The sequence below is a fragment of the Amblyomma americanum genome, chromosome 9 (assembly GCF_052857255.1).
Source record: "Amblyomma americanum isolate KBUSLIRL-KWMA chromosome 9, ASM5285725v1, whole genome shotgun sequence".
Classification (NCBI taxonomy): domain Eukaryota; kingdom Metazoa; phylum Arthropoda; class Arachnida; order Ixodida; family Ixodidae; genus Amblyomma; species Amblyomma americanum.
In genome coordinates this window covers 69,041,687-69,292,066 of record NC_135505.1, presented here as the reverse complement: position 1 = coordinate 69,292,066, position 250,380 = coordinate 69,041,687, and the positions used below count along the sequence as shown (strand labels likewise).

The window sequence follows — 250,380 nt, the reverse complement described above, 5'->3', positions numbered from 1 at the left end:
AGTAATATTCGTTCAGACAATTTTCTGGGTAGAATCCGATAAAGAGTTTGGCGTGTCTTATGGCCAGCCATGGTTTTTCAACATGCGTCTTTCGTTCAAAGGTACGGCGATACATTTTTGCTCTGTGAACATAGCATTCTTACCGCGAGTTGTGTTGTGGATTCGCACGCTGTGCATCCTAATACTGGTATATCGGCCACCACTTCCGCCTACTATGTCTTGCGCGTTCTCGTCCTATTACCCGCCAAACCACATGTTACTGCTTCCGCAGTCTTCATAGCGTTGACTGTCTTCTTCACGTTTGCCTGATACAACATTAAGTCCTTGCCCGGCTTATATTTCTAATATAACCTCTATACTTAGGACTAAAAGCCCGTAATAAACAACAGGAAACACAAATATTGCGGACATAATTGCTCGTATTTAGCTGCTGCGTACATTACGGACGACGGAGGGCAAAAAATTCAGAGAAGGGGAGCGGGCACTTTGTTGTCCTAAAGTGCGGTGCGGCGGAAGTCTTTAGCTTGGTGTTCCTGCTTGTGTTACTGATGTGTGGTTAAGATGGTTAGGAACACAACTGTTTGTGAATCTTATATCCTGAAGACCATGGAGGGCGTTTGGGAGGCATCCGTATGATTCGACGCCTTTCCGCAAACACACCTGGCGTCCTTACGTTAGACATATATTAGGTTGGGGCAACCTAAAAGGATTGAAAATTAATAAGCCCCAGCCTGCATCACTGACCTATAACAGTCTTCTTTACGCTAGACATATATTAGTGTGGGCAGAGAAAAAAGAAGAAATCATGTTGCCCAGCCCACACCGCCAGTGGCACAACGACCGGATATGCGTGCGCAGGAAGTTGCGTAGTTATCGCTTCGTCGAACTACATGGTCGAACGGGTACATTTAGAGTCATATTACATTTAGTGTCATATTCACCACAGGAAAGAACCTGACGCCTCAAGCGAAATTCAGCTGGGACTTGTGGAAGCTCAATGCAAAGTTATTAAAGGATGATACGTTTCTTTTAGAAACAAAGAAAGTGTTAGAAAAAATTTAGTTGAGTTATGAGAAAAGTTAGGCAGAAAAGTTGGAGGAATTTAAAGTTGATGCCAAAATTGGGGCTATCGAAAGGTCCGTAGAAATAAAACATTCAAAAAAAGCTGAAGAAAAGAACCCAAAAATTATGTTGAAAGAAAATAATTACAGAGGAAAATAGTGCTCCAGGACTATACACAGATCTTATCAGCGAAGTTAGAGCCAAGATGGAGGCTATCGATATGACAAGGTTTCAAAGGAGCTGCAATCCGTGCACGAACGGACAGCTTGCTGGCAGAAGATATTCCTAGATGGCGGAATTTGACAACAGAAAAAGATACGCTAGAAGGAAAGATATCGTAGAAATTGAAAACAAAGGTACTGTGACGGATGATCCGAAAGTGATAAGGGAGTCTTTCAGTCAGTATTACTGTGATTTTTTCGCTTTCAAATCGGTGGATGTACAAGCCTTTCAGTCTGAATTTTAAAATCCATTACCCCAACTAACCAGTGAAGACACTGACATCCTGTCCGCTGACTTATCCACCGTGGAATTGGAACATGATTTTGATGAGTTCCACTAGAGGAAATCGCCAGGTCCTGATGGGATAACAGCGGAATTTTGAAGGTGTTCAAAGGCGAAACTGCTCTCATTTTACAACGCGTTTATGAAGAGTCACTAAGAGTGGGTATTTTACTACCGTCGTTTTCTCGTGCGCATACAGTACTTATACCGACAACTGACAATCCTGCTAAGTTTAAGCAAGTTACTGGTTATAAGCCGATAACGCTAACTAATGTCGATTGTAAAATTTTTATGAAAGTATTGGCCAAACGTTTACATTCAGTTACGGGCACCTTGGTTGCCCCCCCCCCGCCCCCTGACCCCACAAGGCGTGCGGAATTCAAGGGCGGACCATCTTGACGAATGCTCATGTCAATCGGAGTGTACTGGAATGATGTGACGCTGACTTTAGGCGAGTCGCAATGTTGCAGATTGATTTAGAGAGGGCCTTTGACCGTGTATTTCATGACGTTCTATTTAAAATGCTAGAACACGTTTGTGTGGGGAAAAGTAACTCCAAAAGGGGTTAAATAGCTTACAGTAACTGTACCACGAATCTGGTGGTTAATCGAAAGCGCACGGCAGAACTGTCGTGAGAGCATCCGTACGGCATGGCTGCCCATTGTCACCGCTACTTTTCGCTCTGTACCTAGAGCCATTTTTAAACAGCTCTATTCGTGGTTTTGAACTAGAAGCATGTGAAATTAAAGTACTGGCTTATGCCGATGATGTGGCAATTTTTTTGTAGCGGCCACAGCAGCATAGAACATGCGATGTCGGTTGTTCGCAGCGTTCTTAAACTGAACAAATGTGCGGGCCCTTGGCATGGGAACTGGACATCAGCGCCTTTGTTTCATGGAAGTTCAAATGATCACATGTCCCTTCCAAATACCTAGGTGTTCCTCTTGACAATTATCGAGATAACGATGCCTTTTGGAAGGAGAAAATTCAAGAACTGTCCACGCGTACACAGAAATAGTCGGGAAAGGAATTGTTCATTTTCGCGCGCTCAAACATATGTAATGCAAACCTGGTTTCAGAAGTATGCTATTTGTTGCAGGTCCTTTTGTGCTCTCGATTTAGCATTTAAAAAATTCATCCTCTCTTCGAGGCTTTTGTTTGGCAGTCATCATGGGACAGGACTAAACGTCAAATTTATTTCTGCGTTTGATAAAAGGGGTCTTTCCTTGAGACACTTGCATCTGAGGCAGGTGGTGTCAAGATTTATGTTTCTTCAGGATCAACGCGACTCTTTCCTGCAGACGTTTATTCAAGTGAGGCTTTTTCCGGATTTGTCACACTATGTTATTTCCACTGTAGACGGGATGCGATACCGTGCAAGTATATTTTTGAAAGAACTCGTCTTTGCTTTCCGGTTTCTAAATGCTCGGTTCAGTTTGGAATACCACCAAAAAGTCACGCGTAAGAAACTGCTAAAAGATTTGCCTGACCGTGTCTTCCCCGAGCCAACATATCGATGTCTGTATAGTGGAGGTCAACGAAGAAGTGTTTTAAAAAGAGTAAGAAAAATGGCGATGCCAGCGGGTGTGAAGATGTTTTTCTTCAAGCTGCACACTGGTACGTTACCGGTTAAAACATTGTTTTTATCAAGGGGAGTGGTCTGCTTGTGTCACAAACCAGAGTCAATAGAACAAGTCTTTATTGATTGCTGTATTGCGCTCCTCTTTTGGGACGTGCTTCAGCGTGCAATAAAGAAAGACGTACCTTTGACGCCTAATGGGATACGATTCCTGGACGTCGAGACGGATCTTTTTAAATACGATTTAATTTTCCTTCTTGGCCTGCACAGCATTTGGCGAAGCAGGATGCCTGTAGGACACTGCGATGAAGATGCGCGGTCTGTTAGAGATTAGTTCAATGAAACATATTTAGGCTGCGTGAAGTGTACAAGGAGCTATGTTTTGGAGCTGAAGTTATCGAGTTGATGGACATGTTGTGTTCCTTGAAACAGTTTTGATTTCCTCACGTGAGTGAAACGCATGGCCGCTCTTGATGTTTAAGAGTGGCGCACAGAACATGTTTGTGATCTGTTGTAAACTGTCAAAACAGGCAATGAAGACAAAAAAAAAGCAGGAAGTAGCGTAGTCGTTAGCACGCTAGGCTGCGGAATGGAACGATGGTGGTTCCAATCTCGCCTTGCAAAAGTATTTCTTTCTTATCGAGTTTATTTACTCATCACAGCGACATTACGAGACCGAACAAGTTCATGGCCTCAAAAAAGAGCAGATAACGGCTTTTGCCTTAATATGGTCGGCTGTGTTGCTTTTATAGGGTCGACGCAAGGGCAACAAAAGGAAGACGGGGCGAAAATCCCCGCGCAGGTGCTGTGAAAGTTTGTAACGGTTGGAGATAGGCGGGCGACAACAGATTATGGCAGGCTTAGCATATATCTTGCGACTTTCGCGGCCCCTTAGACGCCGTCTCAATAGACAAGGACACATCCGTCATAAAATAAAGCATTTGTTTAGCTAAAGGCAATAAAATTGCTCTCAAATGCACACCACAAATGTAGCATTGGCGCTACCGCGGTTTTAGCAGCGGTGCCTATGCGCAAACGTCTTAGTGCTCTGAAACGAAAAACCACGAACGCACCAGCAGAAGAAGGCGGCAATACTGTAATAGGAGCTGTACGTGCTACAAGTAACATCTCTTGAGATGTGGCGGCCACTCAATCTCAGTGTCGCTTTCGCCTTCGACTCGCTGCGAATTCACCATCACTGCTGAAAAAATAAAAGCACCGCTCAATCATACATCGTCATCATCATCACCGCGCTGTAGCGGCGCCCTCGCTGGAATCCGCAGTCAACCCAGGATTCCAGTCGACCATTCCCGTAATTATCATGCGCATGCCAGCGCCGCACATTGCAATTTACTGTCATGCGCATGGGCATTGTTCGAGATCGCATCTGTATGGCTGCAATAGAGCTTGAGCCGTTTTCTCCATACCTCAAAATGCCCGTACAGCCCTCAGGCTTAAGGTCAACTCTACATTTGCAGTAGTCAGTAACGGAGGTTTTGGGTACACCCAATACTTGTTCATGTCTTTTGAGTACATTACGGACGAATACGGCAAATATGATTGGTTGTGTTTCGTTATACGGTCGATGTAAAAGCAAGAAGTGGGAAAGACTGTGACCTCATTGCAGCTCCATGCGTCGAAAACATTTTTCCACTGACGTTTTTTTTTTCTGCGGTCATAGCGCTGTTTTGATAGTACGTGATTTTTTTTTCCTGCGTATAAACATTATGCTTGCTGACATAATGCAAGTGCCATGCAAGTGCTCTGCTCGCATATTGCCATTGCTGAGACTTGCTGCTCAACATTTAATTTTATACTAGCCTCAACCAAGGCACATCAATTCCAAGGTTTGCCTTGCTCGTCTAACATTTTCCTTACAGCGGCTATAGAGCATTGTTAACACCTCCCCCCTCCCTCCCCCAAAGAAGGCTTGGCACACATATTTCGTAGCCTTCCGCGTTCGTTATGACCACGCTGCGCGTCTGGCTTTAGAGAAAGTACTGTAGTTCTGTTGCCTGCGTAGTTTTCTTTGTTCACGCCAAGCGGATTTTCTTCTTTTTTTTAACACGCTGCGAAGACGTGGGATCGCGTTAATTGGCTGCTAACGACGACTTCGGAACCGCAGCGGCGGCCTAGTGGTTGAGCATCCGCCTCGCATGCGGGTGGTGCTGGATTCGATCGCATGTGCCACCGGGTACCCAACACTGATGCAATGGGTACAAGCTTCCCCTGGCCTGGTGCACGGCTTAATAGGAGAGAAATGCTTGGGAAATGTGTCTGTCACCCCACCTTGTGGAAATGAAAACACCTTGTGTCATGGCACCTTTTGGCCGCAGATGCCCTTGCGCCCTAAAAATATACTCTCATCAACGACGACTTTGGTTCCGCTAACGACGACTGCGTGTTTGATCCCGGCCGCGCGGTCGAGTTTCGATAGAGGCGAAATATCAAATGCCCATGTACTGCCAATGCACGTTTAAGAAACCAAGGTGGTCAAAATTTCCGCAGCCCTTCACTACGGCGTCCCTCATAGCCTGAATCGCTTTGGGACTTATAACCCCATAACAGAACCAAATCAATACAATTGCCTGTTCAGGCTTATATAAAGAGTTTCTAGTACTTTATAAGCATGTTTCAGCTTTTTTCTGCGCATACTAAAGCATCGCTTTTAACTGGTGCCGTCTTTCTCAAAAGAAGCTAAGCTGCATGGTGTGCTTCACAGCCCCACAGTGGAGCATCAATGCTACACGCTAAACACAAAGGAGTAAAGAGGCACTAACCTATAGTGCCCTCTCTTTTATAAAAGGTAGAGCATTAGAGAAGAGCTCCATTATCATCTTCATCAGCTTGACTACACCCACTGCAGGGCGAAGGTTTCCCCATGTCTCTCCAATTAACCCTGTCCTTTGCCAGCTACGACCACCCTATGCCTCCAAACATCCTAATCTCATCCGCCCACCTAACATTCTGCCGGCCCCTGCTACGCTTGCCTTCACTTGGAATCCGCTCCGTTACCCATAAGGACCTGCGGTTATCTTGCCTTCAAATCACATGCCTTGTCCAAGCCCATTTATTCCTCTTGATTTTAACCAGGTTGTCATTAACCCGCGCATGTTCCCTCACCCAATCTGCCCGCTTCCGGTCTCTTAACGTTAGACCTGTCATTTTTTTCATGGCTCGCTGTGTAGCCCTTAACTTAAGCTGAACCCTTTTCGTTTAGCCTCCACGTTTTCGCCCCTTAGGTGAGTACCGGTAGGATACAGCTGTTGCACACTTCTCTAGTGACGGATATTGGTAAACTGCTATTCATGATATGAGGGAACCTGCGTTATGCGCTCCAACCCATTCTTAACCGTCTAGTTATTTCCCTCCTATGATCCGGGTCAGCTGTCACTACCTGCTAGATTAGTGTGTACCTAGGAAAAGGTGCACAAACAAAAATGAGTTTCCAATGTCTCTAAAAGCAAATAACCTCTCTCTATCGAACAAAAGGTATCCAGCTTTATGTTACGCTAAACATATTCTCCAAGGACAAGTGATCCTTCCTTTTTACCTTTTTTCTATTATTTCTTAAAATATTGTCCCTTTTTATATAACTACTCTTTTCTTTTGCTATCATCTTTCCCATTATATCAAAACTCCTTTACTAATATAGAGCAAATTTGGTGCGGAGTATCATGGGTGACTCTCAGACCAAGAGCGGCGGGTGAGGTTCACTCGCACTCATGATGCCCACGCAGCTCTTCACATATACTTAGCTAACTTTTCATTTTCAACCACAAAATATTTTATTAGCTTACACGATCTTATTGATAGTATTTAAGTAATAAAAGATAATATTATTATTTCTAAATGCTGCAATATTCCAAAATAGCAACCCCTTTATCCCCCATAAATCTCTACATTAATAGAATCAAAACAAAATTTGAAATGATTAATTGATTTGGCACTTTACACTTTCATCTTTTATATACAAATAAAAAAAAAGAGGAATTTATTTTGTGGCTATTGACAGAGGGTGATCTAGGCGGGACCACCACCATCTTCGGCCGTTCCGGTGTGTCGCGATTCTGCATCGCAGGCATTTAGACGAGCCTTGGCTTCGCGCCCATCGGCAACCTGTAGAAATGGCAACGTGGACCTCCCAGAAAGAAAATAGAGTCTCACTCAATTGCTCCCAATGGAGGCGAGTGAGTGTATATCTCACTTGGCACGGCTGGCTGCCACCTCTTGCGAACATCTATGACCCACTTGTCACGGCTGACAGCCACCTTGGGCGTCAGCGGCTGGAGTCAGGCCCTCTGAACACTGAGTATCAGTAATCGTTCACATAATATGAGACTCCAACTTTGCTCTATGGCCTTGCCAGCCAGGGCTCTTGCCCGGACACAGCCTATGGGCCCAAATAGTCAACTGAAAGCTGCATAGAAGAATAAGAACAGCCGAATTTTCACTCATGTCTTCAGCCGCACTGCGGATTGGGACTTATTCGGGGCATAAGTCCGCGTTGGTGGTGGTCGGGCTGGGGTAACCCTCCTCAAGCCCTTTTTTTTGTCCTCTAAAAGTAGACAAATCACTAAGTAACAATTTAAAATTTCAGCCAAATACTTAGAAACAACCTTTGCATAACTAACTTATTTGCAGTATATATTCATATTCTATAATGCTTCTTTTTAGCTATATTTTCAGCAACCCAACCAGGAAAAACAAAGAAATAAAATTATCTGAAGACTATCACAATGCAAGGACAGCAAGGACTCGACGATCACTTTTGGCCAGGTGGATGAACATCATACTGAGCCAGGATCTTCCGAAGACCGAAAAATGAAGATAAAGAAACAAGAAAAAAAACTGAAATAAAATGAATGCCGCTGGTTGTGCCGGGCCCCCCTTTTGGCTGTGAAGACGCTGGATGGTGGTCAACCCTCTCACATCTTCCCTCCCCCTCTTTTTTTAACATTATATTCCTCTTTACACATCCTATCACCACTTTATTTTGGAACTATTCCGATATATTTTATTTTACTTTCCTTTTCCTTTCTCTCTACCCGTGGTACAGCAGTGGAACGGGGAGTCCACCTCTTTGGACTTATCTACTATCTGTCACTACCTGCCCTAAGTAGACGTATTACCTGACCACTTCCAGAATCTCGATTCCAATTGTGAACTGCTGTTTCCTTGCTAGGCTGTTGAACAATACTTTGGTAATGATAGCAGCGATGGCGTAGAGGATAAGTATCCGCCTCACGTGCAAGAGGACCGGGGATTGAACACCGGTGCCGTGATATTCTTCACCGGGTTTGAAAAAAAAATAAATCCGTATTTCGATGGAATTACACAACCAGGCTTTTTGTGCGGCCTGAGCTCGGTGACCACAACCGATAACGCACTGCTTCTGATGGTGCTGCTATTGATAATAGGAATAACGCACTCCCTCACCAGAACAGGATTTGGCCACCCTGTTTTAGTACTTGGCCGCAACCTCCTGCGGAGCAACTGACCAAGGCGGCGGTGAGATGCTAAGCGGAGGATGCTAAGAATCTCTGTCTCCGGACAGGCCGTCATTGGAATCTGAACCTGACAGCGTTCAACGCTAGAACGCTAGAACATTATCCACTGAGGCTAGCCTAAGAGTGCTGTTCGAGGAACTAGCGGGCATTAAATGGGATGTCGTAGTGCTCGGAGAAGTGAGACAGGTGAGACGTATACAGTACTAAAGAAAGGGCACATACTGTGGTATTGCAGATTAGCGGAAAGACGAAAACTAGGTGTGGGATTCCTCATTAATCAGGATATATCTAGAAACGTAGAGGAGTTCTATAGTAATAACGAAAGGGTAGCAGCAATCGTAATTAGGCTCAATAGGAGGCACAAGCTCAAGGTGGTGCAGGCCTACGCGCCTACATCCAGCCATGATGACCAGGCAGTTGAAAGTTTCCATGATGACGTGGAATCGGCAATGAAAACCGTGAAATCACAGTACCCTGTATTCATGGGCGACTTCAATGCGAAGGTGGAGAAGAAGCATGTTGGCAACCATGTGGTAGGTGACTATCGGATGGCTTTAGGAATATCAGGGGAGAGTTATTCGTAGAGTTCGTGGATAGAAATAATTTACGCATCATGATACCTTCTTCGACAATGGAGAGAACAGGAAGTGGACCTGGAAGAGCCCCACTGGTGAGACTAAAATGAAATTGACTTCAAACTATGCTCTCAACCTGCCCTTGTTCAGGATGTGGACGTCCTCAGAAAGGTGTCTGATACCGGCTACCAAAAGGTAAGGTCTCGAATTACCTTAGACTTTAAGAGGGAACGGAAGAAGCTAGTGAAGAGGAAGTACATTAACGAGTTAGTGACAAGAAATAAAAAGAGGAATTCACGATATCGCTGCTGAACAGATATTCAGCCTTAACTGAGGAAGACAATCTTAAAGTCCATACAATGAACGATAATCTGACAGCTCTCTTTACGGAGTGTGCAGTAAAAATTGGCGGTAGGAAGGTTCGGCATGATACCGTCAAAATATCTCAGGTGACAAAAGATCTGATTAAGGAACGCCAAAGCATGAGTGCCTATAACTCTACAGAGAGGATAGAATTAGCAGAGCTTTGGGAGTCAATAAATATGCGCAAGGAGTAGCCGACACAAGGAAGTTCATTATGGAGAGAACCGAGCATGCTCTAAAGAACGGAGGTAGCCTGAAAGTGGGGAAGAGGAAACCAGGCATAGATAAAAACCAGATGTATGCGTTAAGAGGCAAGGAGGGCAATATCATTAGCCATGTGGATAAGATAGTTAATGTGGCCCAAGAGTCCTACACAATCTATACAGTTGCCACCGTAATTCGAGCACTAATGAAAGGTACAGTAACGCACAGAAATGCGTCATCCCACCAGTAACGAAAGAGGAAGGTAAGAAAGCTTTTGGGAGCAATGCAATGGCGATAAGCAGTTGGTGAGGGTTAGGTAACAGCAAATATATTGAAGGACGGATGGGAAATTGTGATAGTAAAACTAGCGACCGTGTATACGGAATGCCTTATGACCTCGACCATACCAGAAACTTAGAAGAATGCAAACTTTACCTAAATTCATAAGAAAGGAGACGCGAAGGACTTGAAAAATTACACACAGATCAGCTTACTGTCCGTTACCTATGAGTATTTACTAAACTAATCGCTAATAGAGACAGTCCAACCTTAGACTTTAATCAAGCAAATCATCAGACCGGCTTTCGTAAAGGATATTCCACTATAGATCATATTCATCGCATCAATCAGGTGATAGAGAAATGCCAAGAATATAACCAACCCCTACATGTAGCCCTCGTTGATTACGAGAAAGCATTCGACTCAGTGGAAACCTCAGCAGTCATACAGGCATTAGAGAATCTGGGTGTAGAAGACCTTTACGTCAAAATACTGGAAGATATATATAGCAACTGCACAGCCAACACAGCCCTGCATAAAGTCAACAAAAAAAATTCCAATAATAAAGGGTGCCAGGCAAAGAGACAATATCTAGCCAGTGCTATTCACCGCCTGTTTACAGGAGGTATTCCGAGCCCTGAATTGGCAAGAGTTGGGGATAAGGGTTAAAGGAGAATACCTAAATAACATGCGATTCGCTGATGACGTTGCCTTGCTGAGTCACACAGGAGATAAATTGCAAAGTATGATCAATGATTTAGGCAGGCAGAGCAGACCGTTGGGCCTAAAATTTAACATGCCGAAAACCAAACAGAAGAGCTTACTCACTTATTACTCACATATAGGTGAATTTCTACGTAGAGTTTAACCCACAATCCTTAAATTTCAGTAAGGTAAGGTGCACCCTTGTCTTCACCTTTCAATACGCTTTGATTTTAAGGTATGTTGGGTGTGGTGAAAAACTTTGTTTAGAAAGGGTGACGTAGGATCCATTTCTTTTAGCGGGGTTCTCACTACAGAACATGAATAGCTTCTACAATCCTGCGGTTACATGCAATCGGTCGTTGCTCATCGCCAAGGCGAGAGGACGACTGGGAACATTCCCATGTCAAGGAAGTGTGTGGTAAATAAAAGCCATATAGGTTCCAATACCACTGAGATGCAAAAAAGGCAAACTTTATTAGTGAGTGTTTCCGAGTGCGGTGCATTAATAAATAGCATAAAGCGCAAATCTCGTGTTAAAAGTAATGCGAACTGAAAAAAAGGATGTCGAATGTATTATAAATATAAAGCCATAAACAATTTTATTCGTGCGTACGCCGATGTAGAAAGTAAAAACGTCGTTTTCTTTGCGGGTTTGTACAATAAGAAAGCAGTCGGAGATAAAACGATCGCCTAGTGAATATAATTCGCTGAGATTAGGCTGTAGGGACTCAATGCGCACACTATACTTCATAGTGGCGTCCTTTCACCTGCGATAATTAAAGAGGAAACGTTTTCGTAGGGTTTCGTTTTCATTATATAACGTTTTGTAGTTTTGTAACCTTCACCGATAAGGATTCAAAGCTAGGTTTTCTGAAAACGTGAACTTAACGACGTTGAAAATGCATGAACTTTAGTGAAATCCCGAAAACATTGTTCATTACCTTCAGCAATGTTCTTGAATGGGGCCAATACGGCTAGACGCCCGTGTTTCAAGAAGACAACAAAACACGTTCCAATCAGCAGGCAATATAAAATCCAAAGCACCACCCCAGCTGCTTCCTGCGCGTGTGCTCAATGCTTTCACAACGCCACCTATTTCGATGGTTTAATGATGACGTAACTTTTCTCTGCTCGTCTTGCTCTCCTTCGGAAAGAAGCCTGCGACATATATGTCGCGGCCTGCAGCTCTGCCAATGTTAAAATTAACAGAAAGCACAGCCGGGATTATCACCAAATTCTGTTGTTCGTCGGCTTTGTGCGTTTAACCATCACGCGTAGTCGCTTTTTTCGGAAAGGTTGTACTTACGTCGGCATGCTCTGCACGTCATGCACATGCTCGTCACTTGTAGGGTAAGTTAGAGCAGCATGCAATTCACTCCCTTAAGCCTATTTGCCTAACCCTTTGCCTATCCTCCCTTTTATATTTTTTGTATCTGTCCGTGGTTTACTAGGGAGTGTTCAAGTCTATCATAGGCAACTTATAGAGAGCAGCTGGCCGACATTCCAAAAGACAAAGTATCGAACAACATCTAGCCAGTATGCACCTGGAACCAAGAAGCTTAGAGGAAGGTGAATTTTGGGCAAAAAAGTTTTAATAGAAATTAAACAAAGGAAGATAAGGTAACGGGTCGATTATTTATAGAAATGAGGAGAGCAAAAGAAAATAAAATAGCCGTAGCATTAGGTTAGAACGTAAACATTCTGGCAGGTTTTTGCTTAATCGGGAACCGAATTAGATAACCGAGACCATGAAACTTCAAAGGATGTCTAATAACACATCGATTTTTCGAGCCCGATTCGGTTGCTTCCTAAGGACTGACTTTGAGTCAGCTAATGACGCGCTTATAACCTTCTTCTCCTTCACTGCTTGTGTTGCAGGTAGGGGGTCGCAGCTATGGGAATGATATGAAGTAGAAGTGCGAAAAATCCATGTTCACGTGGAGATAGGTGGCGCACACTGCAGCATCTCGAAGGCAATGGATATACGCTGACTGTACTGGAACGTAGTCGAAATGCCGCTATACATCTCCTAAGCGTGTTTGTTCCTTCCAAGATTCTATACGCTCTTGCTTATATGCGATGTGTTCAATGTAGCGACGTCGGCAAGCTGAGAGTCGGTACAATGATCAAGGTCCTCAAAACCCTATGCAATTCCCACTACCTTCGCCTCCGCGTGGACGCTGAAGCTGCAATATGGGGTCTACAAGCCTGTCTTCCTTGCGTCGTGGTTCACTAGAACAGTAGTTTACGTATTACTGCCTGGATAATACAGCATTTCTCACCCGACTTTATGCAGTCGCAAACTAACGAGTTTTATTACATTGCTACTTCCATCACTTTGACCTTATGATTTTGAGGTTTTAATTTTTGGCGGCTGTCGCGTTGTTCTGTTTATATGCTGGTGTCGTTCGGAAGGCGGTATTCACATTGGCATTTTTCAAATTCCTAAGCGCATTCGTGCAACAACGGGCATCTTGAGCAGCTGCTTACGATCAAAACTTCTCTTGCAAAATAGCGTCTATAGGTTTCATCATCAAAGAAAAAGATGAGACAACCCATTGGTTCTCCTTCTTTTTATATTGATGGTGTTGTTACGCCGTTTTGTTGAACGCGTTTGTCACTTTTGGTACCTCCTGGATGTAAGGTCTGCAGAGAACTTCCTATGCCGTACGTAAGATATTCCCACGCGCTCTCGAGTCGGCAAAAACTTTCGATGCCCTCTTATTGCCGTCAGTGCTTCGACTGAAAAGCCTTATAAAGATTTCGCCTAGCACAATGGTGCTCGTTGGTTTGTTGTGGCGGCTTTAGCATACACTGCACGAATAGATACTTGTCTAAAACACATGAAAACTTTTCCTGTGCACGCTTTCACCAGTTCTGTTTCCTAGGCATCTGAATTGGTAACTGCGGAAGATAAGTCAAAACATCAAATTTTCTTTTACACTGCCCTTCGCAATCATCCATAGGAAAACAAGTATTGCGTGTTGATGTGTTCTCAATGTCTTGCACTAAATTGAACCTGCGAAAAACATTTTGTAAATTTGAAAACAATAGTAATAAAAACTCTATGGTGCAGCTTTCCGGACAATACGGGCATAAAAACGGGCGCTCAATATTATTTCACGGCCAGCGGATTACAATAGGCTGCTTACGGACGCTCGCCTTTGTATACCGCATTCCTGCGAGTGAAATTATGCTATGTTTCGGATGTTTTTCCCAACTACCCCAACTAAAATTGTAAAACACTTAAGCGTTCGAGGATTAACTGCAAAGGTAATGCATTTTTGAGCGGGTCGCATTGTTGAAAATAGGACGAAGACCATCGAGGCAACACAACGAGTTCTCCATATTTCCTGGAGTCTTTCCTATTCAGCAATATATTCGCATATTGGCTTGTGTCCTGCATCTTTCCTTTTACTAAAAGAAAAAAAACTTACTTTTATGAAATGGTATTCACCTGTGCAAACAACGACTCTCGTTGATTCCTTCATTCAGGACCTATTCGAATGAACTTGGCTTTGAATTCAGTCATAAGGGAACGTGCCATTCGGCTCAGAGTGATGAATAAAGGAATGAAATCGGGAGATTCGCTCTTCTGCAGTAATCTTTCAAATATGAGGCTAGTTGACTTCAGTTCTCGGAGTTCCGCTGCTTTTCATGCCGAATTATGAACACAGATTTATTTAACGAGGAAAAATTTGCTTTCTCCCACATGTCTCCTTCAGAAACTACGAAACACAATACGATTCGCCACATTTCTTGCTACAGTGACCATTGCAAGTCGTAGTACAACGTCAAGGCCGTCTATGGTTGCAGTAGCGATAGTGTTTGCATACTGCGTAAATATTTTCCGATACCTATATATCGGTAATAGAATACTTCCTGTATCACAGTCAAGGAGGAAGTTACATGCTACCAATGTGCCAGAAGTCCAACATCATTTCAAACTTCTAAACGTGTTCTTCCTTGATCACGCATGCATTTTCTGGCTTCTCAAGAAGCACAACCTATATTCCGCTTTTCAGTGGCACATGCCATCACCGCAACTTGCATTACATTGCCTCGCGCTTATCACAAAGGCATGGGCACACCAGGAGACCATAACCCTTATAGTCCAATGTAACCCAGATAAAGCACTCTGGTGACAAACACGGTGAATTTTATGTAGCCGTGTCGGTGGGTAGATTGAATTTGTGGGCAGTCGTTGGAAGATAGTGTTCTGTTCAGGCGATAGACTGCATCGCTCAGAAGGAAGATGAGATGGGAAGTTCAGGGATGAGTCTGAGGTCGGAGCCACCGCAAGCTACTTTGCGAAATTCTTTTGTTTTTCAAGTAGAGTCGCTGTTGGAGGGCGTTCCCGGGCGCCTAGGATATAGTGAGTCTGCTCCCGTATTACCAACGGCTCCAGTATGCGAAGGTAGCTTTCGCACACCGTAATCAATTCTGTTACATTTTCGTAGCTAGACTTTCGTCAGAGAGCAAAGCTATCCTTAGATAGTCCAGAGATGATCATTCCTTGTGATTATTATTACGAACCCATAATATCCGCTCTTCCACATTCGACAAGAAGAGCAAGAGAATTGAGATTTCAAAGGCAGCATTTACCCGGAGATTTTTGTTTTAATGTTTAAAATATTTCACATTTAAAAACAGCTAAAGAATACATGCGTTTGAGTTGTTCATATTGCAAGTGGACACTAGTAATTCATTATACTACTATAAAACAAACTATTATTTTTTTATTCTAGGGTGCAAGATTATTAGAGAAATTCAAGGCCGTGAGCATCACAAATGAGCCCAAATTTTTTTTAAATTTATTATTCTGCAATGTGGTTACAAATATCGAACGTTAATTAATGCACGTGAGATGGCTTGTGAATTGGTATATTTAGCGTCAAATATTTAAAAACAAATAAATTAGCACAGTTAAACAAGTGCGACCTAGGGAGGCTAGCACTACTTAACCCTGCTATAATTTACTATACCTTGTTGCCCTTTGTTATGCATTAGCAAAGAAGATGATCTCAATTTCGGCAGCACCACATCTGGAGAAGTGAGCGGACATCCCTTGGTAGATGCAGATAATCCAAGAGCACGGAAGTGCCCTTGAAAGCGTGCACCCATCAAAGCGTGAAGGTCAGCGCAGACTGCTTCACGATGCGGCGCAGAAGCACGTAGCGCCTAATTATGCCCACCAGAGCCTAATGTCATGCGGCGGAGAGAGCAGGAGATCTAGAGAGGACCCCACGCAGCCGTCTGCTGTTCATGAAGGATGAGCGGCGACTGAGGCGAAGGGAGAGAGTCGAAAGCCGAGGTAGCGCGAGCGACATATGACCGCTACTTGTGAAGTCTCGAGCGAGAATCCCACACAATGGCTGAACCTGTGTGATCGCGCCACCTCCTTAATGGCGAAGACGAGTGACGGACGCAACGCCACCTGATTATCTCTCGTGTTTTAACCACAGCGAGGCTTCAGCCTGCAGAGCTGGCGCACTAAAACCATAGCTGGGTGAGGTAGTGTCGCCGAGGTTAAGATTAAAATTTTCTGCATGTTCGCGTTCACAAACAGCGTCCGTATTTGATTCATTAGAAAACCAAGCAACTCTTTTTCATAGATAGGCACTGTGGGAAACAAAACCAAGAGCGATTTATAGTTGGTATTTTTCATTTTTCATGTTGAGGGCCGCAATATCTATTAATTATAATTTAAATACTGGATTCACCTTTGATGTTGATGGCCTTCAGTTTCGCAACATAACCTTGCGTCTCAAAAATAAAGGCATTATGATAGATAATTTCTTTTAATTAGGCCAGTAAATATTACTTCATGTCACGGTAAAATATACCTCCACAGACTGCGCTGACACCTACCCCAAAGTTCTAGAAATGCTGCCCGGCATATCAGGAGGAAAAAAGGAACCAGTCAGAAAGTAAGCCTGAGTCAGGGCACCACAAAGCCATTACAATACTTCATTTCCTCTGGTTTATATCGGCAGTGTACGTTTGGAGATGAGGTTTATTACCATTGGTGAGAGGCACAACCAATTTCTTGCTCAAGCATGAATCACCCAGATAAAATTAGCTTTTGAAGTATGTGAATGAATGGTCGTGCTACTAGTTCCTTAATATAGAGAAGCGCCCCTTTTGTGCACAGGTTGAAAGAGCAGTGAAGAAGCGACTTAAATCTCAACTAGACAACCAGCCATACCATCGTCAGTCTTGAGACATTATCCGCGGGCTGTCATTGTCCCAAAAAAACACGGAACAAATTACAAGAGCGCCTTTCAATGCTACAAGAGACAACTATAGATTTCTTGATATTATGGTGTTGCGGCCAGGACAATATTTCTGACGTTTGCCTTCAATCGGTGTCCGCTGCAGTGAAGACCTGCTAGGGCTTGATTGGCGAAATAAATTTTTATCTGTTTCCCTGCACTCGCAAGCCGCATTGTATATGAATTCTGGACGTTGTTTAAACATCCTCTCCTCCATATCTTGTGTTGTATGGTTTGTCAAAGTGACAGTCTTGTTGTACCAGCACAAACAAAAACACTGTAATATAAGAGTAGCAACCCGAAAGCATCACGAGATTGTGGACTCTGAGGCCTGATATGCCTGGCGTGCGTTCTAGCCTAAATGAATAAAGACGCCGACTCCCCGACCAGGATTTCCAGAAAACCAAAGAAACCTGACTGCAAAGACTGGCATTCGCGGAAGGAATGGCAGAGGCAGCGACGACAATGTCGTCCCCACGTGGTCGAGCACTCCATCGGGTCGACGAACCGAGCGTTGTCCTCATTAGTCACGCTGCGGTTAAAAATTGACGGAGAGATGCGCCTTCGACAGAGGTTCTGCGTTCCGGTCATCAGAAAAGTGCAAGGTCTTTCACCGCCCTGATGGGAAACAGCCAGACATTCCTGTACCAGATGGGCTCGCATTCCTGTATCACGCCGGCTTATTCCTGGGCCACATGGGTGCAGTCTGAACCCACGTGCGCGCCCACGTGGAAGCGATGTTGACGACAACGTTACCGTGTCCTGTTCCCTTTCCATTGACCGAACTGCGACAGAACATCAGGATATCCTGCCGTGGGCAGTACCATCAGTGTCATAGTCTGATTGGACATCATTCTTCGAACTGCATTCCCCAGTCAGGGATCTAGGGAATACGAAGGGTATTTAAGACGCTGCTGGTTTGGTACCAAAAAGAGCCCCCTCTTGAGAGATACCCTTTGCTGGGAGACACTCCCGACCTCTAAGAAGCTCCCTTTACTGACAGGCACTCTTAGTTCTTCTCACCTGTACAGTATGTAAATAGTCTTTGTAAAAAGTTTTCCTTGTTTTTCCCTTCGTAACCACGTCTCCGATCGTCCTCGTCCTTTCTCCGGCCCGACCATGCTACCTGAATCCTAACAACTGGTGATCAGCGGTTGCATCCGAAGCCTGGGCGCGCCACTGAAGACAGAGAGATGTGCACGTCCAATCACCAGCCCCAACAGACCCTTGTAGCTGCGTGATTGACTGATGGCATCAGCTACGCTTCTGAAGACCGAGAGATGGACAAGTCAGGTCACCGGCTCCAACGGACGCCGGCAGCTACGGGACGGACGGCGTCAGCTGTATCTCGGCAGGGTAAGTGCCCAATGTTTTGCATTCATTTCGCCAGACCGCACTAGCACAAGCAGATGTTAGTAGTGTGATTTTGGATATTTGGGGAATGCAATTTTGGAAGTTTTGTGGTTTGTTCGCTTCAAGGTGAGCTTGTGTTTTAGCGGGGTTTACGGCACGAGGTGTGATCCGCGATGGAGAAGTTCAAGGTAGAGGACCTTATTGAAATTCTAGAATTCGGTATTTCCGTAGACGCCACTAATACGAGAGAGGCGATTTTGGAAGTTATACGAGCGGAGGTGCTGACAGTCGAGGAGGAAGCCGAGGCGTGGGAGACGATTTTGCTAGGAAGATCTGAGCAAGAAAAACGAAAGCTTCGTGAGAGAGCAGAAAACAGAGGGAGGCGGAGCATCTCGAGAGACTGGCAGAGCTACAGAAGCAACGCGAACGAGAACTGGAAGAGATTAGGCATAAAATTAGATTGCTGAGATAGCAAAGAGCGAGAGCACATTTGAGAATTTTTAGAAAAGTAGAAAATTTGCAAACTTTTTTGGAAAATTTCGAAAACATTTGCGCAGAAGAGCAGGTAGACCAGGGCGACTGGCCATGGATGTTGACGGCCATCCTTCCTTGTGATGTCGGCGCCGTATTAGCGCGGCTGTCCGAAGAGGATGCCGACAACTATGAAATGGCAAAAAGAGCCCTCTTCCACTTTTTCGGCATACGTACAGAGGCGGACTCTAAAGATCGTAGTGACAGAAGCGGGCAGCGCTCCCATCAGAGTATCAGCGACCAGCCCACGAACCCCGCTCGGCCAGCTAGGGACACAATTGTTGCTCGAAAGAGCAGAGAAAGGGCCGGTTCTAGCCCTGATACAGATGCCGCTATGGCAAATGAGGCAGAGATTCCGCGCCAGGAAGGCGGCGGAAATCTTGTATGTCATCGCACAGAAAGAGAGCATTCCGGGAGAGAGCGTCACGTAGAGTCACCTGACAGCAACGTTGAAGCGCCAAGTCAAAGGCAGCGTTCGCTGAAAAGGGCGCTGGCGCTCAGATTGTTGTTATCCGGAACGCTGCTCCGATATACAGGCGTCCGGACAGTGAACGGTTACGCTCTGCGGAGATGCAAATGCGGGCAGATTGTTTTAAGTTGCCGACGGGCAGTGGCCCACGGATAGCGCCCGCTGACAGTTCGATTGTAAGCGCAGAATGCGGCTCAGCGCTGCATCGAAACAAAGAGAAGCTCAGTGATGAGGGAATCACAGCGGCTAGTGACCGACCGCAAGAACATGAGCTATCGTACTAAGAAGAAATAGCAGCAACCGGCTCGTCAGGGGAACCATCGCCTTGTACTGTGAGCAAAGCGCAAATAGCTTCTCTGCGCGAGAAAAACAGAGAACGCTACAAGCATTTGCCAAATGCTATGTCGGCTGCTGATGTTGAGGCGAAGGCCGGCCGCTTAAAACCTGACGACACCTCGAGAAGTAATCGAGAAAATGGCACCGTTTCCCGAGGGCGGCAGCAGGCGAAGAAAAATATGCGCGCCAGAAACACCGTAAGTGTGAAGGCTAATCGGCAGTGTAGCGGCGCGACATGCAGGACGAAAGGAAGACCGCATGGTCGATTATGGTAGTTGCTAGTGAAGTATCGCTTAGGACAAAATTAAAACCCCTGCCTGACCTCGCGGTTGATTTGTCTCTGCCCGGGTGACAACCGAGATCATTTCAATCTTCCCAACCATTTGTAGATCAATTCTAATTTTCCTTCTAATTTGAATGTCATGTATGACCAAGTTTTAAAAAAGTCCGATCACCTGAACCTTGCACCGGGTATGCACTTCGTGTTCGTTGGGGAAAATTTTCTTTTAAATTCAAGTTTAACACATAGAGATTTCTGTAGCGTAATCTGTTTGTTTTGGTGTTGGACTGGCGGGACGAATGGGTCTCAGACGGCACTTGCTTTTCTTGTGTGCGGCTTGGCGTTTGTTGCCCCCTTTTGACTCGCCTCCCAGAAATCACGGAGCTGGACTGCTTCTGTAGAGCAGGAGAGTCCTGGAGAACTACAGAACGAGAACCCATTCTCACACGTCCTGTCAGCCGAGCTGCGTAGGAGCAGCTCATCCTCCCGACGCATTGTCTGGTGGCGGGGGTGCTGTTATGCTGACGTGCCTTCCAGCTTAAATGAATAAAGACGCGGACTCCCCGACCAGGATTTCCAGAAAACCAAAGAAACCTGATTGCAAAGACGCGTTCGCGGAAGGAATGGCAGAGGCAGCGACGACAATGGCGTCCCCACGTGGTCAAGCATTCCATCGGGTCGACGAACCGAGCGTTGTCCTGATTAGACACGCTGGGGTTAAAAATTGATGGAGCGCTGCGCCTTCGACAGAGGTGTTGCGTTCCGGTCATCAGACAAGTGCAAGCAGTTTCACCGCCCTGATGGGAAACAGCCTGCCATTCCTGTGCCAGATGGACCCGCATTCCTGTGTCACGCCGGCGCATTCCTGGGTCACATGGCCGCAGTCCGGACCCACGTGCGCGCCCACGTGGAAGCTGTGTTGACGACAACGTGACCGTGCCCTGTTTCCTTTCCATTGACCGAACTGCGAGAGAACATCAGGACCGTCCTGCCGCGGGGCGGTCAACGTGGGACAGCATCAGTGTCATCGTCTGATTGGACATCATTTTTCGAACTGTATTCTTCAGCCAGGGATCTGGGGAATACAGAAGGCATTTGAGAAGCCGCTGGTTTTGGTACCAAAAATAGCCCCCCTTGAGAGAGATCCTTTGCTGGGAGACCCTCCCAACCGCTAAGAAGCTCCCTTTACTGAAAGGCACTCTCTGTTGCTCTCACCCGTACATAATGTAAATAGTCTTTGTATAAAGGTTTCCTTGTTTTTCCATTCGTAACCACGTCTCCGATGCTCCTCGTACCTTCTCCGGCAAGACCACGCTACCTGAATCCCAACAGGCCTAAGGTTTGACAAACTGTAATAATTACATTGTGAATCCCACGCGCTGCAATTTGGCGAGACTAGTACATTCGATAGTGCGCGTAGTAGTGATGAAAAATGAGTAGCGTTCTTTGACTTAAGGAGGTATTCAGCGAAAAAAAAAATAAAGTGCTCTTCAGATCCGTGAGTAAAGCGCACAAATCAAGCTGTACACTTGTGTGATACGCAGAAGGAGGATGCGAGCCTTCATTCTAGGTCAGTTCTGGGGCCCCTTAAAAACAATTGGAAGCTCCGGTGCGGCCCACAGGTCATTCGCCGTGTCGGAGTGGGTCAAGATGTTATATTTGTTACTTTGCCTCCGACCTGATTTTTTCTTCAGCTGTAAAAACCTACGCTATTTTTCTTCTTTTCGCAAATCCTTTTCTTGTTCCAATATTTGCAGGCGTATGCTAGGTGTTAATGACATGCAACTGGCATGAGTCACAAATTATGTTAAAATATGCGGATTGTGTACAGAGGATCTTTGTGACAAGCCTTACTGAATCTCTTCAATGTGCTTTTCATACTACACTAAACAATCCCATCATGACCAGACTGAATTGCTCATCTTCTCATACACGCCTAAGCAAGAGAACATCCCACATTGATATATAAGGCGGAAGATGTATTTTAAATTATACTTCAAAATAAATGTTCCAAGATGATATTTTAAAGATAAAAATTTCTTCTATGGCAGTAGTCTGTTTATTCTGCGAAGACGAACCGTTAACCCCTCAGCATGAAAATCTTATGATATATTGATTTGCGATTTCACAGCAAAAGCTTTCGGCACCAGATTCGAATCACCGCCAAATAAATAAAAAGCAGCAGTCAATTCAGATACTAAGAGAACCTTCACTCTATTTGACTTTTATATAGACACGAGAAAAGCGTTTTCCATCCCTTTTTGTGACTTTCTTTTATGAAAAGTTGTTGGCTTATGAAGCGTACCACAAACTGCTATTTATAAGGTGACCTTTTATCTTTGTTTTCCGTTAATATTTAACTTGTTGAAAAACCACTTTCGTGCTGTAAACAAGTGCCTTCTCAGAACAGTTATGAATGTTTTAAAGTGCATATATTTCAATAAAAGAAAACCAAAGCGCCTGTCTTGCCTTTGTCCCACCTTTGTTGCGCTATTCACCCACCATGAAAACGAAAGAGCCTGAAAGCAGCAATTATCATATGAGAGTCATACTCGGCCTCACACTTAAAAAGAACAATTTAGCCTTCATTTTGCCTCGAATTATCGTTTATCGACGTTTCAGCGGCCTTTTTGCGACCCGCATGAGTACTATGTTTTTGTTTTCGCGGGATTTTCTTGTTTCGAGTACTTGAGTTGTTTTCTTAGTCACGCTGCAATAAATTCGTTTCTTAGTGCACCATAAGCCTGCTCAAATACTCACCCAAGCAAACGCACACACCTTAATTTTGATATTGAGCGCCATGTCAGATCTAACGTCATTCATCCTTGTCCTCAAGTTTTCCACGACTACACCATGCTTCAGTTCGCAGGGTTCCCACCATGCGGTTATTTTGACTCTCAAACTGGTGCTTAACTCCTCGGCTTATTTTGCTCACTCTCTCCCCGAAATCTTGCACTATGGGTTTTTATTTTCACTCCAGAGCAGGAACCTCAATGCTAATACCCAAAACAAATTCAGACAGCAATGTTTTTTTTTTTGCTGCTTATTTCAGAAAAAAACAAGTCCAACCAAATAATTACATAAACACAGAAAATACGAAATTTAGATGGACAGTGGTTAGGGCGCTCGACTACTGATCCGGAGTTCCCGGGTTCGAACCCGACCGCGGCGGCTGCGTTTTTATGGAGGAAAAACGCTAAGGCGCCCGTGTGCTGTGCGATGTCAGTGCACGTTAAAGATCCCATGGTGGTCGAAATTATTCCGGAGCCCTCCACTACGGCACCTCTTCTTCCTTTCTTCTTTCACTCCCTCCTTTATCCCTTCCCTTACGGCGCGGTTCAGGTGTCCAACGATATATGAGACAGATACTGCGCCATTTCCTTTCCCCAAAAACCAATTATTATTATTATTATTAGACGGAATTATTTGTGAGCTCCCCACCATCACTTGGGTTATTGGCTTCGAATTTTAAATAAATTCTGTTGATTTTATTCTGCGTACATTCCCTTATGCTAACATTTCGATATCGCCTGTCTCTAGATAATTTATTCAGGAAGCAGAGTGCATTCTCAGTAAGAGCGTTTGTTGAAAACGTAAATAAAAATTTTCCAACACAACAACAAAATAAAAGCCGTGATGGAAGGCATGGAGAGTATTTAAAATTATTTTCACTGTGAAAAAAAAATACTGAATATTTTACAACGCTAGAAGACTCAACCTGGATGTCCCCAGATAACTGCTAACTTCACAAGCTTGATAAAACAACGTTTCTCAAGTTTGTATCTCATTGTGCTCTAGCAGGACATTTTTGCGTAAGCCAGTTTTCAAAGGAGTCGGCTGCTGCTGATTTGACCTCTTTTCTTTACATTACATGGGCACCCGATGCAGAGCTAACAGGCGCGTATGAACGCTGGAAGTTACACACCTCAAACATGCACACAGAAAGACACGACACAAAATGACACGACAGGGAACACTGCACTCGCAACTCACAATAATCAAAATAACGAGTGACAGATATGCGACGATAAACTGCGTGTGCAGCTAAGGCATCCACTTGGTATTTAACTATTTATTCCCTGCTTGGTTTTCCTAAAACGAGGTCCAACTAGAAATATTATACTGTCAAGCGCATATTCTATCCAAATAACAAAATTTCGGCACGGCAGACAGATGACAAGGAACCATTCCGTGTTCGAATCCGTGGAAAAAAAAAGGGACGATTTAAGGTAGTTAGGACAAACATGAATCAGATGCGCCATCGCGACGGTTTTCAGATGGGTTTTGTATTCAGAAAAATATTCGAAAAACGTGTGGGTGGGTGCGGGCCTTTAAGCTAGCACACTAAAAATGGAGCGGACACTTACCCTCCGCCTTAAGGACATGACGCGATAGTGTTAATGAATTAATTCCCATTTATACGGTATCGGACATTCTCTACTTCACATTCACAGATCACTAAGAGCCCTCATACCACTTTCTGCGCAGTGGCGCAGTGGTTGAGCGACGCGCATCTACCCTGCGACAGCAGGTGATGCGACATGTGGGGCTTGGGAGACCCGGGTTGCTCTATCAGAATGCCAACCCGCAACCCGCGTCGCCATATAGACAGTGGCGAAATTTGTGAGTGAAGATCTTAAAAGAAAATCATCGCTGAGCATGAGCCCGGTCTGTGTGATTTTCTTCAAAAATTGTTTGAGTTAATCTTCAGAATGATTTTAGCCTCGACAACAAGGTCCAGTTAGATGACGAATGTGAAGTGTGCGTGATTTTTGTTTGTCCGCGAGTGCACACCCTATTGTCGAGTCAGGCATTCACGGAAGGTCAGTAATCATGCTACAGGTTCCTCACGCTACAGTGGAGTCTCAGGCTCAGCGCTGCGTTCGTATCAACTTCTTTCTGCACCTACATGTCTTTGTCTCGCTTTGATAATTCAACACGACCTCATCTCTGCTCATGGCCTAAAATAATGCACTGCTTTCCAAGGCTCCTTAATATTTTAACGAGTGATTTTAATGACATCAAATGCCGATTTCACCGTATCTTTGAGATCCTGCCTTTCAATCCTCTTTTTCGAAATTAATGACGATAACCTTGCGGCTGCGTGCAAGAAATTGAAAGAACAGAAAAACAAATCTGGGGCAATGATCAAATCTCATAGAAGCACTCTGAAGGGGCCCCGGCTGCTGCACAGCACAAATTGTCTTCTGCCAACATGAACGTACCATGGGCCATTGCTGCGGATTTCCTCAAAACTCACATCGCTATTTGCATTGACGTAGCTCGTAGTATATTCCGTGATATTTGTTTGGTGGCCAGATTTTCAGTATTAATGGGAGACCAATAGTTTAATTTTAAATCTCGAGTACAATCTTGACATGTTTTTGGGTTTGTGCTGCGTGAAATAAATAAATAAGAAAACGTTCGAGGTCACTGCAGTAACGCGCATTGAAGGAATGCGAAAGCATTGACGCCTCTTCGTTTCCCTTTCCCCATTGCTTCTCCTTCCTTCACTCGTCGCCTCTCTTTGGTTTACTTGTCCCTTCTCCTCAGATTCAATCCATTAAGCACTAATGTAAATTAATCCAATTTTTCTTACTTAATCAAGTTTTACCAATTGCTCATTTTGAGTTTCCAAACTTTGCGCCACGCTTCGTTTTCAATTTTGGCGCCAAGAGTTGCCCTGGCTCCACCCACTTTTCCGAGAATTTCGGTTCTAATAGATTAACTAATCACTCTATGGACATAATTTTTTTCGACATCAACCTCACATCAATCTCCTTCGATTACAAGCATTCGTTGGGCGCTACCTCTTCTAAGTTCCTCACAACTGCTTTGAACACGTTTTGCGGACACGACCTTGTCGACATAGCCTATAAAAGGTTTCGCGCTAATAAATCAAGTAAATATCCGCGAGTGGGATTACAACCCAGGGCGGATCGAACACATCAACTTCCCTGGCCACTCAGCGAGAGTACCAGGCTATCGCCACCGCCGAACGCACATCGTATTAAACTGCAACACTCTCGCGCGGTGCATTGCACATCATCGTCTCCCACTATTACTACTTTCAAAATAACATCCGCTTTGAGCTAAGTGGGGTCAGTCAGAGACTTATGTGCGCAGCATGCGTTCGCGGGGAGAAAACTGGAGCAGAATCACAGCACTAGATCAATGGGAGTTGACTTTGACAGCATTACTGCACAAAAGCAGCATGGAGCATAGGCTAGCGGCGTACATAGGACAAATCGACAATGACGATGAAAAATTTCAAGACTCGTATAACTGGGTCTTTTGGACAATAGACACCTCAGTCGTGTTTTAAGGTACGTGGTCGTTGTATCAAGCTGAAAAAAACTGTGCTTTCGCACTGTATTTCGTGCTTAGCAGTACTAAACATCCGGCCATCGTTTTCTTTCTTACTTTTGTCGCGATAATGGTGTTGTTTATATGCGTAGTGATTGTTATAATATATCCTTTTTATTTTAAATGTAAACGCTTTACTGAACAGCATTTACATTTGTGAAAACTGCTTTAACACAAACTAACGTGCTTTTTTGGTTTTGTTGCGTAAATTACGTTGGCCAAAAAAATGCAGATTCTCTTTTGCGTGCATTTTTCACTGAAAGCTCCGTGTAAAATTGATTGTCAGACTATTACTATTTTGCTCTTAACGAATACACCATGTATATGACGTCGCGGCTGCCGAGATAGCTCCCTGGCTTGCTCATGCTCTGTCAATGGACATTTTTGCCAGGCAGGCAAGCAACATTGAACAGTTGGTTAAAATCAACTTGCTTTGAATTGAAAAAAGAAACGACAGTTGCAACTTGCGCTGCCTCTGAAGGTCAGTGGCCACAAAGTTTTCCGCTTCCTCTTGCGCACCACTTTACATATTTAAAAATTAGTTTGCGAAAAAAAAAACTTCGAAGTCGCTTTTTTCGTCTTGCCACATTTATTGCAGCATAAAGCTTCAACCGTCGGTCTACTCGTTATTAAAGAAAGAATTGCTGCTGCTCTACGACGCCAGTTCCCTTGAGGCCCATCTTCCGCGTGGAGCTTCGATCGTATCCACCATTTCTCAGCCTGTCAAACCTATATCTCCATTTTTTTACTCATTCTCCTGTACCCGCAGTTCCTGGGTCAAGGTCCGCTCATATGTTCCGCATCCCAATTCAATGGCCTTCACTTACGAAGGCTGTAGTAGAGATCACGGATGCAGAAAAGCGATGAAAATTTGTGCGTAATTGAATGAACCGCAGCGTTTCTGGAAATTGGTGAGCCATAATGGCTTGGTTCCGGCACGTAACAATAGAGCACATATTTCTGGGAAACGTTTACGAGTCCTCCCTCCCCCCTCCACTAGTCCCCCCAGTTCTGTGCCCCAGTTTACCGACATGGTTAACGAGCTCCTCGTCGTTTAGACGACCTGGTATTCAGTTTTTGTTTACAGGCGAGCACGCATCACGGATTGTTTATAAAGTTAACGAAATGCGCGTGCTGGTCGTCTATTTTTATTACATTCCTTGCTCGCAGATTCCCAGCAAGTACGCGTGACGCCAACTATCCTAATTATCCTGGGTCAGGTCTGTTGCTTCTTGTTCTTTTTTTCCTAAAAAAACAAACTCTTTCGGCCCAGGTCCGAACCAGGTCCAAACAGAAAAAAAAAGGTCAAGTGTGTGGAGGGCCCAGTTAAATAATCGACGTGAGACGGCAGCTGCGCTGTAGAAACGGCTGCGGCTTCGTGCAGGCGCTTCCAACGCTTTCGTTTCAACGGGGCCCTCCTATACTGGAGGGCAACTTTCTAGGGCTATGCGGTAGAAGCTACGAGTGTGAGGCGCAAGACTTTGACTAACGTACTCTTATCATGCGTTTGCGACCGAGAGAGATGGGAGTTTGAGCTGGCGGCGCGCGCTCGTAGCTTCTACTGCATAGCCACAAAAAGCTGTCCCCGAGTATAGCAAGAAACCTGTCCGACAGAGCAGTTCCGGAAGATGAAGGCTCGCCATTTATGGGTTATTTCTGGCCCCGCTTTCGCTGCTGCCAGTCCCTCGTCATTAGCCGAACCGCAGTCTGGATGTGCCGCCGCTTGGCTTCTTACTCGGTGGCGAGCACAACTCTTTTCTCTTTTGTCGACGGGGAGCCTCATGAGAACGAGTGCCACAAACACTTTGTATAATTTACTTTATATTGGATTTAAGTCCGGAAAAGCTGCTCGTCAGGACTCCCATTTTTATTTACGTTTCCGTACGTCATACAGGAGGTCGAAAAAGAATTCAATAAAATTTTAGCTGCAGTGCTAATTGCGTCCAATGGTTCTGAATTTATTATTTTAGTTCTCCGGCTTCTCTAAGCAGGAAAGTGGGCTCAGCTCACAAAGCACTTCACTTCTGAGCTGCCGCCGCTTGGGGCGAGAGAGAAACGAGGAACCGATTAGATCGGCACAATGTGGCTGATGGCCTCAGCGGCTCTTATAGCTAGCGGTGGGCGGCATCCCTGCGTTTATCTCTGCTTCCAATGTGTCTGGCTGCCACAGTTTCCTCCCCTCCCCATAGTTTTCTTCCCTTCTCTCTCTCGCTTGTTTCTTCTGACGCCACCTGTCAAATCGTTGCCTCTTGTTTCTTTCCTGGCAGCCTCGATCTCATACCTTGGGCGGGCTTCATCCATACGACAGTCCGAGGTAATCTCCGTATAACAACTCACGCTGTAAAAGGCATTTATAAATACTCCTACATTCGTCATTTTCATTTGTTCCTTCAAAAGACTCAGGATCATGAATGCCCGTTTTATTTTATTTATTGGAATCGGCATTCTTTTGTCGCCTGTTTCATTTTATATTAAAAAAACTTGACAGCAGCTGCATTTTTCAGGAGTTAGCTTGGCGACCCGGACAGGCTGGTGAGAGAAAAGATTACTGCACTATGAATGAAGTAATTCTGGTAACGCATCCTGCGCTTCTTTATGCGAGATTATGTTTCAAAGCTAGGCAGTCTGAGAGCAATATATATTTTGTGGATAAGGGGCCAACTGATGTGTTTGGCTTTAGGCAGAAAGAGAGAAATTTTATCTTAATCCCTCACTTTGTATAAACATTCTACAGTCAGCCTTGGAACAGACGCCGCTAAAGACAGCGACTGAAATGCTGCGTTAACGAATATAGTTTCGTAAGTCGCTCAACTTAAGGTGCCACTCCATCAGGTCATAGCATGGAAACATTGCTGGCGAAGGGACGTTGTTAGAAAATAATCGAAAATTCAGTCCTTTTGACTAGATAATACGCACAATGTTCCGCTTGCTTTCTCTTAGACTTTGAAATGTAATTATTTCGCGATAAAATTCTTTTGTTGGCGGCCACGAAAAGACAATAAATGTTCTGTGATAAACGCAGATTTAATGATTCGCGATTGCTTGCGTCTTGACGCCTGTAAGGATGAAAAAAATAATGCCCGCATTCGGCTCATATTGCGATTTGAAACAGAAAAGCGGAAAGAAGTAAGGGTTAGGTTTTTAGAACTAACCATAGTGTAGTTTGGGATGTGGCTCGCATTTTCAGGTGAAAATTCACAGCACCAGCCTTGGAGAACGATTAACTTGGATAAAAACGTGAACGCTTAAGCTTTGCCATTAAAAGTAGAACGCGATAGCATTACCGAGACACCGCCGGTTATCGGCAGCTGCGTGTGGAGACAGGCCTAGCGGGGGGGGGGGGGGGAGGGGGGGGGACACGTTCAGCGCTTATTGGCAGCCTTGTGCGGGGAAGGGTGTGGGTGCGCCGATTCGATAGTATACGTGTTGAAGGTACAGCTGCACAAGGCCTCGGCCGCTGGTGCTCTTGAGATTTTCAGGCACCAGCGACGCGATGGAGATGCGGCAGCCACGGCTGTGGTGGCGGCGACGACGACAGCTTTTCTGCCTCACGAACTCCGTAAAGCCCTCACGTTAAAAGCAATGGCTGGCGCTGTTAGAAAATTATGGAAGCCAAGCGGTTGCCTTGCAACAAGACAGGAGTTTATTCGCGCGTTAGAGCAGCTGCAGTGGCTTGTTGATCATTACACTCGGCTAAATGCCGGAAGGACGCCGCGGATTCGGTACAGGTCACGGCAGTCTCATTTTGATAAAGGCGAAATTCTACAGGCCCGTGTACTCTGTGATGATAGTGGTGTACATTGAAGAACCCCATGTGGTCGATATTTTCAACCCGTATTATAGAAAAAAATGAACAGGTATTCGGGAGTTATTAGTAAGGTACACGGAGAAGAGGCGCAGCAGTATTGCTAAGAATAAAAAAAAACACTTATATGACAACTGTTTCTGCACTGTGTGGAAAAATGCATGTCTCGGCAAATGCTTCATTTCTTGCGATGGAGGTGTTTACCAACTATAATGAGAGGCGACAGAAAGCAGCTGCGCAAATACGGTTTGTAATACACAATTCGTCTCGGTTAAACGCATGAGGCGAAAGAGAGAAATGCCCCCTCGCCCTTTGAGTACAGGAAGGCTCTGCAGTGAACAAAACAAGGAGCTCGGGTACACAAAGGATCCGGTTTGAAGGTTTCATGCGATGGGAATAAAGGATTAATGCCCATAGATGCGGAACTGGTCCTTCTACACTTTGCATTCATAGATCCCTGGGTGTCCCCCATACCCTCAATTCGGGACGCAAGTTCTTACGGTTAAAAATTTTTGTACCAATTATTAAACGTTATCTAGCTTTAGAACCCAACCTAGTATATTTAAAGCCGCTTACTACAACGCAGACAGGACGTACTCATTCGCTTCCTTTAACGCCATGCATCGCAAGGGCACGCACATTCCAATATTCCATTTTTCCTCGAACTGTAACTGATTGCAACAGCATATCCGATAACTGTATTCTAACTTTGGGTATAATGGAGACACAGATATTAAACTGCGGTGATTAACGGCCGTAACATGTTTGCGTTTTATTGTTTTTGTGCACTGCTCCAAGCCTGTATGTGAATGTACGTAATTCCAAAGCTTTTTTTGTGTTTTGCAGAATTTTATGCATGGACTCCTATATTTTGCGCTATTTCATTAATGTTACATATAACCCCAGTACATTTTCTACTGTATAAATTCTACTCCTACGATATTCCACTTCCTGTGCAACATTTTTTGTGCTTTGTTTTTATATATGCTTGGTGTAAAACTTTTCTCCTTTCACGTTTCATATTTGCCCCTTCTGTATTTCGTATTTCGTAAATACAGGAATAAATAACTAAATAAATTCCAGAGGAGTGGTGCAGCGGTTAAGCGATGCGCGATTGCCCTGCGATGGCAGGTGCTGCCATTGCTGGTGCCTGTGCGACCCATGTTTCTCTTCCCGGGCAACCTCTCGCGCCCGATCATTAACTTGACTGCCACCTGAAAGAAGAGAGCGGTTTTTTTTCAGTCAGCTGGGCTGGTTGCGCCGACGCCACAAGGTCTCGTAACTTAGGTGGCCCACATAGGTTTCTCCTCCTGGGATTTTTCGCTCACTACGCCGAGTCCGTAGACAACGCCAGATTTTCTGCAGAAGGGGAGGGGGGGGATGAGGCTTTCGAGTCCATACGCAATGTATGAGGTTGGCTGTAATCTCAACTAAAGCCTTTGATACGCTCTCGAGCCAAGTCCACCGTTCTGGAGTACATAAACCGGCCTCCAGTGACATGACATAGGTTTAGGTTGACACAGACGTCCGAACTAAACAAACACAGCTGACAGGTGCACGCAGTATCAATTTAAGAAAACATTGGTCATTGCGTTGCTCTTTTTATTACAGTAGATTCCTTTACATGGCTTTTAATGCACAGTTTAGCCCTCCGATTTTCCTTTTTACGCATGTATGAAAAGAGCGAGACATGCTTGCAACATCCAACTGGCAGTCTCCAGGCCTGTGCATGTGACCGACCGCGTAGGCTCCCATAACGCTTACTCTCTTATTCTACCAGAAATGCAGCCGCCGATGCCAGCTACCAGAACTGTGCCCTCGCATACTGTAGCGATACGCCGCAGGCGAAGTACGTCACAACTAGCGTAGACGTACGGAAAAGAGTTCTCAGCAGTAAGCACGCTGCATTTCGTGATGTGTGTTCACAAAACATATACCAGTGGGTGGGCCCCCCTCGTAAGCTTGAATGCATTTGATAAGACACTACTCACTCAGCGCGTTGACTGAGATCTTGCAGCGCCAAGCAAATTTGGAAACAAACTGGCTGTAAGGCAGGTGAAAGGCCAGCTACTTTCATAACATACCGCCATCACAAAATCAAATTTAACAGAGTCTTCTCTGCTCGACAAACGAACTTCATTCTGCGGAAGAAACAAGCCGAAATTTTCCCTTTCAATCGCCGCTCGAGCGATACGTCGGGTTGCCTTTTACCTCAAGTGTTTGTAGTTCTTCAAAGGGCACAGGCTTTGAACTGCCTTGTGATACGAACGCCACTCGCCACGCATACAAATGGAGCTGTGCATGTTCGAGCTCCGCTGTGTGTAGTTGAACACCCGGCAGATAACTTTGCAGCCTCAAATTGCATGCTATTTTTTAAAGAGATGAGATGCCACATGACAAAAATGTGTACGTGCTTATCCGCATTCCAAGCTTGTTGGTAGGTTGGTATGGTCGGCTGCTATTTGCGCTACCCTCACAAGTTTCCTGTAGGTTTCACAGATGCACTTCGCTGTATTTACGAAGACTCAAACATTAATGAACAGAAAAGTGTGTTCAAAGACGACTTGCGGCACGTTCAGAAGGGTTTAAGTCTGTTCTCAGACGGCCACTAAGGGCGACTGAAAACGCTCTGGCAAACCTAAAGGACTTTGCACTGAATAGTTTATCGGCAGCCGCTTGCCACGCAAACGGTAGACAGTTAGCTACTTCAGTTTCCACAGTATACACAATCGGCAGAGTTTCCTTCTGGGTCATGCACGATGGTTGTTTCGTATCTTCTGCCATCAAGATATCTCAAAAACATGCGGAATTAAAGACTTGATCCTTCAGAAACATGCTCTAAATCGACAATACATGCGCTGTTTTCCAAAAATATGTACAATTTCTATGGGCTTTGAATTATGTAATTTGTTTCTCCATTTTATCAGGTAAGTAACTCAGCTTTTACGAGAAAACACCGTTTGTGGGACGAGGTTATAGAACATTCAGTCAACTCCACCGTCACTGAGGGTATTGGTTGCACCATCAGGCACCAGCGGCAGTTTGTGCCGTGCTCAAATAAAGTGCTTTATTTGATTCCCCTTGCCCTGTCGCAGAGCCTACATCGGGCGGACAGGCAGGTGTTGAGATGACAGGCACAGGGAACACAACAAAAACGTCACTTGTGTTTCCAGAAACTTAGGTGCTCGTTGCGGGGACAGCGAGCAAAGTTAACAGCATGGGCCACTCTCTGAGCGAAACACAGCGCTTCGGAGGTGCGCTGTAAAGACCATGAGGGAGATAGATTAAGCTTGTGAAATTGCAAAGCTTGAAGAAAATTGTGTCAGCACGCCCTCTGTTCTGTTAAGTGAAAAGAAGCGCCGTTTCTTAGGCATAACGACTCAATAGTGCTAGCGGTGGTGAACAGAGCGAAGGACAGGGTTAAGAGAGACACAACAGGACAGGTGCTGTCCTGTTGTGTCTGTTTTCGCCTTGTCCTTTGCATTGTTCACCACCGTTAGCATGTCAAACCAGCTGACTCAGCTTGCCATTCTTACCCAGCAATGAGCGCCGCCGCGGTGGCTGAGTGGTTATGGCCACATCCATTGCCACATCCCTCAAAGCGCGACTGTGGTCCCAAGAACCCATGAAAGCAGCACACCTCTCACCCACACACACGCCTCCACTCTTGACGTGCCTCATACTGTTGAAAGCCTCTCATTTTTACCTTCCAGCAGTCTACACCCAAGTTCACCCTCAAAAAGGATTCATCCACCAGAAGCCGACACAGCACTAGAATGAAGCCCACCTTGAGGAAATATGGAGGGGGGGGGGGGGGGGGGGCAGCCTTCCCCAACCGCGGAGAGGTTCCTGCTCGAGGGAACGAAGGGAAGGGACGACAAGGCGTGAAGACTCATATACTATTTATTACACTTGCACTTAATACACAGAGCGGGCCTGCTAGCTACAAAACGTCAACGAGGCATTCCTCGGAAATAGAAGGCTACGTAAGAAGGACTTCTGACTTACCGGCTGGGGCAGGGGCGCGACCTCGGAGGTATCGGCGGCGAACGTTTGTATTCGACGGCGGCCGTGTTTTCCCGTGTGCGCCTCATTCTCTGGGCAAAACTATCCACGAGCATTTGCTGAGGAAGGTATCGAGAGCGCGCGTTTGCGGCGCTCGCTGCGCTGCCTGGCACCAGAAATCCAGCGGCAAGGCACGACGGACCTCCGTGCGCCTGCAACCGCTCACGACGCTGGCTGGAACCCGACGAGACTCTTTCCAGTTCCGCGGAATTTCGCGTAACCTTCGAGGTGCCGCCCTAGTCGCTATTTCCGCTTCCCTCAAGAGGGAGACTTCCCTCCTCGCACAATCGGTGCTGTCGTGACGCCCGACGATGAAGATGGGCCGCGTCGAAATGGAGGGGGAAAACAGGTTCTCCGCAACCTACAACACGAAAAAAACCTCACCCACCCAGACGCTCATGAGAAAAGTCCAACACCCCCTCTTAACTCAATTCTGCATTTACACCCACTGCCTCCTCCAAGATTTTCACCCTACGAACCCGCGAGTAGCTGCACCCACCATGAGGGCACGCAGGCGCAGAGCGATAAAAAATTTGCACAACACTTAAAGACCATTGGCGTTGCAATTCGATACCAAAAGAACCTCTTTGTGAGCTGCCATGCGGGACTAGACATACCGCACCAGTGGAGAGGGGTATTTAACTGTTCCTGCTTTGCCACGTGTTAACCATGGCAGGTCGCAGGACTCAGCTGGCTTTTCCGTGTCTCAATATTGGCGGGTGACAGGGTACGCGCCATCTCCACGCTGAGCAGCGAGGATGTCCAAGCGGGCACAGTCGGGTGAAGAGCACCGCCTTCCTCGGCCCGAAGGTGGAGGAGCTGCCGGAAGGTGGCAGCCACCTTCCTCTCACTCTCCTAGGAAAAGAGGGGGTTTTTATTCTGTCCACTATGCTTCAATTCAACTGTGGCACGGCGGAGGTCGCAGCTGGCATTTCTTTGTGCTTTAGAGGTAGCAAGAGCCACCGGCTAAGGTGGCACCTGACGCCCTGCAGCTGATAAGAATGCGTCTGTCGCGGGGGGTGCGGACGCATGAAATTTTTCTATCATATCAAATTCAGAGACAAGAATGGAGCGCGAACTTTGAAAAGTTAACCGCGAAAGTTTTGTACATCCTTCCACTTTAGTCTCTACGTTGTTTTACTAGCACCAGCACCGGCAACCTTTCCTAAGATTCCTGGCTCTCATTTCATGCCCAGCCAGACTATTCTCACTGACTTGGTAGGGTTTAGATCCTTGGTTTTTGTGGCTAGCGAATATATTGAATTTATATGAATTATATATTTTACAATTTCTTCAGAAGCCCTACAAGTGACAGTGGTGGCGGGAAGCGCTCTAGGAGTGTTGTATTGACAATTCTACGAAACTCACTTATGTGCGAAACGCTCAACTCCGCTGAGATTTATTGTTAACCGCTAATCTGTATTCGTTTTCCACACAAACCAATTCGGTAAACCTCGAAAGTACCATTTTATTAGTCACAAACTTATATGCCTCTTTTGCTTGTGGAATCGTTTCCAATTTTTGCTACTGGCTTTATTCTCTTCAGTAATTTTTGCCTTCTACGCTATCACAAGCTCTGAATATATGTACTGTTTCTCTGAATAATAATTGGTTTTTTGGGGAATGGAAATGGTGCAGTATCTATCTCATATATCGTTGGATACCTGAACCGCGCTGTTAGGGAAGGGATAAGGGAGGGAGTGAAAGAAGAAAGAAAGAAGGAGGTGCCGTAGTGGAGGGCTCCGGAATAAATTTGACCACCTGGGGATCTTTAACGTGCACTGACATCGCACAGCACACGGGTGCCTCAGCGTTTTTATTTCATAAAAACGCAGCCGCCGCGGTCGGGTTCGAACCCGGGAACTCCGGATCAGTAGTCGAGCGCCCTAACCACTGTTGCTCTGAATATTTCTGAATTTGCTGCTGCTTCACCGACTCCGCCCATCCCGCCGCGTTATCGCTACCGGAATCCCGTGGACTGGAGAACCTCAGACGACCGGCCTATCTGCTTCACATGCTCGCGTGTCGGCCACATTTCCCGTTACTGCCGCAGCCGTTGTTTTTCCCCGCCTCACTCTAACTCTAATTATGATCGTCGTATGGACTACGGACCTCGTTCTGATCACGATCGTCGTGCTGACTACGGACCGCGCCAGATGTCTCCCCTTCCTTAATTCTCACACACCAACGACACTCCGACCCAGCGCAGGCACAGCCGCTCGCCTACACCTCAGGTTCGTCGCTTTCGTTCGCCCCAACTTCAACGCCGCTCCAATCCGCCCTTACCTGGCTCTCATTCGGAAAACAAACCAATGCAGCTCCCGGAGGTGACGCTGCATTGAAGACCCGGCCCGAAAATCATCTCCTGACCCCAATCCTCGCCCCAGAATTCTAGATATCTTTGTGGACAGTGAACCAGTTTAGGCTCTGATTGACTCTGGCGCTCAAATTCCTGTCTTGGGCTCTTCCTTTCGCCGTCGTTTGAGAAGGTTGTGACACCCGCCGTTTCCTCAGCCGTTCGACTCGCCAAAGGCGGTACTGCTGCCGTCGTTGGAATGTGCACTGCGCGTGTTTGCATTGCCGGACGTATTACAGCCGTCTTGTTCACTGTGCTCGACCGCTGCCCCCACAATGTGATCCTCGGCATTGACCTTTTAATAACCCTCGCGGAGCTAATTGATTGCTCCACTGGCCTGCTTCGTTTGGACCTGCCGCTCTGCTCTGAAAGCGCCGATTCGAAGCCGCCCCGCTTACGTGCCGCTGAGTTTACTCGCCTGCCGCGCGATTATGCAGTCTATGTTTCAATGTCCCCGGTTCCCCACGTTCGTGATGGTGCCTACGTCAAGGTGCCAATCAAGGACGTTGTCCTTCAGCGAAATGTCATCCTTCCACACACCGTCCTGACCGTCATCGGTAACCGCACCTACCTTCCGATTCTCAACTTCAGCCTCTCTACTCAAGTTTTACCCTGTGGAATCGCACTCGCTGAACTATTTCCTTTGGCCGAATGCACAGTTTCTGCTCTCCCAGCTGAGCCTCAGACTGGTCTCCCTAATCTCCACTCAGTAGCTTCACGTCCGGACCTTCTTTCTGCAATGATCGCTGCGGATTTGCCACCTGACCACGCCAGCGCGCTCACCACCCTGTTAGTTTCCTACAGTGACGCCTTCAATTTTGGGAATTGTCCTCTCGGCCAAAATACCGTCGTGATCCATCACATAAATACTGGCGATGCCAGCCCCATACAAAGAAGGCCCTATCGTGTCTCCCTTCCTGAGCGCCATATCATCCAGACGGAGGCGGACAAAATGCTGGCTAACAACTTTATTGAGCCTTCTAGCAGTCCGTGGGCGTACCCTGTTGGTGTTAGTCAAAATGAAAGATGGCAGTTGGCGTTTCTGTGTCGACTATCGCCATCTTAATCAAATAACAAAGAAAGACGTCTATCCCCTTCTGAGAATTGATAACGCCCTCGATTGCCTACACGATGCCAACTATTTTTCTGCTATTGATCTTCGTTCAGGCTACTGGCAAATTGCTGTCGACGAACGGGATCGTGAGACGACAACCTTTGTCACCCCCGATGGCCTCTACCAATTCAAAGTCATGCCTTTCGGCCTCTGCAACGCTCCTGCCACCTTTGAGCTTATGATGGACTCGCTCCTCCTTGAATTCAAATAGACGACGTGCTTGTGCTACCTGAATGACGTTGTCATTTTCTCCCCCACTTTCGAAAGCCGCCTACATCGTCTTTCTAATATCCTTTCCGTCTTCCGCCGCGCCGGCCTGCAACTCAACTCCAAGTGCAGATTCGACCAGCGCCAAATCAAGGTCCTCGGCCGCTTGGTCGATGGTTCTGGTGTCAAGCTCGACCCTGACAAAAGTTCGTGCCGTCCGCGATTTCCCCATCCCCCTTCCTCGAGCGATGTGCGCAGCCTGGGGCTCTGCTCCTATTTCCGCCGGTTTATCCCGAACATCGCCGATCGGGCCGTCCCCTGACCTCCCTCCTGAAGAAAGATATGCCTTTCTCCTGGGGCCTTGACCAAGCTAGTGCCTTCACCGCACTTGTTGCGACCCTCACTGCTCCACCTGTGCTGGCCCATTTCCACTCTTCTGCGCCTACAGAACTTCGCACCGATGCCAGCGGCCATGGTATTGGGGCCATCCTTGCGCAGCGCCAGCACGACTACTATCGTGTCATTGCTTACGACAGCTGCCTGCTATCTCACTCTGAACGTAACTATTCCATCATTGAGCGGGAGTGCCTTGCACTTGTTTTGGCGTTAACAAAATTCCGCCCTTATTTGTTTGGGCGGCCCTTCTGCGTCCTTACGGACCACCATGCCTTGCGTTCGCTCTCCGCTCTTAAAGACCCCACAGTCCGACAGGGTCGCTTTGCCTTGCGCTTGCAGAAATACACATCTACTGCTGTTAACAAGTCCGGCCAGTTGCACCAAGACGCTGACTGTTTGTCCCGCCATCCTGTCGATCCTCCTGATACCCACAACCATGATACCGACGATTGTGTTTTGTCCATCTAGGACTTTTTACACATCGACGACGAGCAGTGCCGTGCCCCATCTCTGCGCCCTATAATTAACCGCCTCTGAAGCGGCACTTCTGATCCTGATCTGAGCTTCTTCGTGCTGCATCACCATATTCTGTACCTTTTCAATATGCACCCTGATGGCGCCGACCTCTTTCTAGTCGTCCTGACGCATCTCTGCCTTGCAGTCCTTGCCCAGCTTCATGACGCTCCTACTACAGGGCACCTCGGCGAGTACCGCGCGTAAGACAACGTGCGCCGGCGGTTCTTCTGGCCTTGCCTTTCCCGCTCTGTCCGCGGTTACCTTGCTGCCTGCGATCAATGTCAGCGCCGGAAAACGCCCCCGCTCCCGCCTAGTGGCCCGTTTCAGCCCATCGACATTCCGACTGAGCCATTTTTCCTTGTTGGTCTCGATCTGCTCGGGCGTTTTCCCACATCAACTTCAGGGAACAAGTGGATTGCCGTTGCGACTCATTACACTACCCGGTACGCTATCACGCGCGCTATCCCGACCAGCTGTGCCTCCGAGGTCGCCGACTTTCTCCACCATGACGTCCTCTTGCTTCATGGCGCTCCTCGTCATCTGCTTACAGCTCGAGGCCCCGTTTTGTATCTTAACTGGTCCCCGACCTTCTCCGCTCCTGCTCCTCCCGTCACAAGTTCTCCACGGCCTACCATCCCCAAACTAACGGCGTTACTGAGCGACTTCACCGCACTCTGACAGACATGCTGTCCATATATGTCTCCGACCACCATCGTGACTGGGACGTCAGTTTACCCTTCGTGACGTTCGCCTACATATACAATTCCTCACGCCATGACTCCACCGGATACTCCCCCTTCAACCCGCTTTTTGGCCGCAACACGTTGCTACCCTTTGAGAGCTTACTGCCTTCTGACCCTTCCGCAGGCAGTTATGCTTGTGACGCCATTGCCCGTGCTGACGCCGCCAGCCAAATCTCTAGGGATCGTCTCCACGCTTCTCAGACCGCTCAAAATCGTCGTTACGACCTTCATCATCGTGACGTCCATTACTCTCCCGGCTCCCTGGTCCTATGGCTCCCTGCACGTCGTGTGGGACTGTGTGAGAAGCTCCTGCCTGATTACGTCGCTCCTTACCGCGTATTGAGGCAAGTGAGCGATGTGACTTATGAACTCACGCCTCTGCACCCCCACTCTCCTTCCGTGGCCTCCTCCACACAGCTTGTGCGCATCTCCCGTCTTAAACCATACCACTCGCACCCGCACCCTAGGCCTCCCCGGGTGTGTGCCTTCTCCCGCGGGGCGGAGGGGGGGTGTGGAGTGTTAGGGTACACAGTCTCACCGAAGACGACGTTGTTGTGTCGCTGGGCTGTCGACGAAAACGAGGACGCTGCCGCTAGTGCTTGAGTGACCTGCTTTCTGGTGTGTCTTCAGTGTGCGGCCTATCGTTCCTGCTGCTGTACTAACCTCGTAATAATATTATGCCTTATCAGCCTATCCTTAACTTGTCACATTTTTGACATGCGCCTTTCAATTAAAATATACTTCTCTAATCCAAGATCAAACTTTTCAATATTTGGTGACATCACACACGGTGACCGACTGATCGCAGGAGAGTGCGGAAGTGGAGGTCTCATTTTTACTTTGAATCCGCCGTCTCAATAGTTTTACGAAGCTGGGCCGCCATGCTCCTTCAGTAATGACGTTGCTTACGTTGGCGTCCTGCCGTGCGAAATATCTGACGCACAGGCGCGGACAGAAGTAAACGGAGCGCACCGCACAAGAATGAACTGCGTGTCAGCGCCGCCTAGCCGAACCAGACGAAAGCTCGAAATCGCCACGCGCATGTGCAGGCCCTCTTCCGGCGCGACCCTCTCAATGCTCCGCTTGACTCGCATTCGGCCGGCGTCTATATTGTGCTGATGATGATCATGTTTGGATGGTCGCACTCTGTGTAGCTAGCGAACCTTTAGGAACACACAGACCGCTGTCTTAAGACTAATTGCGCGGGGACGGCTCTACTTTAAAGCCGCTTCGCGCGAGACAGCTGGAGGCGCGTTTGCGGCGCAAATAAGCCGCGTGTTTCGAACTTTTGCTGCCGCTGGGAGTCTTCTGCGTCTCGCTCGCAAGCAAACGCGCCCGAAACACTACGCGTACTGCCGCCGTTTTGGGTTAGTTTTCTACACTTATCCCTGATGATTCGTCTTGTCCCTGCCAGGCGTCGACGCAGCACAAGTGCATGCACCCTGCCTGTCTCCCCCGAAGCAAACTGTCCCTATACTGGATCCTGCTCTTATCGCCACCTAGACAGTGCGCTGCGTATCGCGCTATCGTGTGTGGAGCAGAGCTCATAGTAATCACTTTGAATGCATCTTCGGATCTTAGGATGACTACAAGCACCCGCTGTCTCACCCACGTGAATGCCGCGGCAGCAATGCGCCACTGTTGCGTGCCCCGTGTGCGAAATTCGGCATTGATAAGTACCCGTCTGCGCTCACTAATCAGAGTAGGAGCCACGACAGAACCCGGGAGGCAATCCAAACTCTTCTGTGCGAGCTGTATTACTTCACTGCTACCGGTTACATATATACATTGGTCTGTTTGGCAATATAGGCGTGGAAACTCAACAGCTGCATCCAGCACATTTGGAAGCAGTCGCTATCCTTGAGACGCTGGATGTCGTTGAAAAAAGCGCCAAGAGCGGCGGTTTCGTCTCATTTTAAGCTGACCTTCTAGGCGAGGTTCCAATGTAGGAGAAAAGTGGTGCAGGACAGACACACAGAGCGCACGCTTTGCCGCTCCCTCGGTTCCTCGCAGAAGCAAGCCGAAAATTAACGGTAACTGTATTAAAATAACCTGAAACTGCGGTGGTGGATCGAGTGTTTTGAGTTTATTTGGCCTATAGCGAGACGGAAATGAATCCCAGAGGCAAGTAAAGTTCGAAAGACGCACGCTATTTGCAATGGAAACGCGCCTACAGCTGTCTCAGATGAAACGGCATAATGAAAGCGTCGCCCCCGCGGAATTTGTGGCATCAAGGCAGCGGTCTGTGCGCTCCGAAATGCCCGCTCTCTACTAAGGGCGCCACCATCCGACCATAATCATCATCAGCAAGACATAGACGCCGGCCGAATGCGAGGCAAGCAGAGCAATGAGAGAGTTGCGGCGGTAGGGGGCCTGCATATGCGCGTCGCGATTTTGAGCTTACGTGTGGTTTGGCTAGGCGGCGCAGACAAGCAGTTATTTCTTGTGTGGCGCGCTCCGTTTACTTCTGTCCGCGCCTGTACAGCTCAATACGCATCGTTCGTGTTGTCCGCCGTTCCTTCTCGTGTCCCGTTCATTCACTTCAACATATTTCTATCATTTAACGCCATAGCCTTAATGATCACGTGCCGCAGAAAAGCTGGCATTGGCATCGGCGTCCCTCGATGGCGTCGTTGACAGTAACAGGAGCATGCTTGAAAAATCCCTGGTTAAGCAACCTAGAGGGCCTACCAAGGTGGCAAGTCGACCACGCATGTCACATGACTCTCTTGCGTCGTCACAACCTGCCCCCAAGCTGGAAGCAAACTGCCCAACTTGGCAGGTGACACTTAAATTGCTAATCTGTTGCTCTCAAATAGCAACATAGGCCGCACAAGCCTCATCGGTGGCAGTACCTACCATCCCAGAGCAGTGCCGCGTTGCTTAACCGCTGCACGACTTAGCCAGGAAAGGCATGAGAATTCACCGGGATTGATTAAATAGAGAACGACCAATTCCACTTATATGGGCCTCAACTCATTTACCCCAATTCGTCATGCCCTTGCAGCCAAGCATAACTGTCCACTTAAGTGTCACCTTTTCAAATGTCGGCGTATCAACCGTCCGCCCTGAGGGTAATTAGATGAATCGAAATAGAAGTGAATCCGGAAGCAGTACTATTGCAGACTAGATCCTTCCGAAAATAGCCGGTTGAACAAAAATAAACTACAATACTACCTTGCACAATGTATAACCTAGAATAAAGGTGCAATTTTATATATTAAGGAGGCAGCAGAAATCGCAGGCAATCAAAAGCATATTTTATGATTTGTGGAATAATCTAGTAAATGTAGTGGCTTTCGCATAATCCCATTGACCAAAACAAGAAAAAGCAGCCTTCTGACGACTGGCTTGTTCCGACAGACGCTTAATATAGAAGGGGATTTTCGTCATGCTCTTTTTTACATGCTCCTTACCGGCTGCCGAAACAAGAAGCATCCTAGGAGGAAAGCGGCAGCATTGAATCTCTATTTGCGTAACTTACAGTGCTGCCAGAAAAAGAGAGCGACAGCAATTAAGAGAGGTCCTTAGTTTCCTTTTAGCGCTGCGAGTATTTGTACTGTGAGACGACCGAAATCACTAGTGCTTGTCCAAAGGATTTCTTTAATTTCATAATATACAAATCCGTATAATACCAGGACTGGAGAAACATTTCATTCTAATCATTTAGGCTGAGGTGCCTTCGACGCTGCTAAACGGCTCGCAATTTTCTCCGCCTGAGATCGCGAAAAAACATTTCTTCAGTGTTTCTTTAAAATTGGCATTTGTAAAATAAAAGTGGCCTTACGCCTAAATATAAATTGCCCTTCAGCGTTTTATTTAAAAAAGCTACAAAGAAGGCAGACTGCAAAAATTGGGAAAACGTGCAGAATTCAACCGCCAAAGTCACTTTCCTTTATGCAAGCAATGTTTTTTGAGCTAATTGGAAAATATTGTTTTCTCTCCATTTTTGTTTTGAGGGTACATAGCCGTGACAAGGCTGTTTGACTCATACAGGAGGACGGCGTCTGTATGCCAACCATGAAGACACGTGACATTTTTATTTCATGGAGCGGACTTTAGCGGCTTTCGTGTTTTCCGCGTAACATGTTTCGTAGTATAGCAAAATGTAAAACACTGATGTCGCCGCGCTGCGATATCCAGAATAACTGAACTTATTTTGGCCCATACCGAGGAATTAACTGCATTGGTTTATCATGTTATATAACGGAAAAAATATAAATTGATCCGTGCTCAAAATTTATAAAAGCGGACGTAGACAGTACGTTTAGAAATGAACAACTTTATCGCATTTGACTATACATTATCTTCAGTTTTAAGAATACAAATTGGTTTCTAGTAGCGTTTGTTTCAGAAAGCTTGCAAATTCATTTGTATGTAGTGTTAAGCTGAGATTACCTCTATTTCTACGTTTTCTGCATCTCTGCAACAAGGTAATGCTGCAAAGTGATGCCCTTGCGGGAGAACAGGTATGGCAGGGAGGACTAGAATATCTAATCCATATTTTAAATTCTGTACAAGAATCTTGTACATTTAGTGGCATTCACTAAGTCACATCGACCAAAATACGAATAAGCAGCCTTCTGTCGACTGGCTTGCTCACACAGACGCTTAATATGGATGGAGATTTTAGTCATGCTATTTTTGGGTAATATAAATAACACAGCTACTTCCATTCAAGTTAACGACCATCTGATTGTTCTGAAGCTACTCATAACATCCGGCGACTGGATTTGCGAATTTATTCTGCTGAGCTTATGCGAAGGATGCCTTATTCATGCATCTCTTTTCACAAGCTCAGCGGTGTATATGTCGGGATCTACAGGAACTGAATATAAAAAAAATTATCTTCTCACACCTGCACGGTTTTTGACACTATCCATATGACGCTAGGCCTTCGTTAAGGTAACCTGCGTAGGTGATCGGAATAAATACAATGCGCCGCCCAATTGATGGTGTAGCTATCAGTGATGTTATCAGTTTGGGTACATCTGTCGTGCTGCGAGTACGTTGAATTCCCGACGTTATTAAATGAGCATGAGCAGGAATGAAGATTGATTTCAATAGATTGAGTGGTGTGCGGTCATTTTGAGGAATAATCTTGTTTCATTTACTGGAAAATCTACCCTAATTTGATATACTCGAGATTGTATTTTATTTCAGTAGCCTCATCAATGCTGGCCCATAAAGCTTGACTCAGACCAATAACCAGTAGCTGCCAATGACGCGAAAGAGAGATTAGAGGCTTATCAAGCTGCTTATTTGCTCCATGCAACATTTATTTCCATCCTTTCTTCCTTCTGTCCAGCGCCGCTGCATAATAATGCATTTGCTCAGGAGGCTCATTATCATCCCACATCAGAGATAAAATGTTTGCGTTCATGCGCCAGCACAAACATTAATGTTTTTTAAGGGTTCGCAGTATGCTTCAAACCAAAAAATACGATTTATAAAGTTCTCTCCTCCTTCCAGGTTTTCTAGAAATGAGCGTTTTATGCCTGGCGTTGCATTAATTGTGGTCGCAGTAAAATAACTATAGTGCTGTTGTTTGCCCCACATTCTCGCTAGAACTTCTCCAAACATTGAAAATTTTCGTGTTTTTTTTTTTCACTTTAAAAATTTAGTGCTGCGTTCATTATGCACCTGTAAGTGTATCGCAATGAATTTTCTTCGAAAAAAAAAATGCATGCGGATAATTTTCTTCAAAGAAATTTCATATGCACAAAATACCTTGCACGAAAAGAAAGCGCCCGCTAGGCAACAGTGAATGCGTAATTTTATGATTAAGATGCCCCAAAAGGCTTTTGTAGCCAATAAGATGGAAACCTGTGCAGAAATTATTTTACTCAATAAAGGCAGCGATTACAAAGAGAGAGAGGGTTTATTGATAATAAAGGCAGAGAGGTTGGCCTGAAAAATAAATATCTGGCCTGCTACTCTGCTCTGTGGGAAGGGAAGAGGAGATAAAAGAAGGTCACAATGGGGGACAATGATGATGGGAGGAGGCAGATGAAAAACTACTTTAAAAAAAAAAGCGGCACACTTTTTGACATCACAAACGCGAGACAAGGTCCGTGTCGCTCAAAAAGCGTGTGAGCGCTCGCGTTGCCTTTACAGTTCTAAAACTATCTGGCCAAGCGCCGACGATGAAATCCTCAGAGAGGAGCGATGTGTCCATAGGCTTCAGAGCAGATGCGAGCATGAGTCTTTCACGTGCATACGCTGGACACGCTACTAAAACATGTTCTATAGTCTCTAGCATGCCACATGTGGTACATTCCTGGGAGTCCGCTTGTTCTATTAAGTGCAAGTATTTGCGCGTGAATGCCACGTTTAAACGTAGTCTACGGATAACGCATGCAATAGTGCGAGGTATTCCTCGAGGAACTGAAAAGGTCATCGTCGGATATAGCCGTTTAACGCGGATGTGGCGGGTGTCTGGCAGGGCCCAGTACCTAGCCGTCACCCTTATCATCAATTCCGAAAGGAGACAAGTTCCGTCCACTATAGAGCAAATGATGCGAGACTAGTGATATCAAGAGCCAGAGCTTGGTAGGCTGTGTGGCGTAGGAAGCATCCTAAAATGTGTAGCGCAGGTTTACAGTCGGTGAAAATGCACCACTCCTGAGGCGGTTCTCCGCAGATGTGGCGAATTGATTCCCGAAGGCCCACAAGCTCTGCAGCGGTTGAAGTAGACTTGTGTCCCAAAATGAATCTGCGGGTCGTCTGTTGTGCAGGGGTTGCGAAACCTGCTGTTGATAAATTTGGAGATGCAGATCCATCCGTGTAGACGTGCACACATTTGTGGTATTCTGACAAGATGTAGGCAAATGCGAGTTGCTTCAGTCCGCTAACCGGCATCGCAGACTTCTTGATTATGCCAGGGACATGCAGACAGACTGAAGGCTGAGCCATTACCCATGGGGGCTACAAGGAATGATGCGGCAGGGCATAGTCTGATGGCAATTCGAAGCGATGGAAGCGCAATGCGCGTGCAAAACTGCTGTCCGGTGGCTCATCAAAAATCTTCGTCAGCGGGTGACAGCGGTGCCGTGTAAGCGCACGTAAATATACACGAAGGGGTTCGTGTGACAGGTAGACCGATATTGGGCACGCATGAGATTCCTCAATCGTGCCTTTGTTCGAGTCACAACGTGGTAATCCGAGGCATATCTTGAGCGCCTGTGCTTGGACACTCTCTAATGTCCGCAAGCAGGAAATACTCATGTTAGAGAGTACAGGAAGGCTGTAACGAATGTAGGCAATAAAGAGGTTATAGTAAAGTCTAAGCAAGGAGTGCTCCGTTGGGCCCCAGTTAATGCCTGCAACAAAGCGAAGCACATGGCAAAAAGAGTGAGTCTTTTCTTTAGCATGTTTATATGCCTCGACCATGACAGATCGCGGTCAATGATAATGCCCAAAAATCTGTGGTGGGAGACGTATGGTATTGCAACCCCTTGAAGGGTTACCGGGTAGCACATTTTTCAGCTGCCAAGTGCAAACCCTGACGCCGTAGGTACCTTGAAGTAGATGACACGGCACGTTGTAATCTCGCACGCATTTGCGGACGTGTCGAACCCGACGCCCAGATGCAGATATCATCAGCATAGGCACTGATGTGAATGTTAGTGGGAAGTTCATTCACCAGTTCAATCAATGCTACGTTAAATAGGGTTGGGCTAAGAACTCCTCCCTGAGGAACTCCACGGCAATCCTGATGACGGGTAGTCTCCCCATCAGGCGTATACATGTAAACAGACCGGCCGTTGAGGTAGCTCCCAATCCACGAATACATCCGGCCGCCAACGCCAATGTCGTCAAGGGCATCAAAGATGGCGTCATGAAGTACATTATCGTAGGCCCCCTTGACGTCCAAGAAGACAGCAGCGACGAGTCGGCGACTACGTTTTTCATGTTCCACTGTCGATATGAGGTAGATTACGCTGTCAATCGAAGAACGTTCCCTCCGGAACCCGGTCATCATATCCGGATAGAGAGCATTCTGCTCTAAAACCATTCGAGCCGCGCCAGCACCATTCGCTCCATAACTTGCTAGTGCAACTGGCCGGTATGAGGTAAGCTCATAAGGAGGTTTGCCAGGCTTCAAAAGTGCAACCAGGCGGCTGATCTTCCAGTGTTATGGAACGATTCCGGAAGCCGATGTATCATTGTAGTAACTGAGCAGCACAGTTCGGCCTTCCATGCCAAGGTGAGAAAGGGACGCGTACGAAATCCCGTCAGGACCAGGTGCAGATGGACTAACAAGAATAAAAGCGCAACAACACGACACAAAGAAGGAGGAAACCGACAGGACAGGCGCTAACTTGCAACACTTTACTGTCTTCAAAAACCGCCGCGTATATATCAACCACAGGGGGGGGGGGGGGGGGAGGTAATGACAGATAAGGGGGAACACAGTTGAAAGCACGTGCGTAGAAAACTCGAATATGGCACAACAAGAACAGGTGATTCCGCAGATACTATGCCATATCTAAAAACTGACATTCTTTTTTATACATAACGATCGACCGGGTGCTAATACATGCACTCCCACTCTCACATATTCTGTGCGCTTCTATCAATGTGCTTCTAGCACCCCGTCGATCGTGATGTATAAAAAAGAATGTCAGTTTTTAGATATGGCATAGTATCTGCGGAATCATCTGTTCTTGTTGTGCCATATTCGAGTTTTCTACGCACGTGCTTACAACTGTGTTCCCCCCTATCTGTCTTTACCCCCCCCCCCCCCCCCCCGGCGACAAAGGGCAAGATCATACGTGGATTTGGTTCTTCTGTATTTCCTTTCGGCGCGCCGACGGTCTGCGCGTAGTCTTTCAAATTCCAGGTCAATAGTAGACCCTGGCGTAGGCGCACATATATACCGCGTGGTGTCACTGAGAGAGGACGTAATCAGGCCTTCTATTTTAGATGGTGTTGAGAGGTCCACACAGGAAATCTCCACGGACGACCTAAAGGCAGGCCAGTCTGTATATCGCACGCGAGACGGAGTAGTAGGTGCGTACCACTTGACGCAAACATACGTTGGAATGTGATCACTCCCATGTGTTTCCACGTCACTGCACCAGCTGACGTAAAACTGGAGACTTGCTGAAACAAACGCCAGATCCAAGCAGCTGCTGTACGACTTGCCACGCAGAAACGTAGGTGAACCATCGTTGATATTAATGAAGTTCTGGGAGTGCATAAAGTCAAACAGGTTCCTGCCTCAGTTATTCATAACAGCACCGCCCCACTGAGGTTGATGAGCATTAAAATCGCCCACTATGATATGAGCAGCTGGACAACTCTGGATGGCTGAATATAGGTACGAAGTATCAATGGCATCTCTAGGTGGAATGTAGGCACCGATTACCGAAAAGACCCGTCCTTTTAGCGTGACTGTCAAACAGATATAATGGTTTGTGTTGTGTGGCTGTAGAACTTGGCGGACTTGCGCAATGTCTTGGCGTATGCAAACTAAAACTTTGCTAGTTTCGTCTTCTGTGCGAGACCACAGCAGCACGTATCCAGAAAGGCGGAAAGCGACGGCATGTTGGGCTCACATATAACCAGCACAGAGAAGCGGTACTTGTGGACGCGTTGCCGGAAGTCACTCAGACGACCTCGTAGGCCTCGGGCATTCCATTGCACCACTACACTACGGCGCACATGCATTGGCACAGATGAGGTGGGTTTTGGTTGTGCCATAATGAATTACTGCCACGCCGCTAAGAGCGGCTCAAGTGCATCCAAAAACTGCACAACAATCTTTGCTGTTGGCGTGTTAATGCCTGAAAGCAGCACACGAATTGAACACACAAGCTTTTTTAACATAATGCTTACATCCTGACCTTCGGGCTTGCCAAAATTGTCAGCTGGAGTGGCAACCGGTATTGGTCTTGCCATGGCGATCTCCTTGGATGGTAGAGCAGGCCATTCAGAATCAGAGGAAGAAGGTAACACAAAGGCATCAGGCTGAGCTACTGCGGTAACATGGGACACGGCCGCGTCTTGTTATCGTTGTTAGGTTCATGCTGCTGTGCAGGCTGAGCTGATACTTCCTGCGACTGTGGTGGAGGTGGACTAGAATTGTGTGGAACCGGACGACGCCGCCGGGAACGATGTTTGCGGCGACGAATACGCGCCACCGCTTCTTGGTGGGTCGAATTGTCCTTCACCATCTTTTTCAGGATGAGTCTTTCGTTTTGCAGCTTAGGGCAGTCCTTAGCTGTGGCTTCATGGGCACCCGACCAGTTGGCGCACTTTATAGTCTCCGTCGTGCAGGTGTCATTCTGGTGCATCCCGCCGCATCGACGGCAGGATACCTCATTCGTGCAAACAGCACTCACATGACCTATTTTGTTGCACTTGTGGCACTGAACAAGTTTGGGAACATACAGGCGGACAGGATGCCTCACATAGCCCACCTTGACGTGGGATGGCAGAGCGTCAGTTTCAAAATGTAGTTTGACACACTTGGAGCGCCCGAAAAGATGAATGTCAACAATCCGGGCCGTAGATTTAATCAGCGACCAGAGGTCCTTGTCAGCTATCTCCTGGTCAACATCAGTGATAACTCCAGTGGTTGTCCGCTTCCCGTAAGCAACGCAGGAGCGGACCGCCATGGCACCGAGGACGCTAATTTCTTTCAGCTTGTCTACTGATGCCTGAGATGTAACATCTACTGTCAGGACATTCTTCCATGCATTAATTCTGACTTCACAGACTTGTCCCGGAACAGTCCGATCGAAAAACTGGGTTAGCCGCTGTCTGTTAATGGTGTTCAGATTAGCCGTCTGCGTTGTGAAGCTGCTGCTGTCAGAATCCATCGCTGTCACCGCGGATTTATCAGACGAATCTGGAAGCTCCACATCAGCACTAAAGTTGCCACCTGGTAGAGCCGCATTCTTGTCAACGGCGACCACGGGTGGACGCAGGGGTTGTACTCCTGCCATCCCGAAGGATGACGAGGACACAGTTCACGCACAAAAGCAAAAAACTGCAGAAAAGTGGAAGAGCTCAAACAAAGAACGTTCGGCAACACCGCTTCTTCTTCTTCTTCCCAACGATTACAAAATATGCCTAATCACAAACCCAACGTTGAGCATGTTGGTTACACAAAAGAGCGCAATGAAATAGAACGATGAATGATTGCGGAATTGCGGCTCGCGAGGGGTTTTTTATGTCAACGAACTCAGCTACGCAGGTTTTTATTCGCATTGAATGCGATAAATCAATTTGTTTCTTGTGCTTGCTTGCAGCATCTACTATATAGTATTTTATTCCTGTTCTATTCTCGAATTTTTTCCCTATCAACAGCCCTTTTCCAGAATGAACTGCTTTTTTGAACAAACAATGTGAGAGGCTAAAGAACAAGCATGGAATAATTCGTAAGAGTACAGGCATATAACTTACACTACGTATTGTTTTTCATTACCGATGATGAAATGTGATTACGCAGTTTTGTCGCTTCTTGTGTGTATATAGATGTAAACTGGATCGAGTTTGCAGCGTTCAAAAGGGAGGTTTTCTCCTTCTCTAGCAGGCATGCAACTCGTTGAAATTAATATTTTAGTCAGCAGTTTTGTATGCGTTTAGATAGTTGTGACGGTGTGGCATTTCATATACCACATGAGGAACCTGCTAGATACCTGAAGAGCCACCGACATTTCTTATCATTGTGATATGCATTCGCCATAATATATTAAACAACCTCTTGTTTTAAGCATGGCGCATAGTCTACAGATTGTACTAGTTAACAACAAAAACAATGTCAATGCAGTAGCCAGAGTTATACAGTTGTTTTAATGACAGGGAGTAAAGTCTTTCTTTTGAGCAACCATTCGAGTCACAAAGTTGTTGTATCTCTCTGTTACTGAATTAAGGTTACGAAGTGATCGCTCCGACGCACTTTTTTTGTGAACTCGAGAAAGTTTACGCAACCTTGGACTCAAAAAAACGAGTGATAAAACCGCTATGCCATCACTGGGAGTACCGCTGAAGATCTAGCAAGCGTCGCGGCACATAAATGAGCAGTAGGCCCTTTTTAATGGAGGGAACGACATTGAACCCGCAGCCAAATACGAAGAGAATCGGCTGAAAACAGCAGCTCAAAAAGCAACTTTATTGACCTGTGTGACCACAGTCGGCAGCATTCCTATGTAGAGGAAATTGCGCAGCATCAAGCCACTGACAACCTTTGAGCTTTGACCTTTGCCCGACTACGCCACGCAGAGCAGCACGGTGACTCAACCTCAACAAATTGGACAGCGCTAATGCAGTGTACAGCAGAATAGGTCTATAGCACATGCTGTTGCCACACCCACCTGTCTGAACAGAGCCTGATGGCACGAAAGGAAGAAAATGAATCTAGTCATGGGTGCTGCCGTCCGCTATGAAATGTTAAGGTGCAAAATATTCTTTTCACTGCTGATTATTTCCGCAGCATTGCACACATACACTCATGGGGTTCTCAAGCACTTGTACAGTCGCGGGCAAAAAATATTAGCACAGATCACTGGCGATCAGAATTGTGGAATCTCACCACGCGGCGCTGCGGTTCGCAGACCTGCCTATCGTGCCGTTTCCATTCTTGCAGCGCAGTCAAAATTGCCGTTTGGGCGAATTGGTGGGACATGATTAAAAAAGACCAGCGCGGAAACAGACAGGAACACGAGAAGAAAAAACACTGACGACAGGACGAGCGCTGACTATCAACTCTTTATTGTCGAGGAACACCCAGCACAATATATGCCAAAACACCACGTGAAAGTCAGAAGGCCAAAGATTACCACCTAATCCACAGTCATCGAGGGGCGGCCAACACATGCTTGAACAAGAAGGAAAAACCACAAAAAGTGAAAAAAAGTGAAAAAAGGGGTGAAACTTTATGAAGTGAGCATATCAGAAGTACTTTAACCAGCAAAAACCAAGGAAAAAAACCAAAAAACATCGTGGACAAAGGGCGGTGTCAAGAACACTTTAACAACAACAAAGAGCGAGCCTAAAAGGGCCCAAGCAAGCGAAGCAAAAGCAGTCAGAAATCTAAAAACAGATGAAACGTCATGCAACCCTACAGATGCCACAAACAACTAAAACCAAATGAAAACAACCTAAAAAGCAAAAACTTGTCAACGCTAATAAGGTAAGAGGTAGAAAACAGTCTGCATGTAAAACAAAATTTGGACAATTACCACTTATGAGCCGCACCAAAAAACCTGAGGAGAAGAACGCGCACGGGCTAGCACAGGAAAATTTATGAGCAAACGGGAAGTGGCCGGCGAACACGTAAAATCAGTAACATTTAGGCATGGTCAAGGAAGCGCATTTCTTTCTCGTGCAGTGAAATTGAGGGCGTGCTTACGCAACTGTCCCCTGCCTTAGCAATAAAGTAGGCCTCAATGACCTCGCTTTGTTTTGTTTTTTGATGTTGCTAAGTACCTTGTGTTCTATAATATAGGTTTACACTTGTGGCGAGGCTGGCTGCAGTGGTCTGCTAGATTACTTCCAGGCCCTCTATCTACGTTGAGGAAGTGCTCCCTGCTGGCCCTGACATTAAAGCATCTTCCCGTCTGGCCTATGTACACAAAACCGCACGTTAGGGGTATCTGATAGACAACCCCTGTCCGGCAGTGTATGTACCGTTGCCCGTGTCTCGTAGTGCAGGTCGCCTGTCTTGCCTTGTTGTTCAAGACACATATCCTCCATAGCTTGCACGGTGCGGAAAAGACGACCTGGACGTTATACCGTCCTGCTACCTTTCTCACGTTGTGGGACATCTTGTGAAGGTACGGTATGACGACTGCAACGCGTTTCTTCTCTCGCTCCTTCCCAACCTGCCTCCCCTCCTTTAACTTTTTGACCATCGCCTCACACATATTCGTAACTAATGAAGGCGTGTACCCGGCAGAGTATAGGCGCTGTACCTGGTTGTCAAATCTTGATTTTGCCATATGCACACAACTCTTGGCTAACGCCGCCGGAAGTGCATTTGTTACTATCATTCTTTTTATTAACTTTGAGTGCGCGCTGTCAAATGGTAGCAAACTCTTTCTAGACCTTACGTTGTAATACCAGCAAACATGGTCGTCCTTAAAAAGAAGCAACACGTCTAAAAACGGGATGCTGTTATTCACAGGCAACTCAATGGTGAAATTCAGACCGCCAGAAAAGGCTTTGAACAGTTCGGAGATACTACTAGCGGCCTCCGGCAAATGGTCCATGACAGCTGTGTCCATGACTACAAGGTAGTCATCCACATACCTGTAAACTTTCTCAACATGTTTATCCTTCAGTTTCTAATGAATTTTTCTATCCATTGCAGCCAGATAAACATCGCACAATACCGGGGCAACTGACGAGCCAATACAAATCCCGGATTTCTGGGTCAAAAATCTACCACTGAAAGAAACGACAGTGGACGAGAGGTAAAAGCTCAGGAGCTCCATAAAATTGTCCACGCCTATGCCGGCTGTATTCTGAAACCCCACGACTCCAGTGTCGTCTATCCTCTGGTGAACTGCGTTGTAGCACAGGAGGGGGGGGACGGTAGGAAGCAATCTTCATCAAGGGTGCTATCGCCTTAGCGCCGAAGTGCCTACCCTACGTGACTCTGCAGGCAGCATTTATTTTGGCTCGGTTATCATCAGCAAAGATGTATTCTTTTCTATTACTGTCTTTTTTATGTCCGTGATGGCTTGTCAAAAGAAACTCGGAGGGGGGGGGAATAGATGACAGCGCTGCTCTTAGCCAGTATTACACAAGCTCGACAAACAGATAGACTTTATTTTTTTTCGATGCAACTAATCCATATAATATTGACAGGAGCACTATTCCATCAATTCAAGAAAAGAAGTAAGGAGGATAGCCAGCTGGCTGTCGGTATGCGAAAGCAAACACGTCATTGCACTAGTGGCGTGCATAGGCCCCACCCACTCTCACAACGCTTTGAAGGCGCTCAGGCAAGGATTCAAACAGGCTCCTTGCAAGGCAAGGAAGAGCCTGGAGCCTGCTCCATTCCTCTTGAACCGCCGCCTAAAGAATATCTGGCGATGACTCGTGCAGCTGTCTTTTCGCTAGTCGCTTTTTCATTAGCCCTCATATATTTTCAATGATATTAAAATCTGCTCCCTTGAGAGGCCATGGTAGCTCCTGGATGAAGAGCTCTTCAAGCAGTTGCCGCACCAGCCTGAGAAAAAAAAAATCATTTACGCGCTGCAAGCAAGCATTCGTTTCGTGTTTGCATGGAAGTAAGAAAATTGAAAAATACGCTTGGGAACATTGAATAAAGCAAGCGAAACGATTCTGTCAATTTTGTATCGATGTTAGTGTAGTATGACATCACATAGAAACAATTGTTCCTTGCGAAAACGTGACTTTGTTTGCTTTATAGTGCATTGCCAAAACAAGGGGAAGAGGTGCTTATAGGGACAAGAAAAGTTTAATATTTCAGTGAAATCGAAATGAAGGCTGTTATGCTAGCGGTATGTTCACTTTTGCTCCTCGTCTTCTCCGTGTCTTGTCTGCCTTGCTATATGCGCGTTGCTGCCAGATATGACCTGCTTATCAGCGTAGCTTTGTTTCGCTCTTCACTCTACTCAGTTTTAGTTCATACTTGTGATGGAAATGCAATTCGTTTTGCAGACACTATCTCGGCGTGGCATAACCTGAGCTAAAACGTTATCATACCTGCATGTGTATAGGAGTTCTGTCGTGCTGAAAGAGGAAGCACTCATCAGGGAACGGGCCGTACAAAACAAAAGGGAGAAGGTCATTTTGAATAATAGCTTCGTAGGAAGCAGCAGTCAGCGTTCCCTCGACACTGATCAGTGGTCCGAACCCTTGGTGCGTAATGCAACCCCACACGTTAATAGAGCGACGTCCGCTGGATGGAACGGCCTGCGCGAACTGTGGGTCATACCTGCAAAAAATAAATACGAATATGCAATTTGTCTGAGAAAAGCTGAGCACCTATTGGCCAAAACCTCTCCTTAGTATGGAGTAAAAGACTGAAATTTCAAATATGTTACACATAGTCATTCATTACTCTTAAGTGCTAAAGATTAGAATGCTACACCTTAAGTGCACCAAGAAAAACTTTTAGCGATAAAACCGTATAAAAATAACAGCAGCATACAATGCATTTCACTTGAGAAGGAGCACTAACCGTAGTCACTGGCCAGATTAATGTCTCGCCCTCGAGTAAGTAACACATAAAAATGATTGTTGTGCACATACCGCGCGCCAACCGGCCTCCAGACGCGCCGCTACTGGTCCCACTTCGTGGAGAAAGTCGATTCATCTTAGAATATGACTAGCCCCCAATTTTCTGCAGTCCAAGTGAGGTGGCTTGTGGCAAAATCGAGACGGAGTCGTTAGTGATGGGCAGTGAGAAGTGGCCTCCGACAAGCGACGCGACTATACAGTCCGGCTGACCGAAGGCGTCTCCTAATCGTCCACAAAGAGATTCCCGGGAGGCCCAGTTCCTGCTATAATATAGAAAACGTTAGCGCAAAACTTAGACGAAAACACAGAAGAAACACACGAGACGACAGACGAGCGCTACTACCAACTGTTTATTGGGTCTTAACACCCGGAATATATATCCGAAAAAACAAGCATGCGCAGACAGTTGGAGGCACACACGTCATACACCAGCGCCGTGACGAGGCGAAAGGGAATCCAGAAAATCACATTCAGAAGTATAAATCTGTAAGGAAGGATCACTCGCGCAGCGATCAGATAGCCTTTTAATGTGGAAGGCCTCCAGCACAAGCCTCGCTGTGACATTGGCGCTCCTGCCCAGAGTCTTTGTTTTCTCAAATAGTGCCCTACACGTGCTGTCACAGGAAGAAATATGCCGCACAATATTAGCGGTTCTGTCGTTGTTTTTTAAATTTCTATCATGCTCCCGTAGCCGGTAATTAATGCAACGGCCAGTTTGACCTACATAAGAAGACCTACAAGAAAATGGTATGCTGTACACCACCCCTGTAGCGCATTTGACATAAGAAATGCCATGTTTCTTTTTGCAGCCACTCTCACAAGGGCCAGAAATGCGTCGGCAAAGCTTTGAAAGCTTGTTGGGGGCTGAGAAGACTAAGGGCACGTGGTGCCTGCCGGCCACCTTCTTGAGGTTGTGTGACACTCGGTGCACATATGGAACAACCACCGGCTTTGATGTCGAGAAATCCGGTCTTCTTTTTTGAGCGCCTTTTTGTTTTTGCAGGAGGGTTTCAGCAATAGCAGAAATAACCGGACCAGGCAAGCCTACCGCCAAGAGGCGGGAAACCTGATTATTGACACTCTCCTGAATGCTATGAGGGCACGATTTAAGAAGGGCAGACTCCAGGCAGAGTGACGCAATAGCCCTTTTCACAAGTTTTGAGTGGGAAGAGTCGTATCTCAACAACACTTTGTTGGCACGGGGGGAGTACATCCAGCACACGTGGCCGTTACAGAACCTAAGCTTTAAGTCCAGGAACCGTAACTGTTGATTATCAGGCAATTCATGCGTAAAAACCAACCCTCGTCCTAATTGATTAAAAACAGCTAAAATCTGAGAAACAACCGGGTCAAGGGATGTATAGGTCCCAGCCCTTAAAATGATTAAAAAATCATCTACATATCTAAAAACTTTTAAAACCGGACCATCACGTAAGGCAATTTCCAAAGAGCGGTCGATAAAAGCTAAAAAAATATCACATAAAATTGGCGCTACACAAGAACCAATGCAAATACCTTTGCGCTGCAGATAAAACTGATTGTCATGTAAGATAAAGGTAACATTCAAGTAATACTCTAAAAGCTTTAGAAAATTATCAGTAGAAATGCCGGCATTGTTCTGGAACGCCACCGCCCCCGAGCTTTCGATACACTCTCTAACAGAGGCCAACAACTGAGAATGTGGTATCGAATAAAACAAATCTTCAATGTCGATAGAAAAGGCAGAGCATACCTGATCGCTGTTTTTAAAAAAAATCGGCAACATCAGCTGACTTCTTTACCCAGAAGGGGTCATTAATAGACAGAGGTTTAAGCTTGGAAAGAAGAAATCGGCTGACGTGGTGTTGCCATGAACCCTTCTCACTTACAAGAGTCCTAAACGGCATATCTGGTTTATGTGTTTTGGCCGAAAAAAAGACCGACAAGCAATTCTTTGAACTGTTATCAATAGCACTCGCTAAATGCGTCAGCTGCAAGCTCTTGCAAAAGTCAACAAATTTTGTTTTTACTCTGACTTTGCTTCGTTTGACAGGCAAAAAGTTTTTGCCCAGCGCTTCAAGGGCTTTTTCTTTAAAGAGGCCATTTGGTAAAACAACAAATTTGCCGTCTTTATCGGACTGCAGTAGGCACAAATCGTGGCTTTTGAAATGGTGCACAACAGAATTCACATCCACAGAACCAGACTTACTCGGGGAATATTTAGCACACCTTTTAAGGCGGTCCACACCTTCTAGAAGGCATCGTTCCTTGTCCTCATCGTTGGCCTTTGAGGCACTATTCCTATTAAAAGCAAGGAGCTCGTGAGCCGGTACCTTGGTTTGAATGCAGTACTTGGGGCCTTTTTCCAGGACATAAAATGTTTTCTGGCACAGTAGAACCACCGGCGAAGACCACACGCTCCTTGTTGTCATGGCTTCTTTTCTTACCGAATGAGGTGAGGAGACAGGCAAGATCAGCTCTCCAACGTTGTTCGACGACGTGCGAAACTAGACTCTTTAGGTCAGCTGTCTTCTTTTTGGCGAACCAGTCAGGGTACAAACTCTGGCAGACGACCCACATCCAGTCATGGTAGAGCCTGATCTGCCGCCAAAGTTCCGAACGGAGAATCTTGAGAAGGCGTTTGACATGGCCCCACGACGGTTGAACAGGGCCAACAAGTGCACTAACACAGCCAGGAAAAACACCCCTCCTGAGACAGAAGGCAAACTGTCTTGCTTGACATGTAGCGATGACGGTGTGCCGCACAAGATGATCCAGAACAGAAGGATGAAGAGATGACGTACAAAAGGATGGGCCCGCTGTACAAGAAATACAATTCAGAAGAGCATGTTGTCGGGCAAGTTGGCTTTGCATCATATAGAAAAAGATAGCGCAAAACTTAGACGAAGACAGAGAAGAAACACACGAGACGACAGACGAGCGCTACTACCAACTGTTTATTGGGTCTTAACACCCGGAATATATATCCGAAAAAACAAGCATGCGCAGACAGTTGGAGGCACACACGTCATACACCAGCGCCGTGACGAGGCGAAAGGGAATCCAGAAAATCACATTCAGAAGTATAAATCTACAAGGAAGGATCACTCGCGCAGCGATCAGATAGCCTTTTAATGTGGAAGGCCTCCAGCACAAGCCTCGCTGTGATATTGGCGCTCCTGCCCAGAATCTTTGTTTTCTCAAATAGTGCCCTACACATGCTGTCACAGGAAGAAATATGCCGCACAATATTAGCGGTTCTGTCGTTCTTTTTTAAATTTCTATCATGCTCCCGTAGCCGGTCATTAATGCAACGGCCAGTTTGACCTACATAAGATGACCCACAAGAAAATGGTATGCTGTACACCACCCCTGTAGCGCATTTGACATAAGAAATGCCATGTTTCTTTTTGCAGCCACTCTCACAAGGGCCAGAAATGCGTCGGCAAAGCTTTGAAAGCTTGTTGGGGGCTGAGAAGACTAAGGGCACGTGGTGCCTGCCGGCCACCTTCTTGAGGTTGTGTGACAGGTCAAACTGGCCGTTGCATTAATGACCGGCTACGGGAGCATGATAGAAATTTAAAAAACAACGACAGAACCGCTAATATTGTGCGGCATATTTCTTCCTGTGACAGCACGTGTAGGGCACTATTTGAGAAAACAAAGATTCTGGGCAGGAGCGCCAATGTCACAGCGAGGCTTGTGCTGGAGGCCTTCCACATTAAAAGGCTATCTGATCGCTGCGCGAGTGATCCTTCCTTACAGATTTATACTTCTGAATGTGATTTTCTGGATTCCCTTTCGCCTCGTCACGGCGCTGGTGTATGACGTGTGTGCCTCCAACTGTCTGCGCATGCTTGTTTTTTCGGATATATATTCCGGGTGTTAAGACCCAATAAACAGTTGGTAGTAGCGCTCGTCTGTCGTCTCGTGTGTTTCTTCTCCGTCTTCGTCTAAGTTTTGCGCTAACTTTTTCTATATCATGCAAAGCCAACTTGCCCGACAACACGCTCTTCTGCATTGTATTTCTTGTACAGCGGGCCCATCCTTTTGTACGTCATCTCTTCATCCTTCTGTTCTGGATCTTCTTGTGCGGCACACCGTCATCGCTACATGTCAAGCAAGACAGTTTGCCTTCTGTCTCAGGAGGGGTGTTATTCCTGGCTGTGTTAGTGCACTTGTTGGCCCTGTTCAACCGTCGTGGGGCCATGTCAAACGCTTTCTCAAGATTCTCCGTTCGGAACTTTGGCGGCAGATCAGGCTCTACCATGACTGGATGTGGGTCGTCTGCCAGAGTTTGTACCCTGACTGGTTCGCCAAAAAGAAGACAGCTGACCTAAAGAGTCTAGTTTCGCACGTCGTCGAACAACGTAGGAGAGCTGATCTTGCCTGTCTCCTCACCTCATTCGGTAAGAAAAGAAGCCATGACAACAAGGAGCGTGTGGTCTTCGCCGGTGGTTCTACTGTGCCAGAAAACATTTTATCTGTCCTGGAAAAAGGCCCCAAGTACTGCATTCAAACAAAGGTACCGGCTCACGAGCTCCTTGCTTTTAATAGGAATATTGCCTCAAAGGCCAACGATGAGGACAAGGAACGATGCCTACTAGAAGGTGTGGACAGCCTTAAAAGGTGTGCTAAATATTCCCCGAGTAAGTCTGGTTCTGTGGATGAGAATTCTGTTGTGCACCATTTCAAAAGCCACGATTTGTGCCTACTGCAGTCCGATAAAGACGGCAAATTTGTTGTTTTACCAAATTGCCTCTTTAAGGAAAAAGCCCTTGAAGCGCTGGGCAAAAACCTTTTGCCTGTCAAACGAAGCAAAGTCAGAGTAAAAACAAAATTTGTTGACTTTTGCAAGAGCTTGCAGCTGACGCCTTTAGCGAGTGCTATTGATAACAGTTCAAAGAATTCCTTGTCGGTCTTTTTTTCGGCCAAATCACATAAACCAGATATGCCGTTTAGGACTATTGTAAGTGAGAAGTGTTCATGGCAACACCACGTCAGCCGATTTCTTCTTTCCAAGCTTAAACCTCTGTCTATTAATGACCCCTTCTGGGTAAAGAAGTCAGCTGATGTTGCCGATTTTTTTAAAAACAGCGATCAGGTATGCTCTGCCTTTTCTATCGACATTGAAGATTTGTTTTATTCGATACCACATGCTGAGTTGTTGGCCTTTGTTAGAGAGTGTATCGAAAGCTCGGGGGCGGTGGTGTTCCAGAACAATGCCGGCATTTCTACTGATAATTTTCTAAAGCTTTTAGAGTATTACTTGAATGTTACCTTTATCTTACATGACAATCAGTTTTATCTGCAGCGCAAAGGTATTTGCATTGGTTCTTGTGTAGCGCCAATTTTAAGTGATATTTTTTTAGCTTTTATCGACCGCTCTTTGGAAATTGCCTTACGTGATGGTCCGGTTTTAAAAGTTTTTAGATATGTAGATGATTTTTTAATCATTTTAAGGGCTGGGACCTTTACATCCCTTGACCCGGTTGTTTCTCAGATTTTAGCTGTTTTTAATCAATTAGGACGAGGGTTGGTTTTTACGCATGAATTGCCTGATAATCAACAGTTACGGTTCCTGGACTTAAAGCTTAGGTTCTGTAATGGCCACGTGTGCTGGATGTACTCCCCCCGTGCCAACAAAGAGTTGTTGAGATACGACTCTTCCCACTCAAAAGTTGTGAAAAGAGCTATTGCGTCACTCTGCCTGGAGTCTGCCCTTCTTAAATCGTGCCCTCATAGCATTCAGGAGAGTGTCAATAATCAGGTTTCCCGCCTCTTGGCGGTAGGCTTCCCTGGTCCGGTTATTTCTGCTATTGCTGAAACCCTCCTGCAAAAACAAAAAGGCGCTCAAAAAAGAAGACCGGATTTCTCGACATCAAAGCCGGTGGTTGTTCCATATGTGCACCGAGTGTCACACAACCTCAAGAAGGTGGCCGGCAGGCACCACGTGCCCTTAGTCTTCTCAGCCCCCAACAAGCTTTCAAAGCTTTGCCGACGCATTTCTGGCCCTTGTGAGAGTGGCTGCAAAAAGAAACATGGCATTTCTTATGTCAAATGCGCTACAGGGGTGGTGTACAGCATACCATTTTCTTGTGGGTCTTCTTATGTAGGTCAAACTGGCCGTTGCATTAATGACCGGCTACGGGAGCATGATAGAAATTTAAAAAACGACAGAACCGCTAATATTGTGCGGCATATTTCTTCCTGTGACAGCACGTGTAGGGCACTATTTGAGAAAACAAAGATTCTGGGCAGGAGCGCCAATGTCACAGCGAGGCTTGTGTTGGAGGCCTTCCACATTAAAAGGCTATCTGATGGCTGCGCGAGTGATCCTTCCTTACAGATTTATACTTCTGAATGTGATTTTCTGGATTCCCTTTCGCCTCGTCACGGCGCTGGTGTATGACGTGTGTGCCTCCAACTGTCTGCGCATGCTTATTTTTTCGGATATATATTCCGGGTGTTAAGACCCAATAAACAGTTGGTAGTAGCGCTCGTCTGTCGTCTCGTCTGTTTCTTCTCTGTCTTCGTCTAAGTTTTGCGCTAACTTTTTCTATATCATGCAAAGCCAACTTGCCCGACAACACGCTCTTCTGAATTGCAGTTCCTGCTGTATCTCGGCAGCGGTAATATGAGGGCTGCGGAAGGCGGCGTCAATGATCAGCCGATCTTGCTCCTCAGTTAGGGCTCTCGGACGTCCGCTACGCTCCACATCGCCAGTCCTCTCTTCTTCTAGGAAGGCACGCACAATGCTGGTCACAGTCCCTATTGCGCGCCCTACTTCGGCAGCAATGCTTCTCCGGGACCTGCCTCTCTGAACTAATGTCAGGATTTCCGCTCATGTTGCGAGGTTGACGCGCGGCATGTCTTTTTTCCTTCTGGCGAGATTCTTAGGGCGTGGGTCTAATTTATAACACCTGTTACCTCATATAACACCTGTTACCTGTTAATTTATAACACCTGTTACATCGCGAACAGGCTGAGCGATATCACCGTTTTCCTTCGCTTGGCCTATCGCTTAGGCAACATCCAATAAATCATCCTATTTCAGGCAATTGTTTCCTCTTCTTTCATAGTCATCCTTCCGCAGCGCGGCTGAGGCTACTCGCAAAAATAACTGCCAAACAAGCAAAAAAACAAACAACTATCCTATTCTTCACCATTCGCCAGCGGGAGCAAGGCTGTATCAAGAAAAAAAGAGAGGGCGTGGCAGAAAAATATATCTTGCTGGGCCGTCACACTCTGCTAACCCCCCCCCCCCCCCTTAATGCTGTAGAATGGGAACGGCCCAGTACTCTCGTTATCAGCCTCTTCGTAACCCGCAGCACCACGCGTTGCCATTCCGGCGCTCCGTTGTTCCGTCCTGTGTGCTATTCTTTTTTACCCGGGACTGTACTTGTATGCGCCCAGGCAGCCAGTCCAGAGTGCGGATAGCGAGTTAACAAGCTTGGACTTCTGCCCTGCGCTATTAGCAGGATTAACTGAGGCTCCAGACAAAAAGTGGCTTCAGCAATGGCTGAACTTTCTTAGAAAAAGATACTGCTTTGTGCAATGTGTTGCGTGCTTACATCAGCTCTCGGTGACAATTTGAAGCAATAAAGTTTTTGCTTCTGTCGCTTGTTTTTTAAATCTTATTGCCTTTACTCTTCCTTCATCTAATCCGCCGCATATGTTTTTCCGTGTGTCGCTTAATACCTTTGCTTCTATATTACTATTTTCCTTCTCTGCTATTTCAGCCTTCAAGTTGGAAATGCACAATAGACGCCTAGAGAATATCTCCGAATATTTCCTTTAGTGAGGCCGCCACAGTTTACTCAATACATTGAAAATAACAAGTTACTAAGGAAATATTGCAATATTTACATTAACTGTATTGGCAATTTTGTATTGGCGAAGACTTTTCGCCTAGCATTCGGGACATCAGAAACAACCTTTGGGCGAGTGCGAAAGAAGAGCGCGACAAGAAAGAAAAGGTATCCTTAGCGTTCGACAAGTTGTTTATCAACGGCGGCGCATACTTCTGGGACTATGAAAAAAGGGAGCGTGTGCCACTGAATTAAAAGATGCGAAGGATGACCAAGTACCTTTAGAAAAAAACGAACTAAGCCCACCAGTTACTCGACACAGCACAAGGTCAAGGACCTCACGACTATAAATATAAATGCTAGCAGCATTATGAATAAAGTCCTATCCCTCGACAACGTTCTGCTTGAACATGAACCGTCATCGGCTGCGTTAAGCAATCGAAGTTCTCTTTATGGCAATGAATTAAAATGCGAAGATATATTATCAAATACATATTTTCGTTGCCTGCATGTGAATGCATGGTCTGCACTGAACAAAACGGCTGATCTTGAGTATTTGTTTAATCAACTAGATATTGTTGAAGTGTTTATGATTACATAAACCTGCTACTCCTGCGATAAAGAAGTAATTAGTATGCCCGGTTACAACTCATACTTCATGAACAGGTCTTCAGGGCATGGTGGTGGTGTTTGTGCTTTGGTAAAAAATTGTATAAGCTGTGATCTTATGCCAGAATTCTGTTGTGTCACTGTCGACTGCGAAATGGTGTGCTTAAAGATTGACCGCACTTATATTGCGGTTTGCAACCGGCCTCCTGATGGCCGTACTGCAGAATTCATTTCCTTCATTGATCTCTTTTTAACTTTTGTGAACAAAAATGGTTTTTGGGTTATTTTAGGTAGAGATTTCAATATAAACCTGCTGTCTGATAACTGCACGGCAAAAACATTTATTCTACTACTCTCAGCAAATGGCTGCGTTAATACAACCACCGCACCTACAGGGGTTACTGTTCGAAAAAATCCCTCATTGAGCTTTTTATTACAAATTTTGAAGAAGGGAGCTTTATGTCCTCTGTCCTTCATTATGACCTTAGCGACCATTTTCCGATATTGCTCGGAGTGAAAACACTTATTAAAAGAAAACCGCCACATACTACATTTATCAATCCATAACTGAAGACAGCCTTGGTACTTTCAGACAGGCTATTGTAGACACGACCTGGTCACATGTGCTCACTGTAACAGGTGCAGAAGATGCTTATGACTGTTTTTGGACAAATTTAAAATTCTTTATCCTGAACATTTTCCATACAAAGCGCACGTATCACCTCGGAAAGGGCACAAGGAGTGGATGACGTCACGTCTGCTTCAGAAGATACACTCTAAGGAAAAAATGTACAAACACTTCATCACTACACGCGATCCGGAATTATTAATAAGGTACAAAATTTTTTGAAATAAGTTAACTTAAGAGTTAAGGCGTGCTAGAGACACGTATTGCTACGGTAAATTTTAATCATGAAACCGTGATATTCGAAAGTTATGGCGCCAGAATAACTATGTTATTTTATGCACACCTCAGATTAGCTCTCTAAAAGAAGTACTTGTTCAAGGACAAAAATCAAGCGAACGCTAATTAGCAGAGGCGTTCAACCAATATTTTTTTACTCGAGAATACGAAAGCTGCTCAAATATATAATATGAGACTCGCATCAGGCCCAGTACAAATTCTATGTACTTAAATTGAACTACATGTTCTGAAGTATTCACAGCATTTTTAAATATGAAGAATAGCAGATGTCATGATATAGATGATTTGCAGATTCGGCCTGTAAAGCATGTATTGGACACTTTAGCCCACGTTTTAGCACATATATTTAATCTCAGTCTAAAATCCGGAGTGTTTCCACGGCGCATGCAATCTGCTAAAGTTACAGCTCTGTATAAGAAAGGCGATAAACTTTGTAATTAGAATTATAGACTAGTTTCAGTGCTTCCAATCTTTTCTAAGGGATTGGAAAAAGTCATTCACACTCGAATAGCATGCTTTTGTGACACAAACAAAAGTATACCGGATTCACTGTTTGGTTTTATTAAAAATAAGTCAACTGAGACCGCATTACTCAGCCTGAAGGAGTATATCTTGCAATGTTTCGAAGACAAGAATCTTGCTCTACGTGTTTTCATAGATGTTTCACAGGGCTTTGACTACATCAGTCATAACTGACTCTTGACAAAACTGTTTGACTACGGTCTCAGGGGTCCTGTTCTTGCACTTCTTGCGACTTATCTTGAGCACCACTTTCAGTTCACCGGTATTAATAGCTTCGATCCTCGGTAAAAAAAGTAACCGCTGGCGTACCTCAAGGGGAGCATTCTCGGGCCTCCACTTTTTAATTTATACATTAGTTATATTTTTATTGAATGCCCTAATTTGAAATGTGTTATGTATGCAGATGATGTCTCAATTATTTTCTAGTCAGTCACAGGTGAAGAAGGCATAAACCAGGCAAACACAACATTGAGGACACTGCACGAATGGTCACTTGCAAATCAGTTGAAATTTAATGCAACTAAGACAAAAGCTGTTATCTTCAGACCAAAAAATAAATGCGTTACACCACCATGCAATCTTAAGCTTGGTTTTGGAAAGATTGAGTTTGTAGAAAAAATTAAGCTCTGAGGGCTAAATTTTAATTGTCAGCTCAGTTGGGACAATCAGGTTGACGCTGTCATTAGTGAACTTTCTCGTGTCACGGGTACCATCAACAGGCATGGTCACATGCTTCCATACAAAGTTAAGCTTCTCTTATATAACTCCCTTTTTATGTCCCGCGTGAACTATGCTCACCTAGTTTGGGGAACAACCACAGTTGCAAATAAAAATAAAATACATATTCAACAGAAGAAGGCTCTGCGTGCAGTACTTAACGTCGGTTATGAAGTAGAAACATGTGATCTATTCAACCAACTCAGTGCTGTAAAAATATTTCAAATGTACCATGTTAGGCTGGCTGAAAGGTACAAAATGAAATAAAACAAAATTTAAATCACATGAGCGACATGGCGCACCTTTCGCTAAAAGTACAAACTTACCCACAAAGATATAGCGAATTGGGCACGTTCCAACATTTCGCACAATGTACGGTATCCATAGCCTAGCAAACACGTTACCCCGTCTTTTAAATAAATTTTATGCTGCAAATGTTGACGTGTCTCGAGTATGCTGCAAAGATATACAAAGTGTATGTGGTACATTTAAGATTGAAACATGCAATATTTCACTGTTTCTTTCAAATTCTTTTCGTGAAACGGCGTTCTTGAAGTAACCTCAGACGAGCTTTGTTTGCGATATTTTCTTTTTTATTTATTTATTTATTTGAAATTCCTTACAGGCCTATTGGGCATTGTGTAAGGGGGGCGAAAAAAAGATATAATACAGTGCATTAATAACCAAAGGAAACAAAAGGAAACGTGCGCGACGCAAAATAATTCACTACAATACAGGATAATGTGCTCACCGAACGTGGAAACAAAGCGCGATTAAGGCAAACACAGAAACATGGCAAGCAAACATAAGTAAGAAAACATCCGAATGGCACGAGTGTAGCAGCAAAGCAAAGAACAATAATAGACTTGAACGTAGGTGTGCTAAATGACGGTTTCAGTGAAATATGTGATGAGTCTAGAATGGAAAGATTCTAGATTAGACGCGGAAGCGATGTTGTCTGGCAGATCATTCCATAATCTGATGGCTCGTGGTAATGCAGATGAGTTAAAAGCCAATGTGTCACCATATATTCTTGCGAAACTAAACTGATTATATAATCTTTTCGACGTGCGGGATGAGACATCGAGTTGAAATGATGTAGTTCTATTGAAGTGCGCATATTTGTGAAATAGTGTGAGGAGAGCGATGTCACGGCGCGTTCTTAATGATTGTAGAGAAAGATCTGTTTTAATCTGAGTGACGCTTGAGCGGCAGTTAAAGTTTCGTGAAATGAATCGTGCTGCCCTGTTTTGGATAGATTCTAACGCGATGATCATGTTCTTATGATAGGGAGACCAAATGGGAGAAGCAAATTCAAGTTGTGGACGAACAAAAGTGAGGTATGCTAGTTTTCGAATATTAGATGGTGAATTTCGGAGATTACGGCGTAGGTATCCTAATGACTTTGAGGCGACGGCACATATGGATGAGATATGGTATGACCATGAAAGATCTGAAGAAAAGTTAATGCCGAGGTATTTGTAATGTGATACGTGAGAGAGTAGATCATTTTGAATACGGTATGTAAAGCTAGATTTGTTATTTTTACGGGTGAAAGAGATGACTTCGCACTTGGATACATTAGGAGTCATTAACCATGAGTTGCACCAGTCGTTAATAGTAAGGAGGTCTGATTGGAGCGCCAGGTGGTCATTAGTAGATCTAATAGGGTGGTATATAATGCAATCATCCGCGAAAATTCGCATACTAGAAATTATATTATAAGGTAAATCATTGATATAAATAAGGAATAATAAGGGACCAAGCACACTGCCCTGCGGTACACCGGAGTTAACTGGGGAAAGGTTAGAGGACAGATTATTAACAAATACGAACTGTTGGCGATGCGAGAGGAAGTTACGAAGCCATGTTAAAGTTAGCGAGTCTAGACGGAGTGATGATAATTTCGAAATCAAGCGGCAGTGAGCTACGCGGTCGAACGCTTTGGCAAAATCAAGGAATATACAGTCAGTTTGAAGGTTACTGTTCATATTAAAATGCAAATCAGTAGTCAGTTCGAATAACTGTGTTTCGCAGGAGTGACCCTTTCTAAACCCGTGTTGAATAGTGTAAAAAAAGTTATTCTGCTCAAGATGACTAAAGACATGCGATGAAATTATATGTTCAAGCATTTTGCAGCAGATACACGTGAGAGATATAGGACGGTAATTTTCAGCGGAGTTTTTGTTTCCAGGGTAGTATTCCTGTAGTTAATGATTGCTGAAAAATATGAAATAAAATTTTGCTTGCCACTAGAACTGTATTTTTTTAAATTTTTAGATTAATGTCATCAACACCAGCCGAAGTAGATACCTTAAGAGAATTTATGAGACACGTGATGCCTTCTTCAGTTATCTGAATAGGTGTCATGTAGCGGTAATTAAGATCCGGAACTTCCGGAAGGGTGGAATGATCTTCAGAAGAGAACACAGATGAAAAGAAGGTGTTAAATATTGAGGGGCACTCGCTGTCTGAGATGGGGGCATTGTTGCTTTGTAGAGAGATGGAACTATCATCACGCTCAGGGCATACTTGTTTCCAAAACTTTTTGGGGATAGTTTTCAAAAGGGCTGGAAGATCATGTGAAAAATATTTGTCTTTTGCAGCACATAAGGCGGAGCAATAGAGTTTTAGTGCATCACTGTACTTGTTCCACGCAGAAATGGTACAGGCTCGCTTAGCAGTCCGGTATAGCCGCTTTTTCTTGTTCCTTACTTGTTTAAGCCTTCTAGTAAACCAGGGATTAGATTTATCTTTAGTTATTTTGATCACAGGGACAAACCGGTTGATCAAATATGAAATCTTATCTCTAAGAAGTATCCAGTTTTCCTCAACGCATCGGTTGTTATTTGAAGGTAGAAATGTGTGATAAAAGAAGGTTTCTAGTTCTGTGTTGATAGCTGTGCAATTAGCCTTATTATAATCGTGAATCTTTTTTGTTACGTAGCCCATAAACTAAACCGGGATGTCAATACTTAGCTGAAGTAAATGATGATCGCTCAATCCCTTTAAATGAGTTACTAATCCTATCGTTTCCGGTGCTGTAGTCAGTATCAGATCTAGTATGTTAGTGTCGCGTGTAGGTTGGTTTACAACCTGAAATAGGTTGAAATCGAGCGTCAGGTTACAAAATTCTGTGGAATTATGACAAGGTGATGATAGTTGAGCCCAGTTGATTAAAGGAAAATTAAAATCTCCGATGAGATAGATGCTATGAGCAGGACATAACTCTGTTGCTTTAGTAATACTGATACGCAATTCATTAACGAAAGAATGACTAGAATCTGGCGGGCGGTAACAAGCGCCTATCAGAATCCTAGTGCAAGATAGTAGGCAGGCGGCCCAGACAATTTCCAGATTTGAATCGGTGTTAATTACGTATGATGTTATTGTTTTCTTTATGCTTAAAAGGACGCCACCGCCTCTCTTTCCAATGCGATCATGCCTGTATATGTTGTATGAATGTTCACCGCGAATGATTTCGTTGTTTGTAATGTTAGGATTCAACCAAGTTTCTGTAAGAATGATGATGTGCGATTCACTATCGTCTAGGAAAGAAGAAAGGAGATCGCGTTTTGGCACTAGGCTTCGGATGTTGGCATATGACAAAGATAGTGATTGAATGTTACGTGCACTCGACTCATGGGTATCATTCGGGCATTTACTATTGTTTAGCTATCTGTTGGACGGCACAACACTGTCTGTAGTGGTGTTATATATGTACGTCTTGGGTCCCATGTGCAGTTTGTCAAAAGATAGTTTGAAAGGCTTGTTCAACGCCTTGGCAAATTTATAAAGCTTCTTCCTTGCCTGTCTCGTTGTGAGCGAGAAATCTTCGCCGATGGAAAACGAAGTTCCCTTCAGTTTACGTGCACATAAAAGAATGTGCACTTTATCCTTGAAAAACATCATTTTTGCTATAATTGGCCTCCGCTTATCATCGTTATGTTTGCCTAGTCTGTGAACGCGTTCGAACTGTGTACCGGTTGTTTCGATTCCTAGTTTATCTGAACAAAACTGAATTATTTTTTGTTCAGAAGCAGCACAATCCTCTTCAGGATCGTCTTCCAATCCAAAGAAAAGGAGGTTGCATCGTCGCAAACGATTTTCTGCATCATCGCACCTAGACGTAATGAGCGACAATTGTTACGAGACGCAGCTATCCGCCTGTTCAAATGTGCTGGCTACACCTGAACGTTGGTTGGCCAAAGATGTTTCCAGCGTCGCGACTCGCTCATTCAAACGGGTGACTTCACTTTGTGCGGCCGCCTCCTTCACTGTCGCAATTTGTGCCCCACTTTCCTCAGTGTCGCGCGCTTCAAGCACAGCCACCCTTTCACTCAAGTGCCTAATTGCGTTCTCTGCGGCTTCCTCCCTCTCTTTGGAACATTTCAATTCTTCAAGCAATGCAGCTCGACCTTCTTCTAGCTTTCGCGTTGTTTCGAGTAAGGACGCATATCCTTCATCCAGTTTTTGTACCCTTTCTAAGACGAGGGCAAATGCCTCAGATTCCGCCTTCGTCATGGGACCGGGATTAGACTCGACGTCACCCGAAAGCATCAGAAGTACCTCAGATAATGACATCCACAAACAACTTGGCAGACCACATAGTCGCTTCTTGATTCATATGTTTCGCTTCATGTTGCATGCTTCCCTGTGTGCAGGGGTCGAGGGGCACGTCAAGCCAAATCTTACTGGCTTTTTTCCCTCGACCCTCTCCATGTGTACATGGAAAATAAAGAATTGAATTGAATTGAAACATATTTTCTATCAGCTTGAGAATTAATTGCTGCGCTCGCAGAAAACACTTGGCTATTCTGATTTTACAGAACATTGGAAGAGCAGCGCATAGCTATCAGTATGATTGCTGAGCAGATAGAAAATGTCTAGAGGACTGGACGCGTGAAAATATGCCGTTTCGTTTTTGTGTTGGTTGCCTTTGAGTGTGTGGAGGAGGAATTCTAAATGCCTGTGTGCTGTGCGAGACAGAGCAAGTTAAAAACTCCAGGCGGTCGAAATTTTCGGAGCTCTTCACTACGGCGTTCCTCAAAGCCTGAGTCGCTTTGGGTCGTTAAACCCCCATAAACCATAAACCCCGAGAGTGAACCGGTAATGCCATTTGGCGGTCTCTATACTTTCTGGCCTTAGTACCCAAGCTTCGACATGGTAATCGCCATGTTATTTATCTAATGTTTTTATGAACAACGAAAGGAATTGCCCATGCTTGAAGGAACTGTGTACCCTGTGTCAAAGTGAACCGTGGAAATATCAGGTAATTTTACGACTAAAATTTAAGGAACTGCAAGAGGAAGTTGTATAGATATACAGTCTATATAAAATAAGCCGACTCACGACTTTAAATTAGGACGCAAGAGAAATTGGCACTTCCTTTCTTTGTAGCTTTCTATACTTGCTTAAGTTGTAGCCACAGAACGTGCCTCTTATGACGCACGAAACTTCCATGAATTGTCGACACACTGTCGACATTTTACATAACGCTTCATCATGCTTCCCTACGGCATTGCAGTTTACTGCAAAGTGCTATCTGGGGGGAGTTATAGCGCTGCCAGAAGAAAGGGCAGCGCCAAATGTTTAGGGACTTTGGATTGGCGCGCACTTTTTATTATTTTGTTCTCTGCCATCTGTTGCTCGGACATCGGTGTTTCGCACCGCCACAAATTTTAGAGTGGTAAGTATAGTCTGAAACATTTTAAATTATATATTGTTGGATGTCAAGTATCGAAGCGACACGTGAGTTATGAGAAACCCGGTAGTGGCTTCTGTTGTAGGCAGTAGCCACCTGCAGTGGCTAGGCTGTGTGCTTGACTTGGCTTGGCTGCGCAGCTGTGTGCTCACGTGAGGCTCGCGGCTGCTGGTACGCATCTGGGGGTCGGGTCGGCATTCGGATGGCTGGAAGAAAGCTGTGCGGTTGGCGTCTCAACGGTCCTGATTTTCTCAACTGAACATAGAGTCAGAAGTAACGCAATTCCCACAGTAAGCCGAAACGGGGCAGAGCCCTCTCATTCGGATACCCATCGACGGCGGCACACGTCACAGCTGCGTCTACGGCCTGGACTACGCGGCCAGTACATGACGTCTTTCGTCATTCAACCGCCCTAGGCCTTCTGCTTCACGACTCCTGCCGACTGGCCGAGATGGAGGAAACTATTAGAGCGTTTCAACACTGCTTCCGGTCTCTGCGACAAATCATGGTCACACCAAACCGACACGTTCCTTTACTTGATGGACGATCAGGCCGAGGACGTCTTCGGAACATTCAAACTCTCTTGGGAGAACACTGAGAACTTAGAAGTCGTCCTAAAGCAGTTCGGCGGCTACTTCATACCGCGGTACAACGTCATTATTGAGTGGGCACGCTTCAACACTATGGTCCAAAACGACAGCGAATACGTCGAAGACTTTCCAACCATTGTGAGTACGGCACCCTTCGAGAGGAACTGGTTCGAGACAGACTGTTGGTCGGCACTCAATACCTGAAATTGTCAGAGAGACTGCCACTTAACGCTGATCTTACTCTTCTGAAGGCGCTCGAGTTCATCAGGCAGGTCGGAAGCGTTCGTCAGCAGCAAGCGAAGCTTCACCCCGAAATGCTGCCCGTCAAGGAAGTTGCATCATGCAGACAGCAAGTCAGGCACCCCATGAACACTGCGCACGTCAACGACGGCCGAGAGCACTTTGAATCAAGGCCACATCCACGTCCAGCTGACAGCGTTCCGACATTGAGTCGTTGGTGTGGGAAAGAATAACATCCGCGTTCACTGTGCCCAGCGCGGACGCGGGTTTGCAGGGGCTGCCACAAGAAGGGTCATTACGCGTCTGTCTGCATGTCACGCCGGGTTGACATCGTTGACGCATCTGGACCGCACAGCGAAGGTGGATTTACCGGATCCATCTCGTCCTTCGAGTTTCCTTCAAGACCGTGGGAGAGAGTTGCAATGGACCTGCTTTTCTTCAATAGCCACTGGTTGTTAATTGTGAGGGATTACTACTCCCGTTGTCCTGAACTTGTTAGCCTTCATAAAGTTAACTTTAGAAATAGTAATCACACACTGCAAATCAATTTTCGCCCGCCATGGTATCCCAGAGGTGGTGTTCTCCGACAATGGTTCGCAGTTTTCGTCGTCCGACTTTACCAGGTTTGCTCATGAGTACGGCTTCACGCATATCACCACTAGCCCACACTATCACCAGCACAACGGACTCGCCGAAGCTGCGGTGAAAATCATTAAGTCTTCATTGAAAAAGACTGAGGACCCGTGCCTAATCCTCCAATCCTACAGGTCAACACCACTCAAGAACGGCTACAGCCCCTATGAACTACTGATGGGGAGGAGGTTGAGGACAAAGCTTTCCGTTACTTCCAAATGCTGGTTCCCCGCTCGCCAGACGCCACCTAAGTCTAGAATTTTGAAGAATACCGCGCGCAGCAGCGACGAGACTACTACAAGCCACACGGCGTGCATCAGCTTCCAATGCTTCTCGAGGGGGATGAAGTCAGGGCCACGGACTTGAAGAGGACAGGGAACCTGCAGAGGACCGCAGACGAGCCTCGGTCCTACATCGTGGACACTGGAGACGGCACCGTGCGGCGCTATCGGGCCCATCTCGTTTCTTTTTACAAGTATGGGAGAGGGGGGGAGACAGTGAGGCATCTGTGTATTCAGATGCAGAGACAGACGTGGACGAGGCGCCTCTGGACGGAAGTTCTCTGGGCGAATCACACGCGACCTGTGTGGACGCCTCTTCGTACCATCAGACCAGGAGTGGACGCTGTGTAATCCCGCCAAAGAGATTCTCCTATGTTTCAGGGGAGATGATGTAGGCAGTAGCCACACGCAGTGGCTAGGTCGTCTACTTGACTTGGCTTCGCTTGGCTGCGCTACTGCGCGCTCGCGAGAGGCTCGCGGCGGCGGGCTCGCGTCTGGGGCTCGGGCCGCCATTCGACTGGCTGGAATAAAGCTGCCCGGTAGATTAGAGGAATGCCGCAAAAAGTCGGAGTTCCTGGTGCGGCAAACAAAAGGCAATACTTCAACCTGGTGGAATACGGACTGTTCAAGAGATTACAGGCGGAGGAAGGCAGCATAAAAAAACCTTTTTCATAACCAATCCTCGAATACCTGCAGTGATTATAAATTTATTGCAGCCACCTTTAAACGCACAGTTTCTCGTGCGAAGGAAAAATATGACTCAGAACATTTCGATTATCTTTCAAAGTTGGGCAACCGACGTGCACTGTTCGGCTTTATATTGCCGCCAATATTTGCAGTGTCTAGAATATGGTCTAGAAAACAACTCTTGTCCTCTCATAATTTAAAATCATCAGTTATGTCATCTAACGAAGCTATCCAGGCGGTTGAATTATATGCCTCGGGCCTGCATAAGCGGCTCTCATCTTTACAACCTTTGCGCCCAATGTTCGCGCCAGTGGTGCCCAATGATAATTCCTTACAAGTTAATCAATCAGAGCTTTCACAAATTGTCCAGAGATTGTCAGCGGCTGTTCCTGGTCATGACGGTGTCAATACAAAGATGCTCAAGATTCTCTTTGAAGAGTTTCCAGAGCGCTTATCGCGCCTAATAAATAACTCTCTCAAATACGCTTGGATACTTCCTGAGTGGAAGCTGGCTAAGGTGATTCCTTTACTTAAAAATCACGGTGGAGGCTATGAATTGGATAATATTAGGCCAATTCGGTTAACATCAAACATGTTGAAATTAATAGAAAGGGTGTTACGAATTCGGGTGCCAGCCTTTGTGGACCGCAAACTATACTCAGCCCGTTTCAACTCGGGTTCCGGCCACGGTGTTTGATATGAAATGCACATGCTGATCTTGAGAGCAGAATGCTACTTGCTCGTCGTCAACGCCTCGTCGCGGCTTAGGTTACGTTAGACGTCGCCAATGCTTACGACAGTGTAGAACACTCCATCCTAATACATAGGCTACAGTCTCTTCAGTTTCCGGATTATATAGTTGCTTGGATAACTGCATTTCTTTATCACCGGGAATTCTTTTGCGTCCATAACGGTGTTCCTTCAGAGAGGTACAAACAAACGAGAGGTGTACCGCAAGGAGCTGTTCTTTCTCCTGTGCTCTTTAATATTCTGTTGAGCTCAATTCCTCTCCATCGCCATGTACGCACTTACGTATACGCGGACGACATTGCGTTTTTTGCGCCTGCGCCAGATATACATTCCCTGTAGGGTCTGTTGCAGTCATATTTGAATACACTTGCGCTCTGGTTGAGCGGATCACACCAGAAGTTAAATGTTAGCAAGCGCGCTATCCTTGTTTCCTCTACACAATCCTGTAGTTGCCTCTCTCACTTGCCAGTTACAACCAATACCGCAGGCTTAATCCCTATAATATCTAGAGGTCCTTTATGACAACAAAATAACCTGCGACCCCACATTGACCATGTCGCAGTGAAAGAGACTCGTGCCGTGGGCATGTTACGTAGATTATGTAGTCACGGGTACGGCATGTGCAGAGACGCGGTATTAATGATCTACATAACGTATGTATATAATATTATATAATTGGTTTTCAGGGAAAGGAAATGGCGCAGTGTCTGTCTCACACAGCGGCGGAGACCTGAACTGCGCCGTAAAGGGAAGGGATAAGGAGGGAGTGAAAGAAGAAAGGAAGAAAGAGGTGCCGTAGTGGAGGGCTCCGGAATAATTTCGACCACCTGAGGATCTTTAACGTGCACTGACATCGCACAGCACACGGGCGACGTAGCGTTTTTCCTCCATAAAAACGCAGCCGCCGCGGTCGGGTTCGAACCCGGGCAATTTTAGAATTCGGATCTGTGTTGTTTTCAGGCTCAGCTACATACAAACTTCGTACTCTCGTCCATTTTGAGAGGAAAGCCCTTCGAATGTGCCTCAGCGTTCCAAAATTTGAGGCTACCAATGTGCTGTACCTCGAAGCCCGCGTTCCCCCTCTCTTATCACGACTTCAATTTTTATCTGTGCAGACTTACGTCAGAATCTATGAATCTCATTTTCACCGGTCACAAAACATTTTTTGTTGCCAGCTGACCTCCTTTTTTAGTGCCCTCTGGTCTCGTTTGAATACCCCACAGGTAGTGCTTGTGATAAGATTACTTGAGCCTTTAGATGTGAAAATTTTTGACATCCTTCATGTGCTATGCAGTGCGCCCGCTGTCCACATTGTTTTTGACGACAGTTTCCCCCAAAATGCAAAACTTTTGCCACCACGTATTTTAAATGGTCTACTAGAAGATCATCCAAGGACCCCACCTACAGATATAGCCAAAGCCACCGACGCATCGCAGTGCAACGAAAAAGCAGGTGCGGGGAATATTCTGTTCGCACTTAGACTGGTCATTTTCACTGCGCCTTCTATATTTTACCACTATTTTTCAAGCAGAGTTTCTGGCAGTAGTACATGTTCTACGCAAGCTAGACCCCTCTATTACCGCAGTGGCAGAAATTACCGATTCTTTATCTTCGTGTTCGTCCCTCGCCGCGCATGTTGATCGTCCCATTTTAAAAACTTTAGTTATCCCTGCTTCCTCCGCATTTAAGCCTTGTTCATTTAGTATGGATTCCCGGTCGCAGCAGTGGACAGTAAATAAGATTGCTGACAATCTCGCAAAGGCTTCCGTAAGCGGACCCGTGTTGCCTGTCATCCCGTATACCGCCTATATTTTATCATCTAGGTTTCGGCGATGTGCGTTTTTAAGCACGCAAGACACAGCACTTTTAACATCTGTGGAATATCAGCACCTCACATATTCTTGGAACAGGCAAGTTTGTCGATCTTGGCAGCGAAGTATCTCTGACGAGGCTGCGCGGCGGTATCCCCCTCTAGAATTCTATTTACACAGGTCGGGTTTGGCGCTCTCTCCCCTTTGTGAATTTTTCTGTGATCCCGAATCTATAGAATATTTTTTAATCTATTGTCGCCGATTCAACTTTTTTAGAAGATGGTTACTAGAGGAGCCCTTGCAGCATCTCAGCTTTAGTTTGTGTAGCTCGCTCTTGCTATCATTTGGCGCCAACCCATTTGGGTCCAGCCACCGATTTGTTTTTACCGCTGTTCTATATTTCCTAACAGAATCTCACCGACTGCCTTGCTAAGTGTTCCAAAAGTTTCTTTTCTATCAATTTTTATATTTTCACTTAGTCATCCTTATTTGATCTCTCTCTTTATTATTAATACTTTGAAATCAGAACTATTATCTCTTTTCTGTTCATGACGAAGAATCCACCGGTGTTGAGTCCCCTCGTGCTTTTCTTTTTGATTAACAGCGTACAGGTGAATAGCCACCCGATTCTTGCCGATCCCACTGTGTGGGTATGTGTCATCTTTTGATAGGCTAACAAAAACTACAACAACAGCAGTCCGGTTGGCGTCTCAACGGCCCTGCTTGCCTCAACTCAACAGCTTCTTCGGGGTAAATTTAGACAACTGGTTTTTCTCGCATCTGCGCTGGCATTGCACAGAACAAGGGCGTTTTTGTGCACGCCTGTATCTAAATACTACTATCGCCACCGGTTGGAACCAGCGGCCTTGTGATCAGCAGCCGAACGCAAGATCTGCTACCACCCGTGGTAGATAAATGGTTATGTTGCTCGGCTGTTGACTCACAAAACGTGGGTTCGATCTCGGCCGCGGTGGTCACATTACGATGAAGACAAACTGCTAAATACCCGTGCACTGTTCGATGGCAGTGCACATTATTGAACTTTAGGTGGTCGAAGTTATCAAATCCCTGCACTACGGTGTCCCTCACAGTGTGAGTCGTTGTGGAACGTTAAAGCCCATAAGCCAAACCAAATCAATCAAAGCTGCTAAGCCACCGCGGCCTTTAGTTTTTAATCACTAGCACAATGACTACAAAAGCACCACAATGAATAAGAGGCAGAAAACGATAGGCCAAAAACTTAATAAAAATTATATCAGAAACAAAATGAAAAGCACCGTAGTGCGTTAAGGAAACGACCGTGGTCGGTCTGTGGCTAGGTGCTTGTGTTGCGCCAATTATGCGGCGGGGTATTTCGACTCAATGCTGGGCAAAGTTTCGCAAACTAGAGCGTACGCGTGGCGCAGAGCCGCCGTATCATACGGTATAGGGCCGTATATCTCCATTTTGCAAGATGACCACGCAAGCTATGCAGGAGCCACCCCATCATCGTCACCATCACGTGCTAGCATAAAATTAACGCTCCATATGGCGGCCAAACGAACCATTTTATCGTTGTTAAAGCAGCGCTCTCATAGCGGTCCACTCACAAAGCAACACTTTACGGACAGTAGCACAAGCGAAGCTTCAGTGCCTAGTGCTAACAGCTTCCCATCTCGGTCAACCAGATGGCAGTGGTATGGGCAAGTTAGTACCAATTCATTGTTGAACAAAAATGTAATTGCCTGTATTGGTTTGGTTTGGCTTATGGGTGTTTAACGTCCTAAAGCGACACAGGCTATGAAGGACGCTGTAGTGAAGGACTCCGGAAATTTCGACCACCTGGAGTTTTTTAACGTACACTGACATCGCACACTACACGGGCCTCTAGAATTTCGCGTCCATCGAAATTCGACCGCCGCGGCCGGGTTCGCACCCGTGTCTTTCGGGCCAGCAGCCGAGCGCCATAACCACTCAGCATCCGCGGCGGCTCCGCCTGTATAGGACAGATGAGAGAAAGAGCAGGCAACACAGTTTTGTACGATGAGTGGAATTGTTTCTTCTTTTAGGCTTGGCGTTTGGAAAGGAAAGCTTTCAAGGAGGGTTTCTCTGAATAAAAAATCAGTTCCGACAAAGCGCTTCTGTTGCGTGTTCTTTTTTTTTTTTTGTCTGGCTTATCTTCAGAGGTCTTAAACAAGAATAAAATGGTTGAACGCTTCTCTTCATGAGAAAATTGTTTCAGCAACATAGAGTTTCTCCACAGTACCGAATACAAACAAGCTTGTCAAAGCCTTCATGTTGAAGCAAAGGTGTTCAGATGCACGTTGGGCGTCCGCCAACAGTTCAAAAGGGTGTATATCAAAGCTACATATTGGATATGTTATTGTGTTTTATTCTTGCATGAATGTTGGTTTTAGTGTATGTGTCCTAACCTTAGCGGGGACATCAATTAAGGACACCCTCCTGCGATTACCGCAATTAAGGGAGCAACAAATCTTTGCTGTCATTACCTTTGTGACTGCGGTGTGCTCGGTGATGGTTATCTGTTACGGCGGAGATGGAACACTATATTTATGTCGACGAAGGCAACATTATTCTTATACTTGAAGGTTTAAAATAAATGACGGTCAAGAGGTACAGGAACACTTTTTTCACGCATGACAACACCTGTGCCCGTACGCAATAAACTTTATCACTAACAGCTGATGTAGGAATCAACCCGCAACAAAGGCCACGCCACAGGTGCTTTGAAGCCAAAAAGAGTGCTGTGCGCATGCTTCCTTTAAGCTGCGATGCAAAACTTTGGCCGGTGCATATCCGCAATGCTGTACACAAAGGTTATAAGACCCTGGTGTAGGAGGCGTTATACTCTGACATCGCGTGAACAGCCGCAGTGTTCTAAAAAGGCCGAGGCAGATAATATAATGTTTGTTATATTTTTCAAACGTTGGCTTTCAGCTTCATGACACATCCACGGTAGCATGAAATGAAGACGGTATGTACTAGGCTGCTCGGGTATGTACTCCGAAACGTCGGCACCTATGTTGCAAACCTAAAGCCTATTTTTTCTTGTTCGAAATCCGCTGTCATCTTCCACTGTTTTTGCACGACCATCTTTTGTTTAAAAAGCCGTTCATAGCGTTAACATCAAGATAAGCCTTGTCTCGTGGGGGTGGTGTCGATCGTTCTGCCCTTAAGGGCAGCAGATGCCTTAGAGCATACGCCGCAGTGATGGACATTTCAGAGCGTGAGCAGGAAGCTGCGTTGTGAATTCCCGGCTTGTGCGTCCAACTGATGCTCAAAGAATTTGTACGCCTTTCACTGGAGTGCCCCGTGTTTATGTTGATCTAGCGTGCTTTATTTTCTGCTACCAACGAACTCAACTTCTAGGCCCACGTCGCGGCGAATTTGGATGCAGCAACCTCGACTACGAAGTGCTGTGTCGCCTCATTCACCTCTGCTGCCATGACTGCCGAAGATGTGGCCATAGTGTGTTCATATATGAGTCAAATGGACCCAAAGCAGCTGCATATTTGCCGACAATTTTATTTACCGCAGCCTTCAGGCATCGACATATAGTGCCCCGGAGACGCCGTGCGAAAAATACACAATTCCCTTGTGGATGTCGTTTCAATTGAAGCGCGCCTGCTCCGAATAGCCGGCCTATACTCTTATATAATGCGGCTAGATGTAATACATGCGTGGCAATTGTATTTGTTGAATACATCCGCTGACCTGAGTTTCCACTGCCCAACATTCTTGGAACATCTGGCCTTCGCCCTGAGCCCTGGAGGCCACCTCGCCATACCGAAGACGTACCTTCAGTTTGGTGTGTACTATACGTGCATCATCACCGGAGACGAAGAATTTCAGCACCCGGAAAACAAAATAGTCTGCGTTGCCCTGTGGTCTGGACTACCGTTCCTGGCTGTTCGGACGGGATGTGCCAGCGCTGAGCGTCAATTCCAGGTCACTCTGAGTGCTTCTCTATTCGGCGAACGTTTCAGACTTCTCGGTGGAATTTACAAACATCTGAATGAAGCGTTCTGTGTCGGACGCGAGATTTTTACCCGCATTTCTTGTCATCTTCGGTTACGACATCAGCATGGCAGTATCTTAAGAGCCGCGGCCGCTTATGAAGACCAGCTGCCTGACGAGAAGCCAGACCCGGAGGTAAGGAATTTTTTTCCTAGTGGCAAATTTTCGCTTGGGGTGGTCGGTGTGTCCAATGCAATCGCAGAATTCTGCTTTTGGCGACCACTTTCGTGGAGAGGCTTCACACTCAAACAACCCCCAGTGAAAGTCGAGGCCACAGCGGTGAATTTATGGCACTCTACTGTTGACCCGAAAGACGTGGGATCAGGCCCGGCCACATTTCGATAAAGGTGAAATTCTATAGGCGCGCGTCAGTTCATGTTAAGGAACCCCATGGGGTAGAAATTTACGAGCCTTCACTACTCCATCCTTCATAGACTGAGTAGCTTTGGAACGTTAAACCCGATAGACCAAATCCATCTAGTGAGAGTTCTTTATTCATTTTCGTCCGACTGCAGGAGCCACACAGTTTTGCCGAACGCGATACTCACAAAAATCCTCTCAATCGAATGCAAAAAAGTTAACAGCAATCGCGCAGAAAATATAAATGAAGGCGGCGCGTCGATAATGTGATCATGTGTAAATTCGCAAACGACTGAATTCAAACGTTCCTGTTTTTTCGACCCCGATCACAGCTTTTGATGCGCAGAGGTTCTAAAGTTTAAAAAACTGTGTCAAATTTAATCTAGACTGAGTGTATATTTTGGTTATTCTGGGGCAATAACTTAAACATAGGATACTCAAAGGCGCGAAGACTAAGAAAAACCTGCGCTTTAAAACAGATGCTGCAGAGTACTTCAAGAAATCGATCATTCATAGGCTATTAAATAGTCATATCTGTGTTTTGAATCCTTTTGGCCGCTTGGATGTACTGCACAAAAGTGAGTGACACGTTGTGTTCAACAGAAATTAAATATAAACTTTTTTTTTGCTCGACTAGATTAAACTTTGTAACGTGAAACCGATACGAACAGCGTTATAACTTTTGATAGCAATGCGTGTATTAGTGTAGATTTTGAAATTTGTGCGAAAAAAATGGCTTCATGTAAGTGCTTTTTGCTCGCGAAAAGGCCCGGTGGTGAAGATACCTATAATGCAAATTTGCGTCTTCCCTAACAGACTGAAAGCTCGTCTTCCGTGAAATAGGCTCCATTGTCGAAAGTACCGATGTGTTACTGACAAGGGCCGATATTACCTGGTTGCGAATGCTTCTTTATTGTCGCCTTTAGTTCACTGAGCCAACGCGGTGGCTGAGCGGTTATGGTGCTTGGCTGCTGACCCGAAAGACGCGGGTTCGATCCCGACCGCGCCGGTCTAATTTCGATGGAGGCGAAATTACAGAGCCTAGTGTAGTGTGCCATGTCAGTGCACGTTATAGAACACCAGGTGGTCTAAATTATTCCGGAGTTCTTCACTACGGCGTCCCTCATATCCCAAGTCGCTTTGGTTCGTTAAACCGTCATAAAGCAACCTTCTTTCATTGAATACGCTGCAGAGCGTTCAGGTTTCTCAAGAAAATTCTCATGTCACAATTCTTTACCATACCGTACCAATTTTTTCTTTGTTCAAAGTATACAACGTGTGAGACATTTTTGTGCGCAGGTGCTCTAAAGGTAAAACGGAGCACACGAGCGCTGGATCAACCGGAAAAAACTGCATGCCAGCACGCTCTACCAGCAGATGTGCAGCAAAGAGGGAGGGTGCGTCGTCACATTAGACTGTCCCATATCGATGATCTGATGCTCGCCTTTTTGCCTGGCCGAGTGAAGCCGAGCTACCATCACTGCTCGCCAGGGGCGCTTTCAGTGCTTTATGCAAGCGTTTGTTTGTGCAGAAAGGTTGGCTTTCTGCGGCTTGCGCTTTCTGCTCCGTCAGGAGTTTCACTATTTTCAGTCCGCATCACCGCCGGGGTTCGCCATTCACTTGGCGGCGAGTTTGTTGAACTGTGGTCTGTGCTTCAATTTGTCTCTCTACGTCCCCGCGTACCAAAGTTTACGCTAACCCACAGTTGGTTTGGTATTGCGCAGTTATAAATATATCCTATTTGAGGCCTACCACCCTACCGCGTATCTTCCAAGTGCATCGGAAATAAACGTCACTGACATGTATGACAGATGGAGAATAAATACTGCTCTCCTACGGCGCTCGTTCACAAATGTGCTCATGTAGCATCCCTCGGGCTCTCCAGAATGTTGCGCAGTAATCAGGAAGGCGTTGAAATTGCTTCCTCGCACTTGGGTTTCATATGTCCAGGAAACGGATCACCCGTCATGTTTTCTAGCTCCATATAAGTACAGAGACGACAGGTGTGACTGAGTTGCGTTAAGCTGATTCCTCAAGTTAATTACTAACTGCCTTAAATAAAGCACGAACACACTCGGTGTGATTTTGAGAACCGTGTCTTTTTGCTGCTGTTATTGTGAAAACAGTACTGCTGGTACGGTATCGCAAAAGAAACGCTCTTCCGTCTATCTGGAGCAACGCCTTTTCTTTATAGCGCCCAGAAAAAAAAAACGTATTGTAGAGAGAGATATATGGGCCTTACAGTGCACCTTTGTGTGCTCAGCAGCCTACGCAAGCCTGGTAAAATTTGCAAATGCTCAAATGCTGTTTCTTTTTCTTTATTCTTGCCAAATATTCTTTTTTGGGCTTTGCGTTTTCTGAGTAAACTTTTTCTGTCTTTCCCTGTATATATTAATAGATTTTTCTTTTTTCAGCTGGCCCCCTAAAAAAGCATGAAAGAACCTCCGCTGCTTCAAAACCAGAATGCTGCCACGGAAGGCGGGTGTGAAGCAGCAAGTTAACTCCACTTTGCCTTCGCACCTCAAGCCTCTCCTTAATTACATCTGAGGGAGTAGACTGGCTGCAATGTGAAGCAGGCTCTTCACAATCCAGAAGCTTGACGCGGCCCTCAATGCGACTAGCAAGTAGCAGAGCTCCTCGAATGGTTTGCCGAATAGTTTGCGCGAAAATACCAAAGCTTCCAAAAAGACTGCAAGGGTTATTGGACGATTAAAGCATGACATCAGGTGCCTGCAATGACTATTCTTCGACAAAACACTTAGGCATAGTGTAATTATTTGATTTCGTAAGCTGCAAAAGATAAAAGAATATTTGCTCGAAAGTATGACAGGAGCGTCGCATATCACAAGGCGCCAAGACATCAGGCCCCTTTATGTTCCAGTTTCTGGAACGTGACACGTTGTTATCCATACTGCAAGTCGGCAATCGTAGCAGCACGCTTATCAATCAGACGGTGCATCATGTATATACTTTATTTCGTTCTTTTCAATGCACCTTTATTTCCTTTATTGCGAAGCCTTGTGAGCACATATATTACTGTGCACTTGCGTCCTGACAAGGTTCCGTGGAATGCTTTGCATCTAGAACAAAATTTAACTACAGCACTGCTAGCTGAACATTTTTTTCTTTTGTTTTTCTTTCTAAACCCGACCTGCTGGAATGATCTGCCTTGGAGGTTTTTCAATGTGATGGCTTTTTCGAAACACTGAACACAAGATTTGTATCATCTTATCTTATTACCTTTCGTTTAAACGCTCTTTTTATCACTCGGTTATCTTTGTGAGCGCTTCCTTTGCAGAGATTTTCAAGTTACAGGCATCATTTGAAAATATTAATGTGGCGCATCTCTTGTTTTTGTTGTCATACCTGATTTGCATGAAGGCGCTATTTTTATGTTCGACAAGTGCCTCTTCTTTGTACGAGCGTGCTCACTGGTGTTATTTTTTAGGAGACCGCAGAATGTGAATAAATGTTTTTACAAATCCTTTTTCATGGCTAATTTATGAACAAATCGCCTGACAACAGAATCAAACAGCGGCAGCAGCTATGAACGTAGCAGAGGAGAAAACACTCGCACGAGATTTGCCAGCCGTTAATAAAAACGACGTACGGTTTTAATGTAGTTACGTCGAGGTGACGTACGAAAGCGTGTGATTAGTCTGGTTTGCTCATAATTTTTCTTTGCTGGGTCGTCGGCACGTCTGGCGACGATATAAGACACAGATTAAGCTCTGATCGATGTTTAGCTGATCTGACTTGTTCGCAGCGCAGATGGAAGTTGATGCAGACAGAGAAGAACAATACTCAGTGTGAGAGTGTATCGGAGTTTAACACGAGGCGTGATCAGCTGCGGCGATCGCTTAGTGCTCTCGTGCAGTGGCCAGCGAAGGAGAAACTCATGGCGCAGTGAAACTACCTGGCTATAAACAATACTCTCCTCCCCCCCCCCCCCCCTAGATGTCACCGCTCCCGACACCGCTATTTTGATTCAACGGAACATGCCGGCCATCCAACACTCCTTACAAGACGTTGGCGTCGCCAGCGCCTTGCTCGAACTCCTCCCTCGTAAAAAATCGACCAAACCCTCTTCATTCTTACCTTTATAGCCCCCCAAAAGAAAAGACGCGGCTTCACCCCTCTTCTTTCCCGTGTGAACAAGCTCGCGCACCATTCAGGTCTCCTCATTGTAGGAGATTTCAATGCCCGCCAACCCGCTTGGGGTTACCGCGCCGCCAACCGGAATGGTAACAATCTGTGGACACGGGCACAGGAACTGGGCTTCACCCTTGCTACTGACCCTCACACTCGCACCCACGTAGGAAACAGCGTGTCTGTTGACACTTCACCTGATCTAACAATCTGCAAAAACGTGCGGATCGATCGGTGGCTCAACACTGGAAATACCCTTGGCAGTGACCACTATATTCTGGCGACCACCCTCAGCACGTCCCCGTACCGTCGGAAAGGTCGCCCGAGCCTAATCACAGATTGGGACAAGTTTCGTTCCCTACGTGCCCAGGACGCCCCTACCCAGATTAATTACCTGGACGAGTGGATCTCCAATCTCCAGGCATATGTCGCTGCTACTACTCAGGAATCACCTGCCACGATTGATCAATCCAGCACAGACAGGCGTCTCCTCCACCTATGGCAGGCCCGCGAAAGCATGAAAAACCGCTGGAAAACACAACGCCACAATAGAACGCTTCTGCGTCGAATAGCTCAGATAGAGTAACAGATTGAGGCACACAATCTCTCATTGGCTACCCAGCAATGGGGTCAAGTTTGTGACAACATGCGTGACCAGCTCGGGCTAAGCCGCACCTGGCACCTTCTGCGATACCTTTTAGACCCGGACGGTTGCAAAACATCCAAACGAGACAGCATTTCCTGCATAGGCCATCAACATCCTGGCTCATACCAGGATCTTCTCGATGAACTTCGTTCCCGGTAGCTCAATACTACTTCCCCGAACCGTCTCTCCCCCCCCCCCCCTACATGGGTTGTGCCAACCCTGCCCTCGATGCGGAGATTTCAGAGGCTGAGGTAATATTCGCTCTCACTCGGCTCCGCCCTAACTCTGCCCCTGGACCGGAAGGCATTTCCAACAAAAATTCTCCGTAATTTAGATGACCCGTCCATTCAGGATCTCGCTGCCTTCATTAATGATTGTTGGAGAGAGGGTGAAATCCCTGCAGCATGTAAACATGCACGCGTGACTTTAATAGCGAAGCCAGGCAAACGGCTAGCTCTCGAACACCTCCGCCCAATCTCCCTCACTTCCTGTGCTGGGAAACTGATGGAGCACGTCATTCTCAGCCGTCTTAATCATTAGGCTGAAGATAATGATATCCTACCTCGCACCATGGTTGGCTTCAGCTCAAATCTCTCTACGCAATACATTATGCTCCAGCTCTCTCGAGCGATACTGTGCCCCTCTACCAAAGCGGGCACAAATGCTATTCTAGGCTTGATTTAACTACAGCATTTGACAATGTCTCGCACGGAGCTATTCACGCTAACCTCTTCCTATTAAATCCTGGTCACCGTACCTACGAGTACATAAGCACCTTCCTCTCTGGTCGTGCAGCTGAAATTAGCTTTGGTTTTGGCATGCGAGAGGCATATACCCTGTCTTTTTCTAACTTAACTGTCAGGAACGGGACCGCGTTGACTGCCTTATTAGACAGGCATAAAAGGCGGCTTTTCATTCCCCCTTCGGACCCAAACGTATAAACTACTGGCATTAGGAGTCTACAACACTGTGACCGAGCTCTCGGAATCTCATCTCACCGCTCAGTACGAGCGCCTCACCCACGCACCTCCACGGGGCGCCGCATACTGAACAAGCTTGGAATAAGCTTCGAAGCGACCATCGCCCACAAGGACCAGCTTCCGTCCCATATCCACAGCAACCTTATCATTACCCATCTCCCGAAAAACAAGCGCCCAGAATATAATGTCGCTCGCCCCAAGTACAGGGATAAGTCACTGCATAAAATGTATTTATCAGATCAGACAGCGGTCTACGTCGACGCCGCCGAGTACTATAATCACGATGCTTTTTCGCTCGAGGATGTAAACGACTATGGAGGGCCATTGGTTGCGTGATTCATTCCTTTCAGATTGTCTGAAGAGGCCGAGGAGGCCATAGCCTTGGCGATGGTCTCCACCTCTGCAGAAACTATCTTCAGCGACTATAAATCTGCGATTCGTAATTTCGCCAAAGGCCGGGTCTCCCCCGTCACCCTATCTCTCCTCCGCTCCACCAAGAACCGAATTCGCCTGATCCAATTTATCTGGGTCCCTGCGCACTCATCCCACCTAGGGAACGAGGCGGCGCACAATCATGCCCGAGGATTCATCCACCGGGATGTGTTGTCGCCTGTCCTGCGGACGGCGAGGGATCATATGGTTACATTTCATGACATAACCAAGCACTACCGTTTATGTAGACTTCTATATCCCGCCGCACATATTTCTCTCACCAAACCCAAAGAGGTTGCGTGGAGGCAACTCCAAACTAAAACCTTCACCAACCCCGCAATATATGCCCGCATATACCCTGGGGTCTCCTCTCCCTCCTGTCAACTAAGTGACCAACATGCCACTCTATCCCACATACTCTAGGCATGCCCTCAAGACTCCCCTCCGCGAGGTTTGCAGCTCTCGAATCCGGACCAATGGGAGGCCGCATTGCTCAGTTCTGACTCGGACACACAGATCCGTGTTTTGACAAGAGCCCTAGAAGTCGCCGAAAGCCACGGCCTCACGGCCACTTGATGATGCTATAACCCCCCCCCCCCCAATCTGCTACCTTTGTCGACGAAAATATAGTTTATCCTCCTCCTCCTCCTCCTCCTCCAGCGAAGCTGATCTGTTCGCGCCGCCGCGGGTTCAAAACCCACTCGTATCAATGGTTATTTTATTTATGTACCCTCAAGATCATGGACGCAGCAATTTTTCACTGGCTGTGACCTTGTTAAGTAGCCCTTTCCACTTAAATCAAGTAGCAGCTGCATTTCGTCTATTACTGCGCGCGCAATACATAATGTGCGCGCCTGCGACATACGTTACCCTTTGCCACCCGCACATTTACTTGGACATCATCGACGCCTAGGAGTTACATTTACACTGCCACAGCTTAAAAAGGCGCGATTCATAGATTCTACCGCTACGTGGCCCTTGAGATGTGAGTATTCGCATCGTATGTGTAAGCCTAAATTTGATCCCTCAGTTCAAGAGAAATTCATACATTAAAGACTTGCGGGAGGCTTGAGATGTAAGTATCCGCGTCATCTACAGGAATGCATCATCCCGACAGTAACGAAAGATAAAGTAAAGAAAGTCTTAGCAGCAATGGAAAGAGCAAAAGCAGCTGGGTAGGATGACGTAACGGCCGATCTGTTGAAGGAGGGGGGAGGTCGTGCTCGAAAAACTAGCCACCCTTTCAACGCCTTATGACCTCGACTGTACCAGAACCTAAGAATAGAAACGTTATCTTAATTCATAAGAAGAAAGACGCCAAGGATTTGAAAAATTACAGACCGATCAGCTTACTATTCGTTGCCTACAAAGTCTTTACTAAGGCAATCGCTAATAGAATCAGGGCAACCTTAGACTTTTATCAACCAAATGATCAGGCAGCCTTTCGTAAAAGATATTCCACAATATATCATATTCACACTATCAATCAGGTGATAGAGAAAGGCGCAGAATATAACCAAGCTCTATATATAGCCTTCATTGATTACGAGCAAGCATTCGATTCAGTGCAAAACTTAGCAGTCATACAGGAATTTCGTAATCAGGGTGTAGAGGAGCCTTATGTCAAAATACTTGAATATATATATATATATATATATATATATATATATATATATATATATATATATATATATATATATATATATATATATATATATATATAAGAACTGCACAGCTACCGTAGTCCTCCATTAAGTCAGCAATAAATTTCCAATAACGCCGTCAGGCAAGGAGATACTGTCGAGCAAATGCTATTCAACGCCTATTTACAGGAGGTATTCCGGGGCCTGAAATGGGACAGTTGGGAATAAGAGTAAATAGAGAACATGTAAATATTCTTCGATTCACTGATGACATTTCCTTGCTGAGTCACTCAGGAGGGCAAGTGCAAATCATGATCAATGTGTTAGACAGGCAGAGCAAGAAGCTGGGTCTTAAAATTAGCATGCAGAAAACATGGGTAATGTTCAACAGTCTAGCAATAGAACAGCAGTTCACAATTGCCAGGATTACGTTTACTTATGCCAGGTAGTGACAGCTGATCTGGATCAAGAGGGGGAAATATCTAGAAGGATAAAAATTTGGTGGAGCGAATATGGCAGCTCCCCTCATATCATGAATAGCGGGTTACAAAGATCCTTCTAGAGAAAACTGTACAACAGCTGTATATTACTGGTACTTACCTACGGGGAAGAAACGTGGAGGCTAACGAAAACGGTTCAGCTTAAATTGAGGACAATGCAGCGGGCGATGGAAAGGAAAATGTTAGGTATACCGTTAAGAGACCGAAAGCGGGCAGAGTGGGTGAGGAAACAAACGCGTGTAAATGACATCCTAGTCGAAATCAAGAGGAAGAAATGGGCTTGGGCAGGGCATATAAAGCGAAGGCAAGATAACCGCTGGTCCTAAAGGGTAACGGAATGGATTCTAAGATAAAGTAATCGTAGCAGGGGGCGGCAGAAGGTTAGGTGGGCGGATGAGATTGAGAAGTTAGCAGGCAAAGGGTGGATGCCGCTGGCAAAGGACAGGCTTAAATGAAGAGGCATGGGAGAGGCCTTTGCCCTGCAGTGGGTGCCGTAAGGTTGATCATGATGATAATGATTATGATCATCCGCATTGTATGTGAAAGTCTAGGACTCAATCCTTCATCTCAAGGTGTAATTCACCGATTCTACCATTGGGGCTTCGTTGAGATATGAGTATCCGCGCAGTACGTTGAAGTCCGGGACAAGATCGCTCAGCCCGTCTTGCAGCCGCTGGTACTCCTATGGATGCAAGTTTTCTCACAGCCTCACGCTCTGCTTCCAAGGTGTGATATCGCAGAATACAGGACCATTCCAAGCCAAATTTATCAGATCGAAAAGAGAGACTGATGGCACACTTGGGCCATACACCAATAAAAAATAAATGCTTGATATTCACGATTATGCTTATCATCGTCCTCAGCAGCAGCAGCCTGACTACACTTACTGCAGGACAAATGCCTCTCCCTTGTCTCGCAAATTAACCCGGTCTATTGCCAGCAACGCCCAACCTATGCCTGCAAACTTCCTAATTTCATACGCCCACCTAAGCTGCAGCCGCCCTTGCTACGCTTGCCTTCTCTTGAAATCCACTCCGTTACCCTTAAGGACCAGCGGTTATCCTGTCTTCGCATTACATGCCCTCCCCAAGCCCATTTCTTGCTCTTGATTTCGACTAGGATGTCATTAACACGTCTTTGCACCCTCACCCGCTCTGCCCGCTTCCAGTCTCTTAACGTTACACCTATCATTTTTCTATCCATGGCTCGCTGCGTTGTCCTCAACTTAAGCTGAACCCTTTTTGTTCAGCCTCCACGTTTCGGCCCCGTAGGTGAGTGCAGGTAGTCAACAACTCTTTTATACTTTTCTATTGATGGATATTGGCAAATTGTCATTCATGATCTGAGAAAACCTGGTATATGCGCAAAACCGCATTCGTATCTTCTACTTATTTTCCTCTCATGATGGGGATCAGCTGTCAATACCTGCGCTAAGTAGACGAATTATTTTACCACTTCCTGCACCTCGCTGCAGATTGTGAACCGCTGTTCTCTTTCTAGACTTTTGAACATCACTTTGGTTTTCTGCATGTTAATTTTTAGGCCCACCATACTGCTGTGTCTGTCAAAGTCATTGATCATGATTTGCAGTACATCTCCTGAGTGACTCGGCAAGGCAATGTCATGAGCGAATCGCAGATTATTCAGGTATTCTTCATTAACTCCTATCCCCAGCTGTTCCCAGGTCCCGCCTCGGGTTACCTCCTGTAAGCAGGCAGTGAATAGCATTGACGAGATCCTGGCTCCTTGCTTGGCGCCTTTTCTAATTGCAATTTTATTGCCGAATTTATGGAGGACTATGGTAGCTGTGCATTTTTTTATACTGTATATGCCTGACCTGTCTTTCTAACTTCACTAAGCCCTATGTAATGCCATTTAATGCCAGCTAGATCAATCATTCGATTTCATTTGAGTGCCTTCCAAGATTTTAGAAATTATCACATATTTTCAAAACTTTCAACTATTACTTTATTGTTATCATCTGCACTGCGCTTGGTAGAGAGCTGATAATTTAGATTTTTACATTCGCAGCGGTACATGGTGTCATTTCAATTGTGCGCCTTCGAGAAGGCCACATGTGTCATTGGCGCAATTAAACAAAGAACGTCTGCGAATCTTCCAGAGCTTCAAGGCGGGTGCCACTACTCTGGTGTGACGTGTGTCGGCTTCTGCGGTTAATTGCACGAGCAGCATGGCAGACTGGCAAGTCTTTGGCTCCAGCGATGTCGAGAATGGTCCGTTGCTGATGGTCCCTGCACCACCACCACGCTGTTAAAGGTTCTATTTTCAAAAGCTTATTACATAGGCAGGACGAGCGGTCTTGGTGCATCAGCGGGAAGATGCCAAGCTTCTTTTTTTGACGTCCGCACCTCTTCCTTGCTCCTTCAGGACCCACATATAGCTCGTGACGATATATTCTATCGCTGTTTGATTCCCACTTCCTAATCACGGTCACAGCAGCAGGTCATCACCCTTGCCTCTTGAAACACCTCCACGTATTTCAAGTCAATAATATAATCCATCTAGAATCAAGAATATAAATAACAAAACGTCATATTCAATTTACACGAACTTCCACGTGCCATTGGATTTTGAAATGTTCTTTTTCCACTATCACAACCCCATTCAACCAACAAACGCTTCATGATCACATAAGCAAGCATTATTCCGATGTTGCATTATGCTGCATTATTATTATTCCTTTGCGAAGTGTCTTTCATAGGCGTCATAATCGTTTGAATCTGTATAAAGACCAAGAATTTTTCTTTTGTTTTTCATTTTTGCTTGCCATTTTCTGTGTATTCAACCCCATATGCTCAGCTAACAGTATACTATCAGGAACAAATCTAACAAAGCCCGCTTCCAACTTACGAACTTTGCTGCACAGCACGTGGGTATCCAAACCGAGTTTCGACTCCTCAATAGGGCCGTGAAATGTTAACGCTTAGCAACGAATTTCACCCTGACCGAAGTTTTCTCTTTTAGCTAATGCTTTAAATTTCTCCTGGCAATTTCGATGCAATCAGTTCGCAGTTTTACCGTTTTTTCTCTCTTAGTCGACGCTGTTGCGCCCTGTAAACTGCATTCAATATTTTAATAAGATGTTTATAAGACGGCATGCGAGTCTTGGCGCTACATACGTGTGTAGACATTTCACCGCAATGCATTCAGGTGCGCTGGAACAAATTTGCCAAGGTGTTTCAAACTTCCAACTTCGGGCAGAAATGGCACGTCAGCAAGAGCTTCAAGCCGCTTCGTTGCGTTAGAAGAGGCCCGCCAGCTCGATTGCTTGGCAAATATAAGTGGGCTGATTTATCTGCCTCAAGATATAGACAGAATGGTTTCCAATATAGGAAAATAATTAGCGACAACGAAGAAAATAACACTCCAGTTTACCCGGTCGAACATCAAGTGCACAAGACAGGTGAGTCGACGGAAGTGTATGAACAAGAGACGAATGAGACTAAATATATCAGATGCGCATGCCGGCCAAAAGGCTTCTTTACCGAAGACCAAGAGCAATCAGGGAAAATCTCAGGATAAAAGTTGTATACGAGGAATAGTAGCTGCTGGTGGGTACAGTAAAGTTTAGGCCAACTTGGTCGTTGCTCCACTCTGCTCTGGGGCCTAGGAGCTGTCACAGTAAAAATTGAGCGGGTGTATTCCAAGAAGTGAAGAAATAGCGTCCATTGAAAGCCTTGTTCGGGAGTCCACAGTTGAGGAATTTCTATTTGGCGTGTGGGAGTGAGAAAACCATATGACGCATCTGCACTCTCTTCTGCCGCGGAGCAACACAAAGCAATGACAATACAGCTAGGCAGCTGACATTCTATATGCGTTCGGATCGCTGCCATATCGAGCCTCATGATGTTTCGCGGTCGAATGGGCACATATGTTCTGTTTTCTAATACCTCCAGGGGCTCAGGAGAACGCAAATATTTTTGTTTAAAATGTTTGTAACCTAACTAAGAATTAAGACATGAGAAAGGGTCGAAAACTCAAAATAAATGTATTTTTTTGCTTTTGTTTAGAGAAAACAAAGGAGACCATCACTACACTATCAATAATACGGTCTGTTAAGTTTTTTCAAATATTTAGTAGTGCAACACTCTTATCAAGAACATTCTCTTTGACAAATGTAAAATTCTAGGTTTCATTCGTTGGTCAGTTAGTAAAGGTAACAAAGATACACGACTAATTGCTTACACCACCTTGGTCAGACCAAAGATCAAATATGCGCCATTCACATGGAGTCATCAACAGTACCTTCTTAACAAATTAGAGAAACTGCAAAACAGGGCCAGTCAATTCATCGCACGACATTACTCGCGTTTCTAAAGCGTCACTGTAATAACAGTGAGCCTTAACCTCCTTATGTTGGAAAACAGAAGTAAGGTATCACGCCTTGCCTTTGTTTTCATAAATTATATCTTGACTCCACACCCTACTCCGCACCTCTAAATAGGCCTGCCAAGCTTATATAAAATCGACTTCACCACAATACAAAAAACAAACCTAAATTTGAGCGAGCAGACGATTTAAGATTTTTGTTTCTTCACCTGGAGATAAGCGAAAGGAATCCCATCCTCCATTCTGCAGTTAGCACTATTCATCGCAATCAATTTCTTCAGGTACCAAAAGATAGTGTGACAGAGTAGGTGTACAAGATTTATCTTCTGACAGGTTCGTTTTGCTGTCTTTGTGTTTTATGCGATTTTTCTTCTTTTTTTTCTTCAAAAGTCTTTGAGTAAGTTTTATACTACGCTTGGACCTAACCATGGTCTGCAGTATGTACATAAATAAAATAAATAAATTAAAATAAAATTCAGGCATTATTTCTTATTTCTGGCTGATTAAACCTTTGTTATGATGTGCTTCTTTATGCTCTTTAAGTGTCGTTATATTACTACTGTATTTTGTTCTTTCCATTTCTTGCGTGATGTTTACCCCTGTGTAATGCCCAGATGGGCCCTTAGGGTAAATAAATGAAAAAAAGACCGCATGAAAAAAACGTGGTATCAACTAAAATGAACTAGCCATCTAGCCTGGAAGTGGCAAATAGAGAGAAAAAATAAACAGCATGAAAGGGAGTGATGTAGTTTGCATAAAGAAAGAAATATGCCTAAGACTTACCCAGACAGAAAGCTCTTCCCCAGGAGACTTCTCGTAAAGACTACTATTGATGTCGTGGAAGAAGCATTCCGGAGTCGCCCACATGCCGGAAGTGCTGAATTGGAGCCGGTGTTCTTGTCATGTGATAGTCAGACCAAAGGGTGAAATGTTTACCAGTCAGAATGCAGAGTACCGAGGCTGGCTGGTCGATAAAGATGAGATGTGACCTCATGGTGCTGACACTGATATTTTTCTTTTTCTTTTCACAGTTGCTTCACGTAACTTTTCTTATAGATAGACTACAAAAAAGGCACCATTATGACCTGTTCGGGAATGGACGTAGTGCCACCTTCGTTGCTGTCAACTGCTTTTAAGTCCTTTATATACGCGCATTTCATTATATTTCGAAGCACAGCTTGTCTTCAGCTTGAGCTAATTTCAAAAACAATGTATTCGATGTATAATTCTAGTCAAAACTACCCGTAATGTCTTCATTCAGATTCCTTTTCTAGTTAGGAGAAACATGTATGCCGTAAGTGGATGTCTAAAAAAGGCGAGAAATAGTTATGGTATGTTATTCCGTAGTACGAATCAAGCATCCGTCGGATGGCGGCCTTCGATCCGACAGAATTGCAGTAGGACGTCACCTGTGTACACAGAACGAGAATGGCAAAGCTGGCGCTTCAATGGTCCTGCTGCACGGTCTTTTAGCATGGCTGTAGCAGCCGCTTTAAGCGTAGTGGCCGTAGTGGGCACTGCGGCCTTTTCTAAATCTTGTAGAAAGGAGGTTCCATATTAATTTATGCACTGGCGTTTAGTTCAGCAACCAAGCTGATGTGCGAAGAAAACGACCGGAACATGCGAGGGAATCGACTTCATGCGAATATTCTTAGTCATATGTGTATTTGAATGTGTTCAGAATCAAGCATATACTATCCATGGTTTAAACGCTAAGGATCGTCTCTCTGCAATATTCAAGAGGAATGTGGTTAGTTTTAATCTACAGTGAATAAGGTTCTTTACATAAGTTTTTCGCGGCAGAGAAATGGCAGCTCAGGAGTGAATTATATCTGTAGCACTCAGGCTGGCACTCTCCAAATTTCTTCGCAGGAAGGGAAGCAAACTGCTACGGCAAGCTTGTAAACTGGGGAAGACACACGTGGTAGTAACTATTCCAAGTTGCTAAAAGACTCGAAATCTCCTCCTGGTTATAAAATGTGCGGGAACGCTAAGGGCAGAACCGAGCATACACTTTTGTCTTGAGGCAACGGCAAACCGTTCTTTGCATGTGTGAGCGCGAAATATTCTGGAAAGCAATTTCTACTTTTTAACGCAACTGGACTGGGTGCGCAGAAACACAAAGTAAACAGTCTTAGAGTATACAAGTTCTGTAGAACGGCTTAATTTCCTCTGCTATAAAAGTTTTAAATTGCTTTCTGTGTAAGGTTAAATGTTGGGATGTTGGCGAAATAATAAATTTGATGTATTCACTTTTTTGAGAATAGTGGAGCAAACATTTGTATAAAAGAAAAGTGGGCAATTCATTCTGTGCTACAGAAAGTGTTGGATATTTTTTGGACGTTCTCAAAGCAGCAATGTGGTGGCGGCAAGAGGGTGGATTTAAACGTGGAGCTATGTACAATACGTACCACACGTTTGAGCCAAGACCATAAAAGATGGTGTTTAATTTTTAAGAATGTCGGCATTCATTAGCCTCTAAGCTTTCAGCTTCCCGTTCTTCGGTATGCGTGCTGATACCTGATCTGCGCTGCTTATTTACCTGGTGTACTCAGAAACTGCACTGCCCCAAGTATGAACCGCCACGGTGAATGAGCCACTTTTTTCATTTCATCTAATGTCGATGTTTTTAGTAACTGTGCCCAAATTTTATGACAGTGGAACGGATATTCAAGCAGACGCGTTGTACTACTTTATGATAATAGCACTGGTTTACTATCAACTTAATCTGTATCATAGACGCAGCATATATCTCGCTTCATAAGCACAAAGGGCAACCTTCCTGAGCACTGTCTTATTCAGGTAAATGCATCTGCTCGTAGATTGGGTATAGCCTTCACTACAGCATTTACTTGGAAACGCTGTAGAGAGTTTAGGACTGTAACATGTTGAATGAAAACGAGAAACAAGAAGAAAACACTAAAAAATATTCAGAATTACTCCTCTTTGGACCGAACACATGTGTACAGAATCCAAATAGCCTTAATATACGTCTATCTATTTATATAAGCAGCAAAGCTTATGCCAAATGAAATATTCTTGTTAATGTTTTGTTCTTTCTCCGTTTTGATATGTTTCCTTCACAAAAATCTTGATTTTGCTCCCTCCTTCGGGCTTTGAAGAAAAAAGTAAATAAAATGTGGCATTTCATGATATTCGTTATAGCTCTAACCTATGCAAAAAACATAAATGGTATTTTGATGGTGCAGATAAGTGACTCGGCGGGTTCACAGACAAAAGGTTTTGTCGTGAGGGCAAACTACGGAACATACTTAATTCAGTGCATCGATTGTATCATGCGCTCCAAGAGTAAATAAACAGCGCAAACTCAGTACAGGCTGAAAAATAGGCAAATATGAAAGCAGAGAGCCGTAAAACGTAAAACTGATGCGCACTTCTGCAATATAGCAAAAAAAAACGTCCGCATTTATATTCCCGTATTTATCCAGTGCGCAGTTAAAAGAAACCAGGAAGCTTCCTTTAGAAAACATAGGCGGTCAAATATAGAAGAGTAATGAACATCCGATTCTTATGTTACGAGCAATCGCCATTGTAGAGTAAAAAACAACGCTGGTGAAGTTTATATTGTGGAATAATTCACTTCGGAACGGGACAAAGTGCGACTTGCGTATGAGATCATGCGTTCCACACCGTCTTGCCACTGCACAATCACCGCACCGAGGCCCACATTGCTGGCATCTGTGTGCAGTTCCGTGTCGGCCTGCTCGTCGAAGTGGGCAAGTATAGGCGTAGATTGGAGGCGGGCCTTAAGCTCTATGAAAAATTATTCCTGAACTTGGCCCCAGAAAAAGGGTTCGGAGTCTTTTGTCAGGCGAGTCAGCGGCTCTGCGAGCTTGGAGAAGTTTTGAACGAACCTCCGATAATAGGCGCAAAGCCCCAGGAAACGCCGCAAGCTTCGTTTATCTGTTGGCTGGGGAAATGCAGCAACGGCGGCGATCTTTTCTGGGTCGGGGCTAACGCCCTGAGCGCTCACAATGTGGCCAAGAAACCTGAGCTCCCGAAATGCGAAGTGGCACTTTTCAGGCTTGAGAGAAAGACCCGCAGAACGAATTGCTTCGAAGACGGCACGCAAACGTTTCAGGTGCTCCTCGAACGTGTCGGAGAAAATCACGACGTCGACGAGATAGACAAGGCAGGACTGCCACTTCAGGTCAGTTAGTACGGTGTCCATCATACGTTGGAACGTCGCAGGGGCTGAACACAAGCAGAAAGGAAGCACCTTAAATTCGTACAGTCCGTCAGGAGTAACGAAGGCGGTCTTTTCTCGGTCACGTTCGTCGACCTCGATTTGCCAATAACCGCTACGAAGGTCGAGTGACGAAAAGTAGGTAGCATGGCGGAGGCGGTCTAATGAGTCATCAATGCGCGGCAGTGGACAGACATCTTTTTTGGTAACGTTATTGAGGCGTCTATAATCTACACAGAACCGTAGGCTGCCGTCCTTCTTTGCGACGAGAACAACAGGTGACGCCCAGGGGCTCGTCGATGGTTGTATGACGTCGTCGTGGAGCATTTCGGCAACTTGGCGGCGGATAGCATCGCGCTCCTTCGACGAAACACGATTAGGACGCTGACATAGCGGTCTCTGGTCACTGTCGACGATAATACGGTGCTTAGTTATTGGCGTCTGGCGAACCTTGGATGTTGATGCAAAACAGTCGCGGAAAGAGTCAATAAGGCTTTCCACGCGGCGTTTCTGATTGGTCAGAAGGTCAGGGTTCACGTCGGTCCTAAAGGCTGTTGCAGTGTCCTGTTCGGCTATTTCGGGAGCCGGTTTTGATAAGGCACATTGGCCGGCATGTTCGCCAAGTTCTTCAAAATGGGCAATCACCGTGTTTTTCGTCAAATGTTGGGATTCACAACTAAAGTTGGTCACTAAGAGCGTGGTACGCGCGTGAACAAGGTCGACAAGGGCGCGAGCAACGCAAACTTGCCGAGACAGTAGCAGCGACATATTCGCTTCGGCAATGCCCTGAGTACCGGAGCTGGTATCACACTGAACTGTGACAAACTTGCTTGCTCTCGGCGGTATCGTTGTGTGGTCATCAGAGATGCGTAATGGTGCTCTGTGCGGCTCGGGGTCGGTATCAAAGGCTCGCTGTGTCGAAAACGATACCAATTGCTCATGCAGGTTGATGACCGCCCCATACTCTTTAAGGAAGTCCATGCCGAGAATCAGTTCTTTAGAGCACTCTCGTAGCACGGCGAAGGAGCCAGTGAAAGTTGCATCGCGGATCTTTATACGGCTGGTGCAGACGCCAACCGGCGTTACCACATGGCAACCAGCTGTGCGTATCTGCGGCCCATGCCAAGGTGTTAGAACCTTTCTGAGGGTTGCGGCTAGGTTACTACTCGTGACAGAAAAGTCGGCTCCGGTATCGACGAGTGCAGATACGTCATAGTCATCGGCGGCAACAAGAATTTCGGCGGCGGAAAAAATTGTTTGACAATTTGTCGGCGAGGTTTTTGGTGCCGTCGTCGATGGGGTCGTCGCTGAGGTCGTCGGTGAGGTCGGCGGTGGGATCGTCTTTAAGGTCGGCGGGTGGGGTCGTCGCATAAAATCGTCGGATGGAGGCTGTTCACTGTCTGCGGCAGCGGCGGTCCTACCCCCAGAGGACGCCGTCTTCAGTTTTCCCGACGTGGGGACGTACCTCTGAACTGGCCAGAGGATGACGGGCGGCCGGGCGAAGAGAACCGCCTTGGGGATGGCGTTTGGGACTGGCGTCACTGCGAGGTCGAAGATTGCACGTTTTCAGCCAAGTACTGCTCGATATCCCGTGGTCTTTCACCGTAGCGTGGTCGAGGTGAGTCAGGTGAAAACCCCCTTAAACCCATCCTGCGGTAGGGGCAGTGGCGGAGGATATGGCCAGGCTCTCCGCAGTGGTAAGAGAGTGGTCGATTGTTTGGCGTACGCCAAACGTGCGCTTTGCTCACGGGGGGCCTGAACTCCTGCCGCACGGAGGGTGCTGTTGCGTTTGGCTCCTGCAGGTATTGCACAGGAGCGATGGGGTAAAAGGCTCGCATCGCTGGCCCGGGACTTCGTAGCGCCTCGCTGTACGTCATAACGGAGGGCGCCGGGTGTGGAGCTGGGGGTGGCTGCACAACTCGTCGGATTTCTTCTCGGACCACGTCCGTAATGGCAGCGACGCTGACCTGTGGAGCTTCAAAGCGAAGTTTCGCCAGTTCCTCGCGCACCAGGCTTCTTACCAGGCTTCTTACAAGTTCCCGAAGGTCCTCGGCGGGCAGCGACGTAGGCGTGTACTGGGACTGGGAAGAGGCTGCTACAGTAGCCTGACGTCCGTAGTGGGCGCCCCGTTCCTGTAAAGAGCACTCGATACCCATTGCCTCCTTGGTGAAGTCGGACACTGTTCGTGGCGGGTCACGGACCAGTCCGGCAAACAGCTGCTCTTTTACGCCACGCATTAAGTGTCGTACCTTCTGGGCTTCGGGCATAGCAGGGTCGGCCCGGTTGAACAGTTGCGTCATGTCCTCGATGAACATCGCGACGCCCTCGTTCAGCTGCTGTGATCTCGAGCGCAGGGCGATTTCCGCTTTCTCTTTTCTTTCGCTGCTGGTAGATGTCGCTAGCAGCTCTCGACGAAAAGCCTCCCAGGTGGTAAAGGAAGCTTTGTGGTTCTCAAACCACGTTTTGGCCGAGTCCTGCAGCGCAAAGTAGACGTTGCGCACCTTGCGCTCGCCGTCCCACTCATTGAAACTCGCCACTCGGTCAAATCTGGCCAACCAGTCTTCGACGTCCTCGAACCTGCCCCAGTGGAACGGTGGCGGCGATCGAGGTGCGTGAAGGACAAATGGCGTGGCACTCCCGGAGTGCTGACTTGTCTGGCTAGCCGCAGTGGATGTCATGGCCCTTACCGGCGCTGTCAGTTGGCCGAACTCGGGTTGTAGGCATCGCAGGCGGCGGCTCGCTTTGTGGACGGGTGTTGTGTCCAAGCGTCGCTGATCAGCGTCAGAGTTGCCCTCGGGGTGAGCGTTCATGGAACGACACCCAGCGGCTCCACCAAAATGTCGCCGACAAACGTAGGGCGGCACGAAAAAAGAGCTTTTGTTAATCCGAAGGCCAGAAGGAAGGAAGGAAGGAAGGCCTCAGACGTTGCTGGCACATACCCACTACGGGGGAGTGGCCAAGACACAGGTGGTTGATTACTGGATACAGGAAATGTTTGACGGGAAAAGCAGTGGAAATAGTATGTAGTCTGATAGATTGGAAGAGGGAAGGAAAGCGGTCCAGTTAACTTGGAGATCGAAGACGGGACAATTGCTTAATGTGCATAATAGTACACAATGCCTGTAATGTTGCAATGTCTTACTGACTGAGATCGGGAAAAAGAAATTAAAATGGGAGTCGCTGCGTTTCTTGAAGAAAATTTTGCACAGCAGAGCGCACACTCCTGTCGCTTCGTCCAAGCAAAGAAGCGCCAATGGAAAGAACAACCGCGGAAGACACAGGAAAGCCCAGTTGATGAAATGGAATTTGCAAAAGACGCTTCCTCAAATGAGAAAAGCGGCGGCAGAACAGCAGGTAGTGATCCATTGTCTCAGGTTCGGCACAAAAAGGGCACAGTGGGGAAGCTGCCAGTCTAGATCTGTGAAGGTAGAAATTTAGAAGGGGAACCCGGCAACGCAAGCGCGTGAAAGAGACCTCTAGTCTGCGTGAGCGCCAGTCTTTGCTACTCCAAGGATGCAGAAGATGCTGATATTCGGGAGATGATGTAAGAGCCGAGGCAGCAAATTCCTGAAATATTGTGTAGCTGCGAAACCTCACCGCAGCTGTATATGCACACGATGGTAGGACAGCAACAATTGGGCCGCTGAGAGAGGCTCTTGCTAAGGAATCTGCAACCTCATTTAAGTGAAAGCCCATGTGACCTGGTACCCAAAGCAACCTTACCGAATTTAGATGCAGCGGAATCAGGAACTTAAAGAGGCGTAATGGCCGAGAGTCAGTGGGTGAGGATAAGGAAGAGCAAATGGACAGAGAGTCTGTCATAACCACGACCTGGGAAAAGGTAGATTCTAATTTTCGTAAGGCTAAGATTACTGCTAATAATTCAGCCAGAAAAATTGGAGTGAAGTCAGAAAGACGGAGAGAAAAAGACCAAACCAGTGAAGGTGAAAAAATTCCCACACCTGCCTTTTAGCGATCCTGCGAGGCATCGGTAGCAATAAGAACATGAGAGGGAAAGGACCTTAGGTGGTCCTGCAATAGACCCTGAAGAAGCGGGAAGGGCTGCAGCTTTGCATTCGATGGGAAAATGTCATCGAATTCAATATGGACAGATGAGGGGTTGTTATATATTTGGCAGACATCAGTGAAATGAATATTTATGCGATCAAGGAGGGACTGCACGTAACATATCTACGGGGTATGAAATCGAGACCAGGCAGCACCAAAAAAGGCGGAAGGTTGACTAAAAAATATTATACTGGAAGCGTGAAGAGGTGAGTCGCACAATTTTAAAAATGTTTGAACTGTTAAAAGGCGAAACCTAGCTGATAACGAAGGCATTCGCGCCTCAAGGTGCAGAACAGCATTGGCGACATATTTTGGAAGCCCCAGACAAAGGCGCAACGCCTCACGCTCCAAAAGCACAAGAGGGCGAAGTATTTTATAGGCAGGAGCTCCTGAGAATAAAACACACCTGAACTCCAAAATTGGGCGGACGTACATTTTATAAATCATCAGAAGCGTATGCCTTCTCATGCCTGACCTAGCACTGCCTGCGCAGAATGCCAATGGCCCGAACTCCTTTTGCAGAAACTTGCTCAATGTGTGGCCGCCAGGAGAGAGTAGAGTCGTATATTACACCGAGATACTTCACCGTCTGAACTTGAGGTATTATGTTATTTCTATAGACCAGGCAGATGTTTACAGGAACAGAAACTGGAAATACTAACAATGCGCTTTTCTTGACATTAAGGGACAGATGAATTCTTCCTAGCCAGTAGTCAAGAACATTGAGGTAATTTTGCAGGGTTCGATAAAGAGTGTGAATGTCACCTGCTGATGCAAAAAATGCAATATCGTCGGCGTACACATAAGTTTTCACATTTTGAATGCATGGAATTGAGCTTAGAAAAATATTAAAAAGAACAGGTGAGAGAACTGATCCTTGCGGAACACCTCTTGTCTGTGGAAATCTCCTTGAGGAAACACCATTTTGGCAGCAGTAAAATTCTCTATTTTCTAAAAAAACAGAAATCCAGGCTACAAAACAGCTTGGGAAGTTGAGTTCCTGTAATCTTAGTAATAGAGTCGAGTGCTCCACGCTATCGTATGCTTTACTGACATCCAAGGTGACAAGCGCAGCAAACTGTTTTCTATTGCGAGCTAATTTAATACGACTCTCAAGGTCAGTATGAGCACACCAAATTGAACAACCCGGCCTGAAACCAATTTGACATGGATTCAATACAGCATTTTCTGAAATTAATGACATGACACGGCTGAGAAGGACCCTTTCCACCAATTTCACTACGTTCGATGTTAACGAAATAGGGCGTATATTGTCTAAAGTTAAGCCCTCCCCTTGGTTTTTAAGCAATGGAACTATTTCAGCAAGACGCCACTCACGCGGTATCCAAGGACCTTTAATAAAATGGTTAATTAGAGCCAAAAGGTCTGCAGGAGATTCATTGAACAAAATTTTGATCATAGATGAAGTGACCTTATCGGGGCCAGGAGCCCCTGGGGATAAGCGCAGAACAATTTGCGACAGCTCAGGCATAGAGACCTCAGTGAAATCACTTGAGGTGCATGTGAATATAGTAGGAGAAGGTAAAGCAGATGTAAAGCGAAGCTATAGGCCACACGCAATATCTTCTAAGGAATTTGCGATGTCAGCAGGGGACTGAACGAGGGATTCAATGTTGGCAGTAGGAGGAATCACCTTGTTGCGCCTCATGAAATTAAACAAAGCTCGTTTACTTCCTGATTGCGAAAGGAAATCATAATGATTTGTATTATACTCCTCCTTTGCACGGGCGACAGTGCGCTTAAATGTTCCTGCAACATACTTATATTCCAGCCAATTTTTTGGGCATTGCTTGATGAGAAGTTTCTTCCAAGCTGCTTTCCGTCGTCTATATGCACGCGTGCACTCAGCATTCCACCAATTGTTCGCGATTGCACCCTTTGTTCTCTTAACCAAAAATTCAGACGTTTGCCTTGCATGGTCCAGTACTGAACATAGATGTGCAGCCTTGCTTTCGGCGCTTATCTGAGCCAGAAACCCAGCAGCGCGCGTTCGAACGGGGACGTCCTCTTCTTCGCTCCCCCACGAGCCCAGTCACGCCGCTCGGCCGCATGGCGGCGCTCGCAGAATGTGAGCAGTGTGGCAATATTGAAAGACGTGCAGCGAATAAGTAAGCAGCATTGCCTACAAGGCGATGTGTTTATTAAAGGGTGTTGGGAATTAGGAAACGTCGTTAGTAAGTAGGAAACGCGTAAACCTGCTTTCAGCGGTCATAGCTGTGGCTCATTTTAACCGCAATCAGCAGGAATAGGCAAACGTCGGAAGCTGGTATTCGAGAGTTCTCTGCACGTAGCGAGGAAGCTAAAAAACTTTCACCAGAAGGAGCCGCTGGGCCTACACACCCCACTTGGTAATGTGAGAGCCAAACTTGATTTTTCTAACAAGCTTAGTCTTGGCTCTGCAAAAAGGCTTGGCTGCGTCGTGTTTCCTTCGGTATGTTTCTGTAGAATATTTGCCGAGTTTGCAGTAGAGCCTAGTGTTAAAGGTTCACATTTCATAGCACGAGATACCAAAGAGCAAAGAGTGAAAGGGTAAAATTTCGCGTTGGGCGCACATATATTGGCAAGCAGCTTTTGCATACTTTTGACGGCGTTTAATTCATTACATCTGTTGCATACTGGTTCTGGAGTCGTGCTTGTTTAGGAGAACACGCACAGGTTCCACCGCTCAAGCAGGCGTTGTCAAATGTTACCAGGTGAAAACGAAATTGAAAAATGAAAATTGCTTCTTAGGAAAAGAAGATGGCACAGTATCTGTCTCACATATCGGCAGACACCTGAAACCCCGCAGTAAGATAGGGGATACATTGACATCGCACCGCAAACAGGCGCCTTTTTTTTTTCGCCTCCATCGAAACGCAGGCACTGCAGTCGGGTTCGAACCCGAGAACTCCGGATCAGTAGCCGAGTGCCGTACCCAAATGAAACATTTTTGACGCTACCTGCCACCTAAAGCAGCCACGGAAGAACGCTATTGAAGAACGCGTCGATTAAACCTAAGGCCAACATATTGTTACGACCAATTCGAAGGAGAACCTCCGGAGACGAAACGTAAAACTGTGGCGGTCGCTAAGAGGTCCAAGCACGCGAGCGGGGGAGCAACATCTTCTTTCTCCACAGATGCACGCGCTTTTTCCTTCTTCCACAGTGGCACGTATCACTGCCCCCTCTTCTGCAGCATCGCCACGATGCGGATAGGAGAGAAATATCAGTAAAATACAGCTGCAGTGAACCGCTGTTCAGTCAGGGAGTCTGTCGTGGTAAGGCTTCATGCGAACAATGTGCACGACTTCAGTACGGAGCGACCGGCTCGATGAGCAAGCCGCATGGACGATAGTAACTGCATACGTCACATCACTGATGCGGCGCACTCCTTGGTAAGGGCCGAAGTATCTGCGAAGCGGCTTTTCAGAAAGGCCGCGGCGACGAACTGGTGTCCACACCCACACCAAGTCGCCAGGCGCGTAACTGACGAAGCGGCGTCTGAGGTTGTACCTAGCGGCGTCAGTCTCCTGTTGGCGGTTAATTCGCAGGGGTGCCAATTGCCACGATTCATCAGCACGCTGAACGCCGGTGTGCGTCGAGGTCAGCGCCAGAGTTGAAGTAGGCGTCAACGGGCAACATATCATCCAACGAAGTGGTCACTTGCCGACCGAAGACAAGCTGAAGGGGGTCAGTAAGGTTGTCTTCTGCAGGGCGGTGTTGTAGGCAAACGCTACGTACGGAAGAATGGTATCCCAGGTTCGATGTTCGACGTCAACATACATAGAAAGCATGTCGGCTAGAGTGCGGTTGAGTCGCTCTACCAAACCGTTTGTCTGTGGGTGACAGGCCGTTGCACGTCCATGGCTGGTGTGCGTCAGAGTTATCACGGACTGGGTTAAGCGGGCAGTGAAAGCAGTTCCCCGGTCAGTACCAACAACGGCGGGGGCTCCATGACGCAGGACAATGTTGTGTACGAAGAACTGCGCCACTTCAGCAGCAGTGCCTTTGACAAGAGACGTGGTCTCAGCGTACCATGTCAGGTAGTCGTTGGCAACGACGATCCAACGCTTTTCAGAAGGACACTTCCGAAAAGGGCCAAGGAGATCCATGCCCACTTAGTGAAAAGTGGTCTTCGGTGGTTCGACGGGGTGAATAAATCAGGCTGGTTTTAACGGAGGAGACTTACAGCGTTGGCAGCCGCAGCATGTTTTTACGTAGGCCTGCACTGATGGGAGTAACCTGGGCCAATAATACTTCTGCTTAATGCGCGCGAGTGTACGACTTACTCCGAGATGGCTGGCGGAGAGTGCATCATGACAGGTTACTCAAAATATCTGGCCGTAACTGTGATGGTACGACAAGAAGGAACGGTTCTGTGCTGATGGAAAAGTTGCGCTTGTACAGAACACCAGATTGTAAACTGAAGGTGTGGAGCCCGCGACGAAAAACATGCGGGATGCGAGCGTCGACGCCTTCGAGGTAATCGATGAGCGGCGCGAACTCCGAGTCCGCCCGCTGAAGCTGTGCCATTTGGGTGGTACTAATATCGCCCAGGAAAGGAATATCATCGGCGGGTTCTTCAGGACCGATTGTGATAGGCCACGTGACAAACAATCCGCATCCTGATGCTTACGGCTCGACTTGTAGACGACTGTTAAGTCGTATTCTTGCAAGCGTAAGGTCCATCTAGCCAAGCGTCCTGAGGGGTCTTTGAAGCTCGCCAGAAAGCATAAGGAGAGGTGGTAGCTTACCACACGGAATGGTCGCCCGTAGAGTTACGGCCGGAACTTGCTGATGGCCCGTATCACTGCAAGACACTTTTTCTCCGTCGTAGAATAATTGGTCTCGGCATGCGTAAGTGTTCGGCTGGCATAACTGATGACCCGTTCTGCCCTGTCTTGCCGCTGGATCAGTACCGCACCAAGGCCGACATTGCTGGCATCAGTGTGGATGTCCGTGGCAGCGTGTTCATCGAAATGGGCGAGTATCGGAGTACGTTGTAGACGGTTGCGAAGCTCGACATAAGCAGCCTCTTGGTCGCTTCCCCACACAAAGGGCGTGTCGTCTCGAGCCACTGAGTTTAACGGTTCGGCGATTCGCGAGAAATCTTGAACAAAGCGCCGATAATACGAGCACAGAACCAAAAACAGGCGAACGCCCTTCTTGTCACTTGGGCGTGGAAAACCTGAGACGGCAGCCGTCTTGTCAGGGTCCGGGCGAACACCTTGTGCACTGACAATGTGACCAAGAAAGCGAAGATCTTCAAAGCCAAAATTGTATTTCTCGACTTTGATGGTGAGGTGTACGGATTTGAGTGCTTGTAGTACAATGCGCAACCACTCCAAGTGTTGGTCGAACGTGGTCTAAAATATAACGACATCGTCCAGGTACACAAGGCAGGACTGCCACTTCAAGCCGGAGAGAACAGTGTCCATCATGCGTTGGAACGTGGCCGGTGCTGAACACAGACCGAATGGGAGCACCTTAAAATCATAGAGTCCATCGGGCGTCACGAAAGCTGACTTCTTCCGGTCTCTTTCGTCCACTTCGATCTGCTAGCACCCACTTTTATGATCTAAGGACGAGAAGTATCGGGCATCCCGCAATCGGACGAGCGCGTCGTCTTTTTACTGGGCAGTGATTAAACGTCCTTTTTGGTCACGTTATTCAGTTTTCGATTGTCGACAGAGAAACGCAGAGTGTTGTCCTTTTTTGACAAGAACCACAGGCGATGCACATGGGTTGGTGGACGGCTTAATGACATCATTTGCAAGCATTTCGGCAACTTCATTTTGAATGGCTTCTCGATCCATCGGCGAAACACGGTAGGGGCGCTGGCAGACGGGTCGCGTAGTCGCATCAGTGATGACACGGCGCTTGGCGAGTGGAGTGCGGCTGACCTTCGAGCACGTAGCGAAACCGTCCGCAAAGTCTGCCAAGAGGTCCGACAGAGGATCCTTCTGAAAAGATGGCAAGGCCGGATTTATTTTGACTGACTGATGAGCGTGGTGCGGGCCAGCATTCTCTGGAGTGGGTCCTCCCATGGTGTGCAAATCTGGGACCTCAGCAACGTCGTGAAGGAAGGCAATAGCCGTGTCTCTGACGAGGTGCTGATATTCGTTGGAAAAGTTGGTCAGGAGGACGTTGGTACGGCTGTCACGTAGTTGGACGAGACCTCGGGCAAGAACAAGGCCCCGCTCAAGCAGCAGAGGAGTATGGCCATCTGTCAGACCGTCGTAGTCGTGGAATAGGTCGTTCCGCGTACACGGTGTCAGAACCTTTTTAAGGCTTCCAGCAAACGCATGGCTCATAACGGAATAATCAGCACCGGTATCGAGCAGCGCGGTAACCTCAGTGCCATCAATTGTCACCCGCAAATTGGATGCAGCGTATCGGATACTGTCGCTGCCTCTCTCTGTCCAGGTATCGTGGGCTCGATGGTTCCGCGATCAGGATCTTGACGCATCTCGACGTTTTTCTGACGAGGACTGGGTGAGCGACGGCCAGCGGAAGTACTCTTGCGGCCGGGGCTGGACGCATGATAGCGGAGAGGCGAAGGCGAACAGGACTCGCGTCTTCCAGAGTAAACACGGTTCTGGCGCGCCCAGAAATGCTGCGCAATCTCAAGCGGTCGTTCACTGTTCCGAGGACAAGGTGCCTCAGGACGGAAACCGCGAAGACCCACTTGGCGGTACGGACAGGCTCGGTAGAGATGACCGGGCTCCCCACAGTGGCAGCACAGAGGCCTACGGGCCGGTGTACGCCACAAATCTGACTTCCGAGGATGTGGCTGATCTGTAGCAGGGGCAGTCGCACAATATGGGGTGGTGCTACTGACCGCAGATGTCGAGGGAACAGCGGAGCCAGGTGCGGTTGCGTGACATGTGCCAATGCTGCTCAGAGCAGGTGCCGATGTAGCGGGACCGTAGCCAGCCGAGCGACGTACAACGATTGCAAATGTGGGTCGGGCATCGAACTTGGGCGGCACTTCGAGAACAGGAGGCGCCTGCGCAACCTGCCGCACTTCGCCCCTGACTACTTCTGTCAGCGCTGCCAGGTGCCCAGGCGCAACCTGGGGAAGACGGAACCGTTGCAGTTGCTCCCGGACAACTGACAAAATCAGTTCGCGCAATGTGTCTGTACTGCTACGTAGGCACGACGAAAAGGTTTCGGGCACAATGCTGTTGATGTCCCGATTGCACTGGCGGGCCCGTTTTGGAGCTTCGTCTCCATGGTGGTCGCCTCGGTGAGAAATTCCGCTACAGTGCGGGGTGGGCTGCGTACGAGGCCTGCGAAGAGCTCCTGCTTAACCCGTCGCATCAGATGGCGAAGCTTCTTCTCCTCAGTCATGTTGGGATCGGCACGCTTGAATAGACGGACCATGTCTTCGATGTAAATGCGCACACTTTCATTCGTGCGCTGGTTCCGGGAGTGCAGAGCAGCTCCAGCCTTCTCCCGGCGGTCGGCGTTAGGGAATGTAGCCAGGAGATTCTGGCAAAATGTCTCCCAGGTGGGAAGTGTAGTCTCGTGGTTTTCAAACCACGTCCGGGCAGATTATTCCAGAGGAAAATATGCGTTGTGGAGCTTGCGCTCGGCGCTCCAACCGTTGTAGCGGGCGACCCGCTCGAAGGTCTCCAGCCAATCCTCAGCGACTTCGAAAACGTCACCGTGAAAAGGTGGCGGTGTTCGCGGTTGGTGGCAAAGGATCGGCGCCAGGAGCCGAGGGCCAGCGGCCATGGCAGTTGGACTCACCGGGCTAGGCTGGGTCGGCGCCGGGAACCCGGTGTCAGTAGCCGTGTCAGTTAGACTCGGTGGCCAAGGCTGCGTCGTTCTTTTAAGCGGGAGAAGGGGCCCAAATTCGGGCTACTCTCCGCGGATACGGCGGCTGGGTCGCTGGTGGACAGGTGTGAGGTCCGTTGTGATGCTGTGCGGAGTGTGGTAGTCGGGAAGCGCTACCGAGCACTGCTCCAAAAATTGTTACGAGGTTGCAAGCCAAGGAAATCATGACATGATGACAGAATGAAGATATGATTTAATGGTCCAGGGCCTAGCGCGTTGTCTTCATAACATGTTACGAGGTGGCAAGCCAAGGAAAGTATGACATGATGACAGAATGCAGATATGATTTAATGGCCCAGGGCCTAGCGCGAGCACTTCGTCCCGCGCCACTGCCCTCTTCTTCGTCTTCATAACATGTTACGAGGTGGCAAGCCAAGGAAAGCATGACATGATGACAGAATGAAGATATGATTTAATGGCCCAGGGCCTAGCGCGAGCACTCCGTCCCGCGCTACTGCCCTCTTCTTCATAACATGACCCCAGTCCTCCGAGCGACTGTCCTGATCGATTGCTTGAATTACGAATGATGAGGTGACGATGAGCATGGCCAGAAAGGATAGAAGAAGATGAAAGGCTTGCTGCCAAGATGAAGGAGATGATCTGGTGGACGGTTGCCCCCGGAGCTTCGGGTTCAGCGGTCGGTCGGTCGCCCACAGCCGAAGGTCAAGGGTTGAGGGATCGCCGCACAGCCTGCGCGGTGGTGCCGTCTTGGTTCGGGTTGTAGTAGGGTCATCGTGCGTCAGGTCCTGGTCGTCGTGTCTTGTGGTCGGGGCTGGGGACGGGGCGGGGGAAAACGGCTGGTCGGTTCTGGTCAGTACGAGCTGGGGAATGGGCCGGGCGGCGGAGCCCAGGTCCCCTCGGCAGACGACGTAGGCGAGCAGAAGGCGCCGATGCTCCAGGGACTAGGATGACGATGAGTACCCAGCACCTCACACCAAATGTTACGAGCACTTCGAAGGAGAACCTCCGAAGATCGACGAAACGTAAAACTGTGGCGGTCCCTAATAGGTCCGAGCGCGCGAGTGGGAGAGAAACATCTTCTTTCTCCACGGAAGCAGGCGCTCTTTTCTTCTTCTTCCACAGTGGCACGTATCAATATACATACAAACCCACGAGTCGCATAACTTGGTTCGCCAGTCTGTTACACTCGGTGACTCCAGCTTCGCCTGCATGTTTTTGCCTCATTATCCGGCCCCATGAGCTTTCATGTTATGATCCTTTCGCCTTTGACACTTTCAGATCTCTTCACGGACGTTAATTCCGGATCCTCACATTAAATTGGCGTCTGGTGATCCACCATCACTGCAGAGGAGCAGCGACTGGTTGGACTACCGCGTATCCAGCAGCCAAAACGGGAAGCCACGAGCCTGGAGGTCTTGGTGCAAATATTGCATGCCAATGGTGGAAAAAACACCACGGCTGCTCGACCGCTAAATTCGTCGGAACGCTCCACGATCAAGGATGTAAATCTCTTAGTAGGTTGCGTAGATACAACCTTGTACACGTTAAAGATTTTGATGGAAATATTGCGCTCTCAATTCCTATTAACTGTATTCTTATTCTCGTGTTTCCAGCACGTAAATTTTAGGTATAGGCTGCGCTGTTTGTTCTCTAAATAAGCAAAAGTACTCAGAAGGTCACCTGTCTCGCTATCTTGGCGTCCTACTTTTCACGTTGTCATTTTGAGCCTCGCTCTCTTGATACCTGCATCTTATCCCGTGCTTTCAGGAAATCTAAATGGGAAGTGCTTGAAGCTAAATATTCTTAATTAAAATATGGCAGTTGCGTTCATAATGGTTATAGAGAGCTAACTTGCGATAACATGGTCGCCTCCCGTAGCATCGAGTTAATTTATTCCTAACATTCGATAGTAGCTCGCAGCTTCTGCAACAAACTAAAACTCAAGCATTTACATGTGGCATAAAATCACACAGCTATAGCGTTAATAAAAGGTTCTTCAGTAGGCACCTCCAGTGTTTAGTCAGGCATCTAGGCTTACCTTTATTTGCCTTCATTTCCCCACTTGCCCTGGCGAGTCATCCTCTTGCTTTAGTACAAGACTTCACTGCTTTTCGTCCTGTATGCAGAAAGCCGGCTGCCTCGGTTCTCCTCTCTAATATCATAGCTAATTCTTATGATCTTGGCGGATAGCGTTCCTCTTATGTACTCCACTCGTACGCAGCAGTACTGACCTGTAAAAACGATACGGGCATTTTCTTGCCCGGGACCTGATATTAGGAAAAGGGACCTGATATTAGGAAAAGTGCACTCGGCAGTTAGACTATTCTATTTCTTTCTACAGTCTACACACAGAGGATGCGAACAGCCTCGGGAACCATGTAGCTTAGGCGAATCATTGTGTTCATTTTTTATGTCCGTGGTATTGATGAATGGGGGATTATTAGCGCAATACTGTTATCATTTACAGATAACTTCTGTCAAAAGAGATAAGAAAACATGCACATGCCATCATTGCGATCCGAACGCACGACCTACGTGTTTCGTGTTCGGTACTCAGACAAGTGACCGAGGGTGACGGCCCTCGAATCCATTCCTTTCCCGGGTACTTATCTTTCGTGCAACGTAACCTTGAGAGTGCCCACCAGTGCCACCAGAGCTTCATGCTGTCAGCTCTCTTCATTCTGCATAGCGTAAACGTTGCTTGTCTTAAAAATCTAGTTTTGCATTTGCCTCTCTTTCAGTAGTCGCTACCAGGTGATAGTGCGGACGGCACGTGATCAGGTCTGTGACGAACAGTTCTCAAACATATCGGAAGAAAAGAAGTGTTCATGCTAACAAACCTCTGCTTTCCCCACACACACTAACCGAAATTCGGTATAGGAATATGAATGGTCTGGCGTCATATCAGCAGCAGTACATTCATAGTCCCTACACGTCCCACAAAAAGGCTGCTATTAGTATAATTAATACAAATGCTTGGCGTCTCGTGAACCATTGAATTCCAGTTAGCCAGCGATTTTTGCTTGCACCTTTGCAAGCTCGGCTTGTGTCGCCAGAAAATTCATTTCATGCATTCTCCAGTTTCCTTAATGTGGGAACAGAGTCAGCGGCACAAATATGAACGCCAAATGATTCGCTCTTTCCGCAGATCGTTTGCAGCATATTCCAAGCTTCTGATGAAGCAGATTCAGAAAGAGAAATTTTAATACTGATAGCAGGAGGGCAGTGTCTGAAATATATCTCAAGCTTCGCAACATCATCAGCTGCTCAACACAGGTTCAGTCATGAACATTTTGGACTTTCCTCTCGAGCAAAAGGAATGGCGGATCAGTGAGAACAACGCCCCGAAAGCAATGTCAGGAGTTGCGCTTGGAACATTTTGGAATACCGTACAAGAAGTAATATGCTTGCTAAGGCCACCCTTGTTGGATCCAACAGCGAATAGGTTCTCTTTTCATGTCATCAGCGGTGGTCTATCAAGAAAGATGTGTTTTTTGTAGCATTAAAGCTCTCCACACCAGGGTCGAGGTATTATATTAGAGCATATTAAAGCTGTACCAGAAAACTGCCCTGCTGTCTTTGCATAGTCATAATCCATTGCGTGCGTTTTTATTCAAGGTTTCAGATATTACCCTTTTTTAATTAATCAACATTAAATTGCTGTCGTTTCAGTTAAAAGCAGGTCTTCATAAACGGTTCCCCTCAGTTTTGGCCACAGCATACAAGACAGTACTTTTTTTCTTTGTACAGCATTTTCATTCTTAATAGGCGTAGAAGCACTTACCTCTATATAGGTTTTATTCAAAGGCAGAAGAAGTTCTGTATAGCATGATGCACAAAATTTCTTTCAACTACTGCATAATTCACTGCAATAAATGATGAACGACTCCTCTTATTAAAAAATTGCGCTGTGCGGAAAATTTCAATGCGCCAGCTCTTATAAAACAGTGGACATCATGTGTAGGCAAAATTAACCACAAGCAAGCAAATTATTGCAGTATGCTTGACCTTAGGCCAAAGTGTTCTTTACAATTTTCGAAGTTACACACAATATCAACCTGTTAATTCGTAGAAAATTCAAAGGAGACCTGCTCAGTGATTAGGCCATGCGTAAGCAGCTGAAGCGTTTTGACGTTGTTGAAAAAATACGCTTCATAGTATAAGCTGGTGGCTGACATAGAGCAAGAGACCATTGTTGCCAGAGTTTAAGCGCTAACACAAAGAGAAAGGGTCTTTGTTTTCGTATACGCCAAAGCTTGTTGTTCTTTCCTTGGACGTGAAAAAAAAACCTCTATGAAATGCTGGCTAAGAATGACGGAAATTGTTATAATTTTTTAATAATTGCGCCTCACTCACTAGGTAATATAAGGAAACAAGAATGCAATTTGGTTTGTTGCTACGTTTAATAAGTATATGAAGCTAGCACCACACTTTACAACTGCTCCCCTGTTAATACCTTAGCACTTCTCTCTGCACGCTTCAAGAAAAGAAGTTGCTTTTCCAAATATGCGTTTTTTGGCACTTACCAGATAAAAATTGATACAGAAATCGGTAGCCTGAATGAAAAAAGCACTGTTTATATAATCTCGCCGCCTAAAAAGTTGAAGGGGCGCAAAAAGAAGATTAGAGAAAGTTAATGAAAAAAAAACAAGGAACGATTATAGGCGCAGTAAGGAGTGCTACACCCTAAATTATAGAAAAGCAACATAACCACGGTGCTCCTAAGATATCTGTGAGAAGGTACAAAATGAAGAACTTATATTACCCGCAACACACGTGCGTAATTTCAAGCCCTCTGCTTTGCTGCAATGTACAAGCCTTTGCATTGTAAATATTAGTTCAAGCCGAACAGTATAAAACTCACGTTAGAGCTTCTTTTTTCCTACTTCTATACCATTTTTTGCCCTCTTCAGCACTCTGTTTTCAGCGTCCGGTGAAGCGAATTCTTTTTCTTTATTTTTTTAGGCTTAGCTCTTGTTAATTCAGAATGGAGGACGTTTCCCAACGCCGCCTATACAAAAAAAGTGTGCAAACTGAAATCTAATCCCTGTTTATCTCTCCATTTTCTTCACGCTTCTACTCATTTTGGCTCGTGTTGAAAGGAACTGCAGTAGCAGAAGCAAGCCCTTACGGCACGGTTCAGGTGTCCAACGATATATGAGACAGATACTGCACCCTTTCCTTTCCCCAAAAAAACAGTTATTATTATTATGAAAAGAGGCACATGCAGTAGAATCCCACGTGCCGCTCTGACTACCACTGTCTAACACGTGCGATCGCGGTACCGAAGAGGGTCGCTAATTGGATGGATTACGAGGAAAATGCATTTTACGGCGCTTTTACTCTACCCGTCTTTATGCGAAGAAACATGGGTAACTCCGGGAGAGAGAAAATGCATGCAGCCCTTGGCCCTAATGCTCGCGTTTTCAGAGACTTAAAAACATTTCGCGGCACGTGTTCTTTGTTATGTTACCTTGCGCGAGCCACACGATAGGAAATCCGCGTATTCGCTCATGCAGTCCAAATTTTTTGACCTCACGAGTGATATTGATTAAGGATTTCATGACTCCAAATTTCACGTGCAGGCTGCATACCATGCGCCTATACCGTAGCCTCGATTCCGAGTTGTCTGTCAGCATTAATTTGTGGTCAGCTTTATTTTGTATTCAGTAAAGAAATACACGAGAAAGGGAGAGTATAAACGCACCTGTGAAATAACTTCATCATTTTATTAAACATTCACTGTGCAAGCATCCTTTTGTGTAAACAATTGTGCTGTTTAAAAATAAGGTATCGTTTTCGAGCGCAGGTGTATTAGGTCTAAAAAATAACCTATTTAAACAGTTCAGATCTGTCCTACGTCTTTAACACGCTTCTATTCAGTGCGAATGTTGTATGCTATTTTATTTAAAAGACAAAAATACCTCAATAAGTGATCTCTCTATGAAAAGGTTGGAATTAAATAACAAAGGGAGCGGCTTTATCTATAGTAGAATGCAGAACAAACTTTGCGTGCATACTACATACCGTTGAAATGAAAAAATAGAAAAAGAACACGTAGAATGTGTTTTTGTTTTCAAGTTTCCTTTCGTATATATTACCAAAGCAAGAAGAAGAGAAAAAAAGAAGTTTTGCAGGCGATTAGCCACTCAAACTATCATTTTATTTCTTCACAGGAACCAAACAACGCGGGAGTTAATGAACATATATTTTATTCCGAACACACAAGGGTGGCTTAGTCAGCCATCCTGACTGTTAGACAGTAAAGAAGTGGGTTGCGTTGACGATACGTGGGGTGTTTTTTCTCGGTGCTTTCTCGTGTTTTCTCTTTACATAACGGCTGTGCCAGTGACTGATGATGCAGAATTTTTATTTTAGACTATGATCTGAGGAAGTGCGCTCGAACTCTTGTTTTTTGTGATTCCAGCAAAAAATATTTGTTTTTATGAACAAAACTATAGTTGCCAGTCAGTGCTCGTTTGTAGTGCCTTTCATTGTTCTTCCGTCTTTTCTCCACGTTCGCTGTTGCGCCCAGTATGCACCACAACCAGATTCGGCCAATATTTTATCTTCTTTCAGAAGAACTAAATTGCAAATATTAAGTGCACAGACGTGGATATGCACTTCATTACTTTCCGACTTTCGGGGAAAAGTTGTAGCAAGAGCTCTAGCGAAGTCCGAAGAGCGTGTCCAGAACGCTACCGCCAAAACACTTCTGGATTTGGTATTCCTGACTCATGGGACTGAAGAGCGCATGTGATGGAGGTGGACAATCGATGGGAGTATATGTATTTTTTTCGTGCAAGAGGTTCTGCAATTTTTTTAAATATATTTTTGAGCAAGATTATGATTTCTTCTGCTTAGCGTTGTCAGTGAAGTAGCGCAGCAAAGTACAGCTAAGATGTGCTACCTAGCGGGCGGTTAACTACTGAATAATACCTTTCACATTTTTCATTAGTGTTTTTACTTATTGAAAAGTGTGTAGCCGACCAACAGTAATATACATTTGAGTTTTAGAATCTCAAAAAAGCAGTTACCCTCTGCACTGGGGCGCAAACAATTTCGGGCACTCAGAAGAGATATGTACAATGGATGAGTTGCTTTGCGTTAAGCTTCTTGAAAGTGTGTCTGCTTTGACGTGAAGTAGGCAATATTTCTAGGCCACAGGGACCGATTCTATCTGCGGTTTAGAAATTTTATAAACTCCAGAAACGGTGGGCAACGCGCCTCCTAAAAAAAAACGAGGCTAACAGTAGTTGTGAACAGATTACATGTCGTACAGCACTGGCAATGCTCTGCCAAAGAAAACAAAAAAACCCGATCGCCTGTCTCAAAAAGTGAAGTTTTAGAAATTGCAGAACAGGATAGGTGAAACCCCCCAAAATGTCAGGTAAGGAAATCCTCGCACATCACTCTTCTGTGTTCATCTAGTAAGCCTTTATTGTATGGTATGATCACGTTAAGCAATTTTCTCAGACTAATGCCTCTTGAAGATTCTCAAACCATTGATGAGATTCAATCAGTGACCACATGCCGACTGAACAACAACAGTTGGTCAAATGGGCGAAGCAAGTGCTCTGAGGAATTGGTCAATGTCATTACGATGCCCCAAATAAGTACTGCTACCACTCGTGTGAGCACATTTTATTGTCTTTCTCAACATGACTAAAGACAATACTCGCTATACTAGCTTATTATAAACGTTATACATTTGATTTTGCATTTCGGGTAAGGCCGCGCAAAGAAGCCCGAAGGCTGGTATCAACTACTCTTTATCTGTTATCTACTGTTATCTCCTTCGACATTTGTCCCAAGAGGCACAGGGTGACTTCAAACTCTCTAAATTGAGGTTATACACTCACTTATCAAGTACTTCTTGGAGCCACATGAAAAACTAAGTCGCTTCAAAAACAGTCTGAACCAACCGCGAACCAATTACATAGAACGCTAATGACCGCATGAAAGCACAAACGTCCGCTAACAGCTGTGTACTCTGCAGTGAAGACACCTAAGTTATTGGGATTTTTTTTGTCTAGGAAATCTCACGCTGTCTTAAAGGGACTACGCAATAAATTAATTGAGATTACGTAAAGCAGACGAGAGATAGGCATTTCATCACTAGTCACCCCAACGCAAGAATTTTTAAGCTAGCATCTATAACACCGAAGATATAGACAATTAAAAATACGCTCCTCCTCTCCCCCTGAACTCGCACACGCGGGGCACCAGACAAAAATAAAAAAAAACAGCTCTGGGACGGCGCCCCGCCAATGAATACGTCATCCGCTGACGTTCCTTTTGCAACTTCCGGTTGTCGCTCCTAGCACCCCAGCAGCAGCGTCGGCGGCGTGATTGCGGCGCGCGTCGGGTTCCTTTGCTTGTCGTCTGTTGTAGTTAGCAGTAATGGACCCGGACCCCGAGGCGCGACTGCTCGCTCTTACGGCCGCGATGGGCATCGAGCCCTATGCGTTCACGCTGTACGGGCTGAACGCCAACGACGACAGTGGCTCCGGAACTCCCGACAGAAGGAGGCGGCAGAGCAAAATTGAAACCATATGCGCGAAGGCAATGCCCTGGCTCGCGCTTGCGCGAGAGCAAACGATTTTCACGGCTACCGGAAGTGTGCCCGTGACGTTGTGGCTGCTGTGGCTCCAGCGAAAGACAGCGTGTGGTGGCCTGGCGACGTCATGGGTACAGTGACGTCTTTTTTCACAATTTTAGTTTCATAATCGGTCACTTCGAGCACACCAATCGGCCCGCGAATTTGAAAAAAGACGTTTTTAAAAATTGATAATAAATTGCCGGCTCAGTTCCGAAGACTCATACTTAGTGTGAATGATTCTTAGCATCATTTCTAAGCACTGAAAACATTTACAATCGACTTTTTATTCATTGCATAGTCCCTTTAATTTTGGGAGCTTATGACGCTGTATGCAAGAGAACCACTCGATTGTGTCTAAGGCCCTAAGGTCGTCGTTTTGCCCAAAATCTCGCTGCACTTACTGTTCTGCCTATATGTGACCGTGCTGGTTTAAATTTCAATAACAAATCAAATCAAATCAAATCAAGCCCGAAACTAAGTTTTTTTAACTATAACTAACAGAAACCATCTAACATATTGTCTAAGACAGCCCTTTGCCTAGTAGTCGACAATTCAACTTCACATTGCCCGTCTATCTTTTTATTGACTTGGTGACTTTTTGTGCTACGGTACAACTCTTTCTTGGCTGCCACATGGCTGCCATGAAATACCGAACTTTTCAATTCTTCCGTGTTTTACTTTTGATACAAGCAGCGTTCCCATTCCTTGGTCCTACCATCATATTTATTTAAAACACTCATCATAATTAAGGACTACGAAGTTAATTTCCCCACTGGTAAGCCTTAGACATTTTCTTGCTCCTTTGTCTACTAACAGACAATTTTAGAAGAATTTTATTGCAGCGATAGCAACTCTACACCAGCCACTTCGCGAGGACAGCGTGGCTGCGCGCTGAGCCGTGGCACCACCGCTCCGCCAGCTGTGCGCATGCGCGGAGTGGCGTCATAGCCCTCACCTGGTGTGCGTGCCGCGCGCCTATATTACGCTTGCATTTCGAGCTTTCAGCTGGCGGCGCCGTGGCCACCGTGGCAGCTGCCGGCGGCACGGGGCGCTGGCGCAACCGAGTGGGGGAGGAGTGGAGAGTGGCAGAGAGTGAACCCACTTCCAGGGACGAGGATGTAGAAACGCCCAGCGAAACGCAGCGGCGAAAGACTGATTTTGCAATTGGACAGAGCGAGTTCCTCTCGGCCAGATGTAGGTATCGCGCCCCTGCAGGTTTAACCAGAGCTAAACCAAAGCCATTTTTTCCACCCCTCTTTGCCTCATTCACAGTTCATTAGTTAACGTCTCAGCTCTTAACACCCCTTTTAAGGAAATGAGAGTTGAGTGTACTGCAGGTTTCATGCCTGAAAACTCTTATAAGAACCACAAAGAATAGGGTCAATGCTTCTCCTTCTAATTTCTGAGTTTTTTTCAGAGTCCGCTGAGAAATAATCATGTTTGCTAATACTCACTATGATTTATTTTACGCCGTTGAATGTTAAATAGTCAAATATATTAGTTTGAAAGTAAAATCTGGAACACAGGACAATAACACTGATATCAGTAACGATTGCCTATATTTTTAATACTCATATCACTTAAGATGTTCAAATCAACAAAGTCGCCTCTGCACCTAACTTTCTGCCACAAATAGAGAGCTTCGTGGTGCCAGCCGCAGTCTTTTTATTTTATTCGAGACGTTTGCCATTAGGCATAATGAGAAAGGGAGAGCGGATACGGGAGAAAGTTAGAAGAAGGAGTAAAGGCAAGCTTCAGTAGTGTACCCCTACCTCGATTACCAGCTACATTTCCTTGTTTGTTCGGGGGGTAATACTTTACGTAATTTGAATGCTTCTGTAGCGTGCTGCGAGTACACCAGACAAGTTGGGAGAGGAAATTATTCCGAATTTGTCAGCGCGAAACTTTCATGGATTGTTCAGACATCGCATGTTCAAATGCCATGGATGGCAAGAGAAATGAGTAGTCATGAAAATTTGGCTAAAGTTTCAATAGATTCATTGAGAGACAGCTGGACACAACAAACACAATTGTATTTCCCCGGAAATCTGGTTTTGTATAATTTTCTTCTTTACAGGGTGGAAAACGTCTCAATTACTTTGTGTTGCTTAAAAGATGCTAACCAGAGGAAATTCTAAAATATCAATAAAAAAAGTTGGCGAAACGAAACGGAAAATGCATGCGAGGTTCCTCTAGCCACATCTTCCTCGGGGAAAAGGTTATTGACCATAGAAAGTAGGCAACCTCTGAATGATAGGGAGCCGCACATAGCCAGATTCAAAATGCCTATAACAAGTTCCTTTCCCCTTGGCGATAACAGTGGGTGGGTGCGCGGCCCGAAATTGCCGGCAAATTATTTTGGGATGCGTGTGCTGGAAAAGAAGTTTATGGTATTGCTTTCTTGCTTTGCAGTCACCAGGTTTTAAAGCGAAAAGATAGGAAACACTCGTGACGTCATACTTGCAAGCATTTCAGGCGACTGGCCGTCTTGACAAAGCCAAAATAAATATTTTGTCTCTCATCCGTAGCCCTGAAACTTTTTACTCCAATCCACATGCCTGATGACAGGAGAGCAAACGGAGTGGATGACTTTGAGAAGCCTTCAATGCACGTTTTGTTCTTTTATTTTGCAACCTTGTTTGGATCGTGTACTTTTTATTAAGAAGTCGCACCAAGTAGAAAGTACTTGGCAGCAACAAAAGAAATGTAACCGCAAGACATGACAGCACAACAAACGGTGATAGATTGCTTGTCAGTATTCGTGCTCAGAATTTTTTCTCTCAACAACCCCTTGTTCATTTAGGTTAACTTGGAGCTTCCTTAAAGCTTGCTATTCAAAGCTTGCTCTTCGGAACAAATGATAAATTGGGAAGGCGAAAAAGGTCTGCATTTATTGAAAAGCTAGTCGTGATGACGAAAAAAGTTAACATACGCTTTGCTCAAATACAGCAATGGGAGGCACTTGTAAGAATAGAAGGTAATCGGCAGAGAAAGGAACGAATATTCTAATAAAAAATTATAGTGCCTAAGTTGTCGACTTCGTTTTTTTTTCTCAAAGAAGGCCTAGAAGGTACTTCTCCACAATGCACAATTCCGCATGTGCCATATAATAAACTAGCAGAAACCACACATATAATACACTGCTTAAGCTACTAAAAGAAAATAATAAAATCGTGCCTCTTTGCTGCTTTGTAAGAAGCAGTTTTCCTAGCCACACTTAGTAAAAAGCTTTTTCTCAAAAAATCCGTCCTGACGAAAGTGATCACAAGGTCGCTTCCGTTATTGCTGTGTTTTCTTTCTTACCACAAGTGGCAGCCTCACTGTGTGCGTGAAGTAGTTGGCTGGCGCGCCTGTAATGAATAATTTGCGCTAATAAAAAATGCGTACCGAGAATTGTTTCCTCGGCAAGGGTGTCCGATATGTAAACACGGGGACATTGAGGCCGACATTCATCACTTACTGTGGGACTGCACAGCTCTCAAGCCTACAGGATCCGGCACCTGATGGCAGCAGGTCTTTCACCAAGCAACCCTGCTTCATACATTGCCTTGACGCAGGGACCGCACCATCGTTCTCTACTGGACATCATCAAATCAGCTAACCTTTTTCCATTTATTTAATCTCTACTACATCATTCATCACACCTTCACCCAGCATTGATGGCCTGAGGCAATAAATTTCGCTTAAAAAAAAACGCGTGCACTGGTGTCCTGGCTTGAAGCGCGGGTCCTGGCTCTCATCCGTGGCCTTGAATTCCCATTTATGCAGTGACCACTAAAGCCTTGAGAACTCTGTTCCGAAACAAAGGCAAAAAAATAAAAAAGGCTCGCCACATTGAAAAGCACCTAAATGAGAGGAGCAGGTTCAAAATTCAAAGCGGCTGTCTTTTATATTGGCATGAAAAAAGGCATTCCACCATTTTTGCTTGATGGGTGGAGAAATTGTGGGGTGTTTTTCAAGCTATCACCATTACTTTTTTTCTTGAGGGACGTGGATGAGCACTGAAGGAGGTAGTTCTCCTCCGGTGCTGCACTCAATGAGGAACTCCAAGCTTTCTCCTTCCCTTTTAAGTCGAAGACTGAAAAAGGAAATATAAAGTTAGAATCGTATACAATAATCATATTTAAAAAAAAATTGTGATTGACGAAATTTTTGGTGACTATATACACGATGACAGCGACGCCTTTACTGTAGACGTCCTCCCTTGGCGCACTTAGCGCTACATAAAAGATATTGACCCAATAAAGAAGGCTTATCATTGATATCCTCAACATTTGAAGCCATGAAAAGGCGATTTGATCATCACCGGGATCATCGTCAGCTTGCCCATACCCACGGTAACACAGGTCTTCCTCATTGACCTAGTACTAGGCCTATTTTTTTGTCAAATGCTGCTACTTATGACCACATATCTATTTCTTGATATTTTTTTGAGCACCAATTCTCCATCGTTGGCTGCTGCGTTGTTCTTTTGCAGGACTCTGCTCTCCCAAGCAACACTATCGGAAGCTGTACACTACTTATATCATGGTTGCGCATCAAAAAAGAGTCGGATAAGATCAAAACAACCTGTCGACGGCTTCATTGAGTGGCAGATATTCTGTCAATGTTTCTAGCAGCCGAGTTGTGGGTTGTTATTATGGAGGTTCATAACAATTTTAAATAATCTTCTTTTTCTTTCTGCCCTCTACACTCTATGTGCAAATATTATGATCGATTACCCGCCGGGGTTTAAACATTAACAGTAATATCCATATATTTGCCACTGTTCTCTAAGCAGGGTTTTTTTTTTAGCGGCAATAAGACCGTGAGATGCCGCAAATACAATGAATTAGTGTCGTGAAACCTGCTTTCAACTACAAGCTTAACCTTTAGTCCGGCTTAAAAAATACCCAACATGAGAGAAATGAAGCACGATGTGCGTATTGAAAGGAACCTGTAAGGGTGGAACAAAGTGCAAGTTTATAAATTTATATCAGTGTTTTTTGTTGTTAAATATCGTGTATATCAGTTCCCTGTTTGCAAAAATAAAACCCAGCAAAAATAATGCGGTATCGTCCCGGACAACAATGCAGAGTTACCTTCGCAATAAATCGCGCAATGCGGAGTGTGCCAAGAAGACACATTCTAATACCGTGCACTTTTCTGTGCCTGCTTGTACAGGCGCGAACAGAAGTAAACGGAGGGCGCCGCGCAAGAAAGAACTGCGTGTCAGCGCCGCCTAGCCGGAGGGAACGAAAGCTGGACATAGCCAAGCGCATGTGGAGGCCCACTTCCGGCGCGACCCTCTCAATGCTCCACTTGCCTTGCTTTCGTCCGGCGTCTATGTGGTGCTGATGATCATCATGATCGGATGGTCGCTCTCTGTGTAGCTAGCGAGCATTTCGGAATACATAGACCGCTGTCTTGATATGGGAATTTGAGCGGGGACGGCTCTGCCAATAAGCCGCTTCGTGTGAGACAGCTAGAGGCGCGTTTGCGCCCAAATAACCCGCGTGTTTCGAACTTTTGCTGCCGCTGGGACTCTTCTGCTTTTGGCTCGCAACGAAACGCGTTCGAAACACTCGGCGTATTGCCGCAGTTTTGTGTTAATTTTCTACAGTTATCACCAATTATTCGCCTTTTCCCTGCCAGGCGCCAACGCAGCACTAGTGCAAGAACACTGCCAGTCTCCCGTGAAGCACACTGTCCCAATACCGGAACATGCTCTTATCGCCACCGAGACAGTGCGCTGCCTATCGCGCTGTCATGTGCGGAGCAGAGCTCATGGCAATCACTTTGCATGCACTTTCGGATCTTAGGATGACTACAAGCACCCGCTGTCTCACCCACGTGAATGCCGCGGCCGAGGTGCGCCAATGTTGCGTGCTCTGCGTTCGAAATTCGGCATATAAATATCCGTGTGCGCCCACTAATCAGAGAATGAACCACGAGAGAACCCGGCAAGCGATCCAAACTCTTCAGTGCGAGATGTATTACTTCACTGCTACCGGTTACATATAGACATTGGTCTGTTTGACAATATAGGCGTGGCAACTCAGCAGCTGCATCCAGCACATTTGGAAGCAGTCACTATCCTTGCGACTCTGGATCGCTCTGCGAAAAACGCCAAGAGAGGCGGTTTCGTCTTGTTTTAAGCTGACCTCCTAGGCGAAGTTTCAATGCAGAAGCAATGTGCTGCAAGACAGACACACGGGCGCTTGCTTTGCCGCTCCATCGGTTCCTCGTAGGAGCAAGCCGAAAATTAACGGTAACTGTATTAAAAGAACCGGAAACTGCTGGGGTGGAACGAGTGTTTTGAGTATATTTCGTCTACAGCGAGACGGAAATGAATCCCAGAGGCAACTGAAGTTCGAAGGACGTGCGCTATTTGCGATGGAAACCCACCTACAGCTGTCTCGGATGAAAGGGTATAATGGTAGCGTGGCCCCCGCGGGATTTGCGGCCTTCTGAAATGCCCGCTCGCTACAAAGGGCGCTACCATCCGGCTATAATCATCATCAGCGCGACCATGACGCCGGCTGAATGCGAGGCAAGCAGAGCAATGAGATGGTTGCGCCGGTATGGGGCCTGCATATGCGCGTCGCGATTTTGAGCTTACGTGTGGTTTGGCTAGGCGGCGCTGACAAGCAGTTCTTTGTTGTGCGGCGTGCTCCGTTTACTTCTGTCCGCGTCTGTACACTAGTTTGCGTGCCTAGAATAATTACGAAACTGTGCTTATATACGTGCCTCTGATATGATTCCTGGCGAACATTTACAACCAATAGTAGCAGAGTATTTGTTTGTTCTTGTTAGGAAGGTATGTGAAGATTCTTTCTGTTACAGTCATGTTCTATTCATTATGCTAGCTAATGGCTCTTCACCAGTATTTACAAAATAAGGTTAAGCTCACAGAACAAATAATAACAGCAAGCGTCATCCTATTCAACCCCGTCTTCAGTTATGTACAGCGAATTTCGTAGGGCAAGAAAAGTTTATCAAAGTTAGCATTTTTTTTCCTGTGTAGAGAGTCCATCTCAAGACAATGTCCTATTGTGCAGCGAGACACCGGATTTCTTGAGAATTATTTTGATGCGCATTCTTTGTATATAATTTCTCATAAGCCTCAGTATTGAGCACAGCAACTGGATACCGATTCCTGTACAAAGATTCTCGCCGAACCAGTCCTAGATAAAATTAGCATGTTTATCGCGCTAGCATTCTGCTATGATATTTTCAATAAAGCGTTGCAGATGGCGCGAATATTTAATTTGTGGCAACAGTGCAAATATCTGTTCTTTCGCAGGCGGGATTTTGCTTTTATTCTCAGTTACCTATTGTACACTTGTAGTTAGGCCATCGCGAGGATTTGCGATTTTTTGATGCCGCCATTATTATCTGAATTTGTTACTCGGGCCACCTCTCCTTGGATATCCTCTTGAGAAATGATCATTATAGGTAGTTTCTGCTCACACCACAGAGTATAGGAATATTGTCATTTACATTTAATAAAATACAATGATGCAGCGAAGCGAATATAATAGCTAAACCAAAGAAAAAATCAGACGCTTTCGCACTAACAGGATCTGAACAGCTCAAAAAATCTTAGCAATCCATGTTCCCTTTATATTTTTATTAAGGCTCTGGACGCAATAAAATGAAATTTCTAGAGCGCCAAATTTCAAATTATATTTATTTCAGTTCAAATCGAAGTGCCATTGAGAATCATATCTTGCTTATTGTGCTGAGAAATCTAACATTTATAAAGCTTTTAGCTAAAATTCCTCCAGAGAGCCACCAAGACAAACTGCCAAAACGGTTTGTGCCCTTTCTCACGACCGTCATCAAGATTGTTGCATTTTGAGACATTCTGCGCTGCAGTTTTCAGTCTTTGAGCGAAGCTTTGTAAATCAAACAGAACGCTTTGTCTCAAAACACCTTGGTAGTTTTGTCAACGTTGGTGCTCTCGTGGGTTTTGTTCTTGTTGCCAACCTGTGGTTCTTTGTTGGTATTTACAGGAGTAATAAACATTTTTACGATTTCCTGTGTTAATCATAAAATTCTGCTACACGGAACAAAAATAAAAGGAAATTTTTTGTAGAGTAAAAAGGAATAGAAGGTAAGAATCTCCGATATTCCTCTGCTTCTGCAATTTCAAACGATTATCAAAGATGAGAGGCATTGCTTTAAGTATTTTGACCTTGTATTGTGCCAAACCTACCTCTGTGGTTATTGTGAGTAAACGAACTTCCCAGACTAAACTTAAATTTGGAAGTTTTCCTATGCTTCCTCAACTGCACTGAATTAAATATGTGAGTGATTGTTGAAAGGTGGCTTTAAAGGGACAAAATCGTGAGTTGGTTTAAAAAGTGAACCTGTGCATTAGAATTAAATATATAGTGAACGAATGTAGCGGTAAAGACAAGTGCAATTTTTTTTCAACGGCACGCAATGGATGTCCATGGTAAACTCAAGCTAGTTAAGGGGCTTCACTATCATACAACCGAAAATTTGTTGCGCGAGAAGCGGTCGAAGTAATGGTAGCAGAACTGCTGGGCTGTTCGCAGGGGCACTTGGTATGCCATGGTTAATACGGACAACTCGTTGAACACCGTGTTCAGATTATTTCGATGAGCCTTACGTACATGTAGAAGCCTTTATCTTTTCAACTCCGAATGGGTTGTAAAATTGAAAATAGTATCAGAAAAACTCTTCATTGAATATATCTGCTCATGAGCATTTAAATGGAAATTCTCTTCATAGTAGCCGTGCAATATATGGGTATTGGTTATCCTGAATGTTTTGGTGAGGTGAAGTATTGTTCGTCTTCATTCACTGCCAATAGTTCATGTTGGTTTTATAACCCGTACCTTTTCTACATGGGCGTCATTCACAGCGATCAAACAAGGTCACAAATTAAACAATACGAGCAAATTTTTTCGGATAATACTTAGGTGGGAATATTCGATGCGGCCGAAATATTTAGTAGAAATGCAAGTATTGTAAATGGAAAGGGCGAAGTTTCGTTCTTTATACCTTAACAATATAGCTACTTTGTTTTTTGCTATGTCTTGACAATTCGTAATTATTACCACAAAGCATTCGTTTACTAGATGTGGAGAAACAGGAAAATACAGAGGTGCTACGGGTGCTGAAATATTTTATGCCGTGGTGAAAAGTGTAGGGATCTTATTCAAGCAACTTTTAGTTATGTGTAGGCCGCTGATGGCGTCCAGAAATAAGCACACATATCATGGACTGAAAACCTCTGTTTATTAAGCTGACTCCAGAGGCAGCAATACAGGAAATACATGGGAACGCTATAAGCTGTTTGCTCCCTTGTGTTCGGAACTTGTTCCAGCGATCATGAAGAAAGTATAGCTTCATATAGGACACAGACGATCCTCGAAAGTTTTTGGAAGGTAGATCTTTGAGCTGCACGTTCTTGAAGCGAAGAAAAGGTAAATGTATCAGTGATATATACAGTAAACATATATCTAATCTAACTTTGAAAGGACTGCCATGGCTCAATCTATGGCTCCATATACAGCAAAGAACGCTAAACTTTCTGAAATATAAATTGGCGGATCAATTTATCCTGAATTGAAATCGTTTTCTCTTAATCAAAATAAGAAAGTTTGTTGTAGATTTTTTCTCACTTTGAAAAATTTGACTTCTAAGAAATGGATTTCGTAGCTTATCTCTTGGTAAGTGCGCTACACCATGAGCTAAGGCTGCCGTCTATTTGTGAGCCAGGTTTTTCGCGCATTGTTTGTATTGGATACAGAGGGTGAAAAGAACAAAATAACCGACCATTTAAATTTTTCTCCAGGCCAGCAATCTTGCAATTTAGATTGATGTTGAAGGAGTGATTCCCTCATAGGCTTCAGCCCTTGCTGTGCGGGTAAGATTATTGAAACATATATATTGCAGCCGGAAACCTGAACCCAACTAAACCAAACACAAGGAGACAGGGTTGCGAATCAGCTTTTCTAGTTTTAGGTTTCTCCGTTCTCGATCTCGCTTTGTCACTGCGCATATAAAATTAGAAATTGGGTCTGAGTAGGGTAATAAACATAATAAACTGTATTCTATCTATGCCAAATCATTAAGAATGCTTCTTCGTGCTAGAAAAGAACTCATCTGTGCGCTGGTTTCTTCATATTGAACAAGAGAGCCGTAGTGCTGCCGAAAAATCAAAATTTTCATCTTTATCGACCTTAGCAGTGACCAGTACTATTCATCACCACAATTTCTGACCAGACGGTATGCCGTGAAACGCTCGACTACATAATAAACATCTTTCTAGCTCACAGTCAAAGCCGGATCACAAAGACAATTTCGAAATAGTCGGTCCAGCATAGAGCTTTCTACACAAAGGAAGGTCCTCTCTTCAACACCCAGGTGGAAAGAGCAATTAATAAATACAAAAGCCAGGAGGTCAACTACACTCTCTCCTGCTGCAGTGTTTAGCTTCAGCACTGCGTGTTCTAGCACTCAAGAGTAGCAAACAGAACTCTCATACTGAGACATTTGTTCGGATCAGCAAGGCGAGCCAAAACTTTCGACGCAAGAAATCTGAGAGCAAAATACGCTATCCATAGAAGACACTAGCTTGACCCCGAAAGCAGGTACAAAGCTTTGGAAACAAGCTGGCCAACGGTCGGCGCTGTCGAGTTGAATCTTTAACGAGGCAAAAGCTCACTGAGGAGGACAACGACACGTTCGCTGACACGCCCGCCTACCAACTGAATTAATCACGGTGCCCGTGTCATCCATTGTTGACCGTCTACCCGCAATACCGACTACAAATAGACGCGTTGCGGTGCGAAAAACAACACTGCTCTGAAGTATACTCAAAAATCAATCGAGTTAATGCGAATCAAAGAAGTTTAGAGCGGCTGCAATAGCCTATGTCGAAGTTTGTTGCGCTGCTTATCTGATGCTTAATTACGGGACAGTGAAAGTGACCGACATAGGAAGTGTCCTGATCTGGAGCATAAATGATTTCTTGGGCCACATCTTCCGAATATCTCAGTCGAGCACAAAGGCGAAGACTGTCGCAAGCCTTGTTGCGTTGTGAGCTCTCATTTCCCGTGAGACAGCATCGACGGCCCTCTCTTTCACTACAAGCTGGGCGGTCATTCTTGAAAATGGAGTTGCAACGTTGGCATTCTTTAATCACAATAATTAAAAGGAGGCAAAATATTGCATGAAAAAGCGGCAATGCATCTAACGGCCTATATTTGTTCTTAACAGTAAGAGAAAACTTTGCACACCCTGACTCAATTTTTGCATGAGTCGGCAAGAATTTGGAGGGAATCGTGCTAGCCACAATTGATCATTGAACCATTGACCCAGCCCATTCTTGACACTTTATAATATCGTTGCAGCTATTTACGATGCGAAAGCCTTTTGATTTATATTACGAGAAAAGCGGGTGGCGTATTTTAGTGTGTACTCGCAAATGGTACAGAAAATCTTAGCGAAGGCACGACAAATAGGGTGACGTCATCAAGCCACCGTAAGAGACTCAGCAAGCGAAGCATACTCATTTCAGATGATCATATAGACGTGACTACTCTCTATATACAATGCTCACTGCCTGAACTGATTGGGACGCAAGTATCCCTATTTATTCATACCAAAAATAGTGATCCAACAGAATGAAGTGCAGCGTTCCGAGTAGTGCCAGAATATTTCTCGTTGCATATATCTTATGCAAGTGAATTTCGAGGCTAGCTTGCGACAGGGATTCAAACTGAAAACACAAGCGCCTTCAACTGCACGCCTGTGCTATTTCCGTTCCTAAAAACACATTTTCTTACGAAAATTGCTACGCAACCGTTCGTCATACACCGTTCCCGGTGATGTCATACGTGCGCGTTTATGTGTACGGGAAGTGTCTGTATAGGTGGGTATCAATGCACCAAGGGACATAAATGCTTTCGGATTCTCACACGTAAGCAGACTTCTCAGTATCTGCCGAATTTTTATTCCCATCCTTCTGATGGCTTTCCAATGTTTGTCTATCTTAATAAATGCGGGTTCATCGCCTGCCCTCTGATTACTATTTAGGGTAAAATTCTTAAAAGAACGCTTAATTTGTGTTTTAAAAGTCATCTTTTTTTCATGCTAACATTAGTGGCACAATTGCAATTGGACCGTCTGGTGATGATTACAAGAAGCAAGAAATGATTACATAGGTTTGTCTCTAACCCTGGGTTACTTAGAACTCTACGAGCTAATAAGCGCTCTTAAAACGCTACTTTTGAAACCGATGGAGCAAATTGGCATAGTGCGCCTGCGGAGTGAGTCATTTTATGCATAAACTGTGTGAGACAGGTGAAGCTATTGCCAATACCATCAATGTCTGGCTAACGTAGTCTGCTTCAAACGCAACCATCTCTATCAAAAACACAATTTTGTGAAAGTTACCACCGAAAATGAATAAAATATGTCTTCTTCCGAATGCCTGATATATGTTTTTAAACACTCCCACTGCTTAATGTTGACGTGATCTACAAAAAGGTGCTATCTTTTAGTGTTTTATTTGATGCTGGAATCGGTTGTAGTTAATAGCTCTTTGAATATTGTTATTTTTCACCAGATCTTTATAGACAACTGCCCATATATAGTGCACGTAAACCATCTTGATTGTAAAAATTGCCAGACTCTGTCCATTATATCCAGCGCACAGTGTGCTGAGATTTAAAGCGATAATGTTATATAACGGGTCGAAAGAAATCTTAGTTGAACGGCAGATGGTTAAAAACAATCGCCAGGAAATTCAAACTACTTAGTAAGAAAAGCGCTGTGCGCTGATAGTAGGGAGAACTTTTTATATAGCGTTTCTCTTAGACCAGGAACCTAGCTTTAGTGATTTTGTGCCGCCAATGCACACGCTGTAATGCAACATTGATTTACTTCAGCGAAGTTCACAGAAAAAAGGTTTCTTATGTAATCACAGCACGACCCCATATTCAACGCATAAGACACTTCAGCTTTGCCTCTCATATGTACGGTAAAGTGGAGGGATATTTTCGTCTTTTTGATTTCGGACACAATGGAATGAGTACAAGTTATCCAAGCCAAAATCTATTGGTTGTTCAGCTTGTGAACATTAAACCTTGCAAATTCTCATTACGTTATGCGTGCTACTCTTTGACAACCCTACTGCTTGAATGCAGGCGTGTTGAACCGTCCTTCAATCCTGAAACATTCTTACTCTCGCTCCTCTTCTGCAGTCAAATATCTCTCCTGACGGTTCCTCAGATGACTGTGTAGCCGGTCCATTTCCGAGGTAAAGGTATTGCCTGCTCCTTGCGCAGATTATAACGTTCTTGTTACTGGCAGCAGCACTTGTACATTGTCCGGCTGATGTCGTCACTCGCCATTTTATTAATGAAGAGGAACACAACGTTTGTAATGATCAGACGCGACTCATAATGATCGAACAATCTCGAGCGACGGGTGTGTCACGGATCTCTCCGGAGAACACTCGTACTGAAAGAATGGACTAGGCGACGGGTGTGCCCACACAAACGCACATTTAATACACTCTAGGTGGCACACACACTAGAACAAAAAAACTGACAAAACTTACACAAAACACAAAGACTATTAATACACACGACTCGGGCACACTGCTACTAGCGTCTACTACTAGTGTTCTACTATTAGCGGTCGGCGTTCGTGCTCACGGTTGGTTCGGTGTGGCTGCGGCGTTGTATGGATCCAGTAGGCGGCGTCGAGGCGGCGTTCGCCATGCTTGGGCTGGCGTCGCTGGAGGCGTTCGACGCGCTTTGGCTGGCGTCGCTGGCTGCAGCGTACAAGCTCCCGGTCGAAGCGCCCGTGGAGGTGATGCCGGTGTTGTTGGCGTGGGGGCACCACCCGGATGGGTGGCAACAGCGCTGGACACACTCCTGGCCGTAGCAGGTGGTAGCGTCCTCTGTTGACTCCCCGGAACGGGCTCAGGCACGGCAGGAAGTCCACGATGCGATGTCGTAGAACGCGAGCTCACCGGAGCAGTAGCCGGCGTCACTCTCTTCCAGCCAGAGTCCCTGACCCGCCGGAGCCTCCGCTTCTCTGTTGTTCCCCCCGTGCCTCGCTCTCACTCGCCCTTTTATAGCCTCGGTGTTAGTCCACGTAAGACTTGTCGTCGTCTTCTTCTCTTCTCCACCAATCATCTTTCTCCACCTCGCCGAATGCTTCTCTACCAATTATCTCTCTCCACCTCACCGAATGCTTCTTCTTTTTTATACTTCGGTAAATTCACGTCGTCTTCACACCATTTCCCTTTAAAAATTTAATTTTGGCTACTTAATATATGTGACAAGGCCCCCCCCCTCTCAAGAGTTTTTCCATGAAAAACTGCTCACGTCATCCTCATCTTCAGCCATCCAGCCAGCCGACTATCTTCTGTGGCGATTCTGGACTCAGCACACAACACACCGCAGAGGTCCAGCACACACCAAACGCACACCACTAAAACAGCACACCAAACGGCGTTTCCTGAACACTAACACACCACTGCCGCTGTCCGTACAGAGTCCTTAATAAACATGTTCATGTCCACAACACGCTCCCTCGCATGATCACATAACACCAACAATAGCAACAATAACAACAAGGTAAATCCCATAAACCCATTAACAAAGCAACAACATGATATATCCCAGAGACACCCAGAGCTGACCAGTTAGCTCTATCTCTATACAAGTCTAATTTGTGACACATGACCTCAATTTGGCTTGGCCCATCCCAAAACGTCACCCTCTTGATGTGGAGTAGGGCTGTAATTCTCTGTCCGCATTCAAATGGAGCTTCTTCAGTACCTCGTCCCCTCCTGCGTTTTTCTTCCCACTGAATGTGGACACCTCGGCAGCATCACCTGTCTCCTCGGCCACTACCGAAAAAGTTGCCCTTAGGGCGTACCGTCGTACGGGACCTCGTTCTTCATATTTCAACATATTAACATGGAAAACCCTCTTAGTGCCATCTATCACTACCTCATAATCCATGTGCTTTTTCTTCCGCGTCACAAGGTATCGGCCCTTCCACTGCATAAGTAACTTATTTTGATCCACGGGTAGCAACACAAGAACCCTGTCGTCCGGATTCAGATTTCTGTGAATGGCTTTCTTTTCATAACATCCCTTGTGGCGTTCAGGCGCCTTTTCCAGGCTTTGATGTGCCAGCCTGCATGTTTCCTTCACTCTATCCCGCAACTCAAACACGTATGTGTAAGTTGTCTTGAGATCTGATGCAATCTCTTTAATAGCCCAAAGCTCCTTGAGTATTGCAAGTGGACTTCTAACGGTTCTCCCATACAACATCTCGAAGGGCGAGAAACCAAGACTCGTTTGTGGTACTTCGCGGTAAGCGAACAATAGAGCTGGGAGATATCTATCCCAATCATTAGGTCTCTACTGGCACATTTTCTTGATCATATTTTTGAGGGTGCCGTTGAACCGCTCTACAAGCCCATTACACATGGGATGGTAAGGCGCCGTCAGTAGCTGTCTTACTGACAAAAGGCGGTTAACCTCCTTCATTAGCTCCGATGTGAAGTTCGAGCCCCGTTCACTCAACATTTCCCTCGGGAACCCATAATGCGAAAACATTTCCACAAGACCCTCCGCCACTTGGATACTGTCAATAGTTCTCAGTGGAATAGCATCAGGATAACGAGTGGCCACGTCAACTAGAGTAAGCACATATCTATTGCCTTTGGCGGATACTGGAGAGATTGGCCCCACAATGTCAACCGCCACTCGCTGAAACTGTAGGTCGATGGCTGGCATCTTGCCCAGAGGTACGGGACCAACTCTTCACTTGGAAACTGTGCGCTGGCACACGTCACATGAGCGAACAAAGCGCTTAACATCACTCTGAACACCCGGCCAAAAGAACTCCTCGGTGATACCAGACACCGTTTTTTGAACACCGTGGTGTCCGGCTATAATGACGTCCTGTCCTAAGCGTAGCACGGTCTCTCGCATATCTCTTGGTAAAACCAGGTGTTGGACTCGCCTTCCTGAACTAAATATGCATTCCCTGTGCAAAAAACCATTTACCAATTGATACTCGAATGACGTCCGACTCTTCTTTCTTTTCACCTTTTCCCTGACTCTTTCGAAGCAGGTCTTCAGGAACGCGTCTTCTTTTTGCCTAATTGCAATTTCGCCCGGTGTTACGCTCAGGCACATCTTAACAGGAGTGAAGAGCGGACGCTGCGTTGCTCGGGCTGTCGCTTGAGGTCTGGTCTCCACTGCTGACGAGAAACTGACTGCACCCGTCTTAGCTGTCGCAGGCCTTTCCTCCATTGGGTGTTCTTCAATGTCGAGCATTCTCCACTCGGGATAGGGATCTTCGACACCTCTTGCACCCGTAATGTTCCCCAAGATGAGATCGTAGATGGGTTGGTTTACGGATTTTGCCACTACCTGCCCAGTATTAATATGGCGTGGACACAAGAATCCTAGCTTCAGGAAGGTACATTACTGTGCTGTCTACCAGAGTGACGACCAACGCATCCCCTGTAAGATCCTCGTCCTTCACCAGGCATCTCCGAACCAAGACTGTGTTGGCTCGCTGTCTCTAAGCACCAATATAGGACGGTCCCCTATATGCCCAACCACCACTGGCATTGCTGCTTTCGACTTGGGTGTTCCACTCACCTCCTCATTTTCCAGCGGAGTTTGCTCTCCTTTCAGCTGTGGAACTTCGGGTGGCGTGACGAGTTCTACCCTAGAATCGACAACGCATGCAGCTCGGTCCTGCGTTCTGTATCGGCACTCATCCAGAGTATGACCCCTCCTATTACAACATTGACACACAACCTGTGTTTTTTGGGCAGCACTACTAGTCCGACAGTCAGCTGCACGGTGTCCCACCTTGCCGTAGAGAAAGCACCTTACTGGCGCCTTAGGTGCACTGCCATATGCTCTTGGCTCTGCCGCATCTGTCTCTAGGGTCTTTTCGGTTTCCTCTTTTGCCTTACTCAATTTCCTTAACCCTTGAGCCTCGAGGAATATGTCAGCAGTGTCGGCGAACTCTTCCAACGCACACAACATTCCTTCAAGAATAGCGCCAGCGTTGAGCTGCAACACGCTAAAAATTGCTCTGTAACCAGCTTGTCACGCACACCTTCAAAAGTCTTTTCTGTGTTTGACATATCAAGCCACCTATCAAAATAGTTGGTCAGCCTGCAGGAAAACCGCTTAGCTGTTTCCGAATCCTCAAGTTTCGCGGTGCGAAATCTGTGACGAAAACCCTCTGCTGTAAGCCTGAATCTTTGGAGGAGTGCCTTTTTGACTTTCTCGTAGTCCATGGAATCAGCAGCAGGCATCTTTCCAAAAGCATTCAGCGCCTCTCCGACTACACACATGCTCAATGCCGTGGCCCATTCACGGCGCTCCCAACCTTGCCCAAAGCTATCCGCTCGAATCGTTGCAGATATGCATCCAAATCATCTCTCTTGTCATCAAAAGGAGCCATCAGCTTCCTTGGGCAAACTCTGGCCAGTCTAGGAGATTCTGTACCAGCGAAGGAACGCTGATCATTGTCCGTGATCTCCTCATATCCTCCCGCGACATGCGCCCGTTTCCACAAAATAAACTGCTTCTCCCGTTCTGTCCTTCTTTTCTCCTGTTCTTCTGCCTCGCGGGCTCTTCTAGCTTCTCGTTCTTCTGCCTCGCGAGCTCTATTCGCCTCGCGCTCTTCTGCATCACGAGCGTCTGCGCGTGCTTGAGCCCTTTCCTCTCTCTGCCTTTTTGCCTCTTCTTTCTCCTCGTCACAAAGACGCATCGCTTCTTCCTTGCTTAACCCTAGCTTGAGCGCCAGCTCTAGAGTTTATGCCAAGTCCATACTTTCTGCCGTCGAGAGATCGGAAAAATCCGAGACAAAGCAAAAAGGAAAAAGGAAATATATCCTGGCACAGGCTCGCCACTTGTCTTTGTCAGGGATCTCTCCGGAGAACACTCGGACTGAAAGAATGGACTATGCGACGGGTGTATCCACACATACGCACATTTAATACACCCTACGCGGCACACACACTAGAACACAAAACTAACACAAAACACAGACTATAAATACACACGACTAGGCGACGGGTGTACCCACGCATACGCACATTTAATACACCCTACGCGGCACACACACTAGAACACAAAACTAACAAAACTAACCCAAAACACAAAGACTATAAATACACACGACCCGGGCACACTGCTACTAGCGTCTACTACTAGTGTTCTACTATTAGCGGTCGGCGTTCGTGCTCACGGTTGGTTCGGTGTGGCTGCGGCGTTGTATAGATCCAGTAGGCGGCGTCGAGGCGGCGTTCGCCATGCTTGGGCTGGCGTCGCTGGAGGCGTTCGACGCCCTTGGACTAGCGTCGCCGGCTGCGTCGTACAAGTTCCCGGTCCAAGCGCCCGTGGAGGTGATGCCGGTGTTGTTGGCGTTGGGAGCACCACCCGGATGGGTGGCAACAGCGCTTGAGGTACCCCTGGCCGTAGCAGGTGATAGCGTCCTCCATTGACTCCCCGGAACGGGCTCAGGCACGGCAGGGAGTCCACGATGCGAAGTCGTAGAATGCGAGCTCACCGGAGCAGTAGCCTGTGTTGCTCTCTTCCAGCCGATGCGTCCCTGACCCGCCGGAGCCTCCGCTTCTCTGCTGATCCCCCCTGTGCCTCGCTCTCATTCGCCCTTTTATAGCCTCGGTGTTAGTCCTCGTAAGCCTTGTCGTCGTCTTCTTCTCTTCTCTACCAATCATCTTCCTCCACCTCGCCGAATGCTTCTCCACCAATCATCTCTCTCCCCGTCACCGAATGCTTCTTCTTCCTCTTCTTTATTCTTCGGTTAATTCACGTCGTCTGCTTCACACCATTTTCCTTTAAAATTTAATTTTGGCTCCTTATTATATGTGACAGGGTGGTAGAAACTTCCGCGTCGAGAATGCGCACGCTGATTGGTTCGACGCAGAAGGCATATGCCCTCCTTAACGATACATGGCGCCACCTGGTGCTCTCATCGCCATTCTTGTGCAAAGATGGGCATCCCATCCTCCTGCGCGCACACGTTGAAGCTCCTCCGGCAAGTTCTTGCCTGGCGTTTCAATTTCCTTTTGGATTCCGTGTCTGCCTTTGCAAAGTCATTATTGTATAGGTGATGATCTAAATACCAAGTAGTTGGCGCCGACGAAATTGACGATATCGTGAACTAACTCTTAAAACAAACAGGAAACAAGAATTTTTAACCTCCTTTAAGAAGCTTCGTTGTTCATTTATGCACTTCGTAGAACTGCAGCTTTGGATGACGGAAACCGGACGGAAAAACTTTCGGACAAACAGCGGCAAAGTTGAAGCCGTTAAATGCATTCATGAACTGAAATCTCAGATATGCACATAAAAAAGGCCAGTGCTGTCTGGCAGATATGTTTAGAAGAGACTGTAACTCTTGGAGGGATAATGGGTAATAGAAACAAAAGCTCCATGGCAGCGCATATTCATCACGCTGAAGTTACTGCAGCCTAATTCGTGAGTTTCTTTCCGTTTTCTCACTCGCCGATAATACAATTCAAGACATCTTGTTTGCGAACAACTTATACACCTTTGAATGTCAAAGAAAGTCAGGTGCCGCAAATCTTGGCTTCCGCTTGTTTTTGTCCCCCACCAATGGTTGTAGCGAAGAACGAATTCATATGGGACTGTTGTGCTTTGAGCACTATTGGCACACAAAGCGCTTATAGGTATCTCTCGTAAGGTTTAATACGGCAATATATTGGGTGCGTCCATAAAACTGAGTGTCAGCTTTTGAGTGACAGGGTAAAATTATCCCTATTTAAACGTGCCTTTTCTCAAAATTATCCCTATTTAAACGTGCCTTTTCTCAAAAATCTTTACACGTTGGAGGTTCTCCAAGGCCTGCATTTGTCTGCATTAATGACGTACTAGGTATTTTAAGAATTAGTATAGTGCGATTCACTGCTGTATATTTTCTTTAAGCTTGACATAAAAAGAGGAAAATATGTGCGCCTAAACTTCAATCACCAACAAGGTCTGTGAAGGCGTCCAGGACTCTTGTGCATAACAAAACTGTTGCCGGTCTTATTAGGCACTGTGACAAAACAGTGGAGTCCGGACATATCGAGCACCTCTGTTTCGAGTTCTCGGCTATATATTGAACAAACACATTAGCTTTTTTAAAATACCACTTAAATTTACAGCGAAATCGCTCTGTATATTGAAGTTCTACTTAATCTTTCCAATTTTGATATGTCGAATTAAGCACGGTGAGTCAACAATTATTACTTCGCCGTACTGAAATATTCAGCCACCGTCTGCGCGGCCTTGAGCACCTGCTTGAGGGTGGACCTCGGTGTCATCTAATCATTTTCCGCTGACGTTTCGCGTGATGCAGTGGAACCAACTTAAATAATAAACGCCTAGCGATGGTTTCGCAGAACCAGGCAAAACATGGTTTTGCCTGGCATGCTTTGCTCGCATCGCTTTTGAAGATGATGCAGAAATCAGCTCTACCATAAACTTAATCAGCGAATCTTTTATTTATTTTGTACGTGTGCAACAGTATTTTAGCCCTTAGAGTAGAAAGTGCCGAGATCCAAAGCACTATCCGCTGCGAATTCGATGCGAAGCATGTTAAACCTAGCAACGAATAGAGCTCGTCGTTGGGCGGCACGTCACTGCGAGAATTGCGTCAGTAGGGCAGATAGAACATATTTTAACATCTCTGCTAGAGATAAGCTTCAGTATTGTTATTTCATGTATTAAATTGTCCACAAATCAAAATCTTTAGCGATCTCCTAATAGTTTTACATATCTTTGTTGGACTTCATCAAGTGATTCAAAATTGAAAGGGAATGTGCTCTTTATTACTCTTTAATATTGCAGCAAATATCAGTGATGTGCGAAGCGGCCCTTGTTATCTACTCTACCACTTCCATATCAGGCAGTGCGATGCACGTAGTGTATGTCGAAAAAAAATTAATTGAACCTTGGTGATTAATTAGAGGATTCTAAGAATACATACCGACAAAATACTTCAAAATATCAAGGGGCTAGTACGATGTTTAGAGTTGCAATTTTCACGAAACGCAGCGTATTTGCAGTCTTGCCTGCTGCTTTTTTGTACCAAGAATTAGCTTTTTAGTTACTTTACATATATGACACACCTGCAGGGGTTACACATCGTTTACCGACAGGGTCTATAACAATAGTTTTTAAAGTATGGTTCCAAAAGAAATAAGATTTTTGTGTGTTCTCGAAGCTGGCGAGGTGCCTTCTTTCTGCTTGGTGTAGTTCGTTATTTCCAAAGAATTTTTGAATTTCCTTTGTCCGGAAGATTACACTTAAGAGCGATTTCGGATAGCAAGTTTTCACCTGTACAATTTATTTTCCTCTTAAACAGGGTAAGAGCTTTGTCACGCGGTGGTGAAAGCGTTATAACAAGGGACGCGCAGACTTAAGGGACTTCGAAAGCTAGTTCCTTCTTAGGTTAACTTCCGACCACAAAGAATTGAGCGACTCGGCACCTGAGTTAGCAACAAGCGTGCTCGGCGGTTTTCAAACAAAATCCCCGCCTCCTCAGCCAAGCAGGATTTGAAGCAAACTAAGAACATCCCAGATGAAGCTCCAAAACCAGCTACTACAATATCGAAAATTGTAGAAGGAACTGCATGTGGCTGCGATCTAAAGAGATAAACCTGGTCTCATCTCGGCCCCGCTCCACACAAAAAATGATAAGGCAGCGTGCTCGCTGCTTTCAGCATGAACGAACAAACAGTACAAAACTTCGCGGCAATAAGTCTTCGTTTTCTCTCGTATCGAACTCATGCAACCAATGGAATACCCTAATATACAGTATTTGACTCTACGCTTCGTAGATGGAAGCGGTGCGCGCAAGGTAATTTTGTCTATGAGTTTGCTGTGAAGGATATACGAAGCATATCTGTCAGTTCATTCCATTTACGTATGAAGCCTCGAAAGTCCTTCTTTAAGTATTCCGCGTATGGAATAAAAAGATACAGAAACCTATAAAAAATATGCTTACGCGCAATGTGCGGCTTCTAAAGGCATTTGTAAACGCATATTTCTAATGCCAACGGATATCTCAGAGAATACTAAGGACAAAAATATCACTTTCGTCACCGGTTATTGATTTTGCTTTCAATCGGCTGGGTAAATACCATGTTACCACGTTCTCAGAAACCCCATCCCTTACCAGTGCCTTCGACACGTGATGGACTTGGGCCATGCCGTTTCGCTGCTTGATTTTATAAGAGGACTTCTCATCAACAGCCTCTTGTCATCATAGCGGCAGGTGCGTGTTAGGGTATTCAATTTTGGGTTTAAAAGGCAAGGAATGGTCACATTGGGTCTTCATAATTTCCCTATGAAGCGCTTGCGTCTCGTGAAGATAGTTTGCTTCTAGCTAACAGCTCCTCAAATCGACTATAGACGGTTTCTAAAACGTTCGGAAGAACCCATTAACACATCACCTCCTGCCGTAAAGCATATTTCTTTCCTGCATTAGCATTTTCATTCTCATCAGTCTACATTCATTTATTTGTCACCTGCGAAAGCCAGCCCTGAAATTATGGACTTAATATTTTAGAGTTGCGCATTTTCAATTCGGGATTTATAAATACTAAACATTCCCACTCTATCGTACGTGAACAACATACAGGCCGTTTTTGCTGTTATTACTTAATTTGGGTTTCCCTTAAAGAAAAAAGACTAATGTGGCGTTCAATTCGATTAGTACTCCATCACTGTCCTTCCAAACCAATTATCAGTGAAGCTTCATAATAAAATTGAAGTAATGCGCTGATGAATTTTTTGTTTCTCATCATCATCACAACCACAACGATCTTGAACCTGACTACGTCCAGTGTAAGACAAGGGGCTCTCACATATCTCGCCAATTAGCCTTGTTCTGTACCGGTCCTGGTAACATAATTCCACGAACTTTCTAATCAACTCCACGCATCTGACCTTTTCCCGCCCCCAGCTGTAGCAGGGGGGCGGGAAAAGCTAGGTCAAGCGTATACGCTTGACTTCCCTTAGAACCCACTACGTTACCATTAACGGCAATCCGTTAGTTCTCTAACTACACATAAAGCCGGACTGCGCAAAATGAAACGTGGAAAGAAAGAATTTGTTCTTTTCACTAAGACAGCTAGAGAACAAGCTCAAGCCATCAATTAGTCACCTTATGTACTGCTATTTTATTAGTTACCGAGTCATCGGCTGCGTCACACTACGACTGGCTGGCTTCATCCGCATCCTCAGAGCCGTATGCAGCATGTTTTAATTATTGGCTCTCACTCTTAATAAGTCAATGAACCATCCGTTGTACGTCGGGAGTGAGTTCAAACACGCCTTTCTTCTCTTTATCATTGACTCTATTGGTAAGATTACCTCAATTTTCTGCTTTTACGGATCAGCACAGCCAGTGTCAGCCGTTTGAATGGTGCTGTTATCAAAAAGTTGGAGGCCGTCTCGTCCTTAATCAGAACTATTTTATTTGCTAGGCATCGGCGTGGTAGTTGCCGCAGCGGAGATGCAAGCGTTCGGGCAAGGCGTATGCTAGAGTCATCTACATAGATTGAGATGGCGCCACTACCTAACTTTAAAGCGACATTAATTGCCTCAGTGCATGAAGGACGTAGGTGATTAAGGTTTAATGGAAAGTATGGTTGAATGAAGGAAAATAGGTTGGCTGATGTAATCAAGTCCAGGAGTTAGCGATGACGCGGGAACTGCGTCGAAGCTGTATATCGCAATCGATTAATCGGCGGCAGGTCCGCTGTCTCCAGCATCTGAAATATCGGTGCCTTTAGAACCACGAAAGTCCATAGCAAATTGTAGATATTGGTCTTCGTATTCCTGGATTTGCAGTTCGAACACTCGGGCGAATTGTTAATCGTTTCCACTCTCATTACGTCAGAATGCCCTTTCTTCTTGTTCTTTGTGTGAATGATGTTGTTTATAAAGCTACCGAAACATTTCGCATTTCGTGGTCCGCATGGGGAAAGTCGGCAGCTTCAGTGTTGCAGGTTAGGCTGGCCACACGCGCCGCTAGGGCCTCAATGCGGATGACAGTGAGATTTAGCATGAATTCGCATGTTTCTCTGACACCGTCAACGTTCAGCGGTACTTCGATGCAATTTCACACTGGCACTCAAAACTACCAATCTCTTTTATGGTCTGAAAACACCGGTTGGTCTCATTCACTTCAAAGCGAAAACAATTTCCAACCTGATACTCATTTTTTAGCGTTACTCAGCGAAAAGTGTCCGAATGTATGTTGATCGGCTCTTGGTCCTCACCAAAAATATTTGGAAGAGTCTGGTTGAATATTTTGCATGAAAACCTTGAACAATATCTAATTTTTTTGAACATAGCTTCAGTAAAGCACACCCTAGTTTTAAAGAATGTTTATATTCCAATATCAATATGCAGTGTGTCTTGCGGGACCTTCATTACGTTAATAACCTGATATACTTTAAGCCGACCAAAACACTACTGGAGGATGTGTAACTGGCATTTATATCTTGTTAACTACTGAGCCGTTGTTCATGAAACATTTGATTAAGTTTGGTTTGGTTTATGGAATTTAACGTCCCGAAGCAACTGAAGCTATGAGGGATGCCGTAATGAAGGACTCCAGAAATTTCGACCACCTGGGGTTCTTTAACGTGCACTGAAATCGCACAGTACACAGTCCTTTAGAATTTTGCCTCCATCGAAATTAAACCGCCGCGGCCGGGATCGAACCCGTGTCTTTCGAATCAGCAGCCGCGCGCCGTAAGCACTCAGCCGCCGCTGCGGCCGTTTACGAAAATGTCTTGGTTTTGGTGGCTAACCTCTCCGCAGAAAAACACGGTTAGAAATGATGAATCGCAGATATTTTCATACCCTGAATATTACGGGAGGTGGGTATTTGTTCAACATCATTTTTCATCAACATGAATTGTTACTTAGTCGAGAAATGGGAAAATGTATTTCTGGCGAATTTACTCTAATCATATTTTGGTTTCGCTGGCGAGTAACCTACGAAACAGGTTACCTGCTAGCATTGTTTACTGCTGCACTGCAGATTCTTTCCTTCTATTCACACCTCATGTGTTACGAGGCGTGCAATTGTCCACTTGTCTGCACTGTACACGCCGGTTAGCCTATAAGGAATTAAAACGAAAGTAGTGAAAGGGGGTATGTACACAAATAGGTCAGGGGAAAGAGTTCACGGCGGGCGACACAAAACGGCGAGCAGGACAGCGGGCAGAGTCGAAGGCCAGTCCAAAAACCAAACGATCTCGTTCAGCGCGGCGAAACTTCGTCTTTCACAGGCGCCCCGTCTTCATCGGCGCTTGGCCGATGATCTGCCTATGCGACATCAGGCGCGGCCGTCATGGTTCGCCACAACTGCCCCGGGAACGAAGAGGAGCCTCCCTGGCGATCTATGGCGAATACAAGAGAAGCGGGTCGTCGTAGGTCTTCAAACGGCTGACGTGGACGGTTTCTCGGCTGCGATGGCGCAAGTCTGAAGAGGGGTTGAGCGGCTCCATGATGTAATTCAGAGGTGACGTTTGCTGGACGAAGCGATAAGGGCCAAGGTATTCTGTACGGAATTTCGACGACAATCCTGGTGTTGTGCCTGGAACCCAGAGCCAAACTAGGGATCCTATCGGGAAAACGTGTTGCCTGTTATCGTTATCGTGATGATGCTTTTGGCAGCCTTGGGATGCCGAGGTAAAAGAGCGCGCCAACTGGCGACATTCCTCTGTATGCTTTGCGACTTCGGAGAGGGGCGCCCACTCAGAGACGTCAGGAGTATATGGCAAGATGGTATCCATCGTGAACGACGGCTCACGTCCATACAGCAGGAAGAAAGGGGCGAAACCGGTGGTTGACTGGGTTGCTGTGTTGTACGCGTACGTCACGAAAAGAAGGACAGCGTCCCATTTGGTTCATCCGCTGCGACGTGCATCGTGAGCATGTCTCCGAGATTACGATTGAAGCGCTCGGTTAGCCCGTTAGTTTGTAAGCAGAGCTTCAATTACGTGGGAAAGGAAGGCGCGGCCTCTGTCACTTAGGATCACGCGCGGCGCGCCATGACGAAGAACAAAATGATGCAGCAGGAACATCGCAACTTCGTGGGCAGTAGCAGCAGGAAGGGCGGCTGTTTCGGCTTACCGGGTGAGGTGGTCGACGCCGACGATAATCCAGCAGTTCCCAGAGACCGTACCGGGGACCAGGTCGTAAACGTCAACGCCAACACGATCGAAGGGACGTGCCGGGAAAGGGAGTGATTGCATTGGGCTGGTCACACGAGGAGCGGAGGTCTTCCGCCCCTGACAGGCGATGCACGATCGGACTTATTTCCGAACATAGGCGTACATGCCGCGCCAATAGTAGCACTGAGAAAGTCCTTTGAATGTTTTCAGCACACCAGTGTGCGCACACTGATGGTCGGTGTGGTAAGAGGTGAAAATTTGAGATCGTAAATGGCGGGGAATCGCGAGAAGCCACTGCCGACCATCAGGCATATAGTTGCGGCAGTATAGAAGGCCGTCCGGGAAGGCAAAGTGCGGAGCTTGACGCCGTAATGTTCTTGAAGGCGCAACGTTTTGTGAGGAAGACACGGCGTCTATTAGGGAAGCAAGCCACGGGTCTTTCCGCTGCTCCGCAGGCATATCAGCGATGGTAAGAGACGAAAGCACGGGATCTGTCGCCGAGGGCCATGCAGCGTCGCTGGGATAGGGATCCCGTGACAAAGCATCGGCGTCCATGTGCTTACGACCGGAACGGTAGATAACGCGAATGTCACACTCTTGAAGGCGAAGAGCCCATCGAGCGAGGCGACCGGATGAATCTTTAATAGACGATAACCAGCAGAGCGCATGGTGGTCCGCGATGACGTCAAACCGGCGACCGTACAGATAGGGCTGGAATTTCGTTAGTGCCGTTACAATAGCTAAACATTCCTTCTCCGTGACGGAATAGTTCGATTCGGCTTTGGTGAGCACGCGACTCGCACACGTAACTACGTATTCTTCAAACCCATCTTTTCGCTGAGCCAAGACAGCTCCAAGGCCAACGCCGCTCGCATCCGTATGGACCTCAGTAGGTGCTGTTGGGTCATAGTGTCGGAGTATTGGCGGCGAAGCCAAATGATGGCGCAGGGTAGTGAACTTTTCGTCGCACTCGGTCGACCAGCCAGACATGTCATTGTTTCCGCCAAGTAGCTTCGTCAGTGGCGCAATGATCGACGCGAAATTGCGTACGAAGCGCCGGAAATAGGAACACAAACCTATGAAGCTTCGAAGTTGCTTGAGCGACAAAGGTTTAGGAAATTGCGCCACAGCACGGTGCTTGGCCGGGTCAGGAAGAATGCCTTCCTTGGAGGCGATGTGCCCCAAGATGATCAACTTTCGAGCGGCGAAGTTGCACTTCTTGAGATTCAGCTACAGGCCGGTCTCATTCAGGTAAGTCAAAACTTATTGTAAGCGTGCGGGGTTCCTGGTGAAATCGGGGGTAAAGACAACAATGTCGTCCAAGTAGCCGAGCAATATCTGCCACTTAACTTCCGCACGATGTTATCGTTCATCCTTTTGTATGTGGCGGGTGCGTTCCACAGACCGAACGGCATCACATTGAACTCGTAGAGGCCGTCGGGTGTAACAAATGCTCTCTTTTCTCTGTCAGGTGCAGCCATCGGTACTTGCCAGTAATCGGAACGTAGGTAAAGGGAAGAAAAGTGCTCAGCGCCTTGGGGGCAATCAAGAGCGTCGTCTATGCGGGGAAGAGGGCAATTGTCCCTGTGGGTAATTTTGGTGAGGCGGCGAAAGTGGACACATAATCGGATTGAGCCATCTTTCTTCTTTACAAGTACCACCGGCGAAGATCAAGGGCTGTGAGACGGACGGATGACATCACGGTGTAGCATGTCCTAAACTTCTGCACTTATCACGCGGCACTCTGCTGCCGACACACGATATGGTCGCCGTCGAAAGGGCGGGTGAGAACCGGTCTCTATGCGATGAGCGATGGTGGAAGTCCGGCCAAGAGGAGTGTGGGCGAAGTCGAAAATGGAGCGAAACGTGTGCAGAAAGACTGAGGGGTGCGTCCGCTGGGCGGAAGGAAGAGCGTCGTCGATGGTGCCTTGGAAAGCGGTGTTGGGCAATGGATCAGGTGCCGAATCGGAATGAAGAGCGTTGATGGAGGAACGGCGGGAGGTAACGGGGGCATCCCGGTCAGAGAGAATGTGGGCAGGTTGAATTGAACTAGGTGATTCGCCGCGTAGCAGGCTAAGCGGGAAGAAGATGGATTGTTGATAAGCATCTTCGTGAGACCTCCGTGAACATCGAGAACAGCAGACGGCAGCGGAAGGTTTTTGCGGTGGACAAAGGAAGAAGACGGCGTAAATAAAACGGTGACGGCCGGCGTTACACGGCACGAGAGGAATACAAGCGCTGAAGCCTCCGGAGCGATATGGACGTCTTCAGTGACGGTGAGCTTCTGCGGACACACGAAATGGAGGTCGTCGGTCAGTTTGTCGAAGAATGCAGAAAATTCTACCTCATCGCGGGCGCAATCGATCACGGCGTTATTTTTTGACAGTCCCACCTGCGAATCACGTCGGGGGAACAAGACGGTAAGACCAAGAATTCGACACTGTACAAAATGTCAGCGAGGACCACCCGCGCTGTGCATGTGGCCAAAGGTTCGATCCTGTCTTCGGTTGCAGTGCGAAGCGACAAACCAGAAAATGGCGTCGTCATTTTTCGTATGCGACGGCACAGTCTCTCATCAATCACTGACACAGCATCACCCGAGTCGACAAGCGCGGACACAGACAGACCGTCGACAGACATCACTAGATTGTTCGTGGGAGAACGATGAGGCCTTGAAACGTTCGAAGAGCACGCAGTTCTTGCCTCTGGAACTGCGGAACTTAGTTTCCCTCGACAGCGGACGTAGGGCTACGGCGCATAGGCGACAGTGAACAGCGACGTGGGGACGGGGATCGACGGGTCGTACACGGAAGCTGGTCGCTGGCGTACACTTCCGGAGGTGGAGCTGCCCGAAGCAGCTGGTGTGAGCCGGGAGAAGGCGCAAATGCTGAAGGGGCGACCATGCGGCGACGACAGTGGCGGGCCATATGGCCTGGGGAACCGCATGAAAAGCATATAGGCCAATTGTCCGGTGTGCGCCAAGGGTTTTAATGTGGCGATAAGGGAGGATGAAGCGGGGCCGCTGGTTGGACCAGTGCCGGACGCATGACAGGCGGACTGGTTGAAAACGCCACCGACCGAGGCCACGCAGCCACGGCGGCGTACGTCACGGGCGCCGCCACAGGTTTGAAGGGGCTATAATGTGCCGCGGCTTCACCGTACGACAAAGGAGGGACGGAGAAAACTTCAGGCATGGTAGGAAGAGCCTCGGCGACTTGTTCTCGGATGACGCCCTGAAGCTAAGGCACAAGAGGAGACGCAGCGTCAGGACTCGGGTGGACGAGAGAGAGTTGACGAGCAACTTCTTCACGAACAAACTGCCTTATCTGGGGTAACATTGGCGAATGGTCGCAGTCAGACGTCAAAGCCCCCAGAGGCTCCGGGTGCGAGAGTGGAGAGCGAGTGAGAAGACGGCACATGCGTAGTTCGTCGTAGTTTTGGCATTGGGCAAGGATGTCGACGACGGTTGCTGGATTTTAGGCCTGAAGCATCTGAAACGCGTCGTCGTCGATGCCCTTCAGGATGTGATCGATCTTGGCGCGCTCCGGCATCGAAGAATCCACACGCCCGCACAGGTCCCCCACATCCTCAATGTAGCTGGTGAAATTTTCACCAGGAAGCTGAGCCCGAGCACGTAGGCGTTGCTCGGTGCGCAAATTGCGCACCGCAGGCCGGCCGAAGACGTCGGCGAAATTCTGCTTGAAGGTGTGACCACGATGAGATGTCAGCCTCGTGGTTGCGGTACCACAGATTCGCCACGTTCGCAAGATTGAAGACGTTCAGCTTGAGGGCATCGTCCCATTTGTTATGGGTGCTTACCCGCTCGTACGAGGCTATCCAGTCCTCGACGTCATGGTCCCCGGTTTACCTGAATACAGCAGGATCGCGCTGGCGCAAAGCTCCAGCGCAGGCGACGGTGGGTGGCAGTGGGGCAAGAATAGGGCTGGAATCTTTGGGCATGGTGATGACCGGAAGCGTACGACTTCGAAGCTTCAGGGTGTCAGCAAATACGCACCTCCACCAAGTGAAAGGGGGTTTGTACACAAATAGTTCAGGGGAAAGACTTCACGGCGGGCGACAGAAAACGGCGAGCAGGACAGCGGGCAGCGCCGACGGCCAGTCCAAAAAACAAAGCGATCTCTTGCAGCGCGGCGAAACTTCGTCTTTCACCGGCGCCTCGTCTTCATCGGCGCTTGATCAATGATCTAATAATAATAATATTAATTGGTTTTTGGGGAAAGGAAATGGCGCAGTATCTGTCTCATATATCGTTAGACACCTGAACCACGCCGTAAGGGAAGCGATATATAAGGGAGTGAAAGAAGAAAGGAAGAAAAGGTTGCCGTAGTGGAGAGCTCCGGAATAATTTCGACCACCTGGGGATCTTTAACGTGCACTGACATCGCACAGCACACGGGCGCCTTAGCGTTTTTCCTCCATAAAAACGCAGCCGCCGAGGTCGGGTTCGAACCCGGGAACTCCAGATCAGTAGTCGAGCGCCCTAACCACTGAGCCACCACGGCGGGTCAGGTCAATGATCTGCCTATGCGGCACCAGGCGCGGCCGTCATGGTTCGCCACAGTAAGCATTCCTTCGTTATCCTTTTAGGGTGGGGTATTGCCACATATATTAAGGAGCCTAAATAAAATTTTAAAAGAAAAAGGTGTGAAGAAGACGACGCAAATTAACCGGAGAATAAGGAAGAGGAAGTAGAAGCATTCGTTGAGGTGGAGAGAGATGATTTTTGGAGAAGCATTCGGTGAGGTGGAGAGAGATGATTGGTGGAGAAGAGAAGACGACGACAAGGCTTACGTGGACTAACACCGAGGCTATAAAAGGGCGAGTGGGAGCGAGGCACAGGGGGGGGGGGGATCAGCAGAGACGCGGAGGCTCCGGCGGGTCAGGGACGCATCGGCTGGAAGAGAGCAACACCGGCTACTGCTCCGGTGAGCTCGCGTTGTACGACTTCGCATCGTGGACTTCCTGCCGTGCCTGAGCCCGTTCCGAGGAGTCAATAGAGGACGCTACCACCTGCTACGGCCAGGGGTACCTCAAGCGCTGTTGCCACCCATCCGGGTGGTGCCCCCAACGCCAACAACACCGGCAGCACCTCAACGGGCGCTTGAACCGGGAGCTTGTACGACATAGCCAGCGACGCCGCCATCGACGCCAGCCCAAGCGCGTCGAACGCCGCCAGCGACGCCCGCCCAAGCACGTCGAACGCCGCCTCGACGCCGCCTACTGGGTTCATGAATCGCCGCAGCCACACCGAACCAAACGTGAGCACGAACGCCGAACGCTAGTAGTAGACGCTGATTGCTGTGTGCCCGGGTCGTGTGTATTTAGAGTATTTGTGTTTTGTGTTTTGTTAGTTTTGTGTTCTAGCGTGTGTGTCACGTAGGCTGTATTAAATGTGTGTTTGTGTGGGTACACCCGTCGCCTAGTCCGTACTTTCGGTCCGAGTGTTCTCCGGAGAGATCCGTGACAGGTACATGCCCAAGGTCTCAGATACTGTTCCTTAACAGAACATGCATTAATACTTGCACATGAAAATGCAGAGGAATTTCTTCTTCAAAACGTGTAAGGTTTTAGTCTTTTGCAAAGATTATACCCGACGTTTCAATCTCCTCTAATTGCTTGCGTAAAGACTTACGGTGCCGCGTTTAAAAGCCTCCTCACAAAGCTAACTGCATAAGTTAGCATTGTTTCCTGTGGGAATGAGCCTCAGTTGTCAAGAGTTGGAATCCAGTACATTTCATGATAAAAATCTTCGCAAGACTTGAGCTGCGCACCATGCAACTAAAATGCAGTGGGCTTGGGCGGAGCTCGCTCTCTTTTTAACATCATGTTAGATAATTTGTTTTTAAAGTGATTTTGTAGCGATAGCTATATTACATTAGCATTTCGAGCCTTCAGCGTGGGGGCGGCCCTTGGCTGTGCCGGCGCAGCCACGTCGTTGCGAAGCCGCTACCGCCACGTGGTCACCTGGTTGGTCACGTGTCCAGCCACGTGGTGCAGAGCGCCGCCGGCGCTGGCGAAACCGAGCTGCAACAGTTGTGCGCATGCGCCGTGTCAAGTGTGACGAAGATGAAGAAGGAACGCCGAGCGTAACACAGGGGCGAAAGACTGAATTTGCAATTCAACTGACAGAGTTCCACCCGGCCAGGTGCAGCTATCGCATCGCTCCATGTGTAACCAAAGCTAAAGCACCACCAATTTTTTCCTGCTACTCTGTGTCACTGTGTTTACCGTTTTTGGCTTTATCTTGATCTGAAAATTTTAATCATTCTCCTGGTCGTGTTAGGTCATCGGGCGTTCAAGTAGTCTGCAAAAAATAACTAAGAAACGAAATGTAATTACCAATACCCTTCCCATCCTTGTCAAGATTTGCGCATAAATCCGCAACCCAAAGAGCGGCGCTGACAAATCGATGCGAAATGAGAACGTTAATCATGCACGGCGTATTTTCAAACCAGTACAGTTTCAATACATTGTGATGTGTGGACCGTCCATTACGAACAACCAAAATGAAGGAGACGTTTAGTGAACACTCAAAGCGAACCTCAATACAAATAATTACAGTAGAGGCCTCCATAGAGAAACTCCCTTGTTACTTCGGTTGTTTCCTGAAGTGGAATACGCATTGCAACAAATCCTTTTACACTGAAGTAAGAAAAGTAAAAACAGCGCTAATTTTTACAGAAACCACACAGAAAGACCAGAGAGGGTAATTGCAGAGCATACGCCAATCTGCTTCTCTTGGTAGCGGAATACGAAGGCCACTGTTGATGTTTCTTTCAGGTTCGTCACATTATTTCTGTCTGTCCTTTTGCCTTTTTACTTTATTTACTCAAGTTTCATCTCCAGAAGAATTCGCAAGCAAGTGGGTAAGTTCTAAGGTATGTCTGCGGAGTATCACTTTCACTGTGAAAACCTCCACGGATGCTTTAAGGGCCTGCGATTTGTATTATGTCCCTTTTTCCTTTTCTATATTCCACTAAGTCAGGGCGTCTTGTGACCTTTGCGACGGTATTGCATTTGTGCAGTCTACGAGAGACAAAGCGATGCAACCGCAAGAGGGGAACGACCTCGAACAAAATGTCGTCATTAATGAAGCACCCTCAAGAAGGCAACGCCCTGTTTTGTTACGAATGATACGTAAAAACGATTGCTTGCGCCGAAATTCTAGAACGCTGCCAAGCGTTCATGCGTGGGAGAGTAAGAGAGCACAATACAGACCGCGCGCTGGAGTTTATTTCATATACATGTCAGTGACGCTTTCTTTTCTACGCAACTGAATCCCGTATTCAGATCATCAGCTTCCAAAGGAGGTTCATGATTGAGTTCAGAGTTGACAGCTTTAACGCAGTTTCGAAAGCCCCACGACAGCCTGAAAAATTGCTGCAATGTCCCGAGATTTCATAGGTGTTCAGGGGCAGGGGAAAAAAGAGCTGTGTTTTGGATTTTTTTCAGGTTGTGTCATGTTTTCACTTTGTTATTTCTTTTCTCCCCCCTAGGCGTTGCTCCCGAGCTGCTTGTTTCTCTATAGAGCTGGAGTGTAAAACTTTGCCGAACTGTATTTTTAATATTCCTTGTCTGTTTTATGTTCCTTTAATTTATTCAATCCTTTCCGGTTCTCCTATTGTACGGCCTCATTTCTCTGGTTCACAATGGAGGAATTTCAACATTTAAATCCTGTACTGTCGTAATCCTTACTTTACCGCTTTATACTTGTGAAGACAGGCCGGTTAGGTGAACTGTAAGAACAACTGACGCTCTAAAAAGCATGTAGAGCATACAAATATTCTGCTCCAAATTTGGAGACGTAATTTCGTCATGTGGAGCCAAAAAAATGTTCGCGTTAAAGGGGCTCCCGGATTCAAGACAGCAAATTTATTGTTCAAGTTTAATGCACTATTCCCACGCAAACGAAGCCAAATCAAGCAGATTACGCGAACATACCCAACAGTTCTGGACAAAATCATTTTTAACAGAACGAACCACTTTGTGAATGCAATTTTTATGTACTGCTAGATGTCACTATAACAAGCTATATATCCGCAGACCTGCGGTCTGCAGCCTTGTTTTGCTAATAATGTGTTTTCTATCGTCAAAAGCGCTTCCCACTGGGTCTCTATGGCTGTCTTAACTTCCTGATGCGAGCGATGAAAACACTATTTTGCAGGCTTCCATTTTTTGCTAATAATGTTTTTCCTGTCTGCAAAAGGGTGTCCCATTTGTTTTCTATGACAGTCTTAAGAGCCTGATTGGAACGAAGGGAACACTATTTAAAAACCTTTTTCTACACATTGGAAGAGTGGGCCATTCCCTTCCATCTTTCCAAAATAGTACTTGTCAATTTTCCAATATTCAGAATATTTGCCCGAGATTGCTGGACATAGAAAAGATGCAAACAGACAACCGTTTTTGAAGTTTAGTAACAATGTATAGTTGGATTCAGAGCCTGGTACTAAAGTGAAAAGCAAAACCCATTAGAGACCGATAGATTACATCGACATCTCATCGTTGCTTGGCCTGTGTTACCTTCGGTAACGAGCTTAGAAACACAAGGATGGATGTTTTTTAACGCTTTATAGAAATTCCATTACGCGATTATAAACCTTCTCAGATAATGACACATGCAAGTACCTGGCTTGTAATCACAGAATACAGGACTCAGCTCTAACACAGTGCTTAGAAGTTCTGACGTCATTCCTGTTAACGCAGGATGGGATGTGTTAATGTGCGAGAGAAATGCACCAATCAGTCATTTAATTAGATGATCCTCGAAAGTGCGCATTTTCTTAATATGTTCAGGATACAAGGAAGTGTACCGAAAGATAAATATTGCTTTCTTCTTTGTAAATGCCTGTATGTAATTGAAGCACCAGTATGAAAAAACACATCATGAACACTTATGCAACTATTACTCGATGTGAACGTGTGGCAAGTTAATTTTTTACTTCTTTTTATCTAGTTTTGCAATAACCTCTTCAGGCGTGCATTATTTTCTGCTCTGGAGGAAAATGTAAAAATTCGCACGTGCATATGTCGAGCCACCTCATTCACAAGAATAATACGACTGGTTTGAAACCATCAAGATATCGCCCACGCCGCTCACTTCAAAGCTCGTGAAGTATCAGTCGCTATTATTTTAATCAGTCTGAAAACGTCCACGGCAGGGCAAAGGCTTCTCCCATGTGTCTCCAATTAACCCTGTTTTATGCCAACTGGGACCACCGATTTCTGCAAACGTCTTGATCTCATCCACCCACCTAACTATCTGCCATGTCTTGCTACGCTTACCCTCTTTTGTAATCCATTCCGTTAACCTTAAGGACTAGCAGATACCTTCCCTACACATCACATGCTATGCCCAAGCCCATTTCTTCCTCTTGATTCAGACTAGGGTGTCAATAAACCTCGATTGTTCTCTCATCCGCTCTGGCCTCTTCTGGTCTTTAATTATTATTACACATATAATTATTATTTCTATACATCTCTGTGTTGTTCTTAATTTATGCTGAAGCCTTTTGGTTAGCCTCCACGTTTCTGACCTCTAAGTAAGCAGCATTATGATGCAGCTGTTGTATACTTTTCTTTTGAATGGTAAACTGCCATTTATGATCATAAGAACCTGCCATATGCGCACCATCACATTCCTATTTTTTTAGTTATAGCCCTTTCATGATCCGGATCAGCAGTAACTACCTGCCCAACGACGTATTCCCTTACCACTTCAAGCACCTCACTTCTAATTGTGAACTGCTGATGCCTTGTCAGGACATTGAACATTACTTTGGTTCTCTGCATCTCAATTTTTAGACCGACCGGTCTCCTCTGTCTGACTCATTGATCATGTTTTGCAGTTTACCTCCTGAGTTACTTATAAAGACAATGTCAGCACCTAATCGCGGGTAATCTAGATATTCTCTAGTAACTCTGATCGTGAACTGTTCCAAATCTAGGCCTCGGATCACCTCCTGTAAAAAGGCGGTATCATTGTCGAGATCGTGTCTCCCTGCCTACGCTCTTCCTTATTGAAATTTTTCTGCAGGCCTTATTACTATATATATCTTCCAGTATTTTGACATAAGAGTCTTCTACACCCGGAATTCGCAGCACTCTCATTACTGATGAAGTTTCAATTGAGTGAAATGCTTTCTCGTAATCCCTGAAGACTACGTAAAAGAGTTGAATTTTGTTTGCACAATTCTGTATCAGCTGATTAAAAACATGAATATGATTTATTCTAGAATATCTTTTAGGAAAACATGCTTGATCATTTGGTTGATTGAAGTCTAAGGTTTTTCTGACTCTCTCGGGGATTACCTTAGTAAGTACAATTTACGCAACAGACAGTAAGCTGATCGGTCTGTAATTTTTCAAGTCCTTGATGTCTCCTAAGCACAAAATGATTTGTTTTTCACAATGTCATTTTATTAATTAGCAACGTTTTTGTCAGCAACAAAAACCTTCGGCAGTTTTATTTGGAAAAGCATTCCAGTGCGTGAGAAAAGAAAAGCCACATCAGCACAAAGCAGTTTAGGCGCATCATTAGTATTCACGGCGTTCAAGTTTCTTGTATGTTCTCGCAAAGCAGTTATTTTTTCTAGATACGCAATGGCCCGGAAATTCTGTACAGGACAGATTTAAAATGCAGCAAGGATCACTGACTCCGTGAAAAAAGCTTTAGATGCTTCAAATTTGTTTCAAAACTGACGTTCCCAAATGTACACGCCAAGCCGCAAGAAAACAAGCCTTGGCTTATAAAATCTAAAAACCGTTTTCATCTTTAGAACAAAATTAATCCCAAAATTGGTCTTTAATATAAATTTGTTCACTTTTACATCGCATGTTTGCAGAGTGCAGATGTGCTACACAAAAACGGCATGGCATTACAGGGCACGTGTGCTTTAAGGTGCCGAAGTGTACATTTTTTTTAGATGGCTTAATTGAAAGTTGTCTGTCTATTTGGAGTTCCTCTGGTTCTTTCAAGTTTTATGATATGTATATCACTTTTGATATATTTCACATACATCACAATGTAACCACTGTGACAGTATCTGAAACCCGCGAAGTGGGGCTCAGCAGTCGAAGACAGCAACCACATTAATCCGCTAAACGTCCGATAAATTAATGATGTGTCATAAATAAACACTGCTCGTAAATCTTGTCTAAGCGGCAACTGAATTACCTACATGCAGAACGCAGGTGTCATATGAACATCAGCCCGAAATATTTGTGCGCGAGACCTCAATATCAGATTGAAATTTAACAGAGCCTGGTTCTTACAAGGCGTAACTCACCGGTTATCTCTAAACAACAGCCTATGCATATTTAGACATGAGCTTGATTTTTATTCTAGTGAGTTGATGTCACGATTTGCAACAATAAACATTAAAGTCAAATGTTCATGTTGTATACAAGGAGAAATAGAACTTTTTTATAGTCCCCTTTTTCAACCTGGCATCCATTTTTCAGCGCATTGCAGAGATTAACTCCTCGTTTTATTCTTCCTGGTTCGCCTTCACGGGTGCTCAGGGGCGCACCTGCTGTTTGGATTCTTTAGGTATAAAATATTCCTTGAGGCCGTAAACCACTGACGGAAAATCTTGTACTGTGCTTTTTTATGCGCTGCGTGATATTAAATCTGAGTAATGTGTGAGCCTGGAAGCAGAACTTAATCCTTAAAAACAAGATCCTTGTTTAGCAAGCTCGGCAGTTTAAGATGAAATAAAGTTATGTAGAAGGCCATGCTGCGCTGACTCTTCAGGGCTTCTTTTATTACATTCTCGAGAGATTGCTCCCTTAAAAGAAGCAAAGGCATATTTCGGTTCAGAACACCAAATTACATTGTCGATTAGACCTGTGGATCGAATTAATCCAAGTTTTACACATAAGAGGAGATATGGCAGTTAGGTATTTTTTATTATTTTTAAATCAAACGTGTTCTGTAATTTAGCACTTAGCTGAAATAAATACAATTCTGAGAGCAGGATAAATAATTACAGAACACGTTGCTGAGTAAATGCAATTAGCACATTCGTAAAGTGAACACCGGGGCTTAAATTAAACTTAGTTTTTATGTTAGTACGTTAGTGATGGTTTTTTGTATGCAATAAAGCTATTAGAGTTTAGTGGAGGCTGTAGTAATATATAGATAAATATTTAAATCTATCATACACTATTAGTTAAGAATTTGGTTCAGAAAAATATATTTTTCAAAGTGTCAGAGGCAGATACGTATATAATAGTTTATTGCACTTTGGAGTGTTCTGGGAGTCCTGCGCAAGAGACAATCATTCTATTGTCTTTGGTTATGGAACGCCGCAGATATGGGCTACAGTGATTGCCCTAAATATGAAATCAGAGAAAAGGAGTCTTAAAATTTATTCCTGCATTTGCCTCGTACGTTGCCTCACATGCGTTCACCTCACACATCGCATCCTATGAGTTTGCTTATCCGGGACGGCGTCAGTACCCATGACGGAAAGAGCTGTCCGCCTTCGGCTTTGGCGGCGTCGGTGTTGGCGACAGTTTGAAGCTTCGCAGCTGGAGCGGCTCCAGCCTCCGGCTGCTCCGGCAACCTATGTGAGCTACGTGGATCACGTCACCTTGCGGCGTCATCACAATCTTCCAAAGGATTCCGAGCGAACTGAACACCATGGCCGCTGGCAGCTAAACTAATCATTGATCATGAAAGGCTGCTCGGGAAGAGCAACCTTGGTCGCAAAAGCCCAGTCGCTCGGAGGACCTGCCATCCCAGGGCAGTGCAGCATCACTTAACGGCTGCATCACTGCGCCTAGAGCGGTATGAGGGCTCCAACTGATGTATGAATGTAAATTCGAGAAAGACTAGTTGCCCGCAGATGGGCATTAACACTGTCGAGTCATGTCCTTAAGGTAAAAGTTAGGTGCTACCCCCCAGTTTTTTACATATAAAAACTTGTAGAACTGCTAACAGATGCCCTCATCTTTATTATCTCTCCTCTTCATGGTGATACAAAGATCGACCGTGCTCAAACCCAAACTGGGTCAATAACTTGAGATGTTTGCTGCGGTTTGGCTTACAGGCTACTGAGCGCGGATATCACAATACCACCAGCTCGAAAACCTAGTTGGCAGGTCAACGTTATGCCAGAGAGCCTGTGGTGGGCATTTAAAATGACGGTGTAAAGATTGAACGAAGTCTTAAGCGCACGAAATCTCGGAAAGAATAGAAAGTTCTGATCCCAGCGATTGCGTGATGGTAAACATATCGTGTGCGTTCTCGACTAGAAGCAGACAGGAATACATCTGGCCAAATAGAGTAGCACATAAAGCATAGACGTACTCACCTTGTCAGTGCGCTGCATACATCGCTCCTCCTTCGATCTCGTATCGACATAGTTTACTCTATTAGTTTTCGTGCACGATGAGGAATAAGACGACATCGCCTGCGAAGCCGATGAAATTTATTAAAACACCGTTTGCGGTAACGTGAATACTAAAAAGAAAAAAAACAAAAAGCAGCGCAAGAGCGATGTGACGGGTTAGTTGGTATTGCGTCTCTGTAGGAGCAGCGAAGGTAACAAAACGCACGAAGAAGGAGACGCCCACGCTTGTTAGATGTGCTGCTCCTAAAGAGAAGAAAGAGCAGCAGATTCCTCCTAGTGAATCCATCATGATGTTCCTAACTTGCTCTCATCGAGGCTCCCGCTCATGACACACTAACGTTGTCATGATGACAGCGTCTACACGGCATGTTTGTGTTCGTTTTTATAACATGCCCGCAAATAGCCCGCATCTGGAAAGCTCTATGCCACCTGCCAGCTGCTTTAGGAGGAATATGGCAGACGCCTGAAGTGGACCCAGCAAGTGTGGTACCTGCACATATTTCTTGAAAAAGTGTATATAAGGACTTCATGCTCTACGCGACATAGCATTCTCTCTTTCTGTAATTTTGCTTGCTCTGCTTCCTTTCATTGCGCAAACGCTTTTAGAATTCTGTCTTTTTTACAAAATATTATTCAAAAGAGCGACCACTTCCGGCGTTAACGACGACTCCATTCTCTCGACAGGTTTTTTTCGTGGAGTTTTTCAATGTTCCCACTCAACCTAATTTCTGTATTTGTCTAAGCCGTTTTAAAGTAATAAGGACCAAGAAAACTCAAGCGGTGAGATCTTATTCATTTTTGGCACCCGTTGTCGCTTTATACCAAAAACACATTCTTGAAAATTCGCAAAAATCACTTCATTTGTTCTAAAGTTGCATACGTGTGCTTTTTTTCGTAAACTTGGTGCTCCCGACAGCACAAGTGGCTACTGCAACCCAGTCCTACTATGTGGCATGACACTTTTTAGACATCGGTGAATTAGCACAGACACAGATTGCACTTCTCGCCGTCTGGCTTTCTCGCATCACAGTTTTTTTCTGGAACTGAGCGGGAAGTGTTCTCCTCGGCCAAGGAGAACATCCGGCACAATTCAAGCGGGGCGCTTGTGAACGGTCGGGTGCAGCGTGAAAAGGTGCCGGTACTGATTAGTAATGCTTATTATGAAAGTAATTTGTTCGGCACGCTCGTGTCTGTTGATTTAGCGGATTTTGCAGGAGTTAACTATTGCAATATCTATAATTTGTGTGAAAAATGGCCGCCACCGCTATGTTGTTCGCATAGTAGTTCGCAGCTTGGTACAAAAGATTAATACCAGTGATGCGGAGTTGTAACTGGAGAAAGTTTTCTATGACAAATATTGTTACGTGACGGCCAGCCAAAGAATGAGACGAGATATCTGATGTCAATGAGATATGGTTAATGGCCGCTGGCCTAGCGCGAGCACTCCGTCCCGCGCCGCTGCTAGCGTCGTCGTCTTCGTGACAATATCTAGCTTTTTTTTCGCTCTAAACAAGCATAGGTTTGCCAAAAATAGCGGCTCAATACTGGCAGAGCTGCTGACCATAGTGACTACACTGTTGGACTCCTATTTCACAGTCAATGTGACGGTAATCAGAAAAGCAACTACTTCAGTTTAAGCCCAACATATGTTTTGAATTACCATCTCTGCAGTCTTAACATTGAATCTGGGTACAGCGTGCGATCGGATTTTCTTGGTTTGCTGACAACATGTGTTCAAAAATTGCAACCCACGTTCAGTTTACTAATCTCACTTTTGGGACCTCAGAGAGTTAAGCTAATTTAACCAATGTAACGCATTCTCTCTCATAAACTAGCTGTACGAGGCACTCAGGCTGTACTTGCAAAAGTAGGGTGCGTACTATCACTTGCTTTGATGCTCTGTACCAACAGTTTAGTGTGCTGAAATAAAGGTTCCATGGAAGTAGAAGGAGCCGTTTTTAGTAGAGAGCTAATCCATATCATTTGGCCACCAGTGCCACCAAACTTTCTTATTGTCAAGATGCCAAACTTTTTTGCTTAAATTCACCCGACCAGATAAAATAGTCTTTACCCGGCTTCCTAAAAACAGATGTAGGATGTTTCAAAATCAGTTCGGTGTGTTCTTCAGTGCTTCATGGAAACATATAAACGTGGTTGCGCTGACACCTCCGACGTAAGGCAGATATTCAAAGAACTCATCATGAACGTCTACCCAAAAAACTTTATTCAAAAAACCCTTCGACTTGAAAAATACAAAAACATGCGCCAAGAAATCAACGCACAAATAGCAACGCCACCACCAAAATACGTCACTCTACCTTATGTCAGACATGTCAGCGAAACCATGGTCCGAATCCTGAAAAAACGGGGTCTCCAGGTTGCGTACAAGCCCACAAACACTATTTCGTTTTGCCTACCTGTTCCCAAAGACCGGCAGCGGAGAGAAACAACCCAAGGCGTTGTCTACAAAATTCCTTGCGCCGACTGCGGCGCAGGCTACATCGGCGAAACCAAAAATCTCAAAGAAAGAATTCGGCAACGTAAAAACGACGTCCGCAACTTCGGAAGAGAGCACCGTCCTATAGCCGAACATTCCGAAGACTCAGACCATAGAATCAACTTCGAAGAAACCAGCATCCTCAGAAACGAAAAAAATTACCAATAAAAGCTCCTTCTGGAACCCTGGCACATGCGAACTACCCCGAGCAACATCAAGCGCACAAAAGGAAACCAGCCCCCAGTATATGCCCAGGGACTTCGCTCTGCAACTCAAAGAAAATAAGTCGCCATTGACCGCCTCCCCACAGTGCGGCAAAGTGATTAACAGCCGTAACCCCCTCCCCCCTTCCTCCCCTTTTCCATGCCTTTCACATCACGGCTTTCGTTCCTTGACCCCCTCCTCCCCTCCATACTTAAAGACGCTAGCTGCTGCCCTCAGACACCCCTGATGAAGGAGCCGATTCGGCTTCGAAACGTTGGGTTAAAATTAATGTTTTTGGTTGGAGGTGTACAGTTTAGTAAAAAACATAGAAATATGAACAAATGAAACACAATTGACAACATTGATACAACAAATATGTAGATCTATCTATTAATGAGAATTTCTTTTTGTGTGAAATCATTGCACCGAGCACATTTATATCCCAGTGATAAAAATGAATTCTTTGCACAGTAGGCTTCAAGCTTTTCTAAAAGCCCAACCATTTTTATAAATTCTCGCACAGCCGCATTCTTCCCGGTCACACATTAAATTAAATTTACAAGAAAAGTCGGATTCTCGCCCCGCTTCCAACCACGTGCTCTACTTAGTCTGAATTGTTGGTAAAGCAATCCACTCTATCCGTGAGGTTGGAAATATGACTCTCAGGTTTAAAGTTTCAGCGGCATAGAGTAAATTATGGCTTAAACATTGAAAAAACAATCCTCATGTACAAAAAATTTATAAGATCCCCATGGGCTATGTTATCAAAATAAACAATCAAGACATAAAATGCGCAAGAATTCGCAACTCCACTACGCCTAACTACATAACACCTTCCATTACCCGCTTTCTTGAGCAGCCAGTACGCACTGAGGAATTGCACTGTCGTCAATACGTAATTTAAACGACAACTCGGTTGCTTTAGCGGATTCCGTCAACGCACCCTTCACAACAACGTGTGGATATTTTAGTGTTTTCTTATAAACTGCTTAAGGCAGAATGTATACTGTGTAGAGCTATATGTGCCAGGTCACTACAGCGTCTCATGGCGTGCTTTTCGCCTTAGGTAATGCTTGAAATACTCGGCTCAGAATACCAAACGACACTAGCAAGCACGCACTGGGGATAAACGCCGTTTACGAAATATTTATAAACGTTTTTCTTTTCCTCGCTAAACACAGAGCGACGGCGAAGTGCCCCAGGGTTGCCAGCGTGGGGTTTCGGTTTGAAAGTTTCTTCCCGAGGCTCAAAATCGGTGTTCAAAATCTGGTAGGCCTCGGAAAGCATTTTTGATCCATGGTAAGTTTTCCCGTATCCTAGCAGTGAATTCTCTAGGGCGTTTGGTAATCAGATATAAAACAGAAGTTAGAGTTGATTTCCTTCAGGGCGAAGTTATAGTTTGATGTTGCCTCTTGGCAGAACGCACCGGGGAGCGATCGCCACGAGAGATTTTTGGGAAGAAATTTGAGCGTAGCACGAAACGCCTTTAATTTTTGTAGCACCATGCTAAATAAAAAGCTTAATGTGAATATAGTTTTAACGCAGAACATGCGTAGACAGCATGCAGAGCATGCGCGGAGCATGCCTAGACGTAGACAAAAGGGGGAAAGAGCTGTAAAATGTGGGAAAGACTTCTCGCTGAGCTTATTTTGTTTCCCCTAATGCTCTACAACGGCGGCTTACAGAGAGTGGCTGCATGGTCAAAAACGTGCAGAGAAGCATGCAGAGGGCTGCTTAGTGTGAATAAACAGTGAATTTTGTAGGATGCGATAGGTCAGACAAGACAGCTAATATATGGCTAAAAGTTGTGGTCAACGACGGGAAAACAAACAAGTTTCTGTACGAACTTTCAAAAGATTTCAAAAGCTGGCCCCTCTTGGAGATTATGGTAAATGGTTTTAGCTGATAACACACCTGCCAAAGATTAAATGCGAAAAATTCCGACTTGTCTTTTTGGTTTTAGAGTGTAAAGAGCAACCCTGTTGTCAACACTGCCATTGACCAGTCATGCTCGAAAAATGGGCATATACATGGACATACTGGCACAAAACATTAGATCGTGTAAAATACTGCCATCTTTTTCGGGCGCTTTCTCAATTCCTTCTGCCATGATACGATTCACCTTAGCTTCCGCATAAAGATCTTGAAGAAGCTTCATGAACAAAAAGTTTTATACCATGTACACGAGTATTTACTGATCAGCAGCGCCTGCACAAGCGCTCTGAAATTAGTTCGATATGCTGCATTGCTTTAAAGTCACGTCATACATCATGAAAGCGCCTCAGAAGCATTTAAAACTTAAGACTACAAAAAAATCTTCAGACTTTACAACTATTTGGTGGCGGTCATTATTTAACTGCACCTTTCAGTATCTGAAGTGCGAATTTTTGAACTCATAAGAATACTTGAAGTTGAGTACAGAAAAAAATTAGAAAGGCGACATTTTAACTATACGGCATTTCCTAAGAAGAAAAAGAACTTTGAGGTTATTCAATGACATTTTGGAGCCACACAGGGTAGTTTTTTCCCGTCCTTATTGACAACCAATCATGTACAAGAGCAAAAAACGGGGACAAAGAAGGGCTGGACAACACGAGCGCTTACTACCGACTAAAGATTTATCGACAAGCAAGCACATCAAAATACCATTCTATTCCATTCCAAAAACTTTTGCTTCCATCAGAAATGGAGACCCCCTACTCTCTACCCCTGGCGCGTAGGCCTAGGGGCAAGGGGCCGGGCCTCCGCGGCTAGATGCAGGCAAAGAGTTGCTGGCTCTTCGCGGCCTCTACCGCCAGATGGATGGCTTTCCTCTGCATGGCGGGGTCCGCGCTTTGCAGAAGGGTCTCCAAGGCTTCTCTACTATTTATTCCTTCATTGACCCCTGGGTAGTGTGTGCATTGCCAGATTATGTGGTCGAGGGTGCCCCTCTCGCCGCATTCCTTACATTTATTGTCGATGTCTTCGTCTTTCAGGACGTGTGATGCCTATACCGGATTTATGTAGTTTCCTGCCTGTAATCTGCGCCAAGTTGTTGCCCCACTCATAGCAGACAACAAACTACTGCAAATGTGGGAGGCAAAAGGTAGTTTAGAAAACCGGCTCAAAAGACAAAAATGGAACCGGAATCTAAAAAGAAGAATAGCCAGATTAAATCGAGAAATCGAAAAATACGCACTACACCTATGCGAACAAAATTGGTGCAGCAAATGCGACGACATGAAAAAAGGCATGAGTATAGGAAGAACATGGAACATTCTAAGACAATTACTAGACCCAACCCAATCCAGGTCGCAGGCCAACATAAGACTAGCCAAGACGCGACATAAATACGACGGAACAGACGAGAGCTTCATGGAAGAAATCAAGCATACATAGAAAACGTGACTCGCACGAGCCTACCAGAATATGGGGGACCCCCAAGTGAGGAGCTAGACGCACTCATAACGGAGGCTGAAGTGAGAGCGGAAATAATCAGGCTTAAAACGAAATCGGCCCCAGGACCAGATGGAATAACAAACAAAATGCTGCGAAATCTAGACGATGAGTCGATCACAGCTATAACAAAATATGTACAGCAGGTATGGGAGAAGGGTGAACTTCCGAAACAATGGAAAGAAGCTAGCATCGTAATAATCCCCAAACCGGGCAAGCCCCCTAAGCTTGAGAACCTCAGGCCGATTTCCCTCACATCGTGTGAGGGGAAACTAATGGAACATGTAATCCAAACGAGGCTAACCCGATTCATGGAAGATAATAAACTATGGCCGAATGAGATGGTCGGATTCCGGCCGGGCCTAAGCACCCAGGATGTGATGTTGAGACTCCAGCACGACATCATAGACTCGCGATCGAGAGATATAAAAGCAATCCTAGGTCTAGACCTCAAGAAAGCTTTTGACAACGTCAAACACGAGGCAATCCTGACAGAACTTCAGGAAATAGGCGTAAGAGGCAGAACCTACAATTATATAAACAACTTATTGACAGACAGGACGGCAAAGGTAAGATACCAAGATTTGGAATCGGAAGAAATAGAGCTGGGAAACAGAGGTACCCCACAAGGATCGGTACTCTCCCCACTGCTCTTCAATCTAGCAATGAGGAGTCTCCCAGCTAAACTTGGGAGAATAAAAAACCTAAAGTTCAGCATGTATGCTGACGACATAAACGTCTGGATAAACAAAGGTAGCGACGCAGAAATAGAGAACAAGCTGCAAACGGTTGCAGATACAGATACAGTGGTAGAGTACGTAGCAGCTAGGGGGCTTCCCTGCTCACCAGAAAAATCAGAACTCTTAATGTACAATCCCAAATCATTAAGGTTAAAAAAAGAGCGATCTCAAAATCATGGTCGGAAACAAACCAGTACCCAAACTAGACAAAATAAGAATATTAGGTCTTTTCATTCAAAATAACGGATACAACGACGAAACCATAAAGAAATTGGAAGGCTACGCAGCACAGATGACTGGGATATTCAGAAGAATAGCCCTCAAAGGAAGACGGCTAAAGGAAAGGAGCCTAGTTAAGCTGGTACAAGCGTACGTCATCAGCCGACTCAGCTACGCTACACCATATCTAAACACCCGAGTTTCAGAAAGAGAAAAATTGGACTCAATAATCAGGACATGCTACAAACGAGCACTCGGAATACCCATAAGCACCTCAACCGATAGAATCCTAGCAATGGGAATCCATAATACATTGAAAGAAACAGCCGAAGCAGTAAGGACCGCCCACCAGGAAAGACTCAGCCAAACATACACAGGGAGGGCCATTCTAAGCATGGTGGGACTGCAGATGGACAGAGGCATGCAAAAGAAACAGGATATTCCAAGAAAAATCAGGGAACAGCTGAGGATTGACCCGTTTCCCAAGAACATGCATCCCACCATCAATAAGGAAAGGAGGGAAAAAAGAGCTGAAGCACTAGTCAAACGCTTCAGCGAAGTAAACAGCGAGACAGTGGGATACACAGATGCGGCGAGCGGCAAACTGGGAGCAGCAGTAGCCTCGGTAGTAGATGGCCAAGGTAAAGCAATCTCGGCAACAACAATACGCAGCCGCAATCCAGAGGTAGCGGAAGAAGTAGCAATAGCGCTTGCTTGCGTAGGCACCAAGGTAAGTTACATAATAAGCGACAGCAAAACAGATATCTACAATTACGGAAGGGGCAGAGTAGCACCAGAAGCGGTGAGAATACTAGTTGGAAGGAAAATTGTTAGGAAAATTAGCCTCATATGGGCACCAGCTCACACGTCATTTCCAGGCAACGAGGCGGCTCACCTCTTAGCCCGATATCTCTACCTCCGGGCAAGAGCAGAGCCGCCCGATTGCAATGAGCTTGACGAGAGACTACAGACATACACGGAGATAATATAAAACTACAGATTACAGCGAAGAACTGTCCCTCCACCGGACAAAGAGCTCGGAAACAGAGAGGCAACACATCAAAATACACCTCGCTGCATGACGTCAAACTGACAGCACTGCCGACATCAAGTGGCCGCACACAGAAACATTGTTTCCTTTTTAGTGAGGGAGACAGATGGTGCCCTAGCGCAGGATGGACCCGCTTTTCTAATCAAATCTGCCTCTATTATCTCTCTAATATCCTGACATATATGCTTGGCCAAGGTAAGGCAACTTTCCTCAAAGGCAGAAATATAAATCGACAAAAACAAATGGCCAAGATCGTTATGAAATATAATGAAAATTCATTTTCGCGCAAACAAAGACGAGACAATAAAGACAAGGAAGACAGGGCACTCTGTTCTGTCTTCCTTGTCTTTATTGTGTTGTCTTTGTGTGCGCAAAAAAGAATTCTGAGAATGGACCAAGTTGGCCAATAACGAGTATTGCTGAAGTATATTAATATTTTATTTCTGTGGCAAAACTTAAATACGCTATTTTCTGCTTGATAATTCATATCACTTCAATTGTTTCGCACCGTAAAACTTCAAGTATTTTTTTGTATTGCTGGTGCCGAAATCCGAAATATAAAAGGGGAGCGAAATTATACTGATAGTAAGCAGACTTCAGCTAAAGTTTGTTGAAATCAGAGTTTAATGGTCGATATCAGCAAGACAGGTTAGTGACCATTATAGAGGTTTCGTAAGAAAACAATACTTGAATAGAAAGAAGTATTTGGCTGTATTCTTGGAATTGTTTCCAGCGAAGGGAGAGATAACTTTCTTCCCACGCGGTCAAGAGAGTGAGGTCATTACACGATTCGAAGCAGAGCAAAGTACAAGCAATGAATATTGCTTCGAAATGAGGCAACGCTGCTCCCACAAATGTCATGAAAACACAAGAAAAAGATCTACCAGGACACCTGAGGTAGGAGGCTGCTGTGGAAAATTTTCCCCCCTGTGCGGAAGCAATAAGGGGGTATAGCGTTAGAAAAACAGTTAAAACATAAAGACGTTCGCCCAATTGGCTGAGACTCACGAGCTGCTACTCGTTCAGAAAGGAGCGAGGAGTTCAACGTTTTTCTTCCGCGCATAAACATGCAGAACTTTCACTGCTTCATTCAGAAAAGAGGCATGGAGCACCTCGTTCTGGGCAGCGTATTATCCGGCGCTGTTTTTTTCTGGCGGTTGGAACTTAAGTTTAAAAACAGTGAAAAAGCAATAGAAGCCACACTGTGAAAGTGTACAGTGCAACGCCATTCTAGAAAAGGCGATAGACAGGCGGCTTCTATTCCTTGACTCCATGGGTCTCAGTTCTGCCAGTCTTCTCAGAGAGCGACAACGTTGAGCAATACTTTAAGTCAGGAGGGCGCCACATGGAAGCTGCGCTTGGTGTTGATATACTAAACAGAGCTTTTATCTTTATCGCTTTTCAATAAAATTCCACTTACATCTACGAACGTATGAGGTCTGTTGATTTTAATAACAGGTTTCGTGTCAACTTGCGATTCCTAGTTAGTTTTGTTTTGCACTGGGGAGCCAGGATTTGTTGAAAACCTTTATGGTCCGTATATTGCACGTGGAGTGCGTCTTCTGGTTTTCTTCGCGAATTTACGCCTATACGCGCAATTTGCAAAGTGTACAAAAATTAAAAATAAAACTCTGAAAACAAATGGGCTCACTAAATTTTTCCTTTAGCAGCGGTACCGAGCTTTATATTGCGTAATTTTTGTGTGAACTTAGTGTGTTTTTAAGTTTATAGAATGATAAATTGGAAACCTAATTTGTAAGTCTTACCAATGAAAAGGATTTTTTTAACTCAGACTTGTTTCATTCTTCTAATCGCAACAATATTTCAGCAGACCTTATGTAAGATTGGCTGGGCCAGGAGATCTAGAAGGATATTTTAAGGGTGACAACTAAGGAAGTACTGCGTAGCTCATATAAATTGATCAGATTCTTATTCATGGTGCCAAGTATGGAAAAGCTTTGTTACTGTGACAAGGAACCTAGCTGATAACGGGCCTTCCTGTTACCCAGTACTGCATGATGGTTGTAATATAAATTTTTCTAATATTTAATAAGGCGTATACGCTGCTGCATGTTTATTCCACCATGCACAGTCTTGTAGTTCGATATAGATTGATAAGATATAGTAGGCTTACATGGTTTATCAAAGAGCGCCACTTTTCACTTTTTCTTCTTTCACTCCCACGTTCCTCTCTTCCTTCACTGCGCGGCTGAAGTGAATCATTTATTGCGCCTTTATTTTCCTGCCTGACAACCGATTTCCTTCTCCTATGCCACCGCGACTGGCTTCTTCCTCTCTTCATGCAACAAGCGTTACGCATAAAGTTTACAGCGACCTCCGCCATTGTACCCGCTCTGATCGGCTCTTTAGCAATTGCACCTTTCATTGTAAAAATAACTGCTGTGAAGTAACTTCTCGGGCATTGCCACAAATGCACTGCCCTTGCAAGTAGCAATCTAACTGGAGAGGCTAAGGACAGCCCTACGAAAGGTGGAACGAAAAAAACAGACATTGAGCGAAGAAATACCCTAAATGTTGGTCAAACAAGAGCTGGTTGAACTGTTACTTCTACCGCCGAACGCTCTCTTCTTTTATATTTTTCATAGCGGATTCTTTTGTCTCTCGTCTCCCTTCTTTCGCTCCATTACTCAGCGCTATAATGCGAAGTGAAGCTGTGGTTCAGTCGAGAAAAGTATAAAGTAAAAAGGTGCGCTAGGTACACGCGACAGGACAGACGTCTCAAAGGAATGTGCTGCCCAACTTCTGGTAAATGTCAACCTCTATGTGTCTGACTAAAAATATTGTTCCTTTATTTAGTTGTTTCTCTTCCTTTTGCGATCTGGGTTACAGCGCGTGGGAAGAGTATCGGCCAGTCTGTGTTCGCCTCGAGGTCAATACGGCTATGACTTCGGTTGACTCTGCATGCCAGGCCTTGTTCTCTCGGATGCATTGTGATTCGTTTGCGGCGGTAGAGCTTCCAATATGCCAGATCCATGAAAGGCAAAACAGAAGAGACTGACAAGGCAAGGCCGCGTTTTCATACGGCATCTGCATTCCGCATTCTTGGACGCAATGCCCGACGTTATTCCTTGTAACGTAAGGAAACGTGGGCATGGATGAGAGACGTGCTGTATGTGCGCGCTTATAAGTCCGAATGCGAATGTGTGCGTCATAATTTTAAAATAAAGAAAAAAGAAGCATCCGTCTGCGCATTTCGTTAGTTTAAATAGAGTTCATCATGTCCAGCATTATCGGAAAAAAAAATTAATAATGGGGCATTGTAAGGCAGTGATGGAAACATTCCAGCTAATAGTCCATTCTTCCGATGCGCAACAAAATCTTTCGTTTAAAGCTATTCTGTCTTTCGAGCAGTTAAGCAAGCCATGAAAATAAAATGGGAGGCGTCTTTGGTAATAGAAAAAACGCTGACAGCAAGCAAAAAAATGCAAGCCTGCTGACAGGAGATGAGCGGATATATTGATTGTTATAAAGAAATCGCACAATACATGAAAAATTACGTTCAATAATTTTGACAAACTTAAAAATCGTTCGGTCCGGAATTGCGGGGTATGAGTCATATGATAGCCTCCCAAAAGTGCAGTGAATAGAAAACTAAAAAATTGCAAAACACGAGTACTGACTCAAGACTAGAATTTTCAATGGAGGCCTTTGCGGGACGTGACATACAGCGTTCACTCCAGCAACCTTCTTTTGTTTGATTTTTTTTATTCGAGAACCTCAAATTCTGGTAGTGTAAAAGGCCAGCTGGTTATCATAATGGGGCGGTGATGCGCAAATTTCTTCAGGGCAAGAAGTGGAACAGCCTTTGTCAAAACCATACAGCATAACCGATTTGATTCTCTGCCAGGTGCTCAGGTTTGATGAATATTGTCAAGATTCGAAATATCTCAAAGCATAGAGAAAGAGCACCGACCACACGGAAGTTTGGACTCCCATGTATGTTACAAGAGGTGCCACATCAATGCTGAGAAAGAAACCTCTTTACCTCCTTCTTTTTCACAAAGGCTGCAGTATAGAAAACGTAGTTCAAACGTGAGGAGATTTTTCTAGCTAGTGGTGTAGAGTGCGTACTGAAAACATAATGAAAGCCTAGTAAAAGCCTTGCGTGAAAGCTTTATGGAGGTGTTGCGTGAAGTGCACTGGAAGCGTGCGTTTCTTGGTTGTATATATTATCGGAGACAAAATAGCTCACCCCTTCTCCAGTGCGCCTGTCGCGACACAAGGAGTCCATATTCAGGTAACGCCAGCATGCATGCAATGCGGCAAGGGTCGGAGCCTGGAGCGGTGTAAAATTGCTGCTCTCCGCTATAGTGCCGTTAAAGCTCAGCAATTGGTCCCGTTAATTTAGAACACCGGACTATCGAATCACCCCGACTAATCACGTCTAACGGACACGCTCTTGAATGACATGCTGTGCCCGTATATGCAAGTTCACCGGAAATATGTTTATGATGACATCGAGCGTGTGAATCAGAAGTCTTGCGACTTTTCCACCAGTAATAATGTTGTCCATCGAAATTTTAGGGAACCAGTACTTATCACTTTGACCGCATCAATAGTAGGCACGATGATTTTTCTTTTTTTTTTTGCAGCACGAGGCCGTTTTTTTTCTCGTCCTTTTTTTTGGTTTCTCGTCGCAGATAATGCTTTCAGTGTTGTTCGTCTTATAAGTTATCATTGTGTCATGTGTATGAATTCAAGGTGTGCTTTTTTTTCTACTGTATGCGGCAAAGCAGCTGATGTCCTGACTGTTTTGGAGGATATATTTGTAGGTGCACGCGAGAGCCTGCGCGCATAACGCCATTTGACTGAACAGTAAACAAGGGTAACAGCTGTGCTAAACTGTCGCGCTGAGCAGTCAGTTAATAAATTTTTGTCAAGGAACTAATAATAATTGATATGGGATAGTTTTTATGGTTCTTTTTAAATTGCCCATCATCCGACTTTGAGCAACAGAGCAGTTTTTGCGCTCCCTGGAACTCTCAAAAACCAGGCTTTATTACATACGCACCGCCGGAGGAGAAATATCGTTCACCATGAAAGCAAGTACCTATTTTATAACTCCACTTCAATATCTCCACAGCGCACCTGTTATAACCCTAGGCAAGCCTACTGATATATACGTGGCTATACGAGCGACGCAAACATGTAATATATTCTTTCTCATAGCCTTTCTGAATTTGCATAGATATTCATTGAGGTTCATTAAAATTTTTACAATCTTCATTTCTAATTTTTCAAAGACTCAGTTAGCGCCAGTTTGATTGGAGCACCTGCTAAAACCTCCATTATCGCATGTTTACATATCTCGGCTACTATATCAGCCGGATAAAATTTCCAAATTTCGCATATGAAACCTAACCTTCGGGAAAAGAAACATTAATACGTTTGAAAGTAAACTGAACGTCTACTGCCCGGAGAGAGCAAAAACACGGATAAAAATTACACACGCAGGAAATCTGGTCACTCATGACGGGAAGCACTACCAGCTGGTCCACAGTCACACCTCTGATCAGGTGAATACACATTGATCAGTATGTCTGGCTTATGAATGGAAAGGTTTTCATGCGGAAAGCCGATGGCCAGTCGGCAATCGTAGTGCGCAATATGCGTGACCTTCCGTCATAGCATGATATAATGTGTCCAACAAATTGGTTTAAAAAGTGCTGTCGGAGTTTGAAATGGCTAATGACAATTACCTTCTTCCAGGGGATGTAAACGCAGTTGCAATGAACCAGCACCAAAATTCACTAAAATGTCTTCAATTAAACGTTCGGTCGCTTTGCAACAAGAAGGCAGAAATGGATTGTCTTATCTCTAGATTTTCTTTTTTGTTTGACGCTGTCATGTTAACTGAAACTTCGTGTAAAGACCGTCAGGATATCTTTCGTTTTCATGTTATCAATCCTTCTCCTTAAAACGAAAAATTCATCGCGGTGGTTGAGTCATGTTATTGGTGAAGCCGAATGTGAACTGTGAACTGCTTCCTCCTTTTTGTTTGCTATGTGATTATTTTGAAATATTATGAGTTCATGAAAATAAGCATCTTTTTTCTGTTTGTTACCGCCCCCCAAATGTATATGTGTCAAACTTTTTCTTATTTTACGGCCAGTTTCTCGATTTTGTTTCTGCAATCAGCTACTCTGTCACGTCAGCCGGCGACTTTAATATAGATTGGTTAGCCAACACTAACGAACAAAAAAAACATGAAAACGCTTATTACATCAAACGATTGCGATAATGCAATCACATTAACGGACCGAACTACGAAAGACAATAAACACTGCTAGACCTTTTTGTGACAAATTTTGATATTACAGACATGACAGCGGGAGCTATATCGCGTGGTCCTAACGACCATCTTTAGAGATTTGTTATGGTAAAGAAGCAAATTTAGAAGGATGCAACAGCCAACCACATATTTTTTTTCATTTATTACTATGTGAAACTTAGACAGCTTCAGGGCTGAACTACTGAAGTAAGACTTTACATGAGTAATGCAGATAAAAATTGCGATGAAGGGCACTAAAAGTTTATGAGCCAGTTCTTGCAGGTTTACAAGCGAACTTTTTCAATAACACTTTTTAGCTAGGTAAAAAAATCCGCAACCTTAGATAACTCCAGAACTACGCCGAAAAATCAACGATAAAAACATGCTTTACCATAAGTTTATTAAAACAAAAGATCCTGATACCTTGAACAAGTTAAGGCGTTCCGAAATAAATTAAACAAGGAGGTTAACATAAGCACATCTAGATACATTTACTCTCAATCCCAGATTTGCGTAAAGAAAAGTGACCTCATATGAAAAAAGTTTAACACAGTTTTTAAACGCACGAAAATTTCACCTGGAATCGAAAAGTTGTCAATAAATGACTCTGAAGTGTCTGGCTGTGCCCTTGCAGATTGCTTTTATGAGCAGTGACTTCATTATTCTGATCAAAGTACACTTGAAGATTTTTACAATTTTATGCCCGTTAGAAAAAATTCATCTTCTTTTCTAAACCCTGTAACAAAGGATCAAGTTACAGCAGTTTTTCCTTTAAATAATAGTTCAAGTTGCGACGCTGAAGGAGTTCAGACACGTCCGGTGAAATATGTGTTGGATATCTTATGCCCACATTTAACCCATACTTTTAACCTTTTCCTAACGAGTAAGTGTTTTTCAAAACAAATGCAAATCGCTAAAGTATCCGTGCTCTTCAAAAAGGGTGATCCTAATGATATGAATAATTACCGACCCATCTCCGTCTTACTCATATTTTCAAAAGGCTTGGATACACTTATCCATTATCAGCTTTGCTCGTTCTTCGATTTACACAAACTTATTTCAGAGGCTCAGTGTGAATTTAGAAAAACAAATGGACCGAATTACCTTAGCTGGAACAGAAAAAAATTATTTTGTCCGAATTTCAAACAAAAGAACTTTATACTAAGCATTTATGTCGACTTTTCTAAAGCATTCGAATGTATTCATCACTCCACTTTGTGGAAGAAACTAGAAATTTATGGAACCCGAGGACATTTTCTTCAACTTATCAACTCATATCTCAGTTTTCGACAGCAGTTCGTTCAATTCGAAACGTACCGTTCTAATTGAAAATCGATAGTTGAAGGTGTTCCTCAGGGCAGCATTCTTGGTCCTCTTCTTTTTAACATCTACATCAATGATCTTACTAACCTCTCTACTAAGCCTAAATACGTGTTGTATGCCGACGACGCTAGTATATTTTTATCTGCTCCAGATTGCCATATCTTACACAATGACTCGAATTCTCTCTTTACCAAGCTTAAAACGTGGTCAATAGTGAACAATTTAAACACAAAAGTTAATACATAAGCTGTAATATTTAGACCTATATCAAGGCAGTTAAATTCTCATGTAATATTAGTTTATGATGGTGCACAAATAGAAATCAAAAATAATATTAATATTCTGAGTGTTACATTTTCACAGATCATGCTATCGGATAGTCACATTGATGCTGTTTGAACTATGTTAGTTCGAGCAGTTTGCATTATTTCCTATTACAGATCGTATCTCCCGCATCAAGTAAAGATCCTGCTTTATAATTCCCTGTTTACCTCTCATCTTAATTACTGTTTCCTGATATGGGGCACAACCACGTATACAAATTTGCAAAAGATCTTTATACTTCAAAAAAGCATATCAGAATACTTTTTAATCTACCATACAACAGTCACTCGCAAGGTCTTTTCCCCAAATCAAACATAATACCAGCATTCAATCTTTACAATTATAAGCTAGCGCTTCCATTCCAGCGCGAACTAAAATATCATCTTGAATCTCTGCATGAGTTCTCATTACTGGAAAAGAGGACTGTGAGTTACCCTACCCGTCATAAAGAACAATGGATTGTACCAACTTCTAGGACCAACTGCGCAATGGGAAAATTATCCCTCACACTTCCAACACTACTAAACAGCTATAAAAAAATCCGGGACTGACTTGCTTAAAATTTCTAAACATGAATTACGACAGCTTCACTGCATACATTCTTAAAAACTGCACCTGTATTCCTATAATGTCTATATTTATTCCTGTGTTTGTTGTACTGCTTCGTACCCTCTGTTGTTTCTATTTCCTTTTGATACCCTTATTTTTGGCTCTGCGAAATTGCGAAAAGACTATATGTTCAATTCTGAGTGTCTTTCCTTGCTTTGCTGTCGTTGCCCTGTAGAAGGGGCAGTGGGCCTATGTCAAGCTGCCGTTTATGAGCAGCTTTTACCCACAACCTCGTTCATCACCACGATGAAATAAAGAATATCATCATATTATTATTTTCACAAGCGTTGCCTTACATAGCTTGACTGAGGACGCTGTGTGCAGCAGTAGAACGTTGTTTCAACTGTGATTTTTAATTAGGCTCTCTCAATCTGAAAAAAAGCATTCATTGGAAAGCTCTTCCACGGAGTTATTAGTACTGAGTACGGTTTAGCTTCCTTAATTTGAAATATTCCCTACGCAACAAAAAATTAGTTGATTTAAAATATTCGTAACAAAGACTCTGCCCCAGTAACCTGACATTAACACAATTACTAAGCTTCTCAAAGCGTCCAGTTGGGCTAGATGGCTCTTGATTAGTACAAAAGTAGCGCAAACAATAAAAGGCGCAGAACCGATGAGACCACAAAAGCGCTTTCATAAAGACTTCTACAAGCTCTAAACGCACAGCTGCAGCGTCCCAGTTTTCCAGAAAACGGAGATCGTGTAAGCCAACGCTTACCGTTCTGCTGAGCTGCAACGCTCGTAACGATGGCTGTTCCTACGGAAAGCTCACATAAGCCCCAGATAAACATTGCAGCGCTCGGTGATCGTATCTGTGCTCTAATTACCCGTTCCCATAACCATGACTACTGCCGTTAAACAGGGTTATTAGAGTGGCGCTTAGGGTTGGTCAGAACAAAAAAAAAACCGAAAATACGCGATTCCAGAAGTGAAGGTCTCTACTGGGCTTTCTTGGTAATCCTACAAAATCTAAGCTTCGCACACAGCGCATTCACTCCTCCACGTATTCGCCGATAGGTTTGGATTATTTTATTTAATACTGACATCATTCGTGCATTTTACGTCACGTACCTTGCGTGGACTGTTTTTAATATGGCGGTATTTTATTTCGCCGGTCGTGTCTGTCCCAGTTAAAAATACTGCTATCTTCGGCCTAGTGATTGAAAGGAGCATCTTTGCACTAAAAAAAAAACAAGCCGTATATTTCACTATAGTCGCACAAACCAGTGGTTGACAACATATAGTGATCGCCTTTTCACTGTGCTGCCCTGGCGAAGATGGACGCAAATTTCAGTCCTTTTATACCTCCAACAGCATTTCGCCGGAGCTAACGAATGAGGATAATCAAAAACTGTTAGTTTCTGTATCCAGAAAGATTCATCTGTTAAAAACGTTGGCAGATAATCCTGCCTGCAGGTAACATGCTTCCTGGAACAGAATCTCGGGATTCGCTCCTGTCATCTGATGCGCAGCTCCGTAATAAAAGATGAGTTATTTCTATCAGCACTGGGATCATTTTGGCGCATCTATGTTCATTCATGATCCAATACGGCACATTTTATTGCGGCTGCGACTTTATAGGTACAAAACAAAAAGGCAAGTTCTAAAAAAATTATTTCGGTGGGATCAAAGCTACGTAATTGGTGTCATCAGCCGAGCATCATAAGCATTGAGCAACCGCTGAGGCAGTGAAATCACAGTTACATTACCTCCAACCTCATGAATCTCATGACTAATGAAGTGAAGCTTCCAGCCCAATCGAAGTGTTCCACTTTGAACCTTCACTTTACACTCTCCATCATCATTATCGACCATCGCCTTTTCCATCGCTGCCGCTTAGCTATGGGGTTGCCCACCCACTCATTGTTGCACGCTACCTCCACCCTACTACACCGATCACAAGCACCATCTAAAAAAATCGCCTAATTCTACTTTCCAAAAGCGCTAGCCGCCATCAGCACATCTTTCATCACTACAGAGAAGCATCCACTTATTATAAAAGCAACTGTAAAATTTGCGTTAAACACGAAGTGGGGAGTCCAGCTGCCTTTCAAAACCTTCAGCCACCAGCTGCCTCCCAATCCCAACCAACCTCGCAGTCTAGAGACTTGCCCTCACACCCACCGCCAACCGCCTTCCCCCCTCTCTCTCCCTGACTCACTTCCACCGACATTAACCCCAGAAAAGTCTGTCGCATGAGTGAAGCTTCAGCTGAGAGTAAAGGCGTTCATTACAGTAAAAGCATTCAAGCAGACGTCAAGGACAAATCCGACTGCTTTTGCAGAATTGTCGGATTAGAAGTCCGATTGTCCTATAAAATTTCTGCAGTAATACTGAAATGCCTTTTTATCACAGAAGATGTGGGTTTTAGGACCCTAAAAGTCAAAATTTTTCCTCAACCAAATTTATTGCTTGCGAACTTATATCGCTCATGAAGTGTCTTTTTGCGAACACTAGCCTTTTTCCTTGTTGAGGTCGATGGCAGTGTTATAATGCATAAATGCTCATGTCATCAGTTGCCAGTGACAAGAGTGGACCAGCCATAGCAAACAGGCAATGATCTCTTGATGCCTGTTTTAAAGACCCACACCCACCTAAGAAACTTCACAGGGCTCAGTGTGTACATCGCAAGAGGTGGGCAGCGAATAGAGATATTGGTGAGCCCCTGTGGTCTTTGAAGATTTCAGCTATGATATAGCCCACTGCCAATAAGACACCAAAGGTTTTAACAGTACCTTCGCCAAAGCTGTCACAATGTTCACGAATTCAAGTCACAGGATCTGTCGTTAAGCTCATCCAAGAGCCAATGAATCCTAAGACCAATCAGTTTCCTGTTCTTGCCGAAATCCGGCAAAACCAGTGTGACAAGAGACATTCGGTATCAATGAGGGGTATTCCTCTCGCTCCAGCTCCGCTACAAAGCGGTCGCATACCTACGTAACGCAGGCGGGTGGTGTGTTCAAAACCAGAACTGACCCCGCTCAGAGCATCGTTTTGGTCTCTGCAGAACACATTACGTCCCTTTTTTCGATCCCCAAATTAGAGATTCACTGGCATGTTATTCGTATATCAAATCTCATTTCTGTTCTCCTCATGGTGACAATCTAGTTAGCGCCGCCTATGCAAACGAAGCGACCAGAGACGTGGCTCGCAGTCACTGTTGATAGGTTGCAAGCCGACACAGGAAATTTCGCTTAACGTTCACTAGAGAACGCCACTTTGCTTAAAGCTCGTGAAAGTTAGCGGCAATGACTGAGGGGCTCGCTTGCCCACCATGTCACCATCGATCGAAGGGGTACAACTGTATCGCATAAAATTGGTTTTTGGGGAAAGGAAATGGCGCAGTACCAGTAGTCGAGCGCCCTAGCCACTGAGCCACCGCGGCGGGGCTCAAACCCAACCGCAGCGGCTGAGTTTTTATGGAGGCAAAACGCTAAGGCGCCCGTGTGCTGTGCGATGTCAGTGCACTGTAAAGTTCCCCAGGTGGTCGAAATTATTCCGGAGCCCTCCACTACGGCACCTCTTTCTTCCTTTCTTCTATCACTCCCTCCTTAATCCCTTTCCTTACGGCGCGGTTCAGGTGTTCCTTTCCCCAAAAACCAATTATTATTATTATTCATTTTCCTTCCGTTACGGAAGCGGTGCGGGTGTCGGCCTCTGCGGCAGGCGTCGCATCGATCGCACCTAGGATTCCGCTGAAAGCATCAAAGTGCACCGGCGTTTTATGCACAACCTACTTTCGTGACCTGAGCATGCTGCCGGCAGGCGCGTTCCCGTTTGACGAGAGGTCAAGGTCAAATGTGAAAGGTCAAAGAGTAAATGTCGGAAGTCAAAAGTCAAGGTCAAAGTTGAGATAGTTGGTGTAACAGCCGCTGGTGTCGCTGCTGTAGATGACTTCATGTGTCGAACCAGACTACCACCAGTTATGCTCATGGTTTGGCCTGTACCTACATTCAAGGTGAAACTTTCGGCCCCCGTGACCTCTAGCTACACTCAAGGTCCAGCTCGCGGCCCCGCTGATGGCTCGAAAAGCTGGCGTAGTAAAATCTTTGCGCTTCAAAAGGGCAGGCGTGTGCGTGTGACGTCAGTGCATGTTGAAAGTCCCCAGGTGGTCTAAATTATTCCGGAGCCCTCCACGGCAGCACCTCTTTCATCCTTTCTTGTTTCCATTCCTCATTTCTCCCTTCCCTTACGGCGCAGTTTGGGTGTCCACCGAGATATGTGAGACTGTTACTGCGCCATTTCCTTCAAAAAAAACAGTTTTAATTGGTCAAGGAATGCGATGCCAACGGAGACGCAGACCTCATTTCCTCATCACCATCATTTATTTGCCCTTAAGAGCCCCAGGGGGCATTACATAAGGGGGAGCGAACAGTAATCATGTCACAAAGAACAAAATTGGAACATAAACTTAACACATGTAGATACAACTGTGAACACTTCAAAAGAAAAACAAGCAAGTGAATAAACAAAAGAAAAAGAAAGAAAAAGGGCCTTCAGCAGGAATTATTTGGGGAATAAATCAATTAACATCTGTTTAAATTTTAGAGAATTAACTTCATCACAACAATGTCTGGAAGGACATTCCACTCGGCTATGGCAGCTTGCAAGAACGAGGAATTGAACGCATTGGTTGAACCATGAATGCGTTGAATACTACGGCGATTATACAAACGTCGCGATGATCTGAAAGGGGGCATAATTAGGCTCTCACGCAGTTGGGGAAAATTTATTAAAGTTTATAAAATAGACAGAGTCTTGCTATCTTACGACGGAATGCCAAGGAAGGTAAACCAACAGAGGATTTGATATTAGTAACACTCGACCGAGAATCAAAATTTGATATTATAAACCGAGCGGCTCGATTTTGAATGGCCTCTAACATATGTGTTAAATACTTTTGATGGGGATTCCAAATGCTCGATGCATATTCAAGTTTAGTGCGGATGAAAGTTCCGTATGCGATTAGTGTAACCTTTGGGGGAGAAAATGTGAGCGATCATCTGATTAATTCTAGTGATTTAGAAACGCTAGCAGCAAGGGACGTTATGTGCTTCGACCAGTTAAGATCACTTGTTATTTCTATGCCGAGGTATCTGTAGGATTCAACTTCAGATAGCGCGGTCCTGTTTAGCGTGTAAGAAAAGTGCAGGCTAGATCGTTTACGGGACACGTGCATAAACTTGCATTTAGTTTTGTTCAGTTTCATGAGCCAGGTCGAGCACCAACTTTGTATCAAGTTCAGGTCGTCCTGCAGCAATGACTGGTCGTTCGTAGTGCTAACACGGCGGTAAAGAACGCAATCATCTGCGAACAAACGAATGGATGATGAAATGCCGACAGTAAGGTCATTGATAAAGACAAGAAACAGGAGCGGCCCAAGAACTGAGCCCTGAGGCACTCCAGAGGTGACTTTAGTGACGGTAGAAGGATGGTTGTTGATGACGGTGTACTGCGAACGATTAGTTAGGAAACTGCAAATCCATGATAATATCAGCGGGTGCAGTGAAAGGGAGGAAAGTTTAGCCAAGAGGCGCTGGTGAGGAACTCGGTCGAAAGCTTTCGAAAAATCGAGGTAGATAATATCTGTTTGAAACAAGGAGTCAAGGTTTAGGTGGAGGTCAGTCGTAAATTCGAAGAGTTGAGTTTCACATGAGTAGCCAGAACGGAATCCGTGTTGGTTTGGAAAGAAAAAAGAATTTCTATCGAGATGATTAGCTACTTGGGAGTAAATAATATGTTCAAGTAATTTACACGCAATGCATGTTAGCGAGATGGGACGATAATTTGGTGGAGCAGAGCGGTTACCTGCCTTAAACCAAGGCACGACTCGGCTAATCTTCCACTCAGGCGGGATTTGGCCACTGGAAATGGATTGCGTAAAAATGATTTGCAGGAAATGACTGGATATAACTTTGGTACCCTTAAGAATTTTCGCAGAAATGTTGTCGGGCCCAGGAGCACTTGATACCTTTAAATCTTCAATAAGTCTACATATTCCTTCGGCTGAGATACTAACAGGTGGCATTTCAGATACATTTAGGCTCTGTGATGTAGGAATGTTTACGGCTGTTTCGTTGGTAAAAACAGAAGAGAAGTACGTATTCATTACGTCCGAGCGAAGCTCATTTGGAACATGACAACAATCTTGATCTAATAAAGATATATTATGTGAACCGCTGCGACCTGAATTTAAAATAGTCTAAAATTTTTTGGGTTGTTTCGAAGTATATCGAGTATGTCATTGTTGTAAAAGTTTTGTTTAGTGCTCTTGAGCAACTTGGTATAATTTCTCAGACAGCTTAAATATTTCTCCCATTTAGACGCTAAGTTGGAGCTCTTAGCTTCTCTAAATAATCGTTTTTTCTTATTGCACAGACTTCTTAAAGAGTTGGTAAACGACGGTTTTCCGGCATCACCACGAATGCAAACCAGGGGTACATAAGATTCAGTTAAAGAGGTGATTTTTTCTTTATGCATGGACCAGATGTCATCAATAGACCTGAAAGAAGCAGTCTGTTCGAAGTGGAGAAGAAATTTGGCTAGTTCTTCATTGATTTCAGAAAAATTGGCTTTTTTGTAGTCGCGTATATATTTCACTGAGCGTTGTCGTGAAGTAATGCGAACTGAAAAATTGAACAACACTATGCTATGATCGCTAAGACCGGCGATGGATGACAAAGACTGGATTAAATCAGGATTAGATGCAAGAGCAAGATCTAGGATGTTAGTGCCCCGAGTTGGTATTCTGACTGCTTGAGAGAGGCGAAACGAAATAATAAGGTCCAAAAATTCTCTGGAATGACGGGAACATGCGGTTAGATTATCCCAGTCGATGTCTGGGAAATTAAAATCGCCGCTATGAGGTTGGCATTGGGAAACTGTTTATTTATGTCGAGCACAATGATACTTAAGTCGTCGATGAAGGAATGATCGGAGTCAGGTGCTTGGTAACATGCGATTATTATATTAGTGCAATGAGCAAGAGAAACGTTCACGCAAATGATTTCGCTTTTACTATTGACTGTGAGAGCAGAAGAGACCAGAATACTTTTAACAAGAACCATCACGCCGCCTCCCCTACGCCCTGGTCTGTCACGACGGAAACAAGTGAAGGATTGCTTATCTTGGAAAAGTTCGTCATTCAGTATATCAGGTGTGAGCCATGATTCAGTAAAGATGGCAATATCTGTGCTGTTGTCTTGCAATATAGCTTCCACGGCTTCTTTGGAAAATAACTTCGGATATTTGTTAGTAAAACGGAAACTGATTTATCGGTTGGGGCAGGGGCTGCACGCGTGCGATTTTGGAAACATTGGTGCATAAAGGACCTGTGTGCCTGCGGAGAGCGCTATAAATTTAATTCAACCACAGAATCTTTAACAGCATCGTACACAAACTGTTTGTTGTTCATGACAAGCTTATCAAAATGGATTATAAATGAGCCACCTCGTTGCTGACCATACGAAAAAAGTTTCTTCCTTGCCAAGCGAACGCGTGCAGAGTAGTCCTCACGGACAGAAAAGGAAGAATTTTTAAGCTTGGAGCTAGCAAAAAGGATACGCCCTTTGTCTTTAAATCTCATAAAATTCACAATAATCGGGCGGTTTTTTCCTTGTTGGAAACGGCCAAGTCTGTGAACACGCTCAATATCATGGCTATCAGTTGCGACATCGAGCTCGTCCGCGCAGAATGAAATTATCCGCGGTTAAGACTCGGACCAAGATTCATCTTGTTGATCTGTGATTCCAAAAAACAGCAAATTGGACCGTCGGAGACGGTTCTCAGCGTCATCACATTTATCTGAAAGTAGCTTAATGTAGGATGAAAGTTTAGCCATATCAGGATCGGCTGATAAACTCGGGCTACTTCACTGATTAGAGCTCGTGATTTGTTCCTCCCTTCCCTCATAGTGTGGAACTTTTTTAAATATGTCAGACAGTCACCGCGTCTTTCCTTTCCTCTAAAACAATTGTCACAATGGCTACACGCAATGGCCAGTTCGGGGAGCAGCGTCACTGCAAAACCTTTGCTATCTCTTGGGTCGGCGGATGGGCTCTTTTGAGAGGCATTTTAGAGTCTCAGCGATTTGTGGAACGGGAACTGGGGACGAAAAAATATTATCTGCGGTTTCGAAAGCAGTGGTGTATGGAGCAATTGGACGCGGCTTAGAGTCTAACAGAGTGCGTTACTGACTGGATAGACAGCGCATTCACCCTGGCGCCCTTGTGCATCGAGGTGTAAACTTTATTACATGCAAGGGAGTTTAGGACGCACAGGTCCTTGGGCCCCCACACGGCCCCACTGCACTAAAACGTTCATGTTCCGGAGACTCAAGACGCTGGCAGCCCTGCCTGTGGCGATGGCTTGCTTGGCCGGGTCCTCGGAGCGCAGTAGGGTCTCGCAAGCCTCCCAAGTGGTAATGTGCTCCAGACCCCGCGAGGGAGAATCCACCGGGCAGAGGAAAATGATATGATCGAGAGTGGCTTCGCGGTGGTGGCAGAGGGTACAGGAGGAGTTTGTGTGGACTTGGTGATAGCGCGAGCGTATATAAGGGGAAGGTAAGGTGCGTGTTTGGAGCCGCCTCCAAAGTGTCTGATGATAATGGTCGAGGGAGGGATGGGGTGGGGGTACAGCCGACGCTCGTCTTTGCAGGCCTGCGTCAGTTCACTGAAGGAATGCATGCGCTCCCGTGAGAACCCCAGATCGGAAGCCGCCGGTGCCCGGTTGAGAGAACCTCGGGCTAAAGGATTGGCAGCCTCGTTTCCGGGACTCTCGGAGTGGGCAGGCACCCATATGAGCTCCATGTGGCGGGCCGGGTGTGCGGCGAGGGAGTTCAATATGCGAAATGCAGGGACGTGAACTCCCCCGCGGGCGAAATTTCATATTGCAGTTTTAAAGTCCGATAGTATATACCAGGCCTCCGTGCGCGTGATGCCTAGGGCAATAGCGGCCTCTACAGCCTTCTCCGAAGTGGCAGTGGGGGATATGTGAAGGGTAGCAATCGGTTCTATGGAGGGGTTCGTGATGGCTACAACCGCGTCCTCGCCTGTGCAAGCGGCATCCACCCAAGCGGCATTCGGTTCCATGCCATAGTTTTTGTGGAGCGCTCGTGCGCGAGCTCTGCAGCGGGATTCGTGCCAGGTGAGGTGCATGTTTTTAGGGAGAGGTTTCATAAGTAGAGTGCGGTGAATGTGTTGGGGGACCGGGAGCTGTGTGTGATCCGTGGCTGGTATCTTGATGCCGAGGGTCTGTAGGATGTGTCTGCCGGTGGTGGTTCTCGCGACACGTATGTATTGTGTCTGTCGTTGGGCCTCGATAAGCTCACCTTTCGTGTTGTGTAGGCCTAGCTGGATGAGTTATTCGGTTGAGGTATTTAGGGGTAGGTGTAGTGCTGTCTTAAATGCTGTTCGGATCATGGCATCCAGGGTGGAGAATTCTGTGGCCTGGAGTTTCAGGTAGGGGAGCGTGAAGAGAAAGCGGGTGAGGAGGAAGGCATGAATGAGACGACATAGGTCATGCTCCTTCATGCCCCGGTGGTGCCCAGATACTCGGCGGATTACGTGGGATATAGACACCGCCGTCTGCTTGAGTTTCTGGACAATGAGAGTGTTTTTCCCGTTGTTCTGAATGTGGAGGCCCAGTACCCGGAGAGTGCGTACCTCCGGGATGTGCCGGTTTTCCAGTTTCACGGTTATGGGGCTGTGGGGCAGTTTCGGGTTGTGGGGCGGAGTATGAGGAGCTCCGACTTCTCAGGAGAGCATGAGAGTCCGATACTCCACGCATGTGTTTGGGTGAGGGTAGCTCCCGACTCCAGAGTATTCTCTGTCTCCATCACTGCCATGGGTGGTCCATAGATTGGTATCATCAGCATAGACTATGCCGGAGGTGAGGGATAGTTTGTAGTTTGCGGGCAAGGGGATGAGTGTGACATTGAAAAGGAAAGGGGAGAGGACAGATCCCTGGGGGTGCCAACCCCTCTAATAGTGTATGAATGGGATGTGTGGGGACCGAAGTGAATTTGGGCCGTGCTGTTAGTAAGGAATGCTTGAATATAGGTGTACATACATTCACTTATCCTCAAGAGGGAGAGCGCCGCCATGATCGCTTTATGGTCTAGGCGATCAAAGGCCTTGAAGAGATCCAAGGAGAGGACAGCTTTTGTGTGGCCCGGTATGAGGAGGTCAAAAATATCGTGTGTGAGCTGGAGTATGGCGTCCTGGGCCGACAGATGTGGACGGAAGCCCACCATGCTGTTCGGATAGAGGTCTTCCTCTGTCATGTGTTGGGTGAGTCGGGCGAGTGCGACATGCTCCAAAAGCTTGCCCATGCATGATGTTAGTGAGATGGAACGAAGATTTGCAGGTGTAAGGGGTTTGTGGGGCTTGGGTATGAATAAGATTTTGGCGTCACGCCAGGATTGCGGAAGGGTGCCCTCCTGCCAGCATGTGTTGAAGAACCCCGTGAGCTGGGCAATCGACTGATCGTCCAAATTGAGGAGCATGCTATATGAGGTACGGCCAACTCCTGGAGTGGAGTTAGAGCGGAGAGTCAGGAGGGCAGCTCTGACTTCTGCTTCTGTAATCTCCGTGCCGAGATTGGCATTTGGGGTGCCGGCATAGGGGGCAGGGGGTTTGAGGTACCGGGAGTTGTATGTGTCTTCTAAATATGTCGATGAGTGCGTCGGGAGAAAAGTCGGTCCTGTGTATAAGACGTGCGACGTGGTGTGTGGCTGTTTTGGATTGCGTGGGGTCACTTAAGTGGCTGAGGAGTTGCCAACTGCGTTTGGAGGACAGATTTCCAGCCATACTGTCGCAAATCTGTCCCCAGTTGGATCGGCAATGCAACTAAGAGTGCTCAGAAGTTTTTTTTGCAGTGCGGCTAGCCACTTTTTGAGGATCCGATTGAGCCTTTGCCCTTTCCAGTGGTCTAGGATGCTATGGCGGGCCTCCCATAGGTGGGCCAGGCGAGAGTCGAGGGTGGGCGTATCTGGTGTGGTGTCAAGCGTTCGAGTATGTGCGGAGACATCGTTCATGAATGATGCCACCCACTGGTCGATGTCTGTAATGGGGGCGTCAGGAAGGGCCGCGCGTGTGGCGCGGACCGCATCCCAGTTGGTGAGTTTGTGTGTTAGGTGAAGGGTCGTTCCTTGTTTGTACGGTAATGTAATAAAGAGGATGTAATGATCGCTGCCTAATGTGTGATGTGTTGTGTTCCTCGTAATACCCGCAAGGTTGCGGCTCAGTGTCAAGTCCGGGCTGGGGTCCGCGCAGACACAGTTGCACATTCTCGTGGGAGTGTTAAAGTTGTATATTGTGAGGCAGAGCTGTTGTACCAAGGACCGGAGTCGGCTTCCTCGTCCCGTGGTGGTGCGATAGCCCCAATCAGTATGCTGACTGTTGAAGTCTCCTCCGATAATCAATGGGTGCTGCCTGCAATATGATGGAGATCGCGCAGTAGCGTTTCCAATGAAGCCATCGGATGAGAAGGTGTGTGATATATATTTGCAATAAAAAGAGATGGTGTGGAGTGTGCATCTCGTATGATTTCTGTGATCACGCAGGGTGTCTCAGAGGTGATCTGATGCGTTTGGTGTGTAATCGAGCGATGTATGAGTGTGGATGCCCTGGATGTATTCATTGCGTCCGAGTGAGCGGATGTGTAGGTGGGAAGTGTTGCAGGGGCATGTGTGTCCTGAAGGAGGAGGATGTGGGGCGTGGTAATTGTTGGGAGGAGGATTTGGAGGGGTGCGCGTTTGCCCCGGAAGCGGCGGAAGTTCCATTCCATAATTGATAAGGGATTAGGTGGTTGCCCCGCGATACTGTAGTTTGGGTGGGGTGAGGGTCGGTGGGTTGGGTAGGGGGTTCTGTGGGGTAGGTGGGCGGGATTGATGGGAGAGATTGGGTAGGTGCTGCGAGAGAAGGACCTGCTGTATTGTTTGGAGGCGGGTGTCGTACCGTGCGAGGCTCATCTCAAGGGTATGCACCATGCGCGTAAATGCCGTTTCAGGTTGTTGCTCGAAGCATTGGGACAGGTGGTCGATGAGGTGCTTAACTTTTGCCTCCAGACGCGCGCTCATTTCGACGAGTTTAGCGTCCATGCGGGCCTCTAGGAATTGAAGGTCGGTTTGGGTGACGAGTGGTTGCTCTGGTGTGCGTTTTTTCTTGGGTGGGGGTGAGGTGTGGGTTTGGGAGTCCGATTGTTCCATGTTTTCAGTGGGTGTTTGAGGTAGCAGCGCGGGTTGCGTGGGAGGGACTATTGGCGGAAGCGGTAGAGGGTTAGAGGTGGGGTCTTGATGAGAAAGGTAAGACGACTCACTTCCTCTCGCAGGGCCTGTAGCTCCCGGCCACGGGGTCCACCTGTGTGGGCGGGGGGGTTGAGGGATTGCTGGTAGCTTTGACCCTGTTGCCTGCTACTCTGTCTGCACAGGAAAGTTGTGGAGGTTGTTGATCCTGGCGGCGAAGAGACGATGAGCGAGACTTGCTAGAGCGACGAACGCTGGCGCGGTCCGCGTCTCGCTCCGGTGTGCGGGAGGTGCGTGGTTGCGGTGAAGCGGGCGGTGAGCGCCGTACACTCGCTTTGCAACCTTTAGTACCCGTCATGTGGGCGCCTCCACCGAGTATGCAGGCGGGGGTGCATGTCGGGGTGTCCTCTCGGGGGTGCGGGATACCGCATCTTGAACAGCTGTGCGTACGCTGAAGGGTACACACATCCGCGCAATGCCCTGGTTTTCTACAGTTTGCACAAGCATCCAGGTGTCCTCTATATAAGGTGCAGTTGTGGAGTCCGCCTCCGTAGGAGATCGTTCGGGGCACCGGACCCGCCCGGAAGGTGATGAAGATCGAACGGGTCTGTCCCATGCGGCGTGCATCAATGATGGGGACGCCAGGGTTGCCCGGGATGAGGTCTTCAATCTGTGCTGGGGTTTCTTCCCAGTAGGCGTTAGTGATTTCTCCTCTTACTGCACCATCCGGGGGGGGGGGGGGGGGTGCGATGTAGGCGGTGACGGTGTAGGCTTGGGTTCGAATTGAGATTTGTTTCATGGCGAGCAGTCGTAGCGCGTCGGCTTGATGCGGGGTACTCATCGTGCAGGTGTTGTTTAGGGGGTGGATACGCAAGTTGGTGGTGTCCGGGTCTTGGAGGTCCTTGGCTGCAGTTATCAGGGCCAGCTGAAGCTGGCGCCGTTGGAGGTCGTTTAAGTCCCCCGTTGAAACGAAACACTATATTGTAGGCATCCTCAGCCAACCGCAGCTGGCGTTTCGACCTTTTGCGCCGCGATACGCGTCGCGCGCAGCTGGGACGCTTGGTGCACTGAATCTTCAGGTCGTGAGCCGGTGGTGGCGTTCGCCTTGTCCTCGATTTCGGGGCTCAGGATATGGTTCCAGTCCCTGGGATTGTAGTCCTTCTGGTTTATTGTCTCCCCGATCACGTGGACCTCGATACTGTCGATGTAGGGGACGTCGAAGCGGCTTAGGCTTAGCGCAAAGTGGCGCGAGGCCTAGTGCGGCAGCTTTATGAACGATGCAGTGAAGAGATTGGCAGTGCGTGGGTCGGCCGAAATCCGGACGAAATCGCCGTGATTGTACAGAGCCGATGCGAAGCGCGTTCGCACTCGCCGGCCCTCTAGCTGTCTCCCCTTGCGCCCTGGCCGTTAATGGGTGATCACGAGAGTTGGTCAGTCAATGAACACTGCGGCCCATTGCTGCACTGGCGCGTGTCTGCCACAGCTTTGTCAGCGCTAATGCATGCAGCCCACATCTCTCTCACCACGGGCACGTACTTCAAAGCACAAATGAGGCGTCCACTGACCCACGGAGCCAGTTATGCGCTCTTTCTTTCCTCAAAGTCAATATGCTGCTGCTGCTGTTGCTGTTAGGAAGAAAATGAAAGAGCACGGGCCTCTCTACTGGCTCGAGCCGAGCCACGCTCGCTGCCGCTTGGTAAAAGCAGGAGAGTTCAAGGATAGGAGAGCAAAAATAGAACGAAAAGCAACATAAAACGCAGTCACCGCAAACGCCAATGAACACAATGAATGCCGACCGGATTCGCTTTGTATATCCTAGATTAGCCAAGCGAAAAGTCCACATCCTACCTTTTTTCCTAGTGGAAATAAGCCTTGTTTCAATCAATAAATGAACAACTCAATCACTCAAAAATGAATGTGGATTAGCGCGGCACACGGGGGCCTTAACGTTTTGCCTCCATAAAAACGCGCCCGCCGCGGTCGGGATCAAACCCCGGAACACCGGATCAGTAACCGAGCGCCCTAACCACTGAGCCCCCGCGGGGGGTACAGACGCCAAGCCGTGCCTGCTTCCCTATACACCAGTCTTTTTTTCTCTCTCACTTAGGTTGTTAAGGAAGGGAAAATTAAGGGCCGATTGATACATGAGAGAACGGCTTCGGTGGTCTAGTCGCGTTTAACATTGCTTTGTATAGGCACAAGCGTATTTCCCAATATCTTCCCAGATGCCGTTCGCACCGGCTCTAGTCAATGCACGAAATTCCTCGTCATCGGTGGGAAAAATCATGCTTGGCGGCGAGGTGGTCATGTCCCTTGCGGACCTCTGTAGAGTGCCAAGCTAGGTGGTACCCTCAAGCCTGACACATAGAGCCGCATTACGAGCACTAAGTAGAGCGTTTTCTACGCCAACAAACTCAATGAACGTCGTGGCGGTAGAATTGCGATGAAGGCGAAATTCTAGAGGCTCATGTGTTGTGCGTTGTCAATACACCTCGAAGAACCCCAAGTGGTAGAAATTTCTGGAACTCTTCACTACGGCGCCCCTCATAGCCTCAGTTGCTTTGGGAAGAAAAACTCGCGAAAAAAAGAAAACACAACGAACGTAGATGGCCTATACCTGCAGTGATGCGTTTTTACTATCACGTTGTGAATACCAACGCCTTCAGCGCACATCTGTCACGGTTGACACATAGCTTAAAGCACAACTGAGGTGCCCAGTGTCCCAGCGACCAAGTTATGCGCTTTTGCTTTGCTTTCGAACCTCGAAAAAAAATGGCAATTGGTTTTTGAGGAAAGGAAATGTCACATTAACGGCCTCAGATATAGCGCTGGACACTCGGACCCCGGCGTAAGAGAAGAGATAGAGGAGGCAGTGAAAGAAGAAAGGGATACCACAGTGGAGGTTTCCGGAATAAGTTCAACTCCCTTGGAACCTTTAACGTGCACTGACATCGCACAGCATACAGATGCCTTTGCGTTTCGCGCCTCCATCGAAACGCGGGTCGCTCTATATTGGTTAGGGCATAGCTAATGCTCGGCGACGTAACGTGGTTCACGGTTAAAGATCACATGAAACACACGGGCGCCTTGGCGTTTTTCCTCCATAAAAACAGAGCAGCAGCGGTCATTTTTATGGAGAAAAAGCATTAATTCGCCCTTGTGCTGTGCAATGTCAGTGCACGTTAAATAACCCCAGGAGCTCGTAATTATACCGGAGCCCTCCACTAAGGCACCTCTTTCTTCATTTCTTCTTTCTTTCCCTCATTTATCCCTTCCCTTACGGCGCGGTTCCGGTGTCCGCCGATATATGAGACAGATACTGCACCATTTCCTTTCCCCAGAAACCTAATTATTAATACATCAAACACACGCCGGACAAGCTACGGAAGGTAGTAGAGGTTTCGCTGCTGCTGCTGCGGTTGCTGACAAGAAGAAAGGAAAGTGTGCGGGCCTGCCTATTGGGTCATGCTGAACCACGCTCGCTGCCGCGTCGCTTTAAAATTCTGAGGTCAGCTTTAAAAACGATGTTGAGGTCCGCCCAGTTCTCTTCTGCAGCGTCGGCAGCGACTCATTACGATTGTTCTACATGAGCCTCATAGTAGTAATAAAGATTTCATGCGCCTCAACTTGTTCTGCTATAAAGACAGAAACTTTCTTCATAGTTTCGTTGTTGTTTCCTGAAATTTTCTTTGTCTTCTCAAGAAAATGGACCCCTTTTTTGCTGTTTCTGAAAATACAGCGTCGAATGCTTAATGAACTGCGTTTGGCTTCTTTTTCTACAATGTGTCTGCAAGTCTTGTTTGCCAGTAGCTGCACGTAATAAACGATGCTGATAGGAGCACGTTTAAGTCTTGGAAACGACAGCAGAGTGGCTTTGCTAAGAGGGACACGCGCTGTCCTTGTGCTCCTTTAGTTATTCGCTATTGCTCCCACCGAGACGCCAAAACCACCGCCTACGGGGAGGGAATTGGAGTCAGAGCCAAGGCAGATTACCTCGTTGACCGGAGGGCAGCGTCCCATGTAGACGTTGGTTGATTGTTGCACCTGGCTCACTCTCATTTTCCACAGTGGGCTTTCTACCCCTGGTTGCGCTATGTTCTTTTGGTGATCGACGGCAGATATCGCCAGTGGGCTGTCTTGTTATTCTCCGCGGCACGACTTCCCATGCAGGACGGCTTCCGGAGTTGAAGGACGCCCCGTATGTGGACGGCAAGTAAATGGACGATTCAGGATAGATAGAAAGAGTGAGAGAGGTGGAAAAGAAGAATGACCAAAAGAAATGGCTGGTCAGAACAAGGCGCAGTTCCTCTTACATTGGGAGAATCTGCATGAATCACTGGCATAATTGCGGCCCAACATTGCGCAGCTTTCATACCCATTACTGCTGTTCATAATAATCATAATTGTTTTATGGGGAAGGAACTGGCGCAGTATCTGTCTCATATATCATCGGACACCTGAATCGCGCCGTAAGGAAAGGGATAGAGGAGGCAATGAAAGAAGAAAGGAAGGAAGGGGTGCCGTAGTGGAGGGCTCCGGAATAATTTCGACCACCTAGGGATCTTTAAATTGCACTGCCATCGCACAGCACATGGGCGCCTTAGCGTTTTGCCTCCATAAAAACGCAGCCGCCGTGGTCGGGTTCGAACCCGGGAACTCCGGTTCAGTAGCCGAGCGCCCTGACCACTGAGCCACTGAGGCGGGTTACTGCTGTTCAAATATTCATTTTACTTCTTTAGACGAGACTGAAGTTTCCAGTCTAAAGCAAGAATGATTTCTAGATGTTTGCCTCATGAGAGCCTTAAAGGTTATTAAAGATCTTGCTCAGGAGTGTTCATGAGGGAAGCACCTTTCTCAATAAAAAGAAATAGGTAAGACACTTGAGGGCATTGAATGAAAGGCATTCTTCAGCTCTCCCAGCAGGTTACGTACACATTCTTGGAGGTTTCATTCCTGCGTACAATTTACTTTAATGAGCAAAACTTTGAATCTGTCCCTGGCAAGGAGGCTGCACACGCGCTCTCTCCAGATCTCCACAACCGAGTGGCCGTAGAACAGGCCGGATGCGACGATATGAAAGATAGCTACATTACATACCACGAACTTACGTAACACTATAAATTAACGGAAAGGTGCGTTGCAACGACCACAAAAAGGTAAGGTCTAGAATTAGCTTAGACTTGAAGAAGGAACGGAAGAAGCGAGTAAAGAGGAAGTCCATTAAATGAGCAAGCGGTAAGACGGAAAACAGAGGAATTCAGGATATCGCTGCAGAACAGATATTCAGCTTCAACCGAGAAGGACGACCTTAATCTTGATACAATGAATCATGTTCTGACAGCTATCATTACGGAGTGCGCAGTAGATGTGGGTGGTACGACGGTTCGACAAAATACCGGCAAGCTATCTCAGGAGACGAAAGATATCATTAAGAAACGTCAGACCATGAGGGCATCTAACCCTACAGACAGAACTGAACTAGCGCTAACGAAGTTAGTAAATAAGCGCAATGTAGCTGTCATATGGAAGTTTAATATGAAGTGATTCGAGCGTGCTCTAAATAACGGCAGTAGCTTAAAAGCGGTGAAGTGGCAACTAGGCTTAGGTAAAAACCAGATGTATGCGTAAAGAGACAACGAGGGCGATGTCATTAGCAATATGGATAAGACAGTTAAAGTAGGCGAAGAGTTCTACACAAATCTATACAGTAGCCAATGCAATCAGAACGCTATTGATGGAGACAGTAGCGCACAGCAATGCGTCATCCCGCAAGTAACGAAAGAGGAAATAAAACCTTGGGAATAATGCAAAGGAGAAAAGCAGGTGCTCAGGATCAGGTAAAAGCACATCGGTTGAAAGACAGAGGGAAGATTCTGCTAGAAATAGTAGCCACCTTATATATGCAATGCCTTAAGACCTCGACCATACCTGAAGCTTGGAATAACGCAAATACAATCTTAATTCTTATGAAAGGAGACGTCAAAGACTTGAAAAATGACAGGCTGATCAGCTTACTGTCCGTTGCCTGCAAGGTATATACTAAGGTAATCGCTAATGGCCCCAGGGCAACCTTGGACTTTAATCAACCAAATGATCAGGCAGGCTTTCGTAAATAATATTCCACAACGGATCATATTCACACTAATCAGATGATAGAGACATGCGCAGAATATAGCCAACCATTATACATAAGCTTCATTGATTATCAGAAAGCATTTGACTCAGTGGAAACCTCAGCTGTCATACAGGCTTTTCGTAATCAGGGTGTAGATGAGCCTTATGTCAAAATACTGGAAGATATATGTAGGAACTGTACAGCTACTTTAGTCCGCCATGACGTCAGCAATAAAATTATAATAAGGAAAGGTTTGAGGCAAGGGGACACGACCTGGCCAGTGCTATTCACCGCCTGTGTACAGGAGGTTTTCCGAGGCCTGAATATGGAAGAGTTGGGCATAAGAGGTAATGAATAATACCTGATGATAATTCGCTGATGACATTGCCGTACGGAGACACTCACTAGATGAACTGGAAATCAGGATCAATGAGTTAGAGGGACAGAACAATAAAGTGGGTCTAAAAATTAACACGCAGAAAACCAAAATAATGTTCACAGTCTAGCAAAGAAATAGCAGTTTCCAATTGGCAATGAGGTGCTGGAAGTGGTGAAGGAATTTCTCTACTTAAGGGCAGGTAGTGACAGCTGATCCAGATCATGCGAGGGAAATGACTAGAAGGATAATAATTGGGTAGATCGCATGTTCCAGGTTCTTTCAGATCACGAAAAGCAGGTTACCAATATCCCTAAAGAGAAACGTTTACAACAGCTGCATCCTTCCGGTACTCACCTATGGGGCACAAACGTTTGAACTACGAAAAGGGTTCAGCTTAAGTTAAGGAAAACACAGCGAGCCATGAAAAGGAAAATGATCGGTGTAACGTTAAGAGACCGGAAGCGGGCAGAGTGTGTGAGGGAACGAAATCTTCTTAATAACATCCTAGTCGAGGAGGAGGAGGAAAAACATTTATTCAGAGCACAAAACCTGGGTGGGTTCAGTACGAGAACCCATTGGTCGCCATCATAATCCGGCCCCTCTCCACCAGAAATTTCTGGTCGAGTGGGCTGTGGCTATGAAGGGTTGGCTCCCAGCGTTCATGAGTCGGATCGGGATTACTGTCCAAGTCTGGGTTTGCTTGACACTCCCAAACCGCGTGAAAGAGTGTGCCAACCGCTCCACAGAAGGGGCAGGACGAATTGTAGGTTTCTGGGTACCATTTACTCATTAGGTAAGGATTGGGCAGAGTATTAGTTTGTAGTGACCTGATTATGTGCTCTTCATATTTACTTAGGGTTTTGTGAGCAAGAGGATATTCCCTTCTTGTGATCTTATAGTACTCCGTAATTTCTGCGTAGCTTAGTAAGGGTGAGGGGTTGTCAACTATGTCAGAGAGGGGCTGCGTGCCAGATGCTCGGAGGAGGAGAGCTCGAGCAGCTGTGTTGGCCGCCTCATTGCCCGTCGTTGAGAGGTGCCCTGGCGTCCAGAAGATCTGGATGTTATTAGGATTAGACCTTTCCAAAATTTCCTAACACGGAGCGCCAACGCGGCCTCTGAGGTAATTGCGTACCGCTGCTTGTGAGTCGGACATAACCGTTGCCTCGCTGTTCTTTTAATATCGCTAGTGCGATAGCTGCTTCTTCAGCCGATGTGGTATCCACCGCTTGGATAAGGCTGCTTGCAATGATATCTCCCCGGGGTGAAACTGCTGCAATTGCCGCGACTCCGTTAGCGGGTCCAGCCGCATCGACGTAGATCGTGTCCTTGCTTCCATCCCAGCGCTTAGAGAGGTGTCTAGCTCTGGCTAGTCTCCGTCCTCTGTTATATTCCTCATCCATGCGTTTTGGTATGGGGTGAGTCGTAATGTGTGATCTCATCTGCATGGGCATGTCGATCTTGTCAGCGACTTCCCGGGGTGGACTGATTCTCAGCTTCTGTAATATTTTCCTGCCAGGCTTAGATGTTGAGAGCCTGACAATTTGATTTACACGGTGGGCCTCTATTAGTTCGTCGATGGTGTTATGGATCCCCAGCTGTAGTAAGCGCTTAGTGGATGTGCATAAAGGGAGTCCCAGCGCCGTCTTAACTGCTTTTCGAATAATAACATCTAGTTGGTCTTTTTCCTTTTTGCTAAGCCGTAAGTACGGGGTGGCGTATGTTAGTTTAGAGAGAATGAAAGCCTGAACTAATCTTAGGGCCTCCTTCTCTCTTAGCCCATTTCTTTTCTTGATTACCCGGCGTAGCATTCTAGAGACTTGTTCGGAATAGGCTTGGAGCTGTCTGATTGTAGTGGTGTTAGTGTTGCCGCTGGGTATGATGGCTCCCAGGATCTTGATTTCTTTCTTGATCGGAATGCTCATACCCTGGACCGTAATGGCGACAGAGGGAGTGGACGGCAAAAGCCCCGTATTCTGCCTCTTGCCACGGTCGATCAGGAGTAACTCTGATTTCTCGGGAGAGCACGTTAACCCATACCTCGCCGCATGCAGGCACATGACATTCGCTGCTTCCTGAAGCCGGCCTTGAATTTCCCCTTCATTACCGCTGCAACACCAGATCGTAATGTCGTCGGCGTATATAGCGTGCTCAATGCCTTGGATGCGGTCTAGCTTCTCTGGTAGCCCACGCATGGCCAGGTTGAAGAGAAGCGGAGACAAGACCGCTCCCTGCGGAGTGCCCTTGGAACCTAGATTGAACAGAGAGGAGGTCCGATCACCAATACTTATTGACGCTTTTCTATTGGAGAGAAAGTCCCTCACGTAATTATATGTGCGGTCACCACAGTTGACGCTGTTAAGCTCATCCAGTATTCCCTGGTGGTTGACATTGTCAAATGCCCCTTTTAAATCGAGCGCAAGGATGGCCTTGACCTGACATCTACCGGGGTTGTCCAGAATATCCTCTCTGATACGGAGGAGAATATCCTGTGTAGACAGCTTTTCTCTAAACACGTACAGCGTGTCAGGGAGGATATCAGTCTTCCTCAGGAGTCGCTTCAGTCGGGCGTCCACGACCCTCTCGAACAGTTTACCCAGACACGACGTCAGGGAGATCGGTCGTAAATGATCAATATCGCATGGCTTATTGGGCTTGGGAATAAATCGCACTAAAGCCAATTTCCAGGAGTCGGGGATCTGGCCCTTGTGCCAGCACTGCGTGTTGAAGTATTTCACTAATTTTCTTAAAGAGATGTCATCCATATTAAAGAGCATCTTGGTGTTTATCTGGTCCGGTTCAGGAGCGGTGTTCTTGCGCATGACGTCAAGCTCCGCCCTCAGTTCCTCAACCGTTACGTCTTGGTCCATCTCTTCATTGGGTGCACCGGTGTACGCAGGGAGAGGGTACGAGGATCCCAGATCGAGGAATTTCCGTGCAAGTTCTGCAATGAGGGCTTCGTTGTCCCCTTTATAGCTGTGCAAGGCGTTACAGAGCGTGTCTGTTTGCTGTTTCCGGTTTGAGTTCGGCTCGATAAGGGATCTGAGGAGTCCCCATGCTTTAGCCGTGCCCATTTTACCGTTGATCTCATCACACAGCTTGAGCCAGTTTTAGTTAGCGAGGTTATGTGCGTAGTCATCCGCTTCTTTGGTGAGTTCTGCAATCTTGGTCTTCAGCTTGCGATTTAACTTTTGCGTTTTCCACCTCCTTGTCAGAGATCTCCTGGCTTCTCACAGGTGTAACAGGTGCGGGTCAACTGCCGGAGTTTCCTCCGTGGTGTTCACTGTCGCAGAATGCCTGGCGACGGTTTTCATCTGCAGCGCTGTCCATGCCTCAATATCTGTGATATCTTCGTCCGGGAGACGTGCGAGTTCCTCTCTCCACTTGTCCCAGTTCACAATCTTAGCCTTGCCAAATGGTATCCGACATTTAACTCCCTGAACAGTGCAGGATATGATGAAGTGATCACTGCCCAGGGACTCGCCAGTGTTAGACCAGGTGGACTGCAGGCAGTTTTTCACAAGCGTGAGATCGGGACAGGTGTCTCTGCTGACGCTATTACCCGCTCTGGTGGGATGCAGGGGATCCGTTAAGATTGTGAGGCCTTCTGTGTTAGCGATCTCAAGGATCCTCCTGCCTTTCGGGCTGTTAAAGTGATATCCCCATGCTTGTTGGGGCGCATTGAAATCACCGGCTATGACGAGGGGGTCCTTACCTGCCCTCTTGATAAAATTATTAAATAGCGTGGCTATCTGACGACTTGAGTACCTGGGGCGACTGTACACGTTCAGTATGTGCAAGCTGCGTTTTCCCCTGTGTTTGGGAAGAATTTCAATGTAAGCATGTTCGATATTTTCGGTTAGCGGTTCTTGCAGCGTTGCGGTAAACTCCTTGTGAACAAGTATTCCTAGGCTATGCTCGTCTTGGAAAGTTTTGTACCCCTTCATGCTGATGACCGTATTTGCTTCTTGAAGTACTATTACAGCAGGTGGCGCCTCTGACGTGTCGATAAAAAATTGAAGGCTTGCTTTTTTCTTTTTAAAGCCCCGACAATTCCATTGCCAAATAATTGTTTCCTGTCCCCTATGTGCCATGGTCCTTATTCGTCCTCTTCTGGAAGGGGGTGCCTGTCGGCATGTTTGGATTTCCTATTTCTGAAGTTGCACTCGTTGAGTTTCGATTTGAATTCGTCTCGGACTGTGGCAATGGCAGAGTTTATGTATTTCCTAGTGTTGGCGGACTCGTTTGCGAGCTCGTTTTTGACCATCTGAATAACTTGTAGGAACTTTTTATTCTGCTCCTCTCTGTCAGCCCTCAGCTCTGCAATGACGCGCTCATAAACTGACTGTGAGTTTGGCAGGGCTTCGGATGTTTTGTCGTGAGTTGTTTGTGACTGCAGCCTGACCAATTTAAGTTCAGCTCGCAACGCCTCGTTCTGTTTTTTGAGCTGAATAATTTCTGCTTTTAGGTCGTTAAACTCCTTAGATATCGCGTTTTCGGGGAGGGATGGAGGCAACCCAGCATAGCCCACCTTTACGATGTGTCTTGAGTCTTCTTGCTTCTCAGAAGACGGTCCGCGTTCTCGGGTGCGTGGCGTCTCCTGTGCCGGTGGATCCGCCTTAGGTGCAAAGGAGACCGACCTGGTGGTCCCCTGCTCTTTATGATGTCTTGACTCTTCCGTTCCGGATCGGCCTGACGAGTTGCGACGTTGACTAGACTTAGATCTTGACCTGGACCTGGACGTAGAATTGGAGGCCGCTCTTCTGGATTCCTTCTTGTCGAACTGCTCTTTTCGGCTGGTGCGTACAGCTGCCGCGTAGCTCTTGCTGGTGCCACTGGTTGTCGGTTTCTCTTCCTGATCATCGAAATGTTGATGTTTCCTAGGCTTATTGATGGGATCCAGAAACTTTGCTCTGCATTCCCTTGAGTAGGTGTGGTGATTCCCCTGGCATGCCGCACAAGTTGGGGTGCAATCGTGAGCTTCCCCGGGATTCAGCTTGCCGCACGAGTCACATTTCGATTCAGCTGGGCTGGGGCAGACGTCCGGTCTATGTCCTTCCCTGCCGCATAGTACGCAAAACGGTCTAGTTTTCCTATAAAGAAAACATTTTCGCTCGATCCACCCGTACGTAACAAAGAAAGGGACTTTGTATCCACTGAACAGTATCACCGCTGAGTTGGATCTGCCGAGCCTTCGGACGCCTAATATTTCGTGGGTTTCTGAGGAAAAGTCTTTCTCTAGGTCTCTGTCTGATGCGTTGGGGTCAATCCCGTGCACCACCCCCTTGCATGAGTCTTGCGGTGTTCTCACGTAGGCATTGAGGTGGTACTTTTTCCCGTCTAGGTTGATGTGATCGATCTTCGCAAGTACTGTGGCGTCTTCGACATGGGAAGTTGCCGCGATGATGATGTTTTGCTCTTCGATAACTCTGATGTAAGGTTTGGCGCGTAGCGTCTTGCCACGTAACGCGTTTTCGAATGCGACGTTAAGTGGGTGTACACTCCCACCCCACATTTTTAGGTCCAAACGGTCTTTCGGCTTGATAATCACTTTAAATTCATACTTGTCGAGGTCAGGTAGTCTCGGGGGCCTTTTGCGGCTCGTGGGATCCGCTCCTGGTGACTTCGGGTCGTCATCGTATGTCTTCGGTGCCCAGTGCCCTTGTGCACGCTTTCCTGCCCTGAGGTATATCGTCTTCCATCCAGGTTCTGGCTGTGAATTATCAAAGTTCCCCTCGCCTTGTTTGCTGCTGCTCGGAACACTTCCGAATCCTCCAGACTCGGGGTCGTAGCCATGGGTGTGGTCCACATCCATCGTCGAAGCCGTAGCGGAGTAGCTGCTCGCTGGTCAGGCCGAACGCGGCAACGGACGCCGGGCCCGGTGCCGAAGTGCTTGCGAGGCTTAACGATTCCACGTTTTCGCTTGGGCTTTAAAGTCCCGCATAATGCCAAGAAAGTCACTTCTTGGGATCAAAGCGTATCCACGAGTAGTCCTCGACGTTATACGTCTGATCCGTACAAAAATGTGGAACTGCGAATGGATCTTGCGCGCACAGGACGAGAAATCCACGGAGCGCAGACAAGCTGCGTCCGCTCAATCCTATCTCCAGCGTTCTCCCATCCTAGTCGAAATCAACAGGAAAAAATGGGCTTGGACAGGGCATTTAGAGGGAAGGCAAGATAACCGCTGGCCGTTAACGGTAACGGAGTGGACTCCAAGATAAGGCAAGCGTAGAAGGGGGCGGTAGAAGGTTAGGTGGGCGGATGAGATTAGGAGGTTTGCAGGCTTAGGGTGGGCGCAGCTGGAAAAAAGACACGGTTAATTGGAGAAGCAAGGGAGAGGCCTTTGTCCTGCAGTGGTTTTAGTCAGGCTGATGATGATAATGGCGATAAATTACAAGGATATTTTCACCCCCTGATCGGTCTCTCTCCAATATTGAGGAGCGCATTTGGAGGCGGTTACCAGCCGGAAATTACATCTGCTCAGTTTGGGTCTACCTGGCACAGACTGGGAATGAAAAAGATTCAGCTATAAAAATTGTGGTGAAAGGGGCACTTCTCCTCACATGATTTCGGAATGCGTCAATTTCCCGGGCGCCGGCTTAAACATCAAAAGTACACAAGCTTCGGAAATTTCGCTGCGGAGCGAAAACCCCGCCATCCAGCAGCAAGCCACCCGCCTGGCGGCTGAGGCCGTGTAGGTGAAATGCATCTTCATTTGTCCTTAGTCTACGGAGCACCCCCACCCGCTTCCCAGGCCTCTATGCTGGGGCTGGGGAGTTGGGGGCTCCTCCTCAGTGGCTAATAAAGTTTTCATTCATTCACTCATTCATTCATTCGGTTTTCATGGACGCTATATAAGCGCTAGGAAATCACACTAAAGAATGAGCGACCCGCGCGGCTGGCAGTGCTCGTGATTCCGGAAAGGACGAACTGTTCTCAGCACACTCTGGAGAGAACGTTCGGGACGTTGGCCAGGGCCGGACGCTGCTGCCCCCACTCCACAGCTATCTACTCTCCGGCAGCCCTCGAAAAAAGTGACCGCGGTCGCCTTCCGGGGCGATCTTCACTTCGTTTTGACAGTCGCGCCGCACCTTGTCCCGCAACTGCTTGCCAGGATGGCGCGCTGGCAGGACGGAGTCGTCGACCCGCTGCTGCCGGCGTTGCGGCCTCAAGGCGTCGGCGGGTGGTTCGCTCAGATCGAGGCTACGTTGTACGTTAACGGCATCACCATCCAGCCGTTCAAACACGCAGTAATCTGCGATATCCTCCCGCCCAACCCGCTGCGCCGACTCGCATGCCCTGCCTTGGGCTGCCGTATATACAAGCTGCGCGCTGCCATTCAGGCGGACCTACGCGTTTCGTACTGCCCGCTGCCGCTCTACGACGCTGCAGAACCGCTTTCGCTGCCGCTAGCAGCTGGCCCAGCACCAGTTTCGCTCTCAGCAAGGCGGAAATTTGTGGGAGTTGGTAAGTGCTCATTTTTGCTCACAGCGCAACAAGAACGGGACACGAGATGAAAGACTGAGGCCAACAAGCGTCGACTATCAGCTGTTCTTTATTTATGAAAAAAAGGCGTATATATACTGATACTGAACTACTCATCAAGACAACAAAACACATCTAGAAAGCACGTGGGTGGTCAGATAACTCAATTCCCTCTCGGATGATGCAATGGAAGTGCTGCTGATAAACATTGTACCGTTGGGGTGAATATAGAAGCGCTCCAATACCTCGTGTGTTAGATTATCGCTCTGTCGCAACAGGATGCGCGTGTTCTTCGAATCAGAAACGCATTTGCACTCTTTCATCAAAAAGTCGACTGGGGCAAGGAGGTCACCATTTGCTCTCCTTTCTGCGTAACCCTTCTTATGATTGCATTGGCATTTCCTGCAGTAGAAGCCTGCGTGCGAAAGGTAATCATTTTTCCTTGTGTTCTCATGCTCCATTAGACGCTTTATGACACACCTGCCAGTATGGTCAGTGTACATGGCACCGCATGAGAAGGGGACCTGATATACCGCCCCCACCTCGCAGGGTATGGACGGCGACACATGAGGCAACTGACAGGCATTCCTCTTGCCGTCGTGTCTGTGACTGAACTGTTCGCACATTGTGTGTTTGCACCTTCTAGGCGCAGAAAAGACATCAATGTCGTATCTGCCTGGAACATTTTTCAGCCCATGTAACGAGCAGTGAGCATACGGGACAACAGCCGGCTTTTTCTTCTTTTTGCATTCTTTTAACTGAGCCCCATTCTTAAGCTGTTTAAGAAGTCTCTCCGCTGGCCTGGAAATGACTTCATCAGGGTACCAGTTCACACGTAACCTGCTTGCTTGCGTCAAAATGCTCCGCCCCGTACTTTCATGGCAAGATTTCCTGAGAGCTGATTGCAAGCAAGAAATGGCAATGCCCACCTCGCAAGGTATTGACGGCACCTGTTAGGCGCGTCATGTGTCGCCGTCTATCTATACCTTGCGAGGTGGGGGTGATATAAAAGGTCCCCTTCTCATGCGGTGCCATGTACATTGGCCAGATTGGCAGGTGTGTCAACAAACGTCTAATTGAGCATGAGAAGACAAGAAACAATGATCCCTTTTTCCACACTGGCTCCCACTGCAGGGTTAATGAGGATCCGGCTCAGGCTAGACCTGCTGCTCACCCTCGGCCCTCCGCCGCCCAGGAGAGCTCTGCTGTGCGACTCCCGCGCTGCCCTCAGCCGCCTGCATACTAACGGCCGCGGTACCCCACTAGTGCGGAAAATTCGCTCGCGCATCGAGCGCCTCAGCAGAGAGGATGTGCCGTGCGTGCACAGTGGGTGCCCGGTCACTGCGGCATCGCCGGCAACGAAGAAGCTGACGACCTCGCGACCGCTGCATACCAACTACCTGCCAGCGATCTGCCCCTGGCGCTGGAGGACGTGCGTGCGGCCATCCACGACCATCTCCGAAAGCAGCACCCCGACCCACGCATCGCAGAAGGTGAGCGCATCGAGAGTATCAACGGCTGTCGCGCACTTAAACGGTGACAACGTGCAATGATCCTCCGCGTGCGCATTCTCTGCGTTTTTCCCGGGGAACGACGGGTGCGTCACGGAATCGCAACGAGTGATGTGTGTGACGGATGCGGTGCATTGGATACACTAGAGCACCTGCTCCTTCACTGTGCCGCGTTCGCAGATGCTCGCCGCGATATGCTTGCGGCCTCTAGGGCGCAGGGCATACTACCAGACTACATCAAGACGCTATTGTGGCCGCAGGGCTGTGCGCGCACTCGTGAGCGAACTTTGAAGAGCCTCTGTGCATTCCTCGAACACACGGGCTTGACGTCCCATCTGTTCTTCGTCAGGTAGTTACACGCAGTGACTGAACGCTCCGCGAGTTCTACCTTGAACGATTAATAACTGGACGCCCACTCTAGTTGTAGCCAACAGAGTCCTGTGCGTTTGTGTTTTAATTCCTCTAAAACGAACTAATCACGCACACAACCTGGCCACATTTCTTATTGTTTAAATAGTTTGTACATATTACTTCTCCCCCGATCCTCTCTTCCTGTCTCCTCACCTCTTTCACTTCATTTCTCCATTCAGCCCGCTGTCCTTTATTTCCGCTGCCCCAGCTCAGGTGCTTCAGTATAGATGGCAGATGCGGGGGCTAGCAAAAACCTTTTCGTTCCTTTTTACTATTATTTTAAAAAAACCACTACCAACACTACCACCCACTGCAGGATATGCCAATGCAAGCATGAGAAGGATTATGCAGAAAGGCGAGCAAAAGGTACCCGCTTGTCTAGTGGACTTCTCAAAGAAAGGAGTGCAAATGCGTTCCTAATTACAAGAACACGCGCATCCTGTTCCGACACAGCGAGAAGCTAACACGCGAGGTAATGGAAGCCTTCTATATTCAACACAACAGTACAGTGTGTATCAGCAGCCCATCCATTGCATTATCCGATAGGAAATTGAGTTATCTGACCTCCCACTTGCCTTCCAGATAACTTTTGTTGTCTTGATAAATAGTTCAATGTCTGCATATATACGCCTTTCGTTCTTCAATAAAAAAACCAGTTGATAGTAACCGCTTGTTTGTGTCTTTCATCTCGTGTCCCGTTCTTCTTGCGCTGTGAGCAAAAATCAGCACTTACCAACTCGCCCAAATTTCCGCCTTGCTGTAGGTTATTTCTAGTGCACTGGGCTCTAACTTGTGTAAAAGTTTCGATCAATCTAACCTCTCCGTCTTAGTGTCCCTCATTGCTCTTTGCGTGTGTAGTGTCAGGGTTCCTTCTTGGCACATCAGACATGGCCCTTGCCCTCAAGATGTGCAAGCTGCGGGCGGGCTCATTGGGCCTTCAAGCAGTCACACAAGAAGGTTGTACAAGATATATAAGTCCGAGGTGTGGCGGCAAGCGCAAATCTTCAATCTTGCAGGCATGTTGCCTGCAAGCGGGAACGGGATTTTTGGTAGTGCTGTGCAACGTCAGAAAGCGCCACTGAATTCATATCGAACGCCGTTTGGCCAACACTGCCTAAAAGTAAACAGGCTAACGTAGAACAAGGAAGGTTCATCGACCTGAGCGACCAGAAGATACCGAAAAGAGACAAAGTGTTGCGCATGGGAACAAAGTTCGCTTTTGAGCCTCGTTTGAGGCCCGCAGAGAAGGTGGCGTGTTCAAGGAACATTGTTCGCATGGCACCAGATGACATGCGCCACAGTTCTACCGTAGATTGCGTTGACGTGCTCGAGAGAACCAATGGTGAGCAGCCAAACCGCGGGAACATGAACAAAACCGTGGAATTACTGGCAGGAAGCGGTCTGAAATGGCTGACAGTTGATAAGGAGGGATGTTTTGTAGTCATTCCAGCAGGAGTCTTTGCACAGAAAGCGTGCGAAGCACTGCGGAGGAACTTCAGGCAGGTTGACTTCAAGGCTTCGAAGGTGAAAGGGCAGGCAGTGATTCTTCTGACACGCTACAGCTTGAACAAGCTTGGTGAAGCAGCCAACAAGTCGACGGGTCAGCAGCTAAAAGTCTTTTTCACCGCTAACACGCTCAAGCCAGGTCATCCTTTTTGCTCCATCGTCTCTGAAAGGAGTACTTGGCAGCATGTCGTCTGAGGATATCTTCAGAGGCAACAAGCTTCTTTGTGCGTTGCCGGAAACATTTGTGATTGCCAATTCGGACTTGCTGGTTGAGTTTCTCAAAGCGGATAACCCCGGTAACTGCATGTTTTCCAGCATTGGCGTGGTGGACCTTAATTATTCCATGCCACATTGTGAACCCATGGAAGCTGTAAAGATGTGTATAACACAGGACAAAGATGAAAGTCCTTTTATTCATACGTGCAGCGTCTCGGTTAACACCTTTCAGAATTTTTTTTCTTTTATCTATCTACAACAGCGTTGATTGGGAGGGAAATACTTTTGTATAAGCGTCGGGGGTTTGCAAAGGCTCCAGAGTGGCACCTGTGTTAGTCAACATCTTTTTAAGCAAAGTTGATAGGACAATTGAGAAGGCGTTGGATGAGACAGTCGGTAGGGTTTTTTGGTATGTCGCGACTACCTGGTGTTCACCCGAACAGGCAGCTTGCCTAAAAGTCTATTCGACGTTCTGTAGATTTGTAAGGAATGTGGACGTGGGCTAGAGTTCAAAACTGTGGTGCCCAGCAACAGAGAACTGCAGTTTTTGGATTTGTCATTGTGTGGTGATGACAAAGACTTGTGCTGGTGGTATCGCCTGAGGACTGTCAAACCGTTCCTCAACTTCCGGTCTGGCCATTCTAAGCTCATAAAGGAGGGCATTGCCATTTCATGCTTGCAATCAGCTGTCAGTAAATCTTACCATGAAAAGACGGGAGAGAGCATTTTGGCGCAAGCAAGCAGGTTACGTGTGAACGGGTACCCTGATGAACTCATTTCCAGGGCAGCGGAGGAACTTCTTAGGCAGCTTAAGAATGGGGTCAGCCGAAAGAATGCAAAAAGAAGAAAAAGCCGCCTGCTGTCATGTGTGCTCACTGCTTGTATCATGGGCTGAAGAAAGTTGCAGGCAGATACGACATTGATGTCGTCTTTTCTGCGCCAAGAAAAGTTAGCACAATGTGCGAACAGTTCAGTCACAGACACGACGGCAAGAGGGATGCTTGTCAGGTGCGTGATGTGTCGCCGTCTATACCTTGCGAGGTGGGGGTGGTATATAAGGTCTCCTTCTCATGTGGTGCCATGTTCATTGGCCAGACTGCCAGGTGTGTCACCAAATGTCTAATGGAGCACGAGAACACAAGAAAAAATGATCCCCTTTCGCACGCAAGTTTCCACTGAAGGATATGACAATGCAAGCCTAAGAAGGATTACGCAGAAAGGAGAATAACATGTACCGCCCTGCCTAGTCGTCTTTTTGATGCAAGGAGTGCAAATGTGTTCTTGGTTACAAGAACACGCGCATCCTGGTCCGACACAGCGATCAGCTAACACGCGAGCTAATGGAGGCCTTCTATATTCACCAAAACGGTACAATGTGTATCAGCAGGCCTTCCATTTCATTATCCGAGATGGAATTGAGTTATCTGACGTCCACGTGCCTTCCAGATAACTTGAGTTGTCTTGATAAGTAGTTGAATTTCTGTATATATGCGCCTTTCGTTCTTCAATAAAAAACCAGATGATAGTCAGCGCTTGTTTGTGTCAGTCTTTTATCTCGTGTCCCGTTCTTGTTGCACTGTGAACACAAATGAGCCCCGCTCTCACCCACGCAACCTTCGCCAGAATCCTACCCTCCTCGGCAGTCTCTGGCCGCCTCCTCGCCACTCCAGCCCAGCATCTCCTCGCCGGCCATCCCTCTTCACGACACACGAGGTAGGCTCAACACCAGCTCAACACACCGCCCTTCACTGACGACAAGGCGCGCTCTGCAGCAGCATGCGTGTCACGGTTTCCGGCATCCCCGTCTGCCTGGTCACAGCAGCCAACAGCTCTACAGGCCTTTCCAGCGGCGTAGATGCCGCGGCCGCCTGATGCTAAAGAGCGCTCGGCAAAACGCAAGCCAGCTCGCCCCATCCCCAGCCCCTCCAAAGATGCGACACGCAGTAAATGTCTCACGAAGCAGAATGAGAAGGCCAAGCAAGGCGATTGTCATCTGCTCTACTTTCCCTAACAAGAAGCCGGAACCGGGGCCAGCCCCCGTCGTCCAGTCAAACCAGGCCTCTGTTGTGGCTTCTTGCTCCCCATCGGTGCTATAATCTTCAAAGACGCCTGATTTCACTGGCTCGGCCGCCGCCAAACGAAAATTTGGCGGGAGCCCACCACGTACATCCTCTCGTCCTCAGCAGACTCCGGTTAGACACACACTGGAGCTTCATCAGTCGCCGTGTAGCAAGCTGCCTCGGCTGAGCAGACCCGTGGACGTGCCCCCGGTTGCTGCACTGGTGCCGTGGCCGACTCCGATTGCCGCTACATCGCCGGCGTCCTCCTCCATGAACGGCTCGGCGCCAGTGGCAAGGGCGCCACACTTGTGGCCGCCCGCTGCGTTCAAACCAATCGCGGCTGGCTGTGCGCATGTTTCAGCAGCCTCATGCAGTCCACAACAGGCATTCCCCAGCCTCGCACCCCGCTGCGCCTCCTGTAGCCGCCTGCCTGGGTACCGGGCCGCTCCGGCCGGCCACAGTTACGAGAATCGCACGGCCTGCAGCACGCCTAGCTGCCCTCAACTGCCACTACGCGTCTCTCGACGATCTCCGAAAGTTCGGCCGCAATGCTGCAGCCATGGTTGCCTGCCTGAGCCTTCCCTTCGAACCCCGGATGCCCTGCACGATTATTTGACGACTTGACCAGCACTTTGTTACCACTGCTTTGTGCATCACACACCTGCTCCTCGTGGGGGGATTGGGGTAAGGAGGGTGGGCGGGGGGTTCTGTAGCGACCAGCGCGGCTGGCAGCGCGCGTGATGCCCAAAAAGACGAAGTGTCTCCAGCACACACTGGAGAGAACGCTGGAGACCTTGGCCAGGGCCGGACGCTGCTGCCACCGCTCCACAATTATCTGCTTTCCGGCAGCACTCAATAAATGTGGCCGCGGTCGCCTTTCTGGGCGACCTACACAAGCTGTTAGGTAATGGAGGGTTCATTGCTGGCGTCCTTGGCGGTATGCGCAGAACTCGTGATAACGAGAGGTACAATTCATAGGATTAAATACAAATCTCTTCCGTCGAAAATGGTGCCAGATTGTTTAAAAAACTGCATCACCAAAGCGAATCGTAGATTAGAGGTATATTTAATAGCATTATTAACATTGCTCAGTATTGTCATAGGTACCAGGGATGGCAATATGCAGATTATGCAAGTTTCATCTATAACATAAGCGGCCTTGAATGAGCATGGAATCAGGGTAAAAGATTGAAGCACACATAAGATTTTTTTGAGATAGCAGCATGGCTCAACTCATGACTGACGTTCAAGAGTCACCCTGTTGCAAGGTTCTTAGAGAACACGCCTCCTAAAGAAGCAAAAGCATCAAAACCTGTCGTCATGAGGTTCTGTTGATTGGCCTTCCTTTTTCAATATAAAGAAATAGCAACTACTAAAGGAAACTACTCACTCTTTTGGGAGAAGCAAACAGTCAGGAAGACACACATCACCAGTTCGATATTTGTACCCAGAGGTCGCCTTCGAAAGCACCAGATGGCAACAATACAGCTTTGAAATTATTCACACCCTTGAATTGAGAGATTTCTGCGTACAGCTAGCAATAACCCATTAATAGGCAGGAGTGACTGTCGCTAAATATACTATTTAAGCCGCTTCTGCCTCTTATATCAGATGCTTCGTAACAGAAAAAAGTTGTATCAGCATTGAAATAGTGACAAACATTATTGATTCTCGGAGTTAGTGCCAAGCACAGAAATGCACTGAGAGACATGAATGCACAAGGAATAACTACGGCTTTTGATTCCTTAGCATGCCATTTAGCATGCCATCTCTAGGGCACGGGCGCTGTGCCTTCCGGAATACATACTGATTCTATTATTGTAATACTGAGCACCGCCGTGTGTACTTGCTGTCCGCAAATAGTTGCCTATATCACGGAGTATTTTGCGTGAAAGGCTGGTTCAAAAAGCTGTTGTTATGGCGGCAGCAACTTTTGAACCAAAACGTCTGTGGGTAATTGATCTCCCATTAAGACTAATCTGGGAATATGACTTAGGTTTTTTTTGCGTTTAGTGCGAGAAATGCAAGCTTCTTTACGGGAATTCAGACCACACATATTGAGCGTAGCTCACGACTATGAGATGAAGTGTTTTTAACGAAATAATGAATGATTTTTCAAATTTCCTACTCATTGCACACGTTTTTTCATGCGTATTGTTTGAAGCTTTTTTTACACCAACGATACTTTTGGCCAGGTCTGTTTCTTAGGGAAGCTCGTGTTTCTTCTGTTGCAGTGAAAAAATGCCATTGTCGTTTTTTTTCTCTTGACGCTGCTCTGCTAGCCGGGATCTGCAGTGCGGAGTGCGTGCGTGTATAATACGTAGACTTTCATGCTTGCTATGCGAAGATCTAAAGCAAGCCACATAATATGTAAGATGCTTACAGATATCATGGGTTTGATTTATTTTAAAGAGCGTTCACCGTGCGTATCTTCCTAAGGTTGTGCGGTGTGTGTAATGAAAACCGCTGAAATCTTTGTTATTGTTCCTTATGAAATAGATAGCCTCTGTAGATAATATAAATCATGAGAGCTAACTTTTCGGCATGTAGAATGTCTGGACATGAAAAGAGGAAACGTTTACGAAGACTAGTGTGCTATGGAACCTAAGTTCTGGTGCGAAATACGCGTGGTTCACTTGCGTCTACAACGAAAGCAGATAACGGCTGCTTTTGTGGAGTCTATTTTATTCACTGTAAAAAACAGAAGAAGAGACATCCATCTTGAGCGGTATTGCAGTGTCTATAAGCCTTCAATATTAGCAACGTTGCGGTTGCTAACACTCAAAGTTATTTTGAACAGCACAGTAAAACTGTGTGCAGTGTCAGAAGTCACATTTTAGCCATTTATTCAAAAATGAATCTCCACAGGGTAACGTTATGAGAGCCTAATCGTTTGATAATTGTTGATAATGAAATGCCTGAAAATCCCGTTCTAAAAATAATTCGTAAAGAGGCTGCAATGCACTAATAGGAACAAGTATCTCGTTGATTTTCACACTTTAGATGTTTTTTCTCAAAGGATAGATGGCGCAACGTACTTATCTTATTCATTACAAAGGTATATTCGTTCTTAGGACGGCACATTTGGGTTTCACTGTGTTCTTATGCGCAAAAAGCAGCCTGAACGCAAGCACGAATGAGTCGTCAAACACTGCGTTGACTTGAGAGGAGGCAGTTATATTTATACGTCATCATCAGTAAATGCGGTTCTTTTAAGGTAAACCAAATATTACGCCAATGCTGCTCCTATCATGCGAAATTTAAACGATTAAATGTAAAGACTGTAGTTTTTTGAAACTTAAAGCGTAGGCATAATTTAACGCACTGCTACTCGAAAAGAAATCTTGTGCTCAATCTCTGTTCTAATCCCTTTAGCACAGAGGAGCTCAATTCGAGCGTCGGAGATCTGCCGGCATTATGTGCGAGCCACTACAAGAAAGGCGTGGCGTGGCATGCCTAGCTGGAGGCATTCTCGGTCTGCTTTGATGCAGACTCACAAAACGCCGGAGCCCTCACGGCGCAACCTCTTCTGCTTTGTTTCACAAACTGTGTCGGTAATTTCTCGAGACAACATTACCCCGAGTGGTGTCAACGCACTATAAGTGTGAAACGTGGAGGGAAGGGAATCAGGCAACGAAGTATCTCACACAAAACCTCAACTCCTTAATTCGCCCACTGCCGTACGCACACGCGTACCACCCCGCACGGACAGAAACACACAAATATAGCTCATCCACCCATGCGCTGTGCATTTAGGCGATGCGTGCCCGCGGTGGTCAACGTCCCCCGCGTACAACGCCTCCCCCGTCGTCATAATGTTACTCAGTGTCGGATAAATGCTTGCGTTTTGTTGTTAAACCCCTAGGCTCTTCTTACCTCAGATCCAGAGCAGCAGCCCCCATTGAGCCAACGCAAAGCGGGCGTTGAACAGTAAGAACGCAGTTTATTGGTCGCGACTCCCACGACATGTTTAGCTGCGCATAACGTCCTGTCTTGATAATTGCCATAGTAAGTAACGTTTTGGAATTCACTTCAGTAATTCTCCTGGTTTATTTTGACCCCGTGATGTGGCGTGTGTTCTGAGAGCTGCTGTGTGGGATGATGCCGCATGATTTTCAAACGAATGTGTTTCTCTAAGTGGACACAATAAAGATGGAGATTGTCTGCACATTAGCGCCCTCATCCTGCTGCTCTCAAACAATGAATGGCTAAGAATGCAGAGAAAATTATCTTTACAGAGTAATTACAATAATAAACGTCTCCACCTACGGACACGTCCCCCAAAGCTACGTAATGCGATTAACATAATGCGCCATTTTTCATCTTCAAAGATATTAATACATAACACCCTGCAGGTTGTTTTTTCTGTTTTCGCAGAGGGTAGTAGTAAGGTTCAGCATATTCAACCTCTGTTTATCTATCGTGCGTAGGATGGGGTCCAGATTGCTTAGTGAAAGAAAGCAAACCAGCTTCAGTTTATCCCGGATCAGGATGATTTTTATTCCACTGCAAGGTTTCTTCTAAAGCTATATAGCTTTCCTTAGTAGCATAATGGCTTCGCTGGAGTGGATAATAAAGAAGAGTTACTGTCGTAGTAAAATTTTATTCTAGTTGGAGGACTTTCCTGAACACTGGACTAACGCGATAAGAATGCCTCGGTGCGCTATGAACGACGACACGCTGATGGATATCTAAAAAAACGTCTCATACAGTAAAACTCTTTTCAAACAATGAAGCAGAGAACTTAGAGTACGCTTAGTTACGAAAAATAAAGAAGAGAACTATAAGTCGAAAGAAAAAAAAAATGAAGTATGCCTGAAAAGTAAGACCGCCAAGTGCTACTTTCGGCGCTATTCATATCCCGTAACCTGAAGTCAACCAATGTCTTTCGTACATTCTTTACAAATTCCTTACTTTAACCAGAGTGACTAACAACTAGGTGGTACCAAAACCCTCGTTGAAAAGAAAAGTACTCTGTGGCGCCGGTAAGGACCACTAAAGGGGAAAAAGCGAGTTAAAACACCGGTTTTACGGTTCACTACTACTGAATGCAGCACTGACTCGTAAATTATTGAAAACAGCCTGGAGGAAACCCTTCATGCAATGCACTTGTGGACTGACTCGACAATAGCGTCTCATTGCATCGCAGCCGAATCATTCAACGCAATGTGTTTTCGAGAAACGCGCAAATGAAACTGAGTGACTTACAGACACGTCTTTCGAAAGGCAATGAAATCGATTGGAGAATTCGTCACGTGTGGTCACAAGACCAGTTACTGCTGGAAGCGTATTAGGAGTCCCAGTTGGTTGCCAGGACAGAAAGGGTTTTAATGTCGCAACTACATTCCTCGCCAATAAGAAACCCCTTAAATACGGAAGAAAGACAAGAAACTGAAGTCGTTAAAGCAGCCAGTACTACTGAAGTTCCGGTGCTCTTCGACACAGACCGGTAGAGCAAGCTTTGGAAATAGAGTCTGAGCTTTTACGATACACTGACAACCAGTGGCGCTTCAGCACTGATAGAGGTTGAATTACACTAACGAAACAGATGACATCGAAAAAATACTGGTTACGACAAGCTCCGTACGCACCGTCTGTGTGCTGCCAAGAAAGAATGCCACCGAAAAGAAATTCAACCTCAAATTCATTCACCTTCTCGAAAGTCTTGAATCACCCCAGGAGTGGATCGTTGGAAACTGTTTACTGAAAGCGACGTAATTGTGCGACGGTGTCTTTGATATTGTGTGCAGAATCGATCCTCAATACACAAAGAATACTCGCGGATTCATTTCAGTTAGCAAAGAAAAACTCCCGAGCCATTTTTAGGGAGGAAATATCTTTCAAAAGACAAACAGAGAAGCCTAAGTGTAATGACAACTAAGGAAGCATCGATGCTCGGTCTGCTCAGCACCATTTTGGCATCTGTTGTGTATGTAACTCATAAATAAACGTCTCATGGAGTAAACGAATGTCGCTTGTACATTCGTAGCAAAGATGGCGAATTCTACGAATGTGATACACGTTAGTCTGATCTACCTAGCTCATCAGTTGGGTGAGTTCAGAAAGCTCCTTGTTTGTTCAACATATAGCACTGCACCATTAAACGGAGCGCTAGATACATTGACGATTGAAGCTGTGAACCTAATAATGAATTTTTGTGACTAGGTGTGAGTGGTCGGTGGGTGAGAGTTGGCAGATGTGGGCTGTGCTGTGAATGAAATGCTCGCAGTAAAATTGCTCGTAGTAGTAAAAGCACATTAAAGAAAAACAGGTGCGAACCTTTTTCAGAGAAGAAAATTTGCTTTCTGTTCGCACGGTGTATGTAAAATGTCTTTCCAATAGAAATTAAAAGTTCACTCAGAAAAAAATTGTCTTTAGCAATCGGACTTTCAGCGCTTTGACTCGGCTTCTAGTGTTAGATGTAGCTTTCATTCCCCCATAATCTGTCACATTTTTGTGGACGTACAAAGCAGTCATATTTTATGATATTTGTCTCCTAGTTTATCAGAAGTTTGGTTCACGAATATTGTGTTCACTGTGCTAATCGACTCTTTGAATCATACTTATTTCTTCTGCGCGTCCTTCTTATTGCACAGACCTTTGGGCTAGTTGGTGCATTGCAGTCATGTACAAGCGTAGAACAAACAGGGACAAGGATGGATGGGACTCGTGGTGTCCCATCCTTCTTTGTCCCTGTTTGTTCTGCGCTTGTACATGACTCCTTATTGCCACTGTGATCAGCAAACGTGGCACACGTCTCTCCCCGACCAGAACACGCTCTAGATCTGTTCCCTTTAAAGTACAGACATTTTCTAAACGCGCCTGTACTCAGTAACCAATAATTTCCTTGTATTTAGAATTTGCCTTTTTATAAAAGCGTTTTGATATCTGTGGATATTTTACTTTGGCCATGTTTTCGCGTGAACATGGTATAAGGAATCGTTTCGAGGTGATTTCTTCGCGTCCTAAAAAGTTACGCAGCATCAAAAAGTCGCGTTATATTCGTAATCAGAACTTTTTCGTTTGCTTCCAGATGGACGTGAGACTGCAAGATAAGGGTACAGCACGGAGACGAGAGGAAATGCAATCTTAGTCATGGTGGCTCAGTAGTTAGGGGGCTCGGCTACTGATCCGGAGCTCCCGGGTTCGAACCCGACCGCGGCGGCTGCATTTTTATGGGGGCAAAACGCTAAGGTGCCCGTGTGCTGTGTGATTTCAGTGCACGCTAAGGATCTCCGGGTGGTCAAAATTGTTCCGGAGCGCTCCACTACGGCACCTCTTTCTTCCTTTCTTCTTTCACTCCCTCCTTTTATCCCTTCCCTTACGGCGCGGTTCAGGTGTCCACCGATATGCGAGACAGATACTGAGCCATTTCCATTCCCCCTAAAACAATTAATATTATTATTATTATTATTATTATTATTATTATTATTATTATTATTATTATTATTATTATTATTATTATTATTATTATTATTATTATTATTATTATTATTATTATTATTATTATTATTATTATTATTAGCGACAGCGTAGCAATGCGGAGTAAAATTCTGCGGATGAAGGAGATGCCGCTGATGGGATAAACGTCACCTTGAGAAAATCTTAGAGTCATTTTATGGCTGCAATCCCCATAGTAATGCTTAGTTGAAAAAGTCTGAGGAAGTAACGACAAAAAGAAGCCTCTGTAGATAGTTCAAGGCAATGAAAGGTGTCCATGACCCTCCCGCTGTGAAGAATACCGCGACTAAATCTCTATTTATGTCAATCAGGGCTATTCCTGACAAACTTCTGTGAGTATTGAGCCAAATTGAGTCCATAGATCACTTTTCGTCTTTTGCCGGTGGTTACTTCTCTTCTCGGAACTTACATTGAGATTCTCGTCGCTCGACTGTGGCTTCTTCTATCTATTCCGGTTTTTATCTCTTTCTGCGAAAGCGCCAAGGGATATATGGCTTTAAACCGTTGTGCGATTTTATTGACGAATATTTAATTGCATCAGGTAGATTCCTGTGCTAGAATGAGAATTCACTGCTTTTTATTTTCATTTCCTTTCTTAATTTTTAATCCAAATTCTGTTCGAGGTTATAAAAATAAACAATTACACCACTCCTTGCCCGTGAGGGCGTTTGTACCAGCAATGCTCCCTCCTGGCCCATCTTCCGCCGTGGGTAGGTTCCATTAAGCCTGAGGATATCATCATCATAATCATTCATAGTTTATCTGAAATTGTTAAATAGCACAACAGCCTAGGCGCAAAACGGGCCAGAACATTCGGTCGTGAGGTGACAATAAAACAGAAGCTACAAGAGAAAGCAGACTGAAATCTGTAACGAGTAGCAGCTTGTGACTGTCCTCCAACATCTCATTATGCATAGCACAATATGCGTTATTTCAAGGAGCTCAAGCTCATCGTTGAAAAAACGGGGTAGTTGCTGCAGTGTCAAAAGCTTCTATTTCACTCCAGTCCGCACTGTAATGGTCTCTTATATGTAACAATGCTTGATATGTGTTACTTGCGTATACTATCAGCAAGAAATGAAACGTGACGAGAGAATTGAGACACGAACAGGAAACAAAGAGGCTCTTAGCCAGGGAAAGCACAATTCTCGCTGAGGTTATTCTAACTTTTAAGGCGCGATGATTCTTGAGAAGTGTTAATCGACCTCGCTTGTATTTGCTCTCCAGGAGCTCGCACCTTTGTGTTTTTGTGGCCATATCAGGTTTCTTGTTCGCGTTTCATCCGCTGTTGATAATACGTCGCTGATTTATAGCGTGAACCCATAAATCCTTCTTTCAAGAAACTGCTTTGAAAGCTACAATGGTGCATACATTGAATGTTTTCCTACAAAAATCTGTCACTGTTTATATCTGCCCTTAATCCTAGCTAAAAGGATTGCTGGGCCATCCATGGCTCTTCACAAATGAATTCTTTGAAGCCCAACTACAGCTCTGTCAAACATTTACATGTCTGAAAAGTTTTGAAGAAGTGCAAAATTTCCCGCATTGAAGATTGTATTTATACAGAGATTTTTTTCTAAGGTTTATTTTTTTAGAAAAGTAGGAATGGTTTCGAGCATTTACCTGTTCATCGCGCGTGTTACTCGAACTCAAGCTTTGAGTAATTGTTTTCGACATCGGGGACTACATGAAGAATTATCATACTGAACCTCACCTTGGTACTTTAGTTATTACTTTTCATGAAATGCTACTTGGAGCCTCCGTCAACGCTGATGAAACATGGGAAGCAAACCGTTTCGTGCCAGGGGTATAGTTTTATTTGTTACCTAAGCTGCACGCAATCCGCTTTCTCGCGGTAAGGGCATAATTGGTTGTGGCTTGACTTTAATGGGCAGCGACACGCTTTTCACGCTGCTATTACGTGAAATCGACTAATGCGATGAGTTAGTCGTTTTGGTGTCCTCTTTTGTATTCATACCCAGCAGTTCTGGACAATAGGATTTTAGACCGGGTGAGTGTTTATGAAAGAAATTTTTTTTATATAATATATGATTTCACTATAATAATCAATATATCCGCAGATCACTTGACGGCAGTCATGATTTTTTTATTCACGTTTTTGCTATCGTCAAAAGCGTTCCCCATTGGTTTGCTAAGGCAGTATTAACTGTTCGACGCGATATCTGGAAACAGTTTAACAAAAGGTTTTGCTTCATACCAAAATAGTGGATAATTGATTTCAAGATTTTCATAACAGTATCTTACAATTTTTCAATTTTCAAAATTTTTGTGCGAGAAAGCTAGACTTGAAGATTACGCGAACTGTGCGAGGCAGCGATAAAATTGAGACTCTCGGTTTGACAGGCTGGCCTATTTGCATAAACACTGCCGCCGTAAAGATGGTAAAACTGCAGCTAAAAATTATTTGCTTATGACGGAGTGAATACCATATATAAATAGAACCAGAACTCTACATTAAAAAACACAGATGATATAAAGAGCTCAAATGTACACCTGCATTGATTCAGGAATATAAATGTGTCTCTAACATTCTTGCGCATCAATAAGATACTGTTTAGTTGAGGGTTCGACGGAAACCCGTCTGGCGAGGGAAATTCAGCATATCCTTTTAAACGAACACTCACCAAAGTCATAAAGGAAAAAAAATAACAGTAAGAGAATTGACGTTTCGGCACCACTACGGGTGCCTTGTTCACAATGGGTTGAAAAACGAGACGGGCTGCTGCTTATGTAGGGAAAACGTTGCGTATCGTGCGGATGTATATCTCGGGTAGATTGCCCTGTGTCCTGTTAATCACTTGGCTTGTCATTTGTATTTGAAGGGATTCCTTGAGCAGACGAGTAGATAATGATTTTATTAGATAAAAATATGCTGAATTTCTCTCGCCAGACGGGTTTCCGTCGAACCCTCAACTATGCTGCTCTTCGCGAGAAACATGGGCCGCCTGCTGTTACCAAGATTCGACAATTCGTCAACCTCAAGACAAGGCTGACATCGTTCCAAAGCCACCTCCAGTTCAATCTTCGTTGCAAATCACATGGATTGATCCCCAAGTCTCTGCGGCTACCGATCCTCGTACGTACACCAACTGGAAGACAAACCATTGCTCAAGCTGAAAAGCGACTACTGCAGGCAAGGATCCTCGAGACAAAATGCACAATCAAACGCCTGGAGAATGACATTTATTGCGCCCAACAGTTCCTGGAAAAGCTCATTCCCGCGGACTTCTTTGATGTTCTTCTTCATGCCAACAGCGAGGGCGCCAAGAATCAAGAATTGAAACATATGGCACAAAATGCCAAGTTCAAGCAGCTGTTGGCCAGTCCGCCTGAGGCTGGGGTGACCGCGAGTATATGCAACCTGTCTTCGCACACGCTTGATCCGCATGAACGCAGCCTACTTCTCCGAGGCCTCATCTTCAATACTGGCGCTCCTCCAAATGCTGTTAACATGACCTGCGCTGTTGAAAAGGCTATACGCAAGATCGCCCCCAGCTTACTAAGCGAAGCACGCTCAAGGGTCATTGGAGCTCTTTCTAAGCTTGATAAAAGCAAGATTCGCACTATCACACCCGCAGAGCAAAAAGCATTGACCAGGCTGCAGAAGAACAAAGACATCGTCATCTTGCCTGCTGACAAGGGTAACGCCACTGTCGTTTTAGACCGCACCGACTATGTGCGAAAAATGTACGCCCTTCTGGAGGACACAACGACGTACGCCAAGCTGGCGCGAGACCCTACAAAGAAAATCGAGTCCGAGCTGCAAAAACCTCTTACTGATGTTTCCAAGTTCGTCCCCCCCGACAAAGGCTATCTTTACAATCGCCTAGTTTGTCACAACGGCTCTGCGCCAGCTATATACGGGGTGCCCAAGATACACAAGAAGGAGGTACCACTTCGCCCGATTGTTGTCTTCCCACGGTCACCTCTGAACAAGTTGTCGGGATACCTCCACCGGGTACTGGCGCCTTTGGCAGGAAACACGCCTACGTACGTCAAAGACTCGGCACATTTCACTGACAAACTGAAGACTGCGACTTTTGGCGATGATCACATTATGGTGTCATTCGACGTGAGGTCCGTGTTTACTTGCGTGCCGGTGGACTTCGCAGTCGAGTGTTGCAAGAATGCCCCGAAGAACGACTTGTCTCTGCCAGAACGTACGCCCGTAGAGACAGGCTAATTGTGCCGGCTCCTAAAATTTTGCTTGTCAAACACATACTTTGTGTTCAACAAGACGATGTACAAGCAGATCTTCGGCACAGCAATGGGGGCCTCCATTTCCGTAGTCTGCTCCAACCTGGCCCTAGAAACGATAGAGAGTCGTGCGCTTGCGTCGTTCGACCCACCACCTAGGTTTTTCCTGCGGTACGTCGACGACTGTTTCTGCATGATCCGACGACAGGATGCGGAAAAATTTCTACGGCACCTGAACTCATTTCAAGAGAGCGTTCAGTTCACGATGGAAGAAGAGAGCAATGGGCGCCTCCCTTTTCTCGACATCCTTATCGAACGAACAGCAAACTGCATCACGACGAGCGTTTACAGGAAGCCTACCCATACAGGGAAGTACCTGAATTTTCATTCTGCGCACCCAATAGGGCAGAAACGCTGCGTTGCCGCGGCGCTTTACAATTGTGCCTTCAAGCTTTGTTCAAGCCCATGCAAAAGAACTCGTGAAGTCCGCCGCATAAGAAAGGAGCTTTCAAAGAACGGATATCCGCGTCAAGTGCTACAATCACAAGAACGACATGCTGCGGGCCCTCAAGCCGAAGCAAAAGCAGCCAATAAAAAAAAAACGTGCAGCCATCTCATATGCCCCTGGTGTCAGTGAGACGTTATGCCGGATACTGGCTGACTACGACATCCAAGTTGCCCACGTCCCATCCAGCAAGCTCAGAAACCATTTGGTACGAGCAAAGGACCCGCTTGAAAAGACCAGCTACCCTGGGGTAGTTTACAAAATTCCTTGCAAAGAATGCGGTGCAGCCTATATAGGCGAAACAGGGGACTTCAGGAGACAATTCAAAGAACACCAGCGTGACGTCAAAAACAAAAAAGTGACTTCTAACGCTCTCGCCGAACACCAGCAAAACATGGGCCACTTGATTGACTGGGATTCCACGCGCATACGTGAGAAAGAAAAATCATTATCTACTCGTCTGCTCAAGGAATCCCTTCACATACAAATGACAAGCCAAGCGATTAACAGTACACAGGGCAATCTACCCGAGATATACATCCGCACGATACGCAACGTTTTCCCTACATAAGCAGCAGCCCGTCTCGTTTTTCATCCCATTGTGAACAAGGCACACGTAGTGGTGCCGAAACGTCAATTCTCTTACGGTTATTTTTTTTTCTTTATGACTTTGGTGAGTGTTCGTTTAAAAGGATATGCCAAGAAACTGTTTCCTGGTGGTTTTCATTAAGTTTTATTGCGTGTTGGGCAGGAGTCTCTTGACTCTTCAAGAAAGCATGTTCGTGTTTTCAAACACTTACTTTATGTGTAGCTCCAATTACTAAACATATACCCTTTTTTATATCAAGAGCATTCGCTTGAGCCGCATTCAGTGAGACACCAATTAAGTCGTCCTAGCTGCCGATATCATGATGTTTATAGGTAGCAGCTTCTAAGGAGTTTTAAAAATTTCCAACGGGAAAGGTGCTTACAACCTATTAGACCACTTAAGTCAGCATTGTCACGGTCAAAAATAAAAACCTCCATTTATAGCTAGTCAACTAATGGAATGGAAAATTTACATTTTGTGACGATTATGAGGCAGGCAGGTAAGCAATAGTACATCGTATTATTGTAACGCAAATTCGCCCTGCTCTACCCACCACCTGCAGAATCACCATATCCATAATAATAAGCTATATCTCGTAAAATAGGCTCTTTTCAATCTGCTGACCGTCTTACTTGAAGCCCTGCTGAAGAACAACGGCATGGACTCTTCTTCGGAGAGCTGTAGGCGTTATATCCTGGTAACAGATCCTTCTGCTCACCCGCATTCCGAACAAAGAAGACAAGATCGGTTGGAAGAGAGCGCGAACAAACCAAGCAGCAGCAGGCAGATGACGTAACAAGAAAGATGAAAAAGAACCGACGGTGAAAAGAAACGAAGTGCTTAAGGAGGTAGTGTCTCGTTTGACGATCCTCTTTTTCATTCTTCTCAAAGTTATCCTACACAATGTGATGTCTTTCTAAAGCTCGACCTCGGAAAGGCCTGCGCCTGAGCTCACTAGAAGTTCAGTGCTCCACGTCTGTCTTTATATCTGGTGCCGCACTTCGGACCAGCGTTCCGACAATCCTGAGCCTTCAGTCGCTGCGCCTTCAGACGGTCGCTGACCCCTTTTGAGCGAGCAGCGAAGAAAGCCATTGTCAAGCAGCTGTCTTCGTACGCTGACAGATACTTAAAGAAGATGCGGATGTCGTCTGGAAGCTGACAGACCCGCATTTTTGCGCCATAACAACGCCGTAATTTCAACAGTCAGCGTCAAGAATACAACCTATCTGGGGCCTTTAATACAAGCTATTTGACTGGCTGAAGATATTCGTTACTCAGAGGGTGAAAAGAAGAAAAACAGAAGATGCAATAAATATGTACGAATGCTTCCATTGGCCTATCTTGTGTAAGTGAGGCACAAGTTAGGATATTTTGTTGTATGAGAGCTAGAAGATCTTGGCGTGGACGTCAGATTTTTGTCTTGATAAACTCTCTATGTGAAACATGCCTTTTGGCGACATGTGACGTAACCGCTCTATGCAATCACTTGTGCACTACGCTTCGGGCATCCCGCCAAGATTGGAAGTTTATTGACATGCTACCTACGCTCTCAACCTCTCTTGGTAGCCTTCCCCTCCCCTTAGCTCTGTGCAGTATCACTGTGTGGTGTACATACGTGAGTTTGTGCGTTCGTGGAAAAGTTAAAGACGCCGTCGACATAGGCTTATGGAGCACCAAATTACTAGGGCTCAACCCTGGACTACTCGCATAGGTCCCCGTGCCCGCTGAACAGCCATGATAGGCATCTAAACCTCATTCTGAAGAAGGTTGCAACACCTGAAAAGCCTACCCAAAAATCTGGAGCAAGCAACGTTAGCCCACCATCTGTTTCGCACTTGACGCGGAATTGGTGGTCTGAGTCTCAATTTATAAACACACATTTGTATAAAATTTCAGGCAGTATCTGTGGCCGGTGCTAGTGCATGTAGCTGCACTTTTCAACTCTAAAAAGCACAAGCAGATAAATTCTGATTTCTTCTCTGTATATGACGATGTTGCATAGAAAAGAAACACTGTCAATTCCTCGTAACATTGCACGGCTGGGGTGCAGATTTGGAAATACCATTCTATTTACAGTTGAGTTCAGACATCTCAGATGTCAGCCAGTGTGAAACGCGAAATGCGAGCTAATTGAAGAACATATGAAGTTAATGTCCTTTTATATATTTTAATTCAATGGTCTGATAACCGACAAGAACATTTTCAATGCGGCTTAGGACCCGTTACGTTTTATAGCAATAGAGCTTGAGAAAAGAAATGTTTATTCGCGACATGCGATACTCTCCAGAGTAAATCCTTTTGCCAAAGGAAGCCAGAAATAACTACCAGTGAACCGGGGTCCAGTAAGAGAATAAAATTATTTTCCAACTATGGAATCATTACTCAGGTGCCTAAAAACGAAAGAAGGAATAAACAAGCTCCTTTTCACTACAAGGAAAAATGTTTTTACGCGCTATCAAATGCGGCAAAAGCGCCTTTGAATACACAGCAGATGAGAAAAGTGAATAGAGGGGCTCTTTATGAAATGGACGACCGAAACTAACAGTCGTCGAAAAAAAAGAGCATGGGGATATATTTTTATAATTTTTGGCGTTTTTCAATAAGAGAGTAAAAGTGCAATTATTTTAAAGAGTGGTGATTAGAAAGAAGATAAAAGATAAAGTTCATAAGCACTAAAAGTTTTTTATTGTTGTCGGTTAGGAGCAACCATTCTGCCTTAAACGACGCCATTGCAATATTTTTTCATCTTTTAGAATATTTGATGGAAATTTTTTTTCTTAAACTGCGGCCTCGGAGAAGTTTTTCGTGCGAGCCACATATATGTCTTCGCAGAAACCCGTCACGACATCATGTTCCTTGTTACAGCACGGTGGAACATGAAGGACCTTGGTAAACTGTACAATTGAACTCTAAAACGACTTAAAACAGCACATATTTAAAGACGGTTTAAGTTTTAAAAATGACTGTTAGTTTTAAACGAATTCCACACCACAGTATCTCTCAAAGCACATTTACAGTGGCGGACAATAACACCCTTCTTTCTTTAAATGACGACTTAAAGCGGTCTTCAAAATAAATTGCAAGAAAAGGTGAAGCATATTACGTGAATGTTGCCCAAGCGTTGCGGAGGTATCTGAAACATCCACTCCTTGCTGCAAGAGCTGACGGATCCCTCCCTTCGATGTGGAAAGAAGGCGACAAGTTTGGCAGCCTTCAATTCCGGGCACGGTTAGTATGTTGGTATGCGAAGTTGAACAATGAGAAGCAGGAATCGGGCTTGTCAGACACGTCGCAGAGGATTCATTCGGATTATCTTCAACCGCCTAAGGTCGATTAACATAAGCTGCAATCGCCGTGCCGATGGGCTAGTTTTTGATTTCTTTTTTTATCGAAATGCGGACGTCGGATTCGGGATTAAATTCCGCAAACATGCGATCAACGTTTCAAAGCAAAGGTCACTGCTTTATTTTAACACAGCCACAGTTGTCATCTGAATTCCAAAGCCCCTAAGCCATCCCGGGTGTGTCCTACTTTCTTTATTTCTGATTGCAAGCGAAGTTTGCGAACCCATAAAAGTGAGATAGCGAATTTTTGAAACGTGCAAAACAAGTTTCAGCGTTTCATATGGTATTGGTGAGGGTTTTGAGTGCGCAGTTGCTGCATTTTCCTTCCTCCCATTCTATGTATGCTTGATCAAAAGTGGATTTAGATGTATGAACTGTGTTCGAAACTCGTGTCCTCGAACGAAATCATTTCAGAAAAACGCTTTTCTCCATCGATGTACGTAAGCATGACGGTACAGGAAATAAACAGCGCAGTTCTTACTACTGGGTATTTCAAAACATAGTGTGGAAAGTGATTGAAGTCAAGACAGGATTGACTAGGATAGCCACCTTTGGATATTTTTGGTTGTTTCGAATATGTACTCACAGCTTGTGGATCAGAGACGAAGCGCCAGTAAAAGAAAGTGGTAGGGCTTTAAGGTAGTTAAACTCAGTACCCGTGCGAAAGCACGTGTTCCCCTTGCTTGCCTCGTGGTTTTGTTTTGGTGGGTGGGTGGCAAGTGTGGCGGCAATATTAGCGTGATAGTAGCGGTAGTCAATAAAGAATACGGTGTGCACTGAACAGCGTGATAGTATGTATTAGTTGATGGATGTGTCGACGTGCAGTGCACGGCGCGAAAGTGTGTTACAGTTTATCGCGAGGTTGTGGTCGGCTGCGGCTTTAGCATAGTGGGTAAAAACGTGGCGCAAAAAAGGCAAGGACTGAGAAAGAGAAACACACACAGCACCAACTTGTAAAAAAGATTGTCTTTTTGAGTTCTTGTCTTTTTTGAGCTACGTGTTTACCCTTGGAATGAACCAACAATCCCAAGCGTCTACCCTTCCTAGCATAGTGCTCTCGTGCAATGGTCAACGAAGCTGACCTGTTTGCGCACCGTGGGTTTGAGTATCAGAAGCAGCAATATATTTATTGATTAATGTTTTATCAAGGTCAATCTCAAGGCCATGCTTGACACAAATATGGTGAGCCGGTCAGACCTCGCGAAGTAGTGCTTTCGCTATAAAGCAGATTCTTCAATTGCTTCAACCCACCACGCCACAGCTCCCTTTGCGTATCTGAGTACTTACTTGGAAGCGAATACAAGAGTTTAGTCAAGATTTATTGTAGGCAATGTAAATAATTAGATGGCGCGTGTTGTGAAAGGTCTTTAGTAATTTCTGCAGATAGGACGTTCTCACACACTACGCACAAAGCAAAAAGGCAGAACTGAAACCAATGACCTCTTATCGCCTGGGTCTTTCCCGCTTTTTTCTCGCAGCCTGAACACTCTAACGTTCTTAAAATCCGCAGACTGGAGCATCTTATAATAAGCTATTACACGTCTTCAACAAAAACTTTTCAATTTGAAACTCAACGGTTCGACGCCGGCTCAGCTCCTTCTTGATGGGTGACCGGAGGCTGTTGATAGCGTCATTAATTATGCATGATGTTGCATAATTATAGAAAGAAAATGTAAAAAGGACAATTTCTCAATGCTAACTTAATTATAACAGATGCAAGCTTGTTGGCAACGACCAATTTCAAACGCATCATTACTACTACAGATACAAGTTTTGGGGAATTTTTAAAATGTAGGTCAGCACTTGTCACTTCATAACGCATGAGTTTTGTGATCTCCTAGCTCTCATGCTGGCTGCTGGAGGCAGTGGCAGGGAGCCCCGCATCACAAGCGGGAGTAACAAGACCAGGAGGCACTTTCGCCGTAGTTCTACTTGCGCTGAGGGATGAGGTAGTAGTAGTAGTAAAAACATTTATTTTCACAGAAGGAAGAGTAAGGGAGTAGGGTGTTGGGGATAGATAGAAGAGCAGTGGGAGGCCCTCCTGGCTGACTCCGACCCGAGCACACAACTTATGCTGGTGACGAGGGCCAAGGCAGCGGCGGAGGCCAACGGGATCCTGGACTAGGGAATACCGACCACTGCAGGGATGAGGTAAGAGAGGGGATGCGCGAGTATATTCGCCCGTGTTTTTCTTCGCGCGCTGTGGTTAATGTTTGCACCACCGCAGCGTCGAGGGTAGTGGAGTCCCAAGGAGTCTCCTGTCTAATGGCCCGCTGGCAATCTGTAATTGCCACTGCATGGTTTCAGTAACTTCCCATTTGTTTTGAGTAACTTCCAATATACCTTCCTTGCTAATGAATGCTAGAAAAGAAGCTAAGACTGGTTGAACTGACGCAAGATTCTGCCATTCAATCAAGATAGCCTTGTGTGGTGGAACACAATGTGCAAGAGCCACACCAAAAAACAAACCTCTTTGTGCCTTTTATTGTTGACCACTGTACCAGCCACAGCTATAAACCCGAAATGTATAAGACTTGAGAAGAAATTCTTGTTGGGATAGTTGTTGCATGGTTGTTCTTAAAGACGAGCTGCGCACTTTCCGTCTTCCTGTGTCTGCTTTTTATATGTGTTCAACTCGTCTTTAAGAACGACTAGGACTTTCAGAGTAAAAGCAATGAATGGCACTGCTGACCTCTTCTCGAGGCTAAGGGTAGAAATTAAACCAGTCAGATGGTCAGAGCAGCTGAACATTACTCATATGGCTTTTTATCGTCTTAATTGTAATCACTCCGACAACGAACAATATATGTTCGTGCTACCTGCCGAACATTTTGTGCTCAGGACCTGTTATTAGCCTACGAATGCCGGAAGTTTTGATGAATGAGGGCGAGGTTTGGTATATCACTGCCGCTTCATTAATCACGGATTGTCTTTCGGTTTTTGTTTTACCTTTGTTGAGTGAAAAAAACACAAACGGGATACATAGTTCATTTCATCATATTTTATTGTGTCATCTTAGCCTGCAGCAAAGACCTGGCCAACCAGTCCCTTCAAACTGGCCGCCATGAAACGACGCGCGACTGCAAGGCGCTTGGATAAGCAGCGGTGCGGAACCGGCGGCATTCTGGATGGTCTGGCTTGCCGAAGTGGACGTCATTGCGCGGGGTGGTGCCTTCATGAGTCGGCATCCAGGATTCAAGCCTCGCAAGCGGCGGATTGCCTTGCAGACAGGTGCCATGTTGTCAGGAATTCGTAACGTGTCCCCGGTTTTCGGAAGGGCAACGCTATCACGTGCAGGTTCGAACAAGAGAACAAACAGATCAAACAAAACAAAATGAAGGCGTATTTATAATTTAAAATAAAATAGCCGATACGAAACGAAATCAAGAAAAAAGCACACTCAACACGCGTACAACACTACAGAATAAAAGAAAAAGTTCGCCAGGCACTCAGCGTCCCAGGTGAATCGGGGATGCCTTGCAGACAGGGCGGACGCGGGTGGATGAACTGCGACGTGTCGCTGGCGTTACGTCGAGGCAAGCGGCGAAAAAGAGCCAGGTGGTAATATGAGCGGACGAAACTGCAGGAAGACGCCGGTGGTCTCCCGTCAACAGCCCGAAGAACTTAGCAGCAGCAGGAAAACCGTAGCCAGGTGTCGTCGATGGCGTCACGAAAAGCAGGAGGCTGAGAGGAGGTGATTCAGGAGTGCCTTTCGGCAGCATGGATCCTCAGTCCATCGGCTGCCACCTCCACGCTTGCAAGAAGCGCAGTAGGCTTGCGTCGGTGATACAATGGAGGTCCACGGTAGCCCACACCCAACGTCCGACGGCTGCCATTTCCACGCATGAATGGCCTGATCTCCGCTGCGCTGTCTTCCTTTACACCTCTGTTTTATAACACCTCAGCTCTCCGCTCCTCGTGCTCGCCACGATCTTTTTCGCCGTCGCCTCTCACACACACTGCGCTCGCGCACACGCGCAACGCTGGATTGGCGCGCTGAGCGCTCTTCTGTCCGACGCACCACTGTTAACGCACCGCTTTCACGAACCCCAGACGATTTGATTTCGAGTGCACTTTGACCCGCCGCGGCGGTTCAGCGGTTAGGGCGCTCGGCTACAGATCCGGAGTTCCCGGGTTCGAACCTGACCGCGGCGGCTGCGTTTTTATGGAGGCAAAACGCTAAGGCGCCCGTGTGCTGTGCGATGTCAGCGCACGTTAAAGATCCCCAGGTGGTCCAAATAATTCCTTAGCCCTCCACTACGGCACCTCTCTCTTCCTTTCTTCCTTCACTCCCTCCTTTACCAATTCCCTTACGGCGCGGTTAAGGTGTCCAACGATATATGAGGCAGATACTGCGCCATTTCCTTTTCCCAAAAAACAATTATTATTATTCGTGTGCACATCACACATGTCCGCGTGGTGTATCTGGGCGTTGCAGGCTCCCGGTATCTCTTAGTACATCAGGCAATTACCCAGAACCTGAACCAAAACGTCACCGAGAGCAGGCACAAAGGGAAGAAGGGCACACCAGGACTACACAGCAGGCACACTCAGCCAACCCATGCTCGAACCGGGCAACACGACGGAGACTAGCGGATGCTGTCGCACCGCATTGCGGCGCCATATATGGACAAAAGTGGGGCAATGTCGCTACAAACAGAAATCTAGGATATTCATTCAGAGTTTTCCGAAGCATTTCGCCTCATACTACCGTCTGTTTAATTTTGAACTAATCTGCTTTCAACTTGAACTTGCAACTCGATGGTGGCTTCGGAACTTTTTTCTTTTCTCTGGCAGTTCAGCAGCAAGTTTATCATGGTTAACTTCTGCTCTTTCTTTTCTGATGTTACCTCTGGTCTGCCACAAGTCAGTGCCTCTGGTATCTTGCTCTATAGGTTAAAACTAAAAAAAGGACTCCATTCTAAATTATGATACGCTTGAAGTAATAAATTCAAAGGTTGAGAAAATTGTTAAAGCACGTTTAGAATAAAAGATCCAGCACTTTACGCATAAAGGCTTTAATTCATACTTGACAGCGCAAAAAAACGAGGATAAAAGCGAACGAGGAGACACAACACAAGCGCAACACACTGCGCTTGTGTTGTGTCTCCTCGTTCTCTTTTGTCCTCGTTTTTTTGCGCTGTCAAGTATGAATCCACACCAACTAGTCCAACGTTCTGTTCTTAAAGGCTTTAAGTTCAAATTCTCTTATGTCAACATGATTGCCCTATCAAGGGATTAATCCTGCATGTCTCTTGGCAAGCATTTCCTCCCTTAGTTATAACGGCTGACACATTTTCTCTGCTATCTGTACCCAAGCAGCGTGATCACATCAATATCATGGCTGTCATCTTCAGAGCTCGCCTACTGACATTTTTATGACAGCGGCCTCTGCACCGTCCGCGCTCAGATAGCATTTGCTTCCATATTACTGTCCCTTGATCCAAGTTATTCAAATAAAAAGGTTGAGTTCATTCAAAACATGGCTGCCCGCTTTCATTCCCATAGTAAAGAAAGAAATTATAGTCTCACAAATTAAACAGTCATAAATCAAACAGATGTTTTAGGTTAGTTTATTGAAATTTTCCGCACTCTTCTCCTTGGATGTCTGCCTTATACGATTATTAATACCTTCCGTCAAGCCATTACTCGTTCCTATTGAAACCGGACAGCATTTGTCTGTGCGGTTGTATAATAAATCTGGCTTCGATCATACTTCAGGTCAGACACCTCCTTTAAATTGCTGCCCAGTGCCTGCTGCAATTTTTACTTGCCAATAGTTTGCCGATGCCGTCGTCTTAAGGTCAATGGTCGCGAAGCGTTTTGTGAGTGCTTACAAGCATTATGCGTCATGTGGTTACAATTTTATTTCCTGCATTGTCGTTATTTTGTTTTTCTCACAGTTTCAATTTTTTTCTGCGGGGAAATTCCTACACTATTCCTCCCATTGAAGCCTGTGATGTGTGTTAAGTGGAAAATAGACTCTTTTTTTTTGTTCACAGCAAATGCATTGGCTGGTTTTCCACTACTTGTAGATGCAGCCTGCTCGCCGTTGTACATGCACTCGAAGTCGCTTTCGGTACAAAGAGGGGAACAATACGCTCGAAGAGGGCTCGAGCGTCCAAATGACGTAACTGCCAAGTGGAAAAAGATCCGACAGTAAACAGAAGTGAACCGCTTGTCACGTATAGTGTTTCACTTTACGATTTTCCTGCTGTTTCGCAAGCCGTTCCCTGAGAGCGATTTCTTCTCCATGCTGCGAGTTTTAGGTAACCTCTTCTTGACCTCACGTTATGTTGAGTGCCTGTAGCCATGTTGCATCCTGTGAGCTCGGACAAAGTTGGGCCTCTAGTTTCGACAGCAGTCAACGACACCTTTTGAGGGGACGGCGATGGAGGGCATTGCTGGGAAGTCTTAATATGTAATCTGGTCTAACAACGATCACTCCATTTTTCAAGCCTGCTCACACACACAAAGACGAAGAGGCGCTCTAGTGGGGCTCGATACATTGAACTCATTTGCATCTTGTCAGGGACCTACTCAATACAGTTTTCATTCTGCAAGCTAAGCTATTTGGTTAAAAGAAATGCCGGACTCACCGGCTTGAAGAAAGGCACTGTACTAGAATAATATCTTATGCATAACGAATTTTCATTACTTTAGCTGGCCTAGTCAGCAGTCGTTAAGGCACAAGTTGAACTTTGTGTTCCATTAGTTATAAGAAATCTATGGGCGGATGTCAGCACTACGTCCTGAACATATATTTTTGTGAAACATCTTAATCTCATATGAGATGATTGTTGAGGCATGGATGTGAGTGCTGTCATGGGTATTATATCAGGTGGAGCCCACATAGCCCGGTTTGTTACAACACGTTGCCTTCAAACTTTCACTTTCTCCTTTCTAGCTGTTCCCCCTTCCTTCTCAGTTCTAAGAAGCACAACAACAACTTTATTTCGGAAAGCCTCTCTCTCCTTCATTCCCATAAAATTTTACTTCTCCGTCTCGAACCAAATTTCTCTTGCCTGCCACGTGCAGTGGTGTCAGGACTCAGCAAGTTCTATTGAAGGCTGTAGATCGTCTTGTAATTTTTATAAAGAAACCTCTTTTTAACAAAGTAGATGTTCCCTGTTATTCCTCCGAGTGTCCCGAGCTATAATTTACGCACACTGAACTAAGCTGGCATCGCAAAAATTGCGGTAAAGGTAGTTTTTTTCAATCAATTTGATGAAATTTCTTATGTGAACATTTTCAGAATCTGCATTCGCCGAGAAGGCTCAAAAAATATGACGTTTGACTACTGACCCCATGGCCGCATATTAAAACTCCTGGCGGGGTGGTCGAACTTGTACAGCAGAGAAATCAAAGAACGCTTTTTTAATGACATTTCAGAACAACATAAAGAACCACAGACTGTTAAAGTATTCCGGAGCCCCACACTAAGCTTCCTGTGAAACCGCAGTCAGGAATTCGAATGGCAAGGCCATATTCCATAGCCCTAAATGTATCTCGGTCATATGACTCCGGTGAAGCCACTTATAGGACAATGCAACTTAATATAACATGAAAAGTGCTTCAAAGACTTCCGCTGAAGACAAAAAATCCTACCTCAGCTTTTTTGATTCAATGCAAGACAACTGTGTTTATTTAATCATAATTCATGACGCGCACCAAATATGTATTTGAGTGGATATCTTCCGAAGGAGTACAAAACCAGGAAGGCAGCGGCACTGCTGACATTGTTATAAACTTAATATAAGTGATATCATTCTGCATTTTATGATATAGGTGTACGGTAAAACTGCCGGTGTTCTATGCCTTAACAATCTTCACTGCAGCACTTCGCCGTTTTGCCGCGCACGAATATATAAATTAAGGAGAGTGCTCTTTCCAACGGGGAGCTTAATTCTTCTGGCAAAAAAATGTTGGGTTATCAGGAGCTGTCTTCGAGAAAAGAAAATATTTAGGATAAGCTCCTTGAGCAATCTTGCTTTCCCGAAGTAACTGCTACGGCCCTTAGACTGATTAACGTATGCCTAACGTCATGACACCTTGCTGTGAAACTCTGCTCTGCTATTTAATGTTCGGAGTATCGAGGCAGGGCAAAACTGAAGGCATTTCTGATTTTGGTGAGCGACCGTTTTGGAAGTAGCTGGTTTCGAGCACCATCATATCTTTATATAAAGACCACCTTAATAAACATACTTTGTCATAATGACTTGCGTCGCTCCGTAGTACGTGATCACTCAATAAAAATTTCAGGCTTTTGCTCAACTTCTGAACGATTTTAAGGCTGAGAGCTGCAAACTTGTCCTATTTGTAGAATACGTCCCTTCTCCTAGAATTCAGATAATCTTTTGGAAACACTTTGTGCTTTCCAGATATCAATTCAATAGATAATGAGAGGAATGGCTCAAAATATCCTTCCAGGATCCACATTTGCGCACTGTCCAGATACGGCTCCGTCTGCCATGAACAGCGCTTCTACGATGAGCATCAAAAAATGCCGTCACAGAAATCAATAATCCGCGCTTTCTCTCAGCCCTTATTTGTACTTCACATGAGAAATGGGCCCCCTGAAGAATTAACCCGTAGATTACAAAATGTCCCCATTAGCTCCGCAAGCTTTTGAAATTGTCTTCGTGGTTCGCAAGAATAGCATTAATTAGAAAAACACTGCTCTTCTGAGGTTTCATGTACATTAGATAGGTTCATCTTCACTGCGGGGCAGAGCTCTAGGTGTGTTTCGTTCCATGGCAAATATCCTTAATTGCGCACGTTTAGCTATTTTTTCATCATTTTCGCCTGTTTCTGGAACGTTGAATGTAATAATTATGATACTTCAGCTCTCAATGCAGATATAATGCCAGACAACAAATAACAGACTGTCTTGTATTCATATCAGACACTCATTGTATGTAATGCGCATTACAGTCTTACGCGAACGATAGATGTACTCAAGACGACCATAAGAATGTCTACCCTGAAAATCGGTTATACTCTTTAAGGTGATCAGAAAAAAAAAAACGCTGAGCATTGATACAAGCGGTAAAATGGCAGCTGTGAGCTCACATGAGCCGGTCACACTGAGTGAGTTTTTTTTTTTCCTGCTGATAGCCCTTTCAGATAGCTTTTTCGAACCTTATGTAAATTTTCTTTTTTGTGGGCTGTAGTTGTGTTATTTTATAACAATAAAGTCATAAGCTTTACAGCCTACGTAAAGTAGTAGTATAACAAGATCTTGTATGTGTGGAAAAATTCTGCGAATGTGAATGCGCCAATGTAGGTAGAGTTGGCATTGGTCATAAGCAGCTTCATAGTTCTTTTTGATCGACATTCATGGAAAGTCCGCATTTATTGCTCCCGAATGCTGCTTAGAGCAAAGAGCGGCCGATACGAATGACATTGAAAATCTCCTGCTTGCTCAATTTTGCAATTAGAAAAGAAATATGTCCCGGTCGTTACATGATGGCAAGAATGCGATCGTCTGTTTCCCTAGTAATTACCAATATATTATCTTAACTATATAGAAGTGGCTGCTTTCTGATGGCCTGCTCATTCTGGCTTTTCGTGCGGTACTCGAATGACACTTTCCTGTAAATTTTCAAAATCCGGCTCCGATGCCGCGTTCAATTAGCATTATTATCTGCTTGTGCTTCGTTAGCTATCCTGTATGTTATACATTACAACGCCTTCTTAGCATTTCGCTCACGCAATGTTCATTATTATTAGGATAAATGTTTATTTCATAAATTTATGAACTATTACTTTTGAGAATAATATAAAAAATTGGATTATTACTTTGACAGAAACGTCCACAACGTCCACAGGGAAGCTTATCAGATATAGGTGACTGTTGCACATGTACAGGTAAGCCATGATTTTTGTTACCTACAAGCTTCATGTAAGAATTTGCGGCAAAATTCGGTGGTGGTGGTAAACTTTATTACGGCCCGCAGACTGCATCTTTTGTCTCCTTAAAACTGGAGAATCATCTTCATTCCTTAAGCAAAAGCAAATAAAGCATGTCTCAGTGTTTCCCCAAACAAATACGCGTTAGCATTGCCGCCCTTCGCAATTTCCCCTTGGCAACAGGTGGAGATTGCGCAGCTGCTGCCTAAGTAGCTTAAAAGAACGTCTTGCTTGGCAAGTTGGTAGTTGTGCATCTTTGGTTACAGGCGCGAAAAGAGACACAACACAAGGCAGAAAGACGGGACGGAGCGACGGGACGGGAAGCGCTAAGTCCCGTCTTTCTGCCTTGTGTTGTGTCTCTTTTCGTGTCTGTAACCAAAGAGGCCTATGTAGCGTCTCCTCTTGCGTGCTGTCATATTTGCTTGCTCGTCTCGCCTTAATTGTTTGGAGCTACGACTTCAGCCATCATGCAATGACACTTCTTCATAAAAGACCAAAAAGCAGCACATTCTTGAGGTATTGGAAAGCGAAACTTGTCAAGGGCAAGGTCAGTATGATGGCCCCTCTTGTGGCTACTAAGAGTAAATTTGCCAAAGAGAGTGTATGGGTGTGCAGTGGAGCACTTGAGGCTGCTGTCACTGGTAGCACTGACATGGAGCGGAGCCTCAAGTACTGGTGTGCACTCTGCGAAAACGCTCTTGACTGTGGCGATGCGAATTTCGCGGTACACGTCAAGCTGCGCAGTCCAGCTCCTTGTGCGCTGTTTAGAGAATGCAAGAATTACCACTAAACAACTCAAAAGGTGCCCTATGCTGAGTGACAGGGACGCAACAGAGCACTGAAAGGGACACGAAATATTACAAGGTCTGCGGCTTCTGGGAAGCAAACGTTATGCAACACTGGGAATCAGTGGCGTAGCCAGAAATTTTGTTCGGGCGGGGGGGTCTCATGTTGCAGAGCTGCTTCGTGATAGAATTTGTGGAGGGATCAAACGCAACAATAATAACTACATTGCCATTGCCATTGACAATGTCATTGTGTATTGGATAACGCTACGCGCTGTCTAGACAAGTGAAATATGTATTTTTAAAATGAATGTATTCGTATGCCTTCAAAATTGTGGAAGACATGATTGAAAAATATAAAAGTGAGCAGGCGACAAGGCACAGGAGAGAAGCACACAGGACGAACTCGTTCTGTTTGCTTATCTCCTGTGCCCTGTACCCTGCTCAGTTTTATGTCTTGTAATCATGTCATACCAACTATCATCTTATCGCTCACTCGTGGCGGACATAACAGGTACCAATGCTTCCAAGTTTTTGTGTATTTAATAAGTAAAAAATATCACACGAACTTTAGAAACTATATCGGTATGGAGCCAGCAAATCAGTTCATGCCGTTGATATGAAAAACGTGAAGGCCATGAAATTAGCAAGTAGAGGACAAATATTTTAATGAACGTTTGTCGTTAGAGAACCTTTAAATTCTTGTACACATGCAACGGCCAGGGAAAAATCTCAATGACGCGGTCCTTCGTTCCTGTGTACTGCGCAGCAGTAGCTGGCATTGGCCATGTGTTGCGAGTAATTGCATCGAAATTTCAGTCGCACCACCGAGCCATCGATAGGTGCTTGAAATTTTGTACTTCGATGGAGCCCCTTGTGTTCCATGGCTCTAGTTGCATGGCCGTTGCCACGAAGTCCAACCCGAGTCGACAATGTTTGCGCCAAAATGTCTTTTCTAGTCTGATAATGACACTGTAGGTGACAAAATCAATAATAACTTCCGGCGCCGGTAGTTGTTTTGGTCGGTGGTGCGTGACAGTTCGGAAAAATTTCGAGGACGGGCTCAAACCCCATAAGTACCCTCTCCTCCCTGAATACACCCCTGCTTGGAATGTCTTTTTCTGTATATGTTTTTTTTTAATTTCCTGTTGCTCGCGCTCTGATGCTTCCTTCCTATGGCTGTTTTCCTCATTTTCATCTGTTTTACTTGTTCCACTCGTAAAGCCAATGGTCATAGCGTGGCATTCTTTCGATTTCAGTTTCATAAATATAAAAAAGCAGGTCACACATTTTTTTTGAATCTAACAATGTGTACGGTGATTACACCACAATACAAAATTGATTCTTATAATACTCCTTTCTCGAAAAAAGGTTTAAAAAATAATAATTTGGTTTCTAATCATTTCATGCCTTCTAGCGTACGCATAAAAAAAAAACAAGTGGTAATTCAATCATCTACAATAATGTGTTTAATCTGGTTTGCTTTCCAAAAGGTTCACAGTAAGAAGAGTAAACTTGTTGAAACATTTCATATGAAGAGCACCGACATTTTCTGCCACTATCACAATTTGACTCCCTAAAAGCAAAGTAGTTTGCTTTATACCAGTTCACAAGCATAAAATATGTTTTCTTTAAGTAACATATTCCCTCTTCACTACCACGTCATTTTAACGGGAGGCTCAAGACTACTTAATTGCATAGTTTTTGTACAAAGTAAACCAGTGATTCTTTGGCTGCCTCTGAGTATTTCAATATATTGTCCGGCACCGAAAGAGGCAATTGTTACTCTAAAAAAGCAATTAAATATACTCCCGCTCATTGAATCAAACTCTGAACGTCAACACGGTAAAGAACTCTCTGACCGCCGTATTTATGTCACTGTCAGCGTACCCTGGGATTGCGGCTGTGAATTGCGACTGCGATATTTAATTCCTGGGGTGTTTTCAGGCTTACTCAGTCTCTGTCTTTGTTTAAAGTTTACTCTTTGCCGTTATAGAGCGGGAGTAACAGGGCTGCAGACCGGCTATATCAGGAGATCAGATAGAGTTAATGTCCCTGTAAACAAGCCTGTGAAACAGTAAGAAGCTTTTTTTTCTGCATCACTTTCACTTTGATATTAATAGTGCAGCTTCTTTGTGTGCCGAGAAATTACAGTAACTGATTAAAAGGTCGTCACGCCTATGATAAATTATGGCAGTTTCATGCTCGCTACTATAACGAATGCCCCATCTTAACCAGCCCTTAGACTGTTTTGCCCTCGCGCCCCATATAATACCTCTTTTTCTGCAGTCACAGCTCTGAGCTCAAACAGGAGCGTGACTTCCTGCGTTACTAGTTACTTTCCATGCAACTGCTTGGCGCTATAATCAGGCTAATAATGATTAGAGTTTACGTAAGTTAAGGGTGCGACAAAGCGTGGCACTGCACATGTAAAGGTGACTACCGACGCAGGAAATAAGACACCTTCAAAGTGAAATTATCTCAGAAAATTGTTTCTTGAGCCAATGGAGGAAAGCAACACGCCACGCGATAGATGGTAGGTGGCTGTAACGGTTCGCTTTCCAACTGCAATATAATTGGAGGTTTCTGACGTACATGTAGGGTAAAGTAGCAATTAAAGTGCAAAAAAGGCAAGTCTTTTTGGACGCTAGGAAAACAGCTGGAAATATAAGTGTGTGCATAAGCGTTGAATTAAGAATTTAAGGGAACACAAGACAAGGGAGTCGAGCGTGGGCGAACAGTTGTTCTGGCAACTCCAACAGAGAGATCGCACCAAATGAACGGGTCTAGAAACAATGATCCTCAAAGTATAGTAGACCCACACAGTATGCATAGCGGAGCAACCACAAAGGGCGAAGCGAGGACAGGACAAGCTCAAGCTCTTCGTCCCACGCGTCGATGTAAACATTTCTGAACAAAACCCATCTCAGGGCTCGACACGGAGCGATTACTTTTGTTTCGAGAGGTCGTAATTGAATATTCTGCAGGCTCCGAACTCCCTCGCGTAGTAGAGGATCCGCGAACATTTGGTAGGCGGCTAGCCACCATAGTTTCGTAACGAATTCCTCTCGCTCTCTAAGCCTAAGAGCGAAAAGTTGGCGGCAGAAAGGTCACGCTGCCTTTTTTCTCATCTCGCTTCAACAAGGCCATTTACGAGAAGAGCAGATCCACGCTGCGCTAAGCGTAGCCTTTTCTGCAGCGGCACGAAATTCCAAAACATGACAGCAACAAATTAATTACTTCATCGTGTTTTCATTTGGCGGAAAAAAAAACTATTTCGGCGGAAAGAACAGCAGTGAGGTGAAACAGGGCCTGTGGCGATTCAGTCGTGTGGTGAAGAAAGGTATGTGAACAACGAAACAAAATGAAAAAAAAAGTGAAAGGAGTGTCGTAAAACAAGGCGTCATACTTCTCATGCGCTATGCTCTTTAACGTAACAGTTTTGAAACAGTTCTTTTGTTCTTTCGGAGGGAGGCGAGGAGGGGGTGGGGACTCAATTTGCAAAGCCCACGTGCCGGAAATGCCACGGCGTAGGCACTGTCCTGTGGATAAATAGGCAAAGCGTCAAATGTCAACCTGCCAGTAACCTAGAACACCAACGTTTGAATGAATGTCTACGCGCGAGAGACAAAAATGTTGAAGAAAACAGACGTGAACCCTTAGCGTCCTCTACGTACTATTTATTTGCTCCTTACTCTGTATACAGATGCACCAAAGTAGCTGTGCCGTAACAACATTGCTGGCACGGACGACATAGACGGGTAGTTCTACCCCTAGACTTATACCTCTCCGTTTCTTGGCCAAGGTGGCAGCGCTACTGCCCTCTATGACTGGAAAGCGCCCAGCTAACTGCTGTAAGATAAAGAAGGCTACTTACAACAGTAGCTCGGGAGGCTACCACTCAGTACACGCTGCGCCTGGGGCACATGTGAGGGCCTAATGGCTTGAGGTATCGGGGAACGGAAATGTGAGTTTTTCGCCTACGCTGATTCGACTCCCACTCGCGGCAATAACTGTCTTTTGCCTAGATACTACTCAGACGGGAAATGTTAAATTCACGTTATGACTCAAGCACTGTTTCATATCGGGCCTCATGATCGCCGTGCATTTCAGGTAATCTTCGCCTTAATTTGCCAAGAATGGGAGCTAAGAACATTTCATGCCTGATGTTACTACCTTGATTCTTGCTCACTCCAAGTGCTTGGCCGACGTATCAGTTATTTAATTTGTAACGACATTGTTAAAAGTAAAAATGGAGGCTCTATCTGTGTGCCAATGCGCTAATCCCATGAACCATGAATTCAGTTTCAAAGGTCGACTACTCTGCTTAGAGAAAAGTAAGTTAGTGTCAAAGTTTCCGAAAACGAAGGGCTTGTCAAATTTAGTGCACAGAGGGAGTGGACCCTAATAAGGAGGAACGCAATTCGAAAATTTTTTGCAAGCGGTATGCACATAAAATTTGAGAACATAAAAAAGCAGTCTTACTGAGCGGCACATTTATTCGTACAGCGCAATACACACTAACAGGGGGTTAAATTTACCAATGGTGGCCGAGAGCGAGTTGGTGAAAGGAGATTGCAAATTTTTTTTTGCTTTCCCGGCCAAGTTGTATACCCGTTTTTTAGACAAAAATTTTAATTTCCCTGATAACAGTTGCCTAGAGGGCTTTGAGATCAACTTCGCACCCAAAGTAGTCAAAATAGAAGGCCTAAGATGCTTAAACAAATATGTGTTCAAGAAACAAATCTTTGAAAGCTGTTATTGGCGAATGTTGGGAGATTTAGCATCAATAGCTCCAAATAGTATAACAAATCAGCCTCTCAGGCGAATAGCACACCTTACAAGGAACTAAACATCAATGTCATCCTATAAACTCCCCCCCTGCAAAAAAAAATCATCACGCACTATAAAAAAGGCACTTAACTTAAGAAAAGGTCTTAGGTTCTGGCTAGAAGTTTAAGTGGAAGTCATATCGCCAGGTCATTGTTCTCACCACAAAGGAACACGATGCAAGAAAGGTCAGCCACTGGCCCTGGGCGGATTGCATCAGGCTGGGCGCTAGATAACGAAGTTCTACCGGCAGGATCAGCTCCAAGCGCTAGACATCAGACGCTAAGACACGTCCCAATCTTTATCACGCTCCCTCCTGGCTCTGTGCGAAGTTTAATGGGATGTTTTGCTCAAGTTGAATGGTCGTGCATAATAACAATGCACTAATTTTTCTTCATCTAAGAAGAGCTGGTTGGCGCTGATATCTTAAAGATTGGTAAATCAGTATTATTGACATTGGTTTCTCGCATACAAATAAAAACAAAAACTTGACTTTTGGACGACGAATACACGCTAAAGTAAGGCTTTTATAGAAGGCTGTTTTCAGATTCGGTTTGAGGACAATTTCTTTCAGAGTATTCTTAAACGAGCGCACCACTTTATGCATCGGAGATGAAAAATTCAATAAAAGCGACAAATTCTAAATACCCGACGGAAGGATAATTGAGGTCACTGCCCCTTAGGAATTTGAAAATCATGCGTTTAAGCGGTAATCTTGTCTTTTGTTTAAAAATCCCATGTTTTCTCATTCCTCCATTCCCTTCAGACTATTTCTTACTGAGCAGCCCTGCATCTTGGCCAAAGGCTTCGCCATGATACCTAAAGTTCTTTCAATAGGTTTTTGAAAAGGCATGGCATTGATAACTCTTAATATTTTAGATAATTTTCAGTATATTCAATAAGTGTGGCTTTTTTAGGTCGACGTTTTCCTTATTAGCAGTGCTCTCATTGTTAATACTGTTCGCGAATTTCACCCTAAACATTTTTCACCGCATACGAAAAGTCGTCCAGCAAAAACTGTCGAAAATATTTCAGCTCTTTATTCCAAAATATGTTTCTAGGCATTGATCCTCCATACACTCTTTTTATACTTTTTCCAGCATAACTATTACAGTACTTTTAAAGGGGTTGCATGATAAACAATCACACTCTTGCACTGACGTCACTGCTGTCACGTTCAGCGTTTTCTTCAGCGTCTGTGGAAAGCTCTTAAAGTTCCTTTAAAATCAATACAAACGGCGAGAATTGAAGCCACTGATCGTATAAATGTGGACTGTCGTGTGTAAGAAGCTTTAAATAATACAACATTTTTTTATGATATCAACAGTTTGGATAGTGTCTTGGTGTGTAGGTTTAATCAAAATATTTTTATTTTTTTTAGCTGATTTCAACTGGTGCCCTTTGGATACATTTATGTCAGTTGATAAGGAATGCAACACGCATTGGTCAGCCTAAAGGCGACAATGAACCTGAGGCTAAGTGGCAAATCACGTGTGAATATTAGCATGAACGACGGCCCGATCACAGAACCCCGTGGCACTCCAGATAAAATGTCCAGGGATGAAGGCAACACACCATTTATTGCGACTTTTTGCTAATGTGCATTTAGATAATCTTTTAGTCGTCCGAAAAAGCAGTCTGGAATAACAATGCATGACAACCTTAGAAGAAGGTGGAATAGCTCTGGTACAAATACCTTCTTAAAAGTTACAAAAATGGCTTCTGTTTGTTAATTGATAGTGAATTAAGCAATGCCGTGAATGAACTCAGTGGCGTTGCGCGCAACAGCACCGATGGCAAACTGAGCTGCGCTGTTATGGAAAAACTTATCGTGTATTTGGTTTGCATGTCTGCTGTGCATTATTTGCCGGAGTGTTATCCAGCAAACAGGTATTAATAGTAGGGGTGGGTGATTTTATACCTGCCTGCGATCACTGGTTCGTGAAATAGTGTGGCCATGGCTAGCTTCCAATCTAAAGGCAGTTTCTTGGACTCTGGTTAGTTGTTCATCAAGTAACAGAGAAAGGACTAATGTGATCTCCGCAGTGTTCCTAAGTATGGTCGGAAACGCTGCTGGTGCATGGTGTTTAATGCAAATTGAGATTACTGAGCAGAGTGCTGGAATCCTGAAATATACCTGTGCACTTGCGTAATGCGGGTACGGGGCGCAAACTGAGAAAATTTTTTTCACCGGCAGACACTAATTAACTTAAAAATTTTATCTTTTAGTTCTTGCGGCTGGCGCGACTGATTACTTTGGAATTACGTTATATAGGCGGTCATATTTCTAGAGTTCCTCATTCGGCAACATTCTTCGCACGTCTTCCGCGATATTCACAGGAAAGCTTAGACAGATCAGCGTAAATGAGCAGGCAGATTAGTAGAAGTCGTCGCTAAATTTCTCCTTAATGTGGCGTAGCTGCTGTTTTGATGTGTCTTTCCTTTCGACAGTATAAAAAGACAGAAAACGAGCTATCAGTTTCTCCGGTCGCTATGTGAAACACGGCGGAAAGGAGTTGGGTGCCGATCGTCACCACCTTGCGTCCGTAGTTACGCCGATCGGGATAAGAATTTTGACGTGAATATCTTGCAACACATGCGTGCTACGGAATTGTACCAAATGTAATTCTGTCGAAATACTATTGCCTCATAGTTTCTATTACAAATGTGCCGGCTTACTTCAGTGACTTGAGCGATCATGAAATGATTGCATGACTTGCAGTAATAACATTTGGGAGGCCGAGCGTGAACGTTGGGACGAGGGAGACGCAACACATCTCTCGTCCCATCGTCCGCCCAGGCCCTCTGAAATGTAATCGCACCAAGTAGACCTGAGGAATGCCATTTTGTAGTAATGATTTTTGCCTCACTTTGTGTCCCCCAAGCGGCCTAACTTCATAAGAGATCTGTAAGTCTTAACTTTGAACACTGCATTAGCTGCGTTTTTTACTCGCGCTTAAATCAATAAAATTGGGTAATCGTCGGTGGAGCAGGGCATATAATGGTGCTGCGCATATAACCTCGCCTAGGGAACAAGATCTTAGACAAACCGAGATAATCTCACAGAAGTTCTTAAAACACGCAAGTAAAGGAAGGCTGCAGGTAATGCCGATCAAGCATAGTATAAGCATTCCCGATATACGTATTTGGTGCCTGCGTCACCAAGTTATATAGTGATAAAGCGGCCCCTATTGATAATGGGCTCCTAAACAATCGTTGTACCAATTCGACCCTGTAATTTCTGTCCGAACAATTAATAGTGTGCAGCAGTATTTATTGTGAGCGTACATACATTGCGCAACCCTAGATCGGTGACATACGGTGGTATGACTTTAACTGCACGTGCATCCAATTTTTTTTGCGACAATTACCAACAGAAGAATTCACGTCGTCTGCTGCCAGATTTCAATACTCTCGTCCTCTTACCTCACTCGTCATGCGGCGTCAACAGCGGGTCGATTAAAGCGCCCAGGCCGCGATGAGAGATGCGCTACCGCTGCAGGTTCAATGACCATGCAACCTGCTACTCGAGTACATTGCAAGACATGCACCAGACGTCGGCACAAAACGAGGGCCAAGACAGAAGCAATGAAGACGTCGCTCTTCATGAAGCCGACAGACAGGCTTCTTGTTGGTCGTGGTTGCTCTTTATTTAATTTCTTTCCTTTTGTCACTGTGAACAGTATTGCATGAAGAAGATCAAGCTGACATCTGCAACTTGGGGTTCAAAACAAATCACTTGAGCAGTCCAAGCCAGAATGTATTGAGGTAAAAGACCTTGAAAACAAGCACAGGTGCTCAATGCATCTTTATAACTGCCTCCTATTCCGAGTGTACCTCGTACTTTTCTGATATATATTGACACGAGGATTGGAAGTAGAAGAAGAGAGAGATCGCAGCCTCTAGAAGTATACGACGCTGAAGTGTAGGTCCGTTTCCCTGGTGCCCTCGTTCAGCCGCTGCAGTTCCTTTTCAGTGTAACAACTGTTACACATCTGGTGGAGCAGTGTTGGGTACGCTTCCCGACCTGCGTACGCCTACGAGATAAAGACGGCACTCACACCGGTCCATCAGCGCCCAAGCCGCCGCCTCCGCGGTGAGACACCTGAGTTCGGGCCTCTTGACAACCCGACGAGGAAGACGCAGCCTCGACCGACGGTCCCACCGGAAATGGCCACAGACAGTAGGTTCCCGGCGCCCATCCTCTACCACATGCCGCGAACACCGCCATCTTTTCACGGCGACGTGTACGAAGATGCGGAAGACTGGCTGGACAGCTTCGAGCGGGTCGCCCGCTACAACGGTTGGAGCGACGACCGTAAGCTCCATAATGTGTATTTTGCGCTCGAGGACTCCGCTAGGACATGGTACGAGAACCACGAGAGCAACCTGTCCACCTGTGAGACATTTCGCCAAAATCTCATAGCTACATTCCCCAACGCAGACCGCCGGGAGAAAGCTGAAGCTGCGCTTCGCTCCCGTAACTAGCGGACTAACGAAAGCGTCCGCATGTATGTAGAGGACATGACGCGCTTCTTCAAGCGTGCTGACCCATCCATGGCGGAGGAGACGAAGCTTCGCCACCTCATGCGCGGGGTCAAGCAGGAACTTTTCGCCGGTCTTGTGCGCAGTCCACCGCGTACTGTTGCCGAATTCCTCACGGAAGCGACTACCATGGAGATGACGCTCCTGCAACGAGCCCGGCAATACAATCGGGAAGTAAGCACGCTTGGGCCCGCTGTTTCTTCGATGCCGCTAGGGAGTGATGCGGCCGTTTTACGGGACCTAATCAGGCCGATCGTCAGGGAGGAATTACAAGCCCTCCAGCTGCCTCCCAGCGCGCCATCTGTTACATCGCTGTCTGAAGTCGTCCGGGATGAGGTGCGCTTAGCAGCACAGCAGCAACAACTGCCTGAGATCCCAAGACAGACTGAGGTCAGACCAACCTATGCATCTGTCCTCTGCCGGGCCCCAACGCCAGGCTACGACGTGAATACCGCGACTCACGCAGCGCAGCAGTCTGGTCTTTCCCGCGTGCCTGCTCGACCAGCTTATCAGCGGCCACGGAAGTGTGAAATGTGGCGTGCACCGGACCGGCGACCCTTTGCTACCACTGTGGTGAGGCGGGACATCTTTACAGGGTCTGCCCGTACCGCCGAGTGGGTCTGCGTGGTTTCGCGCCCGACGACCCTTGCCCCCGGAATGGCGAACGACCATTCGAAATTGAAGCTCATCTGTCGGCCCGTCAGAGGCCTGGGACATACGGTCGCTACGATCCTAGGTCGTCATCTCCGCTGCGTTACCGTTCCCCAAACCCTCGCCGAGACGCCGGCTACCCTGAGCGGCGTTCTCCCAGTCCACGCCGGGAAAACTAATTCCAGCGGTCTCCGGAGGCAAGGCCGCTGCTGTCGGGAAAACTGAAGATCCTCCGCCGCCGATATACCGACACGCTGATTCCTCACCGGGGCAGGGTAGCGACAGCATCCGACGCGCTACTTCTGAATTGCGTGTGACGATTGACGGAACTGACAACATCGCTTTACTTGATACTGAGGCTGACTATTCCGTGGTGAGCCACACCCTCGCCCAGGAATTGAGCAAAGTTTTGACACCATGGTTGGGCCCTAGCATTCGCACGGCTGGAGGGCACCTCATTAGCCCGGCCGGAAGGTGCACAGCCCGAGTCGGCATCCGCGGTTTCGTCTACGTGGGTGAATTCGTCGTGTTGAGCGAGTGTTCGAGAGATTTGATCCTGGGCCTCGACTTTCTACAGGCAAACGGTGCTGTGATCGATCTACACGAGGCGCGAGTCACATTTTCGAAGAAGCAAGCCGTGGCGCACAGTAACACAGAAGGCCCAGGAGTCAACGCTCAGCGTATAGTCGAAGACGACGTAATGCTGCCACCACGGTCCAGTGTGCTAGTGTTCGTGAGGAACGACTCGTTTCACGACTACGAAGGTATTGCGGACAGTCACCCTTCGCTGTTGCTCGAGAAGGGTGTGGCTATCGTGCGAGGTCTTGTTGAACTGAATGACGGCTGTGCGACAGTTTTTCTGACGAATTTCACGAACGAAACTCAGCGCCTCGCCAAGGTAACGGCCGTCGCCCTCCTAGACGACGTGGACAGGTTGCCGAATCTGTGCCCCGTACAGGTGAATCTTCACGACGATGCCGCACCAAGTAACGCCCTTCAGAAGGTTAAAATCAACCCGGAGTTGTCACCTCATCAGAAGAACCTTCTGTCGTCGCTGCTACTTGATTTTAAAGATTGCTTCGCGGCGAGCTCCAAGGTCGGACGTACGCCGGTAGCCAAGCATCGCATTGTCACCGATTCGGCCACGCCACCAGTTTGTCAGCGTCCATACCGCGTTTCGCCTAAAGAGCGCGAAGGTATTAGGACGCAAGTCGATGAAATGCTTGCAGACGACGTTATGCAGCCGTCAACAAGTCCGTGGGTGTCGCCGGTGGTTCTGGTGAAAAAGAAAGACAACAAGTTGCGATTCTGTGTTGATTTCAGGAAACTGAATAATGTTACCAAAAAGGACGTATACCCACTCCCGAGGATCGATGATGCCCTTGACCGACTCCGGGACGCCAGGTTCTTCTCTTCCTTAGATCTGAAAAGAGGATATTGGCAGATCGAGGTGGACGAGCGAGACCGCGAGAAAACGGCTTTCGTGACACGCGACGGTCTGTACGAATTTAAGGTGCTCCCTTTTGGACTTTGCTCCGCTCCGGCCACATTTCAACGCATGATGGACACTGTTTTAGCTGATTTGAAGTGGCAGACGTGCCTTGTGTACCTGGACGACGTGGTCATCTTTTCGTCTAGCTTCGAACAACACTTGCAGCGATTGCGCATTCTTCTTCAAGCTCTTCAGCCTGCACAACTAACGATCAAGCCAGAGAAATGCCATTTCTCCTTCGAGGAGCTCCGCTTCTTAGGACATGTTGTCAGCGCACAAGGTGTTCTTCCAGACCCCGACAAGACTTCAGGCGTCTCCAGTTTCCCACGCCCAACCGATAAGAAGGCCCTCCGACGTTTTTTGGGCCTCTGCTCGTATTACCGCCGCTTTGTTAAAGATTTTTCTCGCCTAGCTGAGCCATTGACTGCCTTGACTCGAGATGACACACCCTTCGTATGGGGAAGTGCCCAAGACGCAGCCTTCGAGGAACTCCGCTGCCGCCTTCAAAGTCCACCAATACTAGCTCATTTTGACGAGAATGCAGAGACTGATGTCCACACTGACGCCAGCAATGTCGGCCTCGGAGCGATCCCCGAACAGTGGCAGGACGGCGCAGAGCGAGTAATCGCCTACGCGAGCCGCACACTTTCTCGATCGAAACGGAACTATTCGACGACCGAAAAAGAGTGCCTTGCCGTCATCTGGGCTCTGAGTAAGTTTCGACCTTACATCTACGGCCGACCGTTTCGTGTTGTCAGCGATCATCACTCGCTATGCTGGCTGGCCAGCATTCAAGACCCTTCTGGCCGGTTGGCCAGATGGAGCCTCCGTTTGCAGGAGTACGACGTTACGGTCGTCTATAAATCGGGTCGGCAGCACCAGGACGCGGACTGTTTATCACGAGCGCCCGTGGAACCGGCTACGCAAGACATCCCCGAATATTGCCCTGTTCTTTGCGCCATTAGCATCTCCCGTATGGTGCAGCTTCAACGAGCAGATTCTGAGTTGGCGCCACTCGTTATGTATCTGGAGGGTTTGAATTCTCATGTACCTCGTGTGTTTCGCAGTGGACTACAGACCTTCATTCTGCGGCGTGGAGTCCTCTACAAGCGCAACTTTGACAGCAACAAAGAGACGTTTCTGCATGTTGTGCCATCCCAGTTACGCTCCGAAATCTTAAGCGCTTGTCATGATGAACCACCCGCCGGCCACTTGGGGGTTAGTCGCACACTGGCAAAGATTCGGCTTAAGTATTACTGGCCTAATTTACTCCCATGCGTGCCTAGATACGTAACAACATGACGGGATTGCCAACGGCGCAAATCTCCTCCTCTGAAGCCAGCCGGCTTTCTGCAGCCCATAGCACCACCAAAGACCCCCTTTCAGCAAATTGGCATAGACCTCCTCGGCCCTTTTCCGAAGTCGACCAGAGAAAACCGGTGGATTGCGGTCGCGACAGATTATTTGACCCGATACGCTGAGACCACGTCACTTGCAAACGGTACTGCTGCTGAAGTCGCCGACTTCTTCGTCCACAACATCGTCCTGCGTCATGGCGCTCCTGCAGCTATCATTACTGACCGTGGAGCTGCCTTTACGGCCCGCTTCACTCAGGCTGTACTCAAGCTCACGCACACCAGCCATAGACGTACAACAGCCTACCACCCGCAGACAAATGGCTTGGTAGAACGCCTCAACAGGACCTTGACCGACATGCTTTCCATGTATATTGATATCGAGCACAAGACATGGGACGAAATTCTCCCATACGCAACATTCGCGTATAATACCGCGCAGCAAAAGACGACGCAGTTCACTCCGTTCGAATTTGTCTTCGGTCGACAGGTTACCACCCCCCTCGATGCTATGCTACCCGTGGACCCCCCTGACAGTGAGAGTGAACTTGTTGTCGACGTCGCCACATATGTTCAGCACGCGGAAGAAGCACGGCAACTGGCCAGACACTGCATTCACCGTCAGCAGCAGATCGATGCTGACCGCTACAACCTTGGACGCCGCTACGTTACCTACCACCCAGGCGACTATGTGTGGGTTTGGACGCCCGTTCCTCGTCGCGGCCTGTCCGAAAAGTTACTGCGCCGCTACTTCGGCCCTTACCTTGTTGTCCGCCGCCTCAGCGACATAACGTACGAAGTTGCACCAACCTCGCCAGCTCGTTTATCGCACAACGGCAAGCGCAGCGACGTTGTGCATGTGGTGCGAATGAAGCCGTACTACGAGCGACCCCCCGAGTGACTTTTCTACTGCATGTAGTCATATTCCTTGATGTCAGACTCGTGGTGTACCTCTTGAACACTTTTTCTCCCCGCTATTCGGTCTGACGGTAACACCGCATCGGGGCGATCCTCCTGAAGAGGGGGCAGTGACACGAGGATTGGAGGTAGAAGAAGAGAGAGATCGCAGCCACTAGAAGTAGACGACGCTGAAGTGTAGGTCCGTTTCTCTGGTGCCCTCGTTCAGCTGCTGCAGTTCCTTTTCAGTGTAACAACTGTTACAATATATATATATATATATATATATATATATATATATATATATATATATATATATATATATAGATATACTCAGGCGCGTTTGTTGCAGTTGAATTCGTTGAGGAAGGAAAAAGAGATGATATATAAGCTACCTTTGTTTCAGCCTCAATTGTGACGTGTAAATTGCACACAATTTTTTAATTGTAGAGAGAGAATTATCTCGTTGATGCAGTTCCTGCACTAGTCTGCATGGGGTCTGAGCTGCCTAATGCCTTTGTTTTTATTTTAAAATAGACCGAAAAACCCAAGTACGTTTTGGCATTCTAAAAACGCGGTAGACAAAATATTTGCTAGTTCTAGCGGCCACTGCAGAAAAAGCCATCAGAAGCGTGTTGTCTTTTTTTGTGTCTGCACTTAAGGTAAGGCAAATGAGAGTAAAAAGGCACACCTCCAAATCAAAGCATCTACAAAAAACGATATTGTTATTTTCGCCAAAACACCAACATTATTTTCAAGCTTCAACGTCTTCCTCTAGCAGAATCCCTCAAAGTCGAGGTTTTCAATAATGAACTGAAACTAGATGATGGTATAAGCCGAGCATAATATACAAGCAGAAAAGACACTCAAGAACTTCGGAGTATTAAATGGTTCGAGAAAGTAAACATTCTACGTCGCAGGAAGCAAAAAAAAATGGCTCTGGTTTAGCTGTGGTTAAACCTAGCGTGACGCGACAGCTACAGCTAGCCGAGTGGAACTCGCTCAATCGAATTGCAAAGTCAGTCTTTTGCTGCTCCGTTTCGCGTGGTGTTCCATCTTCATCTTCGTCCCTGGACGTGAATTCACTCTCTCCCCCTCTCCACTCTCCACCACTCAGTTTCGCCGGCGCCCCGCGCCGCCGGCAGCAGCTCTGCACCACGTGACCAACCACGTGGCAAGCCACGGCACTGCCACGGAGCTCAAGGGCGGCCACACAGCTCAAGGGGTGCCACGCTGAAGGCTCGAAGTGCTAGAGTAGTGTAGCTATCGCTACGATAACACGTGGCTCGTTTTTCCTCTCTAGTCCGTCATCTGCTCAGGTCGCAAAAACACAGGAAAAAACACCAGAAGCAATATAAGGGCAGAAATGAAGTCTTCAGAAAGTAAGGGGTAATTTGGTACAACTTAGCGAATGCTCTTTGTTCTCTCGGCAAGGAAAGGATCTTCGCACACAACACATAGAATACGTATTCCATTTTTTTAGCCCGCGAGCTGTACAGATTGTTGATATATGGGAAAGACATGGTACGGTGACCTCGTGCACTGAATGACACTCGTTCACTCCGCGGCGAGCAAGTCTTTTGCTTTGTTTTAATGGTCAGGACACCTATGCACGCAAACAGCCATTTACATGGATCGATGACACGGGTGGGCCTTGCTCAGGGGATGATTTTTTTCCCGGCGTAAATACTGCGGCCTGACAAGTAATGCTCTTCACGCGCCGTAGACTCGTTCAAGGACATCAAATATATAGCTTCATTAGCAAACAAGCTGTAATGCGTATACCGCTGAAATGGCGCCGCGGAAGTTATTATCTAGTGAAAATTTGAAATACGATCATAATTCCTGATCATATTTGTTATGCGTTGTTTGGTTCAGCGTTAGGGGTTTTTTTTTTGCCCATTAAACCGCGTCACACCGTAATGCAGATGACTAGAGATATTTTCATTTTTCTGCCCCCTTCCGGCTGGCGCTGCTATGAGCGATGAGCATCGCACCACAGGCTAAACAGAGAATGTCACTGTGCACGTGCTCCACGGAAGCAAGTAGTTTGGTGAGGGACGCTGGGAGCGTACCGCAGGCATCCAGTTCGCTTATAACGCGAGAAACGGTCCACATTTCCGACGCCACAGGGGAGAAGGGAACAGCGTTTTCGAAATTAAAAAAACCTAATGTGGCTACAACTAAAGACCAGCCACAGATCCTTTATAAGTCGATAATAATTGTCATAATTTAGATGTTTTGCGCAGTAGCTTCTATGTAATAGGTTCCTCAAACATCATGAAATATGCGAAAACAAACATTTTTGTCCACTCCTGCCCTAGTCAGTCTGGCATCAAAATCTGATTATCCATTTAGTACAATTATCATTGCCACAACTTTATGTCTAATTTTATAATTACTACATTAGATTGTTTCTAATTGCATATAAACTGAAATTGTATATAGTGCTACATTTGGAGGCCATGGATCATGTAGAGTGGCGTTCTTCTTGCACGCCTTTGAGAGGACGGTGTTGCTAGATGCTGTGGCGTATTTTTTTATCATCAGCGCAACCTAAACTGCAAGACTGAGAAACTCTGCAGGTTGTTTTGGTGTTCCTTAGCAGCCCTGGTTTCTTCTTGCAGCTGTGATCCGACTAGTGGTTCGACGCTTGTTTGAATAACAATTTTCTTAGCTCCCCATTCTCTCCACTATTTTTTATGATTTCTTTGC

The 250,380-nt window shown here is 46.0% G+C and overlaps 1 pseudogene; it reads right to left on the bottom strand.

The window, feature by feature from the left end:
- Positions 1-34,924: 34,924 nt before the first annotated feature.
- On the bottom strand, positions 34,925-206,714 carry LOC144103407 (uncharacterized; annotated as a pseudogene).
- Between the last annotated feature and the right edge of the window lie 43,666 nt (positions 206,715-250,380).